This window comes from Ciconia boyciana, chromosome 15 (assembly GCF_034638445.1).
Source record: "Ciconia boyciana chromosome 15, ASM3463844v1, whole genome shotgun sequence".
Taxonomy (NCBI): domain Eukaryota; kingdom Metazoa; phylum Chordata; class Aves; order Ciconiiformes; family Ciconiidae; genus Ciconia; species Ciconia boyciana.
In genome coordinates this window covers 7,290,855-7,497,371 of record NC_132948.1, presented here as the reverse complement: position 1 = coordinate 7,497,371, position 206,517 = coordinate 7,290,855, and the positions used below count along the sequence as shown (strand labels likewise).

Genomic DNA, 206,517 nt, shown 5'->3' with positions numbered 1-206,517 from the left:
TTAATGTCACCGGTGTCGTTCCTGTGCCTCAGCTGGTTACCCCAGGCTGGGCTGCCTTTGGTGCGGTGACGCCGGCTCTGCAGCCCCGGCTTGACCAGCAGCTGCTCTGCACAGGGGATGCTGCTCCTGTGGTTTTTACGCTTGCATTGGCCAGGTCAGAGGCACGCTTCTTTTTTTCAGATGTGTGAATGGTGGGGAAGGAAGCTGTTTCATCACCGTGCTCAGTTTTAGTAATGTTCCTGCGCGCGCTGCGAAGAGGTGACAGCCAGCTCCGGCAGCAGTGCGAGAGCACCGGGCTGCGGGCTGTCGGGACAGCAAACATACAGCCCATGGGAAGGGACCCATGGCTTTGCACATCAGTGGGTGCCTGTCAACAGCTGGGAGGGAGAGGTTGTCTGGCACTCATGTTTTCAAGGAAAAGCTTTATTTTTTCGCCACGCCTGTGGAGCTAGCAGTGGTCACTCAGGTGCCAAGATCGTTTTTACATTTGACCTCTGTGGGTGGCCTCAGGCAAGGGTCTCTTTCAGCACACAAATGCCCCTGTTAACTCTGCATTTACAGCTCAGTTATAAGTAAAGAGGTTGTCCTTAATAACCGTTCTTCCCAGTAAATGATTTGGCTCAGCCCATAAGGCTTGGATTTGAACCCTCAGCTGGGAAGCCATTCAAACAACTTCTGGTTCCCGGTATAAGCAAACAAGTGCGATCTCCTGCTCCGGAGAATGCAGCACAGGGAGCGCTGAGATTTTGGTCAGGCCACCGGTCCCTGGGAACCCCTCGGGTCCTTGGCCCCGATCACAGCACACCGTTTCCGTGACAGGTTTATGCCAACCTGCCTTACCACCAGCATCGCGTCCTGGGGAAAGCAGAGCGCTCTGCTCTGCAGACACTCTGGAGACGAGTGAGAGCTGGCCGCCCCATCCCTTAGGCTGGGTTTTTACCATTCAGCTGGAGCACAAAACCAAAACGTGTTGAAGTTATCCACAGACCCCCCCTCCAGGAGGGATCCATGCCGTGTTAGTAGATGCTCAGGTGTGCCTGCTGTTTTGGCGTTTCTCTGTGTCTTGTTGGAGCTGGGCCCTGTTATTTGTTGGGCGGAGGAAGGGCTGATTTCATTGCTCGGCCATGGAGATACCTGTGGGAGCGGTGGGAAATTGCACCCCAGCTCCGGGTCGGAGTTGGAGCAGAGGGAGCTGAACCAAGGCGGGAGGGAACCGAAGCCCCATTTCTCTCTGTGCCCTTTCGCTATCGATTCACACCCGAGCCTGAGAAACCCTTCCCGTTCAGCCCGCGTTCTCCTGCAGGAAACTTCAGTGTCAGTGAACGGGCACCTACTATCAATTTTAATTTGTGTTTAAAATCTCTCTATATTCTTCACAACATTCCGTGTTTTCATTTGTGTCTGTTTCCATTCCTTCACTGAAAGGAAGTGAAGGCAAATAAATAGTAGAGATTGTCTTAAAAATCTAGAGTCTTCAGAGGAGGGAACAGTGTGCTTATTTAAAGAGAGAGAGCGAGCCCTTCTTTTTTTTAAAAATGTCTCTTTGTGAGTTTGAACTGCTTAAATTTGACCACTTTGCATTCAGCCATTTTTCAAAATATCTTAATAATGCAGGAATTCCTGCATCACATGACAATTTATTTATCCTTTTTGAAAGTTCATTTTTAAATCACTGTGTAGAGTAAAAGATGGCTGAAAACTCAACTTGTGTCTTTTACCGCTCGCCGGCCCTAAGTTGCCCACTAGCTGACGCTGAAATATTGGAATATTTTTATAATTCAAAATGAAGAAATCGCTTGTGTATGTAATTTTGGACCTGCAGATTAACTTTGTGAAATTAATTGTTCAAGGTTTCAACAGTTAACACTTGAGCTGTAGCATTTCAGGGATTTGATCTGATTGCCTGGTCCAGATGAAGGGCTCAACGCACAATAATCCAGAAGAGAAGCATGATCTGTATGAGTAGACCTGAAAACACCATTTCTGTGAGTAACCCCCAAAATAAAATTCTTCCTTTGGACAGCAATCCCAAAACCGACAGGAAAGGTGCCCCTCAGAGGTTTTCAGCTTCTGGTAGCTCTTGTGAAGAGCAGGCAGGATTTCAGCTGGCCTCTATCAAACTGGGAGAGAGCGGAGAGAAGGTGGGATGCCTCTTGGTTTTGGGTTGTTGTCTTACGACTTTGCCTGACATCCGTATTATGTTAAAAGATTTGTAGGGCTCCAGGTACGTGATGAGCCTCCCCAGCTTGTGATACATGATGGTACATACACCATCAGCTCGTCTGCGGTGGGGCATTTGGACTCAGTCACAAAATAGATGTTTACTATTGCTATTAATGACCTTTAATGGCTATTAGAGAGAGCAATACTGACAAAGAGTCAGCCCAGCCGATGGGTAAAGGGACCAGCTCACTGCGACTGTGCGGGCTGGGAATACAGAACACAAATGTGCTACAAAAGCACTACTAGGAAAAAAGCGTCTGGGGTTGCGGTAGGTTGCACGCCAGCAGGATCTGAATTATAGCATTCCACAGAGTTGTCCTCTTCCAGTTCAAAAGCCAGGACCCCCATTTATGACAGATGTAGAATAGAATATTGTCTTGCAGCCCAGACAGTAGATGACATTAGTAGCTGTTAGCCTGTTACAGAAGAGGATTATTACTAGAATTAGTAATACTGATGTACATGGACCATTCTTTTGGGGAGAAAAAAAAGGAATTTGCAGAGGATCCTTTCTGGCTTCTTTTAATTCCCCACTGAATGGGCAGAACAACAAATCGGAGCGGTTGTCACTGGTGTCCAGCTGTGCCCTGCAGTAAGGGTGCTCCCGAACACCCAGCAGGATACGTGCCGTGCTGGATGCTCGGAGGGGTGCATGCTCTGCTCGACAGCAGCAGAGACAAGCACGGCAGTTTCAGAAGATATTTTTTTCTTCCTGCAGCCTCACTTCATAATTTGTGCAAACACGGCGTGTTTGTCTTTCCAGTCCAGTGTTGCACAGAAGCCACTTGCGAGAATCGAAAGCCCTCTGGGGTGGAGCTCGGGCAGGATGGGTCCCTGCGTTGCTCATTGAACAGACGTGGGCTCCTTGGCAAGCCCATGAAATCAGGCTGGAGGCTGCCACAGACGTCAAGATGGGTTGGATCAGGCCCACAGTCAATCCATCGTAAGCCATCAGCTCCTGGACCAGGGTGCTCTGCGCCTTTGGGGAGTGAGCCTGGTTAAAGCGAGCGGCAGGAGGTCCAGTGAGGGCCAGGTGTCTGGGGTGCCGTCAGTATTGGCCCACCAAAGCCAATGTAGCCACATAAATCAACATCTGCCCAGGATTCGGGCCCCAGTTTTTATGAGATGATCTGTACTGGAGAATGTCCTGTGTGGCCAGCAATCGAATTAGCGAGGGGCCAGAAGAATGCATTCTGATGTTGCCATCATCTGAATTAGATTCGCTGTTTCTTCACAATTTATTTTGATAAAAAAATACTGCTAAAATCATTTCAGTCAATTTCAAAGGAACACATATTTCCTCCTGGAGTATTAAGCCAAGCCAGGAGTCCAGCCAGGCGCTGCCACTGCACAGAGCAGAGAGGACGAGATTTCCTGCCGAGCTCAGCGCAGCCTCCTCAACCTGCCGCCCCTGCGACAGACTATTAGGCCCTTCTAAATGGCCCCTGTGGGACCATTTTGAAGTTTAAAAAATTGCAGGAGACTCCGTGAGCACACCTGGGGCACATCTGCCCGGCTCTCAGGCAGCCGTGGAGAAAATAGCAGCCTCGGATAAGGAACCGGCAGCCTGGCAAGGCACAGACTGAGGAAGGAGAGACACTGCAAGCAGGACATTTTTACGTGGCATGTCAGTTTAAGAAAATGTGGAGAGGAAAATGTCTGAAAAATATTTTTATTACAGTCATGAGAGAACTGGTGTGATGCAATTGCAGACTGAAGGACCCTTACCTCTCGTGCCTGTGTTTTCTCATGCAAGACTTAAGACATTGCATGACTTTCAACTCTGGTCTTATCTCTATCCACAGAGGACGTTATTATTACTAGTCAGGCTATTCAAGTACAAATGTTTGATGGTGAATAATATTTTGATAATTTAATTACCATTTGTTTCCGAATCAAAACTTAGCCTCATCATCACCTCAGCTAGTTACAAAAAGGAATGTGATGATGATAAACTACCTTGAGTGCTTTACCTATCAGAAGTGGGTGAAGTACCTTCGTTAAGAGTATTCAGGAGAAAGCTGGAGGACTTTGTAGAGATGCGGAGGAGCCATCACGTTTCTCCAGGAGGCTGGAGCTGCAGCGCTCATTCCCCTCCTGAGATTCAGGGTACCTAATGCAACGGCACTGTGAAGGCAGAGGCTGTCTTCTGTAAAATTGCTCCTTCTGGAATAGTCAGTGAATAAAGGCAGCAGCAGAAATGGCCATTAATTACGCTATTTGTTTTCCGTATTGCCTCTCACTGCTTATTAGTCTAGCATTAAGGAGATGGTATGCAACTTCAGTCTCAATGCGGATGCTGCGGAGGAATGCCTGCGTGCTTGGCCTGGATGTGCCTCCCGCCCCGCTCTGCACCGTGTGGGTGGCGAGAGGGGCCACAGCCGCCCCAGAGCCCAGCAAATCGGAGAAGCCCGACAGGCAAAGGGGATAGCGTGAGGCTGCTTCCTTGAGATGCCGGGCTAAAAATGTCCCTCTCCGCCGTGTCCCACATGGCCAAGTGCGGGAGCGGTGACTCTCTGCACCTTCTTGTCTCTGCTGTAGGGCAAGATTGGGAAAAAGCAGCAGGAGGGCTTACATTGCCTAATTTCTACTAAGAATAGTTTGCATTTATTTATCTCTTTCTGTCCTCTGGGCACTTTACCGTTGCTTACTAATGAATCCTCACACAACCTCATTAAGCAGGAGCTGCTGCTCCTGTGCTTTACCTCCAGGTAACCCTGCGGTTGGAAGCTGATTTACAACACTTTGGTGAGAGGAGCTCGGTCGAGGCGGTGCAGGGAAGGGATTTCTGCCCTCTCCCTTTCAGCCGAGCACGCGGTCGCACCCCAGATAATACTGCCAGAAGTAGAGGAAGCAGCAAAACGTAACTCTCTGCTTGGCTATTACACAAACAAGCCATGGAGAGTCAGATCCCATTGGGATCCATCGCCAATAAATTTATTATCCTCTACCAGCGCTGCTGAGGAGGAGCAAGGAACGCAGAAGGTTTCTGGCCATTGGCTTGCTCTCTCTGTAGACAGCAGCATCCCATGGAGGGAACGGAGTTAAACGCTGCTTAATGCTCTTAATCTCAAACTATGTGCATTTCTGGTAATACATTAGAAACATTTTAAAAATAGCATTTTATAATCTTCTATGTGAACACTCCCCTCAAGAGGTATATTGTTAGCATTAGCCATGCATAGCAGCAGAGATCTTATTTGTTTTCAGATTTGCCACAGGTTCGAGGGCAGCAGGACGAATATGCCTCCGTCCTGGTGTGCCGTTTTGCACCGTTATCTTGATGGGATGGTGTTAGTATAGGGCGCACTAATAAGTCTACTTTAGAGTTGTTACTCTCTGTAATATCATCTGTCATCCTGTGAAGCAGAGCAGTGCAAAATTAAGCATTTAAATCTTATACAGATGGTAGGAGAAATTCACTCCTCGGAAGGAAGGAACACCAGAGAGGAGGCAGGGTTTCTTGGCTCTGCAATGGATGCATGCAAAACCCTGCGCTCAAGCCCAGACAGGCCTCGAGACGCGTTTAAATTGATTGAACAGTATCAGTCAGCATTCACAGAAATGTCAGGAGATACTTCAATGCATTCAGCGTATGCGTGAGTGTATCATATTCTGACCTCTGCTAACCCTGGCATCGATTAATTCAGGGTTTCCTTTACCTAGGGGAGCGCACACACGCACAGAGCACTGTTTGTAAACACAGACAAATACTGCACACAAACACCGAAGCCAACGCACAATGCATAAAACAACACGCACCAAAAAAGCAAACCTGACATGCAATACACACAAACACTAAACCCGGGATACAGACAAATGCTAGGAAAAGCTGCAGACTTGACTTGGGGAATTGAATTTCCCCGCAACGGATGCTAGCACTATCTGTTCTGCTCTCCTCAGCTTCAGGGAAAAAAAAAAAATCAGGTTTGGTTCCACTCCGTCATTAAAAAAACACTCATTCAAATGACCTGCAAAACCTCTGAATATAAAACTGCAAAATGCGGGAGTTTTACGTGCTGTGAGAGGAGAATTAATGAAAAGACCTGCCTTGCCCCCATGCCGGTGCAGCACAGCTCCAGCGGGTGTACGAAGGAAGCCGAACTCTGCCAGCCAGCAGCGTGCCTGCCTCACAGGTAGTGCACCGGGGCGGCTACAGGGCCAGGCCACCGCCTCTGCATCGCAAACACACTTGTCAGATAAACGGTGAAGAGGACAGCTTTTCTTATAACCCACCATTGCTTTGGCTCCAGCGGCTGCTGCCGTGCCAGCTAGCACCGATGGAAACACAAAGGCAGAAAGAAGAGAACAAGTTTCTTAACGGGGTTTCTGTATTAGCCATCACCAAACGGGACTTCCTAGAAATTGTTGTCAAGAATGCCTTTGAAGTGCACATTACAATAATATCCAGGTAATAACGGCAAAACCGTGGCACAGGGATAAAAAGGAGAGCATTATGGATCCTAAGTGGCATTTTTGTGGCCATTATTGCAATCAACATCACTCTAAGGCAATTCCAATATTTTAGAAAACAAAAGGGCCTTCTTTGGCGAGGCCGCGCTCGGCGGGCAGTAATGGGTTGCTGTTTGCTTTCTCCTCCCCTCGGTGCGGTTGCATCGTGATGGTGGTGTTTAGCAACACGATCGGGTCGGCGCTGACAACCGCCCTGCAGTGCTGTTGCTTCTTTTGCACGTTCGCATTTCAGGAAATGAAAACCAGTTCTTTCCATGGAAATACTTGGGAGCGGTGAGGGACAGAGGGGCTGCAGGAGCCGCGACTCAGCCATCCCCTTGGAAGGGCCAGCAAAATGCACGTGTCTGCTCATGTAACCAGGCTAAGGACTTGGTAAAGGTGACAAATGTTTACTCCTGGTTAAACAAATTAGAATATTCCTTATAACAGCAGAGCCAACCAGTTTTGGACCCACCATTAGACGACGCCAGCCTTTCTCATCAAAACTCAAACGTTTTAAAACTCTAAAATGATTCCACAGATGAGGCGCAGATGATGTTTTTGCCTTAGTCGGTAGATTAGTGCGCTACAGCACAAGGCATCACGTATGCTTACGTATTTACAACAAATTAGACAATAATTCTGCAAGCGTTGGTGAGGGTGCACAGATGCATGTACCTGGATGGCTTCACAGACAGCAACGGGACCCCTCCGGAGTGGAGGATTTGGCAAGAACGCTCTGCCAGCCTGGGGGAGAGGTACCACAGAAAGCGTCCGCAATCACCGCACCCAGGTGTAACGTCCCTCCCACCATGACCCCTGCAAAAGGAGAGCCCACGCAGAGGCACTGAAATAAGCTTTGGGGTGGGAGACCCGGGTCTGGACTGAGCCTGAGGAGCGACGGGAACCATGTCACGGCCCACAAACCAGACCCAGCGCTCGCTGCCAGCCCGGCGGATTTCTGAAAATAAAAATACCCCTTTCCATCTCCTAGCTCGGCTCAGGGCTGGTGGGAAACTTTACGCTGAGCAAGAGGGACCTGCCCCAGGTCCTCCTCGGCTCCCTTCCACCTCTCGCCTGAACACCCCAAGCCTCAGCACTGCTCTGCTTGTGAACTTCACCGGTGGCGGAGAAACCTTCCCCAACGGATCTGTTCCGGTGAAAAGTGTTGGTTTAAATTAACATTTTCAACAAAAAGCGGGTTCTCAGACGGTTCATAATGAGCCGCACGGTGAAATCCTCCCAGCTGTATACTCTACCTAGCTTCAATCAGATCATTAACTTGCACAAAGCTGTAGGAAGGAGGAGTGGCGGCACTTGAAAAGAGCTCAAAACAAGCTGAGTTTTAAACTTCAGACTTGTCATTGACTTAGCCTTTCATTGAGCCAATTATTTATGACATATTTGACGAAATTCAGAAAAGAAGCTGAAATCTGCATATCTGCTTGGCTGCAGTAGAGCTACTACTACATTTTTAACCAGGAACACGAGTGAGGAGCTCTGCTTGGAGCCCCTGGGTGCCCGAGGACACGCGGGAGCACCCAGACAGCAGACTGACACGGCTAGCCCTTTGGTTTCAGTGCGCAGCCTTGTGTTGCACCGTTATTTGCGGGCAAAAGAGTTTCAACGAGCAGTAACGGGGTTTCGTACAGATACATTTATTTGTACCCAGTTTTTCTTATGCGCATCATGTTTCAATACACTATGAGGAAATTAATTTTAAAGATACGTGTCCGACTCGGCGCTGAGGCTGACGAACAGGCAGGCCACCACGCTCCCCGGCTCGGCGCGGCTGGCAGCACCGCGGACGCGCGCTGTGCCAGGCCGCCTTTGGCTTTTGCGTTCCCCTTGCTGTCGGCGGGGCAGAGGCGTGGGCGTCCCGGGGAGCACCCGCATCCCCCAAACCACGTCCGAGATCAGCGAACAGCCAGGGCCCTGCGCGGGCCTCCCTGCTTGCTTAACATACCCAGACCCATAGCGGCAGGGGCTTTGCTCTCTGCCTGCCCGGCCCCCGGCAGCAGCACGGGGAGCCGGCCCCGGCCTCCCTGCTTCCCCGGGGCCGCGGGCTCAGCGGGCTGCCGCCCTCTCGCCCTCACCTGCGGCGGGGGGCGATGCGGCCGGCCCGCGGAAGCCCCTCGGCGCCGGGCGGACCCCGGCGGCGGCGGCGGCGGCCGCCGCCCCCTCCCCGGGATCCCCGCGGGCGTCCTCGGCAGCTCCCCCCGCTCCGGCCCCGCCACGCCATCCAGGTCCGGATTTTTGCAGGCGCCGCCGCGCCGCAGCCCCTAACGCCGCGCCGCCGCCGGGCAGCCCCTGCGGCCGCGCCGCCCGCCCATGGCCGCCGAGCCCCGCGGCCGCACTCGGACCTGCCCGCCCGGCGCCGCGGGGGCCGCGTAGGCTGCGAGCCGCGGGGGCCGCGCCGGGCTTGCCCGACCGCCGCCATGGGCCCGGCGGGGGCGGGCGAGCGCTGAGGGGCCGCGCGGGCGGGGGGCGCTGCGGCCCGGCCCGGCCCGGCCCGGCCCGGCGGGGGCGGCGCACGGCTGCGGGGGGGGGTTTCCCGCCCGCCCGCCGCGGCGGCCGCGGGCTGAGGGCGCGCAGGGCCGGCGGCGAGCCCCGGGCGCCGAGGGCGGGGAGGCGGCCGCTGCGGCCCCCCCCCCCCGCGCTCCCACACGCACACGCGCACCCGGCAGGCGCTCGGCGGCACCGGCGGAGGGGGAGCTGCCGCCGCCGCCGCCGCCGCCCGCCTCGCCTGACCGCCCGCCCGCCGCCAACCCCCCGCCTCGGGGGCGGCTGCCCCCGGCGGAGCCTCCATCTGCAGCCCGGCGGCGGGAGCGGGAACATGGCGGACCTGGAGGCGGTGCTGGCCGATGTCAGCTACCTGATGGCGATGGAGAAGAGCAAGAGCACCCCGGCGGCCAGGGCCAGCAAGAAGATCACCCTGCCCGAGCCCAGGTACCGCCCGCCCCGGCCCGCGGGGCCCGGGAGCCCCTGCCCGGCCCCGGTCCCGGCCCCTGCCCGGCGGCCTCCCCGGTCCCTGCCCCCCCGCGCCGGCACCGCGGTGCCGAACATAACGGTCTGGTGGCGGCCGGCCCTCCCGCCGTGCCCGGGCACCCCGCGGCCTCCGGCGGGTGCGGGCGGGTCGGTGGCGCGGCGCCCGGGTTTGCGGCCGGAGCAAGTAGTGGGGTCGGGCTGGGTGCGTTTATTTGCAACAACTTCTGCAGGCGTCGCTCGGTAGGTAAAGATGTGGACAAGCCCGCTTCTCCCGGGGAAAAAAAAAAACCAACCAAAACAACCAAAAAACCCCACGGTTCGGGTGTTTATTTGATCCTAAACTTGATGCTTCATCCAGGGGGTGAGAAATTCTTTAAGCGGTGAGCTAAATAAAATGGTAAAACCAAACTGAATCATTCTCACGGTTTTATTCCGCAGAGCTGTTTTTTGGTGATGCTTCGTGAGGTTTGACAACAGAGCGGGGAGATGCGGGGAGGGAGGACAGGCTGGGGAGAGAGGCTTTCTCTTAGCAAGCAGCTCACGGAGCAGAGGTGGTGTGCAGCGATGAAGTAGTGCAGGTCTCGGTCTTGCGGCCGGCTCCATCGCTGTGGGCTTCCACAGGTCTCACCGGGTGAGCGGGCAGGTGCCTTGACATAGCTGAGGTTGTTTTCTGGGGGTTTCGTGGTAAAAGCAGCTTTCCTTCGGAACGACAGTCCCTGATTAGGCATGTGTTATAAAATCACCTGAGCATCGCTTCCTTATTTATTGCTGAAATTAAAAGTAAGCTTTCCCTCTCTTTCATGGCTCTGTGTATATATATTTAAAACAAAGATTTAGCCAGCAGACAAAATACTGCAACAGAAAAAATCTAACCTAAAATTGACTGCAAAATGTATAGGCAGTTTGCAAGCCTACTGGTGGCCTAGCCTAGCTGTCTGCCATGAACGAGAGATCCCTGAAGCCCTCTTCTCACTTGTTCACTCCTTTTTCTGCCTTTATGCTTGAATTCTGCGTAGCGCAGTGAGGCTGCGGAGCGGGGGGAAGGTGGGGGGCACGGGGGTGCCCAGCCCCTGTTAATCCCCCTTGCAGAGGCAGTGAAACCTCAGATGAAGAAGTTTGGCAGTCGTTTTTAAGCTCTGGTTGAGGGTGGCTTGCTGGACAGACGAAGGTGCCTGTTTTTCTCCTGGTATGTGTAAATGCTTATAAAAATGATAGCCATAAAATTTAGCCTGCACTGTTAACCTGAGGTACAGTGTGCTTTACCGGGAGTGCTGGTAGCTTGACATTTATCGTGCTTTGGTTATGTCTGATACTGTCCTCAGTGACATGCAGTGGTGCTCCCTGTTTGCACCGGGGCCGTGACCCCTCCGGGGAGGTGAAAGGTGGGGATGCGGAGGGTGCGCAGGGGAGGAGTCCTTCCCACACCGCGAGAAATAACAGCACCGTTGGTGCTTGCGGGGAGGCTCGGAAGCTGCTGCCTGGACCGACATCCCCTTGCGCAAAGCGCGGCGCAAGCCTCGTCGCACAGCACGAGGCCCGAAGAACCTGCGGTGTACCGCTCTCCTCCTCCGGGATTTGCATTTTGTCGATGTTTGGTAGTTTCCCTGAGCTCCGAGAGATGGTTCACCCGCGGTCGGCTCCGCAGGGTGGGAAACGGCAGCCAGGTGCAAGAGGAAGTTTTGCAGAGTAGGAGGAAAGGTGAAGGGTTGGGTGGCTGAAATGCCTCGCTCCTAGAGCTGCATGTGGAAGAACCCGTTTGCAGAATACATTTAATATTAAAGGGAAAAGATTGTTTGCCATCCCCCCTGGACTGTCATGCTCTGAAGAAGGTGAGAGGCCTTGAGCGAGGGAGAGGTTTGCAGCTGTAAGCGGTGCTGCGGTGCCGTGGGACAGGGGACGTGTAGGACAGCTCAGCAGATGAATGAGAGGAAGCGTGGACATAAATGAGAACAGAGACTTACCTAAGCCTGGGACCACAAACGGCTCTAGATTGCTTGAAATGACTGAACTTCTCAGCTTCTAACTGAAACCAGGGATTTCCTCACAGAGTAGGAAATTGTGACCGTTATTCTGGTGTCAGATGTCTTCATGCTGGTTTCTGGTTGGTTTTTTTTGATCCCTCTCGTTAAAACAGACATGGTGTGTTGGGTATACTTAAATATTCTGTATCACTGGCAAAGTGATTCATTTAAAATTATATAAATCGGCTGGTTAAGTGCAGGCTGATATAGTAACAGTAAAAAAAACCCCAACACACAAAGTCCTCTCTTACATGAGTTTGAAATAAAACAATTTTTCCAAATACATTTTTTTTTAATTTCTCTGTGTGTGCATGAGAGCAGCTCCTCGGAGGAGCGTGAGCATAGCTTTGTAACGCCGGGCTGTGAGCAACCGTCGTCATGTTTGGCTCCTGGCTGTCACTGGGACAGATAGCAGGAAGGTCACTGGAATATCACATCCACGCCTGAAAATAAATGTCTTGGCCTTATTGCAGCGCTCTTCTCGCAGGAATGTGTTCGGTGTCGGTTTATCTCCGGCGGGCAACAGCTGCCCAGCGACGGCATCCTGTGCTGCTGACGTTATCTCCCCAAGAAATATTACAGAGGTTTTACCCCCCTGTTACAATTTGTCTCTCTGCTGGAGCCTGGTACACCTGTCGGCACCGTTTTATCTTTCTGAGATAAGACTGACACTAAATGAAGTAACCGAGTTTACTGTAATGCAAATTTGAGGGGGCTTCCTGTTTACAAGGAAATAGCTGTAGTGCAGGCAGAATAAATTCCAAGGCTGCAGGCCAAGGCTTAGCAGCAAATAAACTATGAGGGTGAAGAGTTTATTGGCCGTGGGGCTGATTATTGCTGAGGTTATGTGAAGCATCCTCAGACTGTTTTTGTACCAAAATTGTTAAATATCACAGTTTGGGAAGAAAGAGGACAGAAAATGCTAATGAGACAAGAGTGCCTAAGGAAGAGGCTTAGTGTGTTTTTGTTTTTTTAAAACACCAAAACAAAACAACCCTTTTTCCATCCTCTGTCATCTGCTTTTCCTTCCCTTCTGCGTTTCCTCTTTTCGTTCCTAAGAGCCTTGCCAAGAACTGGGAAAGCCGCAGTATCTTTTAGTTTTACATTGTTTCTTAAAAGCCTGTTTTGTGGGTAGATTGGCGTGGCTGGACAGAAGGGCTGTCAAAGGCAGAATGACCTGCAGAAATGGGACCTCAAACGGAAAGAAGACATACATATTGACATATGAGCAAATATGAAACCTTAGTCTTTTTTGACAGAATTGCCGTCAAATATTTTAAATATGGGGGAAAGGAGTAAATTAACTGCACTCTTAATTTTTTAGGCTATTCAGCAGACTTCTGAAGGTTTTCCCTTTTCTATGTACATTTTAGATTTCCCTTATTTTGGTCAAAGGGAGTGGAAGAACACTAACAGCTCTTTTTATTTGCCAGCCGCTGCTTCTGTTTTGAGTAAAGGATTTGCATAACGTGAAGTTGAGAAAAATAGTCCAGGAAATCAGGTAACTGGAATCAAAGAGGGTGCAGGGCTCGCAGAGGGCTTGCATACGGCCCTGCTGTCCTCACGCTGGCTGCGGCCGTCCTCGCCAGGAAAGTTACCGTTAAAGCTTCCTTGCTATAAACATCACGTAAGCTTAGGGTGCTCTTGGTGTACAAATACCAAGGGCATGGTAACAAAACATAGCATGCATCTGCCCAGGCTTCTCTCCTGCTTCTCTTGCTGCAGTTGTAGATGTTTCTCATCTCATCTTCCCTTTTCTAACCTGCTTATTTCAGTAATTACTTCCCTTTCCAGTTAATTCTTATTTTTCTCCCAACCTTTTTCTTTGTCTCCTACCTTCCTCTGAATCCTACCCCTCTGGGGGAAAAAAAAGGCCATGTTGCAGTCACTTATTTCTTAAAAATCAGACTTTTAACATGACATTTTTCCTCAGTTCTCATCCCATCTTCGCTTTACCTCTAGAGATGAAGACTAACGCAATGGTACCCCAGCTGCTTCTCGCCAGGACGGTTTAGTCTGCGATGTGCTCTTTGCTTCCTTACCTAGTATTCAAACTAACTTGTTTAAAACTCTAATTGAGGTTTGTTGAATGCATGGAGGTTGCTTTTTCTTCTCCAATTCCATCCTGAGCTATTTGTGATTCGCTTTCTTCCTGTTACAGTGCTGAATATTGGCAAAACCCAAGCGACATCTCCCGCTAGGAGTTAAGCATCATTACTCTATCCTGTGCTGCTTCTGCTTTTTCAATTTTGTTCTCCTGGCATCACTATACTCTTTCTCTGAATTGCAGTTGTTTCTTTGATGTGTCCTTCAGCGTGTTCGTGTACCTCTTGAAACTTCTGTAACGTCTCTAAGTTACAGGCTAAAATTCCTCTGTCTCTCTGCTGTCGGTTTCGGTTACTTTGACGGTATTTTCTCTGGCTTTGTTTAATGCCTTCTTGTTGTGCTTATTCATTTAGAGTGCTGTCTCTAAGAAAATTTTCCTGACAATTGTTCGTGCAATTTTCGTATTTGTTGCTGTTACACTCGTGTCATCCCTTTGCTTCTTCCCAGGTGCTTTTTTGCCTCTGTTGCTTCAAGCGTACCGTTCAGTTTCGGGCTTCTGCAGGTAGCACTTAACTCACTGAACGTCTCTTGCTGCATGCCATGGTATTGAAAGCTACTGCAGCTGGCTGGTGCTGCCAGCTCCCGTCGTTCCCCTACGCCAGTTGAGAGGCACTGCCTGCTTTGGTCCGTGCTGTTCGTTGCCATCAGGTCTACAAAACTCCTCCCCTGAATCCCTCATTAAACCACTCGTTTGTTAGGAAGCTTACGAAGTTTGACTGTGATGAATCTGCCAGTGCTTGCCGTGTTGATGCAGTGTTTGTCACGTTTACCGACGGTGTTTCCTGTCTGTCTGCCTCTATCCATTTGCATTCGCTTGTCTCCGATGGCAAGCGTGGGACCTGGAATGCTGTTTTGTGGCGTTGGTCCCTGGCACAGCCCAGCAGGGTCTAGCAGCGTCTCATCAGTGATGCTGATACCAACCCCCCCTGCTTTACACGCCGTTTGTTTAGAGAATGTAGTGGCTCCAGGAAGCCTTGTGCTATATTATGCTTCTTCCTCACTAATGGTAGAAACCTTCAAAAGTACTGTTCTCAGGAAAAAAGTAGGCCCAGATTTTTCAGAGGCTTATGCATTTACTGGGCGTTGCACAGAAATGGTGCCAATGAATGCAAAATTAAATAGGAGATGATATGGAGGATTAAGGATCTAATGCTTAATTCAGATGAATTTGTGTCACGGTAACTTTAGCTCTGTAAGGTGGTGGTACTTTATTGAAGCTTCTTCCATCTGCTTGTAGCAATAATGACTGTAAATTATTTCAGTAGAACTTCTTAAGCTTGGCTCTCCTAAAATTTCAAAACAGTTTAGGTTTTTGTTTGACATTTACAATTTTTTTAGTGTGAAGCAAGATTGTTTCTTGGTATTTTTATACCATTTCCAGTATTTCCTAAAAATTGAATTGAAAAGTTGGAAGTAAGAAATTAAAACCAGCATGCAGGACACTCAAACTGTTCAAAAAGGTTTCATCGACATGTAATTTGTGAAACTACGGAAGGAAAAAGGATTCTGAATGAAATGGTTTTATAAACTCATTTATTATTTTGCAGCTATACTATATTGCACTGTTTGAGTTGAACATTTCAGCAGAGAGTAAAGGAAGTAAAGCTTGGTGGACAGCTAAAAGCGGCCGAATATGTGGCGTACACCAGGCAAGTTATTCTGAGAACTAGGATAAGTGCTGTAGGTGAACCTGAAGCAGGTGTGTCGGAGGCAAGCGGTGTGGATTTGTACTTTTCAAGGTCCGAGTGTCCCCGTTAAGCGGAGCATCTCATAGTTCACTGGGCACTTGCTTGAAGCGGGTAGTAAACTACTTGAATGGATGCATTCCATGTTACTGTGCTTCCGAAAGCATTGCCAGCCTAGTAGGTGCAACTAATATTTCTGAGATGGTCAATGTCTTCTCATGTCAGTGAGACAGCAGAGCATCTGCCCATTTTTCAAGTGCTGAAAATACCTGTGAGAGTGCTTTTGAGACGCTTGAGCGTGCCTTTTGTCCCCCAGTCCCCAAGCAATAGTGCTGTTCCGCTGTTCAGCAGGATATCCAGAGAGCAGCGTGAGCGTCCTGCGCTTGCCCGTCGTGCTTGTGTCGTGTCCTAGGCTATCCCTCTATTCTTTTATTTCCTTACTTAAAGTATTAAAGTATTATTGACAATTACGGTCAAGAAAGCCATTGTTCATTTAGTTCGGTGCAGTTCATAGTAGTGTATATGTTTCAAAGGTTAGCTTACATGTTCAGGAGTGATGAAGTATGTAGACTGAAGCTTATATCTTACATTGCTTGGGTGAAAAGGCATGCTTGAATATACATATGGTAACTGTTTGAGGAGGGGGAAAAAACTTGGTTTTTTTCTGAACTAGCATTACAAGAAAGACTGAACATTTGTGTATTTATTGTGGAATAGCTTAGTCCTGCTCAAGGTGAGTACAGATGACACAGTAGTTAAATTTTGTTTGGAAATTCAGCCTCCTGACTTTGCTGTCAGTAGAATCGTGTGGTTGAGAAGGTAGCAAAAAGATGGCTTTCCCAAAACAGTTTAGTATACATATGGAAAGCTAGGGCTGCTGACAAAGTGTACTTGCTTTTTATCTCAGGTTAGCTTTGTAGTACAGTACTTTCTTAGCAGGAAAAACGCATGCTTTAGGGATGGATATGGACTGTCAGTGTCAGCCTGTATAGGAGGGCTCTAGCTTGCTGCGGATGCTGCTTTCCACACCAGTTGGGTGTAATGTCGCTTGGGAATTCAGGTTGCTATTTGTTGTAACTCCAGTGTCTGATACCTTAATAAAAGACAGGCCTACACAGAAGACGAAGGTCCTGTTGCAAAGCTCTTGCAGCTTTAATAGACAAGAACTGAGAGTCTGGAAGAAGGGCACTGTTGTTACCTGTATTGTACAGATCAGAAGCTAAGCCGATGAGAAAATAAATGATGTTACCTTTGTTCACACATAGGATGTTTGGCAGATGAAGGGATTGAAGTTAGATTTTCTGAGCTTCAGATAAGCATTGCAGGCCCTGGACTGTCCCAGCTCCTGAGCATGTTACTTGGAGTGTCTCTGGGCACAGGAAAGAGAGAGCTGGCCTTGAGAGAGATGCTCCAATTAGTTCTCCTGTGGGGCTGCTATAAGGCTGAAGCTTATGTTTTGAAATGTAGACCTTCCCTCGAGCGTCATTACCTTAATTAAGAAAAAAGGTAAATGAGGGTGATCTGGGAAGAGATCAGCGTGCAGACTTCTGCTACTGTGCTAAAAACAGAGGGATGTTTCTAGGGTTGTTTTTGGGGAAAGCTTCCGTAATGTGATGTTGCATTATAGGTGTAATGCATCCGTGTGATCCCGTCTGGAGCCGGGGAACCGGTGCTTGGTGCGGACGGGCTGCGGGTGCTGCTGCTGGGACCTGCCCGGAGCAGCCAGGGCTGGGTGCATCGGCTGCAGAGAGTTCAGCTGAGCTGCGGCACACGGAGCACGCTTGGTTGCTGTTTCTAGTGGGACATATGTACAGGCAGATTTGTCTTTTCAGTAAAATCAATAAACCTTATAGCTATTACTCCTTTTATAGGTATGACGCCTTTTCTGTGCCTGGACCTTCCCGTGTGAAATGTTTTCAGCAGAACTCTGGAACTATAAAATAAGGAAATGACCGTATGCAGCTCTTGGTTTCTGTTTGGGTGAAATCACGTGGAATGGTCTGGTTTAATCTTCTTACCAATAATAGCATTTTTTTTGGTAATTAATAAAATTAGGAAAAAGCCTATCAGGAGCCGTCAGGTTCAGGTGCATAAACCAAATCACATAATTTAATTGGACTAAATTGATGTAAAAGCAGCAGTTTCTCGCTTTAGAAAATACAGCTGTTTTCCACATAAAGAGCTTCACCCCATGTTTACTAGTTTCTCCAAGAAAATAATATACTGAATAAACCAATACTGAATAAACACTTATATAAATATGCCTTGCATAAATAAATAAAAATTTCGGAGAGTGTTAGGAGAAACTGCTTCCATGTAGAAACCCCCAGTCCCCTTCCAGTGTGCCAGGAATTTGTCGTGTCAGCATGTGTCATGTCCGATTGAGAAAGGAGCTGGGGAAAAGGCAGATTTCTCAGGATCTGGTAGAGCTGTGCAAATCAAAGCCTTCATTAAACGCCAACAGAAATTGAGTCCAGCCGACGCAGCGTGTTTGCGATACGCCGCACCAGACAAGCACCAGCTGCACTCCGACCTCCCCGCACTTCGCTGCAGCCTTGGGGGATTCCACAGGGATGTGCGTTGCAGAAGCTCTGTATGGAGCTGGGAACGGATGGGTGCTCGTCGCCCACGAGGAGATGCTACCTCTGCTTCAGGTGCAGATGAGAAAAGAGCTCCTGGTAGCTTCTGCATCCTCCCAGAAAAATGCTTCCAACCTTAGAGGAAGACACCCCTCTCCCAAGGGGCTGAGCGCAGAAGGCAGCCTCCACGTGACAGCTCTGTGGATGCTACTTGGCTGCTATTCTATTTATTACATTTCTGTCTTAATTTCAGAAGGGAAAGCGAGCTCTGTGAAATACAAGTCTTCGTTAAGGTGAACTTTAAATGAAAAGAAGTCAAAACGTGGGTAGGCATTTTACTCTTGAGGCCTTAAGTGTCTGGTGAAACAAGCCGGGCTGCACCGTGGGCAGACGCGGTCAGGAAGGAGTTTGGTTCGGGCGGCTGCGGTTTGCTGGCTACCTTTCAGCGTTTTGCTGTTCCTGGCTTTGATTCCCAGCCCTCGGTGGGTTAGGAGGGTAGCCGAGGTAGTGCCTCTGAGGTGGCTTTCCTTTCTGAGCCTTCTCAACATTTGCTGTTTTTCTTAAGACTCCAGCCTGGCTTCCCGCTGTCCTCCCCATCACATTCTGTTCATCTTCACATTTAAGCGATTCTGTGTCTCTGTGCATCAGTCCTCTGATTTTTTTATTTTAATTTTTTTACCCCAGATTTTCCCAGTCTTCTTTCCAAATTGTTCTAATGATTACGGTTACTTTGTTCACATCTCCCTTACTTTTGGGACCTTAAAATAACTGCCAAGTTAAAATGCACGAGAAGCAAAAAATCAATGAAGACATTTTTACGCTTATTTTTTTTTGTTTTGCTTTAGGCGAATTGCTGCTGCGCTGTTTGGCATGCAAGGCTCTGGAGGGATGCTTGCCTCTTCAGAGGGGATTGTTTCCTCTCGGGAGAAAAAAATATGGGAACATTTCTGTAGTTTTAACTTGTTGTTTAAAAGAGTTCTGAGAAGACCTCATTCTTAGGCCAAATATTTCTTAACAGTTTTCACTTTTGATCAATTTTGCATTGCTAAACCTTTTAAATGCACTTCTATAGAGGAAAAAAAGTTTTGGCTGCAATGGCTGCGTGCCGTTCTGACATTGCTTTGACTTGTACTTGTTGACCCCGTCGTGCTTTCAGTTCAAAGGTCTCTGGTGCAGGATCTTTGGTCCACTTTTAGGAACTTTATGATGGATTTGGGTAGTGCAAATAAATGTTTAAGTCTCTGTGAAATTGCATCCTGAGACTGTAAATGAATAAATAAATCACAGGCGAATGTGGTGCGTTTCAGTCAATGCTGGCTGTAGTTCTTGGTAGCTCAGTTAATGTTTATACTTGCACGCTACTTTCAAAGAAAGTTCTAAACATTTTATAGATACGGAAAGAGTAAAAAAAATTGGCACGTCTTCAGTAATTTTGTATTTGTTTAAAAAAACCCCATTATGATTGACAAATGACTTAATTGCAGTAGGAGCGAGGAGATGTGATTTTGCTCCAATTTCTCTTTCTTGTAATTTCTCAGCAGCAGTGTTCTGGTGGAAGGGCAAGTCCTTGACATTACAATTCAGTGTAATTATTCCTGAAAAATTCATGTACTTAGAAGCTTTTATATTAGTTTCAGATTTCAGCAATGATAATGCAAATGATCCTCAAGGAACGTGAGGATAGTGCGTATTTTGAAGTCGTCGCTACATAGCTATTGCTTTTGGCTCCCTCGTTGTAAACTTTCTCCATTAATATAATTTGCGTAAGTGAAGCTGCTTCATCTCCTGATTGAGATGCACGCACCAGAGGGGGGTTGTGGGGAAGTGTTGCTGAGCTTTAATCCCTTCCATCGCAAACAAGGTTCTTGGGTGGAATATGCTATTAATCATCCTTGACAATTATAAGAGTATTAGTTCACTGCAGTGAAATGACTTGGCAGTGGGCTTAGCACAAACCTTAGAGGGTGTGCAGAAGCAGAAAATGGGATAGAAATGGGTGAACTTGGGATGGAAAATGGCAGAGCCCAGTTCCTGTCCTTTGTGGCATCCAGTGCAAGAATAACTGGGATTTGCAGGCGCCGTTGCTGCGTGCGGATCTGCACCCGGCCGGGCTGTGCGGGCACGTGCGTGGATGTGATGTGCGTACGGAGAGAAATGATGCTGGTTGGTTTCACTCATTGCTACTTTATCCGTCAGCTGATGAGACGAAGAGTAGAACGAGCATGTGCACTCATTAATGTAGCACCAATGGTCGCTTTTATTTCTCTGTTAAATAGTGAAGTCAATTGGCTATTGCAGTGCTGTCAGAGGTATTCTAGTAATAGTACAGGGTGCTCGAGAGTAAAAGAATAAAAGGAACGAACATATTTTTTTCCATTTTATTTCATTGTTGTCCAAAAATGTTTTTTCACAGTCTTCTAATTATTTCTGTCTTCTTCAGATATGAAATTTTACAAGTAGTAGATACATATATCAGGTTAGATGGTCTAATGGTCCTTTCTGGCTTTATATGCTGGGAATTTACTTTGCCCCATTAATTGCTAGAACAAGAGTTGCAGTGTGTAAAATACCTTTTACAGCATCTGAGAACAAAATCATTTGGAGAAGTATTAACTTCTGCTGAACTTTGAACTGGGTACAAGTCTGAGAGGAAGCAAAATGAAATGGATTGAATGTTTGTGGTAGGTTCACTGTTTTTTACCTCTTATATAGGAGGGAAGCTAATCCTTTTTTTACTGGTTGCAAGTGTCTGCCCTTGGCTTTCCCCCCAAAGTGGAGCATTAAGCTGACCTGGGGGCTGTGATCCGGTGACTCACGGCAGTTTACAGTCTGGTTCAAGGGGAGTTTTCTGTTCAGTTGGAGAGGTACTTCATGCCAGTGATGAACACATTACAAGAAAATAATAGCATCATTAGTAATCAGTCACACAGATTTACTCTTTATGTTGAGATGTTTCTTTCGTTCTCCCTGTTGTCTTCTGTTACGTGACTCGTTTTCTTTCCTACTCTGCAGAACCTCAGTAAAAATACTTCTAAGGAGAAGCTGTATTGCTAATGATGCATTGGTAGTATTGTACTTCAGACTTTCAGATTTTCTTCTCATTTGAAATTGGGTCTAAGTGGGCTTAGTTATTTTCTGACTGCAGGCAAGCTCAGGTCTTTGTGGGCTTTGTGAGACTTCCCTGCATCTGCGGGCTGGTGCGCTTGTGTGGAATGAGAAGGCGAAGAAGAAAGTTAGAGATGAAAGCTGGATGGGATGAGGAGATGTGATAAATACGCTGCGGCAAGCAAGGGGAGAACAGGATGAGAGAGAGATTTGAAAAAGGGAAATAGGGAGGGATAACAAGAAGGAAGAGGAGAAAGCAGACGAGTAAATGGAAGGTGTCTGTCTAGTGTGGAAGCGGGATGCTCGCAGTGCAGAGAGCAGGAGGGCGGTGAGGGGCCATGCAAAAGGTTGGCAGTCAAAGGCAGCGGTAATTTAGTTGCTGAATATCTAGCATTTTCTTGAAATAATTATTAGCATTTGAGTAGTTTTTGTACGTGCCAGGAGCCATCAGAACCTTAGCTTGCTGGGTACAGAATACACACATGGCAGAAGGATGAGACCTGCCCTGACGACAAAGAGGAGGAAAAAAAGAAATACAGCTTTATTTTACAGACTGGGGTTCTGAGGCAGATAATGTTTATGACTTGCCCCAGATGATGCAGGAAATGTTGGTAGAGTTAAATACTGAACTCTGCTCTCCTCAGGCCAGTCTCCCTAAAGCTGCCATTTCATTCTTGTTTTGTTTTTCTGTTCTCCTTTTTCTGTTTCAGCTTATAGGTGAATATATTAGTGAGTGTAACTGCGCATTCTTAATGTAAGTATGATTCTTTAATGCTTGCAATAAGGCCAAACATTTTTTTTCAAGCTGTGGTGTGCATGTGTGCATCTGTACAATAGATATATCCCACAAATCTGAACTCTTACTGATTTATAAGAAAAAATAATGTGCTTTTATGATAAATAATTAAAAGCTCCTTTAAGATACAGTAGTAAGAAGGCCAATAGTAAGTAGCTTCTTGATCTAGTTCCGATAGTAAGAGTATGTATATGTATACATACCATCGCATCTTTCTTTACCCTTTCCATTTCCTAGGTGCAAGATGCTTTCAAAAGAACTCCTGCATAATTTAGTATAACAAACCTGCGGGGACAAAATCCATGCATCTTTAAAATTAATAGCAGAACTTTTAGGAAATGTCAAAACGAATGCCGTCTATTTTACTCTCCTCCGTAACTTCTAGTTTCTGCATACGCCCGCATCCGTTGTGGTCGTGCTCCCAGCTGTCTGTGCTGACTCAGGCTGCCTGGCGGACGTTCCTCGGGCTCCGTGGCCATCCCACGGGCTGTGCCGTTGCAGGTACGGCCGTACACCCAGCAAAGTTTAATCTCTTCTGATAGGTATGCTTGTCGTTGGAGTCACAGAATATTACTGATCTGCTATGGGGGGGGAACAGCAGGAGTAACTATTGCTGTTGGCAGCGGCGGGTGGCTGCAGCCAAGGACAGATCCTGGTTCTGGGGTGAGCTCCCTCTCTACAGGACCTCCTGGTTTGCTGCTCCTGGTGCAGCTTGCCTGAGAAGGAGGATTGTGGATGAGTGGTGCTCTTGCTGTACACGTGTCCTTTTCTGTGTTAAAAAGAACCTAATGTGTTTTCTTCTTAGTTTTTCAGAAGATGTGCTTTCAAGTAGGCATTTTCTGCCTGTACTGACCTTGGCACTGCGACTGTTGCCTGCGTCCTGTGAAACTGCATGCCACCATGCATGCTCATAGACAGTGAGAGCTTTTTAATTACAGAGTGTATTTTAACCTTGAAGGTTGCTTTTCAGTGGATTTCTTTGATCAAGTCTGAAAGACCAGGATGCTGGCTGTTGTATGTAGAGCTTCAAGATGCAGCTTAGAGCTCCTTTGAACAGATTCTTCAGCTCACGCTTGTAATAACCCCCTTTTCTGGGGAGGTGGAGGAGCTGACCAGGTTAGAGCAACCTGTGCTGTTCACAAAGTTTATAGTTTGATGACGATGCAGATAGTCATCTTTCCGCCTGCTTCTGGGCAGGCAGCGTGCTCTGAGCTGCTTCACAAGCCTGGGGGTTTTGTTCAGCTCTTTCTTTAAGGACAGCTTCTCCCATGGGGCTGCAAGAGGTGAGCCCGCTGAGCACCCGCACCCGTGCTGCAGCACCCTGCTGCCCGCACCCCTCAACATGGGCATGAGATGCTACGTGGGTACCGTTTGCATTGCCAGGGATCGAGATGCTCGATTTATTTGCGATAAAAAAACTCTCCCAAACGTCTTTACTGTCTCACTGCTATGTTAGTTCTCTCTGGCCGACCTCGGCATGGGTGCTGCTGAGTGCCCAGCCCTGGGGCTGGTGCAGCTCCCTTGCCTGCCTGGTCATGGGGCAAAGGGCTGCACCGTGCTCCCAGGTACCCACTTAAATTTGGTCCCGGTTAAACCAGCGAAGAGGTATCCAGAGTCCAAGTTGGATTTCTCAGAAGATTTTAAGCCTGACTTTTGATTTCCTCTAAATATACTTGTCCTGTTATTTCAGTTGACTTGTGGTATGTGGACAGCAAACTGAGCGTTTCTGAAGTTTTTGTTGTTTGCTGTTTTCTTCCTCTCTGAAATAAAAAATATATGGACAAAACGTTGTGCTACAGTACAGTCGGATATGCTTTTGTTTCTGAAGTCTCCCTGGATTTCAATTTTTAGCCAGCTTTTGTTTCTGCTTATTTTGAGTGTTGCGATTAAAGTAGATCATGCTGTGAACTGAGATGAACTTATGCAAAAAGTCCACTTCTCGCATTAGCGCATTGTTTGTGCTGAAAGCGTATTTGGATATGGAAATCTTTTCAGAAATGGCTACTTTTCTGTGAAATGCAGCTTTTAATCCCAGGTTGTTAAATGTGTAGGGCAACTAATGATGCAATATACAAAGGCAGAGAGGGAACCTTCCTTCCTGTTTGTGGAATGTGCTAGGCTCCGTTTTAAAATTTTCCATCCTTCTGAAGGTTATATGGGTTCTGCTTCGTTTCTTTTGAACTCAGTAGGATTTTTACCTTCCTTTTTAACTTCCGTGTGAGAATTAGGAGGTGGTTATTCTGGGTAGTCATAATCCACTCTGTGTAATTTATTCCTATTTATTCATATGGATAAGGAGAAATGATTTTGAAGGGGTGAAAGTCTGTTGCTTAGAAGCTGGAATGCAGCGTGGACTCCCGTAGCCTGTGATCATTTTACAGATTTGTTCAGATTCTGTAGCTGCAAAAACGTTTTGTTCCTTTGACATGTTATCCATCAGACCAGAAGTACTAGATGTCAAGGGAGAGGAGGAGAAGCGTTGGAGAGATTTGTTCATTCCACAATCGGAGTGTTTTCCTGGACACTTCAGTCATACGTTAAATTTTTCATTATCTTCTCCCATTGTCTAGACTAAGAGATGTTTATGTAATTTCTTGCAGTGCACTTGTTAGAGTGGAGGAAAGCTTTCTTGATGTCATTATTATTAAAAAGGCTTATTATGTTACTAATGGTCTAGCGGTCAGTGGGAACGGGACATTGCCGATGAGTGCTCCAAGCGCAGGCGCTGTGATGGGCAGCGCTGATGGGCTCGGGTCAACCAGGAGGCAGAGGAGAGGCAAGTTTCTGGTCTTTGGTGATGCACACCATGTTCATTTGCAAGCGGTCCTGCTGTAAGCATGGAGAGGCAAGGGGAGGGTACAGCTGGGAGAAGAGGGATGCAGGGGGAAGGAGCCCGCGGGCGGGCAGAGCTGCAGGGCTCTCCTAAACCTTCCTGGGCTGAAGGCTGCCGTCCCCCCGGTCCTGCCGGCCTGACCGCTCTGCTCCACAGCCGAGTGCTGCCGGGCAAGCTGTACGGCTTTTACTGCCCATGCTCACCAGTACGTGACGGTGCCAGTACAACCGGAGGTGTTTTGCCGTCGATGTGCTAACATTTTATGGGTTTAAGAGAAGAATTCAGTTTTACGGTCACCATTTTAAACATCTTAAGCTAGGATGTATACTTTTTAAAATCTGCCCATAGAACAGGCGGCCAAATTTTGCAATTCTGTCAATTATATGATAAATTTTATTTTACTACCTTGCTTTTCCCAAGTACATTCTCCTTCCCGGCAGAAGAGTACATTTCCTCTTCATTTGAAATCAGTTTTTCATTTAGGTTGTAAAAATACGCAGAGAGTAGACCTAGTTTTTAATGAACAAATAAAAAGACTAGCAAGTTTGTCACTGAATAATTTATAGTCTGAAACCTGATTAACAATGTTTAGCCCTCCCAATTCTTGTTTAACTTGATGTGGTGGTTGGCCTCTGGAGTTCTCGCTTTGGATCACAGTGTTCATAGATCTGCGTTCCATGTGGGGCTTTGAGATATCCATAAAAACTATTAATAGAATAATTTCTTAGATTGGGGTTTAGAGCCTTTGAGTTAATTTCTTGGCTTTTATTATAGACTTTTTTCTGGTCAAGTCATTCAGACTTCATGCCTCAGGTCCTCATTTGAGGAGGAGTGCAAATACTTTTCTCCCTGAACGATGATGGAAGAGATCATTTATTAATATTTGTGAGGTTTTTCAGAAGCTCTGGTGATGGGGTCCTTGTAAGCACATGAGAGGGGATGGCCTCGGCCCTTCGCAGGACTGTCTGTGAGCTCTGCAGCGTTTTCGGGCAGGGCTCTGCTGCTCACCCAAAACTGCACAAGTACACGTTAATGAAGAGGCATTAGAGAAAAAATGGATGCGAAATAACCCCAGAAATCTGGTTTTTCTTCTCCAGAAAATGTTAACACTTGTCCACGAGAACTGACCTGTTCAGTTTTCTCCTGACATGAAGTAGTTCTGAGTCCACATTTTACAAGGATTAGGTGCTCAATCTTACTTCTGCAGAAATGTGACTGATATGTAACTATCTTGTTTAGGGCACGAGTACTTTGTACAGCATATTTGTGGTCATTTTTATAAAAATACATAATACATATGAAAACATCAATTTTAAAATTGGAAGCAGAAAAAGTCTAGTGGAATTTTGACTTAATACTATGACAATATAGTTGTTTTACCAAGGCACAGTACTGCTGGGCTACATTGATTTTAAAATTCATGTACTTGTATTGTTGCCCGTATGAAATCTTTATAGGCATTATATTAAAATGAATATTGAGGTTACTTGACAAATAAAGGAGATCTTTGTTAATGTGGTTTAAATGAGTGATTGTGACATTATAAATTAGGCAAAGTAGATGTTAAGTGCACTGCAGCCAAGCTAGGGGCCTAATGGAGCTAATGTTGGCTCATTTTCTAAATGATATATGGCAGTTGCAGTGTTAACAGCCTGATGGAGCTTTGACTGACTTGTACGTTTATTTTACATCGTGCAAGCTAAAACCTGATGTAAGAATGAAGAAACGAAGCGATGACCAGAATGTCCCCTGGGAAGTGCCGTGAGCCCAGGGCTCAGCTCGCCCAAGGCAGGGCCAGTCCAGGGCTCCACCTGATACTGCTGTGTGCTTCTGCCTGCCGTCTCCTTTCTCTGTTTTGGAGGAAAAAACCCCAGCGTTTGGTGCTCCAGCTCCCGGTGGCAGCCCCGTACTACCCTTCCGTTCAACCCGCAGATACCTACCTGGGATAAAAACCCTGCAGGGCAAACCCAGGGAAAGCCTGGGAGCTCTCCTTTAAACTGCTGTGCTCTGGCTTCTGTAGCGGCATACAGTGAAGGGAACTATGTGCGATCACGGATGGCTTTTTTTTCCAGTTTATGCTCAGTTGCGTTATTTTCAAACCTTATTAGATAATTATAGATTCTTGAAGGGGAATTCTAGCAACATCACGCTGTGTGGTATAGGCTATTGATATATTAAGCTTGAAGTGTAAAAGTTGTGTCTCTTCTACACTGAATAGGTACTAATATTACTAATATTCTGTACTAGATAGTGTTAATGTTTACAGTGGGGAAAAGTGGTATTTCTTGTGTACCTTAAACTCAAAGAACCTTTAAAAAATACCCTTAAAAAAAATCCCAATATGGAGACTAATTTCAGGCTAGGAAGGTGATGTCTGGAAAGGTATTCATAGACTTTTATTTTCATAAAATAATTTGCAGTGTTGAATTCTGTGAATTCAACAGTCTCTCTGTGTTTGTCGCTTGACTAGAGGCCTGTTGGCATTAATGGCTGTAGTCCAGTGAACTGTCATGGTCTTCAGGTGGAGCAGCAGGCTGCCTGTCGCGCTGTGAGTTGATTCAGTAGATGAGCAGCGGCATCTCATTTTGCATGAGTCTCTTACACTGATGTTTCATTTTAGTGATCCTTTTCTCCAAAGTATGTTAAAGGTCTGGTTTAAAAGAAGCAGTTTCAAATAACTCTTCTTCTTCTTCCTTTTTTTTTTTTTTCCAGTATCCGCAGCGTTATGCAGAAATACCTTGAGGAAAGGGGTGAATTAACCTTTGACAAGATCTTTCATCAGAAAATTGGTAAGTCACATTTCAATAAAATGTTACTCATGTAAATATTTTTAAGATTGGCTTGCCTGCCACTTCTCTGTAATGACTGCTGAAAAATCAGTGTTGTAGATGTTCTGAAGAACACTGGAATATGGATAGGACTTAGTAAAACAAAGGTCTTCAATAAAATGAAATGTTGTGAAAGGGAAGAAGACGAAGCAAGGCAATCTGTCAACTTAACTTCATGTTCTGGAAAACTACTGGAAAAATAATTAAATTATCTGGAAACATCGAGGAGAAAATCATATTACTTGGTATGGGCTTGTCAGCAATATAACGTGTCACATCAGTTAAACATTTTTTTTTCTCTGCAGGGTTAATAAGCCGTGTTGATAAAGGGAGCAGTAGTAGAAAAGATACCATACGTGTTGTCTTGACTGTCTGACATCATGTTCTTGCTGGCAACGCAGGGAGATGTGGCCTGGGTGAAACCGCTGTGTGCAGGGGGCGAAACTGTTGGGGAAAATTGACTTGAGGAACAGTTGTCAGTGCTTCCGTGTGAACGTGGAAGGATGTATCCGGGGAGTCTGCACAAGAGCATCAGAGCTCAGTTACTGTGCAGCATGTCAGTTAACAGTGTGAATGCTCAATGAAGAACCTCTGTATTCTGCTTGCGTGCTGAGAAAGACTGTAACCACACCGAGGACAAGGACAGAATTACAAAAGATCTCCGTAAACTAGAGGAAGGGGAAAAAATGCAGTGCTTCGCAGTCAAAACAGGCAGTGTCCTCTACACCTGTGCTGGAGTAATTACACAAATACAGGGTGGAGAAGCAGTGATCAGGTAGACGTTTTTAATTGACTTGGCTGTTACAGTGGGCCATAGGTTGTATTGTCTCAGCTAGATCACACGACTGAATATAAAATCAGGATTGTAGCCAGTGAGGCATGTGAAGTAATCCTCTTCTGGCAGAATATTGTGTCCATCCTGCCCATCCTGGCACTGGACTACAAAATATACATGGTCCTGCTGGAAAGAGTCCAGGAAAGAGCAGTGGGAATGAGCAGACGTTACTTAGCAGTCTGCTAAATATGACCTACAGGGAAGTATTGAAATCGGGTGTTATGTAGGCTATGAAAGAGAGAAGTGAGGTTGAACAATCTTCAAAAACAGAAAAGTTGTTGCAGGAGTAATGAGGTTAGTCAATTTTCCAGAGGCTTAACATGCGAATTAAGAAAAAGTCTGGATAAGAATAAAACCATTTTAGTAGTAGGACGGGTAGTAAAGCAGGGGAATGGATTTCATGAGGGGCTTGTGAAATCTTTGTCTAGTAGATCTGAGGAGTGGGTTGGCATACATCTGCTAGGACAGTACAGCTGCTCTTGTCTTGCAAAACAGGGACAAAACCATAAAACGGGCTGGGAAGACTCAAGGAGATCAATGGATCTATTCCTGTCTGAAATACACTGAGACTGTCATTAACAGTGGAAGCAAACGCCCAAGAACAAAGTGCCACTACACCTTGTTTCCCGGGGAAGGTGGTGCAATGGGGCATCTTTGGGCTGGTTGAGCTTTAGCTGGTCTCCCTTCCTGGCTGGAGCAGGAACGGCCAGCCTTCCTGTCGCCTGGAAATGTGCAGCTCAGTAGGTAGGAGAATATTCTGGAGTGAGAGTTTTAAGTATTGCCAGATTAAAATAAATAGTATTCTTGTATAGTATCACAGATTGTCAGTAATGGGTTTCATAGCTTTTTACAAAGAGGGTTGTGGAAACGCCAGCCTAAAGTATGTGTTCATAGAAGTCTCATTGAGGTTTCCATTGTATTACAGTAGTTGAAGCGTAGTCTTTATCTTTGTGCATAAAAACTGTGACTTTTTATTCTGGCCAAAAATTTTGCACTGTAAATGCATATATACCTTGTTTGCTTGTGCTGACGTCTCTCAGTCTGTGTTTCAGTTTAGATGTCTGTGCTGAATCATTAATATTTTGCTATAGCATGGCAGTTGCAAAATAAGTGGAATTTTAAGCAACCAAACACAGGCTGACTTTAACTGTTTGATTCTGTTTGGTGCCAATGAAACGAAATAGTCTTTTTTTTTTTTTCCTTTAAAAAAAAATAAGTCGTCAAACAGAACAGCTGATATGTAATGGATATTTCTATTTATGTAATTGAATACTTTTTCTTAATAGTTGGTTCCAAAGAACAGTGAAGAATATTTTGGTAAGTTATAGCAATTATAGTTAGGTCACTGTAACCTTGGAAGGATTTTATCTTTCTTTTTTCCCCATGTTGGTAGCCATCAAACCTGGAATTTTAGAGCCCAGAGTTTCATTAACATATTAATTTCTCCCCCAGATCTTGAGATGCACAGTTCACAGATGTGCAGAGAGGTGTTTTCCTCCTCTCCCCTTGGTACAGTCATAGCAGTACTTGCCCTCTGTTACCTGGAAATGAGGAGGTCTTCTGTGACCACTTTGCTGGAGTTTCGGTTACTTCTGAAGCTGGTTTCTTCTGAAGAAGGATTAGAATGGAAGAAAAAAAAAAAGATTAAAGATAAACATGACTTTTTTAACAGAATGCTTTGCATTGCACTGGAAAATATTGTATTTCCTTACTGTGGTTGTTCATTTAAATTTTATTGCATTTTCTAGCTTGTTCTTTGCCATTAAATTAGTTCTGTTTCCAGACATTAGCATAATTGCTTGTGGTAAAGTACCTTCAATTTTAGGCAAGCATTACGCAAAAGGCTGTGAAAATAAATATGGTGAGTTAATTAAAAGTCTAATCACCTTTTTACTCTTGTTGTTATCTCTTTGTATGGCGGGGATGTGGAGAGACCGCAGCAGACGCTGGACCTACATGTGCAGGTCCGGGGCGGACGCCCCGCGGGAGCAGCTCCTGCTCGGAGGAGTTTAAATCAACCCGAGTCAAACGAGTCTCTGATCGTGAGCTGTAATTCTGCTGGTTCATCCCCTTGCTGCTGGTTCTTCCTGTGCCTTTATTTTCTCAGTTCAAGAGCCGTCTAGTATACAATGGTTTGTCCCTACATACTAATTATAAAACTTCATCAAGCTGCCTATTTTTTCCTTTGGCAAGCGGTGTAGATGAGGACTGTTAAGCTTTTTTTCCAGACCATAAGCTGTAAGTGTCTTTCTTATAGCTCCAGGTCATTGTTTTTTCTGTTTTTCAGTATCCTTCTTTCAAATGTAAAACCCAGGGCTTTGATCAGTTGTCTGATACAAGTCTTTCTGATGTTGTATATGGAGTCGTTCCTGTTGGATGTTTTCCTATAAGTATGTCTAATTGTGGTGCTGTTCTTATCAGCTGCAAGTGTTTATCCTTAGTGAGCCCTTAAATCCTTTTAGGATCAGTGCTTTCCAGGTCCCACTGGAAAAGATTGGCCCAGATTCCCTCCCCGCCACCTCCCCCAGGTGTGCAGCTGCAGGGAACTGCATGGGTGGCTTGGGCTTGGAAACCAAAACCTTTGCTCTGCCCTTTGGGATCAAAATAAGAGCAGGAAACTGTCAGCATGCAGTGTGGCAGCAGCCCTTCCGGGGATGAAAATGGCCTGGAGACTTCATAACATTTGCATAAACAAGTGTCTGTCCTCCATTTACATCTTTTTCTTCATGAAGACAAATAGGTTGCTCTCATCTCTTGAAGATGGCACAACCGTTTGCAGGAGCTCCAGAATGATCTTGAACTCTCTAAGAATTGCCTAATGAGTCAGAGGACATGTAGATAATAGAGCCACCCAGAAAAATGCTCTGGCAGTGCTTAATAGCCCGGCAGCCGGCTGTTCCTGCAGAAGCTGCTTCCTCCACAGCAGAAGCTTCATGGGGAAGTACAGCATGTCTCGAAGCGGAGTGCGTAACCACCTTTAGCTAGTTTTCTTTTTACCACATCCTGTTTGCTACACCACCAGATTATGTGTTTGCTTTAGAGAAAGAGACATTTTCTGGTATCCCAATATCTATAATTCACACATGGAATCCACTCTGCTCCACGACTGCGTTAAAATTGCATGTGGAGTTCTTGTGCTCCCTTGCACTGCAGGGTGGGCGTGCTGGTAAAAATGCTGCTTTCAGAGGGCAGTTTTGATATGAGCATTACAGCTCATAGCTGCTGGGCGGATCATGGTCTGCTGCCGCAAGTATGACTGCCAAGTGTTAAAGGGCTTGAGTTAGGTCATAACATTACTTTAGAACAGGATTATTGTGGTTATTAAACTTAAACGCTTTGGAGTGAACTTGTTGCCTGTTATAGTTCAGTGACTCTTGTGTCTGACACTGGACTTTCTCACAAATTGCATCTACTTGGTAGGCAGTGAATAAAGTTGGCTTAGAAATCCTGGGATGTGACGGTAAAACATTGTGCAGCTTCAGGTCCTGGCTTAGGTTTGCCCTTGGGTTCTCTGGTGACTGCTTGGAAGCTGGTGGGACATGGCAGTTTGTCTACACCCTTCTCACTTTCTCATCTGTTACACAGAGCCGTTGGGTTTGGGTCTTGCGGAAACATGAGAACAGAACATAGTTTAGCTGTTTCAGCAGCTGGTCATACTGCAATATAAGCTTTTCACCTTGCCTAGTAAGTAATTTGCATTTTTTTCCTCCTGAAGCTGGATCTAATTTCTGTTTCATTTTCTTGAAATATAACACTTGTAAAAAAAACCAATTAAAAAAACTTGTAGTTGACGTAACAAGTTACAAACTTTTTTTTTTTCCTATTTACCATCCACTTTTGTATAGTGAGGAATGATCTTTCTTGGGTGATTCATTTAACTGTCTTTTATATCTTCTTAAATCAGCAGGCTCCAAGTTGGAGGTCTTCCCAGCCAGGGTGAGCATTTTGCCATCTATATCAGTGCTTCTTCCTACACACGCATGTCTTGTGAGGGGCTCTCGCATCTTATCTTCTCCCTTTATTCGGCTCCAGCTAAGTATAGCTAGTGTATATTCTGGTAGCTTTTTAGCTGAGTTTCCAGAGCAAATGAGCGTTTGGTCTATTTTGTAGTTCCTTCTGCACAGCAACCTACAACTGTGGGGAGGGACTTTTCTGCCTGCCCTCTCTGCAGTTAGAGGGAAACGCGCTCCTGGCCGTTCTCGCTGCTGTTTCCTCCAGCTTTGTCAGTGACAACTTTCTGTTGAAAAAAAAACCAACCCAACAAACCAGGGTGAGAACAGCTAAAGAGTTTTTTTTAGGGCAATGAATCAAGCTTTCTCTTGCTTGTTTCTCTAGTTATGGACCCATCATATTTCATTATTTCAGAGTTTTTATGCTAATCATTAGATGGATCTTGAGTTAGTCTGTTGAGAAAAACATTCTTGCTCTTCCTCTTTCTGTTGCCAGTGTGGTAGCACAGCGCACTGCACTCCCTGAGATACCTAAAAATAACAGGCTGGGAAAAGTACCTCCCTAGAGCATTATTTAAGCTATTGTTTAATTTAAGCATAAGATCTGTGCGCGGTTGGCATTCTGAACTAATTAAATAGTCCTCTGAGGAAATAACAACGAAAGCAATAAAACTTGGTTGGGAGTAAAGAAAAGCACCTGAGTTTTTGGCTATTAAATGAGCAGTGGAAGACAAAATTGTTAGTAGATCTTGCTTCTAGTCATTTCTAGCCGCTCGTGATGACTGCAGCTGCACGCTTGCTTGCACCGTTGGGGAAGGATGTGTGAGCGGAGGGGGAGTCGTGCCAGCAGCGTGTCCTCCACCCCTGGTCCGGCCGACCCATCGGTGGCACCGGGGCTGGTGGTGGCCGGCAGCGGGGGGCTGGCCCGGGCGTGCTGGGGAGCCGAAGCGTGCGAGTCTCGCAGGGATGGATCGAGGCCCTCCATCCTTCTGGGGGGAGGATGGCGGCGAGTAGGGGGGGCTGCACAAAACCCTGTGCTAAAGCGTCTTTAAAAACGGAGAGTATTTTTAGAGCCGAAGTCACCTAGGGGCATACATTAGCTACTGATCTAAGACTTGAAGGATTGAAAGTGTCACTTGGACTTCTTTCCTAACAGTGTTCATGAGGCTTGTAGCACTGTGATGATTTTACTCTGTTCTGGTATATTGATGTTAAATAACTTGCAGCCATGTAATAGGGAGAATGGTACTTGCTTTGCTTGGCGGGTTTTCTGTAAAAGCAAGAAGGCAGGTTTTTTGTTCAAGTGGTTTTATTCTGGGGTTCCTTTTCTGACCTGGGGAAGGCGGCCACCATACAGAAGTAGACACCATCAAAATTAGGAAGTAACTATACGAACCAAAAATTATATTTAAAATAGTGTTTGAAGACTGATCTTCTTCTTTCTCGTTACTTCTTATTTTCAATTCAAGTTTAGACTAAAACATGGATGGTGGATAGTCTGCAGGAGGCCTTTATGAATCTGTTGAACCCATGCTTTCCTTGCACGGTTTGTATGATCAGTTAAAAACAACGCAAAAACCAAACCACAAGTAGATGTTGGAAACTGTGTGATTGTAAACCGAAACAGAAACTATTAATGTGAGACGTTTCACAGGGGAGCTGTTCCTTTACAGTGATTCTCCACTTGTGTCAAACTGGGGTGTGGACAGTGAAAGAGAGAAAATATGCACACCGAGCCTTCTTATAAAACTCACTCTGTTTTGCTGTATGCAGGTTTTTTTTCACTGAATTAGTGTTAGGTTTAAGATCTAGTTTTTATGTCATAATTTAAATGTTACTGGAAGCTACATTTCTTTCAACATACTTTTATTTTGTGGTAAAGTAAACATGATACTTGCATGAATTACATTGAAGATCATTTAGAGGGATGTTGACGAAGCTTCCTGCTGTAGATTTTATGTGCGTTTTACCAGCAAGCAGTTTAAAGGAGGTGTCTGTCTTGTGTGTCAGGGACAAATAGTATCCAAAGTCACTATAAAAAAATGTATGTATTCATTTTGGTTTTTCTTCTGATCACAAATAATTGAGCATTTCTTTGTTGCGATGCAGCCTGATATGCTCCCATGCCTTTCTTTGTGGAGGGTTTGAAGATACTCAGTTGTGTGATTTCCCAGTGGACTTGCAGATTAAGTCTGAGCTTTAAAATAGGAAAATATATATCCTATCATCTGGAACTTCACATCATGGATAATGTACACATGCTGTTAAATATTAGCATTTATATACAGTGTAGTTGTTGGAGGATTTAGGTCATGGGGAAAAATAGTCTTTATCTCAGCAGAGCAGTGTAATTATACAGGTTTTGGGTTAGATTATCAGGAATTCCAGGCAGACTGGAAATTTTGAACTCCAGAAGTAGTACTGTAGGAGAGAAAATGAGCAAGGCAGATAATGAATATAAGATAGATAGTGATAACAAATTATAAATTATTTGAATGAAATTTCACTTGGATGTTTCCATGTTTAAGTTTTCGGCAAACATACATACCAGACAGTAAACGCCAAGCTGGTTGTACACAGCCTGCAGTGACTTTGTGTACATCTCATAGGCTGGGCTGTTTTTCCCCGGGAAGCATGTACGTAAACTCATTCCTTTCAGGTTAGATGGGCCCTCAGTGATTTGTTCAGTCACCGCGCAGCTGCACACCTGAGGCTTCAGCAGCCGTCTCCTGCAGCGGCCAGTCTCCAGCCTTTCCGTCCAGCTCCGTTTGCAGCGGCTTTGCTGGCGTGCGGGATGGCATCTGGCTGCGTGCAGGTGCGGCGAGGGGAGCCGAGGAGGAGAGGGCAGCCGGCCTCCGGCTCTCTGCGTGGGTACTGGCCAGGGACGGGCATTTCCAGCACAGCGCTGGGCTGCAGTGGCCTCCAAAAGGTCTTTGTGCCGGCGCTGGGCTGCAGAGGATGGCTGGGCTCCAGAGTGAGGTCCTGCTGCGCGGTGAGCTGCTTGTTACGCCTTTGTGCCTTGCCAGGTCCGCTGCCAAGGAGGGGTTGCAAAGACCGGTTTGGAAAGCTTTGAGCTAAAATGTTATAAACTCGTCCTTAATATAGTGCAAAGTGACTTCCATACCAAAGATAGTGTTTTCTCTCTGCTTGTACTCACTTGAGCTTTCTTAGCCCATTTCTGATGTTTATACTTGTGTATAAACAGTGATGGTGTACAATCTTGATTTCCCCCTCCTCCCCCCCCCAGCAATTTCTCAGTCAATCCGAAACAGTTGCACTCCCATGGAGTTTTTATCAATGTGTCTTGAAACAATTCACAGACCAATTAAGCCTCTGAAACCACTGTGAAATAGGTAAATATTAGTTTTCCATGTCTGTAACGTGGCATAATAACAACTTGATAGCTCTGTACTACTAATAAAGCAGATCCTCTGGTCCTGCCAGTACTACTGATTCATCTCAGTGGGATAACTCATTAGTATCAGGAGAAAAGCTCAGAAACCAGGAGAAGAGTAAGTAGAATCTAAATTACTGAAGCTGTTAAGTCTTTAACTTTCAGCAGTGCTTTTAAGAGGTAGAGCAGTTAGAAAGTCGCAGAGCAGAGAAGCTGGAGAGCTCTGGCTATCAATTATCTCATGAGTGCATTTGTAGAGCGGAGAGCAGACATGGATATTTACTATAAGCCTTTCAGATGTTTTTATTGTTCTATACCAATATCTGTCCTATAAAAGAACGATGCATAATATGACTTGCAAACCCCCCCGGGGAATTGGTCCAGATTTGCGAGGTTCTTGGTGCAGAACGTTATGCGGCGTGCTGTCAGGAGGTGACTAATGTACACCATCAGACCTCCGAATCTTCAAACTCTGTAGGGGAACAGAACAGTAGCCTTATAGGGTAGTTGCTTCTCTCTTTCCTGGCCTCTTTCCACTGACAGCATTATGTTCAGCCAGTGCCTCTATAATCTGCTCTCAAATGTGTGCGGTGGTTGGATAGGTAGGTTCAGAAACATGCAAAACAGTTTCTTAATGTTTCTAGATACTTCTGTCAATAATTTCTTTGATTACAAGGGGAAAGAGTCTTGACGAGAAGTAGAGCCATCTGTTTCTGAACCTCCAGCTCTCAGCAGCTTTCTCTCTTAGAGTGCACAGAGTTAACCAGAGGAAGGCTTTAAAATTCATGTAGGAGAATCATCTGTGCTCTGTCACTGTTGTTTTAGTGGTTTTGCTCCTCTTTACCTAAGTGCTGTGTGTATTTACTAGCTGAATACTACTGGTTTTGTGTTTTGATTTTAACCACACTACAACAGTCTTCCTAGATGCTATTGCAGAACAGTTCGATTCTTTACAGTGGTTAAGTTACCGAACAGTACTTGCTAAGGTGAATACTGGCATCAGAGACTTGAGAATACCCTTCTGTTGTGAAATTATTCCATCTCTTCATTAAATGATCCTATCACCCCCCTCTCCCCCAAGAAAAAGCACACACAGATCTAGGCCCTTTCTAAGAAGTAGAAATACACCTCCCAGGGTACTTTGTGTGTTAAATAATTCATAACAGTGAACGGTTCATAGCTTAGAGCATGTCAAAAGAAATAGTGTGCTTTGCAATAATAAAGGCATATTGGCTTGCATTATGTGAGTAATTTTAAAAAGTTGTATAATGGAAAAATACCAATCAAGAAAATAACAACTGTCACGTCCTTCATAGGGACTGAATATTCTTGTGACGTGGGGAAACACCAAATAGCAACCAACCATCATGACGTTTTTAAGCTGCTAATACTCGTTGGCTTGCTAACAGCTTGCTAGTAGCTGCTAATACCACTTGCAAAAGCGGTGGGAGTTTCTTCTATTTACAAGTGAAAAAAGAACAAAACGTCAAGTGCTATGTATTTCTGATCAGCTTTAGTGAAGGAATTTAATCACATTCTTTGCAATAACTGACTGATTGAAATGAAATGCTTCAATTCTGTATTTAGTTGTCCTTTTAAAAATCAGAATATTTTTACATGTCTTTGCTCAGTGATATTAGTCCTCCGTCTTTCAGAGGTACTTTTTCTTATGTGCAACCCTTTTTTTTCTTTCACCTTTGATACGCTGAATGCCTTTGATACTCCACTTTCAATGTATGTATAGATCTCCTTTAGTCGACTGGAATTCTGCATGTTAGGGGAGACTAGAGTATGAAAGATAGGTACTAAATATGGTTCAGGTATAAGTTTTTCCTGTTCTTTTCTTTTCATGGCTTTAAAAAATGATTTATTGCATGTTCAATATTCAGGGGTACATTTCATGAGAGTCTTAAGGTGATACATGGTGGGGGGTTTTTTTGAGGCAAAGATCCAGTGGCAATTGCAGTGGGTGAAGCACAGACATCACTTTTTTTTTTAATGATTTACAGCTGCATGTTAAAAATAGAGCACATTCCTCTTTTCTTTAGAAACCCTTTTACCATTTGAATTGGTGTGCCTCCACTTGACATCGTGACAGCTGCTGGTCCTACCCTTTGAAAGCACTGAACTTCTGGCTGCTGTCAGAGGACGTGGAGGGGTGTTCATACCGTGTGACATGCAGACTATCATCCACCTCGAGTATTTTGCTCCCAACTGCTCTTCTGGGCTTGAAGCAGAATAATAATTGAATGCTCCCAGTAAGTCAGTATATTAGCTGCTTAAGGTCCTCTACCTTGGAAACCTGTATTGAGGTCCTCCACCGCGTCTGAAATGGGTGTGCTGGAGCAGCGGTACTGCGCTTCTGCTCCTGGTGCTGCGGGAGTTTCAGGCATGTGCAGGTCTAGCATTTGGGAAGATGGCTGACCAAGTTTTAACAAGTGTTAGTGATTTCACTGAGTGAAAGCTATTGGAAACTATGCCTGGAAATAAGGATTTTCTTTGAAGACACTTGAAACCTTTTAGCCAAAGTTTATTTTCATATAATGATTTGTAGGAGTCGTTAAACAAGCTACCTGGCAACTTACAGACTAATTTGAGCTCAGTTTGATTCTGTTCTAGGGAAATTGTTCTGCGCTCCTCACCATTGTATGCAAATCCTGTCTTGTAAAATATAATTTGTTCTTTTACCCTGCTTTTTATGCACAAAGATATGTTTTAATTTGTTATGATGTGTTATTTTTAATGAAAAGTGAATGTACATTAGGCTCTGTTAGGAAAAATAGGTTAAGGACAAATAGCTCATAGTTGGAAAGAAAAGTAGTGAAATTTGTGGTGCCTTCTGGGCTGTGAGGATTTTTGTGGCTTTGTACCTAGCCAAAGCTGTGATTCCTACACAGATGAGTTTTCCCTGGTAGTAGCAAGTCTCTTTGTTCCCAAACAAGGAAATCGGTGGTTCTCTCAGTTCTGGAGCTTTTAGGTGGTCTTAATTACCCTGTGCTATGGCAACTGAGTGCGTATGCCATAGAGAGCAAGATTTTGAACTTGACTGGGTATCCTGTAACAACTGCAGGCTGGTTTGAATTACAGCTTTTATACGGTTTAATAATAGACTTCTACCCCTAACTTTTTGTGTCTGACCCAGATTTGTTATTGGTACCGACGGGGGGCTTGTTACATTACTCGAGACAACTAAAATAAAATGGGATAAACCATGAGATGGCATATTGGGAGGAATGGTAATTTTCAAGCAGAAAAGCCAAGTGTGATCCCCTGTTGATGGTCCTGGCTCCCTGTTGTACAGAGGCTACAGACCGCGCTGGAGAGGAGCTCACGGGTGTCACAGCAGCTCTGCACCGTTTCATTGAGGGGTAACAAGCCTTGCCTCCAGGTGAGGGCCATTTCAGATGGTTAGAACAACCAACAACTGGGTTTAAACATAAACACACAATAATTTCACTACGGTGTGTTAGTTGAGTTTTGCTGTAACTGCATGCTGTCCTCGGCAGTTCTGCACAAGAGGCTTTTCTGGGGACGAGGCGTCTGTGATAGCACCACGTGCCGATGTCCTCTGGTTACGCTCCTCTGGCTTCTTTAGGCTGTTGTCCGAATTCAGCCAAATAAGAAAGATCAGGAGAGGTCTTGGAGAGCCTTAGGACAGAGGCTTTGAAGTGCCCTAAATGAGGAAGAATCCTTGTGTTGCAGGGTTTGCAGAGCAGAGCCCCAGCACGCGCTCCCCAGCAGCCTGACCTGGGGAAGCTTGTGCTGAAGCTTTGCCTGCCTGGGAGTCGGAGCCGTGAGCCGCAGTCGACGGGGAACGAGCCCATACTGATTCTGGTGCAGATGTCGCTACTTATTTGTTTGTCATTATTCCGTATTTATACACAGCACGTTTAGTTAGGATTTGGAAACAGCTTGATATTTTTGTTTTCTAATTTGCTATTTTGCCTACTAGAAAGAGTCTACATCAGCATTTTGGACCACATTCAGGTCTGCTGTAAATAGAGGCAGCTTCCTTTCAATCAGTGACATTGTGAATACTTGTATCAGGGCTAAATGTGTCTATTTTTAGCTCTGCTGTCTTACCTAGTCATTTCTGTTTGTTTTAATAAGATTTTTATTTACTCCTGTTAAAAGGGTATTTGAATCAGATACTAATAAAACCCCAGTTAGAATTAGATAAGCAGTCTTCTCCAAGGTTTGTTTTATTATGGAGTTCCTCATTAATTTTTATTTATTTATTTATTATTCCGTGCTCTCAGTTAATTGACATTCTCGTGAAGATAAAGACGCGGCGTTATGAATGCAGAGGTGACCTTTAGACGGTGGGCGAAGGCAGGAGGCCAGCCCTCGCTCCTCCGGCTCGAGCTGCCATCCCGATGGTGAGCACTGGCAGAGCCGTCCCGGCCGACTGCGGCTCGACACCGGCCAAACCCGGCAATGGGGCAATGCATCCTGCTTTAATAACACTAGTAACAGGGCAGGAAAAGTACAAGTAACTGTAAAATAAGAAGGCAGCTTTAATCCCTACAAGTGGAAAGGGCAGCGTTTCTGTATTAAAACTGTAAGAGAAGGGTTCTACATTGCAGGCTTTATTTCTTTTTGAAAAACAGACTCTGCTAACAAAGAGGTGGCTTTTAACTACGCTGTGTCGTGGCAAAGCAGTGCCTGGTTCTGGTGGTCTCAGTAGCATTGTGCAATCCCGTGCTGGGAAGCTGTTTTGGGGAGGCTTCAGGTGGAGCCTTGCTTGTGCCAGGGTGGATACAGCCCACGGGCATCGGTCTCGCTGCAGAGCCGGGGGTGGCTGCTGAGAAGCGCTGGGCTTGCATCAAACCAGGGCAGCTGTAGAGGTGTGAATTCAACATTTCGTAGAGGAGATGGAAGTATAAGGAGTGTGTTAAATGGATAAACGCGCCAGCCCGGGATGGCCTGGGAAGAGCTGTGGGCTCGTGGGGACGGGCATGTAGCCATAGGTACCCGCCGGCCATTTGGTGGGAGAAAGGTGGCGTGGATGGCATGGAAGCCTTCTGTGGAAGTGAGAAGTGGCGCAGAAGGCTTGCTTTGGGGCAATAAAATAGTATAACCCAGATCAGCTTGTAAACGCGGTGTCAGAGACCAGGCCAGGTTTGGCAGAAGCGTGTAGGCTGGTCACCGGCGGCATTTCTGTTCTCTGCCCAAGCCTGGCCCTAAGAAGTGCTGAATTTGGGAAACGAAAGGCAGGCTTTATTAATTCAGGGGTGGGATGGGGGGTTGCCATTGACTTAAGAGTCAGGATTTCATGCAAAATTTCTGAAATCATGTTAGAAAAACATAATTTGAAATAAATATCGAAGTAAAAAGTATGTTCTCTTTAAAAAGAGATGGGTTACCTTAATTCCCTCACCTTGTCCCTTTTGAGGTTGTGAAACGGCCCTTGTCCGGTTGGGGATGAGCTCTGGGAATGGCCTGATTACTCGTGTGGGTGCAGGCTTTCTCACCCGAGTCCCCCGGTGCTCGGCTGCTCTCCTTATCTCCCCATCTCCCCATCTGTACGTGGTCGCGAGTGTCCAGTTAAGACTGAGCTGCAAACCTCAAGGGTCTTCTTTATCCCTCCTTGACAGACATTTTGTCTTGGGAATTGGAGTTAGTGCAATTAATGGCATTTGGGAAACTTAGCTGTACAGCATTGTCAATAAAAAGGTGATTGGAAAAAATTATTTTCCAGAGACTGGGAAAGAACAGGCTTGGAGCTAGGTGCTGTCTTGCACTCACATGTATGTATTATTGATATCATCCATCACTTTGGTGTTACCAGAAAAAGCTTTTAAAAATATTTTTTTTTTCCCCTTAACAACTAGTGATCTGGTTGTTGCAGAAATTACAGAGTATAGAAGAAGAAATCTTTAAAGCAAAAGCTGTCAGCATCTTTATTTAATAAAAAATTGCTGGTTCCTTTTATCTGTTACTTAATGCTATCATTTTTTTAATTCCTGCTTTCTGTTCTTGGTCTTATTTTTCTGTGTGTAGTTAACTGTGCTTATTGTGCTTTTCGTCAGTTCTCCTTGAACTTCTTAAAACTACTGTCACTTATTCAATGCTGCGTCTGTCAGTTAGTTTTGCTATTATCTGAGAGCTACGGTTTCTGGCTAATAATTTTTCACTCAATCTAAGAACATCAGTAAAAGAAGAGATTTCCTTTATGCTGCAGTGGAAGTGCAGAATCCATTGATACAACAGGAGGTCGAAACAGAATCGCTTCCAGTATGGAGAACATTAAGCTGTAATTGGATTTGTTTGAATTCAGGACAGTGGGGAGATTTCAAGTGTGCTGGTACCTGGGGACATGGATTGCACGGTCAGAGAAGCTGCAAATGCAAGACGAGGCAGGAGTAGTATGTTTGCATTTGCAGTTGTGCTGTAAAAGAGCTAATGGTTTAAGGCCAATCATTCAAAAAAGATAAAAAACAGAATACGACTTCTTAAATTAAGAATTTACCCACAAAATCTTTCAAATTTGTATTAATACTTAGGAGTTTTAGATCCTTTCGAGCAATACTCTTGACTGGGTAGCGGAGATTCTGATTCTGTTTTCCTCCATTGTAAATCTTTAGTGAAGTAATTACAAGTCACTAAAAACCACTCTCATTGCTTGGCAATCTGTTTTTGTTTCTTGGCTTCCCCAGAGATTTCTCCTTAACATCTCTGTCCCCCAGGCTCCGCAAGAGTCTCTGACAGTCCCCAGATCCTTCTTCATTCCTTGTCCTTAACCATCAGCCTCTGATCAGTCATCCCTGGAAATAAAGTTTTCCTGCAGACCTCCCGTCTTCCTGGCACCGTGGCAGCGATTCGCCTCCTCCAGCCGCTTCCGAGCGCAGCCCTGGGATGCAGCTGCCCTTCAGCCAGCCGCCGTCCAACCTGCGCAGAAGAGCAGCTCTCCATCCAGGCAGGGCGAGGAGGGATGCATTTTGCTCTCTGACATTGCTGGCATTTTGACAGAGAAAATGCCTGAGTTGACACCTTCCCCCCCCGTTTGCATGAGGCAAGTGAAAAAAATCTCATTAATCGTGAGATTCCCAATTAATTAAAAAGAACTCCATCACTCGGCTTATCCTTCCCCATATAGAACCTGCTGAAGAAAAAGGTCGTGCTGGACACCCACAAATTTTCTCTGATGTCCGCGTTGCTAATAATTTTAAGAGCAGCACTCAGGGTTGCCTAACGCAAGCCAAGCATTAGGATGTACTTTAAAAACTCTGAAAGAATCTGATTCTCGTCAATCACATGTAAAATACCGTAGTCGGGAGGAAGTTGATTTCCCCAGCGCAGGCAGAGGGCTGCCACAGCACCTGGACCCCTTCGCCGGAGGCCGCTGGCACAGCTCCCGCGCGGGACGAGCAATTGCTTTGTTCATTGCCACCGCAGAAGCAGTAATGAATTCTGCAGCTGGCTATCCAGTTTCAGTTCTAAAGTATTTTTCCAGTGCTGAAGCCACCAGACAGTATTTCAGTGACCGGTGTAGGCACCGTCACGTAGTCATTAGAAACATATTCTTGGAGGTATTCAAAATACAGAGGTTCCAGTTGTAAGGTATGGATCTGGACTAACAGCCACATGGAAAACTTGTAGGATGAAATAACTTGCTACTTATTTGCAGAGCAGTGCATGTGTCTAGCTCTCTAAACTGTTGCTTGGAAAGCTTCTGGTACACAATCCTTCTTATGGTTTGGTTAGAGCATATCTTTTAAAAAATAATACTAGAAACGTTTCTGTCAAGGGAAGTTGGTCCGTGTGAAATCCCCATTTTTTGATGACTATATAAGCTGCGTGTATGTATACAGTATATCTTAATATATGTACATAAATGCTCCCAGTCCACAGGTTCTTCAAAGGAAACTTGAAATACCTATTTTTATTTCAACTTAACTGCTATCAAACAGCATTTCTTAACAGGGAATGTATTTTTGTTTTGGAAAGACGAGGGTGAATAGATCATGAAAGCTGATGCTCTAATTTATGTGTTAAACACTCCCCAAGTGTTAGAATAATATTCTTCTTGGATGCTACTGACCTTTTCAAGTCGATTTTTTCCCCTCTTGCAACTTGTAAAACTTACAATAAAAAAAAAAAAAAGAACTTAACCATTTTTCTGTCTACGAGAGAATTCCCACGTGGCCTCCTGCCGTCACAAAGACGGCTGTGCCCGGGGCGAGGAGCGGGACAGACCCCGCGGGTCAGGATCAGTCCCCACGCACGGTGCCCACCCGCCGGGGCTGAGGGGCCGCCCCGTCGCCCACCGTCCTCTCCCCACCACCCTGCTGCTCCTCAGGGTGCTGCCGAGCTGGAAGAACCACCGCACGGTTTTGTCTACAACAGCCTTGCAGATATCTTGGGTGTCCTACTAGTGAATAATTACAACGCTGGTAACTTCGTGGAGAAGAGATGTTTCGTGCTATAATTTATTTTACTGCAGTATTTTTTAATCGTTTCTTTTTTTTATCGTACACTTTAAAATGCTGCTGTAATAATTCTGCTCAGCTTCACTGGAACCTGACTAACAGCATTTTCTCAGTATTGATTCCTATGGCTGTAACTTATTCTGACTGTATTAATCATCTATGAAAGTTTCTAACTTCTTGTTTTGGATGTCTCTAGTTTTTTGCATAGCAATGCAGTTTAAAAAAGAGGCTTGGTGAGAAGCGGGCTGTGTAACGCAGGCAGCATAAGCCTGCTATTGTTCCTTGTTCTCTGGTCTTGTGAGCCTTTTCTTTCTCTGCGATAATTAAATTAAAAAGTTTGGAAAATATTAGACAGGGCTAAAATGTTTGGCATGGCATTGTTGAAAATTTGTGTTGGTATATTTTCACACTCCTCCCACAGTTGTCTTTGTGGTTTGTTTTTTTTTGTTTGTGGGTTTTTTTGGTAAACAGCCAGGAGCTGGGACCATGCCAGGGATTTTTCTTTCACTGCATTCATGGCTGTTTGTGCCACTCTTTAGTCTCTTAATTACATGACTGTAATCTTCTTTGGTTCATTGTCCAACTAAAAGTTCAGTCAATTCAGCATTATTTTGCTCGGTGCTGCTGCTGTTTCGATCATGTGTAAAATAATGCGTTAGGTTCGGTGCCCGAAGTGGCAAGGGTTTGTTCTCCGAACCGGGCTGGTGCCACGTTCGCGGCTCAGGCGGGGGAAGGCGAGAAGAGGTGCGCTCTCTGGAGACGCGTTTGTGGGTCGCTGGAGATGAGCGACTTCGGGTGGTTTTGGCAGCGGCGGGGACAGTTTGTGACTTGCTCGCAGAGAGCACTGGTGTCCCCTGCTGTGACAGGGTGACTCTCGGTTCGGTGGGTGGCTCTCGTGTGCCCGGCTGGGAATGCCATCCGTCGTACAAGGCATGGGGATTGCTGGGCTGCTCCGGTGCTTCTCTCCCCTCTCCTCTGCAAGAAGGGAAGACAACTTACTAAGAATATTTCCAGTAAAAGAGGAACTAAGCTGAGCCCTTAAAAAAAGGAGAAAGAAAAAAAGCACTGTAATTGCAAATTGCTTTTAAGGAATAGAAAATGTGGGGTGGGTTGGTTGGTTTGTTTTCAAAAGAACACGTTTGTTTATAGAATATTTCAAGAATGATTCTTTTTGTTGAGAATAATCAGAAAGTTTGGAGAATCTCATAAGAGAATCTCTTAATTAGATTTCTGTCCTTATTTAGACAACAAAACCCAGTTTGTGTAATCTCCGAAATACCATCCCGATCAGCTAAATGAGTCAAGCGAAGTAAAGGAGTTGTCTGGTCATGATCCCTTTTCTGGCATTCTGATTGTGACCGAATAAATCCAGGGGACCCCAGGAAAACAAGCTCTTCCAATAGGGAATTTCACTTGGGATCCAGATAGAGCTAGAGGGGCTACCAAGAAGCTGATAAATGTTTTCATTATACATAAATTAAAGCTTTTGTTTGCCTGATTAGCATTGCTTTGTCTGCTGAGACTAATGGTTTTGCTTCTGAGTAGTTGGTAGGGTTTTTTCTTATTTAGGTCTTTGATAAAATTAGATGATAGTGAGTTGGAAGGACATGATGTTTGTAACTGACAGTTAAATGCTCTCCTGTACACACTGCAATGACATTACTATGTAGCACCTGAAGTGGGGTTTGCATTTTTTTAAAGGTAGTATACTCTGGAAAACAGGAGATGTCGTAGGTGGTTGTATCATTTCTTAGTTGGGCATACGGTGATGTGCTACTTTTTTTGGTAATACAACTTTGCCGTAAGTTTAAATTACAATTACATTTCAATTAAAAAAAAATAAGTCTCTTGTGTATATATATATATTTTTTTAAGTTGAAAAGGGGTGTTGGAGTGTTTTATATCTTGATGTGCTGCCCTGTCAGGAGAGGAGTCGAGCAGGGGAGCGGGATGGAGCGGTTCCCAGCCAGCGCCAGCCCTGGAGTTAGCTGCTCTGCCTTCTCTTGCTCGCATTGCTATTTTAGTTTACACTTTTGTGGTCTTACCTCCAGAAGTTGGGTGTGATTTCAGTAAGTACACAGTAATTCTGAAGAAGGACAGGTACTGCCTGCTCCAAGCATGTTCATTTACAGCTCTAAGGGGCTTGCAGATAACCCAGACGATTAGCCGTGACAACAGCTACCCGTGTAAAGTAAAAGGGTAGCAGGTACCAGCTCAGGCGAACGTAAAGACAGAACTTCCACGAGATGGAGCGTGTAATGGTGTGTTAAAAATCTTATAATGGAAACTACTCATCAGCAGGCTGCAGAGGTCATGCTTTAAATTACTTGCAAAAGAACTATAAAGATCCTGATGTAATTTATTGCGCTATAAAACCTATTAAGAGGTAACATTAACCAGTAATTCTAAAATTGGAATGCAGAAGAGGTTGCTTTTTATCAATAAAAAGTAGGTAAATCTATTTCAAAAAACCCAAAACATGTGAATAGTATCTAGTTTTTACTCTGAAAAAAGAAACAAAATCTGATCCGTGAAGAGGAATGGGATATTTCGGTGCATTATGTAAACATCTCATAAAATTCTCAGCAGGTAGAAATTGGAATATGCTTAATATACCTATGGGAGGTGAGTGAGGTTCATGATCCTTCGCTGTTCAGAATGCTGTAGAGCTGCTTGATAATCAGTATTGCTAAGCCTTGGCGATACAGGATACTTACACAGGTATATAAAATCCATGACGTTACCCAGGTGGTTTTGTATCCCTTTTTACAAGTTATCATAGTAATGATACATTTTTTCTGAATTTTTTTTTTTACTTTTTTTCTTTCCAGGATTTTTGCTTTTTAAAGACTATTGCATGAATGAGATTGATGAAGCTGTCCCTCAACTGAAGTTTTATGAAGAGGTAAGCGGCCGTTGATGGAGTTTTGGGACTGTGAGGGGGGTGAGGCTGAGGAAGGCTGTCTGTCCCTCTAGTCCGCGGGCAGGGGATGCTGAGAGGGAAGGAGAGGCGTGCAAGGGTGCGTGTTGTTCTGAGTCATTTCTGCTTCCTAGTGGAATGGTTGATTCATAAGAGACAATATTTTATATAGTAATGATTGCATCTCAAAGGGACAAAACTATCATTTTAAACAAGTTCAAGAGACTTTGAAAAATAGCAATGTAACTATTTAATCAAGTTGGTGATTTGGTACAGTACCCTTACAGTGTACATTATGAGAGTAGCATAGATTATTTTTTTGCCCTCTTGCTGGGCAAATACTTAGATTTAGAAAATTGAGTATTTGCAGGAAAAATCTACTTAGCTCAGCTTCTAACAGTGCTTTTATTTGCATATACTAAAACTGTGACTTTTTATTACACATAAGCTAACAAAGCATTTTAAAGGCTACTGTTACAGTTTTTGTCCCTCAAGAGTTGATTATGTTTCGGTTTAAGGCATAATATGTTCAAAACAAAGCAATGGAAGAAAGTTACCTGAGCAGCCACTTACCCAAATGTTCATTCACCACATTAGTGTGTCAAAAGATAACTTGGAAAATACTGAGAGAATGATGGAAAGGGGAAGAATGCTAATAGAGATTAAAATATCTTTAGGTTTATTAATGTTTTTTGTCATAAGATACACTCTTTGACCGCCGTCCATTTGAAATATTTGTAAGAAAGGAGTTGAAATTAGGTTCATCTCAGTCTCTACTTGTTAAATATCTCTGAGACCTTAAGTTAAGCCAGGTATGTTCTTGAGAAATGGGATCAGCTTTTGATCTTCACTTGTGAAGATGATGATAAATCTTAGTTCTGCTACAAAACAGAGATGAAGTAGAAGTCAGTAACATTTGCCAGCTCTCAGTGGAATTACAGCAGTGGATTCCTTCTTTCTAAAAGACCTGAAAGCAAAACCAGTGCTTTTTATTATTATAGTTGACGTGGGACATGGATTCATATCTATTGCACATAGTGAAGATATTCCTTAAAGCCAGAAAGCCTAAAATAAGCAAATTTGTCTTATACTGTCCCAAAGAGCAAAAGCAGAAAATGGAGCGTGGTTCTCCCGTGCAGTTTGCTGGTTTGTCCCTGGCATGGTTGCAGCTGGTGCTATGGGGATCGCAGCCAGCTCCTGGCTCGGCTCCGTGTCAGCCACCGGAGGAAGCAGCGTGTCTGGTCCTCTGCATCCCTCGCCTCGCTCCCTGAAGCTTTCCCCATGCCCTCCACGCTTCATTGAGATGCCCAAACGCTGCGCCTTCAGTCCCAGGCACCTCTTTCTCTGTAGCAGCCACCCAGACGGAGAACGATGCCCTGTTGCTGTAGCTGATTTTGAGCAGCTGCCTGGGCTTGTAGAAAAGGAGGTGCAACTGAAGTTACCGGTGTTCGGCTTGCACTCTCAAATGCTTCATGCCTTTCTCTAACATCCTTTTACCTGTAGAAAAGACAACAGAGTACAGCTGTCGGTGGCATTGCATGAGGGACGTAAGGACAGCCGAGGCTGGTGCTAGCTCCTGAGATTTCTTGGGAGTCGCTGTGGCAGGGTTGCAGAAAAGCCCTGTCAAATGCTGCAGATGGGTAAGAGGATCCTCCGGAGAGTGATACGAGAGGTGGCTTTAGATCGATAAGGTCAGTTGTACTCCATTGTCACGAGATAATCAGTGAAGAAACTAACAGACGTCGTGCCCAAGGCAGGCATGCATCCAGAAGGATTAATATTGCCGACGAGCGCGGGTGGAGCGCGGCGTGTCCTTCCACAGCCCTCCTCTGCTGAAGGGGCTCCGTCAGCGCTTCTGCAAGGCCCGCTCAGGAAACTTGATGAGTCTTATCGCTCCATTCATTCCTTGTTATATTTGTGACGCTCTAAATATAAAACTGTAGTTAATCCTATCATAGGTGCTGGTTTCAGTTAAAACACGCACACGTGCTTTTAAAAGGCAGCCTGTATTGCTCAGTATTAATTAGAAATGCTGCCTGAGATAACCTTTTGTCTGGATTACTCTTAAGCGGGTGATTTAAAATTTTTCTTGCTAGTGGGCTAGCAGCACAAAATAGGCTAAGCTGGTTATCAGTTTGGAGATAAATCCTTAGCAATATACAGTTCCCCCACTCAAATTAGATACTCGCTGTCAATAAAGAAGAATCTTTTTCTATCGTTTTAATCTTTTTATATAGTGAAGATATCACTGTCATAAGTAATCAAAAAGGCATGTTGTAACAGATTGTTTAGCAAGATATTTTTAGCTGCCTCTTTATCTCTGAAACAATTTGAAATTGTATTTTTAGGTTATTAGCAAAGTGTTGCCTAAAAAGAATTTAAATGCTTTGTCATGTACTTTTTGAAAAATCCCATTAAAGATACTTAAAGAGAGGTTCATTGCGTTTTCTTCTGTGACATACTGGATTCAGAAGCTTTTCTTTTTTTTCCTATATTTGATTTACTTACTGCATTTATTACATGTAGAATAATTTGAGTACATTGCTACATTAAAAATGGCTTGATGTAGAAGGGCTCCATACTCCAGGGATTTCATAGTACTGCAGCTTAAGTCACGATCAAGCAGTTAACTGGATGAGTGATTCATCCAGATTGGTTTAAAAAAAAAAGAAAAAAATAAAAAAAAAAGAAAAGGAACTTCTAGGTGCTTGAAAACTAATGCATTCTCATTTCAATTTTTGAAAAGATACTTTGTCAGACACTTTTCTTGAGGTGAGCTGAAGTTTGCCAGGGAAACGTTGAAATACATGATGACGCAGTACGTTATCTCTGGGTCAGGAGCAATACTGAGGAAGCTGCCGCTGGCAGAGACAGGTTACGTTTATAAACGGTGGCACTCCCACCTCTGCCTATCGCTGTATTTTTTTGGCAAGGTAAAGTAGCGTTCTATTTAATAAACATGTAAAATTAGCTTGGGAATATGTCAGGCATGCATGTTAAACGTGATGACAGTAGAGGCGTCTCTGGGCGATGAGAGGCGTCGGGCAGCGTGTTTGGGAGGGCGTTCGCCCGGCTGAGCTGCCCGGGAATATATCATCGACGGGGACTTTTGTCACCTGCTGTCCTCTTCTTCAAGCCTTTACAAAGCAAAGGTGCTTTGAATGGTTAAAAAGCCCCCTGTAAGTTCAGGTGGGAGAGACGTGGTGCCAGCGTGGCTGTGGGGGGCTGTTGTAAGAGACCCCTCTGCTTTGGGTGTGGAGTTAGGTGGTTTAAAAAAATAAATATTGAAGGGCAGGAGGTTGCATTCAGGTAAGACAATATGATATGCATCAGGCTTTCTCCTGTACTTCTGATTATTTTGCGGCATTGCGTTAATTAAAAAACGTTTCTTCGGCAAAGATGTTTTGAATCATTTTAATTATAAATTGGTACCAAGGGGGAAGTAGTCACAGATGGCAAATCGTGGTGGAACTGTTGCCTTATCATAGTCAGCAAACAAGAGGACTACAGCTGGAAAAATACCGAGTTTAATTACGGTGTTCCACCTTCAGAGATATTGGTCTGGGTTTGTCACGTGGAGACCTGTTCAAGAGCTGTCAAGTACAGCTCATCCTGTAAAAGGAGCAGCCTCTGAATGAAGGAAGAAAAAATTATATTGTGAAATAGAGGCAAAACACATGTTTTTAAAATCCTTACTTTTAAAAGTCCTCAGCAATGTGCTTTCTGTTAACCCTGGTGCTGCTCGTGCTATTAAAGCGTGCTGGCAGGAGCAGTGGAGCCGTGCTTTTTGTCCCTGGCAGCCCAGGCAGTCTGTTCTCCCTGCCTCAGAAAGAGACGCTCTGGTACATCGTTTGTGCAGGGTTTATTCTGTGGGCTGAAAGTAGAGACAGCTCTGATACGGCCTGTGCCTTCTCTGGCAGGCACTGAATGAAATCCAGCTGGGTCTTACTCTGCTTTGGTTTTCTTGAGTCGGTGTAGGGATCCAGAGCAAGTCTGCACACGTACGTTCATTCGGACCCTGGGACCTCACAGGCTGAGGCCGGGAAGCTCCAGCAAGTCAGAGCTAAGACTTTTCCCTAACGATCTTGTATGTTTTTAAATTCTGTCAGTCCTGGAAGAACTCTTTCCCTAACCAGGCTCCAAAGGACCCTTGGACTTGGTGAGGTTTTTTTTCTGGAACTGATTTTCTGGTTTTGTTCTGTAAATTAACCATACGGGATTGCTCTTGCTTCACCTGGAACACACTGACCTCCTATATCACACCTGAAGAAACTTGATATTATTTTGTGAAACTGTCTTTCTAGCCACCTTTAGGATTCAAATTCAACATCTAGCTGAACTACGCGAACATTTTGAAATGTGCTTTATATTCTTTCTCGGACATCTGTGCTTAGTGTGCTGTCATCGCCCTTGAGCAGGATGCTCGGGCGCTGCGCTGGCAGCCGAGGACTGTCCCTAGGCGATGGTTGTGCTGCCTGGATAATATTGCAACTCTTCTGCTAGCCCCGGGAGCTTGGAAAAGGGCACGTTTTGGTGTGCTGTGGATAGTCCAGAGCATCGAGTGAAATAATCTGAGAAAGGGGTCAACGCTCTTGAGTGGTAGAGGAGCAAGGCCAGCGCTCTCCATCTGTGAGCTGAGCAGAGGGGAAGAAGACGAGCATTGCTGTGCATGCTTGCTCGTCTCGTTCTCCTTGCGTGGTCCAGTCCTCTCGTGCAGTTAGTGCTTCCCCTGCACAGATTCATGCTCTGGCAAATGGTAGATGGAAAACATGCTGCTCCAGCTCAGTCCTTTTCAAATTTCAGAAGACGAAGCTTTGTAGCAATTTTAAGCAAATCAGTTCCCTTGCATAAAAATTGTAAGGTAGGAGGGAGATCAAAGGTCAGCTGTAGCTATGGTATTGCAGGTGGTTTTTCTTTAAGTCTTAATTAAGAAAACAAGAAAGTAAAATACAACTTCAGCCAAAGTCCTGTTTTTACCAAATGAGTGCAAAATCACTAGAAATGTGCTCATCTAATGGATCCTTCTCTCTTGTATGGCAGATAAAAGAATACGAGAAACTGGATTCTGAGGATGAGCGTCTGACCCGGAGTCGGCAGATTTATGACATGTACATAATGAAGGAGCTCCTGTCCTGTTCACATGTGTGTATCAGCCACATTGCACACTGCTCTTTGCCTTACTTGAGTAGCTTGACAGCAGTGATAAGTCAAAATAACTGCTATTTCATTCAGAGAACAATTAAGGCTATTGCTGAAGGAATTGTTACTAGAAATACTTGTGCTGTGGATTTCTGTTTGAAGTCCGTGGGACTGGGTTTGGCTGAATTCAGCATGCCTTTTTTTTTTTTTTTTTCTTTCTTTCAGTAATGAGGTGTAAAGATTGGTGGTGTGTGCCAGTCTTTATTAAACTTGGTGGTACACAAAGGAAATATTTGGAGATTTATCTGGTTTATATTTCTTTAAACTAAATCTCTATTTTAAAATACGAGCGCAGTTTGTGTGTGTATATATATGTGCACACATATGCATACATTAACCAACCCTCTCCAAACCAGCAACAACCCTGTCCCCAAAAACTCAAAGCAATGTGAACTGCCAGGGGTTCTGCGGGACAGTTTGGATGTTGAACTTTGGTATCTCTGAAAGCTCAGAGTAAAGTTTGAGATTTTGTCTAAAACTGATCATGCAAATTTTTTTTTTTATTATTATTCGTTTGGTCGTAAAGCAGTCTTTCAAACTAGAGACAATACACTTAGCCGCAGTATAGTAAGTTAAAGGCGTGGGGCTGTGTTGTGACAGATGCAGCTTTGTTAAAGTCAGTGAAAACACACGCTTCCTCCAGCTGAAGTTTTGGCCCATTGATCTATATTCAACAGTTTCATTTGCTCTTATTTTAAAGAAGAATTTGCAGTGTGTTTTACCTTAGTGGTATGGTTCTTTGGATGAAGAGTTTAAGCAATTTTTTGTTAAGCGTGCATTATTCTCTGCAGCGGTAAAAAGTCCATGTCAGCTGCTGAACCTGGAGCTGTCCCTCTGTATGGGATTTTTCATGAATTTGTTAAAGGAGCATCATCTGGCCCTTTTATCTCCACCTTTCTCCTCCTCATCTTCCCCTCTCCTGCATTCCCGCTTTACAGTAATTGTTTTACTGTATCATTCTGCATGTTTCACAATAATATACTTGGAGGCAGCTATTGCATTCATTCTGAAGTATGTGTGTTTTTTATAAGGTTCAAAGAACAGCAGTGCTGTAGACCTTAAGTGAAACTTCTTACATTTCCAACTGTTTGAAATCTTTCTTTTTCTTTTTCAAAAGCCTTTCTCAAAACAAGCTGTAGATCATGTACAAACGCATTTAGCCAAGAAACAAGTGCCAGCCAGCCTTTTTCAGGTGAGGTTAAGACAGTCTGAATGTTCAAGTTTTCTTCACTTATTTGACAGTAAGTGACTTCGTACATATTATTTAAGGAGACAGAATAAAATGGTACTGGTAAATATTCTTCAATGTAATAGTGATATTAGAATGCTTTTCTAAGTCAAAGAAAAATCACAAATTACGATTCTTACCTAAAATATTTTTAAGCACATTTTGAAAGCAAACTATACCTTGCTATATGAACAGAATAGTTTTTAAATTTATGTAATTTTGAGCCATTACATGATGTAGAGTAAATCACTGTACAACAGGAAGATACACATCCTGTCAGGATAGACCAAATTGCATAGTGGAGAAATTGCCTTAATGTTTCAGTAATGTGAAATCTTTGAAAACATTTTTCCTTTTTCTTTAATTTTAAGGTAACTTAATTCCTAGTTGATGATGGTGAGGAATTAAGCTTTTGTACCATTTCACATGTTTTTCTGTGTCTCCACAAGACAAAATCCAATTAAAAATGCAGCTTTCTAAAAAGGAGTTTCTGCACCATTCAAATTGTGGTGCTTTTTAAAAACTTTCTAAAATTCTGACTTGTTAAAAGAAAGTGCAGAATTTGCATATCCTCCATTTGAATATAAATATAAATGGTATCCTGGCTCATCTGCAAAATTATACGTCTTTTATATTTTAATTTACTTTAGAAAATAAAGAAATGAGAAGTGAAATATTTGTTGTTATAGCTCAAATACACATTGGTACAAGACAAGAAATTCAGAATTATGCTAACTTTTATAGCTAGGTGCATTAAATGAGTGTGGATTTGCACATAATGAACCTCATCGATCATGGGAGTGTTTATAAGCTTAAATGTCTTTGATATAAATCTTAGGTATTTTTATATATTGCAAAAATGTGAAGATTGCCCCTCCCTGATGTTTCTTACTGCTCAGTGAACTGTTTTTAATGTTGGAATTAGGTGAACTGACAAATTGATAACTACATTGCTTGAGTTATATCTCACCGCTAATTGGGCTGGGATTTGAGATCGCTGCATGCCATCACACATCAAGAGAAAGTATTTCTCTTGGAAAAAGAAGTCACTTGTGAATTGAAGGTGCTGGTTTCTTAGTAAGGACAGAGAGGAGAGAAGCACTGAAAAGATGAAGCGTGGCAGCAGCTCTGGGAAGTCACACTCCACAGGAGTGACCGTGTGTTATGTTTAAATATATTTGAAAAAAGAACCGTACTGTGATTGTTTTGCCAAGCTTGTTGCCCATAGACAGGTGCTTTACACAGGTTTCATACAGTCCTCCCCAAGGCAAACATTTAAGGTTTTCTAGCTCATGAAAATATTTTATATTTGACTTCAGGGCACCTGCTCAGATTCTAAAAGCTGAGTGAAGCTTAAATGCTTCATTGAGCCTTCTTCAAGGAAAACGCAGTAAATGCTGTAGTTATATAGGGCCAACATGGGTTATGTGTAATGGGTAGTATTGCATAATCAGTTTATTGTACGCTTAAATGCTAATTGTGTTTCTTAACCTTTTTTAGCCATATATAGAAGAAATTTGTGATAGTCTCCGAGGAAAAATATTTCAAAAATTTATGGAAAGGTATGAACATGATGTATTATCTGGATTTTCTACCTAATGTAGCAGGAAGCCAGATCACTTAAGTATTGCTGTAAATAAGGCTAAAAACGTTTAATAATCTTCATTTAATTAATAGTGTATTATCAGCCAGCTTCTGCAAATGACTAGCTTTGTTCTATCTCATGAGTAATGTCAAGATGTATGCATGGAAAAATTGTAAAGATGATAATTTTTCTGTTGCACCGTGTAGCAGTAATAAGAGATTGCAGTTTGATCTTAAAGGTTTAAAAATGCAGAACTATGTTCTTGTGGGATGTTCTCATGAGTAACCATCTCTTGCGTGTGACTGAAAGACCCAGTCATTCTGGTTTGTGTCTGGACACCTTGCAATGAAGCAGAAAAGGTCTCGTAAAGGATACAAGGCATAGACTTAGTTCAGCTGAGCAGCCCCCTTAACCTTAATGGAACTGCTCTTGCGTGCAGGGTCTGTAAAGTATGGCTCTCATCCCACGGCAGCCAAATAAACTCTATCAAATGGTATGGTGGTATTCTGCAGTCAAACTGAAATAACTGTAAAAATGCCTCCATGGAACTATTATTTCTTACTCTGAAAATAAATAATTATTTATGTAGAAATGAGAAACTGGGTTTTTTTTTGGCAATAGCTTGTAGTATTATTGATATTTTTCCTATTTTAAGATAAAATGAGTTCAAAATGTTCCTTGGGGTATACAGAGTTTCATTGACCTAAACTGAGCTGCCTCTGTTTTCTTATAATTATCTTTCTCTTTATGTAATTTAAATGTTTGTTAGTTCCAAACTTAGTTATTTTTAAAAATTAAAAACCGTCTGAGAGAGAGATGTGAGGACATGCTGAGCACTTACAGTTACAGGGATAAGATTATCTAATATCATTCTCTTATAAGGATGTAAAATATTAAGTGTGCACTGCCTAGTAATTGTTTTTCTTGGTGGGGGTAAGGTTACAATTTTTTGAAAGGAAGGCTATCATTTACTAAATATCACAACACGCCTTAGCGCAAACTTTATTTTAAATATCAGAGTCTTGACGTTTTCTATAATACTTTACACAGTAATCTCAGACAACTTTTAAACTTTTTTCCTACAGTGACAAGTTTACTAGATTTTGTCAATGGAAAAACGTAGAACTAAATATTCATGTAAGTACTTACAAGTATATTTATCTTGTCAAAGGCTGATACAGGAAAGAAAATGTTCAGTTTTGAATACTGCTTCTGAAAAGGCCTTATTAAGGAGTACGGTGAACGTTACTGATCTGCTCTCCTGTTCTTAGACACACAGTCCTAACGATTCCTTTCTGGACGTCCCTTCTGCCTGTCTCGAGTTAATAGCTTTTTGATTTTTCTAATAGCGGAAAGAAACTGAACTGCCAGAAGTGCTGCTCTTTAACAGCCCTGGACACCCTCTGTCTCCTTTTTCCCGCTACGGTTCTGACGTTGCCCCCAGCACCCCTTACCTCGGCCTCTGCTTTTGTCCCTCGGCACTGCTCTTCTACGACTTTGTCTGTAAAAATAGCCCTCCTCTTCTGCAGACTGCATTATGAATGAGGCTGTCGGGCTTTGGCAACAACAGTCTCATTCGTCTTGTTTGTACTTCGGACTGTAGTGCTTGCGAGTACCTTGAGATATAAACAATAAGGGGCTCCTTTTTCCAAAACAATAAATGCTGTATGAATTACAACAGTTAAGAATCTTAGCACATTAATAGATTATTTAGATGTTTTTACAGTAAGTTTTTTAGTACTGAAAAATGAAGTCTGGTTTTGTTTTGCTTTGTGTTTTGCATTTACAGCTGACCATGAATGATTTTAGTGTACATAGAATAATTGGAAGAGGGGGATTTGGTGAAGTGTATGGTTGCAGAAAAGCAGACACTGGAAAAATGTGAGTATATACACACTTTATTGTAGAGGTAGTTGTAAACTCTGAACTAGTAAGGAAATCCTTCCAGTCATTTCTTACAAAATCACTGGAAAGCAGCCTTGCATTACTGTATAGTTCTTTGTAATTACATTTTATCCCAAGAGGTTCTGATTTCTGGATCGTCTTTAAGCTTAGTTTGATATTTGATCCTGTTACGTGCCATGCAGTGGGGCTTCAGTCTAGCAGAGCTCTTAAGCACATTCTTCATTTAAATGGTCTTGTCAAAATTAATGGAGACTGCACATGTGTTTAAAATTAAGTATGTGCTTAAATGATTTCCTGGATCAGAGCCTGACAGTGCAGAACAATGTTCTTGTGGAAGCCGTGGCGATTGCGTGAGGTGTTACCTCTCGTCTGCTGAAGGTTGCTCTTCTCGCAACAAAGTGCATCACGTAGCTGGTGCTGACATAGGGTTGGAGGATGACACAGGAATACGACATCAGTGCCGTTCAGTCTGTGGGGTCGTGCCTGGGCAGATTCTGAATGTGGTATTCCAGATTTGCGTAATTGTGTAAGTTACTGCCCTGATGAGCACGTTTCACTGGCAAAAGCAGTGATCCTTGCTTACGTTTGGAAGAATATAGTTCCAGTGTTGAAATTCTGTTTAACAGAGCTCTCGGTGGGAACTCCAAGATGAACCTGTGTGGTTTTTTTCCTTTTCTGGTCTTACTGTTCACACACTTCTCCTAATCAACAGATTTCAATCTCTAGGCATGATTGTCCCATTATGTCCTGTTTTGAACATCTGGGCATTGATTTAAAAAATTGATCTCAATATCTATCTATTTATTTATTTATTTACACTCCACCCCCAACCCACCCCCCTTTTCATCTTGCTTTTCTCCTAACAATTTTAGTCCAGGGACCATCCTTCACATTTCTCTTCTAAGTAAGCATGGCATGTTTGAAGTGCCAAGTCTCTGTGATTACAACTGGCTTCACTGGCAACTGTGTGTGCTTGGCATCCTTGATAATAATAAACTTTTGAGCTATTAACAAGTGGAAGACATCTGAATGCTGCTATCATGCTCCGTATTTTTGCAGTGACCTCAAGTATTAATATTAATGCCATTACTAACCATACTGTCTTTATTCTTGCTTTGGTACTTTTTTGTCCATGTACAATTCATTAATTTGTCCATGTACAAAAATAAACATTTTATTTAGCTTGAGCCGCACTAAGCAGGTGTCCACCCTGAAGAGGTAGTTCGCAGATTCCCAGTCATTTTCATGTCTGAGTTTTGCTCTGGCAGGAGGTGGATAAACCTTGGGACTAGCAAGGGAAGCAAAGGACAGTTTTTATCAGATGTAAATAGAGTGAAGTGAAATGTGGGAAAACCAACCTTTTTCAAATTTAAGCAAAACTTTAGATGAGGTTCAGTTTCTGGGTAGAGGTTTGGTTTAGTTCTTTCTTAATCCAAACCTGTTTACCCATCCCTAATCCAGATCCCGTCCACTCTAGATGGCTGCCTCTGCTGCACTTACTGCCTGCAAGGAGCTTGGGAAGCCACCCCTCTAAGGTAAATGCCATCGGTGTTTCACTAACCCACAAAGATACACCTGAGGCTTCTTTCACATCACCTCCTTCAAGGACATCTAAATAGGGGCCAGAAGTACAATGCAGAAAGCAGTCCAAAGCGGGGAGGGATAGCAGTGCTTTTTGAGCACCTAACTCGATAGCAGGAGGAGAGACTTGATTTCGATCAGCCTTAAACGGCCCCAGTCATTCACTTTGATCAGTGATGTCGAAGCATAAATAAAGGGTAGCGTGTGAAATGTTATTTATAGTCACCGTTTACAGACTTCTCAGCAAGAGCACGTGCTGTGAATATATTCCTTGTTTTGGAAACTTAAAATTCCAGTATGTTCATGCTCACTCTTCCCCCACTCACAACACATGCATGGCAAGGAATGACGTGGCTTTTTTAGGGAGTGCAAAGCGAAGGTGATACGAGGCCCTGTTTCTGTACAGAGCTGTCACAGTGTAGGCAGTTGATTAGCATTGATGCAGTGCTGTAACGTGGTGTTTTCCTGAGAATATTTTAAAACGAATGGCCTAAAAATCCATGGCTGCCCACGTCTAGAAATCTTGTATGGAGGAACACACGTGTCCTTCTCAGCTGTTCTCTAATAGTAGGCTCACCTAACGTCGTGAAAAAATATCCACAGACTGTATTATATCCTGCTCTTGTTTGATGGTTGTTAGGGTAACATTCTTTTTTGAGCGAAATTTTATTAATTTGTGTGATACAGATGGTAGAAGATTAAAAAAGCTTTCTTGTGTATATCTGAACTTTCTTTGAGTAGAAGGAAAACTTAAAACAAAATATGTATAAAACTCAGTGTGTGTTCAAGATATTACTTTCCTGGTAGAGTTGGAACTGTTAGAATTAAATGGAACTGTAACAGGGTCTCCGTTATCTAATTCATACTGCAAATCCTTGCTTGTAGATATTGAAAAATGGATGTATGATAAGCAATTCCTATATCACTGTGGTCGCTTGGAGATGGAATTATTTGTTAAAGCACATTTCTCTGTTAGGAGGCTTCTGTTGAAAATGCTTTAATTCTGTGAGATTTTGGAGATTTTCTTGTTTAGTCATGTAATGATGTTTTTAGTACCAGGTTTAAGTCTTTAAAAAGCTTGCTTACAGGATACTGTAAATACGCATGGCATAACTGCTAGTGAATAATACTGAGTATAGGAGGAAATTTTTTCTGGTGCTTTTTCTGAACGGTTAATATTTTCAGGTATGCAATGAAATGTTTAGATAAGAAGAGAATCAAGATGAAGCAAGGAGAAACATTAGCCTTAAATGAAAGAATTATGCTGTCTCTTGTCAGTACAGGAGTAAGTATCATTGATTTGTTATTCTTTTATTTTTTTCATATAATATAACAGCTTTTATATATAAGACGTATTCCATCAATTCAGTTGTGTGACATGCAAAAGGTAAACCCCCCTGAAACCTTCCCCCTGATTCTAGCAATGCGTCTGGAATAACAATGGACAAGCAAGCTTGCTTTTCAGTTTTGGGTGCTTACAGAAATCAGCATCTCGGCTAAAGAGGCTTGAGGAGGTTCACATTTCTTAGGTAATTCATTCTCTCTTCCCTGACCCCCTTCTGATTTTTTAAATTTTCCTTTTTCAAGTATTTATATTTGAAACTTTTCCAAAACATTATTCTGTCTTGTAAAAAAATTTCCTTTAGTGCTACAGTTACTTAGTACTTTTGCAGAATATGAGATGCTATTTCGGAAAAAAACTTCAGTTACCTATTCATCCTCCTTTTCCTCTGACTCTGATATTAGCTTATCCAATTTTTCCAATTTTGTTTTTATGTACTTTAGCTGAGTACCTATCAAGGTGTACCAAGTAAATCTGCCCATCTAGCATACAAGTCTATTTAAAGTTAGAAGTATCACTAACGTGCATAAAAAGCAACCCAACCGGTGTTGGTTTCACCAACCAGTGTCTTGTTACCTGCAGAAGAGGAGTTCAGCAGTGGCCGCAGCATGTTGCGCTCAGACAGCTTCAGAGCAGGCTTTGAAGTGCCAGAGCCTTCTGAGTACACTGGCCTCATTAAACAAAACTAGAAATCAGCTCGTGTCACTATGGTTACATGTGATGCTGGTAAAAAGGTTAATTTTCCTCATGACTATTGTGGTGTATGAATTAAACATTCAGTTTGCAGCTCAGTGTAAACACATCCCCTTTTCCCAGCCCAGGTAAAGCATGAGAAGGAATTGCGTGTGATTTTGTTCACAGGTGTGCAAATAGTGTAATATCTGCAGTGCAGGAGGATTACTGCTTTGGCTTACAAGGTGGCAGAGAGCAAATACCGTGCTGTACTCTGCGACAAGATCTGTATCTTGCAGAAACTAGGTAAATCCTGGGTTTTGTTCTGCATTACCCAGGTGGGTTAGTAAATACTGATTTCTTTTTAAAAAAATCTCACTTGTGATGCATTTAGCATAATTTTGTCCAAGCATGCACAGCATCCTTGCTGTCTTCTGTTGTTCAGGGAACCCATCAATCTGATCGGGCTTTAAGATGGGCTGTCTTCTGCCCGCAGATAGTCTGGGACTTCGCACTGCGTTGCTTGTAGGCACAGCTGCAGGAGAACTGCCCGTGCTGTGGCGGCCCTTGTCTTCTGCAAACTTGGCTTTAAATAATGGAGACGTGTTTTTCAGGGCTTACATATAAATACAGAGTTATAATTGCTAAACAGTGCCCTTTTATTGTCAAGCGAATACATTGTGAATCAGGCAACACTTGGTACTTCTCAGCCCCACGATAGGCATGTGAGGTGCTCGCTTGTGCAGATTGACAGAACGGGAAAGCTGATTGCAATTTTGGCCCTAGAAGATTAGCTTTTGAACTTTTCTTGCTACCCATCAGATCATTTTCCTCTGCTTTTAGAAATATCCTGGTAAGGCAAATCCTAAACTGGAAATTCGGGAAGCTACACATTAGGTGTTATCCTAAGGTTTAACTTTTTCCTCATTGCCAAACTCCGAAGGAAGGACGAGATATTTCTTCTTGTGCCTTTCGCTGGAAACTCCTCCCCTGCCTCAGCCTGTTTCTGGAGAAGGGCAAGCACGCACTGAAATTAAAAGTCAGTGCATTTCCTTTAACACAGAATTGCGTTCACATTTGGCTTGAACATAAAGATAGACAAAGGACTGGAAAGTATTTCTGTGTTCTTTTATCTGTGAAATTAACAATTGGGATTTATCTGTTAGACTTTTTAATGAAGTTAACTGTTTTCACCAAAGGTAAGTTGTGGCTTGTCCAGAAGTGTCAGGAGTCTTGAGAGCCAGTGGGGTGAAGTTCTGTAGCGGAGAGTAGACAAGAAATCTCGGCAAATTAGCAATAATTGTCCTATTAACTTTACTTTGTGATTCTGTTGCTCCAGTACTGAATGTGAATTTTCATGTCTAGCGATTCAAAAAGAAAATTGTTCACAAGGCTGCTAATGGTGGAGCTAGTGTGCTTACATGGCAGCACATAGCTAGTCATTTAGCAACAGAAAAGCAAGACAAACCATTTGGGTTTTTTTGTTAAGGATTATAAGCTCGTTAGAGTGTAACTTCTTTAGATTCTCAGAAATGTGAAAGAGAGTTTGAAAAGAGAGGTTTTGTACAAAATGCTACCCATTCAGGTTGGATACACCTGCTGGTGCAAGAGATACTGGAGCGTTTTGAATATGCAGAATTAAGTAGGTTTGAAAATGGTAGAATAGGATAATTCATTTCCTTTATATTCATTCATGAATATAAGCTGTTAGGTTTGAATGGCGCGTGCCTTCCCCAATGACAGGATTTATGTGCTGCCCGGAACAAAATGGAACTGGGAAGTTCATCATAGTACAGTTAGTCATTTAACTGGGAATCCAGATGTCTCTGCAAAATACATAATAACAGCTGTGCAGATTACACATACGTTTGTGTAATCATTTTTGTTAATCCACCTAAAATTTTGGCATTCACAACTACTTCTTAAATAGGGAGCTCCCAAATTTGAGTACATCGCGGCCGTGTTGCAAGAGTAGCCTTTCATGGTGACATTTCGGATCAGCACAGCTCAGCAGTACGACGGACACCTCCACACAGCACAGGGAACTGCTTGGATTGGCCTAATAAGAGAAATCGCGGGCTCTGCGGTACCCGGGCTCTCCATTGGTATATTTGCTTTGGCACTGTTTGTTGGTGTAACGTGGACAAACTGTTGCTGAGGTTTGTGTTTCCTCTTCTGCAAGATGCAGGCCCTGTTTTTCTCTCCCATAGAGATGTTCGGTCTGGGGGCTGGAAATGCATTTTGAAATTCTTAGAAGATAGCATAGTAGGGAAGGTATTTTACTTTCTGTTAAAAGACAAAAAAAATTCTTTTCTGCACTACCCGATATTTGCCCAATGTTCAAAAACTGGAACATTGAAATCATGGAGACCATCGCTGCTGATGGACTGTATAAAAACAATCTGCCAAAAGGTGCTGTTTGTGGAAGGAAGTGGTTATTTAATAAATCTTTTCCTGGCGGGTAGGAGGTGGTCATTCCGGCAGTCTGTTGCAAGAGCAGGGGCCTTGCAGGGCTGTGGCTCCACTCTGCTGTGTCTTTTAGTTCTCTCGTTCTGAAAAAAATAGGCAGTTAAGCTGTTTTATTCAGCTCTTTTTGAGATAATTTGACTAAAGACTGGATTCAAGATTCCCTTAAGGGATGATAAATACGAGGTACAGCAAAAGTGGACAGGCTGAACAATAAAACATCTGAGATCAATAATCAAGTATTTTTTTTCTGAGAAGAACAGGTACTTTGTTGTCATGTGTACCGAGATTTGTAGGAGTCTCAATTTTGCTCAAAAAATGGAATCTATTCCCAAATCTTGATTGTCACTTGAAGGAACATCTGTGGGAATGGCAGATAATAGCTCGATGTTTCAAGCATTGACTTGCACATCTTTCTGAGCGAGACCTGTCAGGACAGAGCTACTCCTTAGTTAAAAATGCCGCACCGCTGCTCTACACGATGAACACATTTTTCATCTGTTTGCTGCCATTTCTATGCTCCTGCTCTAAATCCGGGCGCTCGGGTTACAGGAAGAGTCAGAATCACAGTTTTCCTTCTGAAGTAATTGTTAGCCTGCTACGGTCTTTAAAATAAAACATTCCTGCAATTTTTTATAGTTATTCTCATTTTTTTTTCCTTCCACATGATTTAATACCAGAAATTTGTCTTCTGAAATTTTTTGGACTTAATCCAGGATAGTTTGGATGTAAGGAACCATTTCCAAACTAATTCACACGTTGTTGTCGTACTGTTGCCTTTTTTTTTTTCAGAGCAGAAGCTTGACTGCAACAAAGTATTACTCTCTTGGGAAATTTGCTTTATTGCTTTATGTTTTATTAAAAAAAAATACCTATAGGGTTTTTTTTTTTATTTTTATGCTGGAAAGTACTCTTTTGCAGTGGTTTTTGTGTCAGAAAAATATCGCACTACTACAATTTCTTCTCTCTGTTACAGTGAGAGGGTAGTGATTAAATTAGGAAGGCTTACACAAAAATGAATTCTGCATCACATTTACACTTGCAGATTTCTTTTCTTTTAAAAAATGAGATCCATAAAAATATCGGCATACTATGTTCTGGTATAGAAAGACCCTTTTATTTTTCTATGTACGGTGTTTAAATTCTAACACTAAATCCTTCTGGGTAATTTGATTGCTCTAAGGTTTTAGGAAGCCTGCTTGGGGACACTTCTGAATTATCCAGTTGATTCAAAAAATTGAGTTAAAAATTCTACTAAAGCTTTTGTTCTGAAGTTAAGTGGTAGCTACGAGAGTCCACAGTTACAAGCCATACAAAGTTTATAACGAGAGGTAGTATCTTTTGTTAGATGCCATATTGCCTTGCCTATAGTCTCCCTATTTCTAGGACCATTTAGCAATTAGGCATTTTTCATGCATGTTTCTGCAGGGTGTTACGAACGCGTGCCTGTGTTCTGCAGAGGTGTGTTTGGAATTAGTATTTGCACAGTAAACAATAAAATACAGTTAGGTTTGAACGTTCCTGCAGGCTCAGTCCACGTGGCGTGGGAGTCATTTGGGATTACAGTCGAGTATATAAAGCTTTATATGTCAACTTTATGTGTCTTTTTGCCTTGTGGAAGGATGAACCGACTTGAACTGTCCTGGCCTGCTGGTGAGGATGGCGTTGCCGTTCCCTCCCTTTCCTGCTCGGCAGGGCCGGCGAGGCGGCACCCCGAGCCGCGTCCCACGGTCCCCGCTCTGCCCAAGGCCACCGTGTTTTGTCGCTTCTAAATTGGGAAGGAAACGAGTTCCTGTTAGAGATTCCCAGAGCTTTCACTATCAATACTGCAATAATTAACACATTGTTTAAGTCACGTTAGGTCGCATTCGTGCTTCCTGTGCGGTGTCCTGGCTCGTCAGCAGTTAAGCTCGTCTTAGCTCGTCTTCCTGTCAGCCTCTGTGCTTTGGGGTCAGTCCTTCGTCTGTCAGTGTTACGGTGCGGTCCAGTCTGTTTCGACAGCACAGCCATTCCTTAAGTTTTGTTGCAGGCTAACTGAACAGGCCTGGTTTCATATGGCTTTGGAGAAGGGGCCGACAAGGTAATAGCCACCCCCTGTTAATTAGCCACTTACATCCAATATAGGCCTCATGAAGAGAGGAAGGCCTGCCAACTTTCCACCATGGTGTCTTTCAATGTGTGTGCATTGCAGAGGTACCAGCACGCTGAACGGATCACAAGCATCCTGGCTTGTATCAGAAACAGTGTGGCCAGCAGGACTGGGGCAGCGATCGTCCCCCTGTTCTCTGCACTGGTGAGGCCGCACCTCGAATGCTGTGTTCAGTGTTGGGCCCTCACGACAAGAGAGACATTGAGGGGCTGGAGCGTGTCCAGAGAAGGGCAACGGAGCTGGGGAAGGGTCTGGAGCACAGGGCTGATGGGGAGTGGCTGAGGGACCTGGGGTTGTTCAGCCTGGAGAGGAGGAGGCTGAGGGGAGACCTTATTGCTCTCTACAACCACCTGAAAGGAGGGTGTAGAGAGGTGGGGTCGGTCTCTTCTCCCAAGTTGAAATGGCCTCCAAGAGGAAATGACCTCAGGGGAGGTTTAGACTGGATATTAGGAAAAATTTCTTCACCGACAGGGTTGTCAAGCATTGGAACAGGCAGCCCAGGGAAGTGGTTGAGTCACCATCCCTGGAGGTATTTAAAAGCTGTGTAGATGTGGTGCTTAGGGACATGGTTTAGTGGTGGACTTGGCAGTGCTGGGTTAACAGCTGGACTTGATGATCTTAAAGGTCTTTGCCAACCTAAACGATTCTATGATTTGCAGTAAAGAGGTGTTTTTCCAGCTGTATTTTTTTATGGCTGCTTGTCTTAAACATCTGTGTGAGTTAAGGTTGAAGTGCATCAAGAAGTGGGAATGTACTCCATGTAATCCATCCCTGCACGTGGCTGCTCTGCAGTGACGTTCTTAAATCTGCACCCACCATACTTGTTTTCTGGGTTTTGCATAATCTGGACCTTGCTGTTCTTGCTTCCCGTGCATTGCATACACATCAGAGTTGTGACTTCCTTCCTAGTGTATTTATGATCCTTTTAATCATCTGTTGCAAATGCTGCTGGAGAGCTGAAGGGCAGCAGCGAGCGGCAGAACGCCTCGCTGTCACATTTGTGCAGCTCTGCAGGGGGAGTTCAGCAGCGTGGACAGGGTGTTGCCAGAGTAGCTGCATTTAATGTATAGGTGAGGATAAAACTTTCTTTCCTTTGGGATTTTGTATGTGATGTGACTCAGATTGTCGATCAGCGTTCTGACAGCAGAACGTTTGCCATGCAATCGTGGGAAATAGTGCGTATCCTTTACACTTCATGGCAGCAGCTTTATTTTTTTCTGAGCTGGCCTAAAGCTTGTTGGCTTTAATGTATCTTTCATGTAAGCCTAATGCAGACTCAGGTAAATATTTTTATAATGATGTGCTGTAGTTGAAAGTCTTCAGAAGATAGTGATGCTACCTGCATTTTTTAAGCCTTTGGCTTGTCATAGCTTTTTTTATTTTTGTATTTTTTTTTTAGCTTTAGCTAAATAGCTTTGTTTATATTTGAAATGACATAGCAAAATCTGAGATCTCTAAACTGTAAGTGAAACATCAGAGTATGTAGCTTAGTACACAAATTGCTTTAGAAAATTATTATGAATATTGGCAAATATCATAGGAAAAATATCACATGTATTTTTAGCTTCTCTAAGTAGTACTTTGCTTATTGCCTGAGATGAACTCTTTGCTCCTTTCCTTCTAGGACTGTCCTTTTATAGTGTGTATGACCTATGCCTTCCACACCCCTGACAAACTTTGTTTCATTCTGGACCTGATGAATGGTAAGCAAGGCTCATGCAGATGATGATAATATTACAGAAATCTTGGCAGAAGGACTTGCTGAGATCATAAGGAGAATGAGGGAAAAATAATCTGAGGTGTGAAGCATCGGCCTGCGAGCAGGAGGGGTAAATTGATCTAAAGCAGGGAGTGTATAGAACAGACTGAAAAATCTCTGATACCTCATAACATTAACATATTTAAATAAAGATATCAAAGGGCCTACTAGGCTGGAAGCTTAAGAAAATGATGGTCATGTGGAGAAATGTGTGAGGAGATCAGGGACACAGCTTTCAGAATAAAAATAAAAGGGCTACTATAAAGAGTTCTGCAAAGAAAATAGATGGGGGAAGCATTCCGCAAAGGAAAGAAATTATACCTAGAAGCCTTAGCATAACTCTTGTGAGAACACACAGAGAGAGAAATGGGCAGAGTTAAGAGAGAAAAGATGCTGCAGTGCCCTTATTTGCTGAGGATGCTCAGCACTTGTGGGGCTTGGACTCGAATTCTGACTGTGGTCCTGCGGTAAGCACCTAAAGATGGTGGAGCACATCTGCACGTACCGTGTTGCAAAGCTGGAAATTTAATTGAGAAATAGAGCTCATATCCTGTAATAGAGACTGGCTTTGGTGTTTTGCAAGTGAAGATTCTCATTAAAATCTAAGCTGTAGGTCAAATTCACGTAACTGGTTGATTATGTTAAATCTGTAGCTTGATCAGAAACAGTTTTCTAGGAATATTCACAATTTGATGTGTTGATGGTGTGGATTAGCTCACAGAGTGACATTGTATTGTACCTGTTCTCTGATTAGGAAAGCATGAAAACATCCCCAGCACGAATATTGTAATATTTTGGCCCAGATGACCTTTTGAGGTCCATCCCAACCTGGGCTGTTCTATATTCTATTTTATTCAGTTTTCCAGAAACCTATGTATGTGACTGCATTTTACTTGCTGTGAAAATCCTTTGCATTAAGACTCAGTTGCTGGATTAGTCACTGAATGCAAAGGTGTATGAGGTAAATGTATTTTTAAAATGGATTTTCAGATTGATCAAATTTCTTTATTAACTTTCTCAGGTATTTGGTCCTCGTGTACTTGCAGACCGTATGTCTGGGTTCCTGTGTGCTCCACAGGTTATAAGAACCTACAAATGCTATGCTGTTCCCCCCCTACATCATGCTGTCTGCTTGTGAGGCAAGATTTTACTGTTCTTTTAATTGCATCTCAATTCTTCTAATTTTAGGAGGAGATTTGCACTACCACCTCTCCCAGCACGGAGTGTTTTCTGAAAAAGAAATGAGGTTTTATGCTACTGAAATCATCCTGGGTTTAGAACACATGCACAATCGCTTTGTTGTATACAGAGATCTAAAGGTAATCGTTAACGTAGTGACTGCATTCACACAGGTGGTTTTTAGATAGCAGCAAACAATCCAGAGATACTGATAAGTTAAATGAAGTATCTTACGTGAAACCTTTTCTTGGGAAGAATACAGGTTATTTGTTTATCTTTGGCTGATTTTTCTAATAATTTTTCAACATAGTTCTATTCTGTGCTATTATCTAGTTTAACTGGCCTGGGAGATGCTTCCTTGGTGTCTGAATAAATCCTGTGCAGTGTTACTCAGTGTTACACTTACCATCTTAGTGATGCTATTAATTTAGAGTGTGCTGTATTTCTGAGAGCCCTATAAGAGGAGCGTGTGTGATGGGAGACTAATAGGAAGACAGTTGCTCTGGGGTGTTTCACGGACGATTGGGAAGTTGAGGACTGCTCCGAGAGAGGTGTCCATGAGCCAAGTGGCAACAAAAGAGGGGAAAAAATCTGCACAGAGAGCGCAGATTGCAAGTAAAGGATGTAAGAGCCACACACAGACCCTTCCGTGAAAGAACCAAAAGCAATGTGGACTTGAGGCCAAAACGGATTTATTCTTTCATGTGCTTTCTGTTTCAAATGTTGCCTGTTTTTTCTCTTCTGTTATTCATCAGTATTTCATAATCTCTTCTGGAGATGATGGTAATGCTCTGTTAGAATGTAGATTTTATCTAGCAAGTGTCTACGTAAAATAATAAAAAAAAAAAGGCAATTACCTATTACCAGAAAGTATTGATGTTTGAGTTACTGTGTTCTGAGAATTTGTAGTTCTGTCAACTGAAAAACACCAAGCAGTAACCTTTCTGTGTCTATGCATTCCTAGCCTGCAAATATCTTGTTGGATGAACATGGGCATGTCAGGATATCAGACCTTGGGCTGGCTTGTGATTTCTCCAAAAAGAAGCCACATGCTAGTGTGTAAGTATTACATATGGTAGCTTTGCTGCACAAATTGCTAAGTCCTTTATGTGTCTTTATAATTCAACTTTGCCTAAAGGAAAAAACCTAACACTTGCGTGGCGCAGGCTAGCTTTGTAACACAGCTAAGCTGGATACTCTCATAAGGTTTTTTAGTCTCCTCTTTCTGTTTTCCTGCACAGTTGTAGCAGCTGATGTGTAGGCATGGCTGGAAGATGACACATTATTTCGAGATGATTCACTGTTCAGAGAAGATAAGAACCTGACTGAGTTAAAAGTACCAGATTGTTTTAATTGTCCTAAATTGATAATTAAATATTCCAAAACTGACTGAAAACCAGGATTTATTGTGTCTTTCTCTTTCTTGATCTTTGTAGAACTGGAGGCAAATTGTGTTCCTTTCTGCCTCTTGGCATCAGGTCATTACTGGCATCTGAATTTCTTGGGTTGTGTGTGGATTCCACACCTTATCTGGCACATTTTATTCTTAGGTCCTCATTTGCCCTGATGTAGTCCCAGAATTTATGTAAAAAGGAAAGCTTCATCCTGTCATATCTTAAAAGATTTGCAATTCAGTAGCTTCTTGAAAAAGTTCATACGTTCCAATTACATCAAGGGTAAAAGCAGTACATGGTGACGGCTTTTGAGTGGTGACCAGCGATGACTTCTGGAGGAGGTGTCCTGTTGTTAAATCTAGCACACAGGTGTTAGCTGGAAGGAAACATGTGAAACACATGGAGAGAGAGCACAAGCCAGCTCTGCTCGCCCTGTTTCTGGCGTTGTGGGTAAGAGCAGGTCTCAGTCTTGCAGGGCCCAAGGCTGGGGCGATCTGGCCTGAAACATCAGGAGCCCTGCCTGTGTCCTGATGTCTGTCTTTCCTGTAAACTGAGTGGACAGAGTACGCAACTTTTCCACCTCTCTTTTGTGTTCCACTTTTAGACAGAAAGCTACTTACTGACCCCTGTGCTGATTCTGCTAAATCTTGCTGTAGCTGCTTCAGTTTGCCTAATCAGTTCTGGTGTTCTGTTGTTTGTTTTAAGGTATTTCCTCAGTAGATATATACAAACAGAAAACATGCGTATGTGTGTAGGGTCAAAGAAAAAGCAAAATAAAATTATGTTTAAAATTAATTATTTTTAAATTAGGCTATCTTATTGAGAAAACACTTTTTTTTGTTTTTTATTTATTTTTTTACAATGATAGTTTTGATTGTAATCAAGATTTTGTCCCTTTCTGCTTCTCAGAGGTACCCACGGATACATGGCTCCAGAGGTGCTCCAGAAGGGAACAGCATATGATAGCAGTGCAGACTGGTTCTCGTTAGGCTGCATGCTTTTCAAACTTCTGAGAGGGTGAGTGAAGTTTTATGTCCTGTGTGCTTTTTTTTTTTAGCCTGGGCCTTGTCATTGTCTGTCCCTTGAACTACTAATATGTAATGTATTACATATTAGCTAAAATTATATCTTAATGCCATCTCTGTAACTTAGACCACATCTGCACGTGAGACTAAACCAGACTTTTTTTGTTTCCAAAACAAACAAAACACAAGCCCTGCTTCCCTGACTAGGTACAGGTGTGGGGCAGCGAGGAAGGCAGATGCTCTGTCCACTCTTTTCACTTCTGCTGATAGGCAATTTACTCATCTCTTGGCAATTGTTAGTATTTTAAATGATATGACGTTATTCATTGCTTAAATACACTAGCAGCCCTGTTAAATTATGGACTTCATTTTATGCTTAAGACCTGCTTTATGGTGAAACTTTGCTGCATTGTTCCCTTTTTACATGATACTCAGTCTTTCCTTCTGTAGCGTTTGGGTAAGTTGCAATGTGTGGATGCTTCCATTTGCTGAATCTGGCCTGTAACCATATTGTTGTACAAGAGTGTATGATAATTACAGCTTTGTCAGCTATTACCTTCTCAGTAAACTTAGGCGGCTATGTAGAATTTATTAAGACTAAGGGATTTACCTGAACAGTCAATAAGCACTGATTAGCAAGTGTTTGTTGAAAATAGCATCCTCAGTGTTAATGGCAAAACAGAAAAAAATCTTTTAAGCTTTTCAGAGTGCTTCTCTGTAAAGATTGATCATTACTTAGATCATCCTGTGTCCTTGCGCATAATTAATTATAAGCTCTTACCTCTATCCCAGACACTGTACAAAGGAAGGTAAGCATGTGACTTCTGAATTGAAGTATAGAGCAGTATCAGTTTAACATTAATTGTTCACAAAATAGACTAAATGTAAGTGTGCAAATAAAGAAAGAAATTGTGTTTAAATTGTAAAAAAAAACCCACAAGTATTTCTAAGTATGGACAGCATCATACAGCTGTGAGCAGTACTCCGTCTCTCTAATCACTCATTGAAGAATTCTGTAGGTAGAAAGACACACAACAGTTTGGGTTTGCCAGGGGGAGAGAGGAGAGCGTCTCTCTCATGCGGGACCACTGTGGACTCCTCGTCTTTTCTTTTGAGACCTTTTCCTTTTGAGTCACTTGGGCACAGAGGATTAGGGCATCCGACTGACTCTGGCGTGGTTCTTCCTTCACAGGATTGAAGTTGTGTGATGAAAGAACTAGCACCTAGGGGCAAATGGTCCCATTTACCATGGAAACTCACGGGGAGATCTCAGTCTTTGTGGGCTGTGATTCTTCCTGACAGAGATGTGCGGGGTGGTATCGGTGGTCGGCCAGAAGCCAAAGCATTATTCATGGTGAACTATCCTTCCTCATCTGTTCTGAAGCCAATTAAACAACTTGCATCCCAAAACAAGGGTTGGGCACATGGTGCCATTTCTTGGTGTTTGGTAAATTTAGTCTGGCATAAAATCTGGCCATAAGTCTACAGTGAATCATTTGTTTCCCTAATCTACTCAGAGCCTCATTATCAAAGTATATGAGGCTGTATGTTAGCCATTTACTCTTGACTTCTTACCTATCATGCTTAAAAACAGAAAAATGGAAGTCCTGGTCTGTCTATCAGATCTATTAATCAGAAACGTTTTTGAGGATAAAAGGGAAATAACTCTTGAGTAGCAGGTCCCCAGTTGAAACAAGCTAGTACACGCTGCCATGTGGCAAGACAAAATGCTTTATAATAGCTAATTAATGTATTGATAAGTAAATAACATTTTAATTTTGAAAAATATCATTCCCTCAGGGTTTTGAAGAAAACTAAGAAACAGGGAAAATATCCTAAATCTAATTAAAAAATCTCATACTACAATGTCTCTGCTTTCTTTCATGCTGTTGTTTAAGTACTGCATGGTAAATCTGTAATATTCTAAGGTCTCCTATAGCTTGGCATTAGAACTAGATGATCTTTAAGGTCCCTTCCAACCCAAACCATTCTGTGATTCTATGATAAAAGGGAAAATTCAAACTCAAACCAGAATTATAAAGCAGGAAAGGGATAAAGATGATAATTTACCATTATCATCAAATATCTTCCCAGTCGCTAATGTTGTGGTATTTGTGATTATCTTCTGTTTCACCTACTTACTTTAAGATCTTGCTTCATTCTTCCCATACAGATGAGTGGTAAGTTCTGTAGGTCGTACTCAGTGTCCGTATATAGATCAGTGTTTTTAAGTATCTGTGTTGTGATAGCTGTTCAGGGTTTTCTTGTTAGATGAAACCGTTCTGGTTTTTGGGAGACACAGATGTAATTGGTAAGGCATTTGAAACACCGTCTTTAAGGACGGATCAGTGCATTTAAGAATAAACTAACCCTCTGCATGCCTTTATATGGAGTAACTAGATCAGATTTCCCCAAGTTTGATAATCTCAGGGATATCTGTGTGTAGTCTTTAAAGAAATTGAATGGTTGCTTTTCTCTGAATTTGATTTTGGTGTCCACCACATGCAATTGTACTGAGAATAGAAAGGATAAACTTTCTTGCAAAGTGGTGCAGCTCTCTGGAGTAAGAAAAGAAAACAAAGTTGTAAGAGATCAAACATTGATATTTTTGAGGTAGCTAGTAGCCACAGTATGCTTGTGTGTAAAGTCTCATTTCTTGTTGTAAATGCTAAATGTTTTACTACTTGTTTTATTGTTCTGCAGGACAGGATTGATGAGGTGGAAGAATGGGACTAAAAGGATGCTACACTCTTTCCTGGGGTTGCCACAGCTGAAATAACCTGATATGTTATGGCTTTACATTTATTAGTGCATTTTCTTATTTCTACAGTCACAGTCCTTTCAGACAGCACAAAACCAAAGATAAGCATGAGATCGACCGGATGACGCTCACCGTGGTAAGGAGCCTGGTGACAGTTGCAGTTACATTCCTCTTGTTTAGTAAACTCCCATTTCCTCTAAAAACTGGAACTATATAGCCTGCTTTCTAAGAAAGCTGTATTTACACATGGAAGAGTTGTTTACAAACACTATCAAAGAAAAGCTACTCTCCCATGTGGGGAAAGCAGATCACACTACTTCTATAATTAAATGCCTCTTTTTGTACTTCTTTTTTTCATAGAATGTGGAGCTACCAGATTCATTTTCTCCTGAACTGAAGTCCCTTTTGGAAGGGCTCTTGCAGCGGGATGTTAGCAAGAGGCTTGGATGCCAAGGAAGAAGGTAGGTGTTGTCTTCTCCTTGGACCACTGCCTTTAAAAATTTCCACTGCTCTGTAAATGAAGGAATTAATTTCAAGTAAAAATCTGCTTCCTGTTGTGATGATTTTAATTTTGGAAAGAGAACTTTAAAAAGTGCTGTTGCATGGAGTTACATTTCAGCTTCCTTTGATTTGGACAAATTTTTGGACCATTTAATCTGTCATTAAGGACTGCCCCCGAGTTCTCTGCAGTCATACTTACATTGGATGGTGTTCGTACTTTTCATCCCTGTATTGTTATGTTTTTGCCTGATCTGTTTTGGCATGAAGTCATATTACTTGATTCAGACATATTGATAGCTGAAATTTATTGCTTATACTGTAGCTGTAATAGTAGGAGCATATTACACACAAAAAACCCCAACCCCCAAACCACCAAGCACAGAAAGCTGTGAGTACTTGCTTCATTTTGGATTGCCTCTATTTCCAGATGTACCTGTTTCATTTCATGATTCTAAGGAAAAGGGGATTTTTTTTTTGTTTATTGACTACAAAACACTACTTGCTCCTGCCAAGCTTACCTTGCTCGTAGCTGTTAACTGAAATTGTTGTTATCACCTATTTAAAAAGCCAATGTGCACCTCGTGTGAGACTAGGAGAGAAAATTATCAGAGGAGTAAGTAACTGTTGAGAAACCCTTGGCAATGTGTGATACCTGTTAATTGATAGTCACACCGGAGGCTGGGGCTGGCTCTAATTCTAGTGAGATATTCAGAGGGTTGTTTATTATGGAGACCTCTGTGATAATGACCTGAGATTGCTTTTCAGCCATGGGCCTATCAAGAGTAGTTGCTTATTTTGCCATAAAAGATGTATAATATCAAATGGAGTGGAGTAAGCTTGTTACTTAGAAGTAATGTATGGGATCTGACAAGAGAAGAGTATTGTTTGTTGTTTGAAATGGTGGAATACCATAGCAAAACAAGAGTGATTGCTTGCCAGACCTACAGCACTATTTCCAGTGTTTCCACATGAAGGTCTTCTCTTCTGTTGTTTACTTAGGAAGACTTTTTTTTTCCCCTGAAAGAAAGAGCATTTTACCAATGTTTTCAAGTGATAGAAATGTGACCTTTGAAGGCTTTATATTTCTCAAATACATTTGAAAAGCCCCTTCATTTTGTTGACTTTGGTTACTTTCATTTTGCAGTGCACAAGAAGTAAAAGAACATCCTTTCTTCAAAGGCATTGATTGGCAGCAAGTCTATTTACAAAAGGTAAAGGATTAAGATAGTAACCATAGCTTACTTGATAAAGCAGTAAAAAGAAAAGAAGCCTAAACAGGTAATGGAGAGAAAACTTCAGGGTTCCAGTCCCCAGCACATGTACTCATTTGCACAAACATGTGGAGGATTGTTGATGAAAACTGCTGTATATTCATTACTACAAGTCTTCCTGATCGGTAGTACTGAACTTTTTCAGGGTCAAATGACTGCATGGTTTCTTCTGCTTAGCTGTCTCTAAGCTGTAGGGTTTTTTCCCCAAATTTTTGGATGACCATTTATTAAAGGAGTGGAGACTTCTTTGCACTGAAGTTTAATTTCAGTCACGTGTAACTTGTGCAAAAAATAAAAAGGCTGTATATATCTACAGAATGGATTTAAATAATGTCCATTAATTTGTCTTTAATTACGCTGCTTTTAATTTCTAGTATCCTCCACCACTGATTCCTCCCCGGGGAGAAGTAAATGCAGCAGATGCTTTTGATATTGGGTCATTTGATGAAGAGGACACTAAAGGCATTAAGGTATACAACCTTAAATGATAGGTAGAGAATGGCACTGTGACTGCTGTGCTTAACTTTTCATGTGTGCATGCCATTCCTTTGCTTCAGGGGCTACTGAATGTGCAAGGAATTGCTTTCAAGTTTGGAAACTTAATCCATGCTGTTATGAAAGAGGTAGCTTGGGCTGGTTGGCTGGTTTGTTGTTGCTTGCCAAGTCCTTATGTTTTATTTTTTAGATTGGCTGAAATCTACCTTCCTATCAAAAGTTTTATATGATAAAGCAAATATTTCAAATGGTCAGACGACTTTTGGGAAATCCTCAGATTTTCAAGAATACTTAATGGTTTGTAGTTTTAGAAATTATAATTTGTTTCTGGTAGCTTGGATGAATTGAACTAAACCTTATTTTAATAGTATTACCTCATGGTCAGAGAGTGCATTGGAAAACTCTTACAAATGACAAACTGTATATTAGTGGTAGCAGCTTTATAAGTTAGAAAAGTGATAAAAGAAACTTTCAGGTTCTGATATTATCCAAAATCTAATTAAAACAATGTAAAGGAAAAAATGAGAAGTTAAAGCTGCTGGCCCATTTCTGACTTGCATGGAGGTGTTGTGACATAGCCTGCATATTTGTCCCCTCTTCTGAAGCTTCCCTGGTACTTTGAGACAATAGGTGAATCAGGGCTTGTCTTGGGTCTGTCCCGTTCGTTATTTTTATCGTACATTTATTCAGTAGATCAAACTTTATTCTTGTTATTACAGAAGTGAGTCAGGAGAGAAACTAATTGCTCTAAACTTTATAAGCAAAAAAACATGTTAAGTACTCACTGTGCCTAAAAAGGAACTTGTCTGTCAGTGTCACCTGCTGTAATTACGGGAGTTAGCACAGAAAAGATTTTACGTGTTTAAAGAGAAATGCAGAGAATCCAAGATTTTCTTTATCGCAGAAGACTCCACACCTTCAGTGTCAGTATTAGTCTAACAGGATTCCAGTTCCCTGCAATTCTGGAATGCCATAATTTGGGGGAACATTTCCCAAGGAGAAACCAGGTGGTCTTTTTATTTATTGAGGGGATCAGATAGTCTCAGCAAGGTAAATGGTATAGGCAGATCACTTGCATGTAATCTTTGTTCAGGCTGCCTATAAGATACATTTATTCTTAGTCATGAGTCAGTGAGGGATATCATGTACAGCTTCTTTGCTCTGCACTTTCCCTGGGATGTCACAGTCTTTTAGAAGGGACTGAATAATTCGTGCCTCTGAGTCAGCTGCAGTCGGAGCTTCCATTAAGGTGTCAGGAGCCGTCTCTGCCCGTGAGGATGGCAGTTTTGAGTGCCTTGCTATCCTCCGTTGCCCCTGCGGATTATATTTATACTGCAGAGTGTCCTGTGACACCGAGAAGAACACGTGGGTTTTTTGAGGTTACAAACTAGAAAGCCAACAGTGGATGCCTGCGGCTTTCCCCTCTTACTCGGATGCTGTAAGGAGTCCCTGTAAACCACTTGTGCAGAATTGCAAAGAAGTCTTCTGCCTTCAGATCCAGCGTGTATTTTCCTGCTGTGATTGGCTATGGATCTCTGAAAAGGAGGAGAATACCTCTTCTGGGAGTGTCTGGCCTGGCTGCAGAAGGAGAATTGAGCAAGGCTTTCCTATCCTGCTCCTGCAACTGCTGTGTGGTGCAGCAGCAGCTGGAGTCGCTGGGTTTGCTCCGAGCAGCGGTGTGCGTGTGTGCCCTTCTGTCGGGATCTGCCTTCCCCTGGCACTCTGCTGCAGCCGGGACCAGGCCCAGCCCTGCCCGCTGGCAGACAGTGCAGTCTAGTGGGCTTACTGCGTTCTTAACACGGCAAAGGATGCCTCTTTGTCTTGCTCTCGGAAAGAAAGGTCTAGTTTCTCGACTGATTGACAGAAACTGAAGCAACTGAGGAGTGGCTGTAGAGAGTTTAAACTCATCCCCAAATGAAAACCTTTAATAAAGTTATAGGGAAAACATTGATTGCTTTTTGTACTGCATCAGGGTGCCTTGGGGCTAAACCCAGAATATGACTGTGTCAAGCAGCAAACAGTCCTTCCTGAAGATCCAGTAATTTTAGTTTCCTTCAGTATAATTCAAGTACTGTAGTTAAGGATTAGGGGAGAAAAGAATCTATGTAACAGGCAAGTTGAGTTCTGCAGCATGCACTGCTGAATTTTGAAGGTTAATTACTAAGAATGTAAAATTTAAGCTGTGGAAGCATGGAAGGTATTGTTGTGTAAAAGGTATCTTTTAATTCATTAATGGAATTTTTGTGCTGAGAAAGTTTTTAACACAATTAGACATTTTGTTAACACTGATTATGCAGCCAAGTAAGGCTTTTAGAGCTATCAAACTAACCAAGTTTTGAACAGGTGGCCTGTTCTCTGTATATAAATGAATATCCTTGCTTAAATTAGTATCTGTGTTTTCTCTTGTTTGCAGCTGTTTGTTCTGGTAAGGTTAGAGTTCAATATATCTTTTAAAATAATACTGTTATATGGGTAACTATTAACTATTGGGGATAAGAATAGTAAAAGTTATTAAAATGTTGGGTTTTTATGTTGTTTTTCTCTTGCAAGTTGCTTGATAGTGACCAGGAATTATATAAGAACTTCCCTCTGGTAATATCGGAGCGTTGGCAGCAAGAAGTAGCAGAAACTGTTTATGATGCAGTAAATGCAGACACAGATAAAATTGAGGCCAGAAAAAGGGCTAAAAATAAGCAGCTTGGCCACGAGGAAGGTAATCTGTCAAATACACTTCTCTGCATCTTTTGCTGCTAGATAGTAATTCATGTGTTTGAAGTTCCACACAACCGACTCTCATATTACTGTCATTCACCAGTAATTGTTAGAATTCATTTAGTCAGTATCGTGTTTCTTAAGACGTTTCTTAATGTTTTGAAATGCTGTATGACATAATGTTTTGGAAAATCTTTTGTACTCTCTTTTAAAGATTATCATGTACAGCCTTTCATCGTTCTTGTTTATGGTGTATGCTCAGAAAAGAGTATGTGGGATTTGATTTCATGACAAAGAAGCCGGGAAAGAAAATAGGAGGTCCTTTACAGCAAACTTCACTTGTTTGCACGAGGATGTTGCATCACAAACTCTGAACTTTGGATAGCGATATACAATTCTTTTAATAGTTAATAAGATACTTTTTTTAAGAACCAGATTTGATTCTTGGTTACAGCCGCATCAGCTCATGTAATTAAGGCAGAATTAGCCCTGTGTGTGCCTGTGCACATAGAGAGAGGCACTATTGCAAGCCTGGTGAGAGCACATTGAGTCCCATTGTGTCCAGAACTGTGTCCTTTCTCAACATAGCACATTTGCAGAATGCTTTTAGGCAGTACCTTGTTTTGCAGGCTAATGTTTCCTCTTGTTATAGATTATGCACTTGGGAAGGATTGTATTATGCATGGATACATGCTGAAATTGGGGAACCCATTCTTGACTCAGTGGCAGCGTCGTTACTTTTACCTCTTCCCAAACCGACTTGAATGGCGAGGAGAAGGAGAGTCACGGGTAAGTGAGGTTACTCTAGAGAGCAGCAGCTTCCAAGGGCATGAAAGGCAGGTGGATGTTGAAGTCCTACTCAGAACTCATATTCAGGCATACCTGCCATGGAAGCCGAGTTTTATCCGAGTAAATGACGAGTGGATTTGAGTAACTTATCTTGAGTATCGCTTTAGTTAATGGGTAGCTACACTGCACTGAGGAAACAGAAAGTTGACTTGAGAAACCTGTTTACTTTGTTTTGTTATGTTTTTAAAAGAATTTGGTAGTTCATGGTGTTGTTTTTCATTTAGGACCTCTGGACTATCTATACAAAAAAACATAAACTGGTAAGGTCATAAATGCTATAGCATTTTATTTCAAAGAAAATGCTATAGTAACTTTAGTTTAGTCCAGCTGTGATCATGTGCTAGGCAGATCATTTGTATATTTAGTTAAGTAAGGTTTTGGAATTTCAAAACATTGTTCTCCTCTTACAGTCTATAGGGAAAGCTTTTCTGCAAACTGTTGTGTACATTTGCTTCTTTGTAAGTATGTAGCGCTTGAATATTCCCTTTCAACTCTTTGAAATAGTAAGATTGCCTTTTTTTTTTAATAACAGCAGTAATACTTGGACTATATATAAAATTATATGCAACTCTCTTGTGGGAAAATAATGAATATTTTGTTTGTAGACACACCTATTTGTAGATTCTTATTTCATGCTGTCATTACTGTCTCTCTTAGCTTATGTTTCATTGTCTCTGTTGAAGCTCCTTGCTAAATCTCTCTCTTACCTTATAATCTATCTTTAGTTCATGACCCAGTCTTCAGAAATCAGGAAATGTTTGTGTAATGACTGTTAATGCTCATAACTTGATTTATGTGGGTAGTCCAGAAAAATTACATGGTGGCTTTATTTGATGGGCAACAGGTTTTTTCAGATCATCTCTCTGCTTTATTTTTGCAAATGCTACAGCAAAATCTACTGACAATGGAACAAATAGTATCTGTTGAAGAAACACAAATTAAAGATAAGAAATGCATCTTACTGAGAATTAAAGGAGGAAAACAGTTTGTCCTACAGTGTGAGGTGAGACACTTGTTTTTCAATAACTGTTAATCGGATTGTTTTACATATGATAAAACAATTGAAAAGTTTTTCAGGTCCTCCCATTATGTATTAACTAAGCGTACTTTACAAAGCAAAGCTGAACCTAAGCAAAACTGGGAAGTTTTTATCACACTTGAGTTTTGAAAGCAGGAAAGCTGCAGCTATGCGAGTTTCTGTCATGGATTTCAATAGTATTTGGGCCAAAATGAGTTCAGTTTAATAAATAGCTAAAAACTTCAAAGCTTCTCAACCTACATGGGCTTCAAAGGCCTTGTTGGCACGTCTCACCGCAGTTAGTTCATGGTGGCTAATGTGTTTGCGAGGGAGGAAGTACGCAAGTCCTCATTACATCTTGACTGTCTGTAGTTGCTGCTACCTTGCCTGGCTTCGGCGAGGTGACGGAGAAGCAAAGGGCTGCATGTTTTCAATATCCAAAGTTACACATTCCTTTGGAAAATTAAAGTTGCTTAAAAGTGCTATCTAAGAGAGAAGACGCTATTGGCAGTTTATTATCAAGTGCCAAACTACTTCTGTATCTCTTTCAGAGTGACCCAGAATTTGTTCAGTGGAAAAAAGAGCTGACAGAAACTTTTACTGAGGCACAGAGGTTGCTGCGTCGGGCTCCAAAGTTTCTCAATAAATCTCGCTCAACAGTTGTAGAGCTTTCAAAACCACCGCTCAGCCACAGGAATAGCAACGGTCTGTAGGAGACACAGAGAACAAAGTTCACTTAGGGAAAGCTACTTCGTGAACATGTTGAGTTTCACAGAATCCTTATGAATTACTTTGTGCAATCCTGGACGCGGGATGTGCTTAGAAGAGGAAGAATTAGATGTTTACAGCGTGGGATAATGTCAGAACTCTGTCTCTGGAGGTTGTGAAGACTGGAACAATGGCAAGTGAATTCATGCTCCTAGCAGTGGTGGAAGTCATCAAGCGTAGAGGCTGCATATTGCTCCCATGCATTCCCACACCCTGGTGGTGTCTAAAACGTGGTCCATTACTCTAGAACTACTGATGGAAGGAAGATGCTGTTTTCTCTGCAATACCCTTGTTTGGTGCGTACCAAGTCTGGAGACTGAAGTGGTTACTGCTGGCTAGGATTACACTTGTGTGTGCGATACCGACAAACCCCTCAACAGTGGAAGGAGCTGCAGACTTGCCATGTTGGATAACCTTTAACCTGTCGTGTTGCCATGTTCTTTCCGACCATTACTGCTGACTTTATAATAACCTTTCTCCATACTGCTGACGATCAACAGTGTGACTCTTATGCACTTCAAAGTACTGAATTCTAACTGTCCTGTGGTTTAAATGTTATTGCTACTTCATGGAAACATTGAACTCAAATTATTCACTTAGTTTGTTGTACTCACTAACAGTAGCTACCACCGTTTTGCTTCTTCTACGTATATGCAGTACTATAACTGACACAATAGAGTAATAATTGGTGAAGAGGAATTTATGGTAGCTTCATCTAGTGCTCTGTTGTATAAATTGACTATTTTAGCACAGTTTTTAAAGAGCTTTCCTTTTGACAAGTTTACAGTGAACATAAAGACAGTTCTTTTCCATTTCAGGTCAACTGCACTTTTTAAAAATTAAAAAGAAATTATTAAAATCCAATGCATTCTAGTGCATGTACTGGGTTTAAAATGTCTGGGTACCTCGGTACGTATTCTGGATCACTCTTCAGTTATGGGACTTGTGGATCCTTCTCTGTTGTACACAAAAACATTAAGCAAGTGTGTTCTCATAGCTTAGATATCCCAGACTTTCACTGTAGCTCAGCTCAGGAGGTTTGTGCACACATCACATGGCTCAGCTTGCAAAAGGATTTTTAATTTTCTTTTCTAGAGAGTTCAAACTGTCCACATTGAAAACAGTCTGAGAATACTGAGGATGGAACTGAAAAAACAAGCTGATCAAATGCCAGATTTGTATTAATTCTACTTGAGACATCAGTCATGTCATGTGGAAACTCTTGCTAAAGTGAAGTTATAATCTCTTATCTGTTAGACAACTTTAAGCATGTGAAGTCAGCCTTTCCCTGGTTATTGTGGTGTTTTGTAAGAGATAGGTCAGGGCTTAATTTAAGCTTTTTTCTGATTCACTAAACACCTTAGAGAACATTTTCTGCCTAATTACGGTGGTACAACTCTCATGGTCCCTAAAAATGACGGGAATTGCATCTCCGTAAATGGGAACAGAAGTTACACCAACAGCTTACTCTGTCCGCCTGATGTGCGCGGTTTGTCTAGCTTGTGTTGCTAACAGATAACCACAGAGTTCTAGACCTGTTTCCCTGTAGAAAAGTAAGAATTGGCAAAAATAGAAGAATTATTTTGAAAGTATTTGTTTATCCTGAACACACTTGTAATAAAATTGGATGTATTTGCTTCTAGAAGTGGGAGTGGCTTAACTCTGCATAGCATGTGCTTTCACACGTGTGCGAACTCTGCCTTGTCATCTGGTGCAGCATAAAAGGAAAAATGCATTTTGGAAGATACCCCGTGTGAGTCAGGTGATATCTTTTAATGATTTTTTTTTCCCATTTATTTTTCAAATTACTCTGTAAAAAGAGTACCAACTTCTCTGTCATTCTTACTGGTAAGTGATGTTTAGCATCTCGGCATCCTCTGTAACGAGATTTACCGAGGTTTGGAATAGAAAATGTCTCATCTTACTGGTGCTGGCTGCGCACTCGATGTTGTTCAGCTTTTCCTATAATACCATGCAATGTTCTTATTTTCTTACTGATTTGGAAAAAAACCTCAGGTTGTGATAAAAACAGCTCTTAGTTCTCACGTAACTCGTTCATACTTTCTTAGTACATTATCAGTTCCATTCTTCTCTTTTAGTTATTTTCCACGGTTGCTTTTTATGCTCAATCTTGTTGGCAGAGTTTTGCAGTTTCTGATACAGCATACCATAGATTCTGGATGCTGGTGTCTGTGAGGAAGGGAGGGACAGATCTGTAATTGGGAAATTGTGCCTCAAAACCATAGATTTTATACAAAACAAAGGCTGTGTATTGACTTATGGAAATATGTGTGTTTTGAAGTGTAACGGAGTTGGGACGGCCCTAGAACGTGCTCGTTAGCATGGTCCTTATTGCCTTGTCCGGGTACCTAGTGATTTGAAACCAGCTGGCAGCTGAGCTGTGCCGTTGGTCAGCACCGCTCACCAATGGCAGATGGGAGTGGAATAGTAAAACATTTGTTGTTCTTTAGTCAACTGATTTATCGACAATTTATAAAAGCTTTCTATTTGTGACTCACATACGACTGTGCTGTTAGGAGAGAAAGAGAGATTACCATAGCAAGAAACTCACATACACGTGGGGGAAGTTGGGATCCCAGTAACAACTGGGGTTCTGCATGGAAGGGACTGGATCTTCTGGTGTGGAGGGAGAGATGGAATTCCACCCTTCAAAGCAAAATATTAGATACTGCTCCGAACTGATCGTTCCTGGTTTAGGTACCAAATTCTCTGAAGTTTTTTCTTGGACAAAGATTCTTGATGGTGTTACTTTACATGAGGGTCTTTAGCTGTATTTGTAGAAAATCTTGTTGAACGCAGAGAACATAAGGCATGGTGTTGTCTTTTACGCATTTTGACCATATTTGTAGGACTTTTCTCTCCTTTTTTTTTTTTTTTTTTAAATGTTCAGGGAAGTAAAGATAAAAGAAATTAGAGCTTCAGGCATCAACAGAGCTGAGTGAATGATTAAACACAGATTTTTAAACAAATTATCTGAAAGTCCTTTAAAAAAAATCAGCTGCACTGAAGATTTAAGCCCGTATGGGAATAGTTTCTTGTATTTCAAAATAGAGAATTACGTGCCAGATAGAGCCATATTAAACACTCCCCTGACACATCCACATGCCTTCAGTGCTGCAGGGATTATTTTCTAATTATTCTTTGTCTCTGACGTACAAGCTGACAAATGCAGTAAGACTAGATCCTGGAAAGCAAGTGCGTGAGTGACGTGATTGTAGAAAGATGTGCGGTTTCTGCAGGAGCTGGGCTCGGGGGGTCACAGTGACTTTTAGGAGAGCCGCAGCTCTGTTCTGTGTGCTTTTCCTTTCCCTTTCCCTCCACTCTGAGGTAGGGTGGCATTTTTGATAGGTGGGAGTTGCTCTAAATTAATGTCTTGTTTCAAGATAGGGATACAGCAAATTCTTGCTAAAATCAGACTTTCATGAGTTGAAATTGAAGCGTAGGAATAGCAAAGCACCAGTTATTCGTGCTGCAAGCAGAGGGTGACTGAGGAGCTGTTTGGAGCTGGGCATGAGCTTGGCCGGTGCTGTAAAGTGTTCCCTGGACACCATGTCAGCTGAGATGTCCCATCATTGCAGGTATAAATTGGCAATTTTTATTATTCAAATTTATTTGATAATTATTTTGCAAATTCGTGAAACTGTTAAAGGAACTTTTACTAATTTTTTTTTTAAAATCCTTCATCTAACTGTAGGCTATCCAGTTTACTAAGTATAAAAGCTTCTTCATATTAGTTATGTTTGAGCTTTATGTCTTGTCACCGGTCCAGCAAAGTCTACGACTGCAGTCTCACGAGTTACTTCTCAAACCGCTGCTGTGAGATAAGCCCTGCTGGTGTAAATGCTGGAGCTGATCCAACTTGCATTGACGTTCCCGATATGTTACCCCCTGTTAGGCTTCAAAAACAAAGACTCCGAGCATGCTAATAATAGTTGGATGTGCAGATGGGAAGCCTGGCAGGTAGGGACAGCACTGTGCTCGCTGTGCGAGGGTGACGGCACACGGCTGCAGGAGATACACCTCAGCTTAGTCGCATTCAAATTTTCCTTAATTTCAATAACTCCTTTAGAAACGCAGCAGAAGTTTTTCTTCTCCTGCTTTTGCGAGGAGAAAAAAAGGAAGTAGGATCATTGGGTTGGTTTTGGTTTTAGTATAAATGCAGATGTTTGCAGTCCAGTGCATAGATAATAGGAAACGTTGTGTATTTGGTGCTAAAAACAAACCTGTGTATCCGAGTTGTGATCCTGTACAAGTGGATGCTGTTGATGTCCAGTAGAACTGCTCGGGGCGTTGATTTTGTGCGGCCGAGGTCAATGGTAGCGTTGCCACCTCGAGTAGGATCGAGCCCCCGATGCGTGTGATGACTTGCGTGTTACCGTTTCGTAGGTTTACAGTCTCCGATGATAGTAAATTAGCTCATGAACAGTGAAATACCTGGAGCTCTGTGTGTTGCTCTTTTCCTGGCAGCTGATCAGTTTTAGGACTAGGCTCTTCTTTAATGTCACGTACATATCTGCGTACTGCAGACGTTTGCAATTGCACACTGGTTTCACCGTTCCCCACACAGCAGGTGGCAATGATACAGTTAATTTAACTCTGAAATGCTCACACTCTAAATATATATGGAGGAAGGACTATTTTGAAGTGTACAGTAGAAAGTAAATAATTCTAGTTGTGTTGATTAATGTAAGGAATGAGTCAGTTCTACAAATTAAAAAAATCTGAAAAGCATATTTTGAAAAAGCATAGTATTAATTTTAATATTGTAAAAAAAAAAAGGAAAATATCTAAAATATACAGAGAACATATGTATATCCAAATGTCTGAGGAATTTCAAGATAATCTACTTTTGTTTTCTGTTGATTTCTATTCCATGGTGTACATATTGTGTGGATTGAACATTGGCTGTTTTAATACTATTGTTAAATTGTATTTTTATTTTGTGTTAAACTAATCATCACAGACTCAGCTTTATTTTGTTTATGTAAAGGTTGCTATGCTATGTAGGTATAAAACCAAGAATTCTATTTTAACAAAAAAGCATTTTATATTATTTATTAAATACATGTTTCTCCAACTTCTGACATTCCACAGAATTTCTGCTCCGTATTTGTACAGAAATGGCAGTTCCTTTCAAGGAGGATCAGTCAGCTTTATTCTGTTTTTCATAATAAAGTCAAAATAGTTTCCGTCAGCCTGTCCAGCTTACCATTCTGTTACAAGCACAGAGACTTGCAGGCACGGTCAGCACCGTCTCGAAGTGCAGTGGCTCGTGAATGCAGAAACATCTGAAAAACTCTTGCAAACAAAACCCTCCGTTTGATATTTCTAAATTTCCCCTTTATTCCGCAGCATTCCAGAGAGCAAGCTTTTGTTCACATGAGTCTGTGCTAGGTTAACGAGAATTAATGACCTCAAATTGGGGCAAGGAATCAGCTTGATATTTGAAAAAGCTCAGACATCAGCTCAGATATTTGCAAAGCTCTTTTATTCCAAGGTTAATGAGTGAGTGGAAGGGACAGCCCAGAGAGGCTGCAGGTGCCAGTCTGCTTGGAGCGGTGCCTTATGTTGGTCTTGTTTGGGTTTAGGGCAGGGATGGGCTCACTGGCATCGATGATTGCAAAAATGTATGTACTGGAAATGATTTTTGCTGTTTCAGGGTGACTACTTGATCCTTAAAATAGGCCAGAGCCCATGAAGACAGGAGAGGTGTCCTGCAGAGCCGGGTGGCCGGGACTGTGCTCGTTGCCCCCGCGCCGCAGCCGAGGAGGGGAGCGGGCACCCCCAGGACCCCGGCAGGGACTGTCCCTCCGGGGGGTGTCGGGAAGGCGAGCCCGCGCTCCCTGAGCTGAAACCGCCCCACGAGCCAGCTCCTCTCTGCGAGTAACCGCGGGGCAGGCTCGGCCAGGCAGGGAGCGGGGCTCGGCCACGCTGCCGTCCTCCACGGCACGGGCCCGGTGAGCGGGAGAGCCGGTGGGCTCGCTCTGCCTGCCAGAAGTGTTTGCTGGAGTGCTGGGCACATCTGTAGATAACCAAAGCGGGCACCTTCTTCCTGAGCAAGGTACAGAAATAGGACAAAATTCAGATAACTCATTTGTTAAAAATAATTCCAGTTGCAATCATGGCCTCTGCAGTTTGAGGAATACTCACGGTACTAAAGCCACGTGCTTTTCATTTCCACTATGGTGGAGCTTGAAGTACGTGCTCTTCAGGGCTTAATCGAATGCGATCTCAAGGGTGAAATGTGGCTTTTGCCAGCCGTGCCGCTGAAGCCGCCTCTTCTTGTTGAGACGCTGCCCGAAGCAGGGAGGGGGTGGCTGCTTTTCCCCTTGTAGTGGTTCTTGCCTTGTTTTCCATTTTCCCCTTCTCACGCCTGCCTGATGGTGTTTTCTTTCTGCGGCAGCGGATTGAGCTGTAGCGTTGAGCTGCTCTGCCCGAGAGCACCCGGAGGGAGGGAGAGGCCAGCAGCGGGTGTGAAACCACGCTGGTGCCGCTGGGATTGCGGTTTCTCAGCATCACCCGCCAGAAACATGCCATGATTGGGATAGTGCCGAGGCCAGTGCTGCAAACCCGACACGTGCCCAAGCAGGGATTCATTGGAAAACCTGGGGACAGGATCAGAAAGCTGGTTGTTCGTTCAGGGTCAGGATTTATCCGGGTTTGTGTCACTCGCTGTACTGCCGGGCTGGAAAAGGAGACAGACCAGGTGTAGCTACGGGCTTGCCTGGATGTGGGGCTGGGAAGAGGCTTTCCCAGCTGTAGCAGGCATCTTTTGCTTAAGGAAAGGGAGAGATCAGAGAGCGGGTGAGATGGCAAACAAAAATGAGCCTGAAAAACAGAATAAAGCGGTGAGGTGTTTTTACGAGCACTGTTTCAGTGACTACATTCGGTCCTTCAAAAAAAAAAAAGGAGCAGATTCACATGAGTAGCTACTAGTGATTTAAAGAAATATATTGAAAGAGAACCTGTTTTCAACGTGTAATTTAATGGTAAGAAAAGCCAGTATCTGTAAATAACTTTAGATATTGTATCTATGAGAATCATTCTTTGTTTTATGTACTTGGCTCTTTTCATATTTATTGTGCAGAGGAGGGTGTGCCCCGTGCCGGTGTATGCTGCTGCACGTTCCAGTAGTACTTCTCACAGAGACTATCTTCAGAGTTTACAGTCCTCGGCGATTTGTGACTGATGTGCCACACTTAGTTAATGCCGCCATTATTTTTTTAAAGGATTATTTTGGCACAGCTAAGCTGCTTCTGTGTGTTGGTCAGTACAACTGCTCTCATACGACAAGAACCCCAATAAAAACCGTCCTTTGCGTGTGTGCTGCTGCCTGGTTCTTTTGGTCTCGCCTGCCCCTTCCCGCACGGCCGGCGAGGCCGTGCTGGGTGAACCCCTGCAGCCCCATTGCCCCCGGCTGCTCTGTGCAGAGGTAAGTCCCTTTGCTCGCCGGAGAAGCTGTTGTTCACATGCACGGTGTTCGTGACTTTTCCACGGGTGGCTGCTGGGGGACGCGCCGGTTGTGTCCTGCGGATGGGACGGTGCCCGCAGCGGCGAGGAGGGCCCTGGGGGTGATCCTCAGCCCGGTGTGCTAGAGCAGCACAAAAACCGGCCCTGGCAGGGACCTTGAGGTGCTTTCTGGGTGACAAACGGTGGCTCTTCCAAAGTGCGGGAGGGACCCCAATGCTCAGAGCCAAGGGGCACCCCAGCAGCAAGCCCCGCACACAGCCAGGCTCAACGGAGGCTGCGGCGCCGTCGGAGACCACGCGAAGGATCATCCAAAACCCTGTGTCCTCGCGCTGATCCCGGCTGGAAATGGGGTGTGCTTTAACTGGTGTTGGTGAGATGCTTGGGGCAACCCTCGGTCTCGTGCCAGGCAACTACAGACTAACAATCCTATTTACAGAGCTTTTCCAGCTGTCGGTGCTGATGCCCTGGGCACATCCGTGGACCTCTTTGGGGGAGATGTGGAGGGGTGGAGGGTGGGTTTCCCCTTTGCAGCTGGGCTTGGCCTGTTCCCGTGTCCTGCACCCCTGGCTGGGTCTTGGATGCTGGTGGCGGCTGCGCTGGGGCTGGTGGGATGCAGGTCCTTCCGGTCCCCAGAGGGTCACCCTCTGCCCCGCGTGGTCACCCCGTGGCCCCTCCATGTGCTTTGTCCCCAGCAGAGCTCTGCGGGGAGGTGAGGCGGGGGACGGCCGTGCCAGGAGCCCCCTCCTAGGGCAGGCAGGGCCCCCCGAGCATCAGGGCTGTCCGCTCCGTCCCCACCTGCCCTGGCCAGGCTGCTGACCACGTTGGCGTTAGCACCGCCGTGACTCTTTCTTTCCGCCGACGGGAGGCTATTTTCAGCGCTGCTCTCGGGTCCCTCCCCAGCTCAGCCCCGCCACCTCAGGGCTGGGGCTGGCGGGGGGAGCTGGGGTGCTCCGGGGAGCCCCGTGCTGGAGCTCCGACCCGCAGTCCTGGAGGACAGCCTGGGGTCCCCTCCTGCAGGAGCAGAGTGCCCTGGGCTGGCTCACGTCAACCCACAGCCATTCCCCCGCTTCTGTGGGATGCAGTCGTGCACCGAGGAGGGCACAGACACGTGTGCCGGGGAGGGCGCGGGTCACACATGCGTGTGCCGGACGGTACAGAGAGGCCAGGGAACGGGAGGGCCCCGCGGTGCCATCGCCTCTCCCCAGCGGAGGCCCTGGTGCTACCGCCGCGGGTATTTTTAGCAGTGACATGTGTCACCTCAGCTGCCGCCACAGCAGGGGGGTGGCTGGGGGAGGCGCACGCTGCCCCGCTGCCGCCACTTGCCCGCACGCCGCCTTCGCTCTCCGGCTCGCTGGGGTCCCGCACCGGCAGCAGAGCCCGGTGCCGGTGTGGGCCGTCAGCCCCCTGCGTCTGCAGCCCCCTACCCAGGTACGGGCGCTCTGAGGGGGCCTTCGGGGCGGGGGGTCAGGGTCCAAACGGAGCTGAGCTTTTTGGGTGTGCTGGCAGCCGGGCCGTGGGCCCCTCGGCGGGGAGGGCTATTTTTAGGTGGGAATGGATGGCGATAGCGGCAGCCCTGGCTTCGGGGGCGGCTTCCAGCCACCAGTCTGTGCCGGGGAGAGGTGCGTGGGAGAGCTGCGATGGGCGCGGGGACAGGAACAGGGACGGTGCTCTCTGCGCTGTGCAGGAGCGTGGCTGGGGACCCCTCGGTGGCCTCAGCTCTTGGCACCCACCGGGATGGCAGCGGGTCCTGGGTGGCTCCTGTGTGGGGACCAGACCCACACGTGGCTGTGGCCCAAACGGGGCTGCATCCTGCTCCCTGGGTGGGGGGGAGCCGGAGTGGTGTTGGTGGTGGTCCCCAGCCCTCGTTCGTGCTGTGCTGTGTGCTTGGTCGAGGCACATCCCCCTCCGTGCCTCAGTTTCCCCATACGCAGAGCAGGACTGAGGATCCAGCTCCGGCTGGCGGGTGCGGGGCCGCCTGCCGCAGGGACCCTCTGAGCTCAGGGCTCTGGCTGTGCCGTTCGGGGCCAGCTCTCCCCCGTGGCCACAGACCCCTGCCTGGGGAACAGCGTGGGGGCAGCGCCGGTCCCCGATGGGAGCGAGGGCACGTGGCGCCCGGGGCTGCCGCCTGAGAAGGCAAGTGACATTCCTCAACCAGCTCCTGGCCGCTCCCGGCGCTCCTGCCCTTTACTGTACAAGGCGATGCGGCTGCCGGCATGAGCAGCAGGGCCAGACGAGCCCCGACCCGCTTGGTGCATGAATGATCTCGACAGGTGAAGCCGGGGGCAGCCCAGAATGGGGCATGGGCAGGCTGATGGCGGCCACCTGTGCCACCCAGCCCAGGGCAGTGGGGTCCCAGCACCACCCCGGTGCCACCGACACCCTGTACCACCACCTCCCCACACCTCCTGGCCCCTCGCCGTGCCATGTGCCGAGGGCTGGAGGAGGCTGCCCGTGGCCGTGCCCTCCCCAGCACTGCCAAACCACCCATCCCCTCCGTGCCCGGGCTGCCGCGCTCCAGCCAGTGCCGTGAGCTCAGACTGGGGCAATGCCCAGCAAGGTCATGGTGCTGCTGGCCCCGGCACAGCCCCTGGCACGGCCAGCGGGAGCCCCTGGCTAACTCTCTCCTCTCTCTCCACCTAATGTACCCGGCACGGCCCCGTGGCTCTCCGTACAGCACTGTCCCACCTCGACGCCGGCATGGCCATCTCCTCGCGCCTCGCGCTCTGGGAGCAGAAGGAAAGTCTCGGTCCAGGGTGGCACCAGCGGTGTTTCGGGGCTGGATGCTTGCGGGCTGCCCGGGGGCTCGGTGCCGGGCGGGGAGACGCACCGCAGCCAGCCTGCTGCACGCCTCCAGGGTTGGCATCCCCTCGCCTCCCTGCGCACATGGCTCCTGCTGTGTCCAACCCTGCCGGCTCCGGGCACCTTTGCAGCCTGAATGTTCTGGTTTGAGCGATTTCGCCACCGTTCGGGGCACGCAGTTTCCTGCAGGGCCAAGTTTCATAGGAGTCTGCATGGTGCTGGCGCTGCTGTGCACTGGCACGGCTGGGAAAAACCTTTGCTGTGGAGCTGCGGGAAGTGGGGCCGGGTTTCGGCTTGGGGCCAGCATGCAGCAGGTCTGCATGTGGCCGCAGTGATGCCAGGACCTGCTTCTTGACTCGCTGCAGCCGGGACGGTTCGTCCCGTGGCCGTGCTGGAGCTGCTGGGCATTGGGCAGAGCCGGCAGCGCACGTGGGCTCCCCGCAGCGCCTGGCCCTTGGCGGTGTGCGGAAACCTCGGGGCTTCTCTGCAGGGCTTTTCTTCTTGGTGCTTCTCCTCCTGCTCGCCACAGCATCCCCGAACCAGCCTGGTGCTCACGAGCAGCCCGTGGCCTCACTGGCAACCTGCAAGATGCCTGCAACCGTGGCTGGCCCCACCAGCAGAGCAGGGCCCTGGTGCTCGGCTCCACCGCTCGCGCACGCTCGTGCTGCTAACGTGCCCACGGGGCTGGCTTTGCCAGGGCTCCCGTCCCCACACCGCGTTCCGTAACCCAGCCTCTGCTCCTGCAAACAGATACGGGACGAGGACCGGGGGCCACCCCCATCTGCCCCCCCCCTGCTCCTGTCGGTCATCCCTGGGGGGTTCATCAAGCAGCTCGTGCGGGAGACCGAGAAGGAGGCCAAGGCGGCAAAATTGAAGAAGGAAACCAAGGCGAGTGTGAAAGAGGAGGTGAGCAGTGATGGACCCCACGCGGCACCGGGGTGTCCTGCCGTGGTGCTGGCTGGGTGTCCCCGTCTGTCCCCAGCCCAAAGTGGTTCCCATCCAAGTCGCAGCAGTGCTGCCAGCCCCCACCTCAGGGGCTGGGGGGCTGCAGGGCCCCACCACACCAGCCCCAGCCGGGAGCCTGAGCTTTTTTTTTTTTTTTTTTCGTACGAGCTGGGTTGGACAGCGAGGCCCAGGCTCGCAGCACGCCATCGGCCGGAGCAAGCTGCAGCCCCGGCCAGCTGCCAGCCTTGAGCAATTAATGCGGGAGACTTCATTAATGCAACTTGCCACTCCTGACTTGCTTAATTGGAAGGCGAGTAATTAAGCAGAGCACGAGGCTCTCTGGTTCAGCTCACTGAGAGCAGGAAGGGGAGCGTGTGGGGCATCCCTGGGCATGGCAGCGAGCGAGTGGTGACCCAGCACACGGAGGGCGGAGGGACGGGATGCGGCCAAGCAGGAGGGAGGAGGAGGAGGAGAAAGATGCCGCCACTGGCTGCAGCCTTGCAGCCAGGTCTGGGCAGGCACCTGCAGCCATCAGCTGTGCCCGGAGCGAGCGAGCGGGTCAGGGCTGGAGCTGCGTGTCCTGCTGGGCCGTGCTCTGCACGGGCGTCCCGCACCCGGCTGTGGCTCCTGGGACTGGGGCCGGGGTCAGGTCCTTCGTCCTGTCCCTGTCAGACCCGGCTTTTCTCCTTTGCTTGGCAGCCTGCGGGGGAGGACGGCGAGGCCCGAGCCGGGGACGCCCCAGCTACCCGAGGAGAGGTGGCCAGCGAGGGGCAGCTGCTGCAGAACGGGCTGCACGTGGAGGGGCAGGGGGGTGAGGGGGTCGTGGCCCCCCCCCGCAAGGAGCTGCCACCCGGGAGGGCTGCACCAGGGGCCGTCCCCAGCGAAGCCCCATCCCCTGCGCCCAGCCTGGCAGCGGCTGTCCCCAAACCAGCAGAGACCCCTCACCCAGGGGCTTCCAAGGCAGTGAAGCTCTTGTGCCTGGAGAAGAGCCCCAAGGACCCCTGCCTGGGGGACAGCCCCATGGCTCCAGCCCCCGCAGCCCGCAAGGGCCCCCAGCACTGCAGCAAAGTCCCAACGAAGGAGGGGGACGTGCCCAAGGGGACGGGCCCTGAGAGCACCAAGAAGGAGAAGGGGGCACCCCCAAGCCACGAGCAGCACCCAGACAAGGCGAGAGCCAAGAGGGAGCTGGGGCTGGCCAAGAAAGAGCCGGAGACGATGAAGAAAGATGTCGGAGGTGGCAAGAAGGAGCCAAGGGAAATCAAAAAGCCTGGAAAAACTACAAACAAGTCAGAGGGGCCCAAGGGGGAGCTGGGAGGGATCCAAGAAAAGTCAGAAGATGTGGCAAAGGAGGTGGGGAAGGTGAAGGAAGAGCTGGGAGAGGGTAAAGAGGTACCGGGAGAGAGCAAAGAGGAGACGGCCAAGAGCACGGACAAGGACCAGGTAACGTGTCCGCAGACCTGCCGGGCTGTTACCCTGTGTCTTGGGGGCACTGATGCCATTTTCTGGTTTCATGAAGCTCTTCCCGTTTGTGTGGGCTCAGCTGGGGGCTGGGGGAAGGTGCCCCCGGGGCCGGCCAGGAGGGCAGAGGAGGGGCAGGGGTTCTGGCTGGAAGTGTTGCTGTCCATGGGGCAAGTGCAGTTTGTCCAGCTCAGTTTTCCACTGCTTCTTGCACGATTCCCCTCTGTCCTCCCTGCAGGCTCCGAGGGATGTTTGGTACGAAGCAGAGAAGGTCTGGCTCATCCAGCAGGATGGATTCACGCTCGGTAACTTGCCTTCCTCTGCCCTTGCTTTCCAGGGCCAAAGATAAGAGCTGTCTTCAGCCTGGCTGTAAGTCGGGAGCAGGGTGGGCACCGGGTGCTGCTCCGGCACCGTGCTCCAGCGGGGCCGCGGTCAGAGGTGGCCCCTCGGCAGCTCCCCACACCGCAGCCGGCTCTGCCCTGAGCTGCCTCGGCCGTGCCGTGCAGGAGGGACTCATCATCCTCTCGTTGCAGCCACGCAGCTGAAGCCAGACGTGGGGACACCCGAGCTGCCAGCAGGGAGGGTGAGGGTGCGCCGGGAGGCGGACGGCAGTGTCACCGAGGTGGACGAGGACAGCGTGCAGCGGGTGAGCCCCCTCCTTGGTTTTGGCTGGCACAGGGGTAGGAGCCCTGCCCGCAGCACCGGGTGCATGGCAGTGCCCAGGCAGGATTAGACCCGGGGCAGCCCAGTTGCTCGGGCCATCATCCTGGGCTGGATGGGTTCGGGGTGCCGGTGGGGTCCGGCACTGCCTGTGCCACGACAGCAGAGCTCGACGGGGGCTCTGGCTCTCTTCCTGCAGACCAACCCCCCCAGCCTGGATTACGCCGAGGATCTGGCTGCGCTCGTCAACCTCAACGCGTGCAGCGCCGTGCACACGCTGCAGCAGCGCTACCAGTCCCGGCTCCCCTACACCTACGCCGGGCCCAGCCTGGTGGCCATCAGGCCCAGCTTCGCTGCCAGCAGCAGCTCGGGGAAGGTGAGGGGAGGGGGGGAACCGTGGGGTGGCCGGGATCTCACGTGGGAAGTGGTCACCGACCCCCGTGGGGACAGTGGCGGAGGGCGCCGGGCGCTGCCGTGCCGGCAGATGGCACCGTGGGACCGTCACAGCGCGCGGCCGGGATGCGGGGATGCTCTGAGGACACTCACGACCGGGGATGCTCGGGGCCGGGAAGGACAGGGGCTAAGGATGCTCTGAAGACACTGAGGGCCGGGGATGCTCGGGGATGGGGATGCTCTGAGGACACTCAGGGCCGGGGTTGCTCGGGGCCGGAGATGCTCTGGGGGGTGCTCAGGGCTGGGGATGTTCTGAGGGTACTTGGGGCTGGGGACACTCGGGGCCAGGGGCACAGTTTTCCTGGTTTCCAGGAGAAAATCACTGCGTTGCTGTGACTGCACCCCCCGAGTGGTCCAGGGGTGCTGAGGCTGGGGAGGGAACAAGCCCGGGGCGCAGTGCCTGGGGTGGTGCCTGGCAGAGCTCTTGCTCACAAGCAAGCTGGGGCAGGTCCTGCTGTGGGTTCCCTGGGCTGGTCCCCAACCCTCTCTCTCCAGTGCTGGTGCAGCGAGGCGAGGCTGGCCGGGCCAGGTGACGTTTCCCCTTTCGCTGGGAATCTTGGCACAGGGGGGTCTGCACCCTGGGGAGAAACCATTGCCCTGAGTGTGATGTCTTCAGGATTTTCTCTACAAGGAGAGAACCTCTAAGGGTTGGTTTGGGACGTGCCCTCCCACTCTCTCCCTGCCTGCAGGCGTTCAAGGGGAAGCGGGACAGCATGCCCCCGCACATCTGCTCGGTGGCACAGAGAGCCTACAGGAACTTGCTGATGCAGCGGCAGGATCAGGCCATCGTGCCCCTAGGACGCAGCGGGGCTGGGAAGACCAGGTGCTGCCAGAGTGCCCTGGAGTACCTGGTGGGCACGGCGGGCAGCGTGGATGGCAGGGTCTCAGGTACGGGGCACGGCGGGCAGCGTGGACGGTGGGGTCTCAGGTACGGGGTACGGTGGGCAGCATGGGCAGCAGGGTCTCAGGTACGGGGCACGGCAGCCACTGCGAGCTCTGAGCCCCAGCAGCTGGGGCAGATGGACCAAGCACTGGCAGTGGGGCTGTGGGGTGCTTGGTGCCGGCAGAGTCAGTGCATGGAGGGTGTCTACGCAGGCTAGGGAGTGCACGCAAATGTGAAGGAGATGCTGTTTCCATCCGATGGCCTCCATTTGACCCATTCCTGGTCTGATTTGTGTGCCATTGGGGTGGCTCCGTGTGGCTGTGCAAGCGCAGCACGAGCTGGCAGGGCCACGGGGCTGCTGCTCAGGAGCAGGCAAGCGGCGGGGCTGCGAGTGCCCCTGCCTCTTACCCCTTCCAGACCCAACAGATCTGCTATTTTGATAAACACCCGAGTAAGCACCAGAAGGGAATTACTTGCGTGCTTGGGGCAGCGCTTTTCCCATCTGATCAAGTTACTGGTGACGTGAGAGGAAGCGCTGTTAAGCAATCAGTAGCTTTAGAGGGCAGGTTTGGATTTTGGCACGAGCTCTGGGTACACCATGCTCTTGCAAAGGGCTGAGGAACGGCCTGGCGCAGCGTGGACGTGTGGGCAGGCTGGCACGTGCCCCTCCTGCCAACACACTTGCTCTCGCAGTGTGGGATGCTAACCCCATGCCTGGCTGGTGCCCGAGGTCCCCATGCGCTGGGACGGACCCCCGGGATGAGCAGACGGAGGTGCAGCCAGGAGGAGAAGCCTCCTCCAGTGCTTGTTTGCAGCTCTGAGGCCGCTCTGCTGCAGCAGCGGTGGGGTCTGGCTCTCTCGCAGCGAGCACCGGAGCAATGTAGGGCTACAGCCATTGCAGGGCGGCTCAGGGGGCTGCTGGTGCTGGTTTTGCAGTGGAGAAGATCCAGGCGATGTTCACAGTCCTGGGAGCCTTCGGGTCAGTGACCACCGGCCACAGCAGCAGCTCCACACGCTTCTCCATGGTCCTGTCGCTGGATTTCAGTGCCACCGGCCGGATAACTGCTGCTCACCTCCAGGTACCCTGCGGGCCCCGTCACCTGGCGAGACGGGAGGGCTGTGGCTGAAACCAGGGGTCCTCGGCATGGGGGCAAGCAGCCCCTGTGCTGCTTCCCGACCAGGCTGTGTGTGAGGGGAGCGATGCTCTGCTCTGCTTCTCCTCCTGGACCAAAGATGTCCCCAGATCGCAGCTGAGCAGGAGCTCTGTCAGCAGTGTGGGGGGGTCCCCCACAGCCCACCACCCCCTCCCCTGGCAGGGAGCGCAGAACAGCGCTGGACTGAAATGTTTATGAGGAAATGTATAATTCAGCGTTTCATTAACAGCACCTTACATGCCAGCCTTGAGCAGAAGCCTCTGAGGGCTTTTATCACCATCAGGGCTGTTATGTAAAGGCACTTTAATCAGAGCTGCTCATGGCCCCGGGTCTCGTCTGATGGAGGAGAGGGCTTGAGCCCGTGTCTGCTGGTGGGGAACACCAGGGCTCCCCAGGGCTGCCCCATTGCTGCCCCTCCTCTGCCCCAGGAATCGGCAGGGAGCCGATGGCCCGGCGTGGCTGTCCTTGTGCAGGAGTGGGACTGTGCCCCTGGGAGCATTTGCTCTCTGGACCACCAGTACCATCCTGGGATGCTCATGGGGAGGACAGGATAACCAGGGGGTCCCAGCTCTGCAGGGACTCATTCCTGGTGTCAGTGCTGGCACTGAACAACCTTGACAAGGCTGGAGGCAGATCTAGGCTTGTCTCAGTCCCGGGCAATGGCTTATCCATTGCTGGGACACAGAGACTGTAGCATCCCTGCTAGGGACATTGTATTGCCCAGACCTCCGGAGGCAGGGAGGGACCATGGGTGTTGCACCCATGTGCTGAAAAGTTGCCCCTTGATGCATGCCTGGGACACGATTTGACTCTTGCTTGCACGCCCTGCAGTGCGCAGCCCTGGGCGGGAGGAGCAGCCTCCAAAGCCAGCCGTGGCCCTGCAAGGAGAAATCCAGCCCCTCCTTGCCAGCTCCCAGTAGCATCTCCCTGTCTCTGGGTGCCACTGTCCCCTCTCTTCCCTGTGTGCCTGGTTTGCCTGGATGCCCTGGCACACAGCCACCCTGCCCGCACCAAGGGGCTGTCCTTGCCTCCACGCCGGGGCTGCTGCTCACGCCTGCCTCCGCTCCCTCCCCCAGACCATGCTGCTGGAGAAGGGCCGCGTCGCCCAGCAGCCCCACGGAGAGAGCAACTTCAACGTCTTCGCCCTGATGCTGGCGGGGCTGGATGCGGCACACAGGTGGGTGTGCGGCTCCCACGGCACTGGGCAGCTCCGCTCCTCGCCTGGCTGCTCGGCTGACGGGTACCCCCGTGGCCAAGGGGCTCCCCCAGGATTTCTACCCAAGTTTGCTCTGGCAACGTGGTTTTTGAGACCTCCCTGATAAGAAAGAGATTGTGAGGGTGATCACATTAGCGATGCTGCAGGGATTTTTATGCACTTATATATTAGAGATTTTCCAGGAAACAGGGGCATTTTCTGGTGCTTTTTTTGCCCCTTCACTAAAACTAAAATTGGGCTGATCAAATGAGATGGAGGTCCCTTTCCCTGCTCGCTTCTTGCTTTCCCCGCAAGCTGCGTGTCCCTGGGCTGCCCCGGGTGAAGGGTCCCGGTGCATCTGGTGCCAGCTCCATCCCCCTGCCCAGGGCAGAGCCACGGGAACCTTTCCCGACGAGGCCCCTTGGACGTCGCTGTAAAGGCAAAGAGGGTCTGCGGGTGTCGGAGATGCCCCCCAAGGAGAGGGCAGGGGGTTTGGGCCGTGCCAGGGGCAGGAGGGAGCTTGAGTCATTTTCTGTAACTGCTTCCAGGACGACGCTGCACTTGCACCAGGTGGCTGAGAGCAACTCCTTTGGGATCAAGCCATTCACGAAGGTAGGGAGAAATGCTGGAGCCACGCAGCCGCCTGCAGCGGGATGCTGCAGCACACACCCTTTGTCAGCCCCGGTTAGAGGACATGGTGGGGGTCCTCAGCTGCTGGGTCACTCGGGATGGTGCCGCCGTACCAGGTGTATGGAGGGAGGGAGCGAATGTCGGGATGTGAGGAAGGGTCTGCCCAAAGAGCCTCCGGCACCCCTCCAGCAGCCCCGTGGGAGCGGGGGAGCTGCCAGGACCGGGGCAGCCGCTGCCTGGTGTCTGCGCTCGGCTTTTGGACACCTCTGTCCACCCTGGGGATGGAGCCTGCTGCTCCGGGGCCAACAATCCCTGATGTTTCTCTGCGGCAGCAGCTCCTGGGGAGCAAGCGCATCCTTTGGAGGGCCCAGAATGCGATTTTTAGGGGGCTAAAAGTACTGCATTTGATTTCCTGCACCGGCTCCTTATAAGTCTGAGGCGTTTGCAAAGATCAGGCAGAACCAAAGCGCTGGGATGAATCGCAGCAATTTGCAGCTACATCATCTATTGATGAATTCAATATTCGATCTTCATTAGGGAGCTCCTGCTGTGGTCTGGCAGCCAAAGGAATCAGCTGTTTGAGCAGCAGCTCTCGTGGAGGGCACGGCGAGGTACTGCGGGTCCTCACCCTGCTGATGCAGCAGCAGATTTGGGTTCAGAGATGGGGTTTTACCATCCTTTCGCAGCCCCTGATTCTAGTGGGTTCCCCATCCCAGCACGGAGGGTTTTCCCGCTGGGATGCAGAGGGTCAGCAGGAGCTGGGCAGCACCTCTTCAGTTCAGGGAGTGCGAGCTCTGCAAACAGGACAAGCACCATCCCCACCACCACTTCTCCTCCTTCCCAGTGACGTTCCCCACGGTGCACGCGTGTCCCTGGAAAGCCGGGTTTGGCCATTCGGTTCAGCACGGCATGGCAGGGTTGTCCAAGGAGCACCCAGGGCACTGGGGACGGGGGTGTGGAAGGATGAACCGCCCAAAAGCTCCCCGGGGGGATGAAATCCTGCACTGCAGCCTGGCCTGGCTGAGCAGGGACGTTGGTAGCCTCCGTTTGCCTGCTCTGGAACCAGCCCAGAAGGAAAGCCAGAGCGGTGGTGTGCTGCATTTGGTTTCGGTTGGAGTTTGGGGAAATTTGTCAGACATTCCTTTCTGAATGGTGCTCTGGATGCTGAGACCAAAAATCTAATTGGCGGCATCTCAGCCTTCATCCCCGCAGCTGGTGGGGATGGATAACCCCTGCTGTGACACCGGTGTCACAAGTATTTGGGGTATTTGTTTGAGTCTGGAGAAATTGCAGACCTCAGCTGTGTTTCCTCATTAGTAGCCACCCTGTAGACCTCTGCAGGAGCCAAAATCCTTTAGACCAGGCAGGCTGGTCCTTGCCAAGACAGGGATGCTGCCTGCTGGAGCCCGCGTGCAGTGTCTGGCCCTGGGGCTGCACATGTCTGCATCAAAAATCCTCAGTTCAGGGGAAAAAAGCCCTAATTTTGCGATGGGGCTGCATTTGCAAAAAAAATTGCAGGAGTCATGGATGGGGCTGCAGTGTTGGAGGTGGGCAGATAGTGGCTGGAAGCTGCTCAGCTGGCCCCAGCACGCCTGTGGGCGGGTGTATTTAGCGAGAGGTGAGAAGATGTAAAACGTCTGTCTCCAGCTGCTGCTTAACGTCTCTGTAGACACTCCTGAAGTGGGAATTATGTATTGTACAACAAGAAGACGTACCCAGGCTTGTTCCTAACACCAGGTTCTCAAGGAACCTGCCAGGGGCTTCTCCCACTGCTGTCCAAACTGTTCCTAGCGTCCCTTACTGTCTTTTCCTTGCTGGCCATATGTTTTTTGTATGCCCTTTTGCATTCCCCCTGTGTTAATGCAATCCCCTGTGCCCAGCACCCGGGATGCTCTGGCAGAGGCAGTGATCTTCCCCCTTCCGCCTCTTTCTGTCTGCAGCCCGAGGAGAAACAGAAAGCCTCAGCAGCATTCGCCCAGCTCCGGGCTGCCATGGGCACGCTGGGCGTCACGGCGGAGGAGCAGGTGGCCATCTGGCGCATCTTAGCCGGCATCTACCACCTGGGAGCCGCCGGGGCCTGTAAAGGTAAGGGGGGCTCCTGCCCCTCCTTTCCTTATACCTCGTCTCGGTGCTGGGTGTTAGAGGAGGGTGAGAAAGCATGTCCCAGCGGCATTCGGTGCTTGGGCGTGTTGCACACCAAGAAGCATTCGGGAGCGATGCTCGCCTGGTTGTTGCGTGGGCGGTTGCTCTGAGCTCTTGGTTGCATGCGGAGGAGCTGCCTTGAGCTGGGCGATGCTGTGTGCTGGTGTCCTGGCCCACGGGGGCTTCTGGAGTAGGTCCGTCCCGTGGCCACGCATGGACGGGATGGGGGCTGCGAGGTGTCGTCTTGTGCCTGCTTTTTGGGAAGGACCAGGGTAGGTAACTGGTTGGTTGGCACATTGTCACCAGTGACACTGCGAAGGGACAGCTTCAGGTAGCAATAATTTTATCATCTCTTGAGTGTCTAATACAGTAACCGAATTATAATAGGATGAGTCTGGATGAAGATTGTATTTATAAAGACTTTGTTAATACAGGCATATAGAAATTGTCTTATCCCTTATAAATTATTTTAAGATGTGCTCTAACCCATTTTAGAGACAGCCACATTGATTTACACACTTCAATTTATGAGGGCTGCATAAAGGCTGCTATAAACTAAGCCATAGACATTTATAAATGTCTCTGCAACATGTCATAACACATCTTATGGTAATTTATGCCATTAATCATTTATTAATTATTTTAAAAGGATGAACGCTGTCATCACTTACAGCGAGTTCTCTTTCTCCTTCTCTCCGGTGTTCTCTTTCCACATCTCCATCTCCCCTAATGCCCTTCCAACTTTAAAAAAAAATGACCCTGCTGCCTCAGGCTGAAGTGTGGGATAAGGCTCTTGGCAAAAAAAAAGAAAGTCCTTCTGCCTTGAGAGTTTTCAGGAGAGCAGATTTTGGAGACACGTCTCATTTTAAGAGTGACCAGCTCACAGACCAGCTCACATGCAGGGATGGTTACTGTGTTGGCCACAGAGGGTTTGCTGGGTGAGCTGAGCTGGTTTGCTCAAACTTACTGAACTTTCTCTCCCAAGCATCCTGCAAGTCAGTCTAGACGTGAATCGAGTGCTATATTCAACAAATCTTGTCGCAATTATTTCAGCATGAATAGAAATGTTAATAGCGGGCCCAGGCAGGGCTTGTGGCTTCGGAGCGGACTTAGGTATGGGATTAACAACCAGAGCACGTCTCAGCATCACTCACTCTGGTATTGATTCCCCCATCGTGCGTCAACAAAAGGGTAGAAATGAAAGGAAATATGGATAAAAAATGGATCAAAGCTGGATGGAGCAAAAGTCTCAGTGGGGGTGATGACTCTTTTAATGTGGTTAAACCTGTCTCCTGATAGCCATCTCTTCCTTTCCCCTTTCATGCACTTTGAAATTGTATATTCAAAATCCTCTCCTTGAAATCTCACCAAAGGGAGCCTCATCACTGGTTTTTCGCTTGCATTCAGGAGTGCAGCCAGGCGCTGCGGCTGCCGTCGCAGCTGCCACCACCGCCATCCCTGCGACGGTGGCTCCGGCGCGTGCCGTGCTCTGGCTGCCGGGCCCCAGCTCAGGTTAAATGCGCCTTTTTTTCCTTCTGCTGATGGCTATCGTCTTGTCACAAATTCAGTTTGTCCAGGAATGAAACAGGAGCAAATAGCACCACCTCTCTCTGGCTGAGAGTGGAAAATATGTTTGCAGCTAGAAAAACACCGAGAAGAAAAGGCTGAATTTCTAAAGCCTGCTCTGTCCTGGTGTCAGTGTTTCCCGTTGCCTTTGAAACGCGTTAGAGCAGCTCTTTTTGTGAGAAAGCAGCCTGACAGCCAGAGGCCAGCGGGGCATCCTAGGTACGCATTTACCTAAGTGCTTCCAGTCCCCTTTGTGGGCTGCAGAATATTACATATTTTCATTTATTCATTGCCTCTTTAACTGGGAAGGAGGTTTCGGGCGCAGCTGGGGGTCGGCATTCAGCTCGCTCTCAAGCTGTCCCTTTTGCTGACTGTTATAAAAAGAAAGCATCGTGGCTCCCTGCTTTCTGCAGGCTTCCCACTGTGCGCCTTTAATAGAGGCACCTGGGTTTCCAGCGGCTGCAAGTCACTGAAGTCCTCCCGGTGCTGCAGGCGGGTGTGAGCTGTGGACGGGAGCCAAGCGTGGCTCTCCCCGGACCCGTCAGTGCGGCGGGCAGAGGCTGCCGCAAAACTAGCGGCCTGAACCCCTTGGATGGAGGAAAACCACAAGGGCAGAAGTGCAGGAGGCGGGGGCTAGACCCCCCCTCCAAAACCCTGCGGAGGTCAGCAGCACCAGGGCAGCATCCTGCATCCGCTGCCCTCCCGCATCACCGCGTGGATGGGGCTGGTTCCCTGCAGCAGCAGCCCCGACGGCGGAGGGGTGGGAGCGCCCAGGCGGCCAGGGGGGATTGTGGGGTCCGGTAGGGGAGACCCCCAGCAAGTAGCAAGGGGGCAATGCCCGAGCTGCTGGCAGCTGCGGGCTGCCACGGCCCAGGCTGGGTCCTGCGCAGCCCCACCGCTGCAGCATCGCTCCCTTGGGAGGCAGGAGAAGGAGCGTCCCTGTTCAGGAAACAGAGGCATCGAGCGGTTTGTGAGATGGGCCTGGGCTGTGCCGGGGCTGGAGCAGAAGGAGGAGCTGAGCCCCCGGGGTCCCACATGCCGGTGCGCTGTGCCCTGCCGTGTCTCTCCAGGGTCTGCAGGCAGGTAGGGCTGGCAGGAGCAGCAGGGATGAAAGCCCCTTGACCACCCTTTTAGCTCTGTGAAATGAAAAGTTTCCAGAAGGGCTGGAAGCCATTTAGCCAAGTACAGTAATGGGGACGTCCATCAAAACCTAAGAGGGAGAGCACCTGACAGGATCCGACGGGCACTAATTATGCAGCTTTCTGAGCATAGATGTCAATCAGGAATGGACTCGGGTGACTTACTGCTTTCTCACCAGAGCTGAGAAAAAAGCCTTAAATCTGCGTTATCGCTGCTATTTTACAGCCTCCGAGATGTGGTGACCTTTCGTTGATTGATGTGGAAATGACACTTTGTTCTTAGTTCCACCCAAGCTCAATGCTCAGATTTACCATAATTTTTTTATCGCTGCCTGTTGCTAAAAGGAGGAGGGAACAGCGTATCCGTAATTAGCACTGTGCCAGAGTTTCCCTTTTGTGACAAATATATCTGTCCCCAGGTTGGTCACTGTTGTAGAGGGAAAAACGTGCCGGTGGCAGGGACGGAGCTGCGGTACTGCTGCCGGCACAGCCCAAGCCCGCTGCTCCGGCAGCGTGTGGGCTGCCATCGGGAGAGGAGCACGGAGGGGGCCGGGCAGTAAATTGCATAAAACAACATTGTGAAGCTGTGTGCCGATCATTCCTCTCCCAGCAACTCCACCTTGCAATGCCCTCGGACACCTGCCTGCAGAGCGTAAGCCTTTGCAATTTGCTCTGTGCAGGGGGAGCCCGCTGCAGCCCCTCCTTTCCCCTGGATTCCTGTAAGTGCAGAGGACACGGGTTTGCCAGGAAAGCTCAGGCATCGTTGCTTGTGGTTCTGGTGCCACTCGCATGTTCCCCGGCACCGCCTGCGATGGCCTTGCTGGAGTCGGAGGTGAAGAGGAGAGAGCAGGACCCAGCGCAAGGAGCCTCTGCCCCTGCTTTAGCTTTGCTTTTCCTTTGCGGAGCAGCTGTCCTCGGGCTGGCGCCCAATGGTGGCCTTGGGTGTAGTTAAATCATTGGCCTTGCCGTAGCTCTGTGCTGCAGGTGAGCGAAAGGCTACCTCACTCCTGACGGGAAGGGCTCCTATGCTTTCCTGCATCGTTCATCAAAATGATTCTTGGAAAGGATTGCATTAGGGCTGGCCTCTCAATCTTGCCAATTTTTCTTTCTCTCTGTTAAAGCCTTTTTGCTCTTTGGCACTTGGGTTTTCTTGCCGCAGAGGGAAGCGCAGCTGATTTTGCATGTTCTGTTTTCAGTAGGATGGTGGCTCTCTGTGCTTTTTGAGTTGCAACCGTCAGGAGCAATAGTTTTGCCCTGATGAAGCCTGATGGCTTCATGGGAAAGACCTAAACCAGGGTGACACAGTCTCCAGGGGCTGGATCATAGTGCAGTGACCATCCAGCCACAAGCCTCTGTACTCCAGAGGATGTCCTTAGGATTTCTTTTCCCCCGGCAAGAGGATTTAGGCAGAATGATGCACCCCCCCAGGGCAGAGGGACCCCGGTTTGGAGCACGAATTGGGCAGAGCTGCATGGTCTGCTGCCCGGGTCTGCAAAATGAGGAGGTTTGCTGGAAATTGTGCTTTGAGCAGCTCAAGCCCCGTGCAGGGAGCAGGAGGGAGATCCAGCCCTGCGGGCAGCAGGGCCCTGGGGGGTCTGCACCCTGGCGCATCCCTGCTCAGCATGGGAGCTGGATTTTCTCTGTGCCCTGGCCATGGTCTGGGGTTCAGAGCCAGGGGAGCGGGAGCAGAAAACTCTGGGAATAGCTGGAGTCCTGGCTGGAGCCCGGCTGCTGCTGCCGGCTTGTCGGGGGCCTGGGGGGGGCTGGCTCAGGGGTTGCTGCTGACATTGCCTCTCCTTCGTGGAGGTTTTTACAATCACCACCATGGCTCCTGGTCCGGGTGGGCTGTCTCCCCGCACGCCAAGTTATGGCACTATCTGTTCAGCGCTCTGACATCTTTATTACAAACAGTCGGGGAAATGCAGCCAGAATGGCAGATTTCTTTAATCATGCTATTACACAGCTCTTCCCTTTGTTATATATAGGCTTTAATGTGTCATACATCAGGCAATGGGTCAACAGAGAATAGACTGGAGAATTTAGTGCAGGACAAATAAATTAACCATTCAAGCCAGGAGGAGCATCCTCTCTCTCCCTGTCCCCTCCCAGGGTAATAAAGAGGAACAAATGGGCTTTTTTATTTGTCCCATTAGCAGTGCAAATGTTTTAATGACAAAATAAGTGGAAGAAAAAGGACAGGCTGACAACATGCGCCCCGAGCGGCCGAGGGGGCTTGGGAAGGCAGGTGAACGGGGCTGCTGGCTTGCGTGGGAAGGGGGCTGGTGGCGAGGCTGAGCTGCCCTGTCCCGGCAGTGAGCCCGTGGTGCAGCTCCCCTGCGCTCCCGGGCACCGCTGCTGTTGGCTCGCGGGTACCAGCCCAGGCAGCGGCGGGGATGGGGATGGGGGGACGGGATCCAGCCCCTCCGGGCATCCCTGCTGCTCCCCAAGCTTCCCAAATTGAAATGAAAAATAGAAGCCCTGCTGCTGCCCAGGCAGCGTGCGTGGGTGTGCGAGCGAGACAAAGCTGGTGCTGACCCTGTATTTTCCTACTGGTTCTTTTAAATATTAAATGGGCCGAAGTAATTACCTTTTAGGTGTTAAAGCTGGCGTGTTTTACAACGGTCACATCACACCCAGGAGGGCTGCATGCCGCTGCCGCTGTTTATATTTCATGAAGTGTGAAATGGTGCCCGGCCTCTCCCGGGGCGGGCTGCCGGGGGGCCGGTGGCTGCGGGCTGGGCAGATCCGCAGCTGGGCAAGCCGCAGGCACAGCGGGGTTTGCAGCAGCGGCCGTGCCCCCAGACTTGCTGACTCAGCACACACCAGCTGCTAACAGCAAGGGTGCAATTTGGAGAGCACTGAAGGGCCAACCCCCCCATGGGGGAAGGAACCTGTCCAGGGGGTACTGGCACGCTGGGCAGCATCACGCCAGCCTCCGACACCACGTGCCAGTCAGACAGCAACTGTTTGGTTTTGTGGAGGTGTGAAAGATGGCTGCATCCTTCTGCCCAGGGCAGCAGGACATCTTCCACACCAGACCAGCATGGCGCGGGCATCTGGTTTCCCCACTTGCAACTGCTCCATTGGGAGGACTTTGCACTGTGGCAGGCTGGGCTGAGCGGAGTCCCTTGCTTGTCCTGGGGCTGCTGGAGCGGCCGGCGTGGGGTGCTGGAGCGGCCGGCGTGGGGTGCTGGAGCGGCTGGCGTGGGATGCTGGAAGGGCTAGTGTGGGATGCTGGAGAGGCTAGTGTGGGGTGCTGGAGGGGCTAGTGTGGGATGCTGGCTGCGGGAGCCCGGCCGCTGGGGCAGGTCTGTGCAGCCCTGGCCTCACAGCCCCTCCGCTCCTCGGTGTGCAGCAGCGCGTGGAGATCTGTCTGGTGGGGATCAGCCTCTGTCCAGCCAGCTCAGACGAAAACAAGTGAAAACAAAATAAATCAAAGCCTGGATTGTTGAGGCAATCCCTCTGTCTGCTCCAGCACAGCGCTTGATGTTGGAGTCCTTCAGTCAGAATAAAAAATAATGGGAAAAGATCAAAGGGGAAGGGAAAGGGGGGGATGACTCTCGTGGGTGTGCTGTGAAGCACTCCTCAGCCCCTGGCCCTGCTTTGTGCCGCGCCTCGGCCAAGGGTGGGGGACCCTGGTCCCCCATGGGGCTGGCCAGGATGTGGCCATCTCCTGCTCTCCCTCCCAAACCCTGTCCCCTGCCACAAGCCGCCTGCTGTATTTTAAGGGCTCATCGTAGCTGTGAGCCCCCGGGCCAGCTCCTCATCAGCCACCACCTAAAACCTGGAGGTCTCTGGGCGACTTTGCTCATCTGCTCTCATTTCTGCTCATCCCCCCATGTTCCTGAGCGTGCGCCAGCCGGCTGCCTCCACAGCACCTTTCCTTCCTGGATTTGTAAAAGGATTTATCCTGCAGATTGCTTCCCTATTGATTTTAATCATTAAGCTGGAATTGCTATTGCTGGGTGTAAATAATGCGTGCCAGCTCTGTTTGCTGACGGCGCTGCGAGGAGTGCTGCTCTCGGGCTGACGGGGACAGCAAACATTGCTGGGGCTGAGGAAGGTGATCCAGGATTTTGAGGGATTGGTTCGTAATCCCATCAGCTTCCATAAACACATCTGCTAGTTTGCTCCGCTGAAGCTCTTGAAATGCACAATGTTACTGATGCTGTGCTCGCAGCAGCAGCCTGGGTAGGTCGCATGGCCCACCTCGTCCCTGATTCGCTCTGAATTGCCTCAAAACAGCTCCTTGGAGCATGTCTCTTCTCTGCCTGGTCTTGCTGGGCAGGCAGGATGCTCTGAGTACCTGGGGAGCACTCTAGTGGGGAAAATAGGTTCAAAAGCATTGATTTGAAATCCTTGAATTTTTGAACTATCTTCTGACCAAAAAACCCGAAGGTCCTCTTATGCTAAATGATTGCCCAAGGGACAAATCTGTCAACCTTTCTCGAGTCAGCCAGCCTTTAATATGATAAGTGTCTTGCAAAGCTGAGAAAATCCTTACAGCTGTTGTTAGCAGAAGCAAGTGCGTAGGGAGGGCAGCCCCATGTACTGCACACTGCAGGGGCGGGAGCCGGGTGGGCCACCGAGACCGGGTCCGGTGCCTAGAGAGAGATACGGGGGTTGTCCCTGAAGGAGAAGGGATTGCAGGAGGAGGCGGATGGACTTCAAGGAGGAAAAAGCTTTTCGGTTCAGTTAGTGATGTTACACAGATCAGGAGTGAGGTAATGCTAAAACTCTTCCTAGCAGCCATGCCTTCAAGGCGGAAACCATCTTTTGATGTGGGTTGATGGATAGCCATTCTGCATCCCCGTCTCAGCCAAGCGTCCAAGTGATGCTGGGGAGCAGAGGCCCTCTCCCTGCCCTCCGGCATGGCTCCCGCCTGCTTTGCCCAGGCTGGCTCTTTGCCCAGGCTAGCTCTTTGCCCAGGCTAGCTCTTTGCCCAAAGGGCATTTCCAGGCTGTGGTCTGCAGGGTCATTGCTCTGAGCAGGTCAGCAAGGGCAGTGCCTGGTCTGAAACTGCCCGTTAGGGATGCAAGGGCAGGGCTGATCCAGCAGCCTTGGGAGGATGGAAGGAAAGTGGGGTGCAGTGGTACAGCACCTCCACCCACCTCCCCATCCCACGCTGCAAACAGCAGTCCTTTTTTGTTTTATTTTATTTTGATTTTGATTTTGAGGGGTTGCACGTGGAAGTGGGCAGGGATGTTTGCCAGAGGTGCTGAGGCTGTGCCTGGCTCCGCTCGGGCTGGCTCTGCCTGACCCGTTCGTGCCCCCCGAATCCCCCTCCCCAGTTGGCAGGAAGCAGTTCATGAAATTCGAGTGTGCGAGCAATGCCGCAGACGTGCTGGGCTGCGACCTGGAGGAGCTCACCACCGCCATCTTCAAACACCACCTGAAGCAGATCCTGGCGCAGGTCACGGCACGAGGCAGCCGGCTGCCCCTGGCGGAGGAGAGCCCGGCAGGTACCGGGATGCTGCATCCCTTTTGTCTTTATTTATGGGTGATAAGGAAATGCTGTGCTCTGTGCTGCTCTGGACTTTTCTTTTCAGGCAGTGAGGTCCATTTAAGTATGTTCCTATTAATTAAATTGTTAACGGTGCTTTGTCATGTAGCTACCCTCAGCTCTACAGCTGACCCTGCCTGTCACTCCTTAGGGACACCCGAGGATCAGGCGAATTCAGATAGTGCCACTGGCAGATAAGTGATGTGGCTTAAATGCTGTGAGAGCTCTCCCTAGAAAAGTGGGGGGGGGAACCAAACCAGGAGGGCAGCAGGGTGGCCATCCTTCCGCGTGCCCACAAGTGAAGCCACACCAGCGTTGTGCTGCGTGCACCCGCGTGCCGCAAGGAGACCTGGACATGGCGGGGAGTTGTGCTGCTGCTGGACAAACTGCTGCTGAGCCGCTATAAACCTCAAATTAATATATGGATCTAATTCACGGAGGCAGATCCAGCATACACGTGGTGGGGGTGTGAGATACCGCCCGGCTTTAAGGTCGGCATTTCCATGCCCAGCTCGTCCTTGGGGGCAGAATTACAGCCATCAAGTTATTCTGATAAAGGCAAGAACTTGCAGAACTGGCCTTTAACATGGCAATAGTTTTATTTCTTAAATATACGTTAGGCAGGAGGCACTAGAGGAGCTGAAGGCAGGCGGGTGGATGTGCACGGCTTGTGTAACCGGAGAGATGCCGTGCCTGGCAGGCAGAGGCTGGGAGCCGTGTGGGTTATCTTGCCCAGCGAGGGAGGGAATCCCCTGTTACCGGCTCAGCTCCGCATAGGCTGAACTTGGCTGGAAATAAATGATCTGTCTTTGCCTGCTCTTCTCTCTGCCTGTGCCAGGACCGAAGATGACGGGTGTGGAGTGCGTGGAGGGGATGGCTTCGGGTCTCTATGAAGAGCTCTTTGCCACGGTCGTCTCACTGATCAACAGGTACGGAGCTGCTGGGTGCTACGCTGAGGGTGTCTGAGGGCGATGGCTCTTTCTCCTGGGGCTGCTGAAGAGGAACCTTTGCTGGGGGCTCCCCGGAGAGAGGCATGGAGCAGGCACCCGCTGCCTGCTGAAAAAAGAAAGTTATCTGAAAATCTCCATCTGGGAGAGCACACTCGCCCTCGGGACCTTCCGCGGGCCGTCGGCCCCACGCGAACCGGCGCTGGGGGCAAAGGGCCCCACGGAGCTGCAGTCTCTGTGCATCCGGGTGTTGCACGGGGCAGCACGTGTCCTGCCCCTCCTGCCGGCACGGGCAGCCTGGCATGGAGACCCGGCAGCGCCCGGCTGGCACCACTTCTGTTGCAGCTGCTACGCTGCCTGCTGGGAGGCAGCACCGTGGGCAGACGTACCGAGCGGCGGAGAGGAGAGCATCGCAGCGCTGAGAGGAGCAGCCCAGCTACCTATTAATAATAGATGTGACTTTGCAGACCGAAATCAAGGTTACCAGTACGGGCAGAGCAATAAACCAGTCAGGGAATCCCACAGCGAGCCCTGCAGATGCGTGGTAGGAGTCGCTTTGTGGTAAAAGCTTGATCACAGCAGAGGATCGAGATGTCAAGAGTGAGAGGGTCTGGCACCAGAGGAGCTGCCGAGGTGCCCTGGGAGGCTGCGTCCGTGTCCTGCTGCCGGGTGCTGGTGCGGCCGAGCAGGCGGCACCTTCCTCTGCCCCGGCGGTTTGTCCTCACTCTGCTTATTTCCATCTGGAGAGCCACGATGGGAAGGACATCCTCTGTGGCCTGATGTATCTCTTTCTTCAGGTGGTGTAAATCCAAAATGATCTATTTGGATAAATGGAATAATTTAACACCGGAGTAAGGATCAGGCCCCCGAACTGTTCCGTTTTCTTGGTTATGATGCGCAACTCAGTTTGTTGAAGTCAGCATCCACATAAAAACTGGTGCCCAAAAATACTCTGTGTTGTCGCTGCAGGTTTATTTTAACCTGCAGTTGAATATTTTAATTGTAATTCCTAGCAACCACATTCCAAAGGGAAATTGCTGATGGTGCTCTAAGGGCTGACAGAAGAGCAAAATGTTGCTGATTCTCCTGAATAACAGCATTAACTCAGGATGTGTCCCGGGTCTCCTCTTGCCTTTAAAGGTAGCTTTGTTTTGCCCATCTTTATTTTCCACACCAGCCCACCAAAGCCTATTAAACCATTGCAGCAATGATCCAGGTGAAGAGGCATGTTTCAGTGCATCATGAAAATGCTGTTTCCTCAGTGAGTTGATGGTGAACATCACTCTTTTCAACTCCGACTGCAGGGGGGTGCTGCTATGAAATTCTGCAAGCAATCCATAAATATACTTCTGTTTCTTCATTCAACCCTCTGCTTTCATGGAGGTGCTGGCATCCTTGGTGCCTTGCTATCAAGGAGAAATGCATCTCCTTTAATCTCGCTGACGCAGTGGAGGGCTGCCCTGCTGGCGGGGCTGCTGGGGAAGGGGCAGCACTGCAGCTGGTGAAGCAACACAACGCAATGGCTGTTTCAGAAATATGCATTAAAAACAATCGCAGAGGTTTCTCAGGGTCAGAATCCCCTGCTGTCCTTATCTGAAGTACTGGAAATGGCTGCAAGCAACGTTTGAAGAAGTAAACAACATCTCTCTTTCTCCCAAGAAGCCCCTTGATGTCTGCTTCTCAGCTCACGTGTGTAACGGGCTACAGTTCCTGTTAGAGATTTCCTCAGGAGCTGAACATTGGCAGCATCCCCTGTAGAAATGCTGCAGACGGCATGGCACGGCACGGCAGCCGGGGCTTTGGACACTGACATTGTCCTCAGTGTTGGCGTCACGTGCCAGTTTAGCCACTTTTTGAATCAACTGGTCCATCAAACTTAATACATTTGGGTGAAGATGTAGTACTTTAAATAACTAGAATGCCAGGATGGGGCCAAACGTGGGAAGGGTGGCATCTCATCCCACCCCACCATTAAGTATTCGTTAGGCCAGGTCAGGAGCAGCCCGTGCCACATGTCTCCATCCAGGCTGGGAGGAGATGCTGGCTTGAGTAGATCAAAGAAGAGGTGGGTGAAGTGTAAGGGAGAAGCGAATGAGCCATGCCGGGAGGTGCAGGTTCTCCCTGACCAGAGACACTGTGGGGGGGAGGTGGGAAGCGCTGGGCTGGTCACTGCTGGGTGGGATGGTGCCCACCCAGGGACGTGCACGTCGGGGGGAGGAGGCGGCGTCACCTCTGAAGGCAGAGCTCAGATGCGTCTGTGGGTAAAACCCCATGGTGTGTGCGGCTCTTTCCCCAGGTCTTTCTCCTCCCAGCACCTCTCCATGGCCTCCATCGCAGTGGTGGACACTCCTGGCTTTCACAACCCTCGGCACCAGCGGGGCGAGCGAGCGGCTACTTTTGAAGAGCTCTGCCACAACTACGTGCACGAGCGTCTGCAGGCTCTTTTCTACGAGAAAACCTTTGTGTCGGAAATGGAGAGGTACAGAGAGGTGAGGAGCAAGGGCTGGGAGCAGTGTCCCGGGGAGCTGCTTCCCAGCACCTGGGGATGGGGCTGCCTTTGACCCAACGGTCCTTGTGGTGTGACCGAATGACACACTTCAGCAGCTTTAATGTGAGGAGCGTTGCAGAAATGAGGGGTCTATATGGAGCGGTAGCCTTGAGCTGGGTCTCTCGTCCACCCACTGCCCCAGTCACGGATCCTCTTGGGTATTTCTGACGTGCTAGAAATGCCAGGCTGTCTGGGCATCTCTTTGGGCAGGCTTGTTCCAGCTCAGGAGGCTTCACGCCCTTCTGTTGGTGCAGCTGAGTTTTTCCTCAGGTGTTGAATAATAGAGAATAGAAAGGAAAATGATAAATTATTGCAGAAATAAGCTGCTGAAAAATGTACAAGCAGAGATGAACTTATTAAGCTTGCAGAAGTTACTTTAATACCTCTAGCCATGGGAAAATAGTTGAATTCCCATGGCTTAATATTCACACATCACTTGCGCCAAGTAAGTATATATGTGCTCTTCACTAGTGATGAATATATAGTTACTGGCCAAGCTTGAAATGACAGCAGGCTCAGCAGGCTCACCTTGCCTTGGCTTTGTTGCTGGCTAAGGATGGCTGCCCTGGTGCAAGATGTTTCCCTGTGAGCCATGGGACTGCGACTGTGAGCCCGAGCCCTAGTGACCCGTCTACTCCCAGAGCTGGGTCACGCATGGGGGTGATGGTATGGCGGCACGCGCCCTTTGGAGGAAGAAACTCGGGCCCCCGCTGCTGCTTTCTGCTCCACCTGCACGCTCAGGCTGCAAACCTGAATCCCTGAGCAACATCTCACCATGTTACCATGGAGAGACTCTTGCTGAACATCCCCTGTTCACAAGTGAGCAAGAGCAAGCCGTGCTTACCCGCCCCTCCTGGAGGGCTCCCCACGCTCCAGGGCATGGGGCAGGGGTGTCGGGAGCGGGTGCTGGAGCCGCGGGTGGTGGGTGAGCCCGAAGCCCTCAGCTGAGAAAGGGAAACAATGCCTGCAAGCTGCAAATTAAATAATTGATTGTTTTCTTGGTGCTTTCTCGTTAAATCTTCCGTTATTGTCATATCCATGATTTATGCAGCTTGCCTGATATCCACAAAGCGCTGCAGAAGCCCGTTGGGTGCGGTGGTCCCGACAGCCCTGCCTGCGGGGCAGATGCGGCCATGCCTCCGCGTCACGGTGGAGGTGTCTCCGGTGGCTATTCCGCTCCCCCGGTGCCGGGTCCCCACACAGCCGAGCGGGAGCAGGGCTCGCACCATCTTCCTCCCCCTCCATGCAAACATATCTCCTCTTGGCTTTCAGATGCCAGACCCTGACTGAAGCAAGCTTTTAAATAATGTTTTCCAGGAAAATGTTGAGGTGTCTTTTGATCTTCCAGAGCGCTCTCCACTGGCTACGCTGTCCATCATCGACCTGAGCTCCTCACAGGTAACCTGTCCCCATGGCCACGGTGGGAGTTGGTTGCTCTGGCCATGCTTGAAGCATCCTCCTGCTCAGAGGAGTGAGGATTTCAGAGGCAGGGTGGGACCTCGTGGCGTGTTTTGCAGAGAGCAGCCCGGGGTGTTGCAGGGGAGGGCACAGCATCAACCAAGACCTTTTTGATTTTTTAAAATACAAGCACCTTTCCTGGTCAAGCCCTGCTCCCCGGGCACCTCTCCCAGCCTGGCTGCAGAGCCAGGATGACTGGCCTCTCCGGGACACTGTGTGACTGCGGGGGTCTCATGGGTGATGCCCAGAGCTGGATCAGGCCAGGAGGGTCTCCTCACCCTGGTCTGGCTGGTCCGAGGCGAGGGACACAGCTGGGCAGAGGTGGGGGGGAGCAGGGTGGGAGCAGGCTGGCACGGCTGTGGCTGGAGCTGGCTGCCCACAGCCCTCCTGCCCGTCCCCTGTCACCAAGGGCCATCTCCCTTCAGCAGCCACAGGTGCTGCCTGGTAGCCCAGGGACTGATCGCAGGGGGCTACTGTGGATCCTGGACGAGGAGGTGCTGATCCCAGGCTCTGGGGACGGCGCTGCCTTCGACCGCCTGTGCTCCTACTTTGCCACGAAGGGACCCGATCAGGAGGGTAAATCTGGGTCAGCTCGGCTGCCCATCCGTTGGCATCGCCATTTAGCTTTGGAAATTTAAGAAACCATGCAGCAAATTAAATATCTCACTGGGCTTTTCTTCTCGGGCGATTCTGGGGTGCTGTCGCAGGGGATGGCTACATGCGCAGGTGTGAGCAGGCGCTGCACTTTGAGATCTCCCACCAGCTGGGCACGGACCCCGTGCGCTACGACCTCACGGGCTGGGTCAGCAAAGCCAAGCTCAACCTCTCGGCACAAAACGCCATCCAGGTGCTGCAGCGGTCCAAGGTGTAAGTACAAGAGGGTGCCACAGGGCTGGTCTGCCACGGCGTCGGCGGTCATCCCTGTGCCCGTGAGAGTGGTTTGGGATGACGCCCACCGTAAGCCGTGTTGCTCCAGCTGGGGCTGGAGATTGCAAACCTGTCCCAGCTCCAAGAGGTGGTTCGTGGTGGGGAAGGCAGAGGGTTGTGAGGCATCCCAATGGGGAGGACAGGACCCATAGCCTGGCTGAGGTCAGCCAGGGTGGGCAATGGCCTTGGCACTGGCTGCGAGGGGTCCCTGCCTGCCCCCCCACCTCCTGCCCAGTGCACAGCCCAGGGGATGGAGCCGATCCAGCCTCGGGTGGGCAAGGAGGGGACGGGATCTCAAGCAGATCCCGTCTGCGGGGCAGCCCGAGGCATCTGCCAACACCAGTGTTGCATTGCCGGAGTCCAGCTCCACCTGGGGGAAAAACTGCAAGGAAGCTGGAAAAAACCACAACTTTCAACCCAGCTTTGTGGGAATCTTGAGAGTTTAGTTAAGGTGGGGGGAGCAGATGTCAAGTGATTTGACTTACAGCCATCAAGCCCCTGGGCTGACTGACAGCCAGATGTACGCGTTGTGATCACAGTAGATGCTATGGAGCGAGCTGGTGAATAACGCTGCGGTGAATAGCTCTCCATCAAAGCTGTCTGGGTTCTTCGAGTCAGCAGATCTTGTGCACTGACGTTTCAGTGGGGGTTCCCTCCTGCAGGCGTGGGCAGTGGGGGCTGGGGGGCACAGGGGGACCCCGCAATGTCCTTGGCTCCGCAGTGCCGTGAGGTTGAGCATCCAGCACGGGTCAGGGCCTCAAGACATCACCGGCTGAGGGCAGCTCCTTGTGCAGCAACCACTCAGGTTTTCCCCATTGCTTCAAGGAACCTCGTAAACTAAATTGGAATTGAAACATAATCGAGCTGCTGCAGTTGTCTCCGCTCATGGGACGATTTTACCCTTCTGCTTAAACACTCCCAGCTCATTTTGTTTCGGACTTCAATTCAGGGAAGTTTTAATAATGGTGAACAGCTCGGTGCCTGAACCAAAGGGGAACAGAGGGGGTGGGGGGTGTCCCGGCACCCCTGCTCTGCTCCGCAGCCAGGTGCTCTGTGGCAGCACCAATGCCAAATTTGGGGTGCAGGGCATTGCGTCCCCATAGAAGGGGCTGGGAAGCAGAGGTTCCCCGGTGCCGGCACTGCTGTGGCCTGACCGCCCCGTCTTGTTGCTTGCCCCGACAGAGATGCCGTGAAGGAGCTGGTGTTGCCGCGCTCACGGGCACCGCTGGCCTGCCGCGCCGTGGCGGGGCTGGAGGGACGCTCCCAGGCGGTCCTGCACCGCAACGGCTGCGTGAGGAAGACCTTCGCCAACAGCTTTGCAGCCGTGAAGAAGAGGTCGGTGTGTGCTCAGCTCAAACTGCAGGCGGTGAGTGCGGGCACTGGGACCCTCGTGGCTGCAGGTCGGGGTGTTTGCAGCACTGCGTATCCTGACCCCACACTGAGACCCTGCCTTAGACACACTCCTTAGGAGCCCCGCACCCCTCGGCAGGCACCTTCCACACCGCGGGGCTGGGGGTCACCGGTGCGGCTCTGTTCCCCGCAGGGCTCTTGGCCCAGGATTCTGCTCTGGCCGCGGGTGGCCACGAGCCTCCCCAGCACCGCTGTTGCTCAGGGAAAGCATCCCAGGCAAACAGATCATAAAGCAGATTACACACGCACCTTGCTGTGCGGCCGCTTAATCCTCTTAAGCACTCAGACGAGTAGACTAGCCCTCCGGGCTGGGCACGTGCCAAGCTCGGGCTGATCTCGGCCATAATTAGGTGCCTAAACCCTCTTGAGCAGACGAGGCTCAGTCTCCGTAGGTTCCCTGGCCAGCCCGCTTTGTGGTCCTGGCTGTCCCTGGCAAACCCCTGCCCAGCAACCCTCAACCCTGGTAACTTTTTGTAGCCCATCAACCGAAAATGTGGTGTGTTAAGAGGAAGGGTCCTGCTCAGCATTTGTGACCTGCACCTCAGGCTCACCTCTCTGACCGAAGCTATTGCTCCTAACATGCACCTGAGCTTTGAGGGCTCTGAGGATGACTCCTTCACCTGCCCAGACACCCTGCAGTGGGTGCACGGGGAGCGTTTCTCGCCACGTGCTGCCCCTTTGCCCCGTAGCCCCCTCCAGCCCTGCTGACCTCTGCTTGCCTGGCAGGACGCGCTCACGAACCTTCTCCGACGGTCCCAGCTGCACTTCGTCCACTGCCTCCTCCCGGGAGCGGGGCCAGAGGGGGCAGAGGGGCCGGTCCCTCGGCCCCCTGCACCGCCCGACGCAGACCTGCGGCTGGATGTGCCGGCCCTGCGAGCCCAGCTGGAGGGGACCCAGCTCCTGGATGCCCTGCGCCTCCACCGCATCGGTACACCCCGGCCCTCCACCGCTCCCGCCCGCCGTGCTGGTCCTGCCTGCTGGTGCTGCCCTGCCGGCAGCTCAGCCCTTCCACGCTTTGCTCATCAACCGCCTCTTGCCAGCCCCACTTCAGCAAACCCCCTGGGTTTTTATTGCTGCTTTTTGCAGGGGTTCCTGGCCCCTCTCCTGCCCGCAGCATGCGGTGCTGCTAGGCGGCACAGCTCCGGTGGGGTTTTCCCGTGCATCTTTCCCTTGGAGCATCTGTGCATCAGGCTGGACCTGCACCGACCACGGTCACAGTCCATGCCAGGGGGAGACGGACCCGTGCAGGAGACTCAGGGGCATCTCCTGCACGACAGAGGTGCTGGGATGGTGTCTGGCCACCTCAAGTGCATCTCCAGTGCTTCTCTGCTCCCTCCGCCCTGCCCTCGCTGCAGGGGTTTCTCTCTGCTAAGGGCAGCTTCCCCCGTCCCCACCACCCGCGATACCTTTGCTGTGTGCAGGACGTGCCGCCCTTCGCAGCAGCCTCCACCGCCGGTTCCCTCCCCGACATTTCGGTGCAAGCCACGTGCCCCTGGGCTGGTGCGTCCCCCAGAGATGTCTCTCTGCCCCCAGGGTATGCGGATCACCTGCTCCTGACCCAGTTCCGAAGGCGCTTCCAGGTCCTGGCTCCGGACATCATGAAGAAGTACACCTCTGCCTACGAGGTGCCGGACGAGAGCAAGGTGCGTCCCAGGCTGGCCTGGGGAGCGTGGGCTGAGACCCCCACACAGGGCTCTGCTGGTGCCAGAGCTCTTCCAGCCCTCCCCAACGTGGTCAGGGCTTTCTTTGCAATGAGGAGCAATTCCTGGAGCTCCCGGCAGGCAGCCCCTGTGCTGGCACTGCCTGTACCCTGCGTGAGCCTGGCTGTCCTCTCTCCAAATGGGCTGGGTCATGCCAGCATCTCCTGCCCGGGGACAGGAGCTGCTTTCCCAGTCCCTGCCTCACTCAGGCATGCGGTGTTGCTGTTATTATTCCTTTGACTGCTGTAGGGTCAATACCTGCAGGTCTGTGGGCTGCCAAGCTCCCGCGTCTCCCGACAGCTGTGGGTGATGCTCCTTTGCTCTGTTGCTGCAGGACCTGCCATGGGTGGGAGCACACATCTGGACAGCTGTTGCGGAGCTTTAGTAGCAGGGTTGTCAGTGCAGGTCCGGGGGTTTCTTAAATGCAAGGCTGTCCTCAGGAACTAGGCATGAAGGAGAAAAACCATGTTCAGCAAGGCTCAGGGTAGCTCAGCAGCATTCGCAGTGCTGCTGAGAAACGGCGATTGGGTTTGGGAGTCTGCGGGGCCAAGCCGTACGTCCGGGCTCTGGGCGGTCGGAGCTCCCTAGCAATGATCAGGAGTGATCTGGCAGTGGGGCTGCATCCTGTGTGGGTGCAGCCTCATGCAGCGCCGGGTTGCAGGGGTTGGCTTTGCATCCTGCTCCTCTTCACCCTTCCCACGCATGCCCAAGCACAGAGGGATGCGGGTCCTCCAGCAACCTGGCAGAGCAGCCAAGCTCGGCTCTTCGTCCCGGAGTTTCTCCCCCTGAGGACTGTTTTTCCAAAGGCAGTAAGCATGTCTGGTGTGGGCTGCATTTGCCAACGTTATTGCACCGTGGAGAGGACTTGGAGAAATCAGCCTGGAAATGAAGCCTGTTATTGCTTCTTTTTAATACTCAAGAGGAAACGGCTTTGAAACTCCTGCTTGCTGAGGGCTGTGCCTCGGTCCTCCGGTGCTCTGGCTGCATGCCTGGTAGGTCTCGTTTTGCAGGACAGGGCACAAACTGTGGGACTGGAGGTATGTGCAGCAGGCAGGATCCGTGCATTGCTCTGGCCCAGCGTGGTGGCACCCCGTCCCTTGCCCTGGCTCCCCCAAAAACCGGCTGGCTGAGGACAAGCCAGGCAGCGTTCCCAGGGACCCAACGGAGCAGGGACCATGGAGGCTCCTGGGGACCGGGCATTACCTGTAAAGCAGCAGCGCAGTGGTGGATCCTTGCCTCGTCCCACGAAGCCTGAAGGCCAAAGGAGCTCAGGAATGAAGGCGGAGATTTGCCGGTTTTATTTGTTTCATAACAAATTTGTAGCAAAAACTGGGGAGAACCGCCCCTTCCCCTGGAACAGGCTATGAGTGAGCCGAGAAGCACTGACAGCCGGGAAGAGCTGAGAGGAAATGAATTAAACATGGGCACGTGCTCTGTTGTGCAAACTGCCAGCCAGCGTGTGCAAATTCAGTTAAGACCTTGGGATTTAATAAGACAAGTTTGACAGTCGGAAAAGGTCAATATTGTTATTAAATGCTGTAAGGAGGCAGAGGGTGCCTCGTCAGCAGCGTGTAAGCAGGGGATTTGAAAAATCCCATCTTCCCTGGAGCTTGTTGCCATGTGGTTTTGTTAGCTGGAGACTGCTTCCCGGTAAGCTGCATTAACTCGGCCGCTGGAGCACAAGAGATGCTTGTCTGTAGCGAGGGTGTGATGGTGCAGCAATAACTGACCCCGCTGTTGGGGATGGGATGGGATGGGATGGGATGGGATGGGATGGGATGGGATGGGATGGGATGGGATGGGATGGGATGATCCCACGCAGCCCTGCGCCTGGCCCCAGTCCCAGCAGTGCCACAGGAGCGGGGCACGGCTGCGGTGCTGGTGCTTCCTCGCCTGTGGCACACAGTTTTGTGCACCATAGTGGTCCGTCCCCCGTGCACTCGCATGCTCCGTCCCCACCTCGCCCTGGTGCATGCATGGCTGCTGGCGAGGGCTAGGGCTGCATTTCTGCTGCAGCAAGGTGCTCCCGGGGCCGTGCCGAAATATTTCTCACGTGGGTTTGTCCTTCAAGGAGGAGATGCGCGAGGCTGCCAGAGGATGTTGTATAAAGTGAAGTATTAGCAGAGGACTTTTGTTACAATTTCTGTAGCTCTGGGGTTTTCAAATCATCCATTCATCCAGATAGCGTTTGCTGCCCTGGGGAAACGTATGGTATTGCTGGCTGTTATGTTGGCATGTCGGTCCAAAGCTCAGAGTAATTGAGTTCCGGCTTCTCCTACGGATCAGGACTAATCTCCTGCTTGCCTCCCCGCAGGGGCTCAGCTCTGCACCAGCAGGCTCTGGGGGGAACTCGGTACTTTCCCCGCTGCTTTCGGCTCCACGGGCCAAGCTGTTGGTGACCAGGTGGGAGGGGAGCACCAAGGGCTTGCAGCTGCACAGTGCAGCTGGACCCTGGCTGGACGGGCCGGGATGGGTCTTGCCTTCCCCTGAGTAGCCTCCTTCCACAGCCACCCGTGCATCGGGTCCGTCCAGCCCAGGGATGGCAGCAAAAGGGGGAAAATCTTGCATGCAGCTGCAGATCTCCGCTCCCCGTCCTGCCAAAAGCCTCCGGGGCAGAAAGCCCTTCTCACACCAGGACTCAGGGCTGGGGCAGCCGTTTTGGAGGCTGCTCTGGGGCTGGGCGGGTGCGCTTTTGCATGGGGAGGAGGAAACGAGAGCACAGCTGGATGCACCCTTAGTGGGTGCCCGTAAGGACTGGCGGTTTCTGCGCCCTATTTCAGCAGGCTCGTGCCAGGGTGTAAATGTTTTCTGAGCAACTCTGAGATGTGCTCCTTCTCTGCAGGCTATAGAGGAGCTCTTCCAGGCACTGGATCTGGAGAAGAAGAGCATCGCCATAGGACGCAGCCAGGTACGACGGCTCCGGTCTCTGCTTCCCCATTGCTCTTGGTGCGTATGGGCACAGCCAGCCCCACGCTGGGTGCTGCCAGCTGCCCAAAGCTTCCCAAACTGGAGAGAAAGCCTCTCCTCCACTGCTCCCTGCAGCACCCAGCTGGGCTGGGAAACCAAGCCTCACCGAAAATCAAAGCGGAAGGCTCCTAATGCACATTTGAAAGCGTTACCCTGGATAAACTGTGTACCTAATTGTTGAAATCTGGCCCCTCATGGCATTTAAGTTCCTAATTACCTTTGATGTCTCATGGGAGTAAATGAGGCTTGGGCAGCTCATGGTTTTGGTGGGCCGGGGTTAACACTGCTGAGCCAGGCAGCTGCAGGTGCAAGAGTTGTCGCAGCAACAACATTTGAACTTAAATGCGATAATCTCAAAGAAAAATTAATTTTGCATGCGTGCTTGCCTTCAGCCCTCAGAGTCTATAAAGAAAGAATTCATGAAACGGTTCTGTGGAGCAAAATAACTTTCTTTTATCCTGCACAGTGCAGTTTGCAATTATCTCTTCTGTGAAACCCTTGTAGTTAATCAATACTGCGATAGCAGCTCCAGTCACATCTTGTTATAGAGGAGTTAGTTTTGCCATCGCTTTGAGCATTGATTTTGTACTAGCTTCTAAAACTCGCTGGCTTGTGAAGTTAATACAGACATTAATGAGACAATCAAATAGGTGGTGGAGCAATCATAGCATTATCTCAAGAAAGTGAGTTTCCTTGGAATTGTTCTTTGATTCAATTTGGCATCTTTAAAACGCAGCTCTTTAAGTACGCCACCAGCTTCACAAGTGTAATTCAGCTTTTATTAAAGCTGTATTATGCAAATGGTGCACAATATTCAGGAGTGATTGGTCCCATATCCTGAGAGCTTCGCCAGGCAATGACCGAGAGATGTCATGCACTCTGAGAGATCGATACCAGGCTAAATTTGATGGCATCAGCGAATCTGTATCATTTGTGAGGTGTTTCTGACAAGTTCAGTTAAAGAAAATGATGTGGTTAATTCTGTTTTTCCTCTTGTAAACTGGCATCTTTGCTGTTACCTGTGTGTATCTGTGTGTACGCTGTCAAAAATGCTGTTTCCAGCAGAGGCAGCCCTGCCGTCCATGCAGAGGGTGGGAAATGGGCAGTGGCCCAAGGGAAGAGTTTCAAGGACTTGCAGCTTCTTCTGATCATTGATGCCTATGTCAAAAAGGAGGAATGAGAAGAGGCAGGGACAGAGAGCAAATACCAACGTGTGCACAGCGCAAGGGCCGGATCCCCAAGGGCACTCAGCAGCCCAGTCCCCGGGGAGTCAGGGGGACCTGGGCAGCCCCGTACCCCCTGTTTTGGCGATGCCCGGGAGCAGGAGATGGAGGGGCGGGTGGAAGGAGCTCTCCGGGATGTGCAGACATCCCACTGCCGGGATCAGGGATGGGATGGAGCCAGGACACAGCTCCCTCTTGCTGTGCCCTGAGTGTCCCCAGGGAGGTCGGTGCCAGAGCTGCCTCAGGTGCCTTCGGGGGCAGATAGGGGCAGATAGGCGTGTTGCGGATTTGGCCAGGAAGGGCTGGAGTCCCCTTCCAGCCCAGCGTTTCGGGCTGGTGCAGTGGTTGCACTCGCTGGTCCTGGCCGGTCCAAGGACCTTCGGTTTCCTGCAGGTCACAGGGGAGGCTGCCAGGTCTTAGCCAGAAATATGTCCCGTTGGCCGCGGGCAGGTTTCAGACCCTGTCCTAGGGGTGCATAACCTCCGTTGCTTGCTGTCAGGTTTTCCTGAAGCCGGGTGTCATCTCCAGACTGGAGAAGCAGCGCGACAAGCTGATAGCCCAGAAGATGATCCTGCTCCAGGCTGCTTGCAAGGGCTTCCTCGGTCGTCAGAAGTTCAAGAGGTTGAAGGTATCCATCCCGCAGGTTGTGGATGCCCTGTGCCCACCAAAGCACAGGCTTGGTGCTGCTGTGATAGAGCCCAGAGCATCCAAATTGCAGCTCTTTGAGCAGAGCAGGCTGCTCCTTTGAGGGGTACCCACTCTGCCCTGCCCCATGGGCAGCCGTAAGATGCTGCGCTGCCATCCCCTGCAGTGCAGAGCTCCTCCACCACCTCATCCCTCTCTATCCCGGTGCCCCAGCCCGGTCCTTCCCGGTGGGCTCAGCCGTGGCTGGGCGAGGGGCACTGCCAGCCGTGTCTCCCCGCAGATCCAGCGCCTCGCCATCCGCTGCATCCAGAAGAACCTGGTGGTCTTCCAGGCGGTCAGGCACTGGCCCTGGTGGCAGCTGCTGAGCCGTGTGCGGCCCTTGCTCAGCGTTAACCTTGCGGAGGAGCAGCTCCGTGCAAAAGAAGTATGCACCAGGCGATGGGATGGGATGGGATGGGATGGGATGGGATGGGACGGGACAGGATGGGATGGGGTGGGACGGGATGGAGTGGGACGGGAGATGCTTTATGGGCTCTGCCTTTTGGGTCGGTCAAACTGAAGTCACTTCTGCCAGGGCAGAGATGTTTTGCTGACCATCCAGAAGTCGCCATCTATTCTTAGCACTGCATTTTTTCCCCCAAGTAATGTGTTTTGCAGAGCTGTGGAAGGAGAAATAACTCTCGTTCCTTACAGGGACAGTAGCAAATGTCCCTGCAGCTGAAGCTCTGTCCCAGGGCCGTAGGTGCCTCACTGCCCTCCCCGTGCCCCCCGTGAGCTTGCTTGGGCTGGGTCCGCTGAGCCGAGCCCCTTGGGGACGGGTGCCCCACATCAGTCTGGGGGATGATGGATGATGAGCAGCCAAACGCATCCTTGACGCAGGGGACTCTGCTCTGTACTGTCCCCAGAGCGGTGCTGCCTTCCGCCTGAGCTGCCGCTGGTGATGGGAGACGGTAATGGGCACTTGCTGACCCGGGAAAGGCACCTTTTGCCCCTCCGTACTGTCTGAGGCCTGCGCTAAATTCGTAGTCCGTCTTCCTCGCCATCCTGCTCCTCCTCTTGCCTTAGTGAGGTTTTAACAAGCTGTTTTCAGGCTGGTTCAGACGAAATAAAAGCTGCCCAAGCCTCTGTTTCTCTCTCCAAACCCGCCTGGGATCCATCAGGCCCCATCACCCGTTAACCTCTGTTTTTATCACAACTCTGCACGTTCTGCTTCTGCTCAGTGTTGGACATCAAAGCAGGACAAGGCTGCACCGAGCAGCTCTTTCTGCCGTTACAGTCAGGCTGCCTGAAAAAGAATCACAGAAAACAATGTGCCTTTGCAACCGCTCTGTGATAGCCTGCCAGGGCCCCAGGAACACTCCATGAGCAAAATTCAGACATTTGGCTGTTCATCCCAGGCTTTTGAGGTTTGCTTCTTTCTCATAAACGTGCTCTGTATGCACACCAAAGCTGATATTCCCTCCGATGGAATTCACGTCAGGAGCTGTAGTCCCAGCAGTTTGCAGTGAACAGCCTTCAAAGTTGCCTGGTAAATTTTATTAATAAGGCAGCTATGTCTCTCCCACTCATTTTTAACAGAAAACAAGATTTTCATAAATAAACTGAGGATGCGGGAGCTCTCCACGTGTGTTTTTTTGCAATCTTCCCTAGGAGGAGCTGGCGGCGCTGAGAAGGAAGCTGGAAAAATCCGAGCAGGCATGCAGCGAGCTCAGGCAGACCGCAGAGAAGCTGGAAAGCAAGGTAGAGCCCAGAAAAAAGCCTTTTCCACAGCCCCACTTGGTTGAGTTGGAAATTAAGCCATATCTGGATAAATATGACCCCCAATGACATTACAGCAGGAGGAGCTGGGATCAGCAGAGGGTTGGGCAGGGGGCAGCTGCCGAACTGCCGGCAGAGTAACCGCAGCCAGACGTGGTTCTCTGTGCAGGACCCAGACGGGCTGCGGTGCCCGACTGCAGCACCCAGCGCCAGCATCGCTGCAGTCCCTGCTGGGTGGGATCCTGCCTGCCAGAGCAACGGGTCCCCCAGGGTCTGCACCTGGAGAGCGGCCCAGACGACCTGGGGATGGGCCATTCCCAGGGGTGTCCCCAGGGAAAGCCTCATGTCCCCTCAAGCAAGGACAGACGTCCTCATGCTGCCACTGGCCCAGCGTATGAGGCTGAAAAGCGGCAGAGCGAATGTCATCCCTTCTGCTGACAAAAGGGTATAATTAGAATGGGAAATTACACACAGATGTATCATATTCTCATTACGCTCTCAGGACTGCAGGCTCGCTGACCTCTGCAGACACCAGAAGTGACTTAGTTTAATGGGACAAATGCTAATACTGAGGAGACAGCGGGCAGGAGAAGTGTCCTGCCCGTCCCCTGGCTCTGAGCATGACCCTGCCATGCGTGGTGCTTGGGGGGTGGCAGCTGCCGGGGCAGCGGCGTGGCCGTCCCGTTGTGCATGTTGGGAGGCACGTTGGGGACCGCGTGCATCCCCAGCCGGCCGCTAGTCCTGTATCAAGTCCCGCCTTGGATGCACGGGCTCCTGCACGATTGCAGCTGGGGTTTTGTTAAGCACCAGGAGGAGAAGGAGCTCCCAAGTTTGCTACAAAATACCCTGGGTTTACCCGGCTCGCCGGGCTGCGGCGATCACCCCTTGCGAGGGGTGGCTGAGCTGTGGTCTAGGTGTAAAGCTGCAGCTCTGGTTAATGGTACCAACAGTCCCGAGGGCCAGGGACCCCCTTCTCAATGGGAAGCAGCTAAAGATGATTTAACTTAAACTCTGTTAAAAATCAAATCACACCCACGAGGCTGGGACTGCTGAGCGAAGCTAATGCCTCAGGACAGACCTAGAAAAATACTGTGTCCCCAGGGAAAGAGTTTACTTACTTACTGAGTTTACTTACCGAGTTAAACTTGTTGGACCCCCTGAAGAGCTTGTGTAGTGCACCTGCAAAATGTGAAGTGCCTTAAAATGCTGTCAGACGGAGGAAAAGGAGCATTGGAATCCTGCGTGTTCCTGCTGGCCCTGCCGCCTCTGCAGCCCGGATTAGCGGGACAGGCCATGTCCACGTCTGCTTTGCAGAAAATGGAATTAATTCTCCAGATTAATAATTCACTCTTTCATTCACCAGCTTGTTGTTTCAAATGAAAGTTAATGCTAATCAGCTAGAACGGTGCAGAAATCTGATGAGCCCTGCCTGCAGCGCACTGCAGGCAGCGCGCTGCAGGCAGCACAGTGCAGGCAGCACAGTGCAGGCAGCACACTGCCGGTGCCAGCTGCCGGCTGTGCAGCCATAGCGGGCAGCTGCCTTGCCACAGGCAGCCATGCGAGGAGTGCAGCCACGGCTCCAGCAGCAGTTGCTCTTTGCTGGGCACTGCCAGTGGGAGCCTGGGTTCCCACTGGTGACACTGGTGACTGTGTGCACTTACCACGTCCCTTAAGCACAGGCAGCTGCCAAAGGAGAGCAGTCAGGACACTCAGGTTGATGCGGGCTGGCCGGGCCCCCCCTGAGCCAGCGTGCACGGCAATGCCCAGCCTGACTCCGCGTTGCCCCCCCAGATCATTGACCTGACGATGGAGCTGTCAGACGAGCGGTACAAGGGAGACATCGCCTGCCAGGTCCTGGATGGGGAGCGGGCAGAGAGGCTGCGGGGCACCCGTGAGCTGCAGGAGCTGCAGGTAGGAGAGCCCTGAGCTGCCGGGCTGTGCCGGTGGCAATGCTGCACTCTCGGCACAGCCTTGCTGGACCCGAGTGCCCTGGAGCTGGGTAGAGCTGCTCCCTTCCTTTCCCGGGTTTCCCCAGAGCAAACACGACCAAGTGCAGAAGAAACTGGAGTTGGTGGAAAAGCAGCTGGAAGAGGCCCAGCAGCTGGTTCAGTTGCGTGAGATGAAGATAAGTGGCTCTGGAGGAGGTAGGGCCATCCTTTCAGGGGCGATGCACACTCTGGGCTCCCAGCCTGACCTGTGGGGCCAGCACGGCCACCCCAGCAGGGCAGCAAAGCCTCTTGCAATGGGCAGAGACTTGCTCCCCCTGGCCCCCGGCAGCTCTGCTCCTCCAGCCCCTGGCCACCCCAGTGTGTTTTTGGCACCCTGTCATTCCGCATTGCTCGTCTGGCGGGAGCTGGCAGCGACGGCTCGGTCGCACACAGCTCTGGCTCTTGCACGGGGCTGGGGATGCAGGCAGGGATTCTGCCTGAGGGCGCTGCTGGCGCTTGCTGGCACTGCCCGGCACTCTTGCCAGCTCAAAGTGTGTCTGAAGCATGTTTTGGAGTGGTGAGGCTGCTAAGACACAAGTGGGGTGGGATGGGATGGGACGGGATGGGATGGGATGGGACGCGTGCATGCTTTGCCTAGGGCGGGGGTACATGTGCTATCCGAGCCGGGGCAGCCCTGGGTGCACCAAGCAGAGCTGCGCCCTACGCGCTTGGTGCTGGTGTCTGTGCCATACAGGAGCTGCAGTGCCGTTGCGCATTCGCCCATCCGACCCTGGCACGGCTGCTCAGGCTGGTCAGGCCTGAGCACCCACCCAGCGCCTCCGGCTCTCTCCGTTCACAGAGGACGAGTGGCAAGTGCGCTTCGACTGCGCGCAGACGGAGATCGCCTTCCTGCAGAAGCGGCTGGCGCAGCTGGAGGAGCGGCTGGAGGCCGAGCTGGGCACCAGGACAGGGCTGGAGCAAAAGGCAAGTGCTGCCGGCCGCAGGGCGTGGGAGGGGACGGGGCTCCCCAGGGTCACGCCGAGGAGTGGGGCTGCTGCTGGAGCCGGTTGTCCTCTCCTTGCTCCTGGGGCAGGCAAAGCTTCGCAGGGCTGAGGCTTGGAAATGCAGCCGTTTGCTGCTGATGCTCTCAGTGACCAGGTGAAACTGGCTATCTTCTGCTGGTTTGAGAATAAATACCCAAAGCTTCCTTCAAGCTTAAAAAGTTACTTTTGCACCAGAACGTGGCAAAATTCAACCTTGTTCGAGCGTGAGTGTGAGCACACGGTGGAAAGCTGTGGGGTGGAGAGGGGCTCAGAGGTGGGTCTTGGTGTTGGTCTGGCTTTTGGATACTGGGCTGGGTTGTGCTCGCACCAGCTGTCCCGCAAAGAGCTGCTAATGTAAAGAGCTGGCAGTTCCTGAGCTTTGCCACGAGGAGGGAAAAAGCCAATGTGCTTCCCTGAGCAGTGCCTGGGAGTCAGGTCACTTCCCATAAGGATAAAATAAAGAAATGAATATTATTCATGGTACATTAAAAAGTAATAAGAAAAGCAGCCCAGTCTTAGGAGCTTGGGTAAAGCAAAACAGCCCATTTGCTTTCAGATAGTTAGTTTGGAATTACAGGCTTCATTAATGCAAGATTTTGCTTATTTAAAGTCATTGCTTAATGACTCCATTCTCTGGCTGGCGAGCGCTCTGCGTGTCTCTCTGCCCCAAACATGATGCAAATCCTTGGGGTTCCAGCTCATTCGGTCCAGGCGCTGCCTTTTGCAGAGAAACGGGATCAGGTGTCCATCCCTGGGGCAGCTTCGCTGACTCAGCAGGAGGGCTGGGATGCTGCGGGCACACAGGAGGGTGCCTGGAGTGTGAGGGGTCAGGGCACCTAAATTTGTCCTTGTTTGGCGAAAGATCTCTGGGTGAACCATCCCCTGGTGCCAGAGCGGAGCCGAGCCCCGGGCGGGGAGCGGCTGTGGGGTGTGTGTGTGCCGTAGGGTCCCTCCGCCACTCACCGTCGCTTCTGCCCACAGCTCAGCGAGGTGCAGGCAGCGTGCGAGGCGGCCAAGAAGGTGTCCCAGCAGCTGCGGCGGCGGTGCAGGCAGCTGGCCTGCGAGCTGGAGGACGCGCGGGTGCTCGCTGAGAGCCAGCAGAGCCGCAGCCACGAGCTGGAGAAGAGGCAGAAGAAGTGAGGCTGGCGGGAGCACCTCGGAGGGCCGGGGCTGCTGGAGCGGGAGGGCAGGGGATGGGGATGCTTAGGGTGGCTTCAGGTGAGGAGTTCCTGGAAGGGCTGCTAGTTTCATCTACTTCGACTGCTGGAGGTTGCACCAAGCCAGGAGGTTATTTTTTACATCCTGTTGCCGTGTGACTGTAACACACTTCCATAACAGAAATCACTCCCGGTCCAATGCTTGGTGGCACCGTGGGGAGGGCTGCCTGGGGCTGGGCGAGCGTGCTGGCTCCCACGTCGCTGGGTGTGGGGGCACCCTCGTGCCAGGGTGTCCCAGGCTTCGGTGTGCCGTCGGCGCAGACGTGCCCGTGCTGGGAGCGCTGCTGGCAAACCGGGCACCTGGTGTGGAGGAGAGGAGCCCTGTAGCCAAGAAATGACCCCAGCATTTTAATGCTGCCGTTTGATACCAGTGAATGAAATAGGTTTTCTGCCCAAAAATAGGATACCAAGACCAAGCAGGCACAGAAAACATGGGAAATCACCAATCGCTTTCTTTATAATTTCTCTTAATTTATACTTCTTTGCTGGTATTCCCTGCTTACCTGTGCTAAGACACTGACTGTGGGCTGGGGCTTGGTCCGACCGAGCGATATGAAGGTGCTGAGAAGCTCTGAGGATTATTGCTCTGAAGCGGCAACTCTTTCTAAGCTGAAACCAAACCCTGGGTGCAGCAGAATCCTGGCCAGCCCTGGGGATGGAGCTGCCTGCAGTGGCGGGGAGCAGAGGGCTGCTGCCCACGCACAAGCACATTTCGGGGTGTTTTGTGTCTGTAGCAGCCGATTGCAGTAGCTTTTTGCGCTCTGCTCTTGGTGACCGCCTGTGTGCACATCGCTGCTGCTCCACGCCGTCCGCTTCCTGTGGCTGGCACTTGTGTGGAGTAATTAAGGATTCACAAAACGATGGCAGCACTTTGCAGACAATAGGCGCTTTTTTTTTTTGTCCTCTCAAAAGCACTTGGGTAGTCCAGTGCCCGGAGAAGCGGCTTGCCGCCGGCTGAGGCTGTCTCCCTGCCTGCCTTGGCACAGCTCCCTCAGCCAGGAGGCAGCCGTGCTGCTGTCGCAGACCCGCTCGGGAGAGGTAACGTGTGTTTCCCCCTCTAGGTTTGACCTGCAGTTAGCCCAGGCCCTGGGAGAGTCTGCCTTTGAGAAGAGCCTCCGTGAAAAAGTGTCACAGGAGAACACCAGCATCCGATGGGAGATGGGCAAACTTCAGCAGAGCTTAGAGGTAAGAGGAAAATATCCCGCTTTGCTGCATTATATCCAGTTTCGGGGACAGCTCTTGGAGCAAAGCCATTATCTTTGCAATTATAGCAGAGACAATCAGGCACAAACCCGGCAACTCGATTCCAATTTCTTTTAGTGCAATTCTAGGATGTGCCTGATGTATTTAAATAACATTATCCTCTGCCAGAAGAAAGGCTATCACTTTTTACAAGTGATAGCCATCCCATGGTTTAGCTAATTAGGCCCACCCTCATTTTCACTGAAGTCATTCGTGCTCTTCACGCCTCTACCCGCAATCTCGCCTGCAAGAAGCCACAGGTCTGTGCCCCCGTGGGACGGTGCTGCACCGGGCGCCAGCCGAGCCCCCCGCAGCAGCAGGGGCATGGTGTGCTGGGGTGGGGGGAAGCTGCAAGGTGGCTGCCAGGCACCCCAGGCAGCGGGGGCTGCGGGGACCCCCTGTGGGGGACAGCCCGTGGGAGGAGGAAGGCGAGGTCAGGAGCGAGTGAGCAAACCCAAGAGGGAAAGGATTGCTCGGGGCTGATGGTGGCAACGGGGCTGCTGGTGCAGGGAGGGGGCTGACCGCTGCCTGCTGCTGCTCTGGGGTGTTTCTGATGATGCTGTTGGAAATGGTCTGGGTTTTAAGAGTGAGGTGCGTGTGCAAGGCCCCTCTCCCGTGTCTGGGGCTCGGCTGCTGACCTGCTGCTCTGCCCTTGCCGAGCAGCAGAAGGAGGCGGAGGTGGCCAGCCTGGCACAGCGGGCAACCGTACTAGCCGGCCGGGTGCAGGAGCTCAGCACCCCCAGCGCCCCGGACGCCCGCACCGTGCCTGCACTCAGGAAGCAGCTCTGGGACCTGGAGGCCAGTGCTGCTGAGCAGCGGAAAGAGCTGGAGCGGCAAACGGCTGCCGTCGATCACCTGGAGCAGGTAGCATGGTCCCCACCAGGGCTGAGGCAGGGCGTGCCGAGGATGTTCATCCCTGCACCTTCCTTGTCCCTCTGGGGTTGTGTGCAACCACTGCGCATTCATCTTTCAGCTCCACCAGAGGCTGGAGCTGGAGATAGAGCGGATGAAGCAGATCCACCAGAAGGAGCTGGAGGACAAGGACGAGGAGCTGGAGGACGTGCGGCAGTCCTGCCAGAGGAGGGTAGGTTGGTGCCGGTGGGGGGGGACGATGCTGGGTGCTGCCCAGGGTTTCCCCTGTCCGCAGTGCAGAGGAGGAGCCGTTCCCAGGGGTCCTTCCTCCCCAGGGAGCAGCGGGGTGGGTGAGCGCTGCTTTCCCACCACCAGCTCAGCATGAACCCCAGTCGCAGCCCCGGGGTGCAAAATCAGGGTCTGGGTCAGGCATGAGTCCCTGCCGCAATGGAGGGGCTGTTGGGGACGGTGCGCGAGAGCCACGTGCAATTGCAGCGCACGGGCACGGTGATCCCAGTAACACCGGCATCACAGCAAGGGCACCAACTCCAGCCAGCTAGGGCTTCGTGTTTGGTGATAATGAAATGAACTTTCAACAAGGCTGTGAGGTTGGTGGCATGCAAACATGAATTCCAATTTCTTCAAAATCCCCGAGGTGTTTGATTCGGGGCTGTGGGGCTGCATGGTAGCAGCCAATTCCCATTAGGCCTGGGGCATACCTGGCTGTCAATAGTGAATTAACATTGCTGAAGCTTAATGAAGTGATCGGTGGGGCTTTGCATGCGCTATTTTAGGAAGGCAGGACAAGTGGTAAGGCAAACGAGGCAATCTCTGCTCCTCCTGCTCCTGTCAGCATGTAGTTATGCCATAAGCCACAGGCTCTGAGGGCTGGGGGGCTGCCACTGGGTGCAGGCGCTGCCATTTCCCACCGCGCTGCCTTCCCGGGGTGCTGCCCTTCTGCTGGATGGGGCAGCAACAGCTCAGTGCTGCTCTCTCCCTCTCTCCACTGGCCACTTTTTGCTGAAGGTCCGGGCTGGTTGCAAGGACACGTTGCTCAGGGCTCCTTCCCGGGTCCTCCTGCCCTTCCGCACCTCTCTGTTTAATTGCCTTGTGCAGAGAGCAGGGTACTGCCAGCATCGCTAAAGGAGATGCAGTGCCTTGTGGCTGCTTTCAGCCGACGGCACGTCACTCATCCTTTCTCTCCCTCACCCTGCATGGCCTGAGTATTACTTTCCAAATGAGTAAATGGCAGAGATACTCTGGAGAGCAATCGATATTTAGCAGCCTGCTCCTATTCCCTTTTTAAACCCTGTTTCTGAGCAGCAGCTGGGGGTGCAGGAGGCGGCTGGGGCAGGGAGGGCTCCAGGGAGCTGTGCCAGGGTCGCAGCCTGGCACGTCTGCTCCTGTGGGCACAGCCACACAGCTGCTTGCAAGGGGAGGAGCGGGCTGTGAGATGGGCTGGCTTGCTTTGTTAACACGTTTCCACCACCCCCTCCCCAGCTGGACTCGCTGCCCTCTCACAGCTGCACGGCAGAGCTCTGCGAAGCCGCCCTGGGTCCCGTTCCCTCCTGCAAAGCACTTGCCGTTGCTGCAGTGCTGTGGGCCGGCGATGCTTGAGTGGAGGCAAAGGCAGAGGGATGCAGGCTCCTGCGCTCAGTGCTGGCTCTGAGCCTCCCTTTGCTCCCAGGAGCAGCACAAATCCTGCCTTTACGGCACGCTCTGCCCTGCGAGGCCACTGCTGCCTCCTCGCTGGTGGGGAGCTGGAGCAAGAAGCGTGCTGCCTGCCTGGCTCGTGGTCATGGGATGCCTTGAGGAAACCTGGAGGGATTAGAGCCGACCCTCTTCTAGCTCGGCTGAAGGTCCCCTGTTACTGCTCCAGGGACAGCCTTTGGGGACACCTGAGCATGCCTCACAGGTGGGGTGGCTCAAACAGCCCATCGTGTCCCCAGCAGTCCTGCAGCCTCCTGGACTCCTAACCCTTGCTCTTCCTGACCAGGAGCAGTTGCACTGCCTGGGGGGTAGCAGGGGCTCCGGGGTACATGGCCTGGTCCTGGTCCCCAGCACTGTCTGCAGCGATGGGAGGCTTTGGTATGCACCCTCTCCCAGGGGCTGCCCGGCCACCCAGGTCCCCGCCGTGGCAGTGGCCGTGCCCTGCCGGGGTGCAGCGCTTTGGCAGGAGGTGGCCGCGCTCTGAGTATGGCTGGGGTTGTCTCCCGCACACAGCTCCGGCAGCTGGAGATGCAGCTGGAACAGGAGTACGAGGAGAAGCAGATGGTGCTGCATGAGAAGCAGGACCTGGAAGGGCTCGTCGGCACCCTGTGTGAGCAGGTAAGAGGACGGTGCCCGCCCTGGGGCCAACCTGGCGGGGCTGCTGGCAGGGAGAAGCGTGCTCCGCTCTCCTTGCCCTACTCCTGGCCAAGCCGCTTCGCTGGCCGCGCCCCAGCTCAAAACGCTGCCCGTAAAAAGGGATCGTGAATGCATGTGCATGTGTGGATAGGGCAACAGCTTGGTTGTTCACGCATGTGCAGCCAGCTGTGATGCCCTCCATCCCTTGCCTCTTCCAAATGCTACCCGTGAGAGCAGCGGCGTGTGCTGCAACAGGCACTGGGTGCCAGGAGGGTTTCGGGACTGTGGGCATCATATAGGAGATAGCCGGTCCCACTGAGGACCCATGAAGGGGAACTGTTCGCTTTTCTACAGGAGAATTATCTAAGCAGGGGGAGGCATCCGCTTTTTGCTGGTATTTTCATGAGAGTCAAACTAACCAGGACTAACCCTGGAGTAGCTCCAACTGCCCAGAAAAGCAGTTTATCAGATTCTGCTCTTTGCAGAAGAGTTCTGTCCCAGACACGTTTGTTGAACAAATCCTTTTTCACTCTGTAATGTGTCTGTGGCAGTGATTGAAGTGCACGTAATGGGAAAAGCACACACAGCTGCTCCCTGTTAAATTAGAAGGCGAGGGACTGAACGCAGCCTCATTGAACAACATTTATCGGCTTGGGCATCACTTAGCATCGCTGAGCAGCCAGGCCCAGAGGCTGCCTCATGCACCAGCTCCTGCTGAAGGAGATCTGGTGACCAAGCGAGGTCCCGCCTGGCCCTTCCCTGGGGCCACGGTGCTGCCAGGGCCAAGGACGGTATCAGCCCGGCACGTTCAGAGTTGCCGTCTCAGCGCTGCTGCATGCCAGGGCTTGCCAGAGCTCAGCAAGGTTGGGTATGTGCTGATGCCTCCCAACCCTCCTTGCACAGCCCCCGTTGCGTTGCAGGTCACCCTGCGTGCGCAGGAGAGGAAGAACTGATTATCTGGAGTTGTAATTAAGCAGCGCATCCTCTGGCCATTAGCACGAGCCGGCTGGATTTCACCATTTCACTGGGCTTGGCGATTGCATGTGTTCATTAAACGGGATGAATCTGGGAGCTTTGCAACTCTGAAATGGCGGGCATATTTCAAGTAGACACAAAATGGTCTGACGAGGCTTATCCATAACGTCCCCCCGGCTCCCAGCTTATAAAATGTTTTGGGAACTGTCAGAATAAATCTTGCTGTATAAAAGCAGGGTATTATTACAACTGCCTCTCAGTCCAACACGTCCCCCTTGTTCGGTGGAGGAGAACTAAGATGGAGGAGGAGGCAGCAGGAGCTGCCCGGTGCAAAGGCGGGAGGGCTCTCGAGGAAAGACACTTCCTCCTTCCCGGGACTGTCCCCAGGCACTGCCTGGGCAGTCCCCGGCCCCCGCCAAGAGGGGAAGGGGAGATGGCATAGTGTATCTGGGTATTGCTGTAGCGTGTGCGAAATACAACCAGAGCCTTGAAAGCAGCTATTAAATGAAATCCTGGCTTTGTAACTTAGAAAGCACCAGGCTGCGATGGTGGGAAGCGGCTGCCGTACCTGCTGCTTCCAGTTACGGTACAAAAGCCATCGTCTGTGGCAGTGGGCAGACCCTGAGCTACGGGAAAATGATGCTGAACGGCATCCAAGATACAGTCTGTAGGGATGGCAGGGATAACAGCAAATCTGCTGCGCTGCAGTGTTGTTACAAATGCCGTCTGATTTACAGTGGACAGTGTGCTCCAGAGCAGTTTATTAAAAAAGAAAAAAAAAAAAGCCAACCCGGAAAACTAATTAAGGAAATGGAGATGCCAACGATTTCAGGTTCCAGCAAATGCCAGACAGCTCTAAACCAGGTTACAAGGTCGAATCTGCACAATTAATTTTGGCCAGTGAACAGAAAATAGAATGGGTTTGAAACAAGAAGAGCTGTGGAAAAGAGACTAAATGGAAAATACTCTTATACTTCAATTAGTCTGAAATCAAGCACTGAAACCTGTTTATTTGGTGATTTTCTAATTCTTTTATCCTCATAACCATGGTTGCTCTCAGCTTCAGGGGGAGTGCAGAGGGGTTTTTTTTAAGATCCTTCCTACTCTGCCCGGGCATGAGCCTCCAAAATCACCCAGCAGTTATTTTCCGCCAGCACTGCTGGGGATTCACGCACGAGAGACTGCTGCCTCCCGCACCGAAGGCGGCAGCATCGGTAACGTCCCTCTGCGGCTGGCAGGGACTCCAGATGCTTTGCATTAGAGATGTGTAAATAACTCCTAATGAAGCTTTCCTCATCAGCGTTTCACTTTTTTTTTCCTCTTTCCTCTTTGGGCTGACTTTCTCCTGCCTTCGTCACTCTTTGCCCCAAAGGGGCAGAGGGTTTTTCTGGCTTTTTTTCTTTCACGCAATGACTTTTACATTTTCTGCGCCAGCTCTCGGCACAGACGCTGGACCCGCATCTTCTGGGTCTGCCCCTCTCTGACCCTACCCTTCGGCCAGGGTGGTTTTCCAGGGGGGTGGCAGTACCTGGTGGCCGCGAGGACAGGGTGCTATGGCTCTGGGGACCCGCAGCACCCGCCTGTGCCCCCGGTCGTGCGGCTGGGCTGTCCCTTTGGCCACAGGGGTGGCTCACTGGGCAGGCATGCGGCTGATGGGCTAATGTTTTCAGAGGAACAGCTTTCTGGTGGGGAATAAATGTGGTGTTTTGGTGGAATCTGCCAGTTTTGATGTTTATGTAATTTATTTTCTCCCTTTTATTTAACTATTAAATCATTTTTATTTGAGAAAGAGGGAAAATTGCAGTATCTATACCTAGATATTTAATGTCTTCTTGCATCATGACTTCAGCATTACCAAAATGTTTCCAAATTGGTGGTTTAATTTTGTAGGGAATGTCTGGGGGGTGGGATGGAAAGGTCCGACAGAGGTTTTGCGGGGCGGCAGGGCTGAGGGCACCCCTCTCCTCTCCCCAGATCGGCCACCGCGACTTCGACGTGGAGAAGCGGCTGCGGCGGGACCTGCGGCGGACGCGCGCCCTGCTCGCCGACGTGCAGCTGCTGCTGGCAGCCCCGGGGGAGCCCGGCACCAGCGCCCAGGAGCTGGAGCGGCTGCGCAAGCAGGTAGGTGCCTTCGGCCAAGCGGGCATCTCCCTGCCCCTTGGAGCATCACCCTTTACCTCGGCCAAGGGGAAGCTGCAGGAAATATTTACAGATCATAGAATCATAGAATCACAGAATCATAGAACGCTTTGGATTGGCAGGGACCTGTCCAGGTCATCTCCTCCAACCCCCTGCAAGAGCAGGGACATCTTTAACTGGATCAGGCTGCTCAGAGCCCCGTCCAACCTGACCTTGGATGTTTCCAGGGATGGGGCCTCCACTACCTCTCTGGGCAACCTGCTCCAGTGCCTCACCACCCTCATGGTAAAAAATTCCTTTTTTAAATCCAGTCTAAATCTGCCCTCCCTTAGTTTAAAACCATTGCTCCTTGATCTCCCGGTTTTAATTGTGCGCTGAGCGAGCGATGACCCTGTGCTGTGCAAACATCCCACTGCCCAAGCCAGAGCGAGAAGTGCCTCTCACGCTGACGAGGGTTGTCTTGTAAGGAGCACTTCTCTGTAATTAAGCCAACAGTGCTTAAGTATTTTTTTCCTTTTTTTTCCCCACAGCCCTGTTAATTACCTTCTGTTCAGCGCATTTCCTATCTGTCTAATAAGGACCTCCAGAGGCTCTGCGTTCGGGACGTGTTGCCATAGGGATGCTGTAAGGCAGGAGCAGGGATCGCAGCAGATTTGCCATAGCTTAAGCGCAGTTCACAGCCGGCGCTGAGCGACCTGGCGAGAGGCTGCAGGCGGGTGCCGTGCTTGTGCCCACCGTGCCACCGGCCGGGGATGGTCCCAGCCCTGGGGTGAGCTCGGGGTCCGCAGGGTGCCCTGCCACGGGACAGGGGTGGCACGGGGCTGTCCATCCCCAGGCTGGCCGTGCACGTGCATCCCGCAATGCCGAGCACCGAGGCTGAGCTAACGATGCCAGTCCTCCGAAACCGCTCAGTAATTAATCTGTACTGTACATTTCCCCTGGAAACAAACTAATCGGGAGGCATGAGCGATTCCAACAACATACATATATAATTGAGATAATAGTTCTGCATAAATAACATCTGTGAGCAGCAGCTGTTCCCACTTGTGCCGAGGGAGAAGGGGAAGGTGAGCTCAGCCTGACGTGGCCACCAGAATGCCCGTGCCCATGCCTGTGCCTGTGCCACTGACCTGGATGGCCAGGGCAGGGGATGGCCATGGCTTAGGCAGGCAGCAGGAATGGCCATTTTTGGCACTTGTGAATTCTCTCTTAAACATTATTGAGCTAATGCTGTAATGCTACACTTAGCAATTAATCCCTCCGTATTTCCCAAATCCTGCGTCAGGGCTGGAGATGATGCACAGCCCCTCCTTTGCTCTTTCCCAGCCCCCGGAGATCTCACTGGGGCTGGATCCTACTCGGCGCCAGAGCTCTCTGCAGTGGGCTGATGCTGCGGGACCCCTTTCCCATGCTGATCCCAGGGACCAAGCGGCGACGCCGGGGCGCTTGCTTTGGCCAGCGAGCGTGACCGTCCCCGTGGCATCCAGTCACATCTTGCTAGGGGAATAACGCCTTGTTCCCTGAGCAGCCCGGTCCCCGCAGCAAGGCAGGCTCGTGCAGGAGGTTGCTTTCTCTTGCCTGTGGCCACTGTGCCACGGAGTCTGTCCCCGGCTCCTTCCCAGCTCCCTCGGTGGGTGGCCTCTCCCTGGCTGCCTCATGCTTTGGAGGAGAGCGGAAAGCCTTAATATTGGGAATATTGAGTTTTTGCTGCGCTGCCAACACTGAGACGGCACGCTTTAAAAATTCCTCATGATTATTCCATCCTTTAAATTTAAACAATTTCTAGTGGCATTCATGACGACTTTCTCAAAAGCCAATACATCCTACCACCAGCCCACAAACCTCCACAAGAATAAAAACTTTGCTAAAATGCTACATTTCCGTTAATCAAAATCCATATGGCTAGAAGTATAGCATTGTTTCTTAATAAGGCTGAAGCATCCATTTTATGCAGGTATTTAACAGATGGTGTAGCACAGCAAACTAATGTTGTTCAGAAGTTCATACATTATGCATTTTGGGGGGGGATTTCGATTTATTCTTCCCAAGTGGGAAAATTCCATTACACGAAGTGAAATGGAAGCTGGTATTTAATGAGAGGTCCTGGAGATGCGTTTCTCTCTGATTAAACTATCTGGAGTTTTAGTGTAACTGTGGCAGGGGAAAGGCCAGTGGCAGGGGCTGGTCATGGATGGGGTTGCTTCTGGAGGAGCCCGAAGCTGGGCACGTGGAAAAGCCCCTGGCCATAAACCAGCAGTCAGACTGGCGTCTTTAACGTCTCCCAGCAGCTATCGCTTGGGTCATTTCGGTAACGGCTGCCTGAGCTTTATGCAAAACACAAAGGCTATTTTTCAGCTGGTGGAAGAAAGGGGAACATGGCGTGTGTCACTGTGAGAGTAGCTCTGCAGATGTATGAATAGACGGGCTAGACAATCCATCAACACGGGCTGAGTTTGGACACAGGCACATCATTTTAAATAACAGTTTTGAAGGATTCAAACTGCTAAATGTCTCTGTGCCCGAGCTTTGTATTTCCCATGGTGAGCAGCTTCTGGCTGGCACTGTAGCTGGAGACCCAAAGATGTTCAGGGTTATTTCTTCCCATCCGTTCCCCGGTTCATGCAGGGGTGACAGAAGGTTCAGAGATGGAAATGGTGGTCCCAGGAGGCAGAGACCAGCCACCGCCCCGTCCTCGGTGCTGGGATGGCAGTGCCTTGGGGCAGATGCATATTTGCTTCCAGAGGTTTCGCTGAAGTTGCTGGTGGGAGCCATCAGCGTTGTGCCTCGTGGCAATGGAGGACATGTTCTCTGCCCCATTTTCTCACCAAAGGAGTTAAAAATAGGGGATGCAATTTAGGAAGGAAGGTGGAGGCTGAAGTTCCCAACCCCCTGACGTTTCCATGTGCGCCAGAAAGGCCATTGCTCTGGCCCTGGGATGGAGGGGGAGAAGGTTTCCATTGCTGCTGGCTGCAGTGGCAGTGTTTGGTCACCCTCCACGTGTGGCCAGCCCTTGGGGCGCAGTGTGCTGCGTCCCCCCCGTGCTCGGGGCTCTCCCTTGCAGCGGGCAGGTGGCGAGGAAGGCGGCAGACGTGCCAGTGCTGCGCTGCAGGGCTGGGTAGGGCTGGGCAGCGGCCGTTCGGAGATTGCACTGTGCCAGGTATATAAAAAGAATCATTGACTTTAAGGGAAAAACAGCTTCCAGTTCCTCTGCGGATTAGGCACGGAGGAAGCAAATTACCTGCTCAGCTTTTCCCAATAGGTCTCAATCATCCCAAACAGTTGAGGGAAATGAGCCGAGGATTGCTCCAGTTACAGTACTTTGTAATCCCCCTTTTTTTGAGGGAGAGAGTGAAAAAAGGTGAGCAAACCCTGAGAAAATAGCCTAAAATACTCAAACTCTCACTGTGGGGCACAGTGGCTCCCATTGCCCCCAGGAGCTCTGCATCCTCTGCAGGGGACCAGGGACCGGGCATGGGAAATGAGCAGCAAGTGGAGCGGTTTAGTTTTCTTTTTCATAAAGAAAAGCAAGAAACCCAAGCGAGCAAGGGAAGGAACTGGATGTTCAGGTACAGCCTACGTAAACTCCTCCGTCCTGGCGGTGTGAGTTTTTGGGATGATGCTGCATCTTCCAGATGTTTGCAGCCCATTTAAGATCATTGTAGTCTTAATGGCTGAACTATAAAAACCAAGAGCAAATTAGCATTTATAAATGTGATATTTCATGTATATTTGCAAATGCAATTTATGCCACATGAAAAGCCCATTTGCAAACTCCGAATCATGAATTGCTCTAATCAGGAATTACATGTAATTCACATAATTTTGCAAATTAATGATCCCAGCTCTACCTCACCATGGCAGTGCCAAGGCAGAGGGTGGATGTGCAGATCAAGGTGCTTAATTCAGCACTCAGCAGGTTGGTCGGTGGTGTTAGGATCCACGGTTGGGTGTGCCGGGAGGTGCCGAGGAAGCCCTGCCGCACTGGCTGGGAAGTTTGCACTGTAAACCAGGAGCAGACGGGCTGAAGAGCAGCACAGATTTTAAAAGGTCGAGTTTCCATGTGGGTTAGCAGGGAAAAATGCTCTGGGGGTGAAGTGTAAATAGACGTGACTGCAGCAAGGGGAAGAGCATAATCAGCACGTGGTTTATGCAGGCACTGAGCACTCCTTTAATTATGATCTCCCTCAATTTTTCCCAGTTGGAAGAGAGTGAAGCAAAGTACGCGGAGGCCCAGAGGTCCCAGCAGACAACAGCCCTGGAGCTGGAGAACTTGCACACGGAGGTGGAAACCCTCAGCAGAAACAAGACCCTGGTGCGGAGACACAGCCGGGGCTGGGGAGGTGGGAGGGCAGCGGTGCAGTCCTGACGCCTCATGTTTGAGAGCAATAATCAGCTTTTTACTAAATCAGCAATAATCAGCACATTTACTAAATCACCCAGCCTCTTTGGGAACAACAACCCCCGGGTGGCTTAATGGATGGATAAGGCAGCAGTGGATAGTAAAAGGGTGCAGCACCCCACAGTCCCCCTCTGCAGATACACAGGAGCTCCCTTCGCCTCTCCCGGTGCAAACACGGGGTCGGAGGCTGGCGGCAGCGTGTCCACGAGGATGCCACGGTCACGGCGGTGCTGTGCGGTGGGTCCCCGTGGGATGCACGAGCCAGCGGCCCCGTGGGTCCTCCCACAGGTGGACGAGCAGCTGTACCAGCTGCAGCACGAGAGATCCGACCTCCTGAAACGCATCGACGAGGACCAGGAAGACCTGAACGAGCTCATGGCGAAGCACAAGGCTCTGATCGCCCAGGTAGGAGCCGGGGCAGTGGAGGCTGGGCAGCATCCCCCTCCCTGGAAGGGCGCTTGGAAAACCCTGCAGCCTGGCTGAGAGCAAATAGCAGTCCCCATCAGTGCACACAGCAGCTTGGGGACCCCAGGAAGCAGATGCTGTGATGAGAGGAAGGAATGGCTCCATCTCCTCTCACCCGTAGTTTTGAGTCTTCTTTCAAGAGGTGTCTTGGCTTTAGTTTCAATAGTTGGGAAATACTATAGGATCCCTGTCTGGATTCTTTTGTATTCTTTCTTTCACTGTTTTCTCATGCAGAGCTTAAAAAGTGCTGACAGACAGCCCTGGGGCTTTCTGCGCAATATCCAGTCTAAGGCAGGCTCTCCCAAAGGATTGTACCTGGAGCTGAGGGACTCCAAGGCTCCTGGTGGAGCAGGAGTAGGCTGGCGAGACCGACAATTCACAGTCTGGTGCCCCTTGCAGTGGTGTTATGGAGCTGGGGTTCTGTATCTGAAAGGACCCTGAGGACAGAAATGACCTTGACAACATGGTTTCTGTCCTGATCTACAGCTATTTGTTTCAAAAATTAGGACAGTTGCATTGAGTCAGGAGAATTAAGCTCCTTCAGCCCAACACAGGAGCGGCTCGCTGTTTCGGTGGTAGGAGGTGCAGGCATGAGCCAGCCTTCGGCACCGCACTCCTTGCAGCGTGTGCCCTCTGCTCCAAGCCTCAGGTCTGCTCCCACTGCTGGGCTTTCTCTTTCTGCAGTCAGCAACGGATATCGCTCAGATCCGGGATCTGCAGACGCAGGTGGAAGATGTGAAGAAAGAAAAGCAGAGCCTTCAGGAGAAGGTAATTCCCCCCCAGCCTGTTGCACCCAGAGCTGAGGAGCAAGAGCATCCAGCCATCCTTTGACATCTCTGTGCCTGGCGCATCGCTGGTGCCAGTCCTGGATGCTGCGTTCTTGTCTGAAATCAGATCAAGTCTCTACCCTGGTGGTACAAAGCCATTTCTCCTTTGCAATATGGTCAGGCTCCTCTCCTCTTCCTAATGCACTGTGCGTGCCCCGAGAGCAGCACGGTGCAGAAGCCGCTGTTTGCCTGCGGCACGCCCGCAGCCCTGATGCTATGGGCAGGACGGGGCCGGGACAGGCTGCGGGGCTCCGCCAGCAAATGGCTTTGGGCCGGCGAAGGCTTTCCCTGGCAAGGCTCTCGGGATGGAGAGCCCCACTTCTCCCTCCTCCCTTCCCAAGCTGCTAGTGCCATGGCAGGAGCTGCCCCGCTGGGGCGAGCGAGCTCAGGATGGGGACTGACCCCAGGATGGGGACTGATCCCGGGATGGGGCTGGCCCTGGGACAGGGCTGATCCTGGGATGGGGCTGACCCCGGGGCGGGTGCCGGCGGGTGCTGCACTGCCTCGCCTCTGTGGCTGCACCAGCCCTCCTGGAGTGCATGGATTTAATTTTAAACACATGAGTAATCCCATTAATTTAAGTGCTTTATTGGAGCGTAGCTAAGCTGCCCAGGAATCAGAAGCAGGACTCACTCCCTCCGAGGTGGAGCAGGTGGTGCTTTAGAGATAGGCCAGATAAAAGAAGACAAATTCCTATACTTCTAGGTCAAATACAAAATCTGAACCAAACTTGTACCGGGATTGCTAAAAGGGCAGTTTGCTTTGGAGATCTCAGTGTAACGGCTGAAGAAACGACTTGGTGCAGGCAGCTTTCCACACAGGGGTAAACTGAATTTTTACGCCTGCTGTTCTCAAAGAGTTTGCTGAGAAGAGAAAAGCAAAAGAGACCCAGACACGTGTCATCTTGCTGGCATATTTTTCATTCAAAAATACATGTTAGTGTCATGCATTTATTGTGTGGTATTAACAGCAGGGAGTCCTTCAGGAAGCCAAAGGCAATGCTTTTCCATAGCACCTGGCAGCCTAAGCCAGGTCCTGCACATTCACTTTGTCTCAGGAGCCATGAGAGGTCCTCGGTGCATGTCACACCAAGGAGAGGGACTGGTGGGGGATCTGGAAAAGGGACCGGGAGGTGTTTGCGCAGGTCAGGGCAGGGCAGCTGCTAACACAGCCCATCCTCGCCCAGCTGCAGGCAGCGCAGGCAAGAGTGGTGCTCCTGGAGCAGTGCCCGGCCGAGCGCTCCATCATCAGCCGGCAGGAAGCCCGCATCCGCGACCTGGAGAGCCAGCTGGACTTCCAGGCCGTGCAGATGAAGCGCTTTGAGGTACCACCTCTTCAACGCTCGCAGAGGGGCTGCGGAGTCCCGGGGGGATGCAGCTTGCTTGCAAAAGGCGGGCGCAGCGATGCCACCGCCTCGGCTTTGGGGGGGAGAAGCAGCCAGGAAGGGGTGGGGAGGGAGAAGTGGGGTCTTTGGCCAGCTCTCCTGTGCTTGTGGACAGTCCATATACTTCATGCCACTACCATTATCTATACATGCTTTACTGTGGTGTTTAATGAAAGCCAACAGTGGGTCCAGTGCTATAAACACCTGGAGGAATATAGAGTCCCTGCCTCCGGACACAGAGCCTGGTGTGCGCTGACTGCTCAGCACATCCATCACAGCACCTCTTCCGAGAGGCATCCCTCTGCTCTGGCGTTGTCCAGAAGTCAAGACATCAGGCTCGATCACAATATTTCATTGTCCCCATTAATCAGCACGTCTGCTGGTGCCCCGGGATATGTTTTTACTGTCACTTCTTCCTGGAGTTGTGCTGCCCAAACAAGCCCAGCCCAGGGGTGAAGGAAAATGTTTTTGTGCCCCCAAAGCAACAGCTGGCTTCGTGGGAGCCCCGGGGGACACGGTGTGGCCGTGGGAGATGGTGCTGCCTGCTGTGGTGGGTGCAGACCTGGGTGCAGGGACGGGCTGGGGTCACTGGGGTCCGCACCCACTGCGGGCAGCTGCTGCCACTTGCAAGGTTTCAGGGTGATGCTTGATAATGATAATAATAGTGACTTGCCCTGCGGCACGGGTTGGGGAGGGAGCGCTCTCCATCTCGCTTGATGCTCGTGGAGAGCTTCATAACTCCTCACCTCCATCTCCCTTGTACCCTCCTTGCTGCCCTCCTTGCTGCCTCCCCAGGTGCTGGTGCTGCGCTTGCGAGACAGCATCATAAAGATGGGTGAGGAGCTGGAGAAGGCGGCCGAGTCGGAGGCGCGGGAGAAGGAGAGCACCCGGTACTACCAGAGGAGGATGGAGGAGATGAAGGCTGACATGGACGAGCTGGTGCAGAGGGAGCTGGAGTCCAGCCGCCGGCGCATGGAGCTGGTAAGGGGGTGCTGCCCCTCGGGCTCGTGCGGCCCCAGGGCCATGGCGGGGGTTTGCTGCTGCTGCTGCAGGTTACCTCTCCGTAACCTGCAGATTGGCCCAACAGTCCTAGGAAAGTAATTTTCTGCATGGTGCTTTGTGTGCTCTGTGTTTGGAGATGGAGCTGGCCAATTTGCTGTTAGCTGGCCCCCATGCAGGTAAGCCGTGCTTCCCGGGCTGCTCCCCCACGGCTGCCCTGGGCCTTGCTCATGTTGGCGTGTCAGGCTCGGCTTTGGCAAGCGGAGCCGGGGAGTGCTCAGAGGGGCAGTGAATTGCAGTGAATTCAGTTCAAACCATTGAACTGAAGCTGTCATTGAGGCACCTTGCGTTTCATTTCTCCATAGCTGGGCTGGCAGCCTGGGCAGTCCCTCTGCTCCGTGTTTTGTTCCAAGAAGGAGATTGCTTTGCCTGCTCCGCTCTAAGAAATGCTGAGAAGTTGCTCAGGTCATTCCTGCACCTCCTTGTGCTGGTTTTCCTTATGTGCGGGGCCAAGTGCTCCCCCAGCACAGGGGAAATGCCCGTCCTCCTGGCAGCCCCCCACGTGCCGAAAAGCGGCTGTGTGGCTCGGTGTGCTGGGGCTCGGCCGAAGCGCCAGCTCCTCATTACGCTCCCAGTCCTAGCCAAATACTCCCGTGGCATGGCGGTGTGTCAGACGGTGCCAACGAGCAGCTAACCTGCTCTGTGCGCGCAAAGCCCCAACCGGATTTAGAGTAAGGCAAAAATAGATTCACCTTCATTTTACAGTCCTCTACAAGCATCTCTTTTCATGTTGTTTTCTTCCAGTAAACAAAAGGAAAGTCTTGCTTCCAAGCAGTAATTGAAAGATATTGCATTTCTGCTGGCAGCACAGCGACATTAGAAGCAGTTATTTTATCAATAATCTTTCATTTAACAATCAAGGAGATTTCAGCATTTATTTCGCCCTTAGGCTGCCAGCCTTTCTGAAGGGAATGGTGCTTTAGTGTGAATTATTCCACATCCCCTGCCTGTGCCGTGAACAGGCTTTGTCCTTGCTCTGCCAGCCTGAATCCTACGTGCTCACGCGCGGCTCTGGCTGCCGGGACACCCTCTCCTGGGCACAAAACGAGTCTCCCCTCTAGGTCGGAGTCATGCAGCCATTGATGCTCTTTGGAGTAATGAGATTTTAAAACCAAATGCTTTGCTGGGTGCGCCCTGCGTGCCCGCCAGCCCCGGGCATGCCGAGCAGCTCCCTGGGCTGCGGGGCTGCCCGCTGGGCTTGCAGCAACCCCCCCGGGGCCGGATCCTGCTGCTTTCCCTGCAGGCACCGAGCGAGACACGGCTTCAGTTGCTATGATAACTGTGTGTTTATTGCAGCTTTGTTATAAATGCAATGTTTTGGAACACAGATGCGCTGTCTGTTAGGATATGGGTGGGTTCTTTTAACTGTATTTTTGTATTTATGCATATATTTTTAGAAGCTTTTTGAATGTTTCATATGGGAATGTGAATGATGGGTGTAGCAAGACACTTGGTCTTCTTAGAATGCTTCTGTTCTCACAAATGAAGTTTGCATAGAAGTCTGAAGGGATTTTAGAGGCACCTGCCTGGAATAAGACACAAAAACCCATAAACAGACAAACTCATAAGCCAATACGGAGGGGTCTGGCTTTATCCAGACACCCAGACATTTGGGGTTGTCTGGCATCTGCTGCAGCAGGAGGAAGGAGCCAGGCAAGCCCTGCAGTGGGTGAGCTCCCCCAGCCACATCACACCAGCCCCAGGCTTCTCCCCCCCGGCACGTGGCCGCTGTCGGGGCGATTGCTCCGCGGGAACCAGGGCTCCGTGACCCCACCATGGCACGGCCGTGTCGGGAGCCAGGGGCTGCTGCACAGGCATCGCAGCGTTCCCCGGGAGCAGAGGCGTTCCCCCAGACTGTGTGTACTCTTACCAGCGCTTAAATAAAACATCGCGGGAGAGCTGTGATCGCAGAGCCCAGCCGTGCTTGTCGAGTGGCTGGCGGAGAGCATCAATAGTTAATAGAAAGCCACTTACGGCTCTGCTCCTGTTAAATCCCCCATCAATTATAAATACTGCATGAATTATTCACTTAACATTACTTAAGTCATGGTCTGCACCTAACAATTTTTTTTTAAATTTATTTAAATAAACAGTCGCGAGGTTGTGGACTTGCCACACACTGTCAGGATTTCAGCGATGCATTGAAGGGAGAAATTCATTGTGCAGATTGGGTTAGAAATCCCGTCTTGTTTCCTGGGGTCCTAAGAGCTGGTGCCTGTATATAAGGTGTTTTATTCTCACAGCTCGTATTTACCAGTGGTGGAGGCACTTGAAAATCCTGTCGCACCATCCCCGCACCTTCAGCCAGGCTCAGGACAGCTATTTTCATCCCTCCCTCATTTTTGACCCAGCTTTGGGCAGTTGGGAGGCAGACTCATGCCATTCACAGGCAGCAGGGAAAATCCAGCAAGAAGCAGGGATGGGAGCTGGAGAGCTGGCTGCCAGGCAGATGGCTCTGCCTTATGAATTTTGTAAGAAGAATGGGTTTTGAACACTTTCCAAGCCCAGTGGCATCGCAGCGAGGGAGGCATGTTTTCTAATGGAGGGGGTAGTACTTGGCCCTGGTTGTCTCTGTCTTTGCTCTGGTTGCATGTACTGAATTTCCTCCATGGAGCTGTAGCTCTTCTTCTGATAAAATCTGGATCCCAGCCTGCAACAGCTCCTCATTTTTCAGCTGCTGTGCTGACACCCAGAGCTTGAAAGGCTAGACCAGCTGCCTGGTCTGCTTGGGCCACAGCAGAAACTGAGTCATAGCGAGAAGTGAGAGATGGATTTCCAACTTAGAGTCAATCCTGGGGAGCTTAAAAACAAGCCCTGGTCTCTTCGCTCATCGTGTATGCACACACGCTCGTGCTTCTCTCGATACAAGCGTCCCCTGGTGAAGCTGCCTGGTGCGGTGCAGGGAAGGACGGAGCAAGGGCTGGGACCAGGCATGTGGGGCCGGGGTGTGTAGGGTGGTGAGCTGCCATCACTGTGGCTGGGACCAGCCACCGGCGGGGATTTCCCTCCTGACACTGCTGTTAGGGCAGGATGGTGCTGGGTGCTGGGCACAGCTCCTGGCTTCAGTGCTCTGGGGATGATGCTGGAGATGGGTAGATGGCCCATCGTGAGCACTGGGGAGACAAGGGTGTGTTTGCAAGGGGCCTCGTCTCAGGTGCTTTGGGTGTCCACAGCCATCACTGGAAGCCCTGGGCAGAGGCAGGGGCAGGACAGGGGCAGGGGCACAGCTTGAGGACCCTGTCCCATGCCTTGCCTTGACGGGGCTGTTTTCACAGAGCTTCTGGCAGAGCATTGCCCTCCTTACCTGTGGGTTTGCTGCAGCAGAGCGGGGAGATATGAACTGCTAACAAGCCAGGATGGACTAATTCCACCTTGTAGAGAGTTATTCTTCCAGGAGGTGCCAAGGATAGCTAAAAAGCTTAAAGAAGCTCATGTACCTGTAGGGGGGTACCTACAGCTGTACTGCCGATGACTGAGCTGCCTCTACAGCTTGGATTTCACGGGAGAAATCAAGCGGCTGCTGGAGGCTGGGATGGGAGCTCTGAGATGGGAGCTCAGCCATGGGCAGGAGCCCCAGGGTCCCTCCTGCCCTGGAGAGCCGGGTGCCTCCCGCCCGCGTGGGGCACCTTGCTGAGATGCCCAGGGAAAAGCAGGGGCTGATCCTGCTGGGATAAAGCCCCAGCTGGCAGAGGCGTGTGCCGGGGAGACGGCCGGACTCGCTGCGTGTTCTCCAGCCGCCCAGACCGACAGACAGCTCTGCTAACCCCCCCGAGCCCCTGCCGCTGGGGCATGCCATGGGGGGCTTGCGGGCGCTATCTTAAAATCAGGTTTCTTTAACGAAGCTGTGAAATTCATCAGCATAATAATTAACTATTTTTACTGAAAGCTGAAGTACAGGTGTGAAGATATTCTTCACACTTTTTTTTCAAAAAAAGGTGAGAGTCACAGTGTAAATAACCTTTTTTTCTGGTGCTTATGATGGCAGATCCCCTTTGTAATGCAGCCCTGTTATTGCCATGCAATCCAGCATGCTGTAGCACATTACAGCCTGATCTCTATGATTTTTTTTTTCATTTGCAAGCTTTAAAGATTTTTTTGGTGCTTTCAGTGAACTTGAGAAGCGAAGTGGGAGCTGTTTGTGCCTCCATCCGGGAATGCCGCACTCCCGCCCAGGCAAACCTACCGCTCCCAGCAGGGTCCCAGCCAACCCCTCTGACGTCTCCGCAGCCCTCGACCCCAGCACTGCCCGCTCCTGGGTCTTTCCGAGCTGCTCTTTTCTTCAAAAGCTAATGACTTTGGCTAAGTGTAATGACAATTATCATCAAAGGGAGACAGTCCTTCAAGGTGAGGTTGAGTAATGGAGGAGCCACAAGTGAAAACTCAACCATATGTGCTAATTAGGCCTGTTGTACAGCAGGCGTGTGATTTCTGGTTTGCCATTAAAGAAGTAAATTCCTCAGGAAATCATCAGCACTTGTGGCTGCTCACACCAATTACTGGTAACGCTGGTGTTTGTGAGCACAGAAAGAGCTGCTCACCCCATCTCACTTGAGACTTCAACCGCGGAAATTTTGTCACTTCAAACTTTCTGAAAACCTGCGAGTTAATTACTTAATTAAAAATAATAATGATTGATGAATACTGCAGGTGTACACTAAATTATTCAAATAGAAGCAATTCAAATTGGACTAATTAGATTACACTTCACTTCAGGTGAATGGGAGCTTGCAAAGGTTATGTTGTGACAGCAGAACCACAAACAAAAATAAAAGACGGCGACGAGGACGTGAGGACGTGGCACTGGATGCTCTACGGTGCCTGCCTTGGCATCCTTTATAGTCCCATAAATTATTTCACTACTGTTTTTGCTTAGCTCTTTTTAACTTATCTTCAAATGCTTCCGAGACAAAATGAGATGAAAAAGAAATTCTTAAGAAAAAAAGGTTTTAGAAATCCTTTTCCAGAGAAGCAATGAAAGCAAAGCCAGGATGTGGAGAGACGGGGGGGACGCGGGGTAGGAGGTAGGGAGCTGCCAGCTGAGATGTCCCCTCTCCCCCTGTTTCCAGGTGGGCTGTGGCCAGGGGCTGAAACGTCTCCAGCTGCCTGCTGGTGCCCCTCGCTCTGCGCAGGCTGCCGAGGGCTTGAGCATCATTTTCTGGCGGTTGGAAAAGTCCGCTGGCGAACTGCAGGAGGAAGCCCCAGCGATGCTCGGGGAGGCGGTGGGCAGCGGGGTCTCGCCTGCTGGCTGCGCGGGGGCAGAGCAGGCTGGCACCCCTCTCCCAGGAGCAGGAGCCACCCCGGGAGCTGCCAGCCCACGTCTCCTGTCCTTGCCAGCTGTCCTTGCCTGGTGCAGAGCCTGCGCTTGTCTTGACCTCTTCCGCGGCAGCGCTGGCTGCCTGCTGTGTGACAGCCCGGCTGCCGTGCTGTGACGGTGGCAGGGTGCCGGGGGCTGTGCCCTCACTGCCCCTCCTGTCCGGGTACCCACAAAGTGGCAGCGATACTCCCCCTGCGCAGCAAACCTTTCCAACCCAACCCTCTTCCTTTCCAACCCCTCGCAGTGAGAGCAGGTGCTGCTGTGAGAGGGGCAGGCGGGTGCTCTGCGGGTCGAGGGGCTTTGCACAGGACGGGTGCAGAGGGGCCGTATGAAATGCAGGGAAAGGTGGCCAGCAGGCCAGACCCGCTGCTGAGCACTCAGCTCTGACGCTCGCGGTAGGAATTAATTTTTTTTGCAGTGTAACTCGTGTTGTCAGGGTCTTTCCAGTGCCGATGTGCAGCAGCATCCTCCTGCAAGCGTCCCCAGGGAGGGCAGGAGTCTGGGCTGTGAGCACGAGCATCTCAGAATGCGTTTGCTTTGTGCTGACCATTGCCAAGTGAGCTCCCGTTCCCCCTTGTCTTGAGAGAGCCTTTAATTCAGGCTCCCTGTCAGCAGAAATTAACCTCAGCTTTCCAAAGTAAATGCTTTTGACCTGCCAGCGGACCAGTGCTGTCGGGTTCTGGGAGTGCTGTGCTCTGGGGTGATCTGTCCGCTGATACACTGTGAGTGGGAGAATCTAATTTGGAAATGTATGCAAAACCAGGAAGAACATATATTTTATTTATTGATTATAAAATATACATCAGCCGGGGTTTCTGAGCTGGTCAGGCTGGTTTCTGCTGTGCGTGACTGACTGGTTTGGTGGAAGGAGCCAGATATGCTGGTGCCCACAGGGACTGGGGTTTAACGGCAGAGGATGCGCCTGAGCCCGTGGAGCAGAAATGCTCTCGGTCCCCATTTGGGAAGCTGCAACCACCTTTCCCTGCGCTCACAGCTGGTGCCACATCCCCGTCTCTCCCCATGCTCCCCATGCCACAGCCCAGTGCGTGGGCAGGTTCCTTGCTGGTCGGCAGGATGGACGCGGTAGGGCTGCTGCAAACAGCTGCAAGGCAGGAGAGAAATTAGTGGCGCTTTTCAACGAAAAATCAACATACACATGAAGCAAAGGATCGTTAGTTCTGCTTCACCATCTCTGGTTTGTGGCAGTAGCTGTAGCTCCTTTCAGAAGCACTGGGGCTTTTTGCAAGTCTGGTATCTGCTGCTTTGCAAGGGAGAAGGTGATGATCCGTGCTTCTCCGCGGGAGAAGGAGGGAGCGTGCTTCCGAGGGCCGATGTGAGCGGCTGATGGGGACCCCTTTGGCAGTGCAGTCCTGCACCCGGACCCTTCCCGGCCAGCAGCTCTGGCACTGGCCCCCAGCCCGGCAGCTGTGGGGTTCCCACCCTGAGCAAGCAGCCCCCCTGTCTGCGGGACACCTTTTGGCGAGGTGCTGGGGTCCCACAGGGCAGCCCTGGCACTGCTCCTGGTGGGCCGTGGGCTGGCAAGAGCAGCCCGGCTAAGGTGTATGTGTGTGGTTGGAGATGAAATCCCCCCAAGGATCAGTTTGCCATGCAATGCCTATTAGATCCCTGTGCGGGCTAAAGAGTAGCAGAAGAAATCTCATACACAGTTGGAAAATTGCTGCCTTACTCCCCAGGCATTGTGCAGGGTGAGGGCAGCTGCTCCAGCCTGCGCCCCCTCCTTGATTAGGTAGAAAGGACTGGTTCCCCTGGCAGCTGTTGCTTTATAAGCCCTATTCATCAGCACGGCTCCTCTGATTGCAGCCTCCCCCAGCAGCCGTCCGGGTTCCCCATCATCGTCAGCGCCAGCCGGAGCACGGGGGCTCCGATAACGGGCCATTAACAATGAATAACGCAGGCAAAATGATGTGCAAGTCACCTTTCATCCCCCCAGGTCCAGCCGCAGTGCGGTGTATCACTCCGGTCCCCGGCAGCCTCTTGATCGGCGTCGTGCGTGGTTTCTCGCACGTGGTGAAGGGCAGCGGCCAGCTGGCTCTGGCTGTGGCAACCAAGTCACAACGTGCAGGGAAGCCGGGAAGGGGGGAGCAGGTCCCTTCGTGCTCGGGTGAGGTGAAGCTCTGCTAAGGGTGGAGACGCTGGTGGGGTGCAGCAACGCCGTCGCCCGGTGTCTCTGCAGCTGCGTGATTTCCTCGGCTCCCGGCTGCTGCCCAGGGTGGGGGAGAACGGGCTCATCCCCGGGGTCCGGCGGGATGGGGAGAGGGCACAGCCGTGGGTGCATCACTGCTCCCTCCACTGTGTGCAGTGTTTCTCTCTCAGGCAGTGCCTGTGCTTCAGCAGAGCCACGCCAGCAGGTGGGTTATGAGTTTTCTCAATAAATATATTCCCTCTTTTTTCCCCCTTCTCTGCTCAGAGGAAACAAAAAGCCAGCGATGCTCGGCAGTTCATCCTGAGTGAGGATGTAAACGCTCAGACCTGTCGCTGTATTAAAAGGGAAAATGCTTCTTGCATTTACATTTAGATTGAAACGACGAGTGTCAAAGGTGTCTAATAGCTCCCTGGGATAGCAGTGGCCTGACGCAGGGACGATTCTTGTCAGTTTCTATTATGAAGATAACTTTTTTGCATTTCAAATTTAATTATATTGACATAATTAGTTCTTTCCTTGAGACAATTGTATGGTACAGATACTTTATGTTTGAGTAAAACTTGAAGTGCCTCCTTGCACGAGGTCTGGGATGGAGCGCTGGGACGGGTGGGACATGGGTTTGCAGCCTGCTCCCCACCGCAGCGCTGTCGTGAGCACAGGGCTGATCGACATGGCTGCTCTGTAAGCATGAGCCTTTCTATTTTGCACTGATTTGAGCCCTCAATACTGAGCAGCTCGTTTACTCAGGGCATTTCCCCTTGCTCTGCCCCTGGCCTGGCTGTGGCTCTGCCGACCTCCTCCTCCTCTTCCTCCTCTTCCTCCTCGCTGGCTGCAGCATCCTCGTGAGCTGCGGATGTGCTGAGCCCAAGCTGAAAGGCAGGGCACAGAAATTGAGTGGTACTGTTTCTCTTCCCCACATCTTCTTGCTGCAGATTTGTATCACCAGAATTCACTTTACAGTAATCTGAGCCCCGGGAGCTAAAATTCACTTTGGGCGTAGGCTCGTGCCAGTCGCTCGAGAGCGAGCGTGGAGCAGTCCCGGATTGTCCTCTGACTGTGACTGGTGCTTTCCTCTGCATTTAATCAGCCCGGGCACCTGGGCCGATGGCGGTGGTGACAGTACCTCTGCTGGAAGGAGTCTGTCTTAGCAACGTCGCTGTGCTTGAGCAGTGTCAACTCCTGTTAAGAAACAGGTATTTTCAGGCTTACGTTCAAATTGCCACTCGGGCGGCGTGTGGACAGAGGAGCCCAAGGTTACCCACCGTGCGTAGTGCCCATGGCTCTACAGTCCCCAAAGTGCCCCCGGTGCCCTGTGCAGCCCCCTCCCAAGGCTGCCGGGCTCCTCCCTGCCACACGGCCTGGGTGCCACAGACCGTGGGTGCCCAGGGACCGGGGCATCCCCGAGGGGAGCCGGGCTCCCTGCTGTGCACCATGGGTGCCACAGACCGTGGGTGCCCAGGGACCGGGGCATCCCCGAGGGGAGCCGGGCTCCCTGCCGTGCACCATGGGTGCCATGGACTGTGGGTGCCCAGAGACCGAGGCATCCCCGAGGGGAGCCAGGTTGGAGCCCTGCCTCGGCAACATCAGCCCCGCGGTGGTCCCGTTTCTTTCGGTGCTCCTGTGGCTGTCATGCGGAAGGCACCGGGGCCGGGGGGACCCCGCCAGCCCCGGGACACGCTGTTTGCTGCTCTCGCAGCTGCACCCGGGGGATTTCATTTGTCACCAGCCGGAGGAAGCGGGATCGGGGTGCCAGGAGGGGTGTGCGCTGCTGCGTTCCAGGCTGCCTCCCTGCCAGTCACTGTCAGGTTAATAATAGCAGAACGGAAGAAAGGAATTAAATGCAGCCACTGAACTATATTTAATTTGCGCCATATCCTGGAGCTGAGGAACTAGTTCAATAGAGACTCTTATCAGCCTTTTTGAAGGGTTGAGCTTTTTATCTAGCGGTTGTTTTACTACCTAGTCTCGCAGTCACAAATAGCTGAATATAGGCACGTAGTCAGCCGAAGCTTGGAGCTCTCTCCCCTTTGGCTTTTCTCCTTTCGGGGGTCAGCGTTTCACCGTGTGCCCCCTCCTGTGCCGCCGGCTGTTTGCAGGGTCAGCCCCGGTGTGGGGAGCATCTCCGCTGCCTGGGCAATGGGCCATCCCCATGCGACGTGGAGAGGTTTCCACGACAAGATGGGTCCTGTCCACCCTCCTGCATTTGCCCGAGCCGGGAGGGAAGCAAAGAGCTCGGAAGCGCAGAGTTTCAGAAAGGTTCTTGGCAGCGTTCAGGTTTTTACCAATACTGGAGCATTTCCAGAGGCAACTGTGATGCTGTGCAACCTGAACTGGGATATTTCTTTGCATGTTTTTATGAACTGAAATGCTCTTCCCTTCAGGCCCGCATGCCCGGTGATCCCAGGGCTTTCATTATTTACTCTGACAGTCTGCCGGCTCCTGCGCCGCAGCCTGTCGCCGCCCGTGCTGCAAATCATCTCTCACCTTGTCACCACCGAGATGGCAATTTTACAGCTGGCAGCTTCAATCACACTGAATTTGCAGCTCACGCTCACTCTCCTTCTCTCTCTGCCTTGTGATGGTTTAGAAAACTGCACAAAGATTTCCTTCCTAGCTGAAAGGACGTGGAATCCAATGAACACGGTGCTGCTCAGCTGCGGCGGGCGGGCAGTGCCGGGTCGGCATCCTCGGTGTGCCATGAGGCCGCCCGGCCATGGGCGATGCTGGGTCCATGGAGCCATACGGGTTGTGCTGCTCGTCCGGCTTTTTCTCCCTGTAGTTTAAATTATGAATGGAGCTTCTGGTTTTTCCTCTCAGCTCCAGTGTTTCTGGAAAGGGCTTCGTTTCCAAGCGGGTGTGTGCTGTGTGTGAGTGGAGGAGCAGCCCCAAAACACCCAGGAGCATCCCCGCGGTCTGTGCCCTGCTTGGTCCCCGGCAGGGACATGATGCTTTCACACGGAGAGCTTTTATATGTTCCCCACGGGGCAGGGGGGCTTAATGTTTAATTTGGTATATTGGCGTTACATTTTGATTTAGCAGAGTGATGCAGCAGTGTACTGAAATCACAGCACAGGCACAATACAGCAATTGCAACCTACACCCGAGTCACTACGCAGATGTGATGCCCATCCCCGGTCTCTATACACTCCCTGCCGCAGCGCTGGGCATCCCCGGCGGCCAGGAAGGGATGTGTGGGTTGAAGCCAGCTCAAGCCCGTTGCTCTCTTCAAAGTTTGTTTTATTACTTGTCCAGGTTTTATACTCTATGTTGGGCTGACCACATATATGCTTGCCCCACGCTGGTCTGGCTGGCTCAGGAAGACATTACTCTCTACTAATTATCTCCGGGAAGGCCATTTGTATGACCTGATGATGCCCCGGTGCAGCCATGTGCCTAAAACCAAGGTCACCCTCCCCTCCCCAGTGTTAAGTTCCGTTTCCACATGGTAATCGCTGGTGGCTCCTTACATTCTGCCCAGTGCTCAGGGTTTTTGGCTCATCTCCTCTGAGCATTTTTCCGTTGCGGAGGGTGTTGGTCAGCCATGGAGAGGTTCAGCTTCATCTGCTCCTCTTCTCGTGTAGGATGAAGTTTGCGTTTTACAAGCTATTGCACACGCAACAGGGTGCGGCGGCAGGTAGCGAGCCCTGGCAGGGCACGGAGAGCACTGGGGTGGGGGGAGTTTCAACAGACGCCTCGCTTGCCTGCTCTGCGTTTCGGGGTGCCGTGTCGGGGTGCAGGCGCTAATCCGGTGCCGTCCACGCAGGAGCAGCAGCTGGCGGAGCTGGCGGCGGTGCGGCAGGTCCTGCAGGCTGACCTGGGGACCTCCATCCGGCGCATCGCCGACCTGCAGGTGGCCCTGGAGGAGCTGCGGTCCAGTGACGACAGCGATGCTGAGAGGTGAGGCGAGGAGCGCCGGGGGCTGGGGGGGCTGCAGAGGGGCAGAGGGGCAGGCTCAGATGCTTTCTGGTGGGGAAGGATGCTGCGCTGTGCAAGGGTCATGCCAGGGGGGCTGTAGCTGCACGTCTGCATCCTCAAACGTTTTCGCTGCAGCAGCACATGTTTTTATGAACAAGAAACTTCATGTTAATGAAAGGTTTCATGAAAAAGCGTCACCCTTAAAATCACACTGTGTGGCTCAGCTTCAAGTAAGCAAAAAGGGTGGAAATAGCCCCATTTGCAGAGCAAGCTCCCGTCCCTAGCAGCGTGGCGTGCTGCCACGTGTCAGCGGGTGCCCCAGCGCTGGATTTATGGATCGAAAATCCTGCACTTTGTTCAGCCACAGGAGCCGGGGGCCTGGAGGCACCAGTGAAGCTGGGTGGATTGGGTAGAGGATTTTACTAGGAAAAAATGGGAAAGAAATTCCAGTGAATTTTTCAGGTGTTATTGCTACAGCCCTCCAATTTTCCCCTCTGCTACACTGCTAAAGGAGGATCGTGACAAATGGAGACAAAATAGATAAATGCATTTAAAAAAAAAAAAGGCAGAGATGTGCTTGTCACCATGCCGTGAGAAGAGATTTTCTTTATGTATTTTCTTTATGTAGTGATTAAACCAGGGAAGGTTGAGATAGAAACCGTGAGCTCAGAAATTCGCTTCTTCATAAAAAAAAAAAAGTGATTTCCAATACAATTGACACATTAGCGGGAGGTGAGAAGTGCTTCCCGGCAGGGATGTCCGCAGCTGCTGTGTGCAGGAAAAGCGGTGTATTTTGCTCCCTGCCCTTCACCAGTGTGGGCACAGCAGAGGTCTGCGAGTGCAAATGCAATGTACGCTGCAGCAGCACCCGTCTCTGTGGTGGGGGGTGCGTGCACTGGGGTCCCTCTTGCAGCCCAGGGCCTGAAGGGTGCAGGGAGCAGGTGAGGAGGACTTTAGCCATACAGCGTGCTGGGACCGGCCCTGACACTGCCCTGGTCCCTGCTGGAGCTCTTCTCAGGCTGTTTGGGGAGGGTATGTTGCCCAGCTCAGGCAAAACCCTGCCCTGATCGTACCGGCAGCCACAGCAGCAAGCTTTGATATGGTTGGTCTGGGAAGTTTTCATCTCGTCAGACTTGCACGGTGGCTTCGTGTGAGCCATCGGCAGTGCCGCGGCTAACTCTCTCTTTTGTCCCTTGGTTGCAGCGTGCAGACGGCGCGGGAGTCGCTCTGCTCCAGGAGGGAGACGTGAGTGAGCCCTGGGGAGCTGCCAGCCGAAGGGCAGGACTCTGCACCGGGTCGTGCGATGGGTTACGGACCACCAGCTGCCCGCAGCCTGCCAAGGCTCCGCGCTCCACTTGGGCACAGATGGATGTGCTGGCTTGTGTGCCTCCCATGCCCATCGACCTGCTCGCTTTCCCTGGGAGCTCTGTCTGTTAAACTGGGGGGGGGATGCGCTCATTCCTCCAGGCTGCACTTTGAGAATATGAAGCTGATCTGTGGCTTTGAAGGAAAACTGAGATCCTAAAGGATTTAATCTGCTGCAGCTGGAGTGTGGGGTCCCAGCGGGTGGGCAGGGGTAGCTCTGGCCCCAGGGGAGCCCAGGGGTGCATAGGGCACAGGGGGGTGCCTGGGGTCATGCTGGCTCTGCAACTGCAGCTCTGGTCCCGGGGCACTGCAGGTAGCAGCGTGGTTTTCCTGCCCACTGTCTACAGGCTACAGGGCACTTATAAAAGCATGAGGGAAATAGTTAATGGCAACAGCAATGGCACAAGGACCAGGTTGCCTGGAAAGGTTTGTTTTATCCAATCTGTGCCGGTGCCACAAAGCAGCCAGAGCAGAGCCCAGCAGCTGGAGCTGCTGTTGCCGGAGCTGTGAAGGAGCCCCCAGTCTGTGCCCAGCCTCCCCCTCACACGTGCTCCAGGACCCCTTCCCAGTGCCGCCAGCCCTCTTGCATGCACTTGTGGAGCTAACGGGGTCTCATCTCTCCTCGCAGGGACGCCTGCTCCAGCATCGGCTCCACGCTCAGTCTGGAGCCCACAGAAAGCATCAAGTCCTGGCCGGGGTCGTCTGCAGGCTGGTCTTCCCCAACGAGTGCCAGCGTGGCTGGGAGCCTCTCGGCACAGTTCATCAGCAGCCACAGCACCCAGGGCCCGAGGTAAGGGACCCCCAGCCCGTCCCGGGCACGGCCACCTCCAGCGGTGACAGATGAGCGGCTGCTCCCCCTGCACGGGGCACCTGCCCCAGCTTTCCTCCGGGGAAACCGCAGGCCCTTGGTGCCAGCTCTAGCATCTTGCAGATGCATGGAGAGTAGAAAAATATCTTGCAGGAGCAAGCCATCACAAAGGTATTTTAAACCCTCCTGTATTTTTATTTAAAAAAAAAAGCGCGAGAGGCAGCAGTAGGCTGCAGGCAGCGCTGATTTCCCAGTGTTCAGGCGCAGAGAGGTGGCCGCGGGCATCCTGCCCCGTCGGGGTGCCAAGGCCAGCAGGCAGAACTGTCAGCCCCGGCAGCTGCTCTCCTGTCACAAGTGTCTGCAGGGCCTGACCGGCAGCCCGGCGGGCAAGCGCTGCCTGCTCTCCTAGCCCCTGCCTGCCGGGGGCTGCGGCTGCTCGCGGCCCCTCGAATGGGGGGACACAGGCAGTGGGCGCAGCCCCGAACTCCCTCAGCAGAGCCGAGCATCCCAAACTGCTGTGTATCCTCAGGGGCTCGCACGTGCTCTCTTTGGCTTTTATTTTCCTGTAGAAAAAATAAAGTCACCCTTCATGGGTGACAGATCCCTCGGCGCAGCGAGGAGCACCGCAGCGGCACCGCTGCAATGCCTGCAGCTGCTCCGGGACAGGGAAGCCCCCGTGGCTGATCGGGGGGTGCTGCAGATGCTGGCCCGGGGACAGCGGGCGCTTTGGCTGTGCTCCTTTCAGGACATGCAGAAAGGAGGTCAGGGGACCTGTGGTATTTAAGGTTAAAACATCAAATCAAGGAAGGTAGTCGCTGCCACGCCAGGATCAGTGAAACACTAGATGAAAGTCGCTACATCAAAAACATGCTTCAAGCAGTATAATATCCCTTGATGTATTCTCTAGAGATAATTTAAAGAGGCGATGCAGCCTATTTGAGGATTTGTATGCCATATGCTCGCCTTTTGCTGCTGAGGAAACAGTATGCATTTATACAGTTCTAATATAAAATATGTTAATTTTTGACGGTAATGCTAATGGGCTGTGAGGGAGTTGGAGAGTGGCCCAAGCACTTGCATGGCCAAACTGCTTCGGCTCGCATCCCGCTGCCGCCCCAGGGTGCTCAGTGGCAGAGCTGCCCACGGCTTGGCGGGTGCCCAGGCGCCCAGACCGAATCAAGGCCGCCTTGCCCAGGTGCCCATCGGAGTGACCCTCTAGCCCATAGACAAACCCATGGTTTTACAGCCGTCCCCAGCACCGCAGGGTCACAGACAAACCGTTCTTTGTGTTTCATGTGTGATGCAATTGTGCATGGGTTGAGTTTTGAAAAGCCCTGTAAATTGGGGTCTGGTAGCTGCATCTCAGAAGGGAGGTGGCGGGGACAGGGAAGTCATCAGGTCCCCTCGGAGGCCTGGGAGAGCTGCAGGTGAACAGAGGTGGAGCTTTGAGTCCTGGGGCCGGGAGCAGTGCGGGGCTGAAGTGGATCCAGAGAGCATCATCCCCATGTAGGGAAGGAGCATGCAAAGATCTGCAAAGCAATAGCTTTGTAACAAAGAAAAGCACACTTTTTTGCATAATGAATGATCTGTAGCACTGGTTGCCGTGGAATGTGGTGGCAGCCGGCAGTGCATGCGGGTGGAAAGACCGACCAGACGAATTCAGGGCAGGCAGGGCTGGCAGAACCCCTTGCCTGCAGCCCTGGCAGTACCCCTGCCTGCAGCCCCTGACTCGGGGCCTCCCCGCCGCCCTGCTTTCCTGGGGATGGTGTATCGGGATGAGCGTCACTATTTTCCCAGCTCTTCCCCCCATTCCCTCTGGAACCAGGGCAGGGGCCGGGCTGATGCTCGGCACAGCTCACTGAGGCACCCACCTGCCCCCTGTTCCTGTGCAGGTCCATAGATAGATGCTCCAAGACAATAGGATTTGCAGACTGCCATTTCATTGCAGACATTAGTATGAAGCTCCCTGCTCTGATTCTGGCAAGATCTGTCCCCAGTGCATTCACCTGCTTTGTACAGTAAAATAAGTATTGCCAGAATTAATTTTCTGAAGAGCAAGTCCCCTGGCAGCGGATACCTCGAGCTGGAGTGGTTTGAAGCGGTCCATTGCTGATACAAGGCAGAATTTAAGAGTGGTCAGGCGGGGCTGGGACCTGCGGGGAGGTGACGGGTGGGAGCCCTGAGGGCAGCTGGCCGAGCTCGCTGGGACCCCGCAGCCATCAGTAACGTAATTCCTCAGTACTGCTTGAGGGGTTTTGGTCCAAATGACCCAACTCTGATCCTAAATGAATGACAGCAAATCAGGAGTTATGGCTAATATCATATTTCTGAGCTGAAATACACTGGATATATAATAAAAGGGCAGGTATGTGGGCTTGGGGATTAATAAAAATAACTTACTGGGCTGACTGTGGCCATTGTGAGAGGCAATTTGTACCTAGACCTGGAGACAGTGTGACAATCTGCCTCCGTCCTGGGGGTCATGAAGAGGCGAATTGCAAATCCTGGTGTTGTAGCTGTGTTTGGCTTCAGCTAATCTAAGATGGAAATACTAGAGAGGAGGCTATATGAAATGCAAACAAACAGACGATGAGACTGGTAAGGTAATAAAAATGAGATCAGTGAAACGAGCTCTTCCTTATTAAGATTCCTTTGTCTTACACAAGCACCCAGTAATGAAAAATGAATCTTCCTAGCATTCGCTTCTCAGCACTGCATATGGGATATTTCCTGAACAAACAGCTGCCAAAAGCCAGAGGAAAGCATAGAAGGCTGTTATCGTCAGTGTAGTGTACAGGAATGAGAGATTTGATTAACGTTTTCTTTAATTCTCTGCTATTTAAGTGCTTGTACAAAATGTTGGCCAGCAGGGCTAAGCCTCAATAAATACAGCACATTGCAGAGCTGGAATAAATTATTAGGTTTTTTTCTTAGGAAGCCAGTTCAAAACTTTATGCCTTTATTCTGCACCTCGCCAGGCAGGTCAGGGCTGTATTGCGATAGAGGGGCTGATCCTGAGGTGCAGCAGGGAATGGACCTGCAGCACAGGGCCCTGCCTCTCGGTTTCTGCATCCCATGGCACCGTGGCATCCGCAGCCCCGGCATCGCCCCGGCATCCTTTCCCCTTCTGCTTCGGTACAGGAAAGCAGGAGCCCGGATCCCAAGGCTGGTGGGGATCCGACACATTTATTTTTAGACATTATTGTGTCAAAAGCAAATCATTATATGGGAAACTGGGAGCTCTTCTGTAGGTGACGGCATGACAAGAAAATCCTCTTCTGACAGAAATTAGGCCAGTCTCTTTCCTCTCCCTGAAATGGAGTTGTCTTGGCTTTATTTATGAGCTACCAGGAAAAGCATCCGAGCCACACTTTCATCCCTGGTCATGTGTTGCAATGCATGTGTAGATTTTTATTGTATAAATTATTTCAACTAGCATAATTGTAATCATGTTAATTGCTATGTAATCTTCACTAATTATTGTTGTATGTAATTTGCTTTGGTGTGAATGGCATATTGCAGAACTCCGTTTGGCTTACAGATGCAAGCACTGGAACAGGCAGCCCAGGGAAGTGGTTGAGTCACCATCCCTGGAGGTATTTGAAAGCCGTGTAGATGTGGTGCTTAGGGACAGGGTGTAGAGGTGGACTTGGCAGTGCTGGGTTAATGGTTGGACTTGATGATCTTAAAGGTCTTTGCCAACCTAAATGATTCTATGATTCTATGCCTTCTGAGTTCTGCATCAGGCCCTGCTTTTGCCTTTGGCTGGGGAAAATTGTCTCTGACACTGAGGCAAGGAGCAGCAGTTTGCTCGGGGTCTGTAGCGTGCTCGTGGTCCTGCCTCCTGCAGCATCACCCACCACTGGGGCTGCCCAGGGCTCCCGGGGGTTATTCCAAGCCCTGGGAGTTATTGCCGGCACGTCAGCCCTTAGCCTGGGGTTTATGGATGAGCAGAGGATGCTGCAGGATGGGACGGGACCATCTCGCACTGGTGCCCTGCCTTGTATGGAGGCTTGACGACAGCCAAGAGAAGATTACCCATGATTTTGGGGTGGTTTTTTTGGTAGCCATCAGGGTACGGTTAAAGGAACAAATGGTGAAGATGGGGTGCTGGTACAGTGGTGTGGGGTGCAGCCGCGGTGGCACAGCTTGACCGGTGACAGGGGACATCAGTCCGGCCTCCCTGGCTGCAGCAGCCCGGTGGGATGTGGCAGCACCAGCACCGGCCTCTGGGCTTGTTCCATCAGAAACCTGTTGCATGGGAGAAATTACCTTGTGGTCCTCAGGCTCCTTTTGCAGAAAGTAATTAATTGAAACGGAGGTGTAATTTCAGTGCACCTGTGGCACGGGAGCAGGGGCTGCCGCCCTCGCACGTGCTGGGGCACGCAGTGGCGGTGGCTGGTGCCGGGGTGGGCGGCAGCTTGGAGCCACCGTACGAGGGTCTCCAGAGCTGGGCAAAGCACGTTTTGGCTTCCTAGGAGGAGAAGTGATAACAGGTTTTGCTGGAAGGACCTGAGCATTTTAGATGTTGGAAAGCAAGAGGAAAAGCATCAAAAGCAGAGAAATGCCTTTTGCTACTAGTGCAAACCCCAAGGAGAATTTGCATTTTCATTTAAAACCCAATCAGGCCCCACGTACGCTCACCAGGCAGCTGACGCTGCTTGGAGTTAACATGCCATGACCCTGGCACCGACCTGCCGGTGCCGGCACCGCACGCACTGACCTGCCGGTGCCGGCACCGCACGCACTGACCTGCCGGTGCCGGCACTGCACGCACTGACCACGGGCTGCTGAGCCGTGTCTGGAGAGATGCGGCTTCCCTGGGGAAAGCAGTCCTTTCCCTGGCGTGTGCGGCTGGGCTTTGCTTGATGAACGCGGCTAATAGGAACTGTTGGGAGAGACAAGGATGGATGGGGTGGTCTTGGACTTCAGCTCTTCTGCTGAAAACCAGGGCATGGAGAGCACAGGCAGGAGATGCTCCATTACACAGGGGTCCCTGCTGGGACCCTGGGGGCTGTGGGGCCTCGGCGGCCGGACTCGTACTAGCTGTGGGAGCTGGAGGAACAATCCCGTGTTTGCAGCTCTCAATCTATTTCAGGCTCTAAAGATTTTCATAAAAATAGTAACTGTCCGTCATGCTGAACAGGACAATAAATAGCAGCATGTAAACCAGCCGTGTTCACAGTTCATTAGTGTTTCTTACATCTCCAGCTCACTTTTATCTCAGTCTTAAAAACCAAAGAAACATATTGAAGCTGGCTGTTTAATTTATGAAAGCCGGTCGTGCAGCAGTCAGTTTACAATATTATTTGGAAACGTAGAGAGTGATTGGAGCAATTTCCGTACAAATTCTCATGGAAGGATTACACCAGCTATTTAGGTAAGATGCAATTTAGGATCCTGAAAACCAGCATTATCGAAATGTCTCAAACTATTAATCAGCTGCGAGGCCGCAGCAACATCGGGCGCAGCAGTGCGGGGTAGCCCTGGAGGTTGCTGTGTTCCAGGGAGATTAAATCTCTGGTTAACTCATTTTGTGTTTGATAATCAAATGGTTTGGCCCGTTTAATGAGCTGCGGGCACATGGCATGGCAGCGAGTGCCAGGGCCAGGCGGGCATCTCTGTGCTCTGGGCTGTGCCGGTGGGTGCCGGGGACCTGAAGCCGCTCCGTTACCCCATCACTTCTGCAATTCCTTGTGTTTCCCAGCCGTGGAGTTTGTCTTCAACCTGTCTCGGCATGTAAATTATTTCACGGGTCAGCGGAGCCCGGTCGGAACGGGTCCCGCCAGTGGCTGGGTTATCCGCTCTCACCCTGTTCCCATGGCAACCCCAGCATTCCTGGGGCAGGATGCTTCATTACCAGCATTGTAAAACTTGGCCACTGCTCCCGCACCTTGAAGCCTGCTGGCCTCCCAGAGATGTATTTATATTTGGGTTCTGCTGCATTACTCTACCGATCGCTCTCTTTTTCCTGCCTCCTTTCTTTCTCAGGCAAATTCACAAATTTCAGACAAAATCGTGGCAGCCTTCTCATTAAAGCAAATTCCAGGTCCCCTTTAGCTGAGTGATGCCGGGGGTATCCGCAAGCGGGGATAATCCGCCGGCAGTGCCGGCAGCTGCCAGCACTGGGCACAGCCTTTGTCAACACGCATTGCTCGCAGGCGCTTACACTCCTCGTCTCACCGGCAAGCTGCTGCGCGTGAGCAGCCTATAGATAGTAACTGGCTATCATTGATCGAAAGCGATGGACCTAAAATGAGGAGAGGCGTGGCACAGCTCTGCAGAGTGCCTGCTTTGTTTCAGACGTGTCCTGGCAAAGAGGCCCTTTGCCTTTCCCTACAGTGGGACAGGCAGAAAATGCAGTTTTTCAGCCCTTCAAGCCAATGTAGGTGCTTGGGGCGAGGGATGTAAAGTGTCACATTGCAAGCTTAGTGTCAGCAGTGACACTGAGCCCACCGGTGTCTGCAGCCCCCTCCCCATCTCTGTGCATCAGCTGCACAAGGAAGGGGACAGGCTTGGTGCAGATGAGCCCTTTCTGCAGCCTGCACGTGCCAGGGCTTCGGCAGCTGAACAGGTGCCGTATTGGCATCCCGCGGTGCCCAAGGAGATGCTCCCAAGCTCCTGTCCTGGCAGAGCGGGTGCTCAGTGCCATTGAACGCTTTGGGGAGGGACAGGCAGGATCTGGGGGAAGGCAGGACCACCCCCTGCTCCTGCCACACTGCCACCCTGTCCTTGTCCCGCTCAGCAAGCGGCCGGCGCAGGGGTGGCGACGGTGTCACCACAGGGGTCCCAGAGCAGCTCTTGCAGCCCCATGGTGAGGGGCAGGAGTTAAATCAGGAAAACCAGCTGGGCAGCAAAGCTCCTTCTGGGCGTTGTCTCCCATGTGCCGGTCCCAGCCACAGACCCGCTGTGTGCTGCTCTGCTGTCAGCACAGAGGGGCATGCCATATTATTATTATTATTATTATTATTATTATTATTATTATTATTATTGCCCTTTCTGCTGCTCCATATATGCACTCTGCACAAGCTGCAATCCTGGTAGCAAGCGCAACAGCTGCCTGTGATGAGCCACTGCCATCCTCAGTTTGGCACCATGTTCTGGCTAAACCAACCCTACAGACTGTCCGTCAGCCTGCCGGGTGAGGGCTGCATGTTCTGGGGACGGTGTCCTGCTGTGATGGGGACCGGTGTGGCTCCTCTTTGCCCACACGGTTCCTGCCATCCGCATCAGCCCCCGTTTGCAGGGTGAGGTCCCATCCCCACACATCACTTCTGTCAGTCGCTCTTCAATGAGCAGCCCCTGGCTAAGCATCATTGGGCTCTTGCAGTTCACAATTGTTTTCCTGGGTGAAACGTGCCCCGCAATAATGTTAAGATGCATTTGGGGCACTCTGCGAGCTGGTTTCATAAAATTTTAGTGAATAATCTTTGGCTTTGACAAAAATAAAATAAATCCTGCATATTGCTATAATCTGTCAAGAAAAAAGGACATTTGGCGGTATGTGTTGGTTTGGCAGAGCTAAAGGTGGTCACACCACGCATCCTATGCTGTGGATTTAGCCAGGTTGGCTGACTTAAAGTTATTTAAGATAAAATCTCTGGGCATTGCCCAACTGCTCGATGCGGCAGTGGGAGTTTGTTCTGAGACTACCATGCCAATACCGGCTTTTTGCTGCTCAGCCTTGTCCTTGCTGAATGACGTTATGGTTACTGAAAATCACATAGCTTAAACTAACGCCAATGTCTGTTGTTTAGGGTGAGCAGAGACACCAAGGAGCCAGCAACGGGCCGGCCAGCTTCTTCCCTGAGCACTGCCAGGTCCATTGATGCTGCGGATCTGGGGAGGGTGGCGAGTCCCTTGCTCAGTGCTAGAAGACGGGAATATGGAAAACCTCTGGCAGACGAAGAGGAGCTGGAGAGCCCAAAAAAGCCTGTGGATAGGATAGGAGAGACATCTCCGTTGGTGCTGCGGCGGGGGGGTTCCCCTGCCCCAGACAGGAGGTTTTCCAGCCCGCTGTCTCCGACGGTGCCGAGGAGGAGAGGGCTCTCTCCGGCGGCGGGGCCGGTGCCCAGCTCATCGGCCGCGCTCTCTGAGTACGTGGAGGAGCTGCGGCGGCAGCGGGGAGCGGAGCGGGAGCAAGGGCGCCCGGTGCTGGGCGACACCTCTCCCCTCCCCATTTACCGCACCACCGGTGCTGCGGCCCTGCGGCGCGGCAGGGCTTTCGCAGCGGCGGAGGATTCCCCTGGGAAGCTTGAAGGGTATCAGCCGGGGGCAGGCGAAGGAGCAGGCGCTGGCCTCGTGCGCTCCTCCAGCCTGCGGAGCATGGCCTCGGAGCCAGCCGAGCCAGCACGCTCACCGGCACTGAAAAGAGCATCAAAGTTCGGCTCCTACGACTCCCTCCTGCAAACCCTCGATGGCTCCAGCCGCCGGCCAAGCTCTCCGGCTGCGGGGATGGAGGTGCTGGGCACGCTGCGGCCGAGCTCCTGGAGAAGCTTCCTGGAGCCGTCAGTGGAAGATGTGGAGGTGGGAAGGGGCTCTGGGGGGCTCCTGAGCTCGCCATCCAGCGAGGGGCTGGGCGAGGGGAAGGGGAGTGACCCCTTCAGCTGGAGAATACCCACCCTCAACTACGAGAGGAGAACCAATGTCGACTTCGATGACTTCCTCCCGGCCATTCGCAAATCCCGCTCCACCAGCAGCCTGGCCAAGCCTGGGAGGGACAGAAAGGACGGCCACCGGACCCTCACTGTCCGCTTCCAGGATGAGGCTGTAGCGGGCGGCTCGGCGTCCTCCCAGACGAAGGGCACAGCCAAGTGCAGTCCGGCCCCCCGGGAGGACCCCGGGGACCTCTCCGACTCCTCCTCGTCCTCTGGCTCCCTCCTCTCCTCCCGCAGCACCGACAGCATCAAGCGCCGGCCCCAGAGAGGGGATGGGGAGGGGTGCAGCAGCAAAGCCAGCACCCAGAGCAGCGGGGCAAGCCGCCGGGCAGAGGCAGAAGGGAAGGAAGACGATGTCAACAGCATCATGAGGAAGTATCTGGGAAAAGACTAAGGTCGCTGTGCTCAGCGGCTGACCGGCACTTGCTCAGAGCAGCGGTGGCAGGTTTGCGGTGCTGGCCCCGAGCCGCTGTCCCTCCAGCCCATGCAGTGCCTGCACTGATGCCATGGGATGTGTGGGGACAGGGTGCCCCGGGCCAGCAGGTGTCCCCAAGCTCCCCCCAGCACGCCAGAGCAGCCCAGGGCAGGGGAGGCACTGGCCCGGCTTCAGCCCCGATGCCTGGCTGTGCTCCCGGCTCTGCATCAGCCAGGTCGGTGCCAGGGATGCCGCGCGGGGCGTGCGGCACGGGGGACGGCAGCCCCCTTGCCCTCTCCTTGCCCTCTTTGGGGTGGGCAATGGGGATGCTGCCGGTGCCGGGGACAGTCCCAGAGCTGGCCACAACACCAGCTCTGAGTCCACTGGCATCTCTCGGCTGCCTGGTTTCCCAAAGATCGTGTCCCCCAGCTCCTACCATGCCACCCGGCAGACACATCCTCCCGAGCCCCGCTGAGCACTCATCCCGCTGCCCATGCTTGTTCAGTTAACTTGCAATTCGCTTTGGCTGGATGCTGGAGGTTTTTAAACGTACCGTGGTTTCTTTATGCTCCTGCCCTGTTTCCATCACTGCAGCTTTGCTCGGGGCCAGCCGCGGGGTTGAAGGACTTTCTTGTTCTCCTGCAGTTGCTTGACTCAGGAGTTGGTGCTGTAATTAAAACCCAGCGGCTGCCATAGATGCCTGATAACATGCCACGCTGGCCAGGGGACGGCCACGCTGTAAAGAGCTGGAGGAACACCAAACTCCCTCCTTTTTAACCCAGAACGTGCAGCCCAGATGTCTCATCCCAGGTAGCACTGGTCAAAAATCAGCCGAATGGCCAAAGGATGCTTTTGGGTCTCGGTGTGACACCCAGCAACAGCGGAGCTCTGAAGCTTTTATAATTCTGTATTTGAAGACAGATCTGTAGGTGCTTTCACGGCTCTTGCCTGTTTGGGACATCTGGGCACATCCCACTGGCATGCAAGGCAGCGCTGCGGTGCGTGTGGCGATGGGAGGCTGTATTCAGATGTCTGCTTAGTTTTTACACAATAAAATATTTGCTTCTTTGACACCAGCCTCTTCTTGTCGTTCTTTCCCCGCAGCGAGAGCAGGTCCAGGGGAGCAGCGTGGTGCAGAGCCGAGCGCTCCCCTTGCCAGCCCCCACGGCTGGGGGCTTCTCACCCAAGACCCTGCCAGCCTCCCCGTCTCTCTGCACTCACAAAAACCTCTTTTTTTCATCCTCAACCCTCTTTCGTAGAAGAGATCCAAACTTACTCATTTATCAGAGGTTTGTGGCAAAATTATACAGGTACATGAACAAATCTTTCCTTTCCCTCAGTGATTTCTAAGTAATTTGCTTGACTGGCACATTTGCACCAATTTGCACAACCTCGTTGGACCCTCCGGGGTGGCCGCAGTGCAGCGGTGGCTTGAAAAGGCAAATTGGGTGGTTTTCAGCATTTTGTTTTGCCTTTTGGATTCTTCGCATTCATTTCTAATTTAAACCAAAGCCTTGCAGCAAGAGGCATTTTCCTTGTCACAGATGACTGCAAAACCTCTGGATGTGGGTTCACATCAGCAATTTACTTGGCTGCCCGTAGGCTGTCAGCAATTCCCAGCAATTCCTCGCTCCCAGCCAGCTCCGTGCTGCCGGCAGCCTGGCAGGCAGGAGACAGCTCTGCACAAGGTGACATTCCCTGCGCTTCCAGGTCTCTCTTTTTCTAGATGCGACTCATGCAAGAAGACAGCAAATGAAGAAATTACCTCTAATTAGTTTAAAATCGGCCTTTCTAATGATTCTGTTATTTCTGGAAACACAAATCGATGCATTTTGTAGTTCTTGTATATCTCAGCATCACCACGCCGGCACACGCCCAGCCGTGCACCGCAGCCGGGTACGTGTGTTTGGTGGGTGCTCGGATCCTGCCCCTTCCTGGCTGGCAAAGCTGCCGTTCGGTGCCCTGGGCTGCCAGCCCTGCCCGCAGCGATGCAGTGCTGGTGCTGGTGCCGGGGAGGTAATGCGGCACTCAAGGACCGGGCTGGGAGGGTGGCCCTGGGCTGTGCGTCGCCGCAGGGCTGGGACACCCCGTGCTTTTTTGCTCTTTGCAGCAAGTCTTGCTCCCCAGATGGATTTCATGCTCCTTTGGGCAGGGACTGGCATCTCCTGGGGTTGGATTCAGACCTCAACAGCAAGAACACCCCCCGCCAAGCCCCAGCGTGGCCTGGCCACGGGGACTGTGCTTCACCCAAACCTTCCCCACCTTCCCTGACCGGTCGTAGGCGGGTGTCCATTGCACGTGCAATGAAGATGGTTTATTTCAGATATTTATCCAGACACACACTTCGCTTTGGGAAGCAAGGGGCCAGCTTTCACCGCTGCAGCGCGTTCGCAGGGTCCCTGAAGAGCTGGCTGTTAACAGCAGTTTCTGTGAGTACGTTCAGTTCTCTCAGAGCTCAGTGCAACCCCAGTAAGAAAGCATGCACATGTTTTTTTAAATCTTTTTTTCCCTTGAAGGTGGCAAACTGCAGTGCGCTGTGCCATCATTGCAGTCCCTGCAATTTCACAAATTAAGTTAAAGACATCTTCTCCCCAGTTCTCTCTGCATAAAGTATGTAACTCAGAGAAAAAAATAGTTTACAAAAATCCTGTACTCCCTTCTGTGCTTTCAGATGAAAAAAGAAAAATCACAGATTGTGTCGTTTGGAAGAGATATCTTCATGGTCTGCCCTTCCAACTTGTCTGGAATTTTTTAATAATATATTCGAACAAACTGCTCAGGGAAAAATCTTACAAAGCAGTACCGGCCGAGCTGGGCAGGAATGGGAACTTTTTCCCAATGAACTTCTCAGCCTGAGTGATGCTGAACCTGTCCTCGCCCCCCACAAACCACCCTGCTGGGGGGAGGCACCACGCAAGGGCTGCGGAGGGAAGTTGTCTGCTTGGGCAGGAGGTTCTGCCTGTCTCCTGCCTTGGTGTGCAAAGCTGATGAGAGCAGGATTGGTGCTGGCTGGCCTGGGGGCCATCGGTGAGACCCAGCTTCAGACACAGGACAAGGAGGAAACCCCCAGGATCACCTGGACACTGCTGCAGCTCTAACGAGCTCTTGTGTGCCATTACATCCAGCGCTGATGGCGTATTGAATCGGATCCTCAGTGCTGGCACTGCCAGCAATCGCTTCATAAATGAAACTGGGACCAGCAGCTCCAGAGTCGGGCGATGCTCTCGGAGCCTCCAGAGAAATAAAACAGCTGGAAAAAGGATGCAGTGCAACTCCAAACAAATCACTGCCTGCCTGCTGCCGGGCTGCGAGCCAGAGGCTGCCTGCAGCCCCCCGGCACCACCAGATGGTCGTGGATGGGGGCAAAGGCTGGGGACCCCCAGCCGAGGCCATGGTGGGTGTGGGGGTGACCAGGGCAGGGGCTGCAGTGGCGGGATGTGACACACGGGGGCCAGCGCACAAGGTGGGGGAGAGCAGCCACAGAGCTGCTCACCGCAAGGGATTTCCATATGTGTGTGCCGTTGGTAGGATGCATTGAGTTAACTATCCAAACGAGCTGGGCAAGCCGATATAATCTGATTAAACTTTAGCGTGGTGGCAGCACTGATGTGGTGGGAACGCCGGGATCCCGTGGCCCTGGGCAGGCAGCTCCCACGGCACAGGCAGCAGGGGAGGCAGAGTGGGTCCGTGCCATGGGAGGGATGGGAAATGTGGGGTACAGGGCTGTAAGACAGCGAGCAGGACACGGACTGGGGGGTGAAGGCAGACGGATGAGCAGGAAGAGCATCGCAGCATGGCTTCCTCCCGCAGCATCGCAGCTCGGTCGCTTCTCAGCTCCTTCCCTGCAGCACGCGGCACTGGGGGGACGTGCCAGCGCCCACGAGGGTGTGGGGTCTGCAGGTAAGGGGACCCAGGCTCGCCCAGCGCAGAGCCAGCTGGTGGCACCACGGGGAGGGACACCAGCGGCGCTTGGAGGGAGGGACACCCTGAAGGGCACCCAGCCCCTGTGCCAGGAGTCCAGCCCTGCTTAGCATCGCCACCACCTTCGGCCTCTGAAGTCTGACCTACAAACACCGGCTGGATGAGGTGTCGCTTTGCGGTTCATTTTTAATCTAATCTCAAAGCGCTACATAAATTGCTCATTATTTGGTGGCTGTAGCAAAATGATTCCCTTGACACTGAGCCTTTGATTTGGAATTACTACAACGGTGGGTTTGCTGAACATTAAGCTGTTACTATTTAAACTTGCAAAAGAAAAGCAGATTTGTGTGCAATAAACTGACTTCTTTTTCCTTTTGCTTTGCAAGACACAAAGGAAATTGCTCTGTCACTCGAAATAGCTTTGCACATCCTTTAACAACAAACCAGGGAAAAATGATGCTTGGACTGGAGCTTTTCAGGCTGAGTCCAGAGAATTGTTTGCCCTTGAAGCAGCCGGAGCAGGAGGAGAGCAATGCTCATGGGCAGCGAGAATGAGCCATCCGTCAGCGCCGGCCGGCAATAAATACTGCGTGTGTACAGCGCAGGGTGTAAAAATGCCTGTTCCCTGCCCGCTCCCGAATGCACAGGAGACAAGTAACCGATGGCCAGGTCACTCAAGTTTAGGACTGTGGCAGTTTATAGCCTGGAGTAGGAGGACAAGAGTTATTCTCTTTGCCCCGTATTTTAGCCACATTTACCAGCTTTCAGCACAAGAGCTTTGCTGTTTGCTGCTGTGAGGGATGGCACCCGCAGGGAGGAAAGCGTGGCTTTGGGAAGGATGCTGTGCCTGTGGGATGAGTTTTGCTGCTGAGATGCAAATGTTGCCAGCCCAGCTTGGGGCTGCAGCGTGCTCTGTGCCTTGCAGAGGGTATCCCCCGGGGATGTCCACGTTGCCCTCGGAGAAGGGAGGGTGCTGCCAGCCCAGAGCCCTGCAGACGGTGGGTGTCCTTTGCCTAAATGCACCTCAGAGCCTGGACCAGGCCAGTGCTGTGGGGTAACCCCCTAGCACCCCTGCATCCATGTGCCCACAGCAGTCGGCTGCCTCCGTCCCTCTCCGAGGAAGGCAGACACTGGGAAGGGGAAATGTCTCCACATCAGACAGAGAAGCACCAAGTAACTGAGATTGCCAAGTTTCTAATTAGCATGATTAAAGCATGCTCTTTTCTTCCAATGGATGTGCCTTCGGAGAGCCTTCATCAGCGAAATTATCTCTGTAAAGAGCTCCTTCGTTTGCAAGATGCTCACCATTTAGGATTGAGAGTGTCCAAAGCCGTCCTGCCGCTGACTGCAGCGTTCGCGGAGCCTAGACCTGGCTGTTCTGTTTGGCAGACGCTTTCTTTGGCACATCACATCCGTAACTGATGGAGAATCGAATGCTGGAGCAGACGAGCCAGGTGGGCTTGTGTGCTGCCCGGCGCATGTCACCAGGCCAGGCAATGCACGGACCCTGCTGCAGGGGGTACCGGGGCTGGCGACCCCCCGGGCTCCCCATCATCCCCCCTGAACCGCAATGCCTTTGCAGGAGCTGGGTGTCGGGGGATGCTCTGTGGTCCCCTCCAATGCTCTCAGGGAAGTCAGGGAACTCCATTTATTATACTTCCAAGTTTATTAGCCGGGTATGTAAGCCTCTTTTCAAACAAATAAGCTGGTTTTTTCCCTCGGTGCCTGCATCTGGAAACACTCCGCTTTGGTTCATACCTCTGCTCAGTGCGATGGCAAGCACGTGGCGGTGCGCATCCTCACAGCATCCCTCCTGGGGATGGGACCTGGCAGAGCAGCCGGGGCTTCTCCTGCGGGCTGGTGGCTCCGGCAGCCGGGAGGGGAGCGAGGAGCCTCCCCTCTGCCTGCGCAGGCAGGGCCGGGCAGCGTTCGGCTCCCGCCCCGCGTGTGACAGGATTCAATTTCACGCCTATTGGATGCAGGGAGTTAATACCCGATTGCTGCCATGCACAGAGCCTCTCTGCCACTTAAATGTGTCCCTTCCAAAAGGGAGATATAATTGAAATTATTTGTCCTGCGGGTGGTTCAACAGGCGTGGAAGCCTCCTCTTGCTCTCCTCAACGTTGCCATTGTGGCTGGTCTCACGTCCCGGCAGCTCTGACAGCAGCCGAGCCCACCTCCACTACAGCGATTTACTGGTGACCTTCAAACGGGCTTGGGCTGGGGAATTCACTCTGCAGAGGTGAGACAAGTCTTTGTCGGCATGGCAGAGCTGGATGGGAAAGAAAAATAGCCCTGACTTGCCAAAGCGGTGGGGCCTTGGCCAACCTCCCTCCTCCCTGCGCAGATGGAGAGCAGGGACACTGCCCCTGTGCTGTGCAGGACCCACTACGGGTGACCCCCAGCCCCAGGTCCCTGCCAGGATCGGGACCGGCAATGCCACCCCCTACGCCTGCCCAGAGCATCCTCCCAGCACGCAGTGCCCGGACCGGCGGGGAGGAAGGCTGCCCGCACGCCCGCTTTCCTCGGCAGCAATCCCTGCCGGGACGGTGGCAGGATTTGTGCTCCCTGGCCGGCTCCCCGTTGCTTCCTTTCTCCCCAGCTCAGTGCCGAGTGCCTGCAGATTCAAGGCCATCTGTCAGATTTGTTTGTTTTTTTTTTTATCGGGCTGAATTTTACCCCTATTGAAGTCCCGCTACGTTTCCTACATCAGCGCGAGCCAGCCTGCGCCCTCCTGCCGCGCTGGTGACAGGTGTGTGCCGTGCTCTGGCGAGGCTCCTGGCAATCCCGGCGGAGCCAAGAGCACCCTGGCTAATCTGGTGAAAATTTAACTACACCTTGCATGCACGAGCCATCGCTTCATGCTTGCTGAAGGGGAGCGATTCCCTGAAGTCGGGATAAGGAGCCAGAGGAAGAGCTGGTGTCTTCGGGCTGAGGCTCTGCCGGGCTTGGCTTAGGCTGGCACTCCTCCCCACGGCCCCTCCATCTGCTGCACAGCCTCCGTGGGAGCTCCTGGGTTTAAAGCTGAGATCTGAATAGCAAATTAGCAGAGGCTGTGATAGAACTGCGGAGGACAAATTAAGAGCCAAAGGTGCCTTTCAGCAACCCCCCCTCCACGGGCTCTGCCCAGGAGGCTCCAGTGCCTCAGCAGCGGCAGGGCTGTCTCCGCTCTGGACACTCGTGTCTCTCTGCGTGGCTCCTGGTCTCTGTCTCAACTTGTCCAGAAAGTGTATTATATGCACTACATATATTTTATATATATGTGTATTATAGAGGACTTCGATATGTCATCCAATAATTGATGTATTAGGAAAAAACACTATAATTATCCTCATTCTCTTTTCCACTTCTCACTAAAGGGACTTCTGCTTGAACTGTTATAATTGTTATAATTAATTTTTGTTTTCTTTTTTTTGAGTGTAGTCCCATGCAGGACTTTCCCATCTGTATCCAGAGAGATAATTTTTACCATACGCCCACTGATGTCCACCCTTGCTTATTAAGCAAGATTGCTGCAAAATGAACCCGATACAATTACATTTTGCTGGACAGCTAGCGATCATTTCTAATAATTTCTGTTGTGCTAAATAATTTATATTGTGCGAGGACTGAGAGCAGGAGACGGTCCCTCCTCTGCTCGCCTGGGTGATGGAGAGGGAACAGGGACACCACCGGCACCGCGGGCGGGAGGAGGCGAGGGATGCCGAGCACCTTGCTGGGGGAAGGCACCTCTTGCTGCCTGCCAGAACCCAAACCGGGGCCCTGGGACGGAGCCAGCAGAGGGGTGCGGGCAGGAGGGGCCGGTGGTGGGGCAGGAAGGCAGCACGGTGCCTGGGGTCCCACCGGGGCTGCCCTGTGGGGCTGAGGGATGCTAACCTCAACACACTGGCCGTGGGTCTTGGGGAAAAACGTTGTTTCTCCATGGCTCGCAGTCAAGCTGCTCATCTGGGTTGGAAGTGATGAATTTCTTTGAATTGAAGTCCTGAAAGAACAGCGAGAGCTTAATTACAGTAAAAGGTCCTTGTGCTCATGCAGCACATTGCAAACCAGCTGGGGAGAAAAGTTTCTACGATAGGAACCTTTCCAGAGTAATGTGCTGGCATTAGGGGACCTGGGATAGAGGGAGGTTTTTAAAGGGAAAAAAACCCCAACAGCAGAAGAAAATCACTAGTCTGAGGTTCATTTGCATTCCTATTGCAGAGCTGCAGCATTGGCAATACAAATTCAACCCACCCAGACATCACTTACAGGAATAACTGCAAAATCCAAAACTGGAGCAAACTGTTGATGATGAAAATGCTTTTCAAAATGAATATTAATATTCTCATCTGCTGGTTGGAGAGGCCAAGGCACAACGACTGTGCCTTGGGAAACGGGCCCCTCGGAGATGGCTATAATCGTGGGATTGTGAGAGGAGACAATCACACTTCTGCCATTTTTTGCTGACATGTTAAAAATAGCTCAAAGTCTTGTTTTTCTTAAGACAAAGGTCACGGAGTTTGGTATCTGTCCATTTTAATTACTTTCCAACAGCATAGCCTTTGTCAGCTACCATCCTACAGGATAAAACCATTCTGCTTTGCCAAAGTTTCCCAGCAAAAATGGGATTTCACTGGGAACTTGCATGCACAGCGCTGTACAAAAAAAAGCAGGGTGCAGGACAGACTGACAGCCCCTCCGGCCAGCCAGGGCTCCTGCTGCCGAGAAGAGGTGGCGGCGAGGGGGAGCAGGGTTTGCTCCCGTGGCTGCTGGGGCAGGTCGAGGTGCCCCGGGCAGGGGCTGGGGCTCGCAGCCACCCACCGGCACCGGGAGCGGGGTGGCTCATCCGAGCACGGGGACCTGGGGAGCGCGGGCAAGGATCCAGGGAAACAGGGCTCCACGCTGAAAACGTGAACATGTGCTTTATGGAAAGTGCCAAGAAAGCAACATTTGGAGGTTAAGAAATGGCAGAAAACAGACAGATTTTTTAATGTGAAATTCAGTGAAATGATGATTGTGAGTTTCACAGAGCGCAAGCTGTGCAGCTTTGATAATTAATTAATATTTGCAGAGGCTTTGGGATCCTCATACGAAAGGTGTCAAGTATTATTACCATGATAGATGGCCGATGACAAAGCCGGGGGATGAAGGTGCGTGGCAAGGGGAGCTGCGGGCTGTGCCGATGAGCCCCCCTCCCATCCCCACGGGCTCCCTGGTTTGCAGGGCGGCTGGCAGAGCTGGTGGTGCAGACCAGGTGTGTGAAGGTGTGCACCCAGTAAAAACCTTGAGGGCTTCACTCTGAGGTTCCTGCCCACTGATCGAGCAGCTGGGCGGCAAGCCGGCGGCCGCTTTCCCTGAGCACGGCGAGCCGGCAGCCATCAGCCCTGCCAGTGGCAATGCCCGGCTCCCCAAACCACAGGGGAGGCGTGGGGGGGGCTGCCAGCTCTGCACCCTTCAAGCATCTTTGCATTGATGTCGCCAATTGCGGTTTTCAGCCCAAAACACCCCGCAAATTAAATTATTTATTCATATGAAATGTGCTTACAATTGCAAAAGGGATTCACTTAATTGAAAGTGCAGCCAGCATTTTAATAAAACTATAAAAGGGTGAAACGTGCATAAACGGAAGAAAAGTGTTTAATCTCAGAGCAATCGCTTGATGTTAGTGAAAGCATTTAGCTTCCAATATAGCTAAGCAAATAATACTGAGATCCCATGAGCAAAGAGATATTTTTATCTTTTTGCACAAGCCCTAGGTTTAAATTTGACATTATAATTGTGAATTATGTTAGTTCATTACCATAGCTACAGAAGGCTTTGACCAGCTAGTGGATCGCATTACTAATGGCTGTCACAGGTTGGCTGCGCGTGTGTCGGCATGACAGTAATCCCTCGCATGCACGCGGGGCTGCCATGCCCTGCGTGACACCGCCGAACCAGCATCAGCTGCACGAGACACCATGGGCACATTACGGATGCAGGGTCAACACGGAAAATAGCCCCTGCATGTACTGAAGCCACTCGGATCATAGGAGATGGCAGCTATGTGACAAACCCGGCTAACGAAGGGGGCTGCCCGTCACTTGCCACCATCCCCTGGTCCTGCGAGCACCCTGCAGCTCCTGGCGCAATCTTGGGACGGACCCCGCACCCACCACCAGGTTGGAGGGTGAGAAAGGCTTCTGAGCACCTTTTATTTTACATTTTGCACCAGCTTGGCATGCTCTCCTCTCATAAGGGTTGTTTTTAGGAAGGAGCTGGGAGCCCTGGGACCTGCACACGTTTCCCAGCTGGAAGGTGCTGCCGTGGCTGCCCTGAGGCAACGTGGAAAGGGCCAAGGACCTGCTGGTTCAGGCACTGAGGATGCTGCAGCGAGGCCGTGCCCAGCCCTGCATAGCCTCGGGGGAATGCAGGACCAGAGAAAGCATTTGCTTATAGAGCATCAACGCAGCGTGGTCCTGGAGCCGCGTCTCCTCGATAGCAGCACTACACCTACACCTCCCCAGCACACCGGGCTCGGAGCAGCACCCTCCTGCCCTTCATGGAGAGGTGCTGGGTGAGGGCTGAGGCAAACAGCCCTGAACTGGTCCCCCTAGTCCCACACCAGGTATAACTGGCAGGGCATCCTCTGTTTAGCAGCTCCCAACAGCCAATTAATCCTTTGTCTTGTTAATACCTTGGAGCAGCTTGTCTGGGCTGTGCTAGCCTGTCTGCTTCCCCATGAATAATACAGCACAGCGGGGAGGTTGCTCAGGAATTATGAGGTGATTATAATTAGTGTGGCAAGTGGAAATGTGGGGCATGGAGGGGATGTTCTCCGGGAGCGGGGTGGGAGGATGGAGCCAGCAAGCTCCGCTCCAGCCCCGGCTGGTGCACCCACAGTGCGCGCTGCTGCCTATTAATAGCACCCGGCTCCGCGTCAAGAACGAGGCCATTAACGCTGGAGGAACTGCTTCTGCCCAGCCCTGCAGTGATGCTACGGGGAGGTTCCTGCCAGAAATCTCCTCTTCCTTCAGCCATCCGATAGCAGAAGCCCTGGACACCCTGCACAGGACTTCGTCGCCTCCTGCCTGGAAATGCCCCAAATGCCCCGTCCTGCTCCTTGGACTGTGCTGAGCCTCCCAGATTGGGGTTTGTGCCTGCCAGGGGAGGCTGTGGGATGGGCACGGTCCCAGAGGGCACAGCCGAGTGATCCCGGCTCTGGAGAGATCCCTGTGCAGGTGCCGTGGGAGCTGCTCAGGCTGCGCTTCTGCATCCCAGAGCCAGTTTCATAACTGGTCCTAATGCTGCTAAATTACCGTAGCAAGAAAGCACGCGGGAAGGCAGGGAGAAGTTCTGGCTTTCACTTTTATAGAGATTAACTGAGAAACATGCAGAGCAATCCCCTGGCAGCCGTGGCCTCCTGCCCTCGGTGCAGCATGGTAGCTCCTCTGTGCCACGGAGCTGTGATGATGGGAGATCGCTGGGGGGACCCGGCAGCCCTCCAGCCAGGCTCTCCCACCCGCTGCTTGCAGGGTGGTGGTACCCTCACCCGCACAGGGCACGACACAGGCTGTTCCCCTTGGCCCAGCAACCAAATCCCTGGGGATTTCAGGCAGATTAGGAGCATTAGCAGCAGCTGGGCAGGGGTGACCACTTTGACTTTGCAGGTCCAGGTCCTCCTGCTGCTCTCGAGGCCTCGGAAAACTTGTTACGGGACAGCTTTTGGCTGCTTCTGCTGCTGGGCTTAGCCTAAATCCCTGCTCAGCAGTAAAGCTGCGGGAAAGGAGCTGCCGGCTTTGGGCTCCTGCACTGAAATCCCTTCTGGTGTGTGCCAAGGCAGAGGCTGCAGCTCCTTTCCCTCCCCCAGCCCAGGGATAAGGGGTCTGTGCATGGCTCCTGGTTTTGCTGGGGGTTTTGCTGGGGGAAAACTCCCCTCCTTTCTGGGGAGGCAGCTGAGAGATGTCCTGCACCAGTCACTGCCCTTCCCAGCATCTCTGGCTTCAAACACTCATCAGATCCCTCTCCCACACTATCTCCTGGCCTTGGCTTTAGGCTGGGGTTTGCTGTCGATGATAACTCCAACGGTAAAAATAAACAAGATCACTTTTAAGAGACATTAAACACACAAATTCTGTGAAATCTTAACAGATCCCTAAATCTCGCCTCGCTGTGAATACTGCCTGCAGCCTGTGCATGGCACAGGGATGCAGCTGAAGAGGCACTGGAGACCGGTGGTCTCCGGGCAAAGCCTGGCCTGGCTTCAGGAGCAGCAAGGATGGATGAGATCAATTCAAACCAAATCTTCACATTTGGGTGCAGGGGCTCTGCAGAAGCATCTCCAGTGGTGCTGCATGGACACGGTGCTGCTGCCAGACGTGCAGCTCCTGCCCCGCATGGGGGAAAATGAGGCTCCCACCCCCGTGGGAAGAGCTGAGCCTGCAGCCCATCGCAGCTTTCCTGCTGTGGCCACAGAAGAGCAGACTCTGCAGAGACGTGCAAAGAGAGCTGCTTTTGTCCAAGGCGATCCTCTTCCCTGGCATGGCTGAGGTCGACTGAAAACCGACCCCCTGCAGCACCTGCAATGGCAGCTGGCGGTAACTGGGATTGCCCAGAGTCCGTCGGCTCTGCTCCGACTGTGGTGCTCAGCCACCTCTGCAAAACGAGCATGAGCACCTGCACGGTACCCTTCTCTGCAGAGCATCCTTCCAGCGCCGTCACCAGTCCCCCGGGGTCCCTGCGCGGTGGTACGAGGCAGCGAGAGACAGCGAGAGACAGCGAGATGGGGAATCTCTCAAATCTGGCATTCAAACTCCCTAGCTGAGGAGCTGCTGCTAACAGCCTGGTCTCCGAAAACACATTTGTATCGCGTGTTGTGTGGAGTTACTGTAACCAAGGAGATTGGAAACTTGTGGAAATGGCTAGTCCCGCTTATCGGGGGCTTCTTTTCATCTCTGCTATTGCACAGAATTGTGCTCGGTTTAATAAAGAGGTTGAAAATGGTGTAGCCCTTTGCAGGGAGAGACTATTCTTCACAAGGTACGCTCAGCTGGCATCTGCTGATATGAAAAGATGGACAACTTAGAAAATCAGTGCAGCTAGCGGCTGAAATTCTCTGCACTCCTCTAGTCATAAAACTTACATCTGAATTGCAAAAATTACCAGGCAGTTTCCAAGCCGGCGTGAGCTGGCATCGCGCCAAGGAAGGCACCTTGCACCGGCTGACAGCCCGGTGCAGAGGTGCCTGGGCAGCAGTTTGGAGGGCTGCACCCACATGCTCTGCCTGCGGGGACCCCTCGGCCGAGTCCAGAGAGGGCAGAAGACACGGAGATACAGATGACGGGGAAAGTCCCAGTAAATGCTGCACTGCAGCCCCCACGGCCCCCGGCATCCCACCCCAGCCCCACAGCTGCTTGTTCCCATACACAGGACAGAGTATTAATATATTCCTCTTTTGGAGTCCTGGGGAGGAGAGCCGTTATTTAAACATTAATTCCTTGTGTGGGCTCTCCTGCAATAAAGCAGGAGCGCGGAGGTGTTGAAGGAATTACGTTTTTATTTAATCACAGAGTAATTACAGGACCGTAGCTCTACGGAGTGGCTCTGATTGACTTCCCTGCCCAGATCAGCCCCAGCTCACGGGAAGGGCTAAGCCGTTTGACACCAAACTCACGCAGGGATGACTTAGCATCAGGCATGGCCTCTGCAACTGTGCTGCAGCAGCCCCTGCCAGAAGCATCCTGCACCCTCCCTGGGCTCCCGCACGCTGCCAGCCCCTGCCCGCACCCCCCACTGCCGGCACTGCTGGAGGACTGCCAGCACAGCCGAGGAGCGGCCGCTCATCAGGTTGCATATATATATGTATATGTACAGAGCCCTGCAAGGGGAGTGCCAGCTTGGATGGGGCTCTACTTCCAGTGTGGTTTTGCACCGGAGAGCTGCAGCCCCATCACACACAGCAGATACCCTGGGGCTGCATCCAGACCGCTTCCTAACTTCAAATTTTGTACAGGGCACCTTTTTACAAAAGGCAAAGGAAACGCCCCGTGGGTGGCAAGTGTAAAAGCATGTACGCTGGCAGGACCAGCAGGACCAGCAGTCCCAGCTTCGCTGGGGACGGGGACAGCGCTGGGAAATGCCTCCTCTCCCCCAGCCCGTGGCAGTAACTTGAACCTTGTTTTGCCTTAAAGCTTGCACCAGTCTCATCAAAACCTGGTTACGCTGATTTTAAGGCCAGAGGGATTCTGCAGGGTCTGGGCTGACCTTTGAGCACGGACAATTAAATTCCTCCAGTTGCTGCTGGACAGAGCCCAGCCATTTGTGTTCAACTAAAGCTTCTTCTCAGAAAAAACATCCTGTCTTAATTTGAAAACTTCAAGAGACGGAGAAAGTACCACTTCCCCTTGATAATTTATTCCAGTGGTTAATTACTCTCACTATTAGAAATGCGTCCTTTGTTCTAATTTAAATGTGTCTGGCTCTGGCTTCCAGTCATTAGTTCTTGTTATGCTTTTCCCTGTTAAATTAAAGGGCTCTTTCAGAGCCTGCTTTATCCCAGGGAAGGTTTTTGCACAGTGGATTCAAGGCACCTCTGGATCCTCCTTTTGCTAAACCGCACAGACCACGCTCCCCCCTCACCTCTCAGAGGCATTTTTCCAGACCTCAAAGAATTTTCCTACCTCTTTTATTCACCCTCTCCCGTTTGCCCAAACCCTTCTTTAATTAACCACAGCTCCCAGACCTGCCTGGGATATTGCCCTTTGTCCCGCAAGCGCAGCAGGACCACGGCAAAAACAGCCCCGGCCACACGCCGTGGCCGCACCGGGGCTGTTTGCTCCAGCACAGAGCGAGCATTAGAAGTGTATCATCACAAAGTGCAGCTCTAAGAGTGCCTGTTGAGTTGCTTTTTTCCTACAGCCTCTAAACTATTTTCACATTTGATGTTTTCTGGGACGCAGCCTCCCAGTTTGTGAGCATGGCCTATATTTTCTGTCTCTAGATTGCAACATTGCCTTGAATCGTATTAAAATGTATTTTTTCTTGGATGGCAGTTAATTTACCAAGTAACCCAAATCCCCCTGCTCCCACAGGACACCGGCTCGCCAGCGGTCCCAGCAAACATGGCTCTTGAGCTGCTTTCCAGCAGCATTCAAACCTTGCATAAAGGCAACCGTGTCCGAGAGCTCAAGATGTTTCTTAATCCCGCAGAAGTGCCCTCGGCACCGGCACCTTCAGCAGCAAGTTGCTTGGCTCCCAGGCGCTGCTGCCAGTGCTAATAGGTTTAGCATCGGGCCCCGTGGCTTAAGCTCCTTAGCGGGAGTAATGCTGCGTTTGTGGGGAGATCAGGGCAGTGCTGCTGCTAAGGGATCCCCGCTCCCATCCCCGTCAGCAAAGGCAGCCCGGGAAGCACCAGGGGAACTCCCTGCCCTGCTCAGTCCTTGCAGCTCTCCTCCTGGCTGCCGGCACGGCTGCCCCACCGGCACGCGCCAGCGTGCGAGGGGTGGCCGAGACACCCTCCGAGGGAAGGCAGAGATGCGTACGGGGAGAGATTGCATCCCCCAGGGCTCTGGCTTGGCAACCAGCGAGGAGCACCCCATCCCAAGCCGGGCATGCGCCGGCTGCTGCTGCTGCAGCGCCCGGCACTGGCACTAATCCAGCCTTGCTTGCAATCACGGGGTTGCGAGCCTGAGGTGTTCTCAGCAATTATATGTCACCCCTAATGATGTCTCCAGTCAACTGCAGCGTCATTACCAGCTCAGCACAGTCTGCGAGCAGGACAGCTCTGTTCCCTGCCTGCTGACACCAGCACTCTGTCCCAGGGACCCAGCCCCCAGGGACACCGTTAGCACGAGCACCGCGCTGTTGGTACTGCACAGGCTAATTAATAGACACCACGCCGCTCAGCTAGTGCGGGCCTCAACGACGCCATCCCAGGGCCATCCATCCCAGCCCAGTCCTGGAGTCATGTTCTTCACTTCCATATTGTGTGGGATTTTGTGTCACTACCTGGTGAACCGCTCAGCACCGGGCCCCCTGTTTGGGTGGGTGGCTTTGACATTTGTGGGTATTCACCAGACGGCAGCCGTGGATGATTTCCAGGTCAGGGGACACCCACAGAGAGCTCAGCTGGGATTACTCGTGGCTTGCTACTTGCGTTGTGCAAGTGGCATCACTCCTGCTTCCCGGCTGGTGACAAACAAACAAGATGACACCACACAACACCTACCACAACACAGGAGGACGCGTGGGGAGGTGTTTCTTCAGCAATAAGGAAGATCTCTGTCTCGCTCAAAGAAACTGCCAGAGGCCAGTTTCCTCCTTCGATGGGACCGGTGCCTCTGTGCAAGGCAGGCTGGGGACCTCTGCCCTGCACGGGGGAGGTTCATAAATCATTGACGACTTGCTCAGCCCTCCTCTCACCAGAGCCAGGTCCCTGTGGAAGTGCTCCAGGAGGGTCTTTGTAGACCTGCTCCTCCTCCTCGGAGGTGTTCCACGCCAGCATCAAGAAGTCATCAAGTAAATAAAGACAGGACTCTTACTCACTGCTGCCCATGTGAATCATCAGTGGGTCCCAACAAGGGCATCAAAGGAAAATGCTCCATTTTCCTAGACCTTTGCATCCCCACTAAAAAAAGAAATTCTGGCTGTCCCCTCGCCCTTGCTCTCGGCTGTGCCGGCAGTGCTGAGCTGCCAAAGCCCCAGAACAAGAAACCTTCGCCAAGCATCTGCAGCCAGTGCGGAAACACAGAATTAACTGTGCTTTCAGCAGTCTTTGCCGCTTTTTTCTGCATGTCTTTTATTCTGCAAAGACACTTGCACACAGGGGAGAAGCACTAGTGGGAAAGGCACCCTGAGCTGAGCTGGGGCTGGCCAGAGGGGAGAAAACAGCATTTGCACAGGGCAGTGACCTGAACGCCATCAGCTCAGGGACTTGCCGCTCTCCGGCACAGCCCACGCAGCCGAGCCGGGCTGGCGGGAGAGCAGGGCTGTGGGGACTCAGATGGCTTCAAGCCCCAGCAAAAGCCCTTGTTCACTGCTGCGAGGCAGCAGGCACAGCCTGTGCACCACGGGGAGCACAGCCCTGGGGAAGCGAGGGGCTGAAATGCTGCTTCAAGACCTGCAGCTTGTTACAAGGGGATTAAAGAAACTGCGCCTGAGGCAAGAACCCAGCACCGGGGCTGGGAACAGGCCACCGCTTTCAGCTGGCCTCCCGTTTGAAATAGCAGGCCAGCCTGCAGCCCTGGGCAGGTTTTACAGCTGTACAAATGGATAACGAGGGGTCTTGCACTAATGCATCCCGAGTGTGACTCTGCCGGGCCAGTCTCCTCCACAGACATCTCTGTCCCAGCTTCCAAGTGATGGCTTTAAAAACTGGCCTTGTTAAAGAGCCTGTCTGCCATCAGAGCGTGCCGGGCAGCAGCCGGCATGGAGCTCCTGCCGGGAGCGGGAGGCGAGGCAGCGCGGCAGCCAGCGTCCTCCGCTGCCTCTGAGACCAGCAAACATCCACCGCTTGCTCCCGTCGCAGGGCACACGTGTTGCAGCATGACTGATGTTTGTTCCGTACCAACCCAGGAGCTGAAATAAATTGCAGCTATACAATGAAGAGGCACTTTATTGCTAAGGCATTAGGCAAAGCTAATGTAATCTGAACTGAAATTGAATACAAATCCTTGACTGTGAGTCACCCTGCTTTTACATTGTGTTCTGTGGCGGAGGAGCGGCATGCCATCAGAAAGCCAGGCATTAGAAAAAATAAGAAAGGAATATGCTTTTCTTTCTCCCTGTGAAAGACAGCCGCAATCATGGCTAAATCACCCAATCATTGCATTAATTAGTAAGTATTTGGAGCCTCCTGAGATTGATTGGATCATTATAACGCCAAGTAAAGCCTAAAGAGAAAGAACTCCTGGGGAAAGATGGTGCCGATTTCATGTTCACTTTGGCTCTGCTCTCTTGCACAAAAAGCATATCAAAGCCAAAGCAGTTCGGGAGCCCACGGAGGGGAAGAGCCTGCATTTTTCCTGGATAATTCATCCCGCAAGTGGCACGAGACTTTACAACCTGCTCCTGTTCTTTCTGACTTAAGCCCAACACGGGGCCGAGTCGCTGTGCTGGGGCAGGGCTGCAGCGTAAGGACCTCGCAGCTGCAGAGAACTGGGAAACGCAGCGACGAGCCCATTGGGGCTGCTCTGCGCCGGGGCTGGTGCATGCCAGCCCTTCTCCTGCCCTGCACAGCGCTCCTGCAATAATCCCTCCCCAGGGAATCACCAGCGCTCCCTCGCTGCTGCTCTCCCCCATGCACAAAGCCTACTGCCTGGCTGTAGGGGGGCTTTGTTTTCCCCAGCCCAGCTCAGAGGCAGGCCCTCTCACTCCCTCCCCGAGACCAGAGCTGAGGAGCTGGGATCCTGCTCAGCAGAACATTTGTTTTGCACAAGATGATTACAGATGCCACGTTCGTGCCTGATGCACAATTAACAACCATAATAGTGCTCCATACTGACGGAGCGTCATTCATCTCTGGGTACGAATGCATTTTTGCAGACATTGATTAATCAAGCCCCTAAACACTCCTGCAAGGCAGGTGCTATCGATGCACACAGTGTTAGGTGAGATTTAGAGTCGAGCATGGCCTTGTGCTGAGTTAGGAAATTTCTGCTGCTCACCATACCTGAGGTCAATACTAATGCAGTCCTCCATTCCACAGCCAGCTGGAGACTGAAAATCTTCCTTCTAATACAGCCAAGAACCTTTCCCTGCTCAAGCTCTCGCTTTCCCTTTAACTTTTTGTTTCAAGACCAAGCAAACCTGAGTAAATCAAAACGGTGTCTCTGGTCCACCAAGGCCAAGAGCCCCAGAGCATCCCAGACAGGCGGGCAAAAGGCCAGTGACGAAGGGCAGAGTCAATCTCTGCTCAGGGGCCGCTCGCACCGAGTCTCTGTAGCCCCGATCCCCTGCCGAAACCTGCATCCAGGCACCCCTGGGGACAGCCTGCTCATCCTCTATACCCCTACAACAGAAATTCTTGAAGCGTGCCAAGAAAATAAACATGATCCCAGAAAGAAAAATCAAAATACCTCCCACTCATGTATTGGATCATCACCTTGTCAGATATCCACGCTGTGAGCACATGGGTGTGAAATAACCATGAGTGTTCGAGCACGGAGATGGCTCTCCAGCACAACAAGGTGTCATTCCTAGCTGCAGGCACGCTTCCAAGCCCCATGACATCCCTGGCTGCAGGCATGCTTCCAGCCCTGCGACAGCCCCCATGCAGCCCAGACCCCTGTGGCGGGGTGGTCTGCAGCAGCAGCCATGGCCAGCACGCATTGCACGGCCAGCTGGTGAGTGGATATACAGCCACTGGGCCCAGCACCGATGCCACCTGCACGCACTGAAGCTGTTTTGCATCGCGAGAGGCTGGGAGGGCAGCACTGCCTCGTGTTTCCAATTTGCCACCGCTCTAGTCAAGTCCTTTCGCTTGCCTTGTGAGCACAGTCATGGATCAGCTGGGACCATCCTGCTTTGGATCATCTCACCAGTTTCTGTTGGGCATCAGAGCTGGAAATGAAGCACTGCTCTCAGCTGCAGCGAGGTAGCAACTTGCCTGCAACAGGCACTTCCAAGCCCTGCACTGCACAACAGCCCCTGCCTGGCATCTCCTCCCGGGGACACCACGTGCGCCGAGGCCAGCAGCGCCTGCAAGCCATGTTGCAGGTGTTGAACACGCCTGCTGTTTCTCCTGGCTTTGGGGAAGGAGGAGTGAACTGTGCCTCGTGCTGCCAGCAAAGCCTATAGCAAAGGCAATAAGTCATCTGCTCCTCTCCCTCGCAGCACACCCCTGTTTAATGAGACTATCCATCACCAGGGGTTTTTTTTAAGCTATCAGCATGGTTCAGGGTGAAAGACTCAGCCATCAGTCATGGGGATCTGTCAGTGTCTGAAAGCGAAGGCAGAGGCACCGACTGCTTCGCAGGGCCCAGAGCAGCATTGCACTGAGCCCCCCCGAGCCCCTCACCTCTGCAGTTTGGGGTGCAGCACAGTGCTTCGTTCCACCAACGGCACGGCCGGTCCCCGAAAGGCATCTGCTGCTATGCCACGGTGCTCAAGGCTTTCTGAGCAAAGACCGCTAATCCAGACGCCGCGATGGGCCACCTTTCTGGCAGTGCCAGCGCTGCGGCGCGGCGAAAGCTGCGTGCAGTGAAAAGCAGCCTGTGCCAGGGCCGTTCAAGGCTGCATACTAAAAAGGTCAGGCTGACACAGTGCAGTCTCTCGGTAAATGATCCCCCAGCCCCGCAGAGGTAGCAGCCCCGTGCCATCCCTTGGCTTGTTTATTTTCTCTCTTGAAAAACACCGGGGGAAGGGAAGCAGAGCAGCTTGGAAATGGGAAAGCTCAAGGGCAGTGGGATGAAAGGGGATGAAAGCAGATGGCAAGATGGGGAGGGACCAGAAATACCTGGAAGGCTTGAACAGCAGAGAATCAGTCTAATATGCGAGTAAGCGCATTTTCCACAGTGCTGCGCGCCGCAGGAGAACAGGCAGGGGCTGCCTGACCAGTGGCTTCTGCACCATGAAATCAATCCCACCCAGCACACGCAGGCATTTCTGCTGGAAACCACCGTTTGTTCTACCAGGAATCCTTCCTGGGTCTCACTAACCCACCTCTGATTAACACCCACAGTTTGCAAATGGAATTAGAGCAGTGATGAGTAAATTGAGACCTTTTTTTCCAGAGTGGAAAAGAGCTTATGAAAGTGAGAAAATGCCAGGAATGACTGTTTTTTTAAGGAGGTGTGGGACATGGCTGTGAGCCAAGAGGAAGCTTGCACAGAGCAGCATTGGTAGCAACACGGTTCTCCGGTGTGGAGCCTGGCGCCGCACCCTGAAGACAACAGCCACAGGGACCACACACCATTGCAAGTTCATGTGTAAATAGCAGTTTGTGACAGCACACAAGCATCGCTCCATAACATCCTTGAAGCACAGGCTCAGCAATCCCCAAAGAGATTTGTTCAACGAGGGCTGAGTTTTGCAGAGTGCAGGAGCAGCCTTGGCCAGGGCACGGGGAGCTCCCGCCCGCCCTGGTGCCAGCCTGTGCTCGTAAACGCCGGTTGAGCAGTCGCGCAGCACGGCTGGCACTGCACGAGAAAGCGCAGCCCTGACCTCCTCCAGCCCCCTCACCCTCGGCAGTGCCCCAGCACACGGGGAGCAGAGCCTGGCTCAGCTCACCAGCACTCGCACTGGTGCACAAGCCCCTTGTGCTGGAGCACAAGCCCCTGGGCACATCCCAGTCCAACAGGCGACGGCAGGACCAGCCCGAATGGCCGTGCTGCACCAAACAGGCTGTCGTCACCAGCAGCAGGGCAGACAGGTGGGCCACATCGAGCCAGCATGTTCCTCGAGGTTCGGGGGTCCCGTGCAGCCCCTTTTGCCAACAGCCAGGCTTTGCAATGGCCACTGAGATGTTCCTCAAGGCACTGGGGCATGCAGCAGCCTTCGCACAAGATGAGCACACCAGGAGGGAGAGCAGGAGCCGGCCCACCAGGAGCCAGCAGCAGGGGCAGAGGTGTGCAGCCCCGTCCTGTGCCTGCCCGGAGCCGAAGGTGTTCAGGGCAGTGATCCCCATGCGCTGCCCTCCCCTTCAGCCCTCTCCTGCCATCGGGGCTTTTATCAGCTCCAGGAAGAAGGGGAACGGGACCCTGAAGCTAATCTGAGAGGCAGCCTCTGCCTTGGGCAGAAAGGCTCTTTGAGGATGATGGAGAGCATCGTACGTGGGCTCTTACGCACAGGGGAGCTTTTGATGATCACGGAGGGCTTTGCAGGCACAGAACAAGAGATGGCACTAAGTAGGGGCATGTACACTGCACAAATCTGCCACCACATGTACAGAAAAGGAAGCAAATGCAAAGGCTTTACCAAAAGTCTTAATTTTTGGAGAACTGTCTGTGGTTACAGACTTTATATTATTGGTGTTACACGCTCAAGCCCTTGGCTCCAGGTGTGAAGGCTTATCCAGCTCATCCTCTCATCATCCTCAAATGCAGGAAGCCATGCATGCAGCTGGGGAAGGTGTCCATGGCTCAGGGCTGTGTGTCATCATACCCAGCGACAGCCCCATCACACCCTCACACGCACATAGCCCAACACACGACCTGCCAGGGCCGGGCCCTGTGAGCACTCAGGACACATCGCACAAGTTCATACACAACAGGGACACTCGCGGGTGTCTCTGTGCTCACACACATGGTATACGCACATGCATGCATGCATTCAAGCTCTGCTCTTCTGGGTTCACATGCATCTGATCTGTGCAGCTCCCCCTCCCCAGGTAATTATGGAAACGGTGATTACATCTAACTCTTGCAGATTTAGCACTTTACTTGAAACTTCGTCCCCAGACCCACAGTTTTCCCGGTGGATGTCAGCAGAAGCCAGATCAGTTTGTGACTGTCCCTGGCTATGGGCCATAGCCAGAATCAGAGGGGCAGGTCCCACACCACAGGGCTGGAAGGGGCTTCTCTGACTCTGTCCCTCACACCCCCATGCAAAGCCCCAGCAGCTGTACGGCTTATCTGAGGGCCCGAGCTTCTGAGCAGTAATTCATTACTTGCTCAAAATAAGAGCTCAAGAGCCCGAGAGGAGCTTTCATGGAAGAATCTTTCAGCCTGGGACAAGGGCCTGCACCAGCACTGCCGAGGGGACAATGCTAATTAACACAAAATCATTACAACCAGGGCATGCAGAGCTGGAGTCCCCCACATGAGAGACTGAGGATGCTTTGGACTGGGCAGGCCACATGTTTATTCCAAATTTGAGCCTTTCTGAGTGCACATCTTGCCCAGCCCTCTCCAGCCTCCCCATCTCCATCACTGCAGCAGTGAGCGGAGCCATCGCCCCCGGGGAGCACCACCACCATCCCTCCGGGGTAGCCTGGAGAGGTGGCTCGTCCTGGAGCTGGCTTGTCTGGGGGCTGCCAGCCTCCCTCCTTCTGATCCCCCTGTGTAATAACACACTGCCACACTCAACAGCTTCCCTTATCTGCTGCCAGGCTGATCAGTTCTGGCTGTAATTTCATGCTGTTATAAGCAATCACACTTGTAAAGCAAAAATCATGGCTGTGTTTCATAGCAGAGAATGTGAAGTCTGCTTTTAAGCACTGGAGAAATCCCGGCTGGCGGCTCCTGCCTCCATCGGCACCGGCTCGCCCCAGTGCCCAGGCATCCCCGCAGCCACCCCCTCCCTGGGCCTGCTCCCGCTGTGCTCAGACCCTCTTCCCCGTCCCAATCCCTCGGGCTTTTGCCGAGACAGCAGCTTGCAGCACCCACACCAGGGCACGCAGAGATGCGCTCGGGGACGACCTCGGCACGCGGGCGGAAATACGAACAACTCTGGGCAGTGTCAGAGCCACATGAGTGCTTTGCATTCACCCCAGACAGCGTGTGCAATCATCACTGAGCCCTGACCAAGCCTGGGGCAGCACACAGGCTCTGGCACAGCAAGAAGTACAAACGTATTAAAGATGTCGGTGCAAAACTTTGCTTTTATAGCAGGGGGCTTAAACCACACAGTGCTGTTTCTCTCCTGAGCCTTCAGTAGCCTTTTGCTGGGTCTCATATCAATCCTTTTGCATAGGGATGCAATGGGCAGGTTGTTGGGATCAGAAACCACCCTCCCCTCAAAAACAAACACTTCTCCCATGGGATGAATCTGACCTTGGAAAGGTGCTGTCTCATCGCCGGCACACGGGCAGGCGGCAGGCAATCCTCCAGCTCCTGTCACAGGGAGAAGATGGGAGCCATGAGAGCTGAACCTCCCGAGGGCCAAGCAGGGCTATTTTTAGAAATAAAAGAGAGGTTTAAGACATTTGCAGCTGTGTTTTATAACAAGCCATTTGCAGATGTGCCTATGGGGAGGGATCACCCCAGGGAGGCAGCACCAAACTGAAATCCCATGGCTTGGGGCTGGGCAGGAGAGCACCCCACGCAGACCCTGGCCCTGGGGCAGACCCTGGCCCTGGGGCAGCCCCAGCCTGGTGTAAGCCCACCATGCCTCCATGGGAAGCCGAGCACTCACTGGGGATGGTCCCGCACTGCCCTGGGTGCTGGTTGCAACCAGCCCTGAGCACCCCCAGTTTGCTCCAGGACCCTTCCCCACCCATGCTCAGCCCTCACACAGGTAGCGCATGGAGGAGGCAGCCAGGGCTCCCGCCCTGCCACGCTGTCCCTGGGGACCCCGGTGTGCCACATTCCGTCCCTCACCTACCCGCCAAGGGAGCAGAGACTCCAGCAAGCACATGAGGAAAAGCTGCAAAGCAGGGTAGGAAGCCCAGCTCTGCTGATGAAGCTTTCTTTCACTCCCCACCCAGCTGCAGAGAGCTGGACTTTGGCACCCAACACCAGGACACATGCAGGATACCAACGGCTGAGCCGGGCTATTAAGAAACCTTCTCACAAGCCAGCCTTGCTAGCACACAGCATTTGCACAGCATCAGCCCAGCCATCCTCCATCCTCAGCCACCCTCCGTGCACAGCCCCCTCCGCCCCAGCAGCCTCCTGGGAGGGCAGCCCAGGCCCTTTCCAATGGCTCTCAGTAACGAGCCCCAGGTGGAGGTGAGCAGCCCCAGCCAGGCTGCCTCCCGGACCTGCCCCTCAGCTCCGAAGCCTCCTCCGTGCTGTGCCGGTGCCAAGGAGATGGTGGCCAGGCGGCAGCCACCCCGCAGGGGAGCTCAGGCAGTCACAGCCTGGCCCCGCTGCTGCTTCCCGACAGCCCTTCGCCGTGCACGTCTGCATCAGCCCCAGGGCTATCGCTGGTGTAGCTGAGTTATCCCCCGCACGCTCTGCGCAGGATGGCACCGCGTCTGATGCGGGGCAGCTGCACGGTGCCTTCTGGGCACAGCATGCCACGCACCCACAAAACGTCCCCGAGTGCAAGACACGGCGTGCGGCTCTGCTCTAGCTGGACACGAGGCATGCGGGGGGAGAGAGTTCCCCATCGCTCCCCACTGCAGAGTCTGAGGGAAGGAGCATGAATGATTCCTGCAGAGCCAATTGTGCCTTGCACCACGTAGCGCAGCCCTGCGCAGACACCTTGTTAGACAGGCAGAGAATGTGTCGTGTGTTTTGGGAAGGAAACAAAACTCCTTATGGCGCTCGCCATCTGGGCTGAAAGGTTGCCTGGAAGGAAGGACAGCCAAGCGCGCAGGGCACCGTACCAGGGAGAGCGAAACCTGTCCCGCTTCCAGCCCAGCTCCCTGACGCGGCTCTGCTTCCCGTCCCTCCGCACCGTGTGCCGCTGTCTCCCACGAGTGTCGGGAAGAGGGGCTGGGAGCCCTGGGACATGGGCTCAGCAGGAAGGCACCGTGCCATGGCTCTGCTAGCCAGTTATCGCAGGGGAGAGGACGCATCCGCTGAGGATGGCCAGGAAAAGGATGTCAGGCTGAGAAGTGATGCATCTTCTTTGGCCATAGCAGGAGGGGAATGAGAGCAGCTCGGCTGAGCCGTGGGAGCTCCCGTGGCAGGGGGACGGGACGTTTCTCCATCTGCAACTGGTGATTTTCGGCAATGAGTTGGGATAGGGATGGTCCAACCTGCAGGTCTTCTAGCAGGGACAGGCTGCAAATGCTTGAATTCAGTTCCAAGTTGTCACATAGCTTTGACACCCTGATGGGGAACAGCCCCCGCACCCGTTTCACCTTGTTTTTCACTGTTGCATTTCTGAAGAGTTGATACTGCGGCAATCCAATGGAAAATCTTTTTAAAGAGAGATAACTCCCCAGTCATGTCATTTAGCTTAACAGAGGACAACTCTGGGAGAAAAAGGTCATTGTAGCAAGAGGTGAGAAGCTCTGTGGGCTTGTTAGTGTGGCTGGCCCTCAGCTAGCTCCCGACACCCCAGTATCCCGAAAACCCCTGAAACGCTCCCGAAACCCCCGTATCCACCTGGGCTCAGTCCCTGCACGGGCACCCCAGCCAGGACAAGAGTCCGTCCACCTTCCCCACCCAAACCCATCCTTCAATGGCTGCCAGGGGGGCTGATGGGGCTGCCACAGAACCACAGCTTTTGGCAGCCCTCTTCCCTCCCAGCCTGCCCAGCCTCCCAGCAAGGCGTCTTGCAGACCCTCCCCAGCCCTGCTTTGGGGCTGCCGGGACGGGGTGATTAATTAGGATGTCTGAAAGATGAACACCAAGGGACAAATAAAGACTTTCCCCAGGTACCAAAAAACCCCTGAACTTGGGGAGGAGAAAACCTCCTGACAGTAACTGATGCAAAGGTGTGTTTTTGGGCAGGAGAAGATGTGGTTTCCATTCCTGCGTGCCCCGAGGGGAATTGCTGCTTTCTACCTTATTCATATTTATAAATCCGGACTTGGGCCCAGCCAGGCTCCTCATTAGGAGGAGATTTACAATCTGTGCTAATAGCGAGGCTTCTGCCAGGACTCCTCTGAAAGGCAGCAGTTTATGTTGTGCCCAAAGCTTTCAAAGTAAACAGCTCGTCTCGGGGCTACGAGGATGATGAGGACTCGGTCGGCACTTCCCCTCTCCCAGCCGTCCCCGGCAGCAGGCGAACGAAGCCTTTGAAGGGTGGGGAAGAGCCAGTAGCGGCTCAGGGGACCCTCCCGAGCTGCAGGGACGGCACCCCGCTGACTGCGGGCAGAGATGAATTTGTGATCATGGTGCTGCTCGGAGCTGTGGGATTGGGATTGGGACTGGGACTGGGAGCAGGCTCAAGGGGAGGTTTGCAGCCACAGCCCAAGCAAACGAACAACAGAGCCAACAAAATTCCCAACTTTTTCCTTCCTTCCTTGGAGAAAAGCCAGGGACTCAAACTGCTCTCTCTGGTACTTCTCACCCATGAGCTTTTCATGGTCTTCCACCTTCCCTAGGGAGCCTGGGCACCCCAGACCCCCAGACCCCCATCTCTCTCCTGCTCTCTGGCTCTGAGGTCGAGCCCTGTGCTGGCACAGCCGAGCTGTTTGGGGCCGGCTGCATCTCAGGAGAGGGATTATTGATCCGGCAGCATCCTGCACTGTGGCAAAAGCCTGCTGCAAAGTTTAATTAATTGATCAGTAAGTGCTCAGAGATCCCCAGATGAAAGAGCCACGTAATTACCGAGTATCATCCGGTGACACTCAGAGTAATTGCAGTAACTACTGCTCGGGATTAGCTCTCAGAGGCAGAATTACCTCAGTATTTAATGTCACCCTCCAGGGACAGATGATATTCTCCCTGTGCCATGGAGAAGGAATGGGAGAGCTTGGGCCTGGGAAACAAAATCCCTCTCTGCATCCCCTGGGATGCTGGTCCTCGGGGAGAGGCTGGGGACAGCGGGAGGACGGCCCGGAGGGTGCAAGGCAAGGAGCTGCTCTTCAGCCTCCAGACCCAAAGCAGGGACCTTTTGGATCACAGAGTTGTTCAGGTTGGATGGGACCACCTGAGATCTCCTGGTCCAGCCCCATCAGCAACCCCATCAACCAACCACGCATCACCAGCACTGAGGAAGCCCGGGGTTTGGGCAGCAGCGCTGATGTGAAACTGCACTTGTGCACGCAAAAGGACTCTCCCACGGGGAAGACCTCGGCAGGGCTGGTCCCCCGCACGCCCCAGGGACCTGCGGACCGAGGCTTTCCAGAGAAAGGCACTGGAGCCTGTGGTTATGCAGAAATTCAGAAAAAACTGTGGTTATGCAGAAATTCAGCTCCATGTGGGTTTCTCTGACGTTTCCCAGCCTTATTTTAGATTTTTACGGTCTGCCATAAAAGCAGTTATAGTAAATTATTAGACCTACATGTGGGCTGTCAGGAGGCTTCTTCCATTTTAAATCCCCCACAATGTTGTTAACGCATTGTGCTCAGCCAGGCTGTGTGGACCACGTCCCTCCAGCCCGCGGGGGAGAGGGGCTGCCGTGCCCCTGGGCTCTGCCCCCCCGAGGCATGTGGGGCTGGAGCCTCGTCCCCCTGTGACCATGCTGGGCTTACGGGTGGTTAAACACACCTGCGGGGAGAGGGAAAGCTCAGGGGTGCTTTCCTGAAAACGAGGGCTGTGCTTTGGAGGAGAGGCAGTGGTGCCACACAGTTATCAGCAGGATGGCATTATTCCTGGAGATATTTGAGACATCCACGGCTGAGCTGCCCCAGAGCAGAGCTGGTTCTGCATGGTCAGTGGGCATTGTTCCCCAAAACACAGGGAAGAAAAGTAGCTGGGGACACCTCGGTGCTGGGGAGAATGCCATGCCCTGGCCAAGCAGCAGCACTGGTAAGAGCGTCACCATTCCCAGCACCGGTAAGAGCATCACCATTCCCCGCTTCGAGGGCACCTGCCCCAAGAGCGGCTTAAGCCCAAGGCCAGACGCAGCCCCAGGACAATCTCTTTGCAGCTGAGGCTGCTGCAGCCAGTTGTTCCTCCCCTAACTCCACTCCACAAGGTTCTTGTGTGAGGATTCTGCAAAAGACAGGTTCATGTAGGAAGACATTAAGGTTTCCAGAGATGTATCCCAAACTTCACCTCTTCAGTCCCAGCTGGCAACGATATAAAAGTGCAGAACAAACCCCGTGGGTATTTTGTATGAAGGAGAATCGTCAACACCAGGACACGCAGGGCTCGGGAGACATCGAACACGCGGGGAGCCTGGGCTGCGTGCAGCGTGCCTTACCCCACGGAGCTTTGCCCAGGTATATAAAAACCTCTTGAGAGTCAAAAATAGTCCTTACTAAGTCATCCTAATGGCCAGGTCAGGGAAAAGTGGAACAGTATTTGCTTCTACTGCCAAACACAAAGCAAAAACTGATCTCTTGGGTGCTCGGGAAAGTTTTACAAATTTCACTGGTTTATTCTATTAACTCTGCGGCTGCTCTGGGGAGCTCAGCAGTCATGTCTGCAATAACATGACCTCCCTTTAACCCGCAGACACCGCTCCTTCCCCGCTCTGCCAGCCACTCACCAGCACAGAGCCCATCTCCCAGCCTTGCCTGAGCCACAGCCCGAGCAGCTACGTGCTTTGGTGCAATCTCAGAGCGAGAGGCCTGGGCAGAACATCTCCCCAGGGGCCAAAAAGAGCTGAGCTGCTGTTGAGCGCACTCGTGTCATTCATCTGACAATCGCAGCAGGCTCGTTGTTTTGCATGGTAATTAGCTGCAACTGGAAACTGCTTCCGCAGTGCTGGCAGTAGGGTAGAAGCTGCGCGGAGGTGCCGAGCTCTTTGGGCAAGGCACCGCAGAATGAATTGCAAAGGTCCCTTAATGCTGTTGTGTTTCCCTGACGGGCGATTAAACCCACCGGGCTGGCAAGCGGACAGAGATGTGATCCCTGCTGCACCACCGCGCTTGTCTTCCTCGGCACGGAGGGATGCCACCGCTGAGGACTGTCCCTTTGCAGGGCCTGCCCGTGCCCCTGCACCCTCTGCTCCAGCCTCTTGCTCACTCGGGGGCTTTGGGATTCCCAGCCCTCACAGCAGGCTGCGGTACCAGGGCTGGCGTTGCCTGATCTGAAACTGCGGCCGGAGCCGTGCCGGGGAGGTGCCTCCGTCTGTGCCTGATGGGACGAGGTGACTCACAGCGAGTGGGCAGTGGATGTATGCCCATGCCAACACCAGCTAGCGTCCTTCCTCTGCAACAATCCCGCACCCCTTGCCTTGAAATATGTCTAGAATAAAGCTGCACATGAGTAGAGCTGCAGGGTTTTTTTAGCAGTGCTGCTGCAGACCCCCCTGGAGAGCCCTGAGCCCTTTCCAGGTGCGATGCAGCCGTCAGCAAGGGCAGCACCGGGTTTCAGGCAGCCATCAACCAGCGCTGCCTCGGAGGGTAGAATCAGTTTCCTCCTACAGCTAAATGAGGTCTGAGGACGGCTGAGCACAACAGGTAGCAGAGGCAGCATCAATCGCCGGGTGCCCCAGACAGCAGTGGCAGGCCCAGGAGCGGGGTGTCTGCAGCGAGGACATGCACAGAAACCCTGCACATGGTTTCTCTGAGCTGGCTGGAGAGGCTTGGCCACAGGGTGGGCCAAGGAGGGAGCCCTGAAGTTAAGCCAGGGTGAATCCAATTGCTCCTGCACGCATGCAGCCTCAGGGCAACGACTGCTCTCTTCCCACGCGGAGCGATGAAGGCACAGAGGAGTTTAACATTGGCACGGAGCCCTTGCTCTGCTCTCTACAAAGAGCTTGTCCTCTTGTGGGACACATGATATAAGGGAGAGAAGGAAAAATAATCTCTGCTGTTGCAGTTGTCACCATCATCAACATTACAAGCGCAGCTACGTGTCTGAAGAGACCTTTCTGCTCTAGGGCTTGTACGTACTGAGGGTTAAAAGCAAGCCTGCAGCCCGCAAAAGCCCCTTCCATGACAACTGCTTCTCTCTGCCAAGCATCTCAGAGCCTGGCCAGGAGCATCATCTGAAAACACGTGGCTTCGCGCTAATTGTAACGGAGGAACAGGGGGACGTAACTGGTTATCGGCAGCCGCACACCGGCCCGGGGGCCCTTCGGCTCTGCCTCCCGGGCGGCCAGCTGGCATCCTGTGAGGCACCGCAGCCTTGCTCCACGTGAGACGCGCCTGGAGAAACAGTGTCTGCTCCTGTCCGTAGGCGCGGGCGGCGAGCATGAGCTCCTGCCCGTGGGTGCAGGCTGCAGGCAGCACACAGGCAGGGCGACGGCTGGCAGCTCTTTGAACCTGTGAAGAGGCAGCGAGAGGCAGGTCCTTTCAGACGGGCACAGGCGCTGCTTGTAACGTGCCAGAGCTGCAGGAAACGAAGCTGGGAGCTTTCAGCCGAGGGACCATTCCCTGCACAATTACCAAAAGCCCCCTGCCTGCCTCCCCTCCCGTCGCCAGCAGGCAGGGCACAGGGGTTAATGGGCAACATTACACAGTAAACTAGGCAGAAAGATTTGCATTTGTTGGAGAGAGAGGTTTCCTTACTAGATGGTTTGTGTTTGCAGTACATTAGCTAATCTCATTTCAGCTTGCGCTACATCTCCCACCGTGCGAATGCACACGCACACACACTGCGATGCTGAAGCCCTGCCAGGGCCCCACACATGTTGTTTCCAGTCTGCCTGCTCCTCCTTCCTCCCCAACCTCCCTCCTGCCTTTCCGAGTCGTGCCTGGATCCCCACGGCGTCCCCCAGGTGCCGATGCCTCCGCAAACGGGGAAAGACTGCGGGGCTAGGGCCCTGATGCAGGGTGCCGGAGCCGCCACGGTGGCAAAGCCAGGCTCGCCGCCCACCCTTCCAAAATGCTCAGAGCAAACCCCTGCGTGGAGCTGTGGCCAGATCCTGCAGTGAGCACAGAGCCATGGGGCTGGCACAGAGGAACAAGCCCCTCCGGGAAGAGCTGCTGGAGCCCATAACCAGCTGCACAAAGTACCGGTAACCAACACTGGAACTTCCAGCCTGGACAAATCCCTGTTCGCAGGACTCTGAGCAGGTGCTAGAGAGCCAAAGTACTGCTATTTCAGAGGAGGCATTTATATCGCAGCACTTAGTGACTGCTGGTAGGTTTATTACCAACCCCTCATCATACTGACACACTCAGCAGCATGAAGTTAGAGCAAGCCTTGATAATAGCTCTGCACAAGTGAAATGTTATTATTTTGCTAAGATCTCTGGGAATAAATAGGCCTGTATCCGTATAACCTCACAGTGCTGCAGGACAGGCATCGTATCTGCGCCGTGGGTGGGCTGGCAATGTGCATGGGATGCACCCGGACCTCCTCGCTCGAGGCAAAGCTTGAGGGCTGACCGAGCCATAGTCATGGGGACTGTGTGTTTTAGGAGCTTTTCTCTGAAAACAACTGAAAAGCATCTGCCCAAAGGCTCCTTGCAGGCAGAGGATGAGTCTGGAGGCAGTTAATGGCTTTCCACCTGCAGGAGCTGTGGAAATGCTACTAACAAAGCATGGGCTCTGCTGCCAAGCTCTTACAAGCTAATCAATTAAAGCATCACAGCTTGGAAGATGGGTCAGAGCAAAGCAGCACAGTATGGATTTTTTTTTTTTCCCCATGAAAAGAGCTTTAGAACAAATCCCCTTTTCCCCCCACAAAGAGAGCAACTAGCCCCTGCAGAGAAAACCAGCCCCAAGGCACCAGGGAGTACCCACGGGGCTGCCACAGGTGGGTTGGGAGGGGACTGCTGCCTCCCCAGCGAGGCACGGCCACTCGTGCCAGTTAGTGCCACTCAGTTCACGGGTGCTGGCTCCCTGGGCGATGCCCAAAGCATGAGAGATGTCCCTCATGTCCCTGCCAGCCCATGGCTTTGCTGCTGGCCAGGGCACAGACCCCGTCAAGGAATTTGCTGTGCGTGAAGGCTGCCACTGCCTCTCTGCAATGCTGTGGTTAAGTAAAGCACCGTTCCTTACTCCAGCTGCAGGAGCTGCTGTCACTACGGGGGTTTCTCTGACCTGCGTGATGCTGACTGCTTTTGCCGCTGCAGAGGGACCCTCCAGTCTCTCAGACCTCTAAGTCCCTTCCACTGCTGCCCAGAGCACAGCTCTCCCATCCTGAAGCCCTCTGTTTCATGGCACAGAAATGAGCATTTGACTGGCTAAACTATGTCTGGTTTAATAATTCATCCTGTGCTGTGATCCGGGTTGCGCCGTATGACTGCACGGCTCCACACGAGTTAACCAGCCTGCTAATCTCCTGCTTGTAAATCTAATCTAATCTATGTAATCTAATAAGTAGTGATTTTATATTTACCTGCAGATCATAAGTGAGAATGTGCAGTGACAGGGCTAAGCACCAGTTCTTAACGGGCTCATTAATAATTCCTCCATCTGAAGATGATTCCTCATTGCTGTTCTCTGAGATCTGTCAATGAGCCGGTTCTTAACCCACTTAAGATGCACCGCACTGATACTGCATCATGCTGCTTTTCATGAGAATACTGCTTGATACCACATCAAATACATTACAACAACCTATAACAGGGATTCAGATACCTTCCTCCATCAAATGTATAATCTCTTCGAAGATTACAATCAGCTGTTTGACAAAAATCTGGTTTTCCTAATGCCATGGTTACTGGTGCTAATTATAATCTGTTCTTTCCTTCTTTCTCCTGTTTCTTTTCACTTACCCATCGCCAGCCTGTGCTGCCCAGTGGCTGGGCTCACCTGCCCTGGGCGTTGGTGCCATGGCAGTGCTCGCCTGCTCTCTCCAGTCTCTCCAGCACCTCAGGGATTATTCACAATCAGCATCACCGGGAGATGCTGATTGCATCGGCTTCTCAGAGAGTGCTTTTAAGATTCCTGTGGGGAAATTCTTTGGGACAGGTGGATTAAAAATATTTACTTCTGGTCAGTGCTCAGGGCCAAAGTCTGCAGGCTGCACCCAGCCCATCCTGCAGACACCTTGAGCCCTCCCTTGGGCATTCCTGCCTGCCTCAAGGTGCTGAGCATTGATGCTGTGCCCTCCTGCCAGGGCCAGGAGACCCCAAGAAACATGGGGAGACACTGGTGTAAGGGAGAAAGCCAAGACATCTTCCTGGAGACAATTAATAGATTACAGTAAGTGTAGAATAATGCAGAGGCAAAGAAATCACTTTTTCTAGAAGCTGGTAAGATAGCGCCAAAGACATGCTGCACTTTGCCTCACTTTAAAAATAAGTGCTAACAAAACTTCTTTTTGTTCTTCAAGGAAAAATTGCTAGATAGGACAGCACAATTCTGTGCACTCATGAATTTACAAATTCATTTTTCCATATCAGTAACAGTATCTGGTGCAGAGTAACTTATCTTGCAATTTATATGGGATGCAATCAGTAAATACCAGCAGTGTCCTAGCATGAATACCAATTTTGAAATGAATACAGAAAATGGAGGCCCAGGCAGGAAAGTCTCAACAGAGCAGGTATTTTTTTGCAGCCTGCAATGTGTAGAAGGCATTTTTCTCCATGCACTCGTGGAGATGGTCAGTATTGGGCTGGCAAGGCTTCACTGGGAAGAGAAATACTGCAACGTTGCCTGTCCCTGCAAAGATCCAGCCCTGCAATTCTCAGGGTAAAGCACCTGGAAGCCTTGCAGGGTGGCGAGAGGTTTGTCTTGCTGGAGAGAGAAGGGGTGGGGGGCTTTGAGAAAGCTGGGTCTAAAATGAATGCACAATATTGGTGCAAAAGTACAGAGAGATCTTTGAAGATGGGCAGTGAAGAGCTCAGATGAGTTCTTCACTCAGAAGAGTGACTCAGAAGACTAGACTCAGTTCTAGACTCAGAAGAGTTCAGACTCTGAGTGCTCCTGCCTGCTTTGCTCGATGCAAATCCTGCCAGAACAAAAAACTGAAAATCACAGCTAAAAAGTATTTTAAAACTTTTGGACAGCACAGTGCAGCAGTGAGTTATGGATATGGCAACCAGAAGAGCATTATTGCCTTGATAAAGTGCCTGTTAACCATGGATTGGAGGGGGTTGAAAGACCTGCAGTGCCTAAAGCTAGTGGGAGCTTCTCTGGGTGCTGCCATGAGGAGCCTTACTTAATTAAGCTATGAATTATGCATAGGGGATAAAACAATGTCCTGTTTTATGGCTGGGGACTTAAGGTGCCACAGGCTCAGGTAAGTGCTCCCAGGCTTCATCCCTGCTGCATGATGAAAGCCTTCGCTCTGACAGCGGGACGGCTCCCTGGGGTGTGCCATGGGGACTCTGTCTCTGCAGAGCCGTGCTGTGACCGACCGCCCATGCAGGGGCATTGCATCGCTGAGGGATGCCGAGGTGGGGTGCACAGGTGATGCTGTGGGTCACAGCCCCCCAGCCGTGGCCGGGTGCTCGGCCGTGGAGCAGCCCCAGGGCCAGGCCACCCAGCACCCCAGGCAGGCTGCCCATGCACTCCCTTTCCTCCCGCTCCGCAGGGACGCCGCTGCCTGCCATCCCCGCAGCGGGTTTGTTTCTCTCGGCCCCCTCCAAACCCCAATGGGCAATAGAGAGCCCATTTTTGAGCTATGCAAAGTCTTCTTCTGTTGACAAGGAACAAGGACTTCCCTCCTGAAAGGGCCCCCAGCTGTGCCCGCAGGCACTCGCTCAAAGGGGCTGGAACCGAGCCTGGCCTCAGACTCAAACCCCCCATTCAGCGCTGGCATTTGTAAGGCAGAGCAGGGAGGCAGCCCGCTCCGAAAGCCAAAGGCTGGAGTGGCTCTGCCATCTCAGAGGGACAAAGGCCTTTTCTGCCCTGGGACAATATTGCCACTCACCAGCAATGCCCCCCAACCAGCGGAGCCTGGAGACCGCTCCTCACAGCCACCATTCAGCTTCGCTACAGGAGACCTCAGCTTCCAAGTCTAAAGCCGAGGTTATTTTTCCACTTCCTTCTGCCATTGAAGCCCCTCTGGGCACTGTGGAGGGGGGGTGAAAGCTTCCCAAGAAAGCTGCAGGGAGGAGGCTGGCCCCACATGTGCACCAAGGGCTTGGGGGGGGCCAAAGCCTGGCACCCCATGCCTGCCCCTGTGTGCCCTCACAGGAGCCTTCTTCACACCACAAAGCAGCCTGGGGTCCTAAACAGGAGCCCTGAAGTGCTTTGGGGCAGCTCAGCATGGGTCTGGAGCCAGGAGCCCCAGATGTACTCTGGTTGGGGTCTGTTCTCCCAGCACCTCCACCCCCCTCTCCCACCCAGGGCTGCCCCACACCCTCAGCACTGGGGCCTCAGTGCCCCACAAGCACCAGGGCAAACCCACCTTGCTGCTGACCGATGGCATCCCTGCTCTGAGCCCTCACCATCTTTACACTGGCACTGAGGAGAGGGACCTGCACCCAACTTGCATTTAAGCTGTGAGATGCTCTTCAGGGAGGTTTCTGGTAGCTCCAGGCGGAGGTCTGAGCTCCTCAGGAGAAACTGCTGTGCCCAGACTGGGAAAGCTCCTTCCCACAGCACTGGAGGTGCCACCGTGGCTGCCCATTCCCCAGCACGTGCTGCTGGAGCGCAGCTGATGTGGGTTTGCTCTCTGCATCCCTGCTCGGCTGCAGCTGATGCATCCCCACCCACCCGGCACTGCTGGCTGGCAGCCGGCAGTGATCACAGAATCACAGAATCATTTAGGTTGGAAAAGACCTTTAAGATCATTGGGTCCAACCGTTAACCCAGCACTGCCAAGTCCACCTCTACACCATGTCCCTAAGCACCACATCTACATGGCTTTCAAATACCTCCAGGGATGGTGACTCAACCGCTTCCCTGGGCAGCCTGTTCCAATGCTTGACAACACTTTTGGTGAAGAAATTTTTCCTAATATCCAGCCTAAACCTCCCCTGGCACAACTTGAAGCGATTTCCTCTTGTCCTATCACTTGTTACCTGGGAGAAGAGACTGACCCCCACCTCTCTACACCCTCCTGTCAGGTGGTTGTAGAGAGCGATGAGGTCTCCCCTCAGCCTCCTTTTCTCCAGGCTGAACAACCCCAGGTCCCTCAGCCGCTCCCCATCAGCCCTGTGCTCCAGACCCTTCCCCAGCTCCGTTGCCCTTCTCTGGACACGCTCCAGCCCCTCAATGTCTCTCTTGGAGTGAGGGGCCAACACTGAACACAGCATTTGAGGTGCGGCCTCACCAGTGCCGAGAACAGGGGGACGATCGCTGCCCCAGTCCTGCTGGCCACACTGTTTCTGATACAAGCCAGGATGCCATTGGCCTTCTTGGCCACCTGGGCACACTGCTGGCTCATGTTCAGCCGGCTGTCGACCAACACCCCCAGGTCCTTCTCTGCTGGGCAGCTTTCCAGCCACTCTTCCCCAAGCCTGTGGCATTGCATGGGGTTGCTGTGGCCCAAGTGCAGGACCCAGCACTGAGCCTTGTTGAACCTCGCACAATTGGCCTCGGCCCATGGATCCAGCCTGTCCAGGTCCCTCTGCAGAGCCTTCCTCCCCTCCAGCAGATCAAGTGATGCTCTGGCCTGGGCTCGGGGAGGAGCTGGCTGTCCTTGCAGGGGATGCCCTCAGGGCTGGGAACAAAGGCCCAGAGGTGTGTCACCCTCCATAAAATCACCAGGGGCAGCCAAGGGTTCCCAGCCTCTCAGCTGAGCTAGACAGCTTCAAACCCGTGGAGTCAGCTTGTTAGTGCTTCTGCAGGCTGGGCACTTGGCAAGGTTCATATTATGGTTGGGGAAGAGTAAAACCTGCAAGGATGCTGGCTCCCTTGCTGGCAGCACAGCAAACACCATGGGCGAAACCCCTGCAGCCCCCCTGCCCGGATGGGGACAGCCAGCCCCGGGGTGTGCAGACACACAGACCATGTCTCTGCATCATCCCCGCTCCTGCACTTGCAGGTTTCAGCACAGCAAACAACCCCGCTTGGCGGGTGTGCCCATGCTGTGCCGTGTGCCAGCCCGGTCTCTGCCCACCGACATGGCAGCAGCTGCCTGGGAGGTGCTGGGGGGCTCCGATGGCCGCAGGGCCGGTCCCACCCCGCTGCGGGGCAGATGCTGCCGGGCTGTGGGATGCTTCCGCAAGGTGGATGTGTCCGAGGGCTCCTTAGGCGATGCACGGGCTCGACGGAGCCTCCGGCAAGCGCTGCTCCTGCCCCACGAGGTGCAGGGAGCTGAGAGCGGATGGTGATTGATAGGTGTAACTGCAGAGCAAATGCAGCAGCACTGGGCTGCTGCATCACCATCATGAAAATAAATGAGAGATTGATTTTCTGGGCGGTTTGGATCTCATGGATCTCACCAGCTGTGACAAGCAGAGCGCAGGCATGGCCAGCACGGTGGGGCTGACACCTCCCTGTGCTCCCGTGTGCCAAGGAGAGGGAGGCAGCTGGGAGGCAGCTGGAGAATCAGGCACCCTGAAATGGGGGCAAAGAAGGTCTGAGGGGCTTCAGGCTCTGGCTGGCTTTGCAGGGGACAGACACCAGGCAGGGAGCCAGGCGAGGCTGGGGACAACGGGAGGGATGGGGAAGGGCAGCACCCCATGCTCCCCCGCGGGAGCCCCTGGCTTGCCAGCATCAGCCGTACCCCAAACTGTGGTGAGTGGCACTTGTCTGCTCACCAGGAAGGCACTGTCTTTCTTGTAACATCTTATCTTTAAGCTTCTTTTGCTAAGTCACATCTGACTTAATTATGGTAATTAAGATTGACATTAATACAAGATTAAAATGTGAAATTAAAATTAGCTGTGAAACTTATCTGAATTTTTAGTGTGCTTATTGATTTTCTTCACTGTTAATCAAAGGTCTGAGGTAACTGCCGATGAACACGGTGCTAATTAGAGCAATGCCCACTAAAGTGGCCTCAGGAGAGGCTTCTCTTTATTTCCTTTCCAATACCCCAGCTTTCTGACCATGCAAACGTCTCCAGCCCTGAGCGCTGCCAAAGGAGCAATAACAATTTCTCCTTTTCTTATGAGCACCCCTGTGGCTGCCTGCCCTGCCTGCTCCCGGAGCCACCATCTCGCCCATTCCTGTCAGCAGCGGTCCCTGTGTGCAGCCGGGCTGCGCACACGGTGATGCACAGTGATGCATGGCGATGCACTGTGATGTGCGGCGATGCACAGTGATGCACGGTACTGAGGGAGCTGCTCTGGCTGGAGGGGGCTCAGGGCGATGGGTCCCAGCTGCAGGCAGGAGGGTCCCGGTGTTTTGGCGGGGGCAGCGGGAGCTGAGGCCGCCGGCTCCCCCACTGCGCACATTGCCGTTGTTTCTCAGACTGAAATTTCACAGGCCATTAGGCCTCGGCGCTGGCTGTGTGGGGAGGCTGCTGGAGGAAAATTATTCAAATCACCTTGTTACACACCAGCTATGGGGAGTGCATCCCGTGGTGCATCCCACCCGGTCCCCCTGCACACGCTCCCTCCTCCCCGCTCCCTCCCAGCTCGCCTGAGTCCCCACTGAAGCTGCTGGAGGGGCAGGGGGACCCCAGCATCACTGTGAGACCCCGGGGCTTGCCTAGCAGAAACCTCCCCTGGCTTGCCTAGCAGGCGCAGGCGCTGCAGGGAGCCGGGAAGCGCACCCCAAGAGCCCCACCAGCTCTTGGCAGAGCAATGACAAACCCTGGCTGGTGCCAGGCGTGATGTCCCGGGGTGCTGGGCTGGTGGGGAGCTGGGCCCGGCTGCACTCCTTAATCCCGGCTGATGAGCGGAGGCTTGAGCTTAACTGTTCCTTCTCCATCACTAACAACTTTTGCCACTTAGTGGGCATTTCTGCATTACAAATACAGTATTTGTTCTTTTTTTCCTGCCTGTTACCATGGTGCTGGTGTTATTATCTGGTTATCTTAGGAGTTTACTACAATGCAGATGAACACAATAAAAATCACTCAAGGAAAACTGCTAAATGAGAGACAACTTTTATCTTTAATAACGGCAGGTCAGGAGGGAAGCCGGGGATGGAGCAGAGGGGGGACCAGAGCAGGCTGCGCTCGCTCTGCCGCAGATAGCTTTGTTAAACCAAATTAAACCTCTGAGCAAGCGAATCCCACTTTGTATATGAAAATGACAGTGTTAAATAATATACTGCACCTCTCAGTGATTTCTCTCCCTTTCTTATTTTGTCCTTCTCTCGCCTGCTGCCCAACTGCTCCCAGCTGGCAGCAGCTAGGAGTGACACAGAGAATGCAAATGACCCCG

The 206,517-nt window shown here is 50.7% G+C and overlaps 2 protein-coding genes across 3 annotated transcripts; both read left to right on the top strand.

The window, feature by feature from the left end:
• The first annotated feature begins 9,211 nt into the window (after nucleotides 1–9,211).
• Nucleotides 9,212–88,341, top strand: GRK3 (G protein-coupled receptor kinase 3). Of its 2 annotated transcripts, XR_012045236.1 has the most exons (22): nucleotides 9,212–9,624; nucleotides 27,501–27,577; nucleotides 47,059–47,132; nucleotides 52,188–52,289; nucleotides 53,464–53,538; nucleotides 55,075–55,136; nucleotides 56,245–56,296; nucleotides 56,949–57,040; nucleotides 59,831–59,930; nucleotides 66,899–66,977; nucleotides 68,222–68,352; nucleotides 69,177–69,271; nucleotides 70,516–70,623; nucleotides 73,462–73,528; nucleotides 73,753–73,853; nucleotides 75,038–75,104; nucleotides 75,539–75,634; nucleotides 78,210–78,372; nucleotides 79,024–79,160; nucleotides 80,110–80,223; nucleotides 80,790–82,759; nucleotides 88,115–88,341. XR_012045236.1 is itself a non-coding variant. In XM_072879950.1 (21 exons), exons 1-21 carry the CDS (start codon nucleotides 9,512–9,514, stop codon nucleotides 80,949–80,951), a joined length of 2,067 nt encoding a protein of 688 aa, XP_072736051.1. In that variant the 5' UTR covers nucleotides 9,212–9,511; the 3' UTR covers nucleotides 80,952–85,821. The 2 variants fall into 2 exon arrangements, 1 of the variants encoding a protein (XP_072736051.1); XM_072879950.1 differs by lacking the exon at nucleotides 88,115–88,341 and having other exon boundaries at nucleotides 80,790–85,821.
• Nucleotides 88,342–91,194: 2,853 nt separating this feature from the next.
• MYO18B (myosin XVIIIB) lies at nucleotides 91,195–167,100 on the top strand. The gene is made up of 43 exons (XM_072879992.1): nucleotides 91,195–91,231; nucleotides 92,045–92,202; nucleotides 92,941–93,681; nucleotides 93,938–94,004; nucleotides 94,233–94,345; nucleotides 94,559–94,735; nucleotides 95,502–95,700; nucleotides 96,632–96,774; nucleotides 97,926–98,026; nucleotides 98,593–98,656; nucleotides 100,615–100,759; nucleotides 108,813–108,983; nucleotides 109,863–109,953; nucleotides 112,268–112,460; nucleotides 113,837–113,917; nucleotides 114,406–114,553; nucleotides 114,685–114,844; nucleotides 116,087–116,270; nucleotides 117,041–117,242; nucleotides 117,848–117,957; nucleotides 120,857–120,922; nucleotides 122,704–122,832; nucleotides 123,130–123,273; nucleotides 124,500–124,589; nucleotides 126,399–126,518; nucleotides 126,643–126,751; nucleotides 127,395–127,519; nucleotides 128,560–128,714; nucleotides 129,857–129,980; nucleotides 130,701–130,901; nucleotides 131,011–131,121; nucleotides 133,113–133,217; nucleotides 136,185–136,331; nucleotides 140,548–140,661; nucleotides 141,037–141,153; nucleotides 141,898–141,981; nucleotides 143,227–143,364; nucleotides 144,220–144,405; nucleotides 155,725–155,858; nucleotides 157,080–157,121; nucleotides 157,870–158,031; nucleotides 165,807–165,962; nucleotides 166,053–167,100. The coding sequence occupies exons 1-43, from the start codon at nucleotides 91,195–91,197 to the stop codon at nucleotides 167,098–167,100; spliced, it is 7,092 nt and encodes a 2,363-aa protein (XP_072736093.1).
• Nucleotides 167,101–206,517: the final 39,417 nt, after the last annotated feature.

Coding starts and splice junctions, on each gene's coding strand:
- MYO18B (XM_072879992.1), top strand. CDS start 91,195: ATGGCCATCTCCTCGCGCCTCGCGCTCTGGGAGCAGA. Junction 117,243..117,847: donor CCTGCGCCTCCACCGCATCG/GTACACCCCGGC, acceptor CTCTGCCCCCAG/GGTATGCGGATCACCTGCTC. Junction 131,122..133,112: donor GGCAGTCCTGCCAGAGGAGG/GTAGGTTGGTGC, acceptor TCCCGCACACAG/CTCCGGCAGCTGGAGATGCA.
- GRK3 (XM_072879950.1), top strand. CDS start 9,512: ATGGCGGACCTGGAGGCGGTGCTGGCCGATGTCAGCTACCTGATGGCG. Junction 9,625..27,500: donor ATCACCCTGCCCGAGCCCAG/GTACCGCCCGCC, acceptor TTTTTTTTCCAG/TATCCGCAGCGTTATGCAGA. Junction 80,224..80,789: donor AGTTTGTCCTACAGTGTGAG/GTGAGACACTTG, acceptor TATCTCTTTCAG/AGTGACCCAGAATTTGTTCA.